Raw genomic sequence first — 288358 nt, 5'->3', positions numbered from 1 at the left:
AGAGGCCTCCCTAGGCGACGATGATCCCTCTCAACCTCTTACTATTTCTGTGCTTCTGGTTTCAAGGGAGAGACGTGGGTCCGAGGTGGCCTACGTGGATTCGGGTTCGGCAGGCAACTTCATTCGGCCAGAAGAGGTGGACAAATACCAAATTCCCGTGGTTGCCCTATCTAACCCTCTCCAGATTGCCGCGGTGGATGGCAAACCACTACAGGTGACCGTCACCTTGGTCACTGAGGAAGTGGAGTTGCAAGTTGGTGCCTTACATCGAGAGAAGATAGCCTTTTATGTTTTGCCTAAGCTCTCCCACGCCATTCTACTTGGTCTCCCATGGTTAAGGACTCATCAGCCTGTCCTCAATTGGTCTTCTGGGGAGATACTCCGCTGGGGGCACCCGTGCCAAGCTCGCTGTCTGATTCCTGTCCGCCTGGTGGCCGCTCCTCGGCCACTCCCAGACCTTCCGGGTCTTCCTCCAGCCTACAGTTCCTACGCCGATGTCTTTGATAAGAAGGAAGCGGAGGTCCTTCCTCCACACCGGCCTTTTGACTGCCCAATTGAACTTGTTCCTGGTTCAACTCCCCCAAGGGGCAGAATCTACCCCCTGTCTCCCGCTGCGACCACAGCTATGTCCGAATACATTCGAGAGAACCTCGCCAAAGATTTTATATGGAAATCCTCATCACCCGCGGGAGCCGGGTTTTTCTTCGTCAAAAAGAAGGACGGAACTCTACGGCCGTGCATTGACTACAGGGGTTTGAATGAAATCACCATTAAGAACAGGTACCCTCTTCCACTCATTCCGGAGCTGTTTGATCGTCATAGAGGAGCCCGGGTCTTCTCCAAGCTGGACCTCAGAGGAGCCTATAATCTGGTCTGCATCCGGGCAGGAGACGAGTAGAAGACGGCCTTCAACACTCGAGACGGCCATTACGAGCACCTGGTCATGCCCTTTGGCCTCTGCAATGCTCCTGCGGTGTTTCAAGAGTTCATCAGCGAGATCTTCCGGGACCTCTTGTACTCCTGTGTGGTTGTATACTTGGACAACATCCTCGTCTTCTCGCCGGATATCTCGTCCCACAGAAAGAGTGTCTGCTTGGTGTTACAGCGTCTTCGGGAGAACCGCCTGTATGAGAAGATTGAGAAATGTCTCTTCGAACTGACCTCCCTGCCGTTTCTGGGATACATTATCTCCGACGCTGGACTAAGGCTGGATCCCGAGAAGCTGTCTGCCATTCTCAAATGCCCTAGCCCCATTGGAGTAAGGGCGATTCAACGATTTCTCGGATTCGCCAATTATTACCGGCAATTCATCTCTCACTTTTCCGCCATCACAAGACCTATTTCTGCTCTCACCCGTAAAGGGGCTATTCCCAAGGATTGGCCTCCGGAGGCTGAAGAGGCCTTTCTGACCCTAAAATGGGCCTTCTCCACAGCTCCAGTTCTGCATCGCCCCGAGAGCAACCAACCTTTTGTACTCGAGGTGGACGCTTCCTTCGACAGGTGCCGGGGCAGTATTGTCCCAGAGATCCACCTCCGGTCGCCTGCGCCCTTGTGGCTTTTTCTCGAAGGCCTTTTCTCCATCCGAGTGTAAATACTCGATCGGCGACCGGGAACTCCTAGCCATCAAGTTGGCCTTGGAGGAGTGGCGTCACCTCCTGGAAGGAGCTGTCCATCCCTTTGTCATCTTCTCGGATCACAAGAATCTGGCCTATCTCCAGTCTGCCAGAGACTTAACCCTCGTCAGGCCAGATGGTCCATGTTTTTCGCCCGATTTGACTTCGAGCTCCGTTTCCGTCCCGGCAACAAAATACCAAAGCCAGGGTCTTTCAGCCACACGAAACCACGGAGGAACCCTCGCATATCATTGACCCCACTAGGATCATCACAGTGGCCCCAGTGAACTGGCTTGCTCCTCCTCCTGGCAAAACGCTTGTGCCTGAGAACCTCAAGTGAAAAGTCCTCGAATGGGGGCACTCCTCCAAACTGGCTGGCCATGCCGGAATCAAGAAGACCCTGGATCTTATCTCGCGTCACTATTGGTGGCCCACGCTTCACCAAGATGTACTTGATTTTGCGGCCTCTTGTCCATCCTGTGCAAAGAACAAAGTGCCACGAAGACCTCCATCAGGCTAGTTGCTGCCGTTGCCCGTTCCTGCGGTCCCTTGGGAAAACATTGCCATGGATTTCATCACCGACCTGCCCTGTTCTTCTGGCTGCACAGTCATCTTGGTGGTGGTTCATCGTTTTTCCAAGATGGCCCACTTTGTCCCTCTGCCCGGTCTCCCCTCGGCTCCGGAGCTGGCCAAAGTCTTCGTCCACCAAATCTTCAGACTCCATGGACTACCTCAACGCATTGGGTCGGACCTAGGGGTTCAGTTTATCTCCAAGTTCTGGCGATCGCTTTGTAAGCTCATGAACATTTCCCTTGACTTCTCCTCAGCCTACCATCTACAGTCCAATGGGCAGGTGGAGCGCACCAACCAGACGTTGACTGGGTACCTACATCATTTCTCCAACGCCCACCAGAACGATTGGGTTGACTTACTTCCCTGGGCAGAGTTCGCTTACAACAACCATGCTGGTGAGTCCTCGGCCAAGTCTCCGTTTTTCATTGTGTTCGGCAGACATCCTGGTGTTCCTCTTCCGATAACTCCTGCCTACGAGTTACCCGCGGCCAACGCTTTGTCCTCCGAGTTTTCCAAGATCTGGGCCGAGACCAACACGTCACTCAAGAAGTCCGCTGATCGGATGAAGAATTTTGCCGACAAGAAGAGATTGGATCCTCCACCCTATCGTGTTGGGGACAAGGTCTGGCTCTCACCCAAATTTATCCGATTGAAACTGCCCTCTTACAAGTTGGGGCCACGCTACATCGGTCCGTTTGAAATTCTCGGACGTATCAATGAAGTCGCCTACAAATTGAGGTTGCCTGCTTCGCTCCAGGTCCCGAACACCTTCCATGTCTCTCTCCTGAAACCTGTGGTGCTGAATCGCTTCCATTCCTTGCCTGATTCCGGTCCTCAGCCGGTGGGTGCCGATGATGTCTTTGAAGTGGAGGACATTATCGCCATGAAGAAGGTTAGAGGTAGGACATTTTTCCTTGTTGACAGGAAGGGCTTTGGTCCTGAGGAGAGCTCCTGGGAGCCTCGGGAGAATATCAATGCTCCCCGTATCTTCAAGAGATTTCTTGCTAATGTCCGGGGAGGGCGGCTTAGGGGAGGGGGTGCTGTTACGTCGTCCCTGCGTACTCACCCAGCCATCGCTCCCACGCTGCAGCCTCCTGCCGCCCGACATCCACGGAGGTCGCCTCTGACAGGTGCGCGGCCGGCGGCGTCCCTGCATGCAATGCGCATGCGCCATAGGCCGCAGCCGCGCCTCCCTCCTGCTTCTTGTGCTCTGGCTATGCCCTGACCCGGAAGCACATCCCTGACCAATGGCAGACCAGACAGGAGCATATCAGGCCGCTTCCCCCTGAGGGAGGTGCCTGATTGTTGTGTTTCCTAGCACACTGGCCTCGTCGCATCGTGTGCTCTCGGCTCCTGCAGTTCTGTTCTCGCCTGCTCTCCGCAGCAGCCTCTCAGTCCTGCTACCTGGGTTCCTTGCTCTCTTCCGCAGTCCTGTCTCCGGTGTTCCTGCCATCCTACTCCAGTCCTGCCTCCAGTGTTCCTGTTCCATCCTGCTCCAGTCCTGCAGTCCTACTCCAGTCCTGCCTCCAGTGTTCCTGTTCCATCCTGCTCCAGTCCTGCCATCCTACTCCAGTCCTGCCTCCAGTGTTCCTGTTCCATCCTACTCCAGTCCTTCCGTCCTACTCCAGTCCTGCCTCCAGTGTTCCTGTTCCATCCTGCTCCAGTCCTGCCATCCTACTCCAGTCCTGCCTCCAGTGTTTCTGTTCTGTCATCTATACTTCAGTCCCACAGTCCTACTCCGGTCCATCCTGAGCCACCCCTCTCGGTACTGGCTACCGTGGTACTCGAACGCCTGGGCGTGCTCCTAACAGTCCCTGTATAGGGGTCGGTTCCACCTGGCAGCTCGCCCGGGGCCCCTCGTTGCCACGGCCCAGAGGGTCCACTCCTGGAGTTTCCGGCTCCAGACTACCCACGCTAACACCTTCCATGTCCCGTACCCATCTTGCCGGACCCGAGGTTTTGGCCTCCCAAGACCATTCCTTCCGCAGAGTGGAATATATGGTACTAGTTGACACCAAGTGAGCCCTGCCCTTTCTGAGAAGGATATCCAATTTATCGCCCAAACCCTCACTCCGCTTGCTAACTATAACCCTAAGAACCAGACTGCGTGCTTGCAGGAATAAGAACGGCTGTCCTTCAAATATGAGATAACGGGATACTGCCTCGTCAAAAGTGATCATAGAGAAACTATGGTCTAATAGATACATCCCAAAAATGCATTTTTGTTGCGCCATAGTTTTAGAAATTTTTGGCGGTTTACCTTTCAAAAAGAATGGGTTACCCAGAAAAGGCTGGAAAGGTGACAGTCTACCATTCAAATTACACAATTTCCTCCCTCTTCTCCAAGACAGAATAGTTTGCCACTATATTGGATGAACTCTAATTTCATCAGGGAGTTCCTCGTTAATCAGATGTAACAAGGCCATTAATGAAATATGTGGGTAAATCTTCCCCTCTAGGTGAGTATTTGCGAAGTGGTATGTCCCTCGCATCCAATCTATTACATATCGTCAATTGGCCGCTATGTTACATCGGACAATATCGGGGAAGTTAATTCCTCCCTCAGATCTTGGGAGTTGTAATTTACATAACCCAATATGTGAACGACCCACCACTCCCCATATAAACTGTCGAAATGTCCTATTCAAAAGGTTAATGTCCGATTTTGATAACAGAAGTGGTAATGTTTGAAATAAATATAATAATTTAGGAAAAATTATCATTTTAATTAAGTGACATTTCCCAGTAAAAGACAAAATTAAATGTTTCCAGGAGTTGAGGAGGCTAGTAACCTTATTAATAATGGGTCTATAATTAAGGCAATATAATTTATGTGGATCCGCTGGGAGTCTAATGCCTAGATATCCAATAGACTCACTCCTCCATTGAAAGGGGAACCAGCTCTCATCTATTTTGCCCGCCCTGAATATCGCTAATGCTTCTGACTTATTATAATTAATTTTAAAGCCAGTAAGATGTCCAAATTCTTCAACTGTTGATATTATGGTTGGGATAGCTTGTGTTGGGTTGGCAATAAATAGTAAAATATAATCTGCAAAAGCCAATAATTTTGCTTCCGTGCTCCCTGTAGGAATCCCATGGAAATCCGGCATAGTTTGAAGAGTTCTCAACAAGGGATCTAATGCTAAGTTAAACAATAATGGGGACAGTGGGCATCCCTGCCTCGTACCTCTCTGAATGGCAAAGGGCTCCAATAAAGTATTGTTTATAAAAAGCCTAAATGTGGGGTCCCTATATAATAATTTAATAGCATTGCAGAACCATGACCCAAACCCTTTTGTGAGGTTCCGAGGAAGAGCTACGCCCGAGAGTGGACCCTCTGGGTCGCGGATCTGGAGCCCCTGGGTTGAGCGCGCCAGGTGATGACCGACCCCTATACAGGGATCGTTAGGGGCAAAACCGCAGAGGACAGAACCGCGACAGCCGGTACCAGGAGGGACGGCTCAAGGACAAGGAACCAGAAGACAGCTAGGTCACGGGTCAGAGATAGGAGTACTCGAGCAGGGTTATAGGAAACGGGGGCACCCAGGCAGCGGATGCTAGTAGGGAGAGTAGGAATAGCCAAGGGAACAGGAGGAATGCAGACGCGGGGAAACTCAGGAGAAGGAAAGGGTGGCGGTATGATGGAGGAGAGGGAACCAGGAGAGCAGGACAACACGGGGGCTGACAGGAGGAAACAGGGAGGAATACCAGGAACAGTGGCGTAGCGTGAGGTGGGCGGGGGGGGCGGTCCGCCCCAGGCGGCACATGTGTGGGGGCGGCGCAGCAGCAGCAATTTCTCTGTGGGAGAAGCACGGAGGCAGTGAGGCACAGTGCAGTGCAGCGGCGGGCAGGGAGCAATCACAGCAGCTCCGCTGCCTGCAAGCGGGAATAGCAGGAGCGGAGCTGCAAGGGTCCGTCCTGCTTCCTGCCCGGTGGCCGCGCTTGCTGTCCGGAGGCCGTGCTTCCTGTTTGACACTGTTTGTCGTCATTCAGCGGCCGCTACTGTGTGAGCGAGGAAGCGCGGGCGATGCTGCGGACAGGTGAGAGGAGAGAGGTGGTGTCTGTGTGTCTGTCTGTCTGTGTGTATGTGTGTGTGTCTGTATGTATGTCTGTGTGTGTGTGTATGTCTGTCTCTGTGTGTGTGTGTCTGTGTGTGTGTAGGTTAGCCTGGCCCTGGAGGAGATGGGGACACGAGAAGACTGTGATGGGGAGAGAGAAGGCCATAATGCCTGGGCCTGGGGTGATGGGAGAAGGCCATGAGGGGGTAATGGGAGAAGGCCATGATGGGGGTGATGCAGAGAAGGCAATGATGGGAGTGATGGAGCAGGCAATGATGGGAGTGATGGAGCAAGCAATGATGGGAGTGATGGGGAGAAGGCAATGATGGGAGTGATGAAGCAGGCAATGATGGGGGTGATGGAGCAGACAATGATGGGAGTCATGGGGTGATGGAGAAGGCAATGATGGGAGTGATGGGGAGAAGACAATGATGGGGTGATGGAGAAGGCAATGATGGGAGTGATGGGGAGAAGACAATGATGGGGTGATGGAGCAGGCAATGATGGGAGTGATGGGGAGAAGGCAGTGATGGGGTGAAGGAGAAGGCAATGATGGGAGTGATGGGGAGAAGGCAGTGATGGGGTGAAGGAGAAGGCAATGATGGGAGTGATGGAGCAGGCAATGATGGGGGTGATGGAGCAGACAATGATGGGAGTGATGGGGTGATGGAGCAGGCAATGATGGGAGTGATGGGGTGATGGAGAAGGCAATGATGGGAGTGATGGGGAGAAGACAATGATGGGGTGATGGAGCAGGCAATGATGGGAGTGATGGGGAGAAGACAATGATGGGGTGATGGAGCAGGCAATGATGGGACTGATGGGGAGAAGGCAGTGATAGGGTGAAGGAGAAGGCAATGATGGTGAGAAGGCAAGGGTGGGGGTGATGGAGAGGGCAATGATGGGGTGGTGGGGGAAAAATAAATGATGATGGGGTGGTGGGGGAGAATGAAATGACGGTGGTGGTGGAAAGGGCAATAAATGGGGGTGGTGGAGGAGGAGGAAATGATGGAGGTGGTGGGATGGGCAATGATGGGAGCGGTGGGGGAGAAAGCAAAGATAGTGGTGGGGGAGAAGAAAATGATGGAGGTGGTGAAGAGGGCAATGATGGGGTGGGGGAGAGGACAATAATGGGATGTGAGGGGAGGAGGACAATGAGGGGTGTGGGGGATTGGGATGGGAGGAAGGGGGACTTATAATGGCATTAGGAACAGGGGGAGGTGGAGGAAGACATTATCGTTTATTATGTCTAACACAGTCCCTTAGTATATAGTGTACTCACTAATTCTGTATAACACCATCCTTAGTTACATAGTTTCCTCTTTTATTATGTATAACACCATCCCTTATTACGTACCATCCTCTCTAGTTATATATGATGCCGTCCCTTATTATATAGCTTCCTCTGCTGTTATGTATAGTGCTGTCTCTTACATAGTGTATTCTTGTTAATTTTGTTATTTACAGCGCCCTCTTTTATTACATAGTCCCCTCTCTTTTTAGATATAAAATGATGACTGCTGATCGAGGAGCCGGTGACCAAACTACTAGTCCATCAGCTCCTCCATTAGAAAGGAAGCTTTCCCATGCTCCATCAGCCATCATTGCATTATACAGCTAACAAGACAGGACGGTATGTAATAAAAACAGGGCTCTATATAATCCAATATGTAAGGTCTGTCACATTATTAAAAATTATTATTAAAAAGCCATTAGGTCTTCATCCAGCATCATCAAGCTAATACATACATATATATAGAGAACTGCAAGAAGATGAAAGTCTAGAAATAATAACAGCAGAGTTAGTAGCAGACTAAAAATTAGATCTTTGAGTGTAGTGTGGGATCTTTGGATGCTTCCGGATTATCAACGACCAAAGGGGCGGCAAATTTTTCGACCGCCCCGGGCGCCACAAACAGTAGCTACGCCACTGACCAGGAACAACTATAGAGACAAGGGCGGCCAGGAAAGGCGTGGGTTTAGCACAAAATCCTCAGGCGTCCTCTCTACAGAGAGGACGCCTGAAATACCTTAGGGTCTGGAAGTGGGAGAACACGCGCCGCCCTCAGTGCCGCCCACCGCCAGCAGAAGAGGAAGCGCTGGCGCGCCCGCTGCCTAAGGAAGGGGCGCAGGGACGCCGCAGCCCTGGAGGCTGAACGAGAGTACGTGCTGCGGCGGAGGAGCCGGTAAGACGAGGCGGCGGCGGGCGCCACTGCAGAAGACGCGGCCCAGGGCACGGCCGCCGATGTTACAGTACCCCCCTCCTTACATCCCCCCTTTCCTAGGTTGGCCAAAAATCTTTTCAATATTAGGGGGGCATTAATATTCTCTCGAGGCTCCCAGGACCTCTCGTCGGGACCAAATCCCTTCCAATCAATAAGAAAGAGAGTCCTCCCCCTGACTCTTTTCATGGCCAAAATATCCTTTATTTCAAAGATGTCTCCCGACCCAATAGGTAAAGGAGGAACAGCGGAGACAGGTTGGAACCGATTCAGAACTACAGGTTTCAGGAGCGAGACATGGAAGGCGTTAGGGACCCGAAGCGAAGCCGGCAATCTCAGTTTATAAGCCACCTCGTTGACGCGTCTCAGTACTTCGAAGGGACCGATGAAACGAGGACTCAACTTATAGGACGGAACTTTCAAGCGGATGTGCTTGGTCGAGAGCCAGACCTTGTCGCCGGGATGATATGGAGGAAGGTCCCTCCGTCTCTTGTCCGCATGCTTCTTGATTCGGGCACTGGAATTCTCGAGCGCCTGTCTGGTTTCCTTCCAAATTTCCGAAAATTCTACGGCGAGAGCATCTGCTGCGGGAACTCCTGATGATGCAGTAAAGGGTAGCGGAACACCTGGATTCTGACCAAAGACCACAAAGAACGGCGATTTGGTGGTTGATTCGTTGGGATGGTTATTATGGGCGAACTCTGCCCAGGGTAGAAGCGAGACTCAATTATCCTGATGGGCATTGGAAAAGTGACGTAGGTAGGTTGTCAGGCTCTGATTAATCGGCTCCACTTGTCCGTTAGTCTGTGGATGATACGCGGAGAAGTCGAGAGATGTACCCATAAGCCGACAGAGGGCCCTCCAAAAGCGAGAAGTAAATTGGACCCCTCGATCAGACACAATACGCAGCGGGAGACCATGTAGCTTGAAGATCTGGTGAATGAAGATCTCGGCCAACTTCGGGGCTGACGGCAGTCCGGGCAAGGGGATAAAATGAGCCATCTTAGAGAAGCGATCCGCTACGACTAGGATGGTGGTGCAACCAGCTGAGCGGGGCAAGTCGGTTACGAAATCCATCGCAATTTGCTGCCACGGAACCTCCGGAACAGGTAACGGATGGAGAAGGCCGGAGGGCAGGGTCCTTGGGACTTTGTTTTGAGCACAGGTTGTGCAAGAAGTGACAAAATCCACCACGTCTTGGTGAAGGGTGGCCCACCAGTAATAACGGGAGAGAAGCGAGAGGGTCTTCTTGATCCCAACGTGCCCAGCAACCTTGGAGGAGTGCCCCCAGCGCAACACCTCTGGACGTTTGTCTTGAGGAACGAAGGTTTTGCCTGGTGGGGGAGTAGAAAAGTTTACAGGAGCCACGGAGATCACTTTTGTGAGTTTGATAATATATGATGGAGCCTCGTCCTCCTCAGGCGACTGTAAAGACCTGGAGAGTGCATCCGCTTTGATGTTCTTATCACCGGGCCGGAAGTGAAGCTTGAAATCGAACCGAGAAAAATACAAAGCCCACCTGGCCTGTCTGGAATTGAGTCTCTGAGCGGACTGCAGATAGGCCAGATTCTTGTGATCCGTGAAGATAGTAAAGGGATGCACAGCCCCTTCGAGCAAGTACTGCCATTCCTCTAGAGCCATCTTAATGGCCAGCAGCTCTCGGTCTCCGATGGAGTAATTGCACTCTGCAGGCGAAAAGGACTTGGAAAAGAACCCGCAGGGGACCAGTCGTCCAGAGGGGACCTGCTGGGAAAGGACTGCCCCAGCTCCGGTGGAAGAGGCGTCCACTTCTAGAACAAAAGGCCTACTGACAACCGGCCGATGTAGGACTGGTGCAGATGCAAAGGCGCGCTTCAGCGCCAAAAAGGCGTCCTCAGCCTCGGGGGACCAGCTGTTAGGCTTAGTTCCTTTACGGGTCAGGGCCGTGATGGGCTTGGTCACCGTGGAAAAATGCGGCACAAACTGTCGGTAGTAGTTCGCGAATCCGAGAAAACGCTGGATGGCTTTTATACCGACAGGACGGGGCCACTTGAGTACTGCAGAGAGTTTCTCGGGATCCATCTTCAGGCCAGAGTCTGTGATTATATAACCCAAGAAGGGTAGCGAGGTCTGCTCAAAAAGACACTTCTCAATCTTGGCGTGGAGGCGATTCTCCCGAAGGCGATGCAGGACCATGCGTACGCTTCTCCGATGAGAGGATAGGTCAGGCGAAAAGATGAGAATATCATCTAAGTACACTACTACGCACGAGTACAGAAGATCCCGAAACACCTCGTTCACAAATTCCTGGAATACAGCTGGAGCATTGCAGAGACCAAACGGCATGACTAAATACTCATAATGACCGTCATGGGTGTTGAAGGCCATCATCCACTCGTCCCCTGCGCGGATCCGGATCAAATTGTAGGCTCCCCCGTAGGTCCAGCTTCGTGAAGATCCGAGCCCCTCTCAGCCGATCGAAGAGTTTCGGAATAAGCAGGAGCGGGTATCGATTCTTAATTCTTAACCGTGATATTGTTCAGGCCCCGTAGTTGATACATGGTCGAAGTGATCCGTCCTTTTTCCGAACGAAGAAAAAACCGGCGCCTGCTGGGGACGAGGATTTCCGAATGAAACCCTTGGCCAAGTTCTCCTGTATGTATGCAGTCATGGCTACGGTCTCTGCTGGGGACAAGGGGTACGTTCTCCCTCTGGGAGGGGTGGCTCCAGGAATTAAGTCGACAGGACAGTCATAGGCCCGATGTGGAGGCAGAGAATCCGCTTCTTTCTTGCTAAAGACGTCGGTGTATGCGTAGTACGATGCGGGAAGGCCTGGAAGATTGGCCGGCATAGGCAGGGAACGGGAATGGAGGATGGACTGCAGACAACGTGCGTGACAGGAATGACCCCAGCGTAGGATCTCCCCCGAGCGTCAGTCGACAACTGGCTCGTGCAGCCTAAACCAGGGTAATCCTAGGAGGACCGCGTGGGACAATTTAGGCAGGACGTAGAAGGCTATTTTTTCACGATGAAGCGCTCCAATTTGTAGGTCAACTTCGGCCGTAACCATGGTGACGAGTTTGGGAAGAGGCTTTCCATCAATGGAGGTGATAGCACGCGGGTCTTTTAAGATGACCACCGGAATTCGGAGTTTAGCCACCTCTTCTTGCCGGATGAAATTCCCAGCCGCACCCGAGTCCACATACGCCTCCACAGATCTGCGCTCCCGACCTGCAATAATTAAAGCTGAAAGGGTAAGGGGCCGAGAGGAATTAAGATCACCTAGGGAGGCCTCTCTTACCAGACCTAGGTGGAGGCGTTTCCCGGTCTCTCAGGACAGGTGCGCACAAAGTGATTGGCTCCACCGCAGTACAGGCAGAGCCCGTTCGTCATCCTCTCCCTGCGTCGCTGCTCGGTCAACCTGATCCGATCTACCTGCATGGGGTCGGGAGCGACGCTAGTAGCGGAAGCCGAGGAGCGCGGAATGGGCGCTTGATACAGCCTGAAGGGTCTACGCTCCCTAACCGACTCCCAAGCGCACTCCAAAAACCGCAGGTCTATGCGAGTGGCCAGGGATGTGAGATCCTCCAGAGAGGTCGGGGTATCTCGTCCGGCAAGCTCGTCCTTAATTTTACCCAAGAGGCCTCTCCAGAAGGCCCCTACAAGTGCCTCATTATTCCATCCAAGTTCCGACGACAATGTCCGAAAGCGGATGGCGTACTGTCCCACAGTAAGGGAACCCTGGCGGAGGTTAAAGAGGGCCTCTGTAGTAGACGCTAAGCGTCCAGGTTCATCGAACACTCTACGGAAGGTCTCCAGAAAGGTCTGGATACTAGACACGACAGGATCATCCCTTTCCCATAAAGGATTCACCCAGGCCAGGGCTTCTCTCTCAAGATGGGATACTATGAACGCCACTTTGGCGCGATCTGTGGGATATTGTTGGGGCGAAACCTCAAAGTGCAGTCTGCACTGGTTTAGGAAACCCCGGCATAGCTTAGGATCTCCGCCATACTGGGGAGGCTTTCCCAGGCGAGGTGGCGGAGACGAGACTGCGTCCCGGGGTGGGGTAGAGGCGGCCGTAGCTGACTGCAAGGCAAGCAGTCGATCGTCAACGGACGCCATGTAACCCAGAATGTGAGACTGGACATCGCGCTGCTGCGCGAGCTCCTGCTGAAGACTAACTAGGAGGGGAGCGTGCCCTGGGTTGGAGGTCTGCAGCGCGGATAACCAGGTGTCCATAGACTTCATGAAGGACATTATCCGGGTCTGATTTTCACGCAGGAACAGCAGTTCCTTCTGCGTGGCGGCCGCGACACCAGCGGGTTCCATGGCCTGAGGATACTGTGACGTTCCGAGGAAGAGCTACGTCCGAGAGTGGACCCTCTGGGTCGCGGATCTGGAGCCCCTGGGTTGAGCGCGCCAGGTGATGACCGACCCCTATACAGGGATCGTTAGGGGCAAAACCGCAGAGGACAGAACCGCGACAGCCGGTACCAGGAGGGACGGCTCAATGACAAGGAACCAGAAGACGGCTAGGTCACGGGTCAGAGATAGGAGTACTCGAGCAGGGTTATAGGAAACGGGGGCACCCAGGCAGCGGATGCTAGTAGGGAGAGTAGGAATAGCCAAGGGAACAGGAGGAATGCAGACGTGGGGAAACTCAGGAGAAGGAAAGGGTGGCGGTATGCTGGAGGAGAGGGAACCAGGAGAGCAGGACAACACGGGGGCTGACAGGAGGAAACAGGGAGGAATACCAGGAACAACTATAGAGACAAGGGCGGCCAGGAAAGGCGTGGGTTTAGCACAAAATCCTCAGGCGTCCTCTCTACAGAGAGGACGGCTGAAATACCTTAGGGTCCGGAAGTGGGAGGACACGCGCCGCCCTCAGTGCCGCCCACCGCCAGCAGAAGAGGAAGCGCTGGCGCATGCCCGCGGCCTAAGGAAGGGGCGCAGGGACGCCGCAGCGCTGGAGGCTGAACGAGAGTGCGTGCTGCGGCGGAGGAGCTGGTAAGAGGAGGTGGCGGCGGGTGCCGCTGCAGAAGACACGGCCCAGGGCACGGCCGCCGATGTTACACCTCTGACCTCTAACAGCTTATATAAAGTTATTCTTTTTTAATAAAATTTCTACATTTCTGTTTCTTTTTCATTCAAGATGGGGTGCAGAGTGTACATTAATGAGAAAAAAATGAACTTTTTTGAATTTACCAAATGGCTACAATGAAAAAAGAGTGAAAAATTTAAAGGGGTCTGAATACTTTCCGTACCCACTGTAAAACAAATGTAAAGTGCAAGTGCTCAATATACCAGTGCTCGTATAAAAGTTTTGATCTCACCAATGTGTCATGATGAGTCATTAATGTCCAGACAGGATTGCAGGAGCAGGATAAAACAGGGACTATGTTTCTATCAAACCCAAAATATAAAACGTATCTTGAGATTCTTTTTAAGATCCTCCTTTTCTAGAGAAACACCAAGTTTGCTGGCCATATCTCCATTAAGAGCTGTAAAAGCTGATCGTGCAAATGGTACATCGTCTTTCACAACACACTCCATGAGCTGTCTTTTGCACATATCTGCTGTCATTGTTACAGTAACTTTATCACTTACAAAATACCTTGCAACCGATGTTTGAGATGCTCTTTCCTTCTCCTCTCCATGGCGGGAAGTGCTGGTCTCTGGTTTCTTGGTGTCGCTGTGATCTTTCTCAGTCACAGCTTTGAAAACTTCTGGGTGTAAGCGTTGTAAATGTCTTTTTAGATTGTAAGCTCTCGTAGGAGCATTTTTACCACTGCCTGAGTATGCACTGATTTTGAGCTCACAGCATTTGTTTTCATCTGTCATACACTGACACACAAAATATTTTTTTATCTTGAGTTAATGTGAAATGCTCAAATACAGTTGACTTCATAGGACGCTTCTTAGGCATTTTGTAATCATGAATTCACTCTCAAAAATAATTTTGTCCTATTAAAAAAAATAAGGTATATTGTAATTCCTGCAAGAACAGGGAACCATGTATAATGTTTTGATAGAAATAAAACAAACTTTGCATAATTCAATCGTACAGATGACGACAAATAAAAAGTTTGTAATATATGTTATTAGTTAGCTTTACTCTGAACTTTCATTCTCAGGTGTTTCTCAGGGTACAGCTCAGTATATGTTTCACATCATGAAGCTTCACATGAACAGGGGAGGAGGGCGGGAGGGAGCTAGTTTATGTTGAATCATACCCCAGAAAGAAACTGAAACTGCTAGCATAGCTAATATGAAGAGCATCAGATCAACAAACCTCTCCAAACATGAGCTCAGAGGAAAGGCAAACTGAAACATGAAGTATACGAGAAAACATACACTGGGCTATTGATTTATGCACAGTTTATAGAAAGTTTAGATATGCTTTAAGAAGTGCTTGCCTTAATTCTGTTTTCTTGTTCACCACTCTAGCATTTCTTGACATGAGGGCAGGGCTGCAGGCATTCCTTATCAGTACCTTTTTCCTCTGATCTGTAGAGGAGAAGCTTTATTACTGAGCATGTACATTAAGTTGAGCACAGATTCATCTCAACTAAAAGCTGAGCTCCTTAGATCAGGAATAGAACAGACATTTATAGAACATTTCATAACTGTCCCAAATTCTTCTGAAAAAGTATTCAGCACATACTGCATTTTAATACTGTACCCAGTTTTTTTTATATATTTTAACAGGTGAAGTAGCTCCATTTTATACTAACTGCACCAAAATGGACACCGACTCAAACTTCACAGTCCTGATACCAACAAAATGTACCCCAGAACACATAAAACTCTATGGATGAGCTGTCAAGACTGTTGCCGGGTGTCCCAGGACCAGGGGCTCCTTCCCTGTTCCTAACACTATGGGCGCCCTAGCTCGCCCTGTTCCACAGATTGCTTCTGATGGTGAAGATGCCGGGGCCATGTAATTACCTTAGCTACTTAATCCACCCTCAGTCTGTACCTTTCCTCCACCCAGGGAAGAGAGGAATAGTAGTGTACCATAGTATACCAACCAGACTAACAATGTAACATAAACAGAGATAAGGAAAAATACCAACAATACAAATATAATCACGCTATGCAGCAAAAGCCACCTCTGACAATGAGTGCTAGCAAGGGCCCAGATTATGTAAGTGATGGGAGTGGCTAACAGTGAACAGCTGAGCCTTAATTCAGGAAAGTTTACAGGAGCTCTCAACTGAGCAGATTAATTCTGGCACTGCTAAAAGAAACCTGCACCATAGTATGTAGATGAAGTGCTTCTAATCAGTGCAGGAATAGGCGAAATCAGATGCTGCGGTCTTCTGGCTCCTCTTTGTTGCGGTAAACCCGTGACAGTACCCCCCTTCTACGAGGGACCTCAGGAAGAAGGCACTGCACTGAAACGCGTGTAGGGGCAGGAGGTCCCACGGTCCCACTGGTAATTCTCTTGGCAAACATTACCTTACTCTACGGTAATTGCTCTTTTACCTTCTGGTGTACTTTGTACTCTTTGATGTACTTTACATCCATGTTATTTATATAACGGCACACTTTTTTGCACAAATGCACAATGCACTTTTGAGCTGACCGGTACAGTGCCTTGCGAAAGTATTCGGCCCCCTGGAACTTTTCAACCTTTTCTCACATATCATACTTCAAACATAAAGATACCAATTGTAAATTTTTGGTGAAGAATCAACAACAAGTGGGACATAATTGTGAAGTTGAACGAAATTTATTGGTAATTTTAAATTTTTGTGGAAATTCAAAAACTGAAAAGTGGGGCGTGCAATATTATTCGTCCCCTTTAACTTAATACTTTGTTGCGCCACCTTTTGCTGCGATTACAGCTGCAAATCGCTTGAGATATGTCTCTATCAGTTTTGTACATCAAGAGACTGAAATTCTTGCCCATCCTTCCTTGGCAAACAGTTCGAGCTCAGTGAGGTTAGATGGATATCGTTTGTGTTTTGCAGTTTTCAGCTCTTTCCACAGATTCTCGATTGGATTCAGGTCTGGACTTTGACTTGGCCATTCTAACACCTGGATACGTTTAATTTGTGAACTATTCCATTGTAGATTTTGCTTTATGTTTGGGATCATTGTCTTGTTGGAAGACAAATCTCCATCCCAGTCTCAGGTCTTTTGCAGACTCCAATAGGTTTTCTTCAAGAATGGTCGGGTATTTGGCTCCATCCATCTTCCCATCAATTTTAACCATCTTCCCTGTACCTGCTGAAGAAAAGCAGCCCCAAACCACGATGCTGCCACCACCATATTTGACATTTCGGATGGTGTGTTCAGGGTGATGAGATGTGTTGCCCTTACGCCAAACATATCGTTTGGCATTGTTGCCAAAAAGTTCGATTTTGGTTTCATCTGACAAGAACACCTTCTTCCACATGTTTGGTGTGTCTCCCAGGTGGCTTGTTGCAAACTTTAAACAACACTTTTTATGGATATCTTTGAGAAATGACTTTCTTCTTGCCACTCTTCCATAAATGCCAGATTTGTGCAGTGTACGACTGATTGTTGTCCTATGGACAGACTGTCCCACCTCAGCTGTACATGTCTGCAGTTCATCCAGAGTGATCTTGGGTCTCTTGGCTGCATCTCTGATCAGTCTTTTTGTTTGAGATGAAAGTTTAGAGGGATGGCCAGGTCTTGGTAGATTTGCAGTGGTATGATACTCCTTCCATTTCAATATGATCGCTTGTACTGTGCTCCTTGAGATGTTTAAAGTTTTGGAAATCATTTTGTATCCAAATCCGGCTTTAAACTTCTCCACAACAGTATCACGGATCTGCCTGTTGTGTTCCTTGGTCTTCATGATGCTTTCTGTTCTTCAAACAGAACCCTGAGACTATCATAGATCAGGTGAATTATACGGAGACTAGATTACACACAGGTGGATTATATTTATCATCATTAGTCATTTAGGACTACATTGGATCATTCAGAGATCCACAATGAACTTCTGGAGTGAGTTTCCTGCTCTGAAAGTAAAGGGGCCGAATAATATTGCATGCCCCACTTTTCAGTTTTTGAATTTCCACAAAAAATTAAAATAACCAAGACATTTTGTTCAACTTCACAATTGTGTTCCACTTGTTGTTGATTCTTCATCAAAAATTTACATTTGGTATCTTTATGTTTGAAGCATGATATGTGAGAAAAGGTTGAAAAGTTCCAGGGGGCCGAATACTTTCGCAAGGCACTGTATGTTTATAGTTTGACTACTTTGTTTTTGGTTTTCTTTCCTGCTTACAACCATGGGTCCATCATCTGTCTGGCTTACCATTGTCATTTCCCTGTGATTTTACTTATGTTTTTACAACTTGTGTTTTATTGTTTTATCAATAAAGTTTTGTAATTTTTGGTATATTCGTTCTTTTTGGTGCTTTTTTCTTGACGTGATTTTAACAATGTAATATGAACAGGGATAACGAAAAATACCAATCATACAAATATACTCATGCCATGGCCGGACTGGGACAAAAAAGCAGCCCTGCCACATAAACCCCACCACACCACAAACTATAACACTCCTCACCCCAAACAGTGAATTTTACTTTACTTTGCCGTGCCCCACCCTCTCTTAAAAGGAGATATTTGAAGAACCGCATTTGAATGGCGCCACAATGCGTATGATCGTCCACAGCTGCATTTACATGGTGCTCTACAGAGCTCCGATTTAGCATGTGGGTCCCAGCTGTCGGATCTCCACCAATTGGAAAGTTTTCCCCTATCCAGAGAAGAGGGGATTACTTGGAATGATCCATTTAAACAGCTTTTCCAATATTTTATTTTTATTTGGCCATAGTAATATTGAAAATACTAAACCAATATTGACCCTTCCAAAGTCCAATGTCACCTCTTCGACAACAGGACAGAAGAAGTGGTATTGTGCAGTGCATACAGGGCCGGTCCCAGGTGAAAGTCTCAGTTGTCCTCTTTAACACATACTACAATTCATAATGCCCAGATACAGCAGAGAAATATAGGTATAAAATGCCAAAGATTTCACTTCTTACATTACATGACTGATAACTATTGTACATTCTACAATAGGACATAAATCAGACAGTATAGTCCTTCAAACACTATTCTGGGCAACACATAGCGCTCCATACTGAATAACATGCCCCATATATTGCTCCATACAGTATAATGAGCCCAATATATTGCTCCATACAGTATTATGAGCACTGCATAGTCCTCCATACAGTGTTATGGGCACCACATAGTCCTCCATACAGTATTGTCGGCACCACATAGCGCTCCATACAAAAAATGCCCTATATATTGCCCAATGCAGTATTATGGGTACCACATAGTGCTTCATACAGTATAATGAACCCCACATATTGCGCCATACAGAATAATGAACCCCATATATTGCTCCATACAGAAAAATAAGACCCATATAATGTTCCATACAGTATTATGGGTATCACAAAGTGCTCCATACAGTGTAATGAACTTCATGTATTGCTTTACTGAATAATGAGCCCCATATAATGCACCATACAGAGTAATGATCCCCATATATTGCTCAATGCAGAATAATGAATCCCATATAATGCTACAAACAGTATAATGAGCCCCATATAATGCTCCAAACAGTATAATGTGCCCCATATAATACTCCATACAGTATAATGAGCCCCATACCTTGCTCCATACAGAATGGTCCCCATATAATGCTCCATACAGAATATGATGGACCCCATATAATGCTCCAGTATATGATGGGCCCCATATATTGCTCCAAATTCCAAATAGAATGGGCCCCATATAATGCTCCATACAGTATATGATGGGCCCTATATACTGCTCCAAACAGAATGGGTCCCATAAAATGCCCCATATATAATGGGCCCCATATGAGGCTCCATATATAATGTGCCTCATATGATGCTCCATATATAATGGACCCCATATGATGCTCCAGTATATAATGGGCCCCATATTATGCTTCAGTATAATGGGCCCCATATGATGCTCCATATAATGCTCCAGTGTATGATGGGCCCCTAATGATGTTCCAGTATATGATGGGCCCCATATATTGCTCAAAACATAAATTTAAAAAAAACTGAAATCCTCACCTCTCCTTGCTGGCAGCTTCTCTGCTGTGGACTCCTCAACGTTGGCATCTTCCGGCTCCCTGCCCTGTGACTGTTCAGGCAGAGGGCGCATAGACGTGACATCACTGCACCCTCTGCCCTCTGACTTGAAATGTCACAGTTAGAAGACGCCACAGCGGAAGAGCGGTAAGAGGTAAGTATCGCAAGTGCCTAGGCCCTGAGCAAGCCGGGGGGAGGGGTGGACTCTTTATTAGCCCATGTGGCAACATTTCAGTTGCACAGCAGAGAAAGGTTATGTTATAGATCTGAAATGTTGCCACATGGGCTAATAAAGAGTCCGATACTTTTTCACAACTTATCGGAGTGATTATATATATATATATATATATATATATATACATATATTGTGGTGTAATGACCACTGTGTCCGCTAGGGGGCGCTGTGCGGATGTCCTAGGAGAAAGGATGAATGGCAGAACCATGAAGGACCGTTATGTATCTCAAGGTGGGTGGCCTTGAGATGGAGACTGATGCATGTATTGACCAGCAGTAATACTGCTGAGGAGTCGTTTTTACGTGTAAGGGAGAAGTCTCCAGGTAACTAGAGAGATGGGCGGACCTGGTTACCTACAAACCTACCCAGGGGGTGTGTTTAAAGCATGTTGTAAAGAGTGTGAAAATGCCTGAAGGACCTGTGATGAGGTCAGAGTCATGTGACCCAGTGGGCGTGGCTATGAACGATATAATATGGCCAGGGTGAGTCACAAGGGGTGAATGCTTGGACCCGGTTGGTCCAGTGTGGAAGGTCCCGCTGAGATGGAGCTTCCTGCCTGACAGCACGTGTGAAGTGGCTGTGAGTAATGGCGACGTGTGCCTGTTAGTTCCCTGGAGGGAATGGATGCATGCAGCATGGAGGAACAGTCGTGAGAGAACCCTGACGGGTGAGATAACTTTGAGGCTGAAGAGCCTGAGTACTGGACATTGAGTAACCTGTGTGACCACAGGCTTAACAGAGGGAAGCTCTGTAATGGACGCTATGCTGGTGATATGAACTTTATGTTATTGGTCACGGTTTATGCTGCATAATAAACCGCATGGAGCTATGGTTTTATGGATAACCTGTGCCGGATCTGCTTTTTTGTGGCTGCTGAGCGAGTATCCCCTACTTAGATGACAGCGCTACCTCACATTTGGTGGAGAAAGCTATGGGCATTGTTGTAGCCTTGTTGCTAGGAGCAACGGAAGAGGACTGCAAAGTCGGTTGCTAAGGACAACGCTGAGCCAGGAGGGCTGACGGTATGGAAAGCTGTGTGATATGCTGACTGGAGTCAGTGGAAAAGACTTATAGGATACCTCTGCGGTAGAGGGGTCTGAGAACCTGCGCGGCCAGCAGGTGACGGTCGTGAAAACCGTGTTGTACTGACCGGGCTCAGTGAGAAAGAGACTGGTGATTGCTATAGGGTGCCTCTGTGGAGAAGAGGTATCCGAGGACCTGTGTGGCCGACACAGGTAACGGACTGGTGTTCGTGTGGTACTGACCTGGGTCAGTGAGTAAGACGGTGTTCCTGGAGGGTTCACTCTACTGATAGGGCTGACCCAGTGGTACCCCTTGAAGATATAATTAAAGAAGTAGTGGTGCGACATGTGATGGCAAAAAAAGAACAAGACCATGAGATACAGTTGATAAAAGAGACAGTGGAAGAACATCTCTGTCAGGAACACCGCACTGAACTTGCTCACTGAGCCAGTGCGCGTGTCCTGATTAAAGCGAACTGTGCTCAACGATACCTGTGGAGCGGACAGCAGCCGACTAGATGCGTACTTCAGAGCCGCAGGACCTGAAGCACGTGACTGCTAGGGGCGTGGCCTAAACTCCAGGGAGCTAGGAGCAGCAAGAGAACTCCTAGCAGGGTAACTGCGAGACAAAGTTACCAAGGGGCATAGACAGGGAGAATAGTCAGGACGTAGCCAATGAGTCACACACAGAGATAGCTGCAAGGTACAAGAGGGGCGAGCAGAGAGTAGTCAGGTCACAGGCAATGAGTCATACACAGAGAATAATAACGCAGTACAGAATCAACAGGCAAACTCACAACGGGAAACAGAACCAGGTCAGAACCATATAAACAAGCTATAACAACAAACAGGCATAGGCACACAGGGGTCAGCACACTAGGCCCAAGGCAAAAGTATAACTGGCAGGGATTGAAGCTTCCCATGGGTTTAAGAAGCTCTCCCAGAACCAGAAAGAGGCCACCATCATTAACCCCATGTGTGCAGGTCAAAACCTGCACTGAGCTCCAGACATTAACCCCTGACGTGCAGCTCAAAAACCTGCACTGGGATCATGACAGTACCCTCCTCTCAGCGGGGGGCCTCTGGACCCCCAGGCTTCCCCGGGTACTTGGCATGGAAAGCCCGAACGAGGTGATCTGCATGTACCGAGCGAGCAGGGACCTATGAGCGCTCCTCTGCTCCATATCCCTTCCAGTGGACCAGGTACTGCAAAGAGCGGCGCACCCGCCGAGAGTCCACAATATGTCCGACCTCATACTCCAATTGACCCTCCACCAGCACTGGAGGAACAACAGACTCAGAGTTCTCTTTGACAGATCCTGCGGGTTTCAGCAGAGATTTATGGAACACATTGGATATTTTTAAAGAGGCAGGGAGACGCAACCTATATGCCACTGGGTTGACTATCTCCACAATCTCGTATGGACCAATGAACTTTGGTCCCAACTTAGCTGATGGTACCTTTAAGTTGATGTTACGTGTGGAGAGCCAGACCTTCTCTCCCACCTGAAACATGTCTCCCGAAGTTCTCTTTTTGTCCGCAAAATATTTGTATCTCCCCTGGGCCCGAGAGATATTACGCCGGACTTCAGCCCAGAGGTTTTTTAACCGTTGAATGGACCCCTCTTCCCCTGTACAACCGGAATCCACCCATGAAAACTCCCCAAAATGCGGACTAAACCCATAGTTAATCAGGAATGGGGACATGTTGGTGGACTGACTCACCCGATTGTTAAAAGCGAATTCCGCCAACGGTAACGCATCACACCAATCCTCCTGTCTGGCGGAGGTCAGACACCTGAGAATTTGTTCCAGAGATTGATTGGTGCGTTCTGTCTGACCATTACTCTCCGGGTGATATGCCGACGAGAAGGAGAGTGAGATGCCCAATTTCATACAGAACGCCCTCCAAAATTTGGCCACAAACTGCACACCTCTGTTAGACACAACATTCAGGGGTACCCCATGCAATCGGACCACATGCTGCACAAACAACCTTGACAATGTTTCTGCTGAGGGTAATGCTGCCAAGGGAATGAAATGGGCCTGTTTAGAAAACCTGTCTACCACCACCCAGATCATGGTATTACCCCTGGAAGGTGGAAGGCCAGTAATAAAATCTATGGAAAGGTGAGTCCATGGCCTATCAGGAACCGGTAAAGGTATGAGTTCCCCAGACGGTCGGTTATGCGAGCTTTTGGAACGGGCACACATGCCACAAGCAGAAACAAAATCCTTGACATCGGACCTTAGTGAAGGCCACCAAAAACCCCTGGCTACTGCCTCTCTAGTGGCCGTGATACCTGGATGAGCACTCAGCCTAGACTCATGAAACTCCTGCAGAAGTCTAGGCCGCAACGAATCTGGAACAAACAGTTTATCCCCTGGCCTGGTTGCCGAAGCTAGGGCCTGAGCCCTTAGAATTTCTTGTTCCAACTCAGTTGAGACCCCGCCACTACCACCCCTGGGGGAAGAATGGAGGACGGGGCTCAGGGGGAGACACTGGATCAAAACTTCTGGACAAGGCATCCGCCTTAACATTTTTGGCCCCGGTCGAAAAGTAATGGAGAACTGAAATCGTGAAAAAAAAGTGACCAACGGGCTTGTCTAGGAGTAAGCCTCTTAGCAGATTCAAGTTATGCCAAATTTTTGTGATCAGTGACAAACGTGATAGGGTGAGCCGCCCCTTCCAAAAAGTGCCTCCATTCCTCAAATGCCAGCTTGACCGCAAGAAGTTCTCTATTGCCTACATCATAGTTTTTCTCAGCTGAGAAGAACTTCTTGGAGAAGAAGGCACAGGGTTTGAGATTGGTAAGGGTGGCCGGACCCTGGGACAGCACAGCCCCCACCCCCACTTCAGAAGCATCCACCTCCACAATGAATGGTTTGGACGGGTCTGGTTGTACCAACACCGGGGCAGACATGAAACATTTCTTAATCGCTGAAAAGGACTCCTTAGCAAGTACAGACCAATTTTTTACATGAGCGCCCTTCTGGGTAAGATCCGTGAGTGGTTTAACCACTTGTGAGAAACCTTTAATGAATCTTCGATAATAGTTCGCAAATCCTAAGAAGCGCTGGAGCCCCTTGAGATCTCGAGGCTGAACCCAGTCAGCGATCGCCAGCACCTTCTTAGGATCCATACGAAACCCCTCACAGGACACAATCAACCCCAAAAAAGACAGTTCCTGTACAAAAAACGAAAATTTTTCCAATTTAGCGAACAATTGGTTCTCCGAGTCTCTGGAGAACTGTCCTTAGATGTTGCAAGTGAGATTGACTGTCCGGGGAATACACCAAAATGTCATCCAAATAAATAATAACAAAACGGCCTATCAGGTCAGAAAACACAACATTGATGAAATTCTGGAAAATAGCGGGTGCATTAGTTAACCCAAACGGCATAACCAGGTTCTCAAAGAGTCCTTCTGATGTGAGGAATGCCGTTTTCCACTCGTCCCCTTCCCGAACCCTTACCAGATTGTAGGCCCCCCACAGATCTAACTTGGAGAACCATTGGGCCCCAGCTAACTGGTTACATAAGTCTGCGATGAGGGGAAGCGGGTAAGTGTTCCTAACCGTTATCTTGTTAAGTCCTCGAAAGTCGAGGCACGGCTGCAAACCACCATCTTTCTTCTTCACAAAGAAGAATCCTGCTGCCACAGGTGACACAGAAGGCCTGATATGCCCTTTGCGGAGACTCTCAGCTATGTACTCCTTCATGGCTTGGCGCTCAGGCCCAGACAAATTGAACAATCGAGCCTTAGGTAACTTGGCTCCGAGTACTAAATCAATGGCACAATCGTAGGGTCTATGTGGTGGCAGCGTGTCAGCCTCACTTTCGGAAAAAACGTCTTTGAAATCCTTCAGGTACTCCGGAATACCTTCCAGACCGACAGACGACACAGACACGGATTTAACAGTGTTAACAAGATGTCCCAGGTTACCACATTTATCATTGCATCCCCATTGAGTGATTTCCCCTGTAACCCAATCAATGGTAGGATTATGGCGTTGAATCCAAGGCATCCCCAGTACCAGTCCTGCAGGCAAGTTATCTAGCACAAGACAACTTAGTTTTTCCACATGAGTGGAACCCACTTTTAGAGAAAAAAGTTCAGACCTGCAACAGATACCACCCTGGGTAAGAGGAGACGAGTCAATTGCCACAAGTTTAACAGGATCCTGAAGCCTGACTGTCCCTATCTTATTGAGAGTCATAACTTTGGTATCAATCAGATTCACAGCAGAACCACAGTCAACAAAAGCAGTAGTCTGAACAGGACCATAACCAAGTTCCAGTTCCACCTGCATCACCATTTTTGCACGTGAGGAAAATTGTACCTGAAGGTCTGGGAAGCCTCCTCGACTACTACCCAGACCTAGTCGCTTCCCGCCATCTTGGAGGATGATGGACAGGAGGGGCAGTCCTTCTTCCAGTGTCCGGATTCCCCACAATAGCAGCACAACTGCTTCTCCCGGCGGCGTCTTCTTTCTTTTTCCTCACAGGTGACAGCGCTCACCTCCATAACCACAGGAAGAGTCCGGGTCTCATCTCCACTGAAGAGTAATGGTGTTTCCCGTTGCAAAACGCCTCTAGCCCGCAGTCTGCGATCCATGCGAACCTCTTGGGTCATGGCATCCTCCAGGGAGTCAGGCGGAGGATGGAGTGCCAAAGCATCCTTCAGACATTCACACAGGCCTCTGTGGAACAGCCCCCAAAGGGCGGCATCACTCCAGGAAATCTCGGCTGCCCAACGTCTGAATTCAGTACAGAACCATTCGGCCGAGTGCTCCCCCTGACAGACACTCATCACCTTGTCCTCAGCCAACTGCACTCTATCAGGCTCATCATAAATAAGCCCTAAGGCTTCAAAAAATGCATCCACAGACATTCTCTCAGGGACAGAAGAGGAAAGCGAAAATGCCTAGGCTTGTGGGGACCCCCTAAACAGGGACATAACTACCCCCACCCTCTGTTTCTCATCCCCAGAGGAGTGGGGTCTCAAAGAGAAAAAGATCTTACAGCCCTCCTTAAATGCCCTGAAATCATCTTTGTTACCAGAAAACGTATCTGGCAATTTAACCGGGGATTCGGTTGGGACCAAAATGACATCTCTATTCCCCACCTGCTGGAAGCCTGTGGAAAGTACCCCCTTATCTGAGTCCTCAACCCGCCGTTGAGACTGGGCCAGAGCTTGGTGTTTCAAACTAAGCTTCTGCAGTGACTGAGTCAAGCATTTCACCTGCTCAGATAAATCACACATTGGATCCATGCTGCAGAAGTGAGGAGAGAAAAAAAAATTGCAGGCCAGTTATAATGTCAGGAACACCGCACTGAACTTGCTCACTGAGCCAGTGCGCGTGTCCTGAGTAAAGCGAACTGTGCTCAACGATACCTGTGGAGCGGACAGCAGCCGACTAGATGCGTACTTCAGAGCCGCAGGACCTGAAGCACGTGACTGCTATGGGCGTGGCCTAAACTCCAGGGAGCTAGGAGCAGCAAGAGAACTCCTAGCAGGGTAACTGCAAGACAAAGATACCAAGGGGCATAGACAGGGAGAATAGTCAGGACGTAGCCAATGAGTCACACACAGAGATAGCTGCAAGGTACAAGAGGGGCGAGCAGAGAGTAGTCAGGTCACAGGCAATGAGTCATACACAGAGAATAATAACGCAGTACAGAATCAACAGGCAAACTCACAACGGGAAACAGAACCAGGTTGGAACCATATAAACAAGCTATAACAACAAACAGGCACAGGCACACAGGGGTCAGCACACTAGGCCCGAGGCAAAAGTATAACTGGCAAGGATTGAAGCTTCCCAGGGGTTTAAGAAGCTCTCCCAGAACCAGAAAGAGGCCACCATCATTAACCCCATGTGTGCAGGTCAAAACCTGCACTGAGCTCCAGACATTAACCCCTGACGTGCAGCTCAAAAACCTGCACTGGGATCATGACAATCTCGAAAGAGAAAAATTCCTGAGACAAATGGCCGAGCACAGGGTTGAGGGGCTCGAGAAAGAAGTCTTGGAGCTCAGAGGTCACTTGTCCGCCTGGCAAAGTGTGAATAAGAGCCTTAAGGAAGAGATGGAAGAACTCAGAGGAGTAGTAAAAGGTCTTCTGCGGGAGAAGAAGTTGGACGAAGACTTACCGCGGGTGAGCGCGAGTGATAATAAGACAGAACTGCCAGTAGCCATCATGGCAAAGGGTCATGAAGTGATCACATCATGTGAAGTTGGTGAGTTAAGAACTGAAGAAGACAGTCACCCGGTCGGGTCAACGGTAGTGAGGGAAGTGTCCGTGGTAAAGCTAGAGCCTTCGGTCCAGGAAGAAAGCAAGACCACGACCTTCTAGTCTGTGACTGAGGTACCCGAAGACATGCAAGAAGCCTGTGCGGAGGAAGGTGTACATGAGGCTTTCAAAGAGGCGGTCAAAGCGTGTGAGGTGCACTGGGCACATGAGACTCGGCAGTTGGTGGTAATATCAGCCAGAGAAGATACATCAAACCGAGTGGCTGACCTGAAAGAAATGCATTTACAATGTCTCCACGCCAAACAGCTGGTCAGGCGGAGTAATATGAAGGCTGCTCGACGCCTAGAGTTAGCGAAGGAGGCTATGGATCGGCTGGGTTTGCGGAAAGGTGTGGTTCCGGTACCCAAAGCTCTGATTGGAAGAATCATTGGAAGATCCAGGAAGGTAATGCAGGACCTTGTGAATATCTCTGGTGTGGTGAGGGTGAGGATCCCTCCTGATGATGAAGACCAGGTGTCCAGTGAAGTTGATAAGATTCTCATCATGGTGGTTGGCTCCGTGGAAAGCCAGAGAGACTTTCGGATGCTCGTGGAGTATCGAGTGGAGTACCTACAAGAAATTGAGCAGTTGAGGCTGGACCGTCGGCAAATTAATAAAGAAATACGGGATACCAGGTGGCGGCCGCCTCCAACCCAAGATGTAAGGACCCAAACAGTTCCTCCAAGGTGACATGACAGATGGCCGAAGAGTGTCAGTTATGGGTAGTTCGACTGGCAGGATGACGTTAAAAGACCATAGTTCCTGTAAGGCGCTGAATGGGTCAGACTTAGGTCAGACAGTAGGGCCGATTAAGACTGATGACCGTACCAACCGGGAGAGCCAGTCAGTGAGAGAAAGGTCAGGTGACGAAGCGCTCTATAAGAGTGTAGCGACTAAACAATGTCTGATGACGCAGACAAACCGTGACTGGAGGGTCAAAGACAATGACCGATATTATGATTGCTGGGAGCAGGGGAGGCCTAACGTAGAGATGAGGCCGTATGACAAATAGAGACGGTTCTCTCGACCCAGTGGGGCAAGGTGTAGTGAGTGCCCGGTCTCGAGAGCCGGGGGTTATGCTGTGTGTTCAACCCCACAGGTTTGAACATAGGGGGGAGGTATATGGTGTAATGACCACTGTGTCCGCTAGGGGGCGCTGTGTGGATGTCCTAGGAGAAAGGATGAATGGCAGAACCATGAAGGACCGTTATGTATCTCAAGGTGGATGGCCTTGAGATGGAGACTGATGCATGTATTGACCAGCAGTGATACTGCTGAGGTGTTGTTTCTACGTTTAAGGGAGAAGTCTCCAGGTAACTAGAGAGATGGGCGGACCTGGTTACCGACAAACCCACCCAGGGGGTGTGTTTAAAGCACTGTTGTAAAGAGTGTGAAAATGCCTGAAGGACCTGTGATGAGGTCAGAGTCATGTGACCCAGTGGGCGTGGCTATGAACGATATAATGTGGCCAGGGTGAGTCACAAGGGGTGAATGCTTGGAATCGGTTGGTCCAGTGTGGAAGGTCCCGCTGAGATGGAGCTTCCTGCCTGACAGCACGTGTGAAGTGGCTGTGAGTAATGGCGACGTGTGCCTGTTAGTTCCCTGGAGGGAATGGATGCATGCAGCATGGAGGCACAGCCGTGAGAGAACCCTGACGGGTGAGATAACTTTGAGGCTGAAGAGCCTGAGTACTGGACATTGAGTAACCTGTGTGACCACAGGCTTAACAGAGGGAAGCTCTGTAATGGACGCTATGCTGGTGATATGAACTTTATGTTATTGGTCACGGTTTATGCTGCATAATAAACCGCATGGAGTTATGGTTTTATGGAAAACCTGTGCCGGATCTGCTTTTTTGTGGATGCTGAGCGAGTATCCCCTACTTAGATGACAGCGCTACCTCACAATATATACACACACATAATAAGACCAGATACTGAGAACTACACTATGTACACAGGACAGGAGAAGTATACATAGCATACATAGCTCTACAATATATACTGTGGTAAGGAATATAGAGTGTTGCTGTGTATATAGTATATAGTGTAGAGATGGGCCAGTGTACATAGTGTGGATTCCACACTATCTAATATATACACAGCAACATACTACAGTATATAAACATCTGTACATTATATATATATACTAGCTGAAGAGCCCAGTGTTGCCTGGGCATAGTAACCAACTGTGGTTAGTTATAACAAATTATAATGATTATATTGCACATAAAAACCGTGCATCTATTCCTATCCTGTGAGATACTGACTGCTGAGCCGTGTATCTAATCCTATTCTGTGTGATACTGTCTGCTGAGCCGTGTATCTAATACTATTCTGTGTGATACTGTGTGCTGAGCTGAGCTGTGTATCTAATCCTATCCTGTGTGATACTGACTGCTGAGCTGTGTATCTAATCCTATCCTATGTGATACTGCCTGCTGAGCCGTGTATCTAATCCTATCCTGTGTGATACTGACTGCTGAGCTGTGTATCTAATCCTATCCTGTGTGATACTGACTGCTGAGCCATGTGTCTAATCCTCTCCTGTGTGATACTGACTGCTGAGCTGTGCATCTAATCCTATCCTGTGTGATACTGACTGCTCAGCCGTGTATCTAATCCTTTCCTGTGTGATACTGACTGCTGAGCTGTGTATCTAATCCTATCCTGTGTGATACTGACTGCTGAGCTGTGTATCTAATCCTATCCTGTGTGATACTGGGCTCCCCTTGCAGTCTGTGTCAGAGGGTGGTCTGTGTTGGCACGGTAATAAATTGTGTTATTTCCAGCTTTACAGAAGGACGATAACACCATAGAAATGATAAGAATAATAGGCTTCAGTTACCACAACTGTCTACAAAGAAAACTGTTGCTGATAGCAACCAATCACAGCTCATTTTTCATCTTTTAAACAGCTCTGGGACAGCGTGGCGAGTTTTGAGTGGCGACTTTTGTGTTTCGACTTTTATGTGGCGAGGTTGGTGTATGTGTGGTGAAATGTGTGTTGAGGGTGGTATATGTGTTGAAGCACATGGTAGTGTGTGGCGCATCTTGTGTGTGGTGAGTATCCCATGTCAGGGCACCACCTTATCAACTGCATGGTATATACTCTTTGGCGCCATCGCTCTCATTCTTTAAGTCCCCCTTGTTCACATCTGGCAGCTGTCAATTTGCCTCCCAACACTTTTCCTTCCACTTTTTCCCCATTATGTAGATAGGAGCAAAATTGTTTGGTGAATTGGAATGCGCGGGGTTAAAATTTTGCCTCACAACATAGCCTATGACGCTCTCGGGGTCCAGACGTGTGACTGTGCAAAATTTTGTGTCTCTAGCTACGACGGTACAAATGCCAATACATACATACACTTTTTCCCCATTATGTAGATAGGGGCAAAATTGTTTGGTGAATTGGAACGCGCGGGGTTAAAATTTCACCTCACAACATAGCCTATGACGCTCTCGGGGTCTAGACGTGTGACTGTGCCAAATTTTGTGGCTGTAGCTGCGATGGTGCGGATGCCAATCCCGGACATACATACATACATACACACCCACATTGAGCTTTATATATTATATATATGCACAACTCTACATTATACACTACATTAAGACAGCATTATACTATATACTATATTATGTTGCATACATCATATAGGTGACTGCTGCATATGCTTTACATTATATAGGTAATACTGTGACTGCTGTATATGCATTATATAGGTGATACTGTGACACAGATTTTGCAGCCAGTATCACCTATAAAGTGTATATACAGCAGTCACAGTATCTTCTATATAATGTACAGTAGATAGACTGCTGTAATAATAGTAATAATAATAATTTTATTTCTATAGCGCCGACATATTCCGCAGCACTTTACATTATAGAGTGGACTTGTACAGAGAATAGACATTACAGCATAACAAACAGATCAAAACAGATACCAAGAGGAATGAGGGCCTGCTCGCAAGCTTACAATCTATGAGGAAAAAGGGGAGACACAAAAGGTGGATGGTAACAATTGCTTTCATTGTTTGGACCAGTCATAGTGTAAGAATTGGGTGATCGTGTACTGCATGAACCGGTTATCGGCCTAAGTATGTAACAGTACAAACACAGAGGGATATTCATCATTGACCCCTATCTCCTCCCTCTCATGTCCTGATTCTGCACTTAAGCATTACAATGAAACACTTCAAAGTGCCCTGGATGAAACTGCACCTCCTATACATAGAACAACTAGTCACAAACGGCGACAACCCTGGCACACGCTGCAAACACACTTCCTACAGCGGTGCTCCAGGTGGGCCGAACGTCTGTGGAGAAAATCCATTCTACCCGAAGATTTCATCCATTATAGGTTTATGCTTAAAACATAAAACACTGCCCTTCACCTCTCAAAACAAACCTATTTCAACACCCTCATCACCTCACTATCCAATAACCCGAAACATCTCTTTGACACTTTTCATTCCCTGCTTAACCCTAGAGTGCAGGCCCGAACCATGGATCTGCATGCTGACGATCTGGCTAATTATTTCAAAGAAAAAATTGACCATATCCGACAGGAAATTATCTCCCAATCCCCTCAAACCATGCACTGTCCTCCGTCCCCCACTGCATCTAGCTCACTCTCTGATTTTGAACCAGTAACAGAAGAAGACATAATCAGTCTCCTTGCATCTTCTCGCCCTACCACTTGCACCAGTGACCCCATTCCATCACATCGACTCCAGTCCCTTTCCCCTGCTGTCACCACTCACCTAACAAAAATATTCACCCTCTCATTCTCTTCCGGTATCTTTCCTTCCTCATTTAAGCATGCCATCATACAGCCATTACTTAAAAAACCATCCCTTGACCAAAACTGTGCCGCTAACTATAGACTTGTCTCTAATCTTCCCTTCATCTCTAAACTCCTGGAACGCCTGGTCCACACCCGTCTTATCTGCTATCTCTCAGATAACTCTCTCCTCGACCCTCTACAATCCGGTTTCCGCTCTCTACACTCTACTGAAACTGCCCTCACTAAAGTCTCTAATGATCTTCTAACAGCTAAATTTAATGGTCACTACTCCATGCTAATTCTCACCGTTCTCTATTGGTTTTCCTCCTATCTCTCTGACCGCTCCTTCAGTGGCGTATCCAGGGGGGGGCAGCCGGGGCTGTTGCCCCGGGCGCAGGCAGCAGGGGGGCGCAGTCGGGCCGCCCGGCCGCCTAATGCAGCGGTCGGCAGTGTCTCTCCCCCTGCGGCTGCGTTCTGCCGGCCCCCGTCCTGTGTGTCGGCGGTTCTCTGTGTCGGCTTTCAAGCTGACAGCCGACGCAGAGAAGGAGGCCGCGCCGACTCCCAGGCAGCAATTGTACTGGCGTCTATACAGACGCCAGTACAATTGAAGCTCTGACCGCCGGGCCAGAGCGACGTCAGCAGAGTGATCAGGTCATGTGATCACGCTGCTGACGTCACTCCCCGGCGCCCAGAGAGAACCCTGGTGGTAAGTGTGCTCCACTGTGGAGCTGAAGAACCACCGAAGATGGGAGATGGGGGTTAATGAGTGGATATGGGGCTTAATGTGGGGATGGGGGTTAATGTGGGGATCGGGGTTAATGAGTGGAGATGGGGGTTAATGGGTGGAGATGGGGGTGTTCATGAGTGGAGATGGGGCTTAATGTGGGGATGGGGGTTAATGAGTGGATATGGGGCTTAATGTGGGGAAGGGGGTTAATGTGGGGATGGGGGTTAATGAGTGGAGATGGGGGTGTTCATGAGTGGAGATGGGGGTTAATGAGTGGATATGGGGCTTAATGTGGGGATGGGGGTTAATGAGTGGATATGGGGCTTAATGTGGGGAAGGGGGTTAATGAGTGGAGATGGGGTTTAATGAGTGGAGATGGGGGTTAATGGGTGGAGATGGGGGTTAATGTGGGGATGGGGGTTAATGAGTGGGGGGTTAATGAGTGGAGATGGGGGTTAATGTGTGGGGGTTAATGAGTGGAGATGGGGGTTAATGTGGGGATGGGGGTTAATGAGTGGGGGATTAATGAGTGGAGATGGGATTAATGTGGGGATGGGGGTTAATGTGTGGAGATGGGATTAATGTGGGGATGGGGGTTAATGAGTGGGGGATTAATGAGTGGAGATGGGATTAATGTGGGGATGGGGGTTAATGTGTGGAGATGGGATTAATGTGGGGATGGGGGTTAATGAGTGGAGATGGGATTAATGTGGTGATGGGGGTTAATGTGGGGGGTTAATGAGTGGAGATGGGGGTTAATGTGGGGATGGGGGTTAATGATTGGGGGGTTAATGAGTGGAGATGGGGTTAATGACTGTGGGGGTTAATGAGTGGAGATGGGGGTTGGATGGGGGTTAATGAGTGGGGGGATTAATGAGTGGGGATGGGGGTTAATGAGTGGGGATGGGGGTTAATGTGTGGGGGGATTTGGAGTGGGGGTACATAATGTGTGGGGAGATTTGGAGTGGGGGTACATAATGTGTGGGGGGATTTGGGAGTAGGGATGAGGGGTTATTGAGTGGGGATGGGGGGTACTTAATGTGTGTGGGGGATTAGTGATGGGGGATTTGGAGTGGGGATGGTATTTAATGTGTGTGGGGAGATTTGAGGACACAAAATGAAGAGTATGAGGAAACAGTATGGGGGATGGGTGCAGACAGTAAGGGGTGCGAACGGGTGAATGTATGTGGACACAGTATGGGGAGTTGGGGATATGTGTGAGCAGACAGTATAGAGAGTGAGGGGGTAAATATATGAGGAGGGAGGGGAATAGTGTGAGGTGACAGTATATTGCAGATATTTTTATTCAGGAGCATTATAATGACACTTCTATCTTTAAGGGCATCGTGTGGGGATTTGCTGCAGAAGACCGGAGAAGTTGGAAGTCTACAGAGATGGCTGTGGATGAGAAAACTCATCATGGGTTCTGGACAAGAAGAAAAGGAGAACGACTGCAGAGACGACGACATCTATAAGGTACCTGGATGTAAATGTTATTTGTGACACTGACTAAGTCTCATGTTTTTATTTGTTAGGAGCATTAAAGGGATTGTCCAGGTTTGCGCTGAGTCTGCAGACATTGTATGTGACTGCAGACTTCTGAATTCTCACAGTGCTCACTGAACGCTGTCAGGATTCTCTCGTGCCGGTAATTTACATACATGCGGTCACATGCTGACTAGACATGTGTGGCCTCACTCCATGAAAATGAACGGAGCGAGGCCGGACACGTCTAGTCGGAATGTGGCCAGAAGTATATAAATCACATACTTGTGCTGACATGACTGTACATCGAGAAGGGAGAATCCTAAAAGTGTGCAGTGCATTCGTTGTGAGAATTCAGAAGCTGCAATGTCAGGATTCAGCTCTGCAGGTTCCAGTGCCATCACATAGACACTTCACTCATATGCGATTTTCATACTTATGGTCCTGTGACAACGAGCTTCTCTTCCTGCTTTCAGTTTTTTACTGAACATTGAGAGCATTAGGGAGAGCAGCTCGTGGGTACATGGCTAAGTGTGCAAGTCGCATATGTACTTGGGGGGGGGGGCGCCGAACCAAATTCTTGCCCCGGGTGCCAGAAAGCCTAGATACGCCTCTGCGCTCCTTTACTGTATATTTTGCTGGCTCCTCCTCCTCTCATCTTCCCCTTACTGTTGGGGTTCCTCAAGGATCAGTCCTAGGCCCCCTCCTCTTCTCTTTGTATACTGCCCCTATTGGTCAAGCAATCAGTAGATTTGGTTTCCAGTACCGTCTCTATGCTGATGACACTCAATTATACACTTCTTCTCCTGATATTACGCCTGCCTTTTTGGAAAACACCAGTGATTGTCTTAACGCTGTCTCTAACATCATGTCCTCCCTCTGTCTGAAATGAACCTGTCAAAAACTGAACTTCTCGTGTTTCCTCCCTCTACTAACTTACCTATGCCACGCCATTTCCGTATGTGGTTCCACCATTACGCCCCAGCAACATGCCCGCTGTCTTGGGGTCATACTTGATTCAGAGCTTTCATTCATCCCCCACATCCGATCATTGACTCGCTCTTGTTATCTGCACCTCAAAAGCATTTCTAGAATTCAACCCTTTCTTACTTTCGACTCTGCAAAAACTCTTACTGTTTCTCTTATTCATTCTCGTCTGGCACAAGGTAGAGGCATCGCTATAACAATTGGTGAGGAATATGATCCTGGCTGCAGCATTCAAGACAAATTGGAGAGGAGTTTGGTAAGAGGGAGTCTGATTAGTAGAGAGTTACAATAGTCCAGACGAGAATAAATAAGAGAAACAGTAAAAGTTTTTGAGAAGTTGAAAGTAAGAAAAGGTTGAATTCTAGAAACAAGAGAGAGCCAGTGATCAGATGTGGGGGGTGAATGAAAGCTCGGAATCAAGTATAACCCCAAGACAGCGGGCATGTTGCTGGGGAGTAATGGTGGAACCACATACGGAAATGGCAATGTTGGGCATAGGTAGGTTAGTAGAGGGAGGAAACACGAGGAGTTCACTTTTTGACAGGTTCAGTTTCAGATAGAGGGAGGACATGATGTTGGAGACAGCGGTAAGATAATCACTGGTGCTTTCTAAAAAGGCAGGTGTGATATCAGGAGAAGTGTATAATTGGGTGTCATCATTATAGAGGTGGTACTGGAACCCAAATCTACTAATTGTTTGTCCAATAGGGGCATTATACAAAGAGAAGAGGAGGGGGCCTAGGACTGATTTTTGAAGAACCCCAACAGTAAGGGGAAGATGAGAGGAGGAGGAACCAGCAAAAGATACAGTGAAGGAGCGTCAGAGAGATAGGAGGAGAATCAGGAGAGAACAGTGTCCTTGAGGCCGATGAAGCGGAGCATAATGAGGAGGAGTTGATGATCCACAGTGTCGAATGCTGCGGAGAGATCCAAGAGAATTAGCATGGAGTAGTGACCATTTGATTTAGCTGTTGTTAGTAGATCATTAGAGACATTAGTGAGGGCAGTTTCAGTAGAGGGTAAAGAGCGGAAACCGGATTGGAGAGGGTCGAGAAGAGAGTTATCTGAGAAAGCGGATAAGACGGGCGTGGACCAGGCATTCCAGGAGTTTAGCGATAAAGGGAAGATTAACGACAGGTCTATACATAGCGGCACAGTTTTGGTCGAGAGATGGTTTTTAATGTAATGGATGTATGATGGCAAGTTGAGGGAGTTTCCGTCTTCATGCGTAGGAGAGTTAGTAAGCTGCTAAAGGCTGAAGGAGGAGGTTAGAGATAAAAGGTGAGTAGCAGATGGGGAGAGGGGAAAAGCAATGGGGATGTTGAAACCACCCATGATGAGGGTGGGCATGTCACAGGAAAGAAAATGTGGAAGCCAGGTGGCAAAGTGATCCAGGAACTTATGGGAGGGGCCCGGAGGATGATACACCACCGCCTCTCGCATGGAGGAGATGTAGAGTTTGAAAGCATGGACCTCAAAAGAAGGGAAGACAAGTGAAGGTACTTGAGGGATAACCTGAAAGGTACATTTGGGTGATAGGAGCAGATCAACGCCTCCACCTGCTCTGGTGCCCAATCTTGGGGTATGAGAGAAGTGTAGTCCACCATATGAGAAAGCAGCAGCAGCAGTGGTGTCTAACTGCTGGATCCAGGTTTCAGTAAGGGCTAGAAGGTTAAAAGAATCAGAAATGAAGAAGTCATGGATGAAGGGGAGTTTATTACACACTGAGCGAGAATTCCAAAGGGCACAATTAAAAGAGACAGAAGGCATGCAGGGAATATTAATAAGATTAGAGGGGTTTCTGAGTGTAGCAGTTGGGGTGTTTAACTTACTATAACATGGGGGGCTAGGCTTGGGAGAGATATCTCCTGCGACTAGGAGTAGGAGGATAGAAAGAGTGAGCAGATGGTTAAGCGATTTGTGAGAGCGTCTTGTGTGTTGGATGGTGCGACTGAATGATCTGTGCTGTTTAGCAATGTGAAAAGAGCGTGAATGCTATACATAGGAGAGGAAAGGACAGAGGGGGTGATATGGATGGAGTGTAGAGTTAATGCAAGGGCGGTGGATGTGAGTGAAAGCAGCAGCCAGGATATAAATTATATGCTGTATATACCTTATATAGGTGATACTGTGATTATACAGGTTTAGCAGCCAGTATCACCTATATAATGTATATCCAGCAGAGTCGCAACATCACCTATATACTGTATATAGACTGCTGTTTATACATTATATCGGTTATACTGTGATTATACACAGATTTAGCAGCAAGCATCACCTATATATTGCATACACAGCAGTCTATATACCTTATAAAGGTGATAGTGCAAGTTTTGTACATACATAAAACAAAGTTTCCATATTGGGACTCACCCAAGTCCTTGAGATGGGGGAAGGATGAACAGCTGAGGTGCGTCTATCGTCGGGAGTGCACAGGAGCGAGTCCCTGGCTCAGATGATGAGTAGAGCATGAACAAAAAAAGGGGGATATACAGCATTGGAGGGGAAAGGCATCGCCGGGGAGGCACGAAGATCACAGGGGGGCACAGAGATCACAGGGGGAGCACAAAGATAACAGGGGGCACATAGCTGGGGGGCACAGAGATCACCAGGTGGTGGCACAAAGATCACAAGGGGGGGTACAGAAATCACAGGAGGGCACATAGCTGGAGGGCACAGAGATCACGGAGGGGTACATAGCTGGGTGGCACATAGCTGGAGGGGACAGAGATCACAGGGGGCACAGAGGTCACATGGGGTACATAGGGGGCACAGGGATCACAGGGTGGCACATAGATCACAGGGGGGCAGAAAGCTGGGAGCCACAGAGATCACAGGGGTGCATATAACTAGGGAGGGCACAGAGATCACAGGGGGGCATATAGCTGATGGGCACAGAAATCACAGGGGGGCACAAAGCTGGGGGTACAGAAATTATAGGGACACATAGATGGGGGCCACAGGGGTCAAAGGGGACATATAGCTATGGGGTACAGAGATCACGGGGGAGGCACAAAGCTGGGGCCACAGAGATCACAGGGGGCACAGAGATCACATGGGGGCACATAGCTGGGAGGCACAGAGATCATAGGGTGCATAGAGATCACATGGGGGGAACATAGCTGGAAGGCACAGAGATCACAGGGGCCATATAGTTGGGGGGCACAGAGATCATATTGTGACACAAAGCTGGTGGGGGCACATAGCTGAGGAGCACAGATCACCAGCAGAAAGTCACAGAAATCACCAGCAGACAGGCACTGAGCCGCCAGCACAGAGATCGCTCTGGACTCTCTGGCAGTGGCGGCAGCTCCTCTTTCAGGACAGGAGGATGGGAGAGCATTGGGAGCTAACCCCGCCCACCCCGATGACATCATCATTCATGTGCAGGCAGCGTTCTGTAATAAACGCTGCATGCACTTGGGGGTTATAGGACTGGCAGCTGGCAGGATACGACTGCCGCCCAAAGATTGCGGACTCCGGGGACTTGCCTGAGGGCTGCATGTAAAGTCACTGCGGGCGGCATGTAGCCCATGGGCCGGAGATTCCCCACCACTGTTTTAAAGGGCTGGTGGCCCACTTTGTATTACAGAGCCGCCAGCCCATGGGGCATCTGCCCAGCTTGGCAGATTACCAATCCGGGCCTGAATCACACCATGCAGCAAAAGCCTACTCTGACAATGAGTGCTAGCCAGGGCCCAGATTATATAAGAGATGGGAGTGGCTAACAGTGAACAGCTGAGCCTTAATGCAGGAAAGCTTACAGGAGCTCTCAACTGAGCAGATTAACTCTTGCACTGCTAAAAGAAACTTGCACTGTTTAGTATGAAGGTGAAGTGCTTCTAATCAGTGCAGGAATAGGAGAAATCAGACGCTGCGGTCTTCTGGCTCCTCTCTGTTGCAGTAAACTGGTGACAGTACCTTCCTTTCTACGAGGGACCTCAGGAACCTCAGAACCAGGTTTATCAACGTGTGCTATGTGAAAAGACTGGATCAACCTGGCCGCATGGACGTCAGATGCAGGTACCCACATCCTTTCTTCAGGACTGTATCCCTTCCAGTGTACCAGATACTGCAGCGACCGACGAACTAAGTGAGAATCAACAATCTTGGCTATTTGAAATTCCAAATTACTATTCACAATGACTAGAGATAATGGTAGTGGTGATGGTACGGAGGACGCAACTTATTTTTTGAGTAGAGATCTATGAAACATATTATGGATCCCAAAAGTAGGTGGCAAAGCAAGGCGGAATGCTGCGGGATTGACAGCGATCACAATCTTATAAGGACCAATGAACCTGGATCCTAGTTTCCAAAAGTGAATCTTCAATTAAACGTTCCTTGAGGACAACCACACCAAATCACTAACACACAGATCCGGACTCAAGAAACATCTCCAATCAGCCACAGTCTTATATTTGAATCCCATCTTCCTCAAATTATCAAGAACCCCTTACCACACAGACATAATTCATGATGAAAAATTATTCCAGAAGAACGATTCCTATTAAGTGAGCTGAACTGAGGATGAAACCCGTATGCCCCGAAAAACAGGGACTTACCAATAGACTGATAACAACCATTATTTACCGCAAATTTAGCTAAAGGTAAGTAGGTAACCAAATCCTCCTGATTCTCAGACAAAAAACACCTAAGATAAGTCTCAAGATTCTGTTTAACCCGTTCAGTTAAACTGTGGGTGAAATGCTAAAGAGAACGACAGATGGATCCCTAAACGAATGCAAAACACCCTCTAAAATTTGGAAATAAACTGCACCCCCCGGTCAGAAACAATATCGGTAGTGATCCCATGTAATTTTACAATCTCTCTGATGAAAATTTGCACCAAGGTCTTGGTGTTATGCATAGCAAGTAGCGCAATAAAATGTGACATTTTACTGAATCTGTCCATCACCATCAAAATTACAGTATTATCTGCCTACACGGGTAGCTCATTGATAAAATCGACCGATAAATGAGTCCAAGGTCTACTGTGAATCGCCTTTATCTGAAGAGACCCAGATGGATGAGTATAAGAGATTTTAAAATGCACACAGAGACTGCAGGTGGCTGCATACTCTCGAATATCCTGATCTACCCCTAACCACCAAAAACACAGAGTAAGAAGTTCTGTGGTAGCTTTATTAGCAGTCAATACCGAATCATGATGTTCACTATGATCTCTCAGACAGAAATTCACAGGTACAATCAGTTTACCTAACGGACAGGCAGCAGGGGCAGCCCCCTGAGCCTCAACAATCTCTTTCTCAAGATCGGAAAGAAACCTTTTTTGTAGTATAGGAACCCGTTCACAATTATCTCCACCCCCAGGAATACAATGAGATAAGGCATCCACCTTAATGTTCTTGTTCCCTGGCCTATATGTAACAAAAAAGTTAAACCTGAAAAAGAACAATGCCCATCTTGCCTGTTGAGGCACCAGACGCTTCGCAGACTCTATACAAACGAGATTCTAATGATCCGTGATTACCATAACTGGATGAACCTCCCTCCAGAAAATGACGCCACTCTTCAAATACCCACTTGATTGCCAAGAGTTACCTGTTACCAATGTCAAAATTTCTGTCTGCAGATAACAATTTTTTTTTAGAAAAGTATGCACATGGACGCCATTTACCAAGAGATGCACCCTGCGACAATACAGCCCCCAGCCCCACTTCAGACTCGTCAACTTCTACAATAAATGGCTGAGTGATATCAGTCGCAGATGCAAAACACTCCTTCAAGGTATCGAATGCCTCCCTGGGTGGACTGGACCAAGTGGAAAAGTCTGTCTCTTTCCTGGTCATATTTGCCAGAGGTTTGGCTACTATCGAAATGTTTTTGATGAAGGGTAGCAGTTGGAGAAACCAAAAAACCTGTGTAACGCCTTTAAATCCTCAGCACCATCCCACTCTAATACCGCCTGGACTTTCGCCGGATCCATGCCAAAACCGGTGGACTATAAAACATCCTAGAAATGGGATCTTTCCCTTGGCCCTGGACTGCCTGCACATTGGGGTGTCTCTTTATGTCTCTGTCGAAGACAGCGATCCACTCAGATAGCCAGAGACATGGATGCATCAAGGGAAACTCACATAGGGCTAAAACATCCTTCTCCCTTACTGATAGCCCTTGACAGATCTTGCTACAGAGCGCAGGTCATTCCACTTAGTGTCAGAGGACCACCTCTGAAATTTGGAGCAATACTTTTCCACCGGCCGTTCTCCCTGCTGAAGCTGACGTAGTGTGGACTCAGCCAAGAAGACGCGGTCGGGGTTGTCATATATATGACCCAGTGCCAAAAAAAATTCCTCCACCTTCTGGAGTGACTGGGAGACAGACAGAAGAGAGAATGCCCATGCTTGGGGGTTGCCCTGAAAGAGAGAGATTATTATCCCTGCCTGCTGCTCCACGGTTCCTGAGGAACAATGACGTAACCTGAAGCTTAGTTTACAGTCCTCCCTGAACACAACAAACTTGTCATGCCCCCCCCAAAGAACCTGTCGGGCAAAGGGATCTTCGGCTCCACTAAGGGTTGCCTGGCAGTCACAGTCCCCAAAACTGATGTGTTAGGGTGCTGCAAAACGACAGTGCGTAGATCTGCCACCTCCAGGCTGAGTTGCTGCAGTTGCCCTGTAAGAGCAGTGATAGGATCCACAGTGGATCAAAAAACGGTTTCAGTCATAGCTAATTTCACAACTCTGTTGTCGGGTGTCCAGGGACCAGAGGTTTCTATCCTGTCACAAAAAAAAGAAAATCCAGCTCAACGGATTTGTGAATAAATGTCTTTCTTTATTCACTGTAAGTGTTCAGTAGAGGATAAATTGGCATCAGCGATGTAAGTTACATAGTATGCAACATCATACAGATTGAGTTTGTTCACAAGTTCGTTGAGCTGGATTTTCTTCTGTTTTGTGATTGCTCCATGCCTTGACACAGCGTTTCCTGTGTTCCGACCACCTAAGGATGTCTATTATTGTGAGCCGGACTCATTTTTGCTCCTTTCCTGTCCCTAGCGCTAGGGGTGCCCTAGCTCACCCCGTTCCCCGGATTACTTCTGATGTTGTAGACGCCGGGACCACTTACCTTGCCATAGTTACTGAATCTGCCTTCAGTCTGTACCCTTCCTCCACCCAGAGAAGTAGTAGTGTATCATAATACATCAACCAGACCAGCAAGGTAATATGAACAGGTAGTATGAACAGGTTAAACCAAAGTAGGAGAAGGGGAATTATCACACTCCTAAAACCTAGCAACAGTCACAGATAAATCCATCAAATGCTTTCTCAAAAAACAACCTTCAGCCATGCAGCTAAAGCTAACTGTCATGATCCATGCTGGATCAGGACATATAAAATGCACAGGTAACCTTTTTTTCCTAAGCTGCGCTTAAGGTTGGTTTTTGCCCCTGGTGGCCATTAGGATTATTGCACTGTGGTGTCGTTTGTTCTAAGTTTGCCCCCGGTGGTGGTGAGCATCATTGTACTCTAGTTTCTTTAGTTAAGTGCACATGATTACAATGCAGGTGTGATTGCTGGCTCTGCTATAAAAGAGTCACAGGTGTTGCAATCAGGGTTGTGATAGTGTTCATTTCAACCATCCTTGGTGGAGGAAGGATCTAGAGAGAGGTCCTGGCAGCACTGTCTTAGCCTGGTGTGAAAGGAGTCATAGGGGATTTCCTGGTAGCTCTGACAGAGCTTGGTGGCAGCGATTCAGGAGGAGAGCTGCATGCTGGTGGTGGACTCTGTTGCCAGGAGCAAGTGCAACAGAGTAAAGCTAAGTGGTCAAACCCTGTTTGTGTTTCTCCTTAGTGTGTATTAGTACAGCGGTGGGGCCAGTCCCTGCACCACCCAGTTCCCTAGCAAGGGATAGGTGTAGGGTGTACTAGGGCAACAGGTTCCTGATCGGCGCCCGCTGCGGAACCAGCATAGGGAACGTTAGGAGCATTAGAGACACTGACTCAGGGGAGTGCAGGAGGTCTCCACGTCCTCTTTCCCTATTGCAGGGCCCACCGTTGTAACTGTTTCCCTTCCCTTTGTCTTGTTGTTTTAGTTACCGGCCTGTGAGCCGTGTCACACAGGACAGTATCACGTGCCGCATCCTGTTGTTCTAGTTACCGGCCTGCTGGTCGTGTCACACAGGATGGGTCCACGTGACACTAACTCTGACAAAGAGTGCTAGCCAGGGCCCAGATTATATAGGAGATGAGAGTGGATAACAGAGAACAGCTGAGCCTTAATACAGGAAATCTTCCAGGAGCTTTCAACTGCACTGCTGAAATAAACCTGCACAGTTTAATATGAAGGTGAAGTGCTTAATCAGTCCAGGAGTAGGAAAAATCAGATGCTGTGGTCTTCTGGCTCCTCTCTGTCATGGTAAACCGTGACAGGAGCAATATTAAATAGAAAAAAAATAACATTTTTTTTGAGGGTTAGATACTACCAAAATATACCCAAGAACATGTAACAGTATATGGATGAGTAATTAAATCCAGATAACTATTTCAATTCTTTTTTAGAGGGTTACATACCACCGAAATTTACCGTAGAGCACATAATACTCTATAGATGAGTAATTGAATCCAGAAATATTTTTCAACGCTTTTTTGTAGTTTTATATACCACCGTAATGTAACAATAACTGCATTCAACTATATGGATGAATAATTGAATACAGAAAAATGTACTTAACGTAAATATTTTGAAAGTGTAGTTGATGTACTTCTGTACCCAAAGGTTTTTGGAGACAACTGTCAGGCCTCATTCAAATATGTTTAAAGTGTAGTTGATGTACTTTTACACGCAAAAGCTTGGCACAAAGTATAAAGTTGATGTACTTCTATACCCAAAGGTTTTTGGAGACTACTGTCAGGCCTCATTCAAATATGTTTAAAGTGTAGTTGATGTACTTTTACACGCAAAAGCTTGGCACAAAGTATAAAGCCAGGAAAAAAATATAAGGACAGTCATCCATAGACCCCTGAAAGGCAACAACTGGAAGGCCTTTTTCAAATATTTTTAAACTGTAGTTTCTGTAATATTACACTCATAAAGGCTTTGCCAAAGTACAAAGCTAGGAAAAAATTATAACGATGGTAATACAGTAATCCTATTCAGGCGATTTCCTTCTCCTTCCTCGGGAGGCTGAGGGTGACTGCCCACACCTACTTTCTCGAGCCTGGGCTGTAAGTGACCTGACTGCCGATAGTGCCAGAGCCCCCGATATATAGAAATGGGCGACAGCCCCATGTCACCTGCACCATTGCCTGCTCCCGTATAGGAAGTGGGGAACCGCAAGGACAGTACGATCTCTTGGGGTTGGTACTAGCCCCGTATCAAGGATAGCGGCTCAGGCCTGTTTATTCCTAAAGAAAGGTTAATCCTGGTCCCTTCCATCTGAGAGCACAATCACCGCATACCAGCGATGTTTACCCTCCATTTTGAGGAAATGGCTTTTGCAGCCTTCAAGGCAAGTGTTACATCTCTACTGTCCAATGGTTGAATGAAATATAATGATGGGCCCCAAATTCTTCAATGGATATCCTTTCTCTGCTGCCGATCGTACGTAACAACTACCCCAGGATGCCAACTGTTAGCACCTTGCACCTAGTGGGCCCGATAGAATTTCTCCAGCCCTGTTCTTTGCTTGCCTCCTTGTCTCTTCCAACCAGCCTTGGTCCCGCTCACCAGTTCCTGGCTTTCTTGTCAGCAAGAACCCCAGCAGTGAAGGCTGCTGCCTGGGCTCCAGGAAAGCGGACGGATCCTGCAACCTCTGCTGTCACGCCAGCTTCCTCTGGCTCCAATATTCCTCTGGTCACCCCCTCAGTAGACTCGAGTAGTTCTGCCATCTTTGTCACCCACTAAGCACGCTACATTGTATGGATGACTAATTGAATACAAACGGTAGATAACACAGAAATGTACCCCACATCACAAAATACTGTATGAGCGAGGAATTTAATCCAGAAACATTTTTCAACGCTTTATGCAAGTGTTTTATAACAATGAAATGCGCATCAGACCAAGTAATACTGAATGGATGAGGAATTGCATCCAGAAAAAAATGTAAACACTTTTTGGATATGTTTTATAACAATGAAATGTACCACAGAGCATGTGATACTATATAGGTGAATAATTGAATCCAGAAAAAAAAATCTATGCTTTTTGGGAATGTTATATATCACAGAAATGTAGCACTAAGCATATAATACTCTATTCATGACAATATAGTAAAATATTTGCACCAAAAAAAAAATGGTCACATGCAGCACCTATATATTTAGCAATGGACTGTGAAGCACTCATCCCTGCCTTAAGCCTTTATTCTACCACTCTCCCTGCTCCTGCAAATGTCCTAGGCTAAATGCACATTGTATCTGATGCAAACAGCAAAGCACAATACAGTGGGCAAAAAAGTATTTAGTCAGCCACCAATTGTGCAAGTTCTCCCGCTTATAAAGATGAGAGAGGCCAGTAACTGACATCATAGGTAGACCACAACTTTGAGAGTCAAAATTGAGAAAACAAATCCAGAAAATCACCTTGTCTGATTTGGCAAGAATTATTTTTCAAATTATGGTGGAAAATAAGAATTTGGTCACTTAAAAACATGCAAGATTTCTGGCACTCACAGACCTGTAACTTCTTCTTTAAGAGGCTCCTCTGTCCTCTACTCATTACCTGTAGTAATGGCACCTGTTTGAACTTGTTATCAGTATAAAAGACACTTGTCCACAACCTCAAACAGTCACACTCCAAACTCCACTATGGTGATGACCAAAGAGCTGTCGAAGGACACCAGAAACAAAATTGTAGCCCTGCACAAGGCTGGGAAGACTGAATCTGCAATAGGCATGCAGCTTGGTGTGATGAAATTAACTGTGGGACCAATAATAAAAAAATGGAAGACATACAAGACCACTAATAATCTCCATCGATCTGGGGCTCCACGCAAGATCTCACCCCATGGTATCAAAATTATCACAAGAACAGTGAGCAAACATCCCAGAATCACACGGGGGGACCTAGTGAATGACCTTCATAGAGCTGGGACCACCATAGCAAAGGCTACCATTAGTAACACACTAAGCTGCCAGGGGCTCAGATCCTACAGTTCCAGATGTGTCCCCCTGCTTAAGCCAGTACATGAAACAAAACTCATTGTGTTTGGAGGAGGCAGAATGCTGAGTAGGATCCAAAGAACACCATACCTACTGTGAATCATGGAGGTGGCAACATCATGCTTTGAGGCTGTTTCTCTGCAAAGGGACCAGGATGACTGATCCGTGTATATGAAAGAATGAATGGGGCCATGTATCGTGAGATTTTGAGTGCAAATCTCCTTCCATCAGCAAGGGCATTGAAGCTAAAACATAGATGGGTCTTTCAGCATGATAATGATGACAAGCACACTGACAGGGCAATGAAGGAGTGGCTTCGTAAGAAGCATATGAAGGTCCTGGAATGGCCTAGCCAGTCTACAGATCTTAACTCCATAGAAAACCTTTGGAGGGATTTGAAAGTCTGTGTTGCCCAGCTACAGGCCCAAAACATCACTGCTCTAGAGGAGATCTGCATGGAGGAATGTGTCAACATACCACCAACAGCATGGGCGGACATACCGCCGGATCAACCGGTGCGGCTGCACCGGGGCCCAGAGGCTCCAGGAGGCCCCTGCTGGGTGGCTAATGATGAGGGAAATCTGGCCGGTTTCTCCGGGCCTGAGGCTCCAGGGGGCCCCTGGCCAGATTGCCCTCATGTGTGGTAGGCAGGGAGAAATCCCAGCAGCTCCGCTGCCTGCAAGAGGAAATAGCAAGAGCGGAGCTGCAAGGATCCATCCTGCTTCCTGCCCACCGCCAGCGCTTCCTGTCTCTGACACAGAGCAGCGCCACTGGATGATGTCATCAGGTGCTGTGTGTGTGTGTTATGTGTGTGTATGTATGTATTTGTGTATGTGTGTGTATGTTTGTATGTGTGTGTGTATGTGTGTGTATGTATGTGTGTGTGTGTGTAGGTGGAGAAGTCAATATAATGGGGTGATGGGGAGAAGGTCATGATGGGGTAATTGGGAGAAGGCCATGATGGGGTGATGGGGAGAAGGCCATGATGGGGGTGATGGGAGAAGGCAATGATGGGGTGATGGGGAGGAGGCAATATTGGGGGTGATGGGGAGAAGGCAATGATGGGGTGATGGAGAAGGCCAAGATGGGAGTGATGGGGAGGAGGCAGTGATGGGGTGATGGAGAAGGCAATGATGGGGTGATGGGGAGAAGGTAATGATGGGGGTGATGGGGAGAAGGCAATGATATGAGTGATGGGGGAGGAGGCAATATAGGGGGTGATGGGGAGAAGGCAATGATGGGGTGATGGAGAAGGCAGTGATGGGAGTGATGGGGAGAAGGCAATGATGGGAGTGATAGGGATAAAGCAATGATGGGGTGATGGAGGAGAAGGCAATGATGGTGTCATGATCCATGCTGGATCAGGACATATAAAAAGCACAGGTAACCTTTTTTTTTCCTAAGCTGTGCTTAAGGTTGGTTTTTGCCCCCGGTGGCCATTAGGATTATTGCACTGTGGTGTCATTTGTTCTAAGTTTGCCCCCGGTGGTGGTGAGCGTCATTGCACTCTAGTCTCTTTAGTTAAGTGCACATGATTATTATGCAGGTGTGATTGCTGGCTCTGCTATAAAAGAGTCACAGGTGTTGCAATCAGTGTTGGTGATAGTGTTCATTTCAACCATCCTTGGTGGAGGAAGGAACTGGAGAGCGTTCCTTTCAGCACTGTCTTAGCCTGGTGTGAAAGGAGTCATATGGGATTTCCTGGTAGCTCTGACAGAGCTTGGTGGCAGCGATTCAAGAGGAGAGCTGCATGCTGGTGGTGGACTCTGTTGCCAGGAGCAAGTGCAACAGAGTAAAGCTAAGTGGACTTTCCCTGTTTGTATTTTTCCTCAGTGTGTATTAGTACAGCGGTGGGGCCAGTGCCTGCGCCACCCAGCTCCCTAGCAAGGGATAGGTGTAGGGTGTGCTAGGGCGACAGGTTCCTGATCGGCGCCCAATGCAAAACCAGCATAGTGAACGTTAGGAGCGTTAGGGACACTGACTCAGGGGAGTGCAGGAGGTCTCCACGTCCCCTTTCCCTATTGCAGGGCCCACCGTTGTAACTGTTTCCCTTCCCTTTGTCTTGTTGTTTTAGTTACCGGCCTGCGAGCCATGTCACTCAGGACAGTATCACGTGCCGCGTCCTGTTGTTCTGGTTACCGGCCTGCTGGTCGCATCACACAGGACTGGTCCACAAGACAGGTGGGAGTGATGTGGAGAAGGCAATGATGGGAGTGATGTGGAGAAGTCGGTGATGGGGTGATGGAGAAGGCAATGATGGGAGTGATGGTGAGAAGGCAATGATGGGAGTGATGGGGAGAAGGTAATGATGGGGGTGATGGGGAGAAGGCAATGATGGGGTGATGGGGAGAAGTCAATGATGGGGAGATGGAGAGGGCAATGATGGGCTTTAAGTGAGAAGGCATGATGGAGGTGGTGGAAAGGGCAATGATGGGGTGGTGGGGGAAAAAGAAATGATGATGTGGGTGGTGGGGGAATGCAATGATGGTGGTGGTGGAAAGAGCAATAATGGGGGTGGTAGAGGAGGAGGAAATGATGGAGATGGTGGAATGGGCAATGATGGGAGTGGTGAAGGAGAAAGCAAAGATAGTGGTGGGGAGAAGAAAATGATGGAGGTGGTGAAGAGGGCAATGATGGGGTGGGGGAGAGAACAATAATGGGATGCGGGGGGGAGGAGGACAATGAGGAGTGTGGGGGATTAGGATGGGAGGAAGGGGGACTTATAATGGCCTTAGGAACAGGGGGAGGTGGAGGAAGACATTATCACTTATTATGTCTAACACAGTCACTTAGTATATAGTGTACTCACTTACTATGTCTAACACAGTCAATTAGTATATAATGTACATACTTATTATGTATAGCACAGTCCCTTAGCATATAGTGTACATACTTATTATGTACTAGATGGTGGCCCGATTCTAACGCATAGGGTATTCTAGAATATATATGTAATTTATTTATGAGGTTTTAATAATAATGCAATAATGCACCCCCCAATCCTGGTATGCATGGTCCTCTCACCCCCCAATCCTGGTATGCATGATCCCCTCACCCCCCTTTCCTGGTAAGCATGGTACCCCTCCCCCTATCCTGGTATGCATGGTCCCACTCACCCCCAATCCTGATATGCATGGTCTCCTCACCCCCCAATCCTGGTAAGCATGGTCCCCTCACCCTCCAATCCTGGTATGCATGGTCCTCTTACCCCACTTTCCTGGTATGCATGGTCCCCCTCACCCCCCTTTCCTAGTATGCATGGTCTCCTCACGCCCCAATCGTGATCTGCATGGTTCTCTCACCCCCCTTTCCTGGTATGCATGGTCCCGTCACCCCCCTTTCCTGGTATGCATGGTCCCCTCACCCTCCCTTTCCTGGTGTAGGGAAGGTGACCTGACGGACGGACGGACTTGTCAGAATAGAGAATGGAAGGTTTGCACAGTTTAGACAGGTGCCAGTTATTACAGTGGGGAAACAGCTAGGAAAGTGTAGTGGACGTGCAGTACCTTGGGTTGACCATTAGAGGGCAGGGAGGAGTGTGAGCATAGGACTTGACATCAGCTTAGGGCTTAAGAAACCGTTGGTCATGGGGGGCGGAGTCAGAGGGAATCGGAAAAGTTATAAATTTGACAGGAGGGTTCCAGAAAGTGACAGGAGGACTACGACAGTTTGTGCACTGTGAGAAAACCAAACCAGGGGGACTGAGGAGAAAGTCAGGGGGGTGGTCCTGACATGAAAGTACAGCAGCATAGACGAGGCACAGAGGAAAAGCATGCCGTATTGAGAGAGACGACTGATCAGCAAAAGTGCTGTTGGTTTACGGGCCTAAGGAGGCCACAGTGACGGATCTGACAGGAGCGTCTAAGAGTGAAGAGGGGACGGTGCGTACATGTACGTCCCCGGTGTAAAGTACGGTGTGCGTGAAGCGGCCCTGGATATGGATGGCCGCGAAGGAGATATTGTGGTGTACTGTGAGGGCCGTCAGTCGGACGGTGAGAAAATATACTTGGACCTGTTGAACCCGAAACCTGCCTCATCTTGTGTCTTTGCGTTGCTGCGCGGTACCCAGAGGGAACACCCCCCAGCCCGGCCCACCAGCCCTACACTTGGCGTAGTCGGCAGAATCGCCGCCGCTAATACGTCATCTTCTGCGGCAGGCCTGCCCCAAGGAATGGAAAAAGACTCAGACTGCTCTGTGTGGATTATAAGCACCTGTGGAATGCAAATTACCCACCTGGGGACTACAAATCGGGAACGCTGCGGGTGTCAAGGCATCGGGCGCCTGGAGTGGCGATGGCGGTGGGAGGTCGAGCTTCGCCAGAAAACGTCCCCCTTAGAGCCACGGGCAGGCAGCTGGATGTTGAGTGGAGAAGCGGAGCCTGTGCGGAATCAGCGAGAGCGGCCACCGAAGTTACCAGCAGAGAGCCTCCCTGCGGAGCCCCTGAGCCTGGAGGCTAGCCCCGCCCGATGGCAGGGTGAAGAGCGGAGACCGCGGGAAGAGCCACGTGATGACGTGACGGAGGCCACGGCGCCGGGGAAGGTGAGAGTTCCCCCGGCCCCAACAGTGGCTCCGCAAGCGGCCCCTACCATTCAGCCGCAGCACGCGGCATCCTGTATTTCCGGGAGCCTGGCCAAGGAGGGCCCTACCATCTATGCAGAATTGAGCAGGGCCTCCGCTCCTGGTCCTGAACCGCCGCGGTGAGGAGTCTGACCATAGAAGACGCCGTTGCGTCCCCTCTGTCACTAGCGACCTCAACTTCAAAGTTGACCGCTACCCCGGTTCCGGCTGAAACGTCAGGTGCGGCCTACCCTGCGGCCGCGGTTATGCCAGCGCTGGAACCGGCTGCGGCCTGTTTGACAGACCCTGTGGCCCAATCCTCTGAGAACACGGCTGCTCCCTCCCGCCACCCGACCCCAGCGGCTGCTGGGCCGTTGACATCATCGGCCGCCTCTGCTTCGCTCCCTTCTTCAGCGGAGCCCCGCCCACCGGACTCCAGAGCCTGCATTGTACCCTCCGTTTGGGTCGCGGAGGTTATAAAGAAAAAGAAAGCCAGGGAGCAGGAAGTGTGGAACTTGCTTTATACAAAGGGGGACTTAGTATCCTATTATGAGGAGTATTGCCCCCGCGGCTACTATGCAGTAGCCGTACTCGCGGAGCCTGAAGAACACGAGCCCCCGTAGGAAGTACTGTAGGACACTCTCTGTATCCCCGGAGCTCCACGGCTGTGGGGATTCCTTGCTACCAGTCACTGGAAAGTGACTTGGACTGTCAGGAGTTTGTTGCACCGTAGTGCAGGTTATGAAGGACAGTTTGCGAAAGAAAATTGTTTATCTGTTGAGTTTCTTTTATTATATTCCTCTTATAGGATGGTTTACGTTCATTTACTAACCCGACAAATCGGGGGTATGGAGAAGAGAGGGAGTGTCCTTGTCAAAGGAAGGGAGAGGAAAAAAAAAAATCTGTTATGTTTTATTGTTTTGTGTGTGATGGTTTTAAGCAATCGTAAAAGAGAAAAAATGTAAGAAAATGGGTACTTGTGATATTATAGAGTTGTTCAGATGTATGATATGCACAAGAAAATGCAACAGGTCCGGGTAAGAGAGGGTCTGAGCGACCATAGGGAAGTGTGAGATCCAAAGGGGTCTATGTGTTGAAAAGGTCTGGGAGACCGAGACGCCGACCATGACGTGTAACCAAAAGAAAGGCAAAGAGATGGAAGATGTGAGAAAGACAGTCGTCCTAGGTCAGGTCCCTGACACCACGGACACCCCTGAAGGAAGAAAGTGGACGCCGACAATGATCTGGTAGGTGTAATGCCTCGATCATGGCGTACCGGATAGTGTAAGGTGACAGAAGGGGAGAGTAGGGGAAGGTACACGCCGGAAAGAGAATCCAGGTGTACCTAGCCCAATTTGGAAGACGTTGTCATGTGGCATGTGCGCTGGCGAGTAGCAGTAGGCTGCTCAGAGCATGGTGCTCCCGGTTTGGTTCGGCCCCCGCGGGTAGTGGGTTTGGCCCAACAGCTGGTCCGACAACAGAAGGTAGGGTAAGCATCAGAACGACAAAGGCAGGGATTACGATTGTCGAGGACGACAATAGACAAAGGAAGGGGGAGTGTAGGGAAGGTGACCTGACGGACGGACGGACTTGTCAGAATAGAGAAAGGAAGGTTTGCACAGTTTAGACAGGTGCCAGTTATTACAGTGGGGAAACAGCTAGGAAAGTGTAGTGGACGTGCAGTACCTTGGGTTGACCATTAGAGGGCACGGAGGAGTGTGAGCATAGGACTTGACATCAGCTTAGGGCTTAAGAAACCGTTGGTCATGGGGGGCGGAGTCAGAGGGAACCGGGAAAGTTATAAATTTGACAGGAGGGTTCCAGAAAGTTCCAGTCCCCAGGGGGAGCTCAAGTGACAGAAGGACTATGACAGTTTGTGCACTGTGAGGAAAACCAAACCAGGGGGACTGAGGAGACAGAAAGTCAGGGGGTGGTCCTGACACGAAAGTACCGCAGCATAGACGAGGCACAGAGGAAAAGCATGCCGTATTGAGAGAGACGACTGATCAGCAAAAGTACTGTTGGTTTACGGGCCTAAGGCGGCCACAGTGACGGATCTGACAGGAGCGTCTAAGAGTGAAGAGGGGACGGTGCGTACATGTACGTCCCCGGTGTAAAGTAAGGTGTGCGTGAAACGGCCCTGGATATGGATGGCCGCGAAGGAGATATTGTGGTGTACTGTGAGGGCCGTCAGTTGGACGGTGAGAGAATAAACTTGGACCTGTTGAACCCAAAACCTGCCTCATCTTGTGTCTTTGCATTGCTGCGCGGTACCCAGAGGGACCACCCCCCAGCCCAGCCCACCAGCCCTACACTGGTATGCATGGTCCCCTCACCCCCCTTTCCTGGTATGCATGGTCCCGTCACCCCCCCTTTCCAGGTATGCATGGTCCCGTCACCCCCCCTTTCCTGGTATGCATGGTCCCCCTCACCCCCCTTTCCTGGTATGCATGGTCCCCTCATCCCCCTTTCCTGGTATGCATGGTCCCCCTCACCTCCCTTTCCTGGTATGCAGGTTACCCTCACCTTCCTTTCCTGGTATGCATGGTCCCGTCACCCCCCTTTCCTGGTATGCATGGTCCCGTCACCCCCCCCTTCCTGGTATGCATGGTCCCCCTCACCCCCCTTTCCTGGTATGCATGGTCCCCTCATCCCCCTTTCCTGGTATGCATGGTCCCCCTCACCCCCCTATCCTGGTATACATGGTCACCCTCACCCCCTTATCCTGGTATGCATGGTCACCCTCACCCCCCTATCCTGGTATGCATGGTCACCCTCATGCCCCTATCCTGGTATGCATGGTCACCCTCATCCCCCCTTTCCTGGTATGCATCGTCACCCTCTCCCCCCTTTCCTGGTATGCATGGTCTCTGTTAAAATAAAAAATAGTTATATACTCACCTTTCGACGGCCCGCGATCTCCACTCCACGCGCCTGGCCTCGCGGTCCCAGTAATGCTTTGCGGGAAACACCGCTGATGACGTCGAGCTCTCGTGAGAGTGACGTCATCTCCATCTAAGGCGCAAGGCATTACTGGGACCGCGAGGTCGGGCGCGTGGAGTGGAGATCGCGGGCCATCGGAAGGTATAACTTTTTTCATTTTAATTCTATTTTTTACAGATGCGGTGCGCCCGATTGAGTGCTGCGCACGACTGCTCCTGCAGCTGATTGGTCGCGACCTGGCGGCCGCGACCAATCAGCGGCAGGCGCAGCTTACCGTTACAAACAGCCAAACAGATGCGTCTGTCGCAGCGCCGCGGGATTTCGGTTACAGACAGACAGACAGACATGATAAGACGATTATATATATAGATAACACAGTGCCTTAACATATAGTGTACGTACTTATTATGTACTGTATAACAAAGTCCCTTAGCATATAGTATATGTACTTATTATGTATAGCACAGTCCCTTAGCATATAGTCTACTCACTAATTCTGTGTAACACCATCCTTAGTTACATAGTTTCCTCTTTTATTAGGCTAGTTTCACACTTGCTTTTTTTTGCAGCGCGTTTTTCCCGCAAAAAAACGCATTGAAAAAACGCATACAAAAGCACACAACTGCTGCGTTTTTTTCAAGCATTTTTATGAGCATGCATGAAAAAAACGCAGCGTTTTTATGCGTTTGTATGCGTTTTTAGTGTGTTTTTACCGCGTTTGCGTTTTTTCCAAACATTAGGTGGCCCCTCACACTAACCCAAACCATGACTTTACTAACCCTAACCCTAACCCTGACCCTGACCCTAACCCTAACCCTAACCCTGACCCTGACCCTGACCCTGACCCTAACCCTGACCCTAACCCTGACCCTAACCCTAACCCTAACCCTGACCCTAACCCTTAACCAAACCATACCCTGACCCTGACCCTAACCCTGACCCTAACCCTAACCCTAACCCCTAACCAAACCATACCCTGATCCTAACCCTAACCCTGACCCTAACCCTTAACCAAACCATACCCTGATCCTAACCCTAACCCTGACCCTAACCCTAACCCTAACCCTAACCCTAAACCCCCTTAACTAACCCTAACTCTAACCCAAACCCCTAAATTCCATTGTCTAAACTAATGGTAAAAAAAAAAACGCATACATAAGCATGCCAATGCGCACATATGCTCACCATAGACTTATAATGGGTGTCTTGCTGTAAAAAAACGCATTGCGCGCGAATGCGTTTTTTTGAGGCAAGTCGGACGCCCAAAAAATGCAACAGGTTGCATTTTGTGCGCCCGAGCGCATACCGCAAAAAAACGCATGCGCGGAAAAACGCGTACAAACGCATGTGTATGCGCACATAAGCGCATCCCATGCAAAGTATAGGAAAAAAAAACGCATGCGCTATTTAGCGCTAAAATACCGCTAAAAAAACCACAAGTGTGAAACCAGCCTTATGTATAACACCGTCTCTTATTACGTACCATCCTCTCTAGTAATTAGTTATATATGGTGTCGTCCCTTATATAGCTTCCTCTGCTGTTATGTATAGTGCTGTATATTACATAGTATATTCTTGTTAATTTAGTTATTCACAGCGCCCTCTTTTATTACATAGTCCCCTCTCTTTTTAGATATAAAATGACTGCTGATCGAGGAGCCGGTGACCAGACTACCAGTCCATCAGCTTCTCCATTAGAAAGGAAGCTTTCCCATACTCCATCAGCCATCATTGCATTATACAGCTCACAAGACAGGACGGTATATAATAAAAAACAGGGCTCTATATAATCCAATATGTAAGTGATGGTACTGTACATAACAAGAGAAGACAAGAGGGCACTGTATAAGGGACAAGCAATATACATAATAAAGGAGACTATGTAATATATATACATGTATGTGTGTGTGGCTATATATATATATGTCGCCATAAAAGGATGGGGGTCCAGACACATTTCTTGCACAGGGGCCCCAAGCTGTCAATGTCCGCCCCTCACCAACAGTGTATGCCAACCTTGTGTAGACTTACAGAAAACGTTTGACCTCTGTCATTGCCAACAAAGGATATATAACAAAATATTGAGATGAACTTTTGTTAATGACCAAATTCTTATTTTCCACCATAATTTGCAAAATAAATCTTGCCAAATCAGATAAGGTGATTTTCTGGATTTGTTTTCTCATTTTGACTTTCATAGTTGTGGTCTACCTATGATGTCATTTACAGGGATCTCTCATCTTTTTATTGGGAGAACTTGCACAATTGGTGGCTGACTAAATACTTTTTCCCCCCTCTGTATAAGCCGTTAGAAGGGATGTTAGTATGATGGTTCAGCATCAGCACCAGTATCAACGCTAGAGGACTCAGATTAGTTAAACTGTGCACACACATGCCTGGATAACTGCTCTCTCCCTCCAATACGAACAGTCCCTGAGCTGTGCAATGGCGTCAGTGAGCCAACCGTGGCGACACCTATCCTTTTATAACCCTAATGATGTAATACGGCCAGCCAATCACAGTAATGCCACTACTAGGATGGCTACAGCATTAAATTGACTGGCAGGCAATCATCGCATGCTTAAGGGCTGTGTAACAGTTACCAAAAATGCGGGACGGGGATTCGAGTTTTAAATCGAGGACTGCCCAAAGCTTGCCGAGTAACGAGTACATCCGAGCACCGTGATACTAGAGTGACATTCCAGTATCACCAAGGCCCACTTCTCCATTGAGGGTTCTGACATGACCTTTTAGACCCTTGACTTTTGAGTTTTCTACCACTGCAGGCACGCTATTTATGCTTATTTACCCCTTTCATCCCTACAGTTCATAGACTCCCCTGATGAATCATCTAATCAGAGGAAGACACGCATAGGGAGAGCTATAGTTTCTTTTACCAAGGCAGTATTACACTTGAGTATTTCCCTTGTCATGGAAGGAGCAATACATGGGGCACAACAGGGTTTGAAATAGAAGCACAGTCCGTTTTATCCTGCTGCTACAATCCTGCCTGGACGCCTTGAAGCATCGCTTGGAAAGTGATTGACAGGTTGGTCACACTCGTCAAACATAGTGTTTGACAAGTGTGAGCAGCTTTTTACTATTGAGGCCGCCTATGCAGCATCAATAGTAAAAGATAAAATGCTAAAAATGATAAAAAAATAAAAAATCGGGGTATATTTACCTTCCGACGTCCCGCGCTGCCATCCCGGGCCTCAGCGTTCCCAGTAATGCCTTGCGAGACCTGTGATGACGTTGGTCTCGTGTTACTATAGCGATCTCGCGAGACTATGTCATCACAGGACCTTGCCGCAAGGCATTACTGGGAACGCTTAGGCCGAGAATGCAGCGCGGGACGTCGGAAGGTAAATATACCCCGATTTTTTATTCTTTTTTTTTTAACAGGGGTATGGTACCCAGGGCCTGGAGGACAGTCTCCTCTCCTCCACACCGTGGGTACCAACCGCACATGAGACGCTTAACTTCCCGCATGGTGGGCATAGCCACATGCGGGAAGTAAGCGGTTCTCATGCATTCCTATGGGTGCGGAATCGCTGCAATTCTTTGCGATTCCGCACAAAAGAGTGATCATGCAGCGATTTTTTTCCGTGATGCGATTCCGCCGCAGAAAAAAGCACAGCATTAGCACAGCATGTGCGGAATGCCATAGGACTGCATGGGGGGCGTTCTGTATACGACTTTTAAACGTTTTCGCAGCTTTTTTGAGCCGAAAATCGCAGCAAAAATGCTTAAAAATCGCATCGTGGGCACACAGCCTTAATCTGATTTTTTTAATAATAATGAATAAATTGTCACCTGTAGAACGCAAGCAATTTTTAAAAATTTGAAACCAGCGTAATTTTACAGAGAGCACGTTAAACTAAAGGCTGTATTCATTGACTCTCCCTGCTCCAGCTGTCCCTAGGCTACATGCAGAATGCAACGCATAGATACCGCAAACAACAAGGACTTTTAGGCTGTGTGCACACATTCAGGATTTTTTGCATTTTTTTTTGCATTTTTGGTTCGTTTTTCCGTGGCAGAAAAACACTTAAAAAACACATACATCCTATTATTAGAATGAAATCCACAATTTTTGTGCCCATGATGCGTTTTTTTCCCGCAAAAAAAAACGCATTACGAAAAAAAATGCAGCATGTTCATCAATTTTGCAGAAAATCTTTGGATTTCATTGTATTAGGATGCTCCAGAAAAAAACTTGAAAAATCCGCAAAAAAATGCGCAAAACACGTGAAAAAACGCAAATAAAAAATTGCGGATTTCTTGGGAAGGAGTCCGGTTTTTCTCAGGAAATTTGTACATACGTGTGCACATATCCTTAGTATGATTTTTCAGCAACAGTATCAGCACTAGAGGACTCTGATTCCTAAAACTGTGGACACAGGCCTGGACAACTACTCTCTCCCTCCAATAAGAACTGTCCCTGAGCTTTGGAATGGCATCAGTGTGCCGAGGTAGCGGCGCCCGTCCTTTTATAACCTCTGATGAGGTAATGCAGCTAGTCAATCACAGTATTACAAGTACCAAGATGGCTATGGCATTACAGTGACTGACAGGCAATCCTCGCATATTTATTGGCTGTGTAACAAGCGCCAAACATGCGGGGTGGGGATAAAAGCATTTAATATGAGCACTAGCCAATGCTCTATGAGTGCTGAGCACATCCGAGCACTATAGAGCAGTTACTGGAATTACTTGAACTTGGTCATGTCATTTTGGGAGTTAAACTCGCTTTATGGTTGTACTAACCCCTTCATTTCTAACCTTTTCTGGTATGGGAGCTACATCGACGACCTCCTGTTCATTTGGAGGGGTAATGTATCTCCCACACCTGATTTTGTACAGCACATCAACAGTAACCCTTATGGTTTATCATTTACATCGGTCACTCATAAATCTGTGATTTCTTTTTTAGATCTGCAATTGGTGGGCATAGACAATAAAATTACCACTTCCACATATTCCAAACCTCTGTCTGGAAATAGCATTTTGCATGCATCCAGTGGTCAACCTAAGCACACTGTGAGGTCAATAATATCAGTGGGTGAGTTTACCCGTATTAAACGCAATTGTAATGATGACCGTAATTTAAAACGTGAAAATAAATTTAAAAACAGAGCGAATAAAATTGTGGAAACAAAAAAATCGTTCTGATCTAGTGGTTAATGCTCCACATAAGGTGAGAAATTGGGCGTATAAACCTGCTCTCTCACTACATTATAGCCCTCAATTTGCTGACATTAATGTCACGGCCGCCGCTGATACTCACCTGCCGTGTCCTGTGCGCACCTCCCGGCGCGCACCCGCTCCCCGGCGCGTCCCCGCTGCTGACCTCCGGCCTCCCCGACGTCGCTCCCACGCTCCTCTGGCCGGAGCTCTGACGGCGTCATTTGACGCGGTGGCTCCGCCCCCAACATGGCGGCGCCCATCTCCTATTTCTGTCAGGCGTCTCCCCAGGTAAGACGCCTGTGTATCGTTCCCGGGCCGCTGTCCTTTTGGCCAGCGCCTTGTACGCTCTCAGGCCCTGCTACGCTTCACCTCCTAGCTCTGCTCAGTTAGGTCTTTTGCTGTTCTCTCTGGGTTTGCTCCTCTGGCTGTTCCGTTTCCCTGCCTCCTTCCCGGTGTGCTCGCGCCCCTGTGAACTCCTTGTCTGTGCCCTCTCTTACCCGCTCTCTCTCTCTCTTGCAGCCTCCAGCCACCACCTGCTTCGTACCCTCCAAGTGTCTGCGTCCTTCTGTCCCATTCCTCTGTCCTCCCGTGCCGCTGCTCCGCTGACTCTCCACCCTAAGTTCCTCTGGTGCTCACCCAGTCGTCCCTTTAGCTCCGGCTGTCACGGTTCCATCCCTTGTGGGCCTGCCCCTAACACTCCCTGTATAGGGGGTGGCTCCACCTGGTCCAGCTCGTCCGCAGGGGCTCTGGGGCCGTGACCCAGAGGGTCCACTCCGTGGTGCTCTCCTTGTTTTTTGCCATACGAAAAACATCCCGTAACAGATACACAGGCCATGGACCCCGCTGGAGTCACGGCTACTCAGAAGGAGTTACTTTTTTTACTCGAGAACCAAACGCGCATAATGTCCTTCATGAAATCGATGGACGCGCGTCTCTCCGCTCTCCAAACCTCCGATCCTGGTAATGCGGCCCAGCTGGCTGGCTTACAGCAAGTTAGCGCAGCAGCGGGACGCACAAAGTCACATCCTCAGCTACATGGCTTCAGTTGATGGCCGCTTACTTGCGCTCCAGGCAGCCGCGGCTGCTCCTCCTCCAGTTACTGGTCCTCACCCCCTTCCACGGTTGGCCAAACCCCCCCGTTATAACGGTGACGCAAAACTATGCCGAGGTTTCCTGAACCAGTGTCGCCTCCATTTCGAGTTGCAGCCTCAAGCATACCCCACGGATCGCTCTAGAGTGGCCTTCATAATCTCCCACCTCGAGGGGGACGCTTTGGCATGGGTAAACCCCCTCTGGGAGCGTGATGACCCCCTGGTTACTCATTTGTCTAATTTTTTGGACACTTTCCATCGTGTATTCGACGAGCCAGGTCGTCTCGCCTCCACCACCGAATCTCTGTTCAGTTTATCTCAGGGGTCCCTAACCGTGGGGCAGTATGCCATCCAATTCCGGACTCTGTCGTCCGATTTGGGTTGGAACAATGAGGCTTTGGCAGGAGCTTTTTGGAGGGGGCTTTCGGGTCGGATAAAGGACGAGTTGGCAGGCCGCGACACTCCCATGGTTCTTGAGGATCTAATCTCGTTGGCAACCCGAATTGATCTGCGGTTCCAGGAACGAGCTCGTGAAAGAAGACTCGCGCGCCCGCTGCCATCTCCTCGCAGACCACCCAGTCCTCGGTCTAGAGCTTTTCCCTCCGCATCTGGACCCGAGCCTATGCAAGTAGATCGCTTGAAACTCTCCGAACAACGACGTAAGGAGAGAAGTTCTCACGGCTTATGTTTCTATTGCGGTAGCGGGTCTCATTTGCTCCGTGCCTGCCTGGATCGTCCGGAAAACTTCTCCACCTAGGTCAGGTAAGAGAGGCCTCCCTAGGTGTGCATGATTCCTCTCAACCCCTTTCGCTGTCTGTTCTATTGCATGTGGGTGGCAAGCGGGTCTCCTTGGCAGCCTACGTGGACTCTGGCGCCGCTGGGAATTTTATTAGACTCGAGAATCCCCAAGTCCTTGCATCCATAGACGGTAATCCCTTGCAAGAGACCGTCAAGTTAGTTACGCATGAGGTCGAGCTTCAGATTGGCGCCTTGCACAAGGAGAAAATCTCGTTTTTTGTTTAAGCCGGTATCTCTCATCCTATTCTCCTCAGTCTTCCCTGGTTGCGACTCCATGAACCCACTTTGGATTGGCTTAACGGCAATGTTTTGTGCTGGGGGGACTCTTGTCGGTCTCGGTGTCTGCAGCCGGTGCATCCCGTAGGTGTTCCCCGTCTCCTCCGTGGTCCCTCTAGTTTGCCGCCCGCTTATCGGGTCTACGCAGATGTCTTCGACAAGAAGGAGGCTGAGGTTCTTCCACCTCACCGACCGTATGACTGCCCTATTGAGCTCATTCCTGGTGCCACCCCTCCCCGCGGCAGAATTTTTCCTCTCTCTTTAGCTGAGACGCAGGCTATGTCGGAGTACATCCAAGAGAACCTAGCCAAAGGCTTCATTCGAAAATCGTCCTCGCCTGCTGGTGCAGGCTTCTTTTTTGTGAAGAAGAAAGACGGGACTCTTCGTCCGTGTATTGATTATCGGGGCCTTAACCGCATCACGGTAAAAAACAAGTACCCGCTTCCATTAATTCCTGAACTCTTCGATCGCCTGAGAGGAGCACGAGTCTTCACCAAGCTGGATCTGCGAGGAGCCTACAACCTAGTTCGTATACGGTCCGGGGATGAATGGAAGACGGCATTCAACACACGGGACGGGCATTACAAGTACTTGGTGATGCCATTTGGACTCTGCAACGCTCCTGCAGTTTTCCAAGAACTCGTCAACGACGTCTTTTGAGATCTCCTCTATGTCTGTGTAGTGGTCTATCTGGACGGCATCTTGATTTTCTCTCCCGACTTGTCTACCCACTGCCGAGATGTCCGTCAGGTTCTACATCGTCTCAGGGAGGATTACCTGTTCGCTAAATTGGAGAAGTGCCTCTTTGAGCAGTCCTCTCTACCGTTCCTTGGCTACATCGTTTCGAGCACTGGCTTGGAGATGGATCCTGAAAAGGTCTCTGCCGTTCTCAAGTGGCCGCGTCCCCAAGGAGTGAAGGCAATCCAGCGTTTTTTGGGCTTCGCCAATTTTTACAGGCAATTCATTCCGCATTTTTCCTCCCTAGTTAAGCCTATCTCTGCTCTCACTCGCATAGGGTTTAATCCCCACTCCTGGCCGCGGGAGGCTGAAGCCGCTTTTAAAGATTTAAAGCAGGAATTCGCTAAAGACCCAGCACTCCACCGTCCAGATGCCAGTAGGCCATTTTTTCTGGAGGTTGATGCCTCGTCTGTGGGTGCAGGAGCGGTTCTTCTACAAAAAACCTCCTCTGGACGCGTGGTCACATGTGGGTTCTTCTCCAAGGTTTTCTCCGCCCCAGAACGTAATTACGCTATCGGAGACAGAGAACTACTGGCCATTAAACTCGCCCTTGAAGAGTGGCGCCATCTTCTTGAAGGAGCTGTCCATCCGTTTACCATATTCACGGATCATAAGAATTTGGCTTATGTTCAGACTGCCCAAAGGCTCAACCCGTGTCAAGCTAGATGGTCCTTGTTCTTCTGGCGCTTTGATTTCCAGCTCCATTTCCGGCCAGGGAATAAGAACGTCAAGGCTGACGCCCTGTCTCGGTCCTTTTCGCCTGTGGACAGTGAAGATGACCCAGCACACATCATCAATCCAGCTAAGATTATCACTGTGGCTCCCCTAAACGTACTTTCTCCACCACCCGGTAAGACCTTCGTTCCGAGCAGGGACAAGGCTAGGGTCTTACACTGGGGGCACTCATCTAAATTTTCTGGACACGCTGGAATAAGGAAGACTCTCTATCTCGTCTCTCGACATTATTGGTGGCCATCGCTTCGCCAAGACGTCCTGGACTTCATCGCTTCCTGTCCTTCGTGTGCCAGGAACAAGGTTCCTCGATCCCGACCTTATGGGCTCCTACACCCATTACCCATACCCACAACTCCTTGGACCCACATAGCTATGGACTTCATCACTGATCTGCCAGAGTCCTCGAGGTGTTCGGTTATCTTAGTGGTCGTGGATCGGTTTTCAAAAATGGCTCACTTTGTTCCCTTGCCTGGCCTGCCTTCTGCCCCCGAGTTGGCGAAGATTTTCTTGCTCCACGTCTTCCGTCTCCATGGCTTTCCCCAGCACATTGTCTCGGACAGAGGAGTCCAATTTACCTCTTGATTCTGGCGAGCTCTCTGCGGGTTGATGAAGATAACTCTGGATTTTTCATCGGCCTATCATCCCCAGTCTAACGGACAAGTGGAACGGGTCAATCAAGTCCTGACTTCGTACCTTCGGCAATTTTCTAACGCGCACCAGGATGACTGGGTTTCTCTTCTTCCATGGGCTGAATTCGCCTACAATAATCACCCCAGTGAAGCCTCTACCAAGTCCCCCTTTTTTGTGGTTTTTGGTCTACATCCCGGCATTCCCCTTCCCTTTTCCCCCACCTCGGGTGTACCGGCGGCGGATGCTGTGTCGATAGATTTCTCCCAGATTTGGAGGGACACCAGGGAGGCCCTTGAGACAGCCAGTCGCAAACTGAAGAATTACGCCGATAAGAGACGTTTAGATGCTCCTCCGTACTCCCCTGGGGAGAAGGTCTGGCTTTCCTCACGGCATATCAGACTAAAGGTTCCGTCCTATAAGTTGGGTCCACGTTTCATCGGTCCTTTTGAGATTCTAAGGCGCGTCAATGACGTGGCCTACAAATTAAAATTGCCTGCCTCGCTAAGAATTCCCAATGTTTTTCATGTATCCCTCCTCAAGCCTGCGGTATTTAATCACTACCACTCAACCGCTTCACAAAATTTCCAACCCAGCACTTCTGATAATACCTTTGAAGTTAAAGATATACTCGCCATTAAGACTGTTAGGGGTCGAACGTTGTTTTTGGTCGATTGGAAGGGTTTCGGTCCTGAGGAGAGGTCCTGGGAACCTCGAGAAAACATTAATGCTCCTCGGATCATGAAACGATTTCTCGACAACCTTAGGAGAGGAGGGAGTAGAGGGAGGGGTACTGTCACGGCCGCCGCTGATACTCACCTGCCGTGTCCTGTGCGCACCTCCCGGCGCGCACCCGCTCCCCGGCGCGTCCCCGCTGCTGACCTCCGGCCTCCCCGACGTCGCTCCCACGCTCCTCTGGCCGGAGCTCTGACGGCGTCATTTGACGTGGTGGCTCCGCCCCCAACATGGCGGCGCCCATCTCCTATTTCTGGCAGGCGTCTCCCCAGGTAAGACGCCTGTGTATCGTTCCCGGGTCGCTGTCCTTTTGGCCAGCGCCTTGTACGCTCTCAGGCCCTGCTACGCTTCACCTCCTAGCTCTGCTCAGTTAGGTCTTTTGCTGTTCTCTCTGGGTTTGCTCCTCTGGCTGTTCCGTTTCCCTGCCTCCTTCCCGGTGTGCTCGCGCCCCTGTGAACTCCTTGTCCGTGCCCTCTCTTACCCGCTCTCTCTCTTGCAGCCTCCAGCCACCACCTGCTTCGTACCCTCCAAGTGTCTGCGTCCTTCTGTCCCCTACCTCTGTCCTCCCGTGCCGCTGCTCCGCTGACTCTCCACCCTAAGTTCCTCTGGTCAGTCGTCCCTTTGGCTCCGGCTGTCACGGTTCCATCCCTTGTGGGCCTGCCCCTAACACTCCCTGTATAGGGGGTGGCTCCACCTGGTCCAGCTCGTCCGCAGGGGCTCTGGGGCCGTGACCCAGAGGGTCCACTCCGTGATGCTCTCCTTGTTTTTTGCCATACGAAAAACATCCCGTAACAATTAAGAGGATTTTTTTCAAGTATCTTCTCATATTAAAGGAAGATGATGTGTTGTCGAAAATTGTAAAATCTGGTTGTGCAGGGGTAGCCAAAAGGAGCAGTAGCGTAGCTGCTGGGGGGGACAGAGGGGGCAGTCGCCCCGCATCCTGCAGTTTGAGGGGGCCCACCCGAAGCTGCCTCCGGTCAATGATTTATTTCCCCTGCGTTTGTACTGCGCATGTATCTAAAGTAACATGCACGGTACAAACGTGATCACAGGGAGTCAGAGTGCAGGAATGACAGGCCTCCAATCAGAGTGCAGGGAGTGAGTCATGTGACCGCTCTTCTGCAGTCTGTGGAGGAGAGAGGGAGGGGAGGTCACTCACCCAATCCTGGCTGAGCGCGCTCTCCTTCAAGGCTCCCTGCTGCAGAGAAATGATCAGCTCCAGCAGCAGCCTGGACGCAGCGGGCTCTGCCTCTGCCTGAGCTCATTGTCTGCACTCATGGGCTTCTGCCTGGAAGGAGCCTGACAGCCAAGGAGGGAAGGAGCAGCAGCCAGGACCAGAGGACACACTGGACACAGCAGGAGGACTAAGATACATGTCAATTACTAGTGTGATTGGGTGTGTCAAATGTACTAAAGATGCACTAAATGAACTTGTACCTTGCTTCGGTTAGCTTGATAAAAGGCTTGGCATAAGAAATGCAGTCATCCATAGGATTTTTTTTTTAACACGTGCAGTTTTTGGTTTTGGAATACACAGAGCACGTAGTCAGAAATACCGTACATCCAGCAGGAAGAAAAAGTCTTGATTTCTAGTGATGAGCGAGCACTAAAATGCTCAGGTGCTCGTTGCTCGGGTCGAGCAAATTGGAATACACGGGTACTCGGACAGAACAGCAAGCCCAATGTAAGTCTATGGGAGACCCGAGCATTTTTACCGCGATGCCCCCAGGGGTCCTTTTTAGTACTAGAAACGTCTGAAAATGATGGAAAGACTGCTCAAATGACACAGGAACATCATGGGGTTGTGTGGTCAACAGATTCTCACTATGGGCCTGATTCACCATCTCTCCTGCCTTGATTGACATGGCTGACATCTCCTATATCATCCACTGTCTGTCCAGCTCTCGCACCTGCACAGGAGGGAACAGGAGCTGCGCAGCGCAACAGACTGGATGACATAGGAGACGTCAGCCACGTCAGTAAAGGCAGGAGGATGGCTATATTGGGGTCAGAGGAGGTGCTGAGCAGGGACCATAGACACTCATCCGACCGGACGCTGCTGATTAGCTTACGAGAAGGAGAATGATTATTTTCTTAAGTTTGCGAGCGGCTGGAATCTTGCAGGACGGCTTTTAAATGTGGCTAAGACAGTGGCTACAGGTCTTACAGATTAAAGAAAGCCTTTCAGCAGGCTGTCCCCATGTAAGGTCCGGCCAGCATCTGTATGCCCTCACATACAGTGTTCTAGAATGCTCTCTGTATGTGTCATGTCGGACACTGTTCGCACCAGGGTGTCCGGCAGACAGCGGTAATACCCCATCCTACCACATGGTTCTCAGCGGCGCTGGTTGGTCTTCTGATCCGGCTTGGATTGGGTTAACCAGGCTGTCATTCTGGCTGAGGGCTTAGCCACGCCCTCTGTCTTTAAATTGCCCTGTGTGACTATGGGCGTCGCCGACTATAGCTCTTGCCTTGTGCTAAGCGATACCGGTCTGGAGTGGTGGTCTAAGGAGCATACAGTTGCTGGTGTAGTATATTCCATTGTTGCCATTTTGCCTCCCTGTGTTGTATTATTTGGTTGCCCTTGCACTTTACTGTATTCCCCTGTGTGTTCGCGGTGTGGTGCGTTTCCTTTATCCCTGTCCACACTTATTTGTGGGGTCTGGTGCTTGGTCTCCTCACTGGGTGGAGGGTGGTGGGTTCAGCTTAGGGCTGGACAGGAGACAAGGACAGGGTGGAGGCCCAGGCAGGCACACCTTCAGTGTAAACCCTGGGTTGAGGGACAGACAGGGCTTCCTATAGTCTGAGGGACACCGCAGGGGCCCCGGGGTTTCAGCCTAAAGTTACCTAGGCTTCCCATGACATTATAGTCGGCCCGAAAAAAAAAAAAAAAAAGAGGAATTATTTACCATGGATCCTATAGTCTCCATAACCAAGCAGCTGGAGGCTCTGTCCATACAGGTCACTGAACTGAGGGGGGCGGTCCAGTAACAAGGCCTCTCAGTTCCTGCTGTGCAAACTGAGGCAGCAGTCAGGGCAGCTGAACCCAAGTTACCTCTCCCTGAACGATTTTCTGGTGATCGCTGTAAGTTCGTTGTATTTCGTGAATCCTGCAAATTGTATTTTCGCATGCGTCCTCTCTCCTCAGGAAATGAGGCTCAGCGTGTGGGCTTGGTAGTTTCCTTGCTGGGTGGTGACCCACAAGCATGGGCGTTTTCACTACCTTCTGATTCACCAGCATTTGAGTCCGTAGACCTTTTTTTTCTGCTCTGGGTTTAATCTATGACGATCCTGATAGACTGGCATTAGCAGAATCTAAAATACGCTCTCTACTCCAGCGTGAGCGACTGGCGGAGGATTACTGTACTGAATTTCGTCACTGGGCTGTGGACACGCAATGGAATGACCCTGCACTAAGGAGTCAATTTTTGCATGGGGTTTCTGAAAGGGTTAAACAAGCTCTGCTAATGTATGAGACTCCCGCTTCTCTGGAGGCTGCTATGGTGCTTGTAGTACGCATTGATCGCCGCTTTCGTCAGAGGCCGCAGGAGACATTGCCTGTGGGGGGAGGGGCAGTCTCTGGTGAGGTTGCCTCAGGTGAATCCGTGGAACCTATGCAGATCGCTGGTATATCACATACACATAATAACAAGCATAAATGTCCCTTGCCCAGAAAGCAAGGGGTCTGTTTTTTTTGTGGCAAAAAAGGACATTTTATTAATGCTTGCCCCCTGGTACCTAAGAAAGACATGGCGGCGGAAAACTGCTAGGCTCAGAGGATTTGGAGGAGTCTAGTCTGAGCCTTTGCATATCCTCCGTGGTGGTCTCCCAGTGTATGCTCCCTGCCAAGGTAGTTATCGGGGGCCAAGAGCTGTCAATTACTGTATTTGTAGATAGTGGTTCAGCCGCTAATCTCATTGATGAAAAGTTTGCGCGTACTGCGGGATTTAAGGTGGAGACGCTGCCTAATCCTATCCGGGTGGTTACCATCAATGCCTCCCCTCTCTCAGAAGGGGAGATTAAAGAGTTTGTGGCTGATGTAAAACTCCACATTGGGGTCCTACACTCTGAGCGGGTAACATGTAAGGTGCTCAGTAATTTACCTGCTCAGGTAGTTCTGGGGTTTCCATGGTTGTCTATGCACAATCCGGTGATTGATTGGAAAACCCAGGACATAATTCAGTGGAGCAAATACTGCCAGGAGAGTTGTCTGGCCAAGTGTATCTCCGCTGTGACTCCCAGCATCCCGGAGCCACTGCTGGACTTTGCTGATGTATTTTCTGAAAGAGGTTGTTCAGAGCTGCCACCGCACCGACCCTATGACTGTGCTATTAGGTTAAAACCGGGGGCCAAGTTACCAAAAGCCAGGATGTTTAATATCTCAGGTCCGGAGAGGCAAGCTCTCAAAGAATACATTGCAGAAAGTCTAAGCAAAGGGCACATCAGGCCTTCATCATCTCCATTGGCGGCGGGGTTCTTCTTTGTCAAGAAGAAAGATGGCGGATTACGCCCGTGTCTGGATTTCAGGGAACTCAACCAGATTACGGTTCGTGACCCCTACCCGATGCCACTGATACCCGATTTGTTCAACCAGGTGTCTGGTGCCAAATGGTTTTCCAAGCTTGACCTCAGGGGGGCGTACAATCTCATAAGAGTCCGTCAAGGGGATGAATGGAAGACGGCATTTAATACCCCTGAGGGTCATTTTGAGAATTTGGTGATGCCTTTTGGGTTGACGAGCGCGCCAGCAGTATTTCAACATTTCATAAATGATGTCTTTTCTCATCTCTTGGGGAAATTTGTTATTATATACCTTGATGACATTCTTATTTACTCACGCGACCGTGATGCACACATAGAGCATGTTAGGCAGGTGTTGCAGTTGCTCAGGGAAAACAAGCTCTATGTCAAGCTTGAGAAATGTGTATTTGTCGTCCAAAAATTACCTTTCTTGGGTTATGTAATTTCCGCCTCAGGGTTTAAAATGGACACCGCTAAGGTGCAAGCGGTGCTGCAGTGGGATCGGCCTGATAATCTCAAGGCGCTTCAGCGATTCCTGGGCTTTTCTAACTATTATAGGAAATTTATTAAGAATTTTTCTATGATTGCTAAGCCGCTCACCGACATGACTAAAAAAGGTACCAATTTTTCTGACTGGTCTGAGGCTGCTGTGCGCGTTTGAATTCCTCAAAAACAGTTTTGCTTCAGCTCCCATCCTGGTTCAGCCTGATGTCTCCCTACCATTTACCATGGAGGTGGATGCATCTGAGGTTGGAGTGGGGGCGGTACTGTCTCAGGGTCCATCCTTGGGCGAATTGCATCCGTGTGCCTACTTCTCCAAGAAACTGTCGCCGGCCAAGCGTAATTACGATATTGGTAACAGGGAATTGTTGGCCATCAAGTTGGCATTTGGCGACACTTCTTGGAGGGGGCTGTCCATCAGATTACTGTTATAACAGACCATAAGAATCTGCTTTATTTAGAGTCTGCTAAACGCCTGTCCCCCAGACAGGCTCGCTGGGCGTTATTCTTCACCCGGTTCAATTTTTTTGTTACATACCGACCAGGTTCTAAGAATACTAAGGCGGACGCCTTGTCCAGATGTTTTCCGGGTGGAGAGCCACGTGAGGATCCGGTGCCTATCCTCCAAAAAGGGAGTTGTGGTCTCGGCTCTCACGACAGAGGTTGAGGCAGAGATTGCTGATGCTCAGGAGGAGGGACCGCCGGATCTGCCTCCTAATAAATCATTTGTGCCACTACACCTACGCTTAAAAGTGTTAGGGGAACATCACGATACTGTCCTGGCGGGTCACCCAGGAGTTAAGGGCACTCTGCAACTTGTATCACGTCGTTTTTGGTGGCCCAAAATCCGGCAGGATGTGGCCTCATATGTGTCAGCCTGTACCACGTACGCACGGGCCAAGACACCACGCTCCTGTCCTGCTGGCACATTGCATCCTCTCTGTGTGCCCAGTAAGCCATGGACTGAGATTTCCATGGATTTCATTACGGATTTGCCCTCCTCGGCTCGGAACACGGTCATTCTGGTAATAGTTGATCGGTTCTCTAAAATGTCGCATTTCGTTGCTTTGCCATCTTTGCCCAATGCGAAGACCCTTGCTCAGGTATTTATTCGCGAGGTGGTCAGACTTCATGGTGTCCCGTCTGACATTGTATCTGATAGAGGTACACAATTTGTGGCAAAATTTTGGAAAGCTTTTTGTTCACGCCTAGGGATTAAATTGTCTCATTCATCGGCTTTCCATCCTCAGTTGAATGGGCAGACTGAGCGTATGAACCAAAACTTGGAACAATACTTACACTGTTTTGTGTCTGACAATCAGGAAGAGAGGTCAGCGTTTCTTCCTCTGGCTGAATTCGCGATAAACAATCATTATCAGGAATCGTCTGGGGAATCTCCTTTATTTTGTGTTTATGGTCAACATCCCCAATTCTGTACCTTGCGCCAAGGGAGCTCTGCGGGCGTCCATGAGGAGGACCAGTTGGGAGCACAATTGTCATCCGTTTGGAGGAGAGTAAAGCAGCGCTTGCTGAATGTAGGTTCTAGGTATAAACGTGTGGCTGACGGTAGACGTGTGCCTGATCCGGACCTGTGTGTGGGTGATTGGGTGTGGTTGTCTACAAGGAACATCAAACTCAAAATACCATCGCTTAAGTTGGGGCCCAGGTTCATTGGTCCATTTAGGATCTCCGCAATTATCAACCCTGTGGCATTTCGTTTAGAGTTACCTGCCGTATACAAGATACATAATGTGTTTCACAAGTCGTTACTTAAGAAAGTCGTGGGTGCTCCCGTCTTGGTGGATGGCACGTTGGAGTTTGAGGTGTCCAAGGTGGTTGACTCTCGGGTAGTGCGTCGCACTCTACAGTACCTGGTCCACTGGCGTGGCTATGGTCCTGAGGAGAGGACTTGGGTGCCGGCCTCGGACATACATGCGGACCGACTGATTACAGGGTTTCATCGCCGCCATCCGGACAAGCCGGGTCCTTGACATTGTGAGGTTCCTGGGGTCCCTCGTAGAAGGCGGGGTACTGTCATGTCGGACACTGTTCGCACCAGGGTGTCCGGCAGACAGCGGTAATACCCCATCCTACCACATGGTTCTCAGCGACGTTGGTTTGTCCAGCCCTCATTTTGCAAACAGAAGTGACAGACACACCTGGCTCCATAGTAAGGGGTTTTATAGATGTGGTGAAAACCGTTGTAGGATGTGTACATTTGTGTCAGTGGTACAAAGTTTTTCTAATTCTGATGCGTCTAAACAGTTCACTATTAAACAATATCTTGACTGTAATAGTGAGAATGTTGTTTATATTATTTCCTGTTCCGTGTGTAATAAAACGTACGTAGGTTGCTCTATCAGGAATCTTAAGAAGCGTGTCTCTGAACACTTGACAGATCTATCTAGTAATTCTGAGTCGTTTCGTACAATGTCCCAGGCTTCCAGACATTTTGTCCAAGTACATGGGAGAAATACCTCTTCGTTCCAAGTATATGCCAATGAAAAAGTCATTTTGAAACAAAGAGGAGGCGACTAGAGTTGAGCGACTTTGGTCGGATCGGGTTTCGTGAAACAAAATTTGTTTCAGAAGAAACTGGTCCGTCTAGGGCAAAAAAAGTTGGCGTTTCGTCCGAAACCCGACCCCGATGCAAGTCAGTGGGGAATAAAAGTCGGCATTGAGCGGACGACATCCAACGGCATTTATTTCAGCTGAATGTGTCCTTAGACGCACACTGAATTGAGATGATGTACCTGCTGTGGTGGGGAGCGGCAGTGGTGGAGCTGCGGGTCACAGGAGGCAGCTGCCGCGGCTAACCCCTGTGCCGCTGCTAAAGAGAAATGAATATTCACGATCTCCACGCCCATGGGAGTGGAGAGCAGTGAATATTCATTTCTCCTTAATATCGGGCACAGTACGTGCAGCTGCCAGCTTCATGCAGCAGCCGGTTGATCACGTGTGCCTTCTACTAATGAGACTGTATATTCATTACTCTCCATGCCAGTACTATAGTAGTGGACAGCAGTGAATATTAATTCCCTTAAGTTGTGGGCACAAGTGATCGACCAGCTCTGGCGCTGCCATCAAATGCCCTGACTGTTGTATGGGGCCCGATGAGCAGAGGGGGCCCAGCGGCAGAAACAGAACCTGCATCGAGTCGCAGGGACAGTAATCTCTCTTGCCCTGCGGGCCTGATGGGGTTGTAGATTTCGTCTTGGCTTCGCTCGCCGGTTCCAGGGATCGCCGGTGACAGGACAGTACCATCTGCAAGGCTGACGGCTACTAGGCTAGCAGTACAACAAGTGGGGTCCGTATAATGTGTTCTGTGTGGTAAGTCCATTTGTCACGGCAAACTGCTTTAGGCTGTGTTCACACAGGCGCATTTCACTTACGGCCTCAATGCCAAGACTAACCACAGGACCCCTGACCTGGACTCAATCTCAGACACATGACACGTCACACCAGGCATTGCGGTCCAGCTACAGACCGTAAATACGCTTGTGTGAACACGGCCTTATGTCTAAATTGCAAGATGCTTCAGAAAATCCTTTGTGCTGCCAAGCCTTTCATATTTGGGAAGCTGCCACCACACATGGAGGAAACATTTATCCTGGCATTTAATACAGTCAATGCCCCACACTCGGCGAGAAGCCCGTGTGTGTGCCCGTGTCTCCGGCGGATCTCTGCGAGAAGCCCGTGTGTGTGCCCGTGTCTCCGGCGGATCTCTGCGAGAAGCCCGTGTGTGTGCCCGTGTCTCCGGCGGATCTCTGCGAGAAGCCCGTGTGTGTGCCCGTGTCTCCGGCGGATCTCTGCGAGAAGCCCGTGTGTGTGCCCGTGTCTCCGGCGGATCTCTGCGAGAAGCCCGTGTGTGCCCGTGTCTCCGGCGGATCTCTGCGAGAAGCCCGTGTGTGTGCCCGTGTCTCCGGCGGATCTCTGCGAGAAGCCCGTGTGTGCCCGTGTCTCCGGCGGATCTCTGCGAGAAGCCCGTGTGTGTGCCCGTGTCTCCGGCGGATCTCTGCGAGAAGCCCGTGTGTGTGCCCGTGTCTCCGGCGGATCTCGGCGAGAAGCCCGTGTGTGTGCCCGTGTCTCCGGCGGATCTCTGCGAGAAGCCCGTGTGTGTGCCCGTGTCTCCGGCGGATCTCTGCGAGAAGCCCGTGTGTGTGCCCGTGTCTCCGGCGGATCTCTGCGAGAAGCCCGTGTGTGTGCCCGTGTCTCCGGCGGATCTCTGCGAGAAGCCCGTGTGTGCCCGTGTCTCCGGCGGATCTCTGCGAGAAGCCCGTGTGTGCCCGTGTCTCTGGCGGATCTCTGCGAGAAGCCCGTGTGTGTGCCCGTGTCTCCGGCGGATCTCTGCGAGAAGCCCGTGTGTGCCCGTGTCTCCGGCGGATCTCTGCGAGAAGCCCGTGTGTGTGCCCGTGTCTCCGGCGGATCTCTGCGAGAAGCCCGTGTGTGTGCCCGTGTCTCCGGCGGATCTCTGCGAGAAGCCCGTGTGTGCCCGTGTCTCCGGCGGATCTCTGCGAGAAGCCCGTGTGTGTGCCCGTGTCTCCGGCGGATCTCTGCGAGAAGCCCGTGTGTGCCCGTGTCTCCGGCGGATCTCTGCGAGAAGCCCGTGTGTGTGCCCGTGTCTCCGGCGGATCTCTGCGAGAAGCCCGTGTGTGTGCCCGTGTCTCTGGCGGATCTCGGCGAGAAGCCCGTGTGTGTGCCCGTGTCTCCGGCGGATCTCTGCGAGAAGCCCGTGTGTGCCCGTGTCTCCGGCGGATCTCTGCGAGAAGCCCGTGTGTGTGCCCGTGTCTCCGGCGGATCTCTGCGAGAAGCCCGTGTGTGTGCCCGTGACGCCGGCGGATCTCTGCGAGAAGCCCGTGTGTGTGCCCGTGTCTCCGGCGGATCTCTGCGAGAAGCCCGTGTGTGTGCCCGTGTCTCCGGCGGATCTCTGCGAGAAGCCCGTGTGTGTGCCCGTGACGCCGGCGGATCTCTGCGAGAAGCCCGTGTGTGCCCGTGTCTCCGGCGGATCTCTGCGAGAAGCCCGTGTGTGTGCCCGTGTCTCCGGCGGATCTCTGCGAGAAGCCCGTGTGTGTGCCCGTGTCTCCGGCGGATCTCTGCGAGAAGCCCGTGTGTGTGCCCGTGTCTCCGGCGGATCTCTGCGAGAAGCCCGTGTGTGTGCCCGTGTCTCCGGCGGATCTCTGCGAGAAGCCCGTGTGTGTGCCCGTGTCTCCGGCGGATCTCTGCGAGAAGCCCGTGTGTGCCCGTGTCTCCGGCGGATCTCTGCGAGAAGCCCGTGTGTGTGCCCGTGTCTCCGGCGGATCTCTGCGAGAAGCCCGTGTGTGTGCCCGTGTCTCCGGCGGATCTCTGCCTCCTCCTCACCCTGGGCACGCGGCGCGGCTGTACAGCAATCCCCTGCAGTGCCCGTTTCCGCCGCTAGGGCGCCGCCGCCTGACAAGCAGTTTCTTCTGTGGAAGACACAGACGGCCACATCCAGGATCCCCCGACTCCATGGTCCGGGAAGTGTGAGGTGATCGCGTCCACACGGGGCTGCATTACAAGCGGCTTCCCTCGGAGCTGAGGCAGCTGCTGCTCACCGACTGCCGTCCTTGCCAAGATCCGGTGGGTACATCCGCTTGTCTGTTTACGTGGGGATCACAGGGAGCTGCAGAAGGAGATGGAGCCGGGCTAGCGCGGCGTCCGTGACGCTGACATCAATGGCCGGTGCAGCTGCTTCTTCACAGAGGCCTCGCTGCCCCCGCCGCCTCTTGGCTCTTTCTTCCCGGCCTGCCTAGTCTCCAGGCCAGCGTGCTGTGGAGGCGAGCGCCAAGTCTCCCGGCGGCTGCAGCTTCTCCTCACTCCAGTCTTTCTGGAAACTTGTCTGTTGTGGCTGCATCGTCTACCAGCCGGCTCCCAGTATGGAGGAAGAAGTCACTGCAGCCGGGGGCTGCGGGGTTACCGGCCGAGGGCTGCGGGGTTACCGGCCGAGGGCTGCGGGGTTACCGGCCGAGGGCTGCGGGGTTACCGGCCGAGGGCTGCGGGGTTACCGTGCCGAGGGCTGCGGGGTTACCGTCCCGGGGGCTGCGGGGTTACCGGCCGAGGGCTGCGGGGTTACCGTCCCGGGGGCTGCGGGGTTACCGTCCCGAGGGCTGCGGGGTTACCGTCCAGAGAGCTGCGGGGTTACCGTCCCGGGGGCTGCGGGGTTACCGTCCCGGGGGCTGCGGGGTTACCGTCCCGGGGGCTGCGGGCAGAGGCGTATCTAGGCTTTCTGGCACCCGGGGCAAGAATTTGGTTCGGCGCCCCCCCCCCCCAAGTACATATGCGACTTGCACAGTTAGCCATGTACCCACGAGCTGCTCCTCCTAATGCTCTCAATGTTCAGTAAAAAACTGAAAGCAGGAAGAGAAGCTCATTGTCACAGGACCATAACTATGAAAATCGCATATGAGTGAAGTGTCTATGTGATGGCTACTGGAACCTGCAGAGCTGAGTCCTGACACTGCAGCTTCTGAATTCTCACAACTAATGCACTGCACACATTTAGGATTCTCCCTTGCCGATGTACAGTCATGTCAGCACAAGTATGTGATTTGTATAATTCTGGCCACATTCCGACTAGACGTGCCCGGCCTCGCTCCGTTCACTTTCATTGAGTGAGGCCACACATGTCTAGTCAGCATGTGACCGCATGTATGTAAATTACCGGCACGAGAGAATCCTGACAGAGCTCAGTGAGCACTGTGAGAATTCAGAAGTCTGCAGTCACATAGAATGTCTGCAGACTCAGCACAGACCTGGACAACCCCTGTAATGCTCCTGACATAAAAAAACATGAGAATTAGTCAATATCACAAATAATATTTACATCCAGGTACCTTATAGATGACGTCATCTCTGGAGTCGTTCTCCTTTTCTTCTTCTTGTCCAGGCCCCATGATGAGTTTGCTCATCCACATCTCGTCTCTGCAGACTTCCATCTTCTCCGGTCTTCTGCAGCAAATCTCCACACGATCCCCTTAAAGATAGAAGTGTCATTATAATGCCCCTAAATACAAATATCTGCAATATACTGTCTCCTCACACTATTCCCCTCCCTCCTCATACTGTCTCCTCATATATTTACCCCCTCACTCGCTATACTGTCTGCTCACACATATCCCCGACTCCCCATACTCTGTCCACATGCATTCACCCGTTCGCACCCCTTACTGTCTGCACCCATCCCCCATACTGTTTCCTCATACATGCCCTCATACATACTCTTCATTTTGTGTCCTCAAATCTCCCCACATACATTAAATACCATCCCCACTCCAAATCCCCCCCATCCCCAATCCCCCACACACATTAAGTACCCCCCATCCCCACTCAATAACCCCTCGTCCCTACTCCCAAATCCCCCCACACATTATGTACCCCCACTCCAAATCCCCCCACACATTATGTACCCCCACTCCAAATCCCCCCACACATTATGTACCCCCACTCCAAATCCCCCCCCACACATGTACCCCCACTCCAAATCCCCCCCACACATTATGTACCCCCACTCCAAATCCCCCCCACACATTAACCCCCATCCCCACTCATTAACCCCTCCACACATTAATCCCCCATCTCCACTCATTAATCCCCCATCTCCACTCATTAACCCCAATCCCCACATTAACCCCCCACATTAACCCCCATCTCCGCTCATTAACCCCCATCTCCACTCATTAACCCCCATCTCCACTCATTAACCCCCATCCCCACATTAATCCCATCTCCACTCATTAACCCCCACTCATTAACCCCCCTCTCCACTCATTAACCCCCCTCTCCACTCATTAACCCCCCTCTCCACTCATTAACCCCCACCCCCACATTAACCCCCCTCTCCACTCATTAACCCCCATCTCCGCTCATTAACCCCCCCACTCATTAACCCCCATCCCCACATTAATCCCATCTCCACTCATTAACCCCCACACATTAACCCCCATCTCCACTCATTAACCCCCCCCACTCATTAACCCCCATCCCCACATTAATCCCATCTCCACTCATTAACCCCCGCACATTAACCCCCATCTCCACTCATTAACCCCCATCTCCACTCATTAACCCCCATCTCCACTCATTAACCCCCACCCCCACATTAACCCCCTCTCCACTCATTAACCCCCATCTTCGGTGGTTCTTCAGCTCCACAGAGGAGGACATTTACCACCAGCGTTCGCTCTGGGCGCCGGGAGTGACGTCAGCAGCGTGATCACATGACCTGATCACGCTGCTGACGTCGCTCTGACCCGGCGGTCAGAGCTTCAATTGTACTGGCGTCTATAGACGCCAAGTACAATTGCTGCCTGGGAGTCGGCGCGGCCTCCTTCTCTGCGTCGGCTGTCAGCTTGACAGCCGACACAGAGAACCGCCGACTCCCAGGACTGGTAGCGGCAGAACACAGCCGCCGGGGGGGGGGGAGGGAGGTAGATACTGGCATACTGCGGACCGCTGCATTAGGCGGCCGGGCGGCTCGACTGCGCCCCCCTGCTGCCTGCGCCCGGGGCAACTGCCCCGGCTGCCCCCCCTGGATACGCCACTGGCTGCGGGGTTACCGTGCCGGGGGCTGCGGGGTTACCGGCTGCGGGGTTATTGACGGAGGGCTGCGGGGATACTGGCCGGGGGCTGCGGGGTTTCCGGCTGCGGGCTTATTGGCGGAGGGTTGCGGGGTTACCGTCCCGAGGGCTGCGGGGTTACCGGCTGCGGGGTTACTGGTCAAGGGCTGTGAGGTTACTGGCGGAGGGCTGCGGGGTTACTGGCTGGGGGCTGCGGCTTTACTGGCCGAGGGCTTCGGGGTTACCGGCTGCGGGGTTATTGGCGGAGGGCTGCGGGGATACTGGCCGGGGGCTGCGGGGATACTGGCCGGGGGCTGCGGGGTTACCGTCCCGAGGGCTGCCGGGTTACCGGAAGAGGGTTTACTGGCTGAGGGCTGTGGGGATACTGGCCGAGGGCTTCGAGGTTACTGGCGGAGGGCTGCCGGGATACTGGCCGAGGGCTGCGGGGTTACTGGCTTCGGGGATACTGGCCGAGGGCTTCGGGGTTACCGGCTGCGGGTTTACTGGCGGAGGGCTGCGGGGATACTGGCCGGGGGCTGCGGCTTTACTGGCCGAGGGCTGCGGGGTTACTGGCTGCGGGGATACTGGCCAGGGGCTGCGGGGTTACTGGCCGTGGGCTGTGAGGATACTGGCCGAGGGCTTCGGGGTTACTGGCTGCGGGGATACTGGCCAGGGGCTGCGGGGTTACTGGCCGAGGGCTGTGAGGATGCTGGCCGAGGGCTTCGGGGTTACTGGCTGCGGGGATACTGGCCGAGGGCTTCGGGGTTACTTGCTGCGGCTTTACTGGCCGGGGGCTGCGGGGTTACTGGCTGTGGGGATACTGGCCGAGGGCTTTGGGGTTACCGGCTGTGGGGATACTGGCCGAGGGCTTCGGGGTTACTGGCTGCGGGGATACTGGCCAGGGGCTGCGGGGTTACTGGCCGAGGGCTGTGAGGATACTGGCCGAGGGTTTCGGGGTTACTGGCTGCGGGGATACTGGCCAGGGGCTGCGGGGTTACTGGCCGAGGGCTGTGAGGATACTGGCCGAGGGCTTCGGGGTTACTGGCTGCCGGGATACTGGCCGAGGGCTTCGGGGTTACTTGCTGCGGCTTTACTGGCCGGGGGCTGCGGGGTTACTGGCTGTGGGGATACTGGCCGGGGGCTGCGGGGTTACCGGCTGTGGGGATACTGGCCGAGGGCTTTGGGGTTACCGGCTGTGGGGATACTGGCCGAGGGCTTCGGGGTTACTGGCTGCGGCTTTACTGGCCGCGGGCTGCGGGGTTACTGGCTGCGGGGATACTGGCCGAGGGCTTTGGGGTTACCGGCTGCGGGGTTACTGGCCGAGGTCTAAGAGGCGACGGGCCGAGGACTAGGGTTAGTGAAAGGAAGAGGAAGATTTCCTGCAGGAAAGTTCCTTCTATGTCCGAAATGTGTCCAGTTGTGTGCTGCCCACATGGTGCCAGGGAGGGGCTTTATAAAATGTCCTATATTGTGCTATAAAGGGACTTTACTGGATGACTTGTTTTGGAGTTCACGTGATACCAGCCCTATGCCCATATTGTTTATACGTGTATGATGAAATATTAGGAACACCGACTTATTTGCCAGGAGGAGTTCCGCAATAATGCGCTGTCTCTGAAGAGTAGGGTCTCCTGCTTATAAAGTGTGCTGGCCCGGACTATCTAATGTCAGTTTTCCTGTGCTATTAATGCGCTGTCTGTACACTGTCAAAGGGATTGAAAATAACATTGTTTCACTGTAGTTTTTATATTAAATACAGTTATAACAAATCTTGTTGATTTTAAGTGTTTATGTCCTATTTTATTTTAAAATAGTAACTAACATTTTTTTTTTTTGCCCAGCATGGAAAGTTATGAAAGTTTATAAGTAACTTTATTAGTGGGTTTGTCTTCATTCCTGTAAAGAATGTGTTTTTTTTTTTTTTTTTCTCGGTCTATTTGATCTTCTTCTGCACTGACATCAGAACGCACTCTTTTGGAGTACAGATGGCGGTGCAAGGGTCAGCAATGGTCTCCTTTGAATATTGTGCTTAGGGCTCGTTCACACCACGTTATTTTCGGTCTGAATGTTATCTGTAGACAGAGCACACAGGTGACGAGAAAAAAAAAATGGTCCCACTCTCCTGGATGAAACTCTTAACTGTTTCTTTTTGTTTTGTGGAACTTGTCAGCATAAGTAATATAACTATGGTAGGTAACCCCTATATTAAGTCAGGATCCCCCATTCATAAGGATCACAGCTTACCTCCTCCGCCTCACTACAAAATGACCTCTGCACAGACCTCAGAGCATGCTCTCCTGTACAATGAGTCACATCACGACTATTGCTTTCTGTTGTCAAGGCTGTCGTAAAGCAAACCTTTAAATGCTAAAAGCTGCTTAGGCAATATGACCGCCTCCATAATCATGTGCAGAAAGCGGAATAACACATCAGAAAATAAAAGCATACTGAAAAAAAGCATGCTTGGTCATAAACATTAAAGGGAATCTGTTACCTATTTTTTTCCCTATTGGCTGCGGCCACCGCCATCAGGGGCTTATCTACAGCATTCTGTAATGCTATAAGCTCCCGATGTAACCTGAAAGATAAGAAAAATGAGTTATATTACACTCACCGGGGGGGCGGTCTGGTGCGGTCCGGGTTCGGCGCCTCCTATCTTCTAGTTATGACGTCCTCCTCTTTGCTTCCCGTCGCGGCTCCTGCGCAGGCGTATTGATCTGCCCTGTTGAGGGCAAACCAGAGTAATGCAGTGCGCAGGCGCTAGACTTCTCTGACCTTTCCCGGTGCCTGCACGCTGCAGTACTCTTCCCCTGATGGCAGTGGCCTCATCTCATAGGGCAAAAAATAGGTGACAGATTCCCTTTAACATGTACCATACATTCTTTTTTAGTCTTAAAGCAGTTAATGTAAGGGCGATTCACACACTCTGGAGTAGGAAATCTCCTTTAGACTATGCTCACACGTGTTTTTGCAGCGTTTTTTAATGCAAATTTTTAGCTGCATTTCACAGTACCAGCTGTCTATGAGATTTCTGAAATCTCATGCACACATCTTGTTTTTTTTTCTCCTGGCTGTTTTGTCAAAGAGCTTGTTTTGTACAAAATGCAGCCTGTCACTTCTTTCAGCATTTTTTTTCAGTATTTTTCACAATTTTGAAATAAAAAAAATACAAGTATCAGGTCTTAACAAAACCTGAAGAAGTTAAATCAGATTTTTTTTCATGCACTAAACTTTATCGGCATGTACAAGAGACAAATGTACCCTGACAAAAATGCAGCAAAAATCAAGCAAAACCTGCTTTTTGTAAACGGCTTAAACTTACCATAGAAAAAAGCAGCAAAAACGCAACGTGTGAACATAGTTTAACAATGTAAGTCTATCAAGACTCGTTCTGTCACTCCATAGGTTTACATTGTAAAAACACTTTGTCACACAGTACGTAATGTGATCCAGAGAGTCTTCATTACCCTCATGTGACTCAGAAGAGGACCAGAGCTGTTCTGGATACCAGAGAAGGCAGGAGGTGATTATATTTGGCACTACACTACATATACTTTTTCACAGGCTTAGGGCTCTTTCACACGTCAGTGGTGAAAATTTTCACATATACCCGAGACACTTACATAGACCCATTCAAGTGAATGGGTCTACTCACATGTCAGTGTGTTTTCAGGGACAGTGTGTTTTCAGGGACAGTGTATCTGTGGGCAAAATACCTTGACATGTCTGTTTTTTTAACTGCCACGGGCTGCAAAGCACCCTTCATACAGGGACACTGATGTCATCTGTGTGTCAGCAGTATGACACATACCGGCACCTGGGAATCAGTGGTACTGTTTGAGCTGTTCCTCGGCGCCGGGTGCTGAAGACAGCTCACATCATTGTGCCCTGCTCTACCTGAGTTGTAGTCAAGTGTAAAATGAAGAATAAAATAAAAAAATCACATTATACTCACCTTAACACCTGAATGAAGCATTTGTCCCTTGTAAACTAACAAAAAAAAAATATCCCTCATCTGTCAAAAGTAGAAAGTTTCCCTCCGTTCATAGTCTTCAACTGATGAGACTACTGCGCCCATCAGCCTTCGCCGTACTGTCGCTATAAATGAAAAATAAATAATGGAGTGGGATCCCCTGTATTTCTCTAGTCACCTTCCACGACAGCCACCTTGGAGGTTGTCTCCCCGCCCTAATAGGGGACAGGAACACAAAGAGGTTAAATAACCCTCCCCTTCCTGCTACCTCAGTGTTTTTCCTGTCCCCTATCGGGGCATGAAGAGGTCACAAGGGGCTGCTGTGGCCAGCGAGCGGAGCCCCTATGTACTCACCGAGCTAAGCAGCCGAGGTCGGGGGATTTGCCTCTCCTCCTCCATGGGCTGCTCCCGTCTCCACCGCGGTGTGACTCGGGACTTCAGCCACCCCTCCCGCGCCCTCCGGGGTAAAGCGGGGCGGTATGGTGCCTGCCGGGGTCCTGTATAGCTCCCCGGCTTCCTCCTTCCTCCCAGCACTGCATTGGAGCCGCGCGCGCGTCAGAGGGGGCGGGCAATCAACCGGAAGTAGCGGTGACGCGCACTTCCGGTTTGCAGCCTCCGGCGTCCTGTGAGGGGGAAACGCGCGCCGGCACCCGGGGGACCCGGGAAATGTATCCAATGGCGGCGGGGGTCGAGCGGTATCCTCCCCAGGGCCGAGGGAGGAGCACCCAGCAAACGAACGCAGCATCATCCTTAAAAGGTTGCAGCAGCTCCAGGTAAGCGCAGTGTGTCTGTGGTGTGTGCAGACATGGATGGTGAGAAGCCCTCAACTGCAGCATCTGCGGAGCCCAGCGTTCCCCCTCCTACAGTGAATAGCAGGGCCGGTCCCTTGCCTGTCAAATAATTGGTGGCACAGGTCTGAGTAAGCCTTTTCTTCTTCTTGCAGGAAGACAAGGCCTCTGCCCCTAAAACCCCCCGCAAATGTGGTATATGTGGTGCCAGGTTTCCTTCTGACTATAAAAAGAAGTTATGCCAACCTTGTACACAGAATATTCTGCATACCGAGCAACCCTCCCTGTTTGACAGCATAAAAACTCTCATTAGGCAGGAGGTTCAAACCTCCATAGCAGCCCAAACCCCGGTGGCCCAGGGCCCTGCCTCAAAAAAAAGGAAAAGGGCTCCTATGGAAGCCGACTCAGACTCGGGACAAGTCCGTTCCTCAGGATCGGAGGATATTTGGGAAAATGAGGGCTCCACGTCCGCCTCCAGTCATGATGCAAAAAAATACTATTTCTCCTCGGAGGATATGGAGGAGTTAGTCTCCATGGTAAGAAATACCATGGGGTTGGAGGAGGAGGAGGGTCAGGCTCTCGGTACAGGATGAGATGTTTGGAGGGTTGAAACCCAGAGGTAGAAAGGGTTTCCCAGTTCATGAGGTTATACAGGACCTAATAACTCAGGAGTGGTCCTCCCCCGAGAAGGCACTTACGGTACCTTCTGAGCTAAAAAATCGGTTTCCCCTAGATGGTGATAGTTCTATTTGGGAGATCCCTAAGATAGACATCCAAGTGTCTAAGGTCACTAAGAAAACGTCCTTGCCCTTTGAGGATGCTTCCCAATTGAAAGATCTGATGGATCGCAAAATAGAAAGCCACCTTAAAAAGTCTTGGGAAGCTTCTACGAACCTGCTCAAAGCAAATATTGCTTCCACCTGCGTAGCCAGATCTTTGTTTTTCTGGCTACGTACGTTGGAAGACCACCTATCGGGGGGTACCCCAAGAGAGGAAATCTTAGACTCCCTGTCAATCCTCCAGAAGGCAACAGGTTATTTAGCTGATGCTTCAGGAGAAACAGTACGGGTGGCAGCAAGGTCCCTAGTCCTTTCAAACTCGGCCAGGAGAGCCTTGTGGCTGAAGTCGTGGGGGGCGGCGACATCACCTCCAAGACGAAACTCTGCGCTATCCCCTTCCAGGGGCACCACGTGTTCGGGCCTGTCCTGGATGATATCCTTGAGAAGGCTTCCGACAAGAATAAGTTACTTTTAGAAAATTAGGAAGGGGAAAGGGAAATTTGTGCTCACCAAAATAGTCCTGTAAGCCGGTCGTGCCTAGGGATCAAATGGCTGACCACCATGTGTTGCAAACATGAAGAGAGAAGGAAGATCCGGCACTGGAGACTTGATAAAATCCACGATAAGTTTTATTCACATAATTTCATGATAAAACCATAAAGGGGAAAACAGACCCCCCCCACGCCTGACGCGTTTCGAACCTTACACCAGATTCTTCCTCAGAGACATGAAACAAAACAGTTCACAAAATGATTATAAACATTCCTAATCAGCAGAGGGACTCCACACATGTGTATAATCAAAGAGGCAGACAACTAAGCCCTCAAATCACTGTGGTGGGGGAGATACATTGATGACGTGATCCTATTGTGGTTTGATCGTTGTGATGTATCTCCCTCTCCTGGCATGCTTAAGTTTTTTGAGTATATTGGGACTAATTCTTTGAATATTAAATTCACCCACGAAATACATGGCATTTGTGCCACATATCTGGATGTTAAAATTATGGGAGATGTCAAAACGGGGAATATATATACTTCCCTATATAGAAAAGATACCAGTGGTAATGCCATATTGCATGCGGATAGTTGTCACCCGCCACATGTGATACGAAATTTACCGTTGGGTGAATTAATCCGTGCCAAAAGATCATGCTCTAATGACGCTCTTTATGAATCCGAGCGTCGTAAAATTTGCACCAGGCTATCAAAAAGGGGTTATAAGAACTGGATGTTAAATAGGGCTATTAAGAAAGTGGATAACAAAACTAGGAGTAGTTTATTGCAGAATGACATGGTACACACTAATCAAAATAAAAATATTCCCACTTTTTCTACCGCTTTCAGTTCAGATTACAAGGGTGTTATTAAAATCATAAATAAACATCTTCCCTTACTGCATCAAGATCCAGTCTTATCACAGATATTGGCTGGTGGACATAGGTGTGTTCCAAAGAGAGCTAAAAATTTGAGTCATTTTTTGTCCCCCTCATTGTATTTGTCTGATTGCACGAAACCTACGTGGTTAAATTACTTGGGCAATTATAAGTGTGGTGAAAAATTGTGTGGTTTGTGCCGCTATATGGATATTACAGATAAATTTGTTAATTTTAGTACACAACAAACCTACAAAATTAAAACCTACATGAATTGTAACACCACACACTTAGTGTATATGGCAGAGTGCACATTGTGCAGTTTATATTACATTGGCTGTACTACACGCAGCCTGAAGAGGAGACTAAGTGAGCACATCACCGCTTCTAATCCAGAGTCTATGTCCAGTCGTAGGAATGTGTCTGGCTTGTCCAAACATTTCCTTGAAATACACAAGGGTAATTTATGCAGTCTTAAAGTTAAGGGAATAGAACGGGTATTGAAACCCCCCAGAGGGGGTGACTGGGAACATTTACTACACTGTCGGGAAGCCTTCTGGATACTTGCGCTTGATGCACGATATCCGCAAGGTCTAAATTATAGAAATGATCTTATGTATTTCTATTGAGTGCTGAGATTTTTGGTGTTTTTTATTTTTTTTATTTATTTATTTATTTTTTTTTGTTGTTTGTCATTTGATAGTTGCTATGTATTTATGCATTTATACGTGTGTATTGCACATGTTTTTATTTATTCTATGTCTTGTCCATTGTTGTATAAGTCTTTTCCTTTTTTTTTTTTTTTTTCTTTCTTCTTGCAAGGGAGTGACTCCACCAGTGATTTGAGGGCTTAGTTGTCTGCCTCTTTGATTATACACATGTGTGGAGTCCCTCTGCTGATTAGGAATGTTTATAATCATTTTGTGAACTGTTTTGTTTCATGTCTCTGAGGAAGAACCTGGTGTAAGGTTCGAAACGCGTCAGGCGTGGGGGGGTCTGTTTTCCCCTTTATGGTTTTATCATGAAATTATGTGAATAAAACTTATCGTGGATTTTATCAAGTCTCCAGTGCCGGATCTTCCTTCTCTCTTCAAGAATAAGTTACTGCCAGAACAGAAATCCACCAAAAGGCGTTTTTTTCGTCCCTCAAGAGAACAGACCTCTCAGAGGGCATTCAGAGGGAAGGGCAAGACGGGTCGTTGGAGCTACCCGAAAGGGGGTAAAGGAAGAAACATCCTTGTGCCCCAGCAGCAGCAGCAGCAGCAGCCGGAGAAGCAGTGACTCCCGGGTCGGGGGTCGACTCACACAGTTTCTTGCCCAATGGCAGGCCACGACCTCGAACTGGTGGGTCCTGCACACTATACAATTTGGGCTGAAACTAGAGTTCGAGCACCCCCCCACACACACACATGCCCTAAGAATTACCCCGGCACAGTCCCCAAGCCTGCAAAAAGTCCTGTTGCTTCAGATAGAAGAACTTCTATGGGAAGGAGTGGTCTCGTATGTACCTCCACAAGAGGCAGGTAGAGGACATTACTCTCGCATGTTCCAGATAAAGAAACCCTCAGGAAAGCACAGGCTCATAATAAATCTAAAGCCCCTGAACCACTTCATCAAGTTCCGAAGGTTCAAGATGGAGTCAGTGAAATCAGTGATCCCTCTTATTGGACGAGGCTGGCAGATGGCTACAATTGATCTAAGGGACGCGTATTATCATGTTCCCATTCATCCAGACCACCGGAAGTTCCTGAGGTTCGCGATCTCCCACGACCGAGGAATCAGCCACCTCCAGTTCAATGCCCTGCCGTTTGGGGTATCCCCAGCACCAAGGGTGCTCATGAAGATCATGAAGGAAGCAGTCATCTCCATTCGGCTTCAGGGGATATGCATTGTGCCGTATCTAGATGATCTGCTGATCGTCGCCCATCGGTAACCCGACTGAACCAGGACGTATGAAGAACCCTACAGATTCTCGAAACCCTAGGGTGGATACCGAATCTCCAGAAGTCGGCCCTCTATCCTTCCCCAAGGAAAAATTTCCTGGGGATCCTCTTGGATTCAGAAAAGAGGACGTCCTTTCTTTCCGAAGATCGTCAAAAAGACCTTCGGCAGAGAATAATCCGGTTCAGAGACCAAAGGGCACCGACACTGAGGGACGCCATGTCCATCCTTTGTTCCCTGACAGCGTGCATTCAGGCGGTATCTTGGGCACAAGCTCACACGCGAGTCCTCCAGTTGTACGTCCTGATAAACGCGAGGAAGTACCCAAACAACCTATCAAAAAGGGTTCCACTTCCAGGACATGTAAAATCAACCCTCTGGTGGTGGCTGAGCTACCGAAACCTGAGGCGAGGAGTAAGCTGAGATCAGCTTCCTCTAAGAACATTATGTACCGATGCCAGTCTGAGAGGCTGGGGAGCCGTGGTCGAGGATTCTTCTTCCAGGGGCAGTGGCCCCAGAACATAAGATCCGGATCTTCGAACCTAAGGGAGTTGACGGCGGTGGAAGAGTCACTGAAGACGCATCAACCCTTGTCAAGAACCATCATGTTCGGATATACTCGGACAACATGACCACGGTGGCATATCTCAGACACCAAGGGGGCACAAGGCAGCAAGGATCATCCTCTGGGCAGAGAAGTACCTGTTATCCATTTCTGCTGTACACTTGAAGGGTTCGGAAAACATCCAGGCAGACTTCCTGAGCAGGAAGGACGTCCATCCAGGAGAATGGTGTCTAAACCAAGAGGTCTTCCAGGCTCTAGCCTCGAGATGGGGAGACCCAGAGGTCGACCTTTTCGCGAATGCGCAAAATACAAAAGCAGCGACCTATTTCTCCATCAGTCCCACGTACGGAGCCCAGGGGACGGATGCATTTGCCCATTCATGGGTCTTCAGACTGGCCTACGCCTTTCCACCAATCCCGATGCTGGCAAAAATGTTACAAAAGATCAGAGCGGACGGGGTCACGACAATCCTGGTGGCTCCCATGTGGCCAGGACGAAGCTGGTACAGCGCTCTGTTGGACATGGCCCAGGAAGGTCCCTTGCTTCTACCCCAGAAGACCGACCGACCTTTTTCAGGGTCCATTACTACACCCGAACCCAACCAAGTTATGTCTAGCAGCTTGGCTATTGAGGCCAACATTCTGAGGGCCAAAGGGTTGTCGGATGAGGTAATCCGGACCCTTCAAAAAAGTAGAAAGCCATTAACAAATGCAATTTACGGCAAAGTATGGAAAAAATTTTCCTCCTGGTGCCTTCCGGGGGCCCCTGACCCCACCCACCCAAATATTGCCCAAATACTAGACTTCCTGCAGAAAGGGTTAGATCTAGGGCTTACTCCAAGTACGTTGCCCTTAGTTCTTTTTTTGACCAAGACCTAGCCAAACACCGCTGGGTCAAGCGGTTCATGACAGCGGCAGGCAGAATTCGCCCTTTGCTCCCTAACCGGGTTCCTCCCTGGGATCTTAATTTAGTACTCAATAGCCTAACACAGGCCCTGTTTGAGCCCCTGTCAGAAATCCCATTAAAAACTCTCACACTTAAAACTGTGTTTCTGGTGGCAATCACATCGGCTAGACGGGTGGGGGAGCTACAGGCCCTTTCGGTACAGGAACTTTACCTCCTACTCAATTCAGACAGTATAGTACTGCGTCTAGACCCCTCCTTTATGCCCAAAGTGGTGTCAGACTTTCATAGAAGTCAAGATATCGTGTTGCCCTCATTTTGCTCCAATCCTTCTAATCCGAAGGAAGGAAAATTTCATAGCTTAGATGTCCGCAGGGTAGTTCTCCGCTACCTCGAGGCAACCAAGGATTGGAGCATCGATCAGAACCTGTTCCTTCAGTATTCGGGAAGAAATAAGGGGAAGAAAGCAGCAAAGAACACGATAGCAGGTTGGATCAAGCAGTCCATCTCCCTGGCATATTCTTCAAGACATCTCTCTCCTCCCGGTTCGTTAAAAGCCCACTCCACTCGATCAGTCACTACGTCCCGGGCAGCAAGAGGAAATATGTCTTCGGAGCAGATATGCAGAGCGGCCACCTGGACCTCTGTGCACACCTTTACCAGACACTATAGACTGGATTTCAATAGGGATCTGACTTTCGGCAGACGCGTCTTGCAAACCGTAGTCCCTCCCTAAAAAATTAACGTTGGCATGACTCCAAGGTGGCTGTCGTGGAAGGTGACTAGAGAAAATAGAATTAGACTTACCAGTAATTCGGTTTCTAGGAACCTTCCACGACAGCACTAATTTTCCCTCCCTATATAATATCTGATGATTCCTGCTCTACTGGCGGTAACTATTCATGCTAGTACATTCAGAAAAAACACTGAGGTAGCAGGAAGGGGAGAGTTATTTAACCTCTTTGTGTTCCTGTCCCCTATTAGGGCGGGGAGACAACCTCCAAGGTGGCTGTCGTGGAAGGTTCCTAGAAACCGAATTACCGGTAAGTCTAATTCTATTTTTTGATAATCTGCCAGGCAAAGCTGACAGCTGTGGGCTGCAACCCTCAGCTGTCAGCTTTAGCAGGCCTGGTTATCAAGAATAGACGGGTCCCACAGTGTTTTTTCTTTAATGATGTAAAGAAATAAAAATAATGGTGTGGGGGCAACCCATTTTTGACAACCAGCCAAGCTAAAGCCTATAGCTGGGGACTGGTATTCTCAGGCTGGCAAAGGGCCATGTACAGTTGTGCTCAAAAGTTTACATACCCCAGCAGAATTTTTGCTTTCTTGGCCTTTTTTTCAGAGAATATGAATGATAACACCAAAACGTTTTCTCCACTCATGGTTAGTGGTTGGGTGAAGCCAAACTACAGTGTTTTCTCTTTTTAAATCATAATGACAACCCAAAACATCCAAATGACCCCGATCAAAAGTTTACATACCCTGGTGATTTTGGCCTGATAACATGCACAGAAGTTGACACAAATGGATTTGACTGGCTGCTAAAGGTAACATCCTCACCTGTGACCTGTTTGCTTTTTGAATTAGTAAAATGTTAATTTTTTCCTTCCACATTGTTTTAGTTCTCGTGAAGCACTTGAAGGGTTAATAAGGATTAATAAGCTTCTTGAATTTGGTTTTGCGCACCTTGAGGGGTGCAGTTTTTAGAATGGTGTCACTTTTGGGTATTTTCTGTTATATTGACCCCCAAACACTTCAAATGTGAGGTGGTCCCTAAAAAAATGTTTTTTGTTTTCAAATTTTGTTGGAAAAATGAGAAATTGCTGGTCAACTTTTAACCCTTATAACTAAGGGATGGGCGACCCCGAACCCGGATTTCCATGGGACCACCCGTGTTACAGTTCGGGTCCAGTTCGGGCTGTAAAAAAAAAGTAGAAAATTAATAAAAAACATTATAATTATACTTACCTGTCCAGCAATGTGTCCTCCCGTCCCGCATCTGCTTCCGGGGCCGCTCATTAACTTTCACCGGTATTCACTTCACTCTGCAGTCTATTTTGTGTGTCATATCTCTCTGATTTAAGGGTACAAAAATTAACAGTTTGAAAATTGCAAAATTTTCAAAATTTTTGCCAAATTTCCATTTTTTTCTCCATAAATGCAAATTTTACCACTAACGTGAAGTACAATATGTCACGAAAAAGCAGTCTCAGAATCAGTGGGATCCGTTGAAGCGTTCCAGAGTTATAACCTCATAATGTGACAGTGGTCAGAATTGTAAAAAGTGGCCTGGTCATTATGTACCAAATTGGCTCTATCACTAAGAGGTTAAATAAAAAATAACCAATACATGTTTGGTTTCTGCAAACTCCTAATGATCTGGAGAATCTTATTGCTTCCTCAGTTTTAGTATTTAGTGAACATTTCCTTTTTCCAGTACACTATAAGGTAAAATCAATGATGTCATTCAAAAGTATAACTTGTCCTGCAAAACACAAGCCCTCACATGGCCATGCTGACGAGAAATAAAAAGTTATAGCTCTGGGAAGAAAGGGAGCAGAAAACGAAAAAAACTGAAAATCCGAAGGTAAAAAAAGATATTCCAAAACACATAGGAAACCCCTCCAAAAATTGCCAGCAGCTAAAACTGTTGGAAAAACATTCAGGAAATAACAAAAAAAAACCAACACAAAATACTCTTCAGAAATTAATATACAATTTTTTTGGCCAGACCAAAAAGTCATGAAGATTACGGTACATTTTTTTATCCAGCTTACAAAGTGGATAGCAGAGGGAAAGACTTAGGTTGTTTTTTTTCTACATTTTTATGATCCTCGAACGGATCCAAAAGTAGAAATAACTACTTCACATGTGAACAAAGCGCAACAGGCCAAATGTTTTGCTTTTTCCTTTTCTGCTTTATTTTCTAAATTCTCCTTTCAGTTTACTTAAGAATCGATTTCACTGTCCACAAACAATAATCTTGAAAATTCTGCGAAATGAAAACGAGTTGCTGATCCTTTTATTTATATGGTTAAGATTTATATACAACTAGCTGAAGAGCCCTGCGCTGCCCGGGCATAGCAACTAACTGTGGTTAGTTATAGCAAATTATAATTATCCTCCATCCCATAGACCCGTGCCCATATACCCATCATACATATCCACCATCCCATAGGCCCGTGCCCATATACCCATCATACATATCCTCCATCCCATAGTCGAGTGCCCATATACCCATCACACATCCTCCATCCCATAGTCCCATGTCCATATACCCATCATACATATTCGCCATCCCATAGTCCCGTGCCCATATACATATCCGCCATCCGATAGTCCCGTGCCCATATACCCATCATACACATCCTCCATCCCATAGTCCTGTGCCGATATACCCATCATACACATCCTCCATCCCATAGTCCTGTGCCCATATACCCATCACACATCCTCCATCCCATAGTCCCGTGCCCATATACCCATCATACACATCCTCCATCCCATAGTCCTGTGCCCATATACCCATCACACATCCTCCATCCAATAGTCCCGTGCCCATATACATATCCGCCATCCGATAGTCCCGTGCACATATACCCGTCATACATATCCTCCATCCAATAGTCCAGTGCCCATATACCCATCACACATCCTCCATCCCATAGTCAACCATTATAACTAACTGTGGTTAGTTATAGAAAATTATAATTATCCTCCATCATATAGTCCCGTGCCCATATACCCATCATACATATCCTCCATACCATAGTCGAGTGCCCATATACCCATCACACATCCTCCATCTCATAGTCCCATGCCCATATACCCATCACACATCCTCCATCCCATAGTCCCGTGCCCATATACCCGTCACACATCCTCCATCCCATAGTCCCGTGCCCATATACATATCCCCATCCCATAGTCCCGTGCCCATATAACCGTCATACATATCCTCCATCCCATAGTCCCGTGCCCATATACATATCCTCCATCCCACAGTCCCGTGCCCATATACCAGGGCTGTGGAGTCGGAGTCGTGGAGTCGGTGCTCATTTTGGTGGAGTCGGAGTTGGAGTCGGTATAAAATGGACCGACTCCGACTCCTAAAATATATAATAAATTGGGTACAGTAATTCAATGCAGGATGTGCTGAATATTTTTTCATAGGAGTTTGGGAAAGTTATGAAATGTCCTATAAATGGCTGTTATATTCCTGATCTAAGGCTACATTCACACACAGCGTTTTTCCTGTGTTTTTTGAGGATACGTTTTTCAGCTGCAAAAGCTGATCATCTTTTTAAAAAACTGCATCACCTGAAAGGTTTTCGAGCTCATAGATAATGTTTTCAATAGCAAAAGCAGATTAGAAATCTGCTCTATCTATCCATTTATCCATATCTGTCTATCCATATCGTATCTGTACCAAAAAGAATGAAAACCGGGTAGTACACCAATATATATTCTGTTCTATCTAAATATCTTGATTATTGGATCATAAAAATGATTAAATGTCTGAGGTTCACATTGTACTACAATAAATTTTTCACTTAAAAATAAGCAATATATGTGGGAGTCGGAGTCGTGGAGTCGGAGTCGGTGTAAGGGAAATTGAAGAGTCGGAGTCGCAGGTTTGGCTTACCGACTCCACAGCCCTGCCATATACCCATCACACATCCTCCATCCCATAGTCCCATGCCCATATACCCATCATACATATTCTCCGTCCCATGCCCATATACCCATCATACATATTCTCCATCCCATAGTCCCATGCCCATATACCCATCATACATATTCGCCATCCCATAGTCGAGTGCTCATATACCCATCACACATCCTTCATCTCATAGTCCCATGCCCATATACCCATCATACATATCCTCCATCCCATAGTCCCGTGCCCATATACCCATCATACATATCCGCCATCTCATAGTCCCGTGCCCATATACCCATCATACATATCATCCATCCCATAGTCCAGTGCCCATATACCCATCACACATCCTCCATCCCATAGTCCCGTGCCCATATACATATCCGCCATCCCATAGTCCCGTGCCCATATACCCATCATACATATCCTCCATCCCATAGTCCCGTGCCCATATACCCATCATACACATCCTCCATTCCATAGTCAACCATTATGACATCATAATGAGCGGCGGCGGGGCTTGCAACCTATGATAACATCAGCGTCGCCATGGCAACCATTGTGACATCATAATGATGGGCGGGGCTTGACGCCTACACACTGCTTCCCCAGTATGCAAATAGGGGCATTGTGACATCATAATGAGGGGCGGAGCTTGACACGCACACACTTTTCCCCCCATATGTAGATGGGGGCAAAATTGTTTGGTGAATTGGAACGTGCGGGGTTAAAATTTCGCCTCACAACATAGCTTAGGACGCTCTCGGGGTCCAGACGTGTGACTGTGCCAAATTTTGTGGCTGTAGCTGCGACGGTGCGGATGCCTATCCCGGACATACACACATACACACACACACACACACACACACACACACATACATACATACACACTTTGAGCTTTATATATTAGATAAACCGGAAATGCTGCTGAGGGGGCTTGTGGCCTGCCGACAGCGCATAAACCTTGCAATGAACGGCTATCCATCTGTGAATGGTTTCCCGCTGATGACACTCACAGAAATTGACCAACCTCTGAATGCATAGTTAAATATTTTTTTTATTCATGCCATGAACATGTTATGGATGTGTACATGCTTACCGTACTTGCAGTTCCACAGTTGTTTGCACGCAGAAGACCATGAATGGTTGGAATACTTTCATATTGAAAGATACAAAGTGTTCACATGATTCTAGAACACTAGGGAATGGGGGAGATGGTACAAAGACTCCTGATGTCTCAAAGGGGACAAAGGAATCAATAATTTACAGAATGAAATGTGCTAAAAACAAGACTAGGCTTAAATGACTGTGTTGTTGGTAATTATACCAGAAACTACAAAACAGAAATGAGAAAGGTAGAAACAAATGCTATACTTAAAAGCAAAATATATACATAAGCTGACGAATGGGTGTGTTAGGCGTCGGGTACATGCCACTGCACAGCAGGAATCCAGAGCCTTGCACCCAGCGGTCTCCCATTCTTCTTCAGCCGCAGTGGAGCCTGCTCAGCAGATTCATCGGTCCCGGCGCTCTGCCCAGGCCAACTCCGTGGGTTTACTTGCTGCTGCCACCTCTGGCACAGCTATGACAATGCATGCTGCTCAGCAGCGAGATTCTCCAGGGACTAAGTCCTCATGTCGGGCCACTGAGCATGCCCGTGGAGTGATCTCCCATTGGAGATCGAGGGTCACGTGCTCAGGTCCTGCTCGTGTTCGGATTGGCCCATCCGAGAAGCCAGGAAGGTCCCGGACGCTTGCATGGCCGCTCGCCCATGCGCTAGGATAGACTGTATTTACAGACTATTTGGAGTGAGTGATGTATGCACATATGAATGTCTCTGGTGAATGACTCATTAAGAAACCCCTACCCTTGGTACGCATGTGTTGTGCAGCCTAGCGTGCTAGCGCCCAGGCTTAGGCGTAGGTAGGTCTGAGGTTGAGTCAGGCATCAGGCCTCACCAGGGACTCGGCACGCCTCTGCACGTGCTCCATAGCCAGCGTCTATAGCTGCGCTCGCGGCAGTGATGCCGCGCGTTCAGTGGGCCTAGAAGGACTCTAACCCCGTGTCCTTGGGGTAGAGTTCTGTGGCCGTACACTGTGCGCTCTTTTAGCCGAGCTCTGTGAGCACAAACAGGCTTCGGCGTTTATGTTCAGCGGTAGTGCGGCTCTGTGAAGCAACAGAGTCCGCCCCTGTACACACCGGGTGACGTTAACCCGCGTGTGTTCTTATAGTATACTGCCATATAGCATCCGCCATTACTGAGCAGCAGGTGACCACCCCTGCACGGTGGACCCTGGGCTGCGAACGCACCTTATTACCATCTTTATTATTTGGTGCGTTCTGCCAGCACTATCAGGGTGTCTTACTGCTAGGAAACACAGAGGTCAGATATAGAGTTGGTTCAAATTGATTTGCAGGCCCTGGTCCATCGGCCACGTCATTAAACTGCAGTCTTTGGATGTGAGTGGAGGTGGAGAGGGGATGCAGGCAGTACTAGGGCTTATGGTCCAGTGGTCACAGGTTACTGAAGTTGCCAAAGAAACCGGGTCTTTCAAATTGATTTCCAACAGCTCCAATCAGCTGTAATTTCTACCGGAGAAACCAGCAGTAATTCTTAATTTTCTCTCCACTATCACTAAAAGGAAAACTAAAGGCGTATTTGCCATCTCCGATATTTATGGAAGAATCTTCAGGATGTGCCATCAATGTCTGATAGATGCAGGCACCACCTTTCTTAAAAACTGGACATTTGTCTGTGAAAGAATGCACATGGTATGTTTCTCCATTCACTTCTATGGTATTCCCAAAAATGAGATGGAAATCTATTTTATACATTGCCCATTGAAATCATTAGACTGTTTCTATTATTTAGTTTTATTGGTTTCCCTAGATATATTATAGTCGCCATTTGACTTGGCTAAAAGATGGAGGTCACAACCGAGAGAACTGCCTCTTTTAATCTGAAAAGCAGTTATAGGGTCTCTGGAAAATTGCTTTAAAATGTTTTTCCAAAACTGGACAACTACTTACTATTTGCCAGTATATGGGTTGCGTTTTTTAAGCGTCGCTGCCGCTGCGGAAACCCTTAAACGCATCCCCATGCAATCTTATGGGATTCTGCAATTGCTGTGCCCATGCTGCGGATTTTCCCGCTGTTGAATCGCATAGCGGTAAAATCTGCAGCATGTCCATTAATACTGCGGAATTGCGGTGATTCCGCCACCATAGGATTGCATTGAAAGGCTCACTTTACGCATGTGGCTATGCCCACCATGCGTAAAGTGAGTGCTTCATGCCCTGGGTACCATATTCCTGTAAAAAATAGGATTAAAATAAAAAATAGGGGTATGCTCACCCTCTGTCGGCCCCGGAGTCCTCAGCGGTGCTTGTGGCAACTTCCGTTCCCAGGGATGCATTGCGCGAATGACCTCTGATGACGAAGCGGTCTCGCGTGATGCATCCCTGGGAGCGGAAGTTGCCGCCGGCAACGTTGAGGACTCCGGGGGCCGACAGAGGGTAATTATATCCCTATTTTTTATTTTTTAATTATTTTTAACATTCTATCTTTTACTATTGATGCTATATAGGCAGCATCAATAGTAAAAAGTTGATCACACTTGTCAAGCATGACCAACCTGTCAATCACTTTTCCAAGCGATGCTTCAAATGGCTTGGAAAAGCGCAAGCATTCTGCAAGCTAAAAACACTTGTGTTTTGCGGGAAAATGCATGCGAATTCCTCATGCATTTTACCCGCAGTGGGGAGTTGCGGAAATGCGGACAATTCCGCAGCATTTCTGCAATGTGGGCACAGAGCCTAAAAGAAAAATCTACCATTACCTCTCGGACCAATGCTGCCTCTCTGCCAGTCTCCTGCCAATTGGCTGCAGCTTTCTTTATGCTTTCTATTCTAAGAAACACTGTTCTTCCGCTTGCTTATATGGAATAATTGTGCCTAGGTCAGGAGACCGGCGGGAGGAACTGGGCTGAGAACAGAGCTGTGGTGATGGTCCGGGAGGCAAGTAAAGATTTTTTTAGTTTGCTCAGCACTTTAGGGCATTTATTAAGTGGCAATCCAGTATTGGACAACCCCTTTAATGAGCTTTTGTCTTTTTTTTGCCGATTGGATGGAGGCTTAGCTCTTGAGATGTTCACCAATCACTCAAAAACTAACCTGATTTGTGCTGCTCAATAGTAAGAATCGCTGAGCTTTTCTATGAGCGCTAAAAAGTCACCAAAAAGAATGAAGTATGCCCATAATTATCAGACCGACATGCTATGCATATGTTCTGTTTTTTTTTAATTTATTTCAACCGCTTCATTCTTCGAAGACTGTTAAGCGGCTAAAAGAGGTGATCTGTCCCACCTTCTGATGGCTTTTGCCGCTATGTTGTACGTGGAAATGAAAAAAAAAAAAAAAACGCTGACGGCAAAGCACCACAAAAGACATCCAAGGACTACAGACTAGACGCTTCAAGGAAAACACCACGGGGCGTTTTCCTCAAGGGTCTTTTGCTTGAAAAACAATGTGGTTGCATTGGCGTCTAAAAGACGTATTCACAAATAGTGAATTGTCTGTCCATTTCTGAGCCCAAATATATATGCAGAATTGAGGTCTGCTAATCCAAAAAGGAGAGTTGGCCATGCAAGTGTGCTGCCGGTCTCTTATAAGTTCATGGAAGCGTAACTAAGTTATGTTCCGGACCGGATCCCTACTCAGCGGAGTAGTGTATAGTACTATATAAACATGAGCATGTATCCTCCTCTCTGAATTGTGAGCAGCAACTGACAGCCGTGGAGATGAAACCAGCACCTTTTATGACATATATTTCAATGTGCATTACATGTTTCAAATAGTATTAACTCCTTTATGTTTTTGTTCCAGCCCTTAGCATTGGTTGAGGCTGACTGTAACCAGAAAAGGTTGTGTATCCCTGGCCCTGCTTTAAACAATATGGCAGCTTTACCATGATATGGCTTAGTGTCAGTATTAGTAAAAATTTGTAAAATAGCTATACAGAATTATAAGGCTTTAGATCACTACAGTAATAAAGTAGACTGGAGAGTGGGCACAGCGAGAGTAGATATAAATCAATGAGGTGCTACACCGCCTTATTAATGGGTAACATTGTGGAAGAGAGAAAATGACTGTAAGGAAAAAAGATGTGCACACCCATGTTTAACCCCTTCCCGACTTTTGACGCCATGTAGGCGTCATGAAAGTCTGTGCCGGGGTCACTGAAAGGTCACCCGACCCGCGTGCGCGCACACACAAGACCCTTTGTGCTTCACCCCAGGTGGGGTGGCTTAGTCCCCCTGTGGCTGCGATCACTCTGATTGTCTGTTTCACTTTTAACAGCCAATCAGTGAAATTTGGTGAAATTTTACAATCCAGCCATGGCTGATGCTGCAATAGCATCTTCCATGCCTGGAAACCGAGATCCACCCCCCCACGACTTACTGGGCCTATCAGCCCCCGATACCAACTGACGGCTGCAGTCTGCCACCGCCGTTAACATCTGCTCCCCCCCACCTTCCGATCCCTTCATCCCCCCGTACCTCCTATGTCCCTCTGGCCGTCCATCTTGGAAAATGGCTGGCGCATGCGCAGTGCGCCCGCCGGAATCTGCCAGCTGCAGATTCATTCATTTTGATCACAGTGATCAAAATAAAAAATAAATAACACCCCCCTTTATCACCACCATAGGTAGGCATAAATAATAAAATAAAGAAAATATTTTTATTTTTCCATTAGGGTTGGAATTAGGGTTGGGATTAGGGTTAGGGTTGTAATTAGGGTTAAGATTAGGGTTAGAGATGGGTTGGGATTAGGGTTAGGCTTGTGGTTAGGGGTGTGTTGGGGTTAGGATTGTGCTTAGGATTATGATTAGGGTTGGGATTAGGGTTAGGGGTGTGTTGGGGTTAAGGTTGGAGTTAGAATTGAGTGGTCTCCACTGTTCAGGCACATGGGGGTCTCGAAACGCGACATGGCGCCACCATTTATTACAGCCAATTTTGCGTTCAAAAAGTCAAGCAGTGCTTCCTCCATTCCGAGCCCGACGTATGCCCAAACAGTGGTTTACCCCCACGTATGGGGTATCAGTGTACGCAGGAAAAATTGCACAACAACTTTGGGGGTCTAATTTCTCGTGTTACCCATGTGAAAATGAATAATTGGGGGCTAAAAAAATTTTTTGTGGAAAAAAAATGATTTTTTTATTTTCACGGCTCCGTTATAAACTTCTGTGGTGCACTTGGGGGTTCAATGTGCTCGCCACACATCTAGATAAGTTCCTTGGGCGGTCTAGTTTCCAAAATAAGGTAACTTGTGGGGGGTTTCCACTGTTTAGGCACATCAGGGGCCAGGGCTGGACTGGCACTAAAATTCAGCCCTGGCATTTGAAGTTACACAGGCCCACTAGTCACATGGTGACTATATAATATCTTTGTACACTTGTAGGTTACAAGAAGTGAGAGGAGATTAACACGAATATATAACATGTAGTCACAGCTGTGCCCAGTATTTCAGCTCAGTCCTATTTATTGCTTTTAGTTGCAGTACTCCTCCCAAAGCTCTGTCCCCTTTTGTACGCATGGTGACAGAATTCCTGGCAGAACTGCTATCCATTGGGCAACCAGACCCCCTGGTCATAGCTGCCCCTATCATACCTCCCAACTTTTGAAGAAGAGAAAGAGGGACAAAGACTGTGGCGCACGCTGCGCGCCGCTGCAAATTTTAGGCCATGCCCCGGCCACATCCATTTTGCAACTAGTCACACCCATGTCCACCCCCAACCGCACCCTTTTAGCACTGCTGATCACACTGACTGGTACTGAGGGCACAGTGGCTGGCATTATGAGCACATTTGCTGGTACTGTGGGCACACTGACTGGTACTAAGGAAGAGAGAAAACAGAGAGAAAGAAAGAAGTAAAGAAAAGAAAGAACAGGGAGAAAGAAAGAGAGGAAAGAAAAAGAAAGAAAGAACAGAGAGAGAGAGAGAGAGAGAAAATGAGGGAAAGACAGAACAGAGAATGAGAGAAAGATTCTATAAAGATACTATAGCAGCCCGGCTCCCATTGTAGTGCCCACCTGAGCCTCCCGATGCAGGACATATCATGATCTGCTCACATGGCCGGCATCCTCGATTCCAAGGCGATCCTGCTGTCTGCACTGTCGGAGGAGGGCATGGTGATGGATCTGAAGCATTTCTAGTTCCGTCACAATTTCCTCATGAAATTATCTAATTTCCGGTCAGCTTCCAGCACATCACTTCCGGTGGAACGTCATGTGTGAGTTTTAAAATGCTCCTCGGGGCTCCGCCATGTACAGTACTCCTGTGTCCGTAGGAAAAGCCGCTTTGTATGCTTCGTACACACTTGGCTCCGCTCCGTACATCCCGTACACATATGGCTCCACTCCGTACACACACGGCTCCTCTCGGTACACCTTGTACACGCGCGGCTCCGCTCCGTACACCTCGTACGCACGGCTCCACTCCGTACTTCTCGTACGCACGGCTCCTCTCCATACACCTCGTACGCGCGGCTCCGCTCCGTACACCTCGTACACGCGGCTCTGCGCCGTACACCTCGTACACGCGGCTCTGCGCCGTACACCTCGTACACGCGGCTCTGTTCCGTACACCTCGTACACGCGGCTCTGTTCCGTACACCTCGTACACACGCGGCTCTGCTCCGTACACCTCGTACACACGCGGCTCTGCTCCGTACACCTCGTACACACGCGGCTCTGCTCCGTACACCTCGTACACACGCGGCTCTGCTCCGTACACCTCGTACACGCGGCTCTGCTCCGTACACCTCGTACACACGCGGCTCTGCTCCGTACACCTCGTACACACGCGGCTCTGCTCCGTACACCTCGTACACACGCGGCTCTGCTCCGTACACCTCGTACACACGCGGCTCTGCTCCGTACACCTCGTACACACGCGGCTCTGCTCCGTACACCTCGTACACACGCGGCTCTGCTCCGTACACCTCGTACACACGCGGCTCTGCTCCGTACACCTCGTACACACGCGGCTCTGCTCCGTACACCTCGTACACACGCGGCTCTGCTCCGTACACCTCGTACACACGCGGCTCTGCTCCGTACACCTCGTACACACGCGGCTCTGCTCCGTACACCTCGTACACACGCGGCTCTGCTCCGTACACCTCGTACACACGCGGCTCTGCTCCGTACACCTCGTACACACGCGGCTCTGCTCCGTACACCTCGTACACACGCGGCTCTGCTCCGTACACCTCGTACACACGCGGCTCTGCTCCGTACACCTCGTACACACGCGGCTCTGCTCCGTACACCTCGTACACACGCGGCTCTGCTCCGTACACCTCGTACACACGCGGCTCTGCTCCGTACACCTCGTACACACGCGGCTCTGCTCCGTACACCTCGTACACACGCGGCTCTGCTCCGTACACCTCGTACACACGCGGCTCTGCTCCGTACACCTCGTACACACGCGGCTCTGCTCCGTACACCTCGTACACACGCGGCTCTGCTCCGTACACCTCGTACACACGCGGCTCTGCTCCGTACACCTCGTACACACGCGGCTCTGCTCCGTACACCTCGTACACACGCGGCTCTGCTCCGTACACCTCGTACACACGCGGCTCTGCTCCGTACACCTCGTACACACGCGGCTCTGCTCCGTACACCTCGTACACACGCGGCTCTGCTCCGTACACCTCGTACACACGCGGCTCTGCTCCGTACACCTCGTACACACGCGGCTCTGCTCCGTACACCTCGTACACACGCGGCTCTGCTCCGTACACCTCGTACACACGCGGCTCTGCTCCGTACACCTCGTACACACGCGGCTCTGCTCCGTACACCTCGTACACACGCGGCTCTGCTCCGTACACCTCGTACACACGCGGCTCTGCTCCGTACACCTCGTACACACGCGGCTCTGCTCCGTACACCTCGTACACACGCGGCTCTGCTCCGTACACCTCGTACACACGCGGCTCTGCTCCGTACACCTCGTACACACGCGGCTCTGCTCCGTACACCTCGTACACACGCGGCTCTGCTCCGTACACCTCGTACACACGCGGCTCTGCTCCGTACACCTCGTACACACGCGGCTCTGCTCCGTACACCTCGTACACACGCGGCTCTGCTCCGTACACCTCGTACACACGCGGCTCTGCTCCGTACACCTCGTACACACGCGGCTCTGCTCCGTACACCTCGTACACCTGCGGCTCTGCTCCGTACACCTGCGGCTCTGCTCCGTACACCTGCGGCTCTGCTCCGTACACCTGCGGCTCTGCTCCGTACACCTGCGGCTCTGCTCCGTACACACGCGGCTCTGCTCCGTACACACGCGGCTCCGCTCCGTACACCTCGTACACACGCGGCTCTGCTACATCTACCCTGTAAACCCCTCCTGAACCCACACATACTTCCCTCATCCAGCACCATGACAACCAACACAGCAGAGTCCTGCAGACACCAAGAGGCAGGGCTGTGCGCACAGGACCTGTGATGAGGTCACAGGAGGGGCGGAGTCAGGGGTTTGGACAAAGACTCCTGATCATGTGACCCCTGACTCCTCTCCTCCTGTGACCTCATCACCGGTCCTGTGTACAGAGAAGAGAGCAGGCAAGCGACGCTGTGAGTGGCTGCGGGGGGGGGGGGTCTCATGCTAGGGTGAGGATGGGGTGCGTTGGGGGGGGGCGGCTTATCTCCCTGCAGTGAGGGATAGAAAAATCCCGGGAGGGTTGGAAACTATAACTGCCGTGCTCGCAGAGAGGGCTGGCGGCAGGAACAACAGCCAGGCCAGTGGCCGCATCAGCTGGCAAGCGGCCTGATGAGCGGGTGCTGCCGCCCGTGGCCCACATGACAGCGGCCCAGCGGGAAAATGCCCAGTTGGGCATATTACCAATCCGGGCCTGTCAGGGGCTTTGCAAACGTAACATGACGCCCGCAGACCATTCCATCAAGTCGGCATTTCAAAACGTCACTACTTCCCTTCCGAGCCCTGACGTGTGCCCAAACAGTGGTCCCCCCCCACATATGGGGTACCAGCGTACTCAAGACAAACTGGACAAAAACTTTTGAAGTCAAATTTCTCCTGTTACCCTTGTGAAAATAAAAAATTGCGGGCTAAAAAATGATTTTTTGAGGAAAAAAAATGATTTTTTATTTTCACGGCTCTGCATTATAAACTTCTGTGAAGCACCTGGGCGTTCAAAGTGCTCATTATGCATCTAATAAGTTCCTTAGGGGTCTAGTTTCCAAAATGGGGACATTTGTGGGGGAGCTCCAAAGTTTAGGCACACAGGGGCTCTCCAAACACGACATGGTGTCCTCTAACGATTGGAGATAATTTTCCATTCAAAAAGTCAAACGCACAGGGGCTCTGCAAACGTAACATGACGCCCGCAGACCATTCCATCAAGTCGGCATTTCAAAACGTCACTGCTTCCCTTCTGAGCCCTGCCGTGCGCCCAAACAGTGGTGTCCCCCCCCCACATATGGGGTACCAGTGTACTCAGGACAAACTGGACAACAACTTTTGGGGTCCAATTTATCCTGTTACCCTTGGCAAAATAAAAAATTGCGGGTTAAAAAATCATTTTTGAGGAAAAAAAAATCATTTTTTGTTTTCATGGCTCTGTGTTTATAAACTTCTGTGAAGCACTTGAGGGTTCAAAGTGCTCACTACACATCTAGATAAGCTCCTTGGGGGGGCTAGTTTCCAAAATGGTGTCACTTGTGGGGGAGCTCCAATGTTTAGGCACACAGGGGCTCTCCATACGCGACATGGTGTCCGCTAACGATTGGAGCTAATTTTCCATTCAAAAAGTCAAAAGGCGCTCCTTCCCTTCCGGGCCCTGCCATGCACCCAAACAGTGGTTTCTGACCACATATGCGGTATCGGTGTACTCAGGAGAAATTGCCCAACAAATTTTAGGATCCATTTTATCATGTTACCCATGTGAAAATGAAAAAATTGATGCTAAAAGAAAATTTTTGTTGGAAAAACTAAAATGCCCATTTTTTTCCTTCCACGTTGCTTTAGTTCCTGTGAAGCACCTGAAGGGTTAATAATCTTCTTAAATGTAGTTTTGAGTAGCTTGAGGGGTGCAGTTTTTAGAATGTTGTCACTTTTGGGTATTTTCTGCCATATAGACCCCTCAGTATGACTTCAAATGTGAGGTGGTCCCTAAAAAAATGGTTTTGTAAATTTTGTTGTAAAAATGAGAAATTGGTGGTCAACTTTTAACTCTTATAACTTCCTAACAAAAATGCGTTGTTTCCAAAATTGTGCTGATGTAAAGTAGACATGTGGGAAATGTTATTTGTTAACTATTTTTTTGTCACCTAACCCTCTGGTTTTACGGAATAAAAATTCAAAATGTGAAAATTGCAAAATTTTCAAAATTGTTGCCAAATTTCTGTTTTTTCCACAAATAAAGGCAAAAATTATCTACCTAAATTTACCACTACCATGAAGCCCAATATGTCACGAAAAAACAATCTCAGAATTGCTAGGATGCGTTGAAGCGTTCCTGAGTTATTACCTCATAAAGGGACACTGGTCAGAATTGCAATAAATGGCCAGGTCATTAAGGTCAAAATAGGCGTGGTCATGAAGGGGTTAAACAATATGGCAGCTTTACCATGATACGGCTTAGTGTCAGTAAAATTATGTAAACTAGCTATACAGAATTATAAGGCTTTAGATCACTACAGTAATAGACTGGAGAGTGGGCACAGCAAGAGTAGATATAAATCAATGAGGTGCTACATCGCTTTACAAATGGATAACATTGTGGAAGAGAGAAAAGGACTGCAAGGAAAAAAGATGTGCACTCCCATGTTTAATAAAATTCAGATGTTCTTCAAAAAATGGACAACACAGACAGAGGCATGCATTAAAATAATTACGGTAAATGAACAACTGACGAAGCTGACAGCAGGCAGCGAAACGCGCGGGGTCTTGTCTACTCAGGTCTTTACTCTCACCCCGGTACGAAGGTTTGCATGCTTGGTTACACATATGTAGATTATTCCATGCCTGTATAGTATGCATTTTTTGTTTCAGTGTTGTTAATGTCTTCTGTTTTCTCTTTATATTTTTGTTCCATTATGATCTGCAAATACTATATTATTATCCCTTTTGTCTATCTTTCAACATGCATGTCCAATGTTAATTAGATAGTTTATAAGCGCACTGGAGCGATTATTGACATGTGTAAACACCTTAGGGAGGGTACTGTATTGGGATTACCATTTCCCATTACCTTCAGTTCTCACTCTTTTCTCAATTGTTTTTAATACACGTCTCTGTCTGTGTTGTCCATCATTTGTGCCATTTTATTAATAAAATCTGAATTTTATTAAACAAGGATGCACACATCTTTTTCCTTGCAGTCTTTTTTTTTTTTCTCTTCTACAGATTTAGATCACTACCCTGTAGTAGAATGTTTGCAAATTTTGGGATAATTTTTTTTTAAATGTGAAGAAATGTTATTTGAGATGCTTAATTTATTACATTATTTAAATAAACATTAAATTATGCAAAAAATATGTTTAGTTAAGCATAAGCAATCTATAAGCTGCCACTTTTAGTAAATGTCCTGCACCTGTGGCCAATTATATAATATTATGATGGAGGACTTATGCATATTCTAGTCTTTTGGTTAGAGCATCTGTAGACTATTGGACCGATTCATCATTACTGGGTGTTTTTTTTTTTTTTTTTTGTCACATTTCATTCTGTTGTCTTTTGGTATTTGTTAATTTTTTTTTATACCAAACTTTTCAAAATTGCACACTCAGGTTAATTAATTTTGCACAAAAAGCAGAAATTCTCATTATTTAGTTTTTTTTACCTTTGGTGAACCTTCTTAGAGCAAAAAGTGGCATATTCTGCTAAAATGTGCTAAATTTGCACCCCAAAAATTCAGTCGAATATAAAAGCCTTTTGGGGAGGACAAGTACATGAGCACAAAAATTAGCTTTTTAAAAAGTCATAATTAATGAATCCGTTCAAAAAAATGGAAACTCCAAACTCCACCCACTATTGTAAACATGAAAAAAATTAGGCAAAAACATATAAAATAGACTTAAAAAAATGCGTAAATTAAAAAGCAAATATTGTGCAAGTCATAAGCAGAGTAATAACATCAAAAGCCAGACAAAAGAATGGTGTGAATGCAATAATGAATCAGACCCTGTATTCCTGTCCTGTTACTTATTTTTTTTTTTTTGCCTTTCAGAAAAATTCTTTCACAGGCTGCACTGGATATAAAATATCAAACCAAGTATTACCGTACTTACCCTCCCTGGTCCAACACCACTTCCCTGGTCTTTATTGTTTGACTGCAGCAGTGTCAACGTGACGTCAGCCAATCAGTGAGTTGCGCGGCTTGTGATGTCTACATGGGCAGAGCCATTGAGCTTACTGATTGGATGCAGCACCATCGATGTGATCTCAGCACTGCAGCCAAACAGCAGAATCTGGGACCGCGTCAGTGAATCGGTGCTGGACCTAGGGAATGTGTTAGACGTCAGGTTCCTGTCGCTGCACAGCAGGAATCCTGAGCCTTGCATTCGGCAGTCTCCCATTCCTCTCCGGCCGCAGAGGAGGCTGCTCTGCAGTCTCGTCGATCCAGGCGCTCTGCTCAGACCAACTCTGTGGGTTTGGTTGCTGCTGCCACATCTGGTCCAGCTATAACAACGCATGCTGGTCAGCAGCGACCTACTCCAGGGACTAAGTCCTCCTTTTGGTCAACTGAGCATTCCCGTGGAACGATCTCTCATTGGATATCAGAGGTCACATGCTCAGGTCCTTCTCCAGCTCGGATTGGACCATTAGGAGGGTCAGGAAGGTCCCGGAAGGACGCTGCTATAAAAGAGCCGCATGGCCGCACGGCCATGCTCTAGTATAAACTCAAATTATTATGGAGTGTATGATGATGGATGCATGCATCTGGTGACTGACTCATTATGAACCCCTACCCTTGGTTGTGTTGTTAGGGTTTAGCGGTTAGTCAGCTCCTGTCAGTGGCTACTGTATACGCCACAGTGCAGTCCAACCTTCTGCACACTAGCGTCCGATGGTGTCGCCTACTGCAAGGCACTATCGTACCGCGGCAAGTGACAGCCAACCCTGTGCAACGCCTTGCGCAACCTGCGCTTATCTGGCCCAATCCTGGGTGATTAGTGGCGTCCGCCTGAGCGGCACTATGCACACTTGCACATGTCATACTTAGCTGGCACCGCAGCTGCGGTACCGAGCACTAGCGTGTCTAGAGAGACACTAACCCAGTGTCTCTGGGGCAGAGTCCTGTGACTACACGCTAGTGCTCAAACTGCCTAGCTCTGTGAGTACAAACAGGCGACGGCATTTATTATTTGGCGGTTGTGCGGCTCTGTGAGGTAACAGAGTCCGCCTCTGAACACACTGGGTGAGGTTAACCCCGTGTGTCCCTTTATTATACCGTCATATCATGTCCGCCATTACCGAGCAGCAGTTAACACCTCTGCATAGTGGACCCTGGGCTGCGAACTCACCTAAATACCATGTTTATTAATTGGTGCGTTCCTCCAGCCCCTAACAGAATGTTAGTAATACTGAGATTATTTTTTTATAACTGCCTCAGCCTATGAGGGAAAGTTTTTTTTTTTTTCTTTCTCAAAATTCTTTTTATTAGGGGATTTTTACAGTATAAGGATAATGGATCAGGAAAGCAATGAAGGGAAAGGAAGGCAACCAAACAAAGGAAAAGAGAAAATGGGTTAGGGAGGAAGAGAAGAGAAGGGAAATGAAGATCATCCTAACATAGTTGCACCACTACAATTATCATGCCAAGTGCAAAAATAAAATAAAGTATAGATTAACCCCTTAACGACCGCCGATACGCCTTTCAACTGTGGCAGTTTGGGTACATATGCCTCAGCGCCGCTTTAACGGCGCTGAGAAATAAGTGTTTATCACCCACAAGCGTCGGAATTTCTCCGGGTCTTGGCTACCGGGGGTAGCTGAGACTCCAGAGAACATAATTTGGGTCGGTTTTTACCGACCCCACAGTTGCGATCGCTGTTATTAACGGAATGACGGTGACCGCAAAAAAAAAAGTTTGAGTTCCCATTTAATTTATCTCTGATGGATTCGCACATCTGAGAGAGAAAAGGGGTCCCCCAATGATCCTCCCGAAACCCCCCATGGTGTCCCACGGCCGGAAGTATCTTCTTCCTGGAAGTTAATGGCAGTTGCATGCGCAGTGCACCCACCAAGATCAGCCGGCCAGTCCCCAGCAACAATAGAACATTTTTATTATTAGTTCATTTTGATCACTCTGATAGACCCTAACTGAGTGATCAAAATAAAAAAATAGTAAATCAAACCCACCTTTATCACCCCCTTAGGTAAAAATAAATAAAATAAAAATATTGGTTTAGGCTAAAGTTAGGGTTGGGCTAAAGTTAGGGTTATGGTTGGGATTAGGTTTAGGGGTGTGTGTTAGGGTTAGGTTTGTGGTTGGGATTAGGGTTAGGGGTGTGTTGGGGTTAGGGTTGGAGTTAGAATTGGGGGGATTCCATTGTTTAGGTACATCAGGGGGTCTCTAAGCGCAACATGGCACCACGATTGATTCCAGCCAATTTTGCCCTCAAAAAGTCAAACGGTGCTCCCTCCCTTCTGAGCCCTGCCGTGCGTCCAAATAGTGGCTTTCCCCCACATACGGGGTCTTGGCGTACTCAGGAGAAATTGCACAACAAATTTTGTGGTCCATTTTCTCCTGATACCCTTGTGAAAATAAAAAAAAATTGGTCCCAAAGTAAACTTTTTGTGAAGAAAGTAAAATGTTCATTTTTTCATTCCACATTGCTTTAGTTCTCGGGAAGCACCTGAAGGGTTAATAAACTTCTTGAATATGGTTTTGCACACCTCGAAGGGTGCAGTTTTTAGAATGGTGTCACTTTTGGATATTTTCTGTTATATTGACCCCCAAACTCACTTGAAATGTGAGGTGTCCCAAAAAAAATGGTTTTGTAAATTTTGTTGGAAAAATGAGAAATCACTGGTCAACTTTTAACCCTTATAATGTCCTAACAAAAAAATTGTTTCCAAAGTTGTGCCAATGTAAAGTTGACATGTGGGAAATGTTATTTTTTAACTATTTTGTGTGACACAACTATCTGATTTAAGTAAGCAAAAATTAAAAGTTTGAAGATTGCAAAATTTTCAAAATGTTTGCCAAATTTTCCTTTTTTTCCATAAGTGCAAGTCATATCAAAGAAATTTTAGCACTATCATGAAATACACTATGTCACGAAAAAACAATCTCAGAATCACTGGGATGCATTGAAGCGTTCCAGAGTTATAACCTCATAAAGTGACAGTGGTCAGAATTGTAAAAATTGGCCTGGTCATTAAGTACCAAATTGGGTCTGTCACTAAGGGGTGAAAAGTATTCTGGCAAAGTAATAAGAAATCAAATAAAGAGGCTTTTCTTGCTTGGAGAAAAAATTATGTTCCAAGACCACCATTTGGAATTATATGTAGGTAGAGAGTTATTCCTTAAAGCTAAGCACATTTCAAAGGAGTTATGAGAGAACATAATATCAATTATGTCAGAAATAGAGGGAATATCCATCGATTTCCACTTTGATGCAATACAAGATTTTATGACAGAGAAAATATGTAAAGAAACTTGTCTAATTTTTTGAGGGAGGTCTGAAGGAATGTTTTTAAAACAACCAATGTGAGCATACGTTTTCGCTGGCTGTTTTCTGCTGAATGATGCCCACCATGCCATCATCATCATGGCTGGTCCATTTAGCATAAAAGTATAGTTAAATTTTATATCGTAGATGGGGAGGTTTAATTTAACTTGCCTCTGTTTTATTGAAAAAGTTATAAACTTCAACATATTCAGTTTTATGTGCATTGCTACTTGGAGAAAACTCCTAGGGACTCCTTGTGCTGACTTCCAGGACCAATGCATATGACTTTCCCTGTACTAAAACCTAGAAATTCATATGGCAGATCAGGCGTTTTGCTTGCCAACTTTATATCGATTTATGCTCCGTGTCCAGCTGGGATTTCCAGTAACTGTACCACTTCCTAATCATGTAAATGGTCTTTTTCTTCCAGTGAAGCAAATAAAATATGAGTGAAATAGACTCCCATGCTCCTATATTCAATATTTTAACCCCTTATTGACATCTGATGGAATTTGCATAAATTATAAATGACACCTTGCTGCAAAGCCTGTGATCGGTGCTAGTACCGATCTCTTCTGTTTAACCCCTTCCTGACATGAGACGTACTATCCCGTCCACGGTACCCGGGCCCGTATGACCGGGGACGGGATAGTACGTCTACCGCGATCAGCGGCGCCCACGTGGTGAGCGCCGCTGATCGCGGCCGGGTGTCAGCTGATTATCACAGCTGACACCCGGCACAATGTGTCAGGGGCGGTCACGGACCGCCCCCGACACATTAACCCCTTGCACACCGCGATCAAACGCGATCGCGGTGTACCGGGAGTTAAAGGGAAGCATCGGCAGGGAGGGGGCTCCCTCCGTGCTTCCCTGAGCCCCCCACGGCAGCGCAATGTGCAGCGCTGCTGCGGGGGGCTCCTTTCCTCCAGGCCCCCGAATCCAAGATGGCGACGGGGGCCTTCGGGGGCCTGGGGAAGCTGGCTTCCTCAGTGCCTGCAAAGCGCAGGCATGAGGAAGCCTTGTGCACTGCCTGTGACAGATTGCTGATCTGTCACAGTGATCTGTGATGTGACAGATCAGCGATCTGTCACAGGACAGTGATGTCCCACCTGGGACTATGTAATAAAGTAAAAAAAAAATTAAAAAAAAGTGTAAAAATAAATTTAAAAAAATCGCCAAATAAATTAGTAAAAAAAAAAAAAAATATTCCCCAATAAATTCATTTTTTGAAAATAATAAAAAAAAAAAGCAATAAAAGTACACATATTAGGTATCGCCGCGTCCGTAATGACCTGCCCTATAAAACTGTCCCATTAGTTAACCCCTTTAGCGAACCCCTTAAAAAATAAAAATAAAAAACGAAGCAAAAAATAATGATTTATTATCATACCGCCAAACAAAAAGTGCAATAATGCGCGATCAAAAAGACGCATATAAATATCCATGGTACCGCTGAAAACGTCATCTTGTCCCGCAAAAAACGAGCCACCACACAGCATCATCAGCGAAAAAATAAAAAAGTTATAACTCGCAGAATAAAGCGATGCAAAATAATTATTTTTTATATAAAATAGTTTTCATTGCATAAAACCGACAAAAACATAAAAAAACGACCTAAATGAGGTATCGCTGTAACCGTACTGACCCGAAGAATAAAATCGCTTTATCAATTTTACCGCACGCGGAACGGTGTAAACGCACCCCCCCCAAAAGAAATTCATGAAACGCTGGTTTTTGTTCATTCTGCGTCCCAAAAATCGGAATAAAAAGCGATCAAAAAATTTCACGTGCCCGAAAATGGTACCAATAAAAACGTCAACTCGTCCCGCAAAAAATAAGACCTCACATGACTCTGTGGGTCAAAATAAGGAAAAATTATAGCTCTCAATATGTGGTGATGCAAAAACTATTTTTACAATAAAAAGCGTCTTTTAGCGTGCGACAGCCGCCAAACATAAAAACCGCCATAAATAGTAAATCAAACCCCCCGTTATCACCCCCTTAGTTAGGGAAAAATAATAAAATAAAAAAAATGTATTTATTTCCATTTTTCCATTAGGGTTAGGGCTAGGGTTAGGGCTAGGGGTGTGTTGGGGTAGGGTTGGGGTAGGGTTAGGGCTAGGGTTAGGGGTAGGGTTAGGGTTAGGGTTAGGGCTAGGGTTAGGGCTAGGGTTAGGGGCGTGTTGGGGTTCGGGTTGGAGTTAGAATTGGGGGTTTCCACTGTTTGGGCACATCAGGGGCTCTCCAAATGCAACATGGCGTCTGATCTCAATTCCAGCCAATTCTGAGTTGAAAAAGTCAAATGGTGCTCCTTCCCTTCCAAGCTCTGCTATGCGCCCAAACAGTGTTTTACCCCCACATGTAGGGTAGCAGCCTACTCAGGACAAATTGCAAAACAATTTTTGGGGTCCAATTTCTCCTGTTACCCTTAGGAAAATAAAAAATTGGGGGCAAAAATATCATTTTTGTGGAAAAAAATGATTTTTTTATTTTCACGTCCGAGTGTTGTAAACTTCTGTGAAGCACTTGGGGGTTCAAAGTGCTCACCACACATCTAGATAAGTTCTGTGGGGGGTCTAGTGTCCAAAATGGGGTCACTTGTGGGGAGTTTCAATAGTTTAGGTACATCAGGGGCTCTCCAAACGCACATGACACCCGCAGACCATTCCATCAAAGTCTGCATTCCAAAACGTCACTGCTTCCCTTCCGAGCCCCGACGTGTGTCCATACAGTAGTTTTCTCCCACATATGGGGTGTCAGCGTACTCAGGACAAATTGGACAACAACTTTTGGGGTCCAATTTCTCCTGGTACCCTTGGGAAAATAAAAAAATGGTGACTAAAAGATCATGTTTGTGGAAAAAATACGAATTTTTTATTTTCACGCCCGGGCGTTGTAAACTTCTGTGAATCACTGGGGGGGTCAAAGTGCTCACCACACATCTAGATAAGTTCCTTGGGGGGTCTAGTTTACAAAATGGTGTCATTTGTGGGGGGTTTCCACTGTTTAGGTACATTAGGGGCTCTCCAAAGGCAACATGACACCCGCAGACCATTCCATCAAAGTCTGCATTCCAAAACGTCACTACTTCCCTTCCGAGCCCCGACGTGTGCCCATACAGTAGTTTTCTCCCACATATGGGGTGTCAGCGTACTCAGGACAAATTGGACAACAACTTTTGGGGTCCAATTTCTCCTGGTACCCTTGGGAAAATAAAAAAATGGTGACTAAAAGATCATGTTTGTGGAAAAAATACGAATTTTTTATTTTCACGCCCGGGCGTTGTAAACTTCTGTGAAGCACTGGGGGGGTCAAAGTGCTCACCACACATCTAGATAAGTTCCTTGGGGGGTCTAGTTTACAAAATGGTGTCATTTGTGGGGGGTTTCCACTGTTTAGGTACATTAGGGGCTCTCCAAAGGCAACATGACACCCGCAGACCATTCCATCAAAGTCTGCATTCCAAAACGTCACTACTTCCCTTCCGAGCCCCGACGTGTGCCCATACAGTAATTTTCTCCCACATATGGGGTAGCAGCGTACTCAGGACAAATTGGACAACTTTTGGGGTCCAATTTCTCCTGGTACCCTTGGGAAAATAAAAAAATGGTGACTAAAAGATCATGTTTGTGGAAAAAATACGAATTTTTTATTTTCACGCCCGGGCGTTGTAAACTTCTGTGAAGCACTGGGGGGGTCAAAGTGCTCACCACACATCTAGATAAGTTCCTTGGGGGGTCTAGTTTACAAAATGGTGTCATTTGTGGGGGGTTTCCACTGTTTAGGTACATTAGGGGCTCTCCAAAGGCAACATGACACCCGCAGACCATTCCATCAAAGTCTGCATTCCAAAACGTCACTACTTCCCTTCCGAGCCCCGACGTGTGCCCATACAGTAGTTTTCTCCCACATATGGGGTATCAGCATACTCAGGACAAATTGGACAACAACTTTTGGGGTCCAATTTCTCCTGGTACCCTTGGGAAAATAAAAAAATGGTGACTAAAAGATCATGTTTGTGGAAAAAATACGAATTTTTTATTTTCACGCCCGGGCGTTGTAAACTTCTGTGAAGCACTGGGGGGGTCAAAGTGCTCACCACACATCTAGATAAGTTCCTTGGGGGGTCTAGTTTACAAAATGGTGTCATTTGTGGGGGGTTTCCACTGTTTAGGTACATTAGGGGCTCTCCAAAGGCAACATGACACCCGCAGACCATTCCATCAAAGTCTGCATTCCAAAACGTCACTACTTCCCTTCCGAGCCCCGACGTGTGCCCATACAGTAGTTTTCTCCCACATATGGGGTATCAGCATACTCAGGACAAATTGGACAACAACTTTTGGGGTCCAATTTCTCCTGGTACCCTTGGGAAAATAAAAAAATGGTGACTAAAAGATCATGTTTGTGGAAAAAATACGAATTTTTTATTTTCACGCCCGGGCGTTGTAAACTTCTGTGAAGCACTGGGGGGGTCAAAGTGCTCACCACACATCTAGATAAGTTCCTTAGGGGGTCTAGTTTCCAAAATGGTGTCATTTGTGGGGGGGTTCCACTGTTTTGGTACATCAGGAGTTTTCCAAACGCGACATGGTGTCCGATCTCAATTCCAGCCAAAAACGTCAAATGGCGCTGCTTCCCTTCCGAGCTCTGCCATGCGCCCAAATAGTGGTTTACCCCCACATGTGGGGTATCAGCGTACTCAGGACAAATTGCACAATAACTTTTAGGGTCCTGTTACCCTTGGAAAAATAAGAATTGAGGGTGAAAAGATCATTTTTGTGGAAAAAATATGATTTTTTAATTGTACCGCTGTACGTTATAAACTTCTGTAAAGCCCTTGTGGGTTCAAAGTTCTCACCACATATCTAGATAAGTTCCTTGGGGGGTCTAGTTTCCAAAATGGGGTCACTTGTAGGGGGTTTCCACTGTTTAGGTACATCAGGGACTCTCCAAACGTGACATGGCGTCCAATCTGAATTCCAGCCAATTTTGCATTGAAAAAGTCAAACGGCGCTCCTTCCATTCTGAGCTCTGCCATGCGCCGAAACAGTCATTCCCCCCCACATATCAGGTATCTGCGTACTCAGGACAAATTGCACAATAACTTTTGCAGTTCAATTTCTCCTGTTACCCTTGGTAAAATAAAAAAAATTGAACCTGAAGTATTTTTTTTATGAAAAAAAGTTAGATGTTCATTTTTTTTTAAATATTCAAAAAAATTCCTGTGACGCACCTAAAGGGTTAATAAACTTCTTGAATGTGGTTTTGAGCACCTTAAGGGGTGCAGTTTTTAGAATGGTGTCACTTTTGGGTATTTTCTATCATATAGACCCCTCAAAGTGGCTTCAAATGTGATGTGGTCCTAAAAATAAAATGGTGTTGTAAAAATGAGAAATCGCTGGTCAACTTTTAACCCTTATAACTTCCTAACAAAAAAAAATTTTGGTTCCAAAATTGTGCTGATGTAAAGTAAACATGTGGGAAATGTTAGTTATCAAGTTTTTTGTGTGCCGTATCTCTGTGATTTAAGGGCATAAAAATTCAAAGTTGGAAAATTGCGAAATTTTCAAAATTTTCGCCAAATTTCCGTTTTTCTCACAAATAAACGCAAGTTATTTGAATGAAATTTTACCACTATCATGAAGTACAATATGTCACGAGAAAACAATGTCAGAATCACCAGGATCCATGGAAGCGTTCGAGAGTTATGACCTCATAAAGGTACAGTGGTCAGAATTGTAAAAATTGGCCCGGTCATGAACGTGCAAACCACCCTTGGGGGTGAAGGGGTTAATTAATTATATGCCGCGATCAATAGCTACTTCTGCACGTAGATGGTTTTGAGTGAGAGGAGGCTCCCGCTTTCACTCCAAAGTCACAGCTGTGATGCTGTTGCAGTGTTTTGATGGTTGTCATGGTAACCAGAGGTCAAACAATGACCTTCAAGTGTGCCAGGTACAGTGGCCTGTTAGGCCCTGTCACAAGAAGGCTCTAATGGGCTTTCTGTCAGTTTGAGGTTAAGGCTGGGGTCAGACTTGCGAGAAACTCGCACGAATCTCGCATCTCAATACCCAGCACTGCCGCCGGCACTCGGGACTGGAGTGTGCGGCTGCATGTATTTCTATACAGCTGAGCGCTTCGGTCCCGAGTGCTGGCGGCAGTGCCAGGTATAGAGATGCGAGACTCGTGCGAGTTTCTCACAAATGTAACATAGTAACATAGTTATTAAGGTTGACGGGAGACTTTAAGTCCATCTAGTTCAACCCATATCCTATCCTAACTTGCCCTAACATGTTGACCCCGCCTTAAAGGAGTATTCACATCTCACAGATCCTATCCCAATTTGTAGTTGGTGTAATAATAGCCAATGCCTCCAATTAGAAATGTAATATAGTTCTTCTGATTAGCTATGTCACTTATCCCATGTGCAGGACATTTTAGTAGCTTAGGCTGAAGCATTAGTAGCATTTAGGCTGAGCTAGATGGACATAAGGTCTTCCTTCAGCCTTCAAAACTATGTTACTATGTTAGGAATCCATGGACACGACCACTCATATAGTGTCAGTTAGTTGTTAGCGGTCTAAACCATGGATATCTAAACTACTGCAATACCAGGAAGTAGCAAAAACAAAGGAGCCTAATTTAAAACATTAGACACCAAAAAGAGACAAAAAAATGTAAAAAAAAAAGTTCTCAAAAACTTGATGAAAAAAAGCACAAGCAACTTAGTTTGCCTAACAGGAGCAGAAATGCTGCAGAAAATCTGTAACAACGAAAACTCGCCAAATACTCATCGGGGAATGGCTATTCAGACGTCAGTTTTTCTTGTGCAAGAATCTGTTTCTTGTTGATAGTACCTATCATAATGTATGGAGTAGCTCACATGTCTGATTTTTTCCTCAGCCTGAGTGGTCCACAAAATCTGAGTTTCTGATCAAAATCATAATGCGAGTTTATGGGTCTGTGAAAAAATCGGACAGCACTTGGATGCCACCTCTGTGCTGTATGTAAAGCACTGTGGAACTAATAGAACTAATTCAGTAATTAACATAAATAAGTAAGAGAAGTTTGAGAAATGTCCATCAGATTTTTTTCTGATCTGAGAAGAACTACTGTAACTCTGACCAAACTGATAGAAAAACTAACACCTAACACACTGACCAAACTTTGCAGCAATCATACAAGTAAGGGCACGTTCACATGTTCAGTATTTCATCAGTATTTGTAAGCCAAAACCAGGAGTGGGTGACAAATGCAGAAATGGTTACACTCCTGGTTTTGGCTTACAAATACTGATGTAAAATATTGACCAAATACTGGATGTGTGAATGTGGCCTGAAAGTTCAAGTACTATAGTGGGACTAAAAATATCAAACAAGTAAACCATATAAATTGTGAAAATGTAGAAAAATATAGGAATAATGTAGTAACAAAATATGGGAAAATGTTTCGCTGCTAAAAGTAAACTAAAATGTACACATATTTGGTCTTGCTGCATCTGGACTGACCCAAGCTATAAGACATTAACCCATACGGCTCTGTCATTGAAAAAATAAAAAAGCTATAGCTATCAGAATATTATCAATAGCGGATCCAAAATCAATGATGTGCTACATAAGCAATAAATATTCCGTCTGTTACACAAAAAAACAAACAAATCAGGAGTGAACAGGATAGCACAACTTCAAGAGAATGAATAAAATGACATTTTATTTATATATTAAAATCAATAAATCAAAAAATATGAAAAATGAACAAAAAAAATGATCTCAGATGTGAGAGACACAAAAAGGCTACAGTCCCCTTTAAACACATCCATTGTGAAATTGGAGTATAAACCCAAAGTTAATTACAAGGAACAGTCTATTTAGAATGAATTAGGGATATTAGGTCTAAGGGTTAAGGTTTCTCAATGTGGATTGTGACATACCAGCTCTGGCTTGTCAAGGTAAGGAGGCTTATTTGCCGTGCAATGCTTCTCTGGGAAATTCAATATGCAAATTGCTTCTTGAGAGAGAGAGGACTTGAACTCTATAGCGCCACCTGTTGGTAGTAGCTATCCTACAAGTCACAATCAACCCTTTAATCAACCCTTTAATGAGTCTTGTACTATGACTTAGGATAAAAGCCAAATCAGAATCTCAATTTTCAGACACAGTGTTTCGGGCTATTGGCCCTCGTCAGGGCAGAGTATGAGAACTGACTTTCTTAAAAGCCAAATCAGAATCTCAATTTGCAGACATGGTGTTTCAGGCTATTGGCCCTCGTCAGTGCAAAGTATGAGAACTGACTTTGCACTGATTAGGGCCAATTGACCGAAACACTGTGTCTGCAAATTGAGATTCTGATTTGGCTTTTATCCTAAGTCATAGTACAAGACTCATTAAAGGGTTGATTAAAGGGTTGATTGTGACTTGTAGGATAGCTACTACCAACAGGTGGCGCTATAGACTTCAAGTCCTGTTTCTCTCTGAAGAGGCAATTTGCATATTAGGGATATTATAAATCCAAAGCAATTAGATGAACTAGAAAATCAGGTGCACCTACATAATATATAAAAATATAGCCTGGTTAAATCCATAGCTCAATGCAGTATACATGCTAGTGCTACTAATATTATGCGCTGTAAGACAAGCTCCTCAAAAATAATTTAGACTAAGAACCGCATACATGGCCTATTAATATCCTCAAATCATAATGCACTGTACATGCTGGTGTTGTTAATATTTGTGCTCTGAAACAACAAGCGCTGCAGAAATAATTAGACTTAAAAAATCACGCGGTTATACTCACAATATGTGTGGAGACTGTGTCGTGTCCCTCCACCCTGACGCGCGTTTCATCCACACTTTTTCAGGGGGCGTGTCCAGGATGAGGGAAACTGGACTTTTTAAATTATCTTGATACCAACGGGCTGCCCAGGGAGGCATCACATGTATCTTTGAAATCGCCATAGAGACCCTGATTTGGTTTTTTTGTGTAACGGACGGAATAACTATCAGAATATGGCTATACAAAATCTAATTATTTTTTGTAAGAACAATTTTTAGTGTGCAAAAATAACGAAACATAAATTCTATGTAAATATGGAACAAAACTGTCGTATAACTTATACCACATGGGTAATGGTGTAAAATATATGAATAAAAGTAATATATAAGCAATATATGGTATGTAGTCCAAATTGGATCCAATACAAACTTCAACTCCTCCTGGAAAAAAAAACCAAGCCAGTACGCCACTTTTTCGGCGGAAAAATAAAAAAGTTATAGCTCTAGAGTATGGTGATGTAAAATCAAATACATTTTTGTAAAATGCTAGCAATCCAGTAAAATTCACTTTCTCTAAGCAAATTGGCCTCACTTTTGAGCTCTGACTGCAGACTTGTGAATTCTCACATCACATGCATTTCGTGCTGTGAGGATTCTTCAGTGCCAGCGGCGGGCCCTTGATGACAAGACTGCGCTTTGCATTCATCCGTTCACGTGCTGACTATTCTTGTGACGCCTCGCTCAATGCAAGTACTTTGAGTGAGACTGTTGTATACCTAGCCCGTTTGGACGGATGTATCCCAGCACAGGAAAATCCTCACAGCACGCTGCGCACGTGATGTGAGGATTCACAAATCTGCAGTCATCTAGAGTGACTGCAGACTTATAGCCTAAAGCCAGAAAACCCATTTAACGGGGTTCCCCAGGAATTACCCCAAGATGTATTTACTGGGTACATCCATCGTTGAAACCTGCTCCAGAAGCGGCTGTAACTAAGTGATGTATGGGTGAAACACAGCAGCCACGTACATTGCTTTATCACCCGTTAAAGTGATGTCCTGCTGTACTCGTCATTGGTAATTAAGCAAGGTGCAATGCAGTTGTGTTCTGCACATACAGTAGATCGCTTAGTTCTAATCGCTTCCGGCTTATTAGTGGGTTGGGTTGGACCCCTACTGATCCCATATTGAGATAGGTCAACAATTAAGTATTGTACAGCCTGTTTAACAATTTATGGTCGTGTCTCCAGAAACACCAGCTGGGCACTATGTATTGGGCAAAAATACTGATGTGTGAAACAGGCCTTATAGGTCAGACTCACACACCTGTGTTTCACTGTCCAAATACGTACTTCAATGCATCTGACTTGAACTCGACAGTTTCACATACAAGGGTGATCCACTCACTACTTTACCTGGAAAAATTGCTGTAACTTCTAAAAGAGACTGTTGACCATACTGAAACTTGGACTGTACATACATGAGAAGTGAATGAACCTCTGCAACAGTGACGAGAAACATCTTTGCGCTGAGTGGTCTTGCTGATTTGTCGCTCTGCCGCTTGTCTCCACTATGAGATAGGCTTGTTGCACGCATTTCTGCTCGTCAGTATTTGTTGTGTGGTGCTTGCATTTCACTCCTGCTGAATTTCGTCATCATTTGTTAACAATGTTCAGATACAGTTTGGAGGAGGGTGTTGAGTTTTTAAAAAAGTTTGGAGGTTGAAATCCTCCTTCCAAACAGTGTATTCTGTCATTAGTGAATAACTGGAACGTACAGGGACATTACTGGCTAGGCAAAAAGATTGAATCCTACAGTTCCCTGTGTGAAAAAGTTATTGACCACCACTCATCCCCCAACCCTAAAACATAAATTAACTATGGTTTATCACATCTTTGGGAAGCCAAGTTCAAATTCCCTAGCCACACCGCAGCCACCTGTTCTCAATCAAGAAAACACTTAAATAGGACCTGTCTGACAAAGTGAAGTAGAAATAAAGGTCCTCAAAATGTCCATAGAAATTCTGGTAATTGAGATGTATCCGTCTGGAAAAGGTTATAACGCCCCTTTCTAAAGCTTTGGGACACCAACGAACCACAGAGAGAGCCTATACTCCTAATATAATGACTAGGGCTGTTCACATGGCCTTGATTTTTTTGCGGACCAAGCATTCCGCGCAAAATCGCAGAGACTTGTCCAATATTTATCTGAGTATTGGATAAAAATCGACAATGGAAGCTATGGGTCTGTGAAGCAATTGGACAGCACTCACTTGCCAACAGAGTGTGGTCCGATTTTCACTGCCTGTTAGACAGGAGAAGGTGGAGAAATTTTCATTTTTTTCACATACAAGAGACACTGATGAAACTCAGATCAAACTCTGAAGAAGCTCTCACTGAAATCACTGATGAAACTAGGTCAGCTTTTTTTGTATGTGAAAAAAAGTGACATATGAATGAGTCCTTAACCTACTAACTAATTGATCCATCCTTGGCAGTGTCAAGTTCAATCAGACATTTGCAATAACTTGTAATAAGTCTTTTACATTACTGCAAAGTAATTTCCTCCCACTCTTTGAATAATTGTTTTAATTCAAGTTAAAAGTTTTAAAACAAAGAAGTAATGTAAAAAAGTAAGAAGTCCTTTTTTTCTTTTAAGTCCTATAGTATTGGAAAAGAAATATCCACATGTATATTTGGTGTTGCTGTGGCCATAACGACCCAATCTATAAAGTGAACTTGATATTTATCCCACTCAGTAGTTGACCATAAAAAATAAGAAAATCAGTGCCTGACTTCCAGTATTTTGATGATTCAAGCAAAATTTGCTTTTCAAATGACACTCCTTTCTTACTCTTGTTGTGCGCCCAAATAGTAGTAAGCAGCGACCACATAAGATACTTCCATACTTGGAAGAAATTGTTTACAAATTTCTGGGGTGTATTTCTCCTATTATCTTAAAAATGAAAAAGTTGGGACTAAAATTACATTATTAGAATTTGGATTTTAACCAGAAATATCATACCTATAATTGATCAGCACATTGAGATACAAGTAAGTAACTAGGCAACTCTATAAATTAATCAAACCTACAAAAAACAGATGAGTTCAAAATGCCCAAAAAGATATATCAAATTTTACTCTGATATTAATCACACAAAAATTGGTGCAAAAATGTAAATATTTTATTCATAGACAAATTCCATATAAAATGAACAAATACAAAAAAATGAGTACATATATGGTGGTAGACTCTACGGCAGGAGCACCCAATACACAATCAATAGCAGCTACTACCATATGGTAAAAACAATCATCAGATAGAATTTAGTACAGGAATTGGGATTCACAAATATAAGAATTATCCCTAGATCATAGTCAGACACGGCACGGGTAAAGTACCCAGTCACATCACGTATAATAATCAATAATGCCAAATGACTATAATCAATAGATCAGGGAGAATATCCCAAGAAAAGTATATACATCTACTTGGCTAAATAGCCACCCACATGTCCCAGTCTATTCTACCTATACCAAAAGTAGCACCACTGGTATAAATGCAAAGAGCGTTCCTTACCCATGTGGCGGGTCGAGTGGTCCTGCCCATGCCTACGATTATTAGAATTTATTAGAAAAAAATGAATTGGTAATTTATTTATTCCACATTGTGTTGCATCATTTGCAGCAACTGAAATGTTAACAAAGTTATTAAACACTACTTTGAATTATATAAAGGGTGAACTTTTTATCACAATGTAATTTCTGGGGGCGGCGAGTGGGATATATTCATATATAAACCCTTTTGAACTGAATCAATACCTTAAAATAGTTTTTTTTTAATGTCCTTTTATACTTGAAAGGTTACTTTTAACAGCTTAGAAATTTAGATCTCCCAGAAAAAAATAAAAAAGGCGTAATCCTAAAATAAACTTATGGGAACGTCAATTTCCTATTTTTGTTGTATGCACGGTGGCTCAGTGGTTAGCACTGCATCCTTGCAGCACTGGGGTCCTGGGTTCAAATCCCACCAAGATCAACATCTGCGAGGAATTTGTACATTCTCTCCGTGTTTGCGTGGATTTCCTTTGGGTACTCTGGTTTCCTCCCACACTCCAAAGGACATACTGATAGGGAATTTTGATTGTGAGCCCCAATGGGGACAGCGATGATGATGTCTGTAAAGGGCCTATATTTAATCCACAATTAAATTAGCGCTATATAAGCAAAGCATAATAAATAAATCATTTTTGGCAGACACAAAGTTCAAAAATGTTTTATTAGAATTTCAGTCATTAGTTTAATAAATTCTAAATTTAATATTAACATAAAGTACAATGCGTCATGAAAAAGCAGTCTCAGAACCACTAGAATACGTAAAAGCAGTCCAAAGGTATTGCTGCGTAAAGTGACACAGGTCAGATTTGAATTTTCCAGAATTTAACTATATGCTTGGTCTCTCTAGCTCTGATGATTTTCTAAAGACATATAAAATGTAGACAAAGGTTTAAGTATGTATTAAGTAGCTGTGCTGTATTTAATTTTCTGTTTGAGTGAAACTTTTAGCTTCTATTATAAATTTTTATGCAATTTTTTTAAATAAAAAATTTCACTTTTTGTAGAGGTCCAAGTGGCATTTTAATGTACGGTAGGTTTAATTTGAAGAAGAACTTCTCACAACCAGAAGCGCGAAATGTCAAGAAAACCTGATAGCAAAACTGTTTTGTCCTTGGTCTTGTCTGATTTCAATACTAAGGCCGGAGCCACAGTAGCGAGAAAAACTGACGAGTGCTATGCGATAAAAATCGCATTGCACTCCTCCCAATGTTAATCTATGAGGCAGCTCCCATCATCCGATTATTTTTTTTTCTCCTCTTTTAAACGGGCTGAGAAAATTGCAGCATGCTGCGATTGTCACCAATTCTCAGCCACGACTCGCCAATGCAAATCTTTGGGTGCGAGAAAAAAATCGGATTACACACGGACCACAAGTGTGACTTGCGAGAAATACGCACCGTGTCCTTTAGCAAAAGCCAGCAATTCATTTTGCGATACAGTAAAATCACACTGACATGTTTATTAAAGAATAGAAAGAATAGATATAGACACATACAGTACAGACCAAAAGTTTGGACACACCTCATTCAAAGAGTTTTCTTTATTTTCATGACTATGAAAATTGTAGATTCACTCTGAAGGCATCAAAACTATGAATTAACACATGTGGAATTATATAATTTAACAAAAAAGTGTGAAACAACTGAAAATATGTCTTATATTCTAGGTTCTTCAAAGTAGCCACATTTTGCTTTGACTACTGCTTTGCACAGTCTTGGCATTCTCTTGATAAGCTTCAAGAGGTAGTCACCGGAAATGGTTTTCACTTCACAGGTGTGCCCTGTCAGGTTTAATAAGTGGGATTTCTTGCCTTATAAATGGGGTTGGGACCATCAGTTGTGTTGTCAGAATTCTGGTGGATACACAGCTGATAGTCCTACTGAATAGACTGTTAGCTGCTTTTTTCTTGCCATAATACAAATTCTAAGTAAAGAAAAACGAGTGGCCATCATTACTTTGAAAGTGTCCCCAAGTGTAGTGGCAAAAACTATCAAGCGCTACAAAGAAACTGGCTCACATGAGGATCGACCAGGTCAATGCCACACAGAGTTCTAGCAGCAGACACATCTCTACAACAACTGTTAAGAGGAGACTTTGTGCAGCAGGCCTTCATGGTAAAATAGCTGCTAGGAAACCACTGCTAAGGACTGGCAACAAGCAGAAGAGACTTGTTTGGGCTAAAGAACACAAGGAATGGACATTAGACCAGTGGAAATCTGTGCTTTGGTCTGATGAGTCCAAATTTGAGATCTTCGGTTCCAACCACTGTGTCTTTGTGCGACGCAGAAAAGATGAACGGATGGACTCTACATGCCTGGTTCCCACCGTGAAGCATGGAGGAGGAGGTGTGATGGTGTGGGGGTGCTTTGCTGGTGACACTGTTGGAGATTTATTGAAAATTGAAGGCATACTGAACCAGCATGGCTACCACAGCATCTTGCAGGGGCATGCTATTCCATCCGGTTTGCGTTTAGTCGGACCATCATTTATTTTTCAACAGGACAATGACCCCAAACACATCTCCAGGCTGGGTAAGGGCTATCTGACCAAGAAAAAGAATGATGAGGTGCTACGCCAGATGACATGGCCTCCACAGTCAACAGACCTCAACCCAATCGAGATGGTTTGGGGTGACCTGGACCGCAGAGTGAAGGCAAAATGGCCAACAGGTGCTAAGCATCTCTGGGAACTCTTTCAAGACTGTTGGAAGACCATTTCCGGTGACTACCTCTTGAAGCTCATCAAGGGAATGCCAAAAGTGTGCAAAGCAGTAATCAAAGCAAAAGGTGGCAACTTTGAAGAATCTAGAATATAAGACATATTTTCAGTTGTTTCAGACTTTTTTGTTAATTATATAATTCCACATGTGTTAATTCATAGTTTTGATGCCTTCAGAGTGAATCTACAATTTTCATAGTCATGAAAATAAAGAAAACTCTTTGAATGAGAAGGCGTGTCCAATCTTTTAGTCTGTACTGTACGGTAGAAAATATATATATATATATATATCTAATATCATAGAGTTCTACATAGCATCATGGCCGCTAAATCAATTGCCTGCTTCTGTAAAATCATTACAAAACCCTACATGAAATGACACATGGCTTACATACAGTAAAACATTTCATTCCATTTAGTTTTTTATATGTCTGACTAATAATTTGATTAGGGTATGTGTGTAAAATTTTGGACATGTAGGTGTTAAATCAATGGGTAAATTCGTTGAAAAAAATTGCATGGGCTCCCGCTGTAATTTTCCCTTCCCAATGACAGCACCGCACATGAGAGAAGGTATCCGCCCCCAGGAAACAGGAAACCTGTAGCAGAGACATAAGAAGGGGGTGGCACCTGTCTCCCCATTTTGGTTTCCTGTTTCCTGCAGGCGGATGCCTGGGGCAGAGCTGTACCTCTGGAGGGATCACCCTCTGATGTTGCCCGGTCAGGAGGCCGAGGTTCGAGGGGAGGGAATGGCAGTGGAGCGCGGTCGCGCGCGCCTGACAGCCCAGCTTGGTGGGCACTGTGAGTGGTGTCCGCCCCGTGTGATTCCCCGGTGGCCGCTCCAGTGGGAGGCAGGGCCGGGGGAGGCATGGCCACCATGACACTGGCGCCGATTGAGTGGCGACGGCTTCCGGGGTCGCAGCGGAAGTGCCGTCGCACACCGGGGGAGCGGTGTACTGGGCACTTCCGGGCGGGAGCAGTCCCAGAAGCGCGCACCGCTCCTCCATATGAAGGGAGACGCGGCAGACGCCACTGGTCCCAGAGAGGCTGCACATAGGCTCCACTGTATAGAGCCAGGCCAGCAGCAGAACGGAATGGATCCTGAAGTCGGGGAGCGAGTACAGGAGGAAGAGCCACCGGCTACCGGGGTACCCAGAGGGCCGGGTGAGTGCCTTTGTAAGGCAGCACAATATATTAACAATGGCCCTATGTTTGTTTTCTGTAGGGAAAGGCCACGTCCAAACAAAAGAACAAAGAATGTGCATTATGTAAAAAGGCCCTAGATAAAACGTATGAGAAGCGAGTCTGTCGCTCGTGCATTAAAAAGACAGTGGCCGAAGAGTCACCATCCCTGCTCCAAAGCATTAAAACTATGATCCGGGATCAAGTAAAATCGACGGTGAAAGATGAAATAAAAGAGCAGACCACATATAGCACCGATACAACACCTGCCTCACCCCCGCCCCCACTGCCTCCCACAGAGATAACTACTGATATAGAGTCTGAGGAAGAGCAAGGGGAGATCGAGGCCTCGGATTCGGATCTGGACTCCTCGGACGAGGAAAAGGGTCGTCCATATTTCCTATCTGAGGACATTGGGAAATTGCTAAAGCTTGTAAGGTCCACAATGGGGCTTGAGACACCAAAAGAGCCGAAATCAATTCAAGATGCTATGTTTAGCAATCTTGAGGGGGAAAAAACGAAGGGTTTTTCCCTTCCATGATAACCTGTTAAATGTAATCAAGAGAGAGTGGAAAAAACCCACCAAAAAAATGTCCATACCGCAGGTGCTTAAACGTAAATACCCGTTTGATGAGGAGGTATGCGATAAATGGGAAAAAGCTCCCAGACTAGATGCTGCCATTGCTATTACATCCAGAGGAATAGCATTGCCATTTGAAGACATGGACGCTCTAAAAGATTCCCTTGACAAGAAAGCAGAGGCTTTTCTAAAAGCTGCTTGGCAAGCATCAGCTTGGTCATTTAAACCAGGGGTGGCTGCCACTTGTACAGCACGTGCTATGGTCAAGTGGTTAGACGAATTAAGTGACCAAATTAAGAATAAATGCCCAAGGGAGACACTGCTGGAGGCAATACCTTTCCTACAGAAGGCTAGCGTGATTCCTGGCTGACGCTGCAGTAGATTCTGTCTGAGGTGCCGCCCGTGCATGCGCCCTTTCAAATTCAGGCCGCTGAGCACTTTGGTTAAAAAACTGGTCGACAGATTTCCAGTCAAAGGTTAAACTCTGCGCCGTCCCTTGTGAGGGTCATTACTTATTTGGAAAAGCACTGGACGAAATTTTGATAAGAAAAAACGGTTTCCAACCCCCTTCCCTAGGCGTCGGTGGACTGAGGCTCACTCGTCCTTTCGTAAAACAGGGAATAGAGGGAGCCGAGGGCGGCCAGACGATAGAACCACGCGGGGTAGGCCCTGGAGGGGAAGAAAGGAGAGAGGTTTCCTCTTTAGCAGAACCACCCCGAGACCCGATACCAATCAATGACGCCAGGGCGGTTGGGGGAAGGCTTTGGTTCTTTGTCCATCAGTGGGTAGCATTGCCCACCTCAAAGTGGGTAACCGACATGTTGGGCGAGGGCCTACGATTAAGTTTTCTAACCCTTCCTCCTCAAAGACTAGGAGTGACCTGGGTAGCCAAAAAGAATCAGGCTACATTAGAAAAGGAGATCCAGCTCCTCATTCAAAAAGAGGTACTTATAAAAGTACCGTGTCATCAAAAAGGGAAAGGGTTTTACAGTACTCTGTTCCTCACGCCAAAAGCAGATGGGTCACTAAGAACAATATTCAATCTCAAAGCCCTGAACCAATATATCAGAACAGAGAAATTCAAAATTGAGATCTTGGGGTCAGCAGTGAAACTACTCGACCCAGGTTGCTACATGGCAGTAATAGATCTTACCAATGCCTATTACCATGTCCCAATATGGGGGGAACACCAACAATATCTGAGACTGGTAGTAGAGAGTGCTCAAATTCCCACTCATCTACAGCACAAGTGCCTACCCTTCGGGGTATCAGTAGCTCCGCGTATATTTACAAAAATCATCGGGGAAGTAGCGTCCTTTATAAGAAGGGAAAATATCCTGTTAGTACCCTATCTAGACGATTTCCTGGTTATAGGAAACGACAAGGAAAATTGCGAAGTTACAAGGGTCCTGGAAATATTAACCAGGTTAGGCTGGATGATCAATCTAAAAAATCCAAATTAACTCCAGTGCAGTCACAAGAATTCCTTGGAATTCAGTTGGACTCATTAAAACAGCAGTGCATTCTTCCAGGAAGAAAAATTGGGGCTATCCAGCAAAAAAATACAACGGATACAGTCCGGTCGAGCCATACTAGTAAGAAAGGCAATGTCGCTCCTGGGCACGTTAACAGCAACAATCCCAGCGGTCCGGTGGGCACAAGCCCATACGAGAGAACTACAGTGGCAAATCATATTCGAGCAGGAGAAGGGTCCTTTCAATTTAAATCGGGAGATTATCCTCTCCCCTCAAGTGCAGGAGTCCCTAAAATGGTGGCTGAGCACCGAAAACTTAAACAGAGCAGTCCCCTGGACTACTCAGAACTCGGTGGTATTGACCACGAACGCAAGTCCGAGTGGTTGGGGGGCACACATAGAGAAGCGAATCCTACAGGGCCAGTGGGAACCCGAAATGAGGGATGCATCCTCAAATCTAAAAGAACTGGTGGCTGTAAGGCGAGCCCTTCCCCTAGTAAAGCAAGAAGTACAAGGGAGACATCACCATATTATCCGACAACAACACGGTCATAGCATACATAAACAAACAAGGGGGTACAAGGTCGGCAACCCTTATGGCAGAGGCCAGGGAATTATTCGCTTGGGCAGAAAAAAAAATTTCCAATCCTTATCGGGTACACATTTAAAGGGGGCAGACAATTATCTGGCCGATTATTTAAGCCGTCATGTACTACACCAAGGAGAATGGTCCCTAAGTCGAAAAATATTTGGGGAAATCTGCGCTGCCTGGGGCACACCAGAAGTAAACTTGTTTGCCACCAGGGAAAATCGGAAAGTGGACAGGTTCTACTCCCTAAATCCAAGAGAGCAGCCAGAGGAGGTGGATTCGCTACTACACCGGTGGAAATTTCGCCTGGCCTATGCGTTCCCCCCGTTTCCATTGATTCCAGTAGTCTTAAAAAAGATCCGGCAGGAGAAAGCTCGGATAATCCTGAATGCGCCCTTCTGGCCGAAAAGGGCATGGTTCACATGGCCCAGACACATGTCTATCTCGGACCCATGGATCCTCCCAGATACCCCGAATCTGCTATACCAGGGCCCAGTGGAACACCCCAGGGTTCACGGGCTGCACCTCACTGCGTGGAACTTGAGAGGGGACTCCTTCTAGCAAAGGGGTTCTCAGTCCCGTTAGTAACCACCCTGCTCGCTAGCAGGAAGGAGGTAACTTCACGAAAATACCCAAAAATTTGGTCTATTCCCCGGAAGTCTTCACATGCAGGACACACTTCCGGGGCATAGACCGCGCTGGAAAATACCGGCGCTTGCGCAGTAGCGATTTTATGCTTCGCCCACAGTTGGGCAAAGCATACTGCGCAGGCGCTGGGGGCCTTTACATTGCGCAAGTTCGGAAACCAACGGCGTCTGTGGTATTCACAGACGAATATTACGTGAAGCAAGCCGAGGAGGTTGGGGGGAGAAGACCACTAAACCACGCCCATCGGACTGGACTGCGGCGATTTGCATGCATCCCCAACAAGCTAAAAAGGTATTTATGCCTCAAAGGTGCGGGGTCGGGGGGAGTTAAAAGCCCTACTAGAATCCTTATGGGACGCACAATTTAGTGATATCTTTACATGATGTCACTAAATATGGGTGACAGATTCCCTTTAAGCAGGGATAATAAATGAGAGGTGCCAATAAGACACACATCCATTATTAATCCTATAGTAGTGAAGGGTTAAAAAAGACACACACATTAATTAAAAATTATTTTAATGAAATAATCACACACAGTTTGACAAAATTTATTATTCTGCTAATCCAGAAGAAACCCTTGTTGTCCTGTAAAAAAACAAAAAATAAAAAACCAACAGTATACATACCTTTCCACCGTTCACTCAGGTCCCCTGCTGCAATCCATCACAAGGGGTTAACTAGTTTACAACGGGGACCGGTGCTAATGCTACTGGCCCGCTGTAAACCACTGCTGAATGAATGACTTCATCTCTGCGCAGCCTCCCCGGCTGACCGGAGATTAACTAATAAGCGTGGGAAAGTTTCTGAACTTTTTCCAACGCTCCTGAGTTCACCTCAGGTCAGCTAGGGACTCCGTGCAGCGTCAGTGACGTCAGCGATAGTCATATTTATATACAGTGGGGCAAAAAAGTATTTAGTCAGTCAGCAATAGTGCAAGTTCCACCACTTAAAAAGATGAGAGGCGTCTGTAATTTACATCATAGGTAGACCTCAACTATGGGAGACAAACTGAGAAAAAAAAATCCAGAAAATCACATTGTCTGTTTTTTTTTCATTTTATTTGCATATTATGGTGGAAAATAAGTATTTGGTCAGAAACAAAATTTAATCTCAATACTTTGTGATATATCCTTTGTTGGCAATGACAGAGGTCAAACGTTTTCTGTAAGTCTTCACAAGGTTGCCACACACTGTTGTTGGTATGTTGGCCCATTCCTCCATGCAGATCTCCTCTAGAGCAGTGATGTTTTTGGCTTTTCGCTTGGCAACACGGACTTTCAACTCCCTCCAAAGGTTTTCTATAGGGTTGAGATCTGGAGACTGGCTAGGCCACTCCAGGACCTTGAAATGCTTCTTACGAAGCCACTCCTTCGTTGCCCTGGCGGTGTGCTTTGGATCATTGTCATGTTGAAAGACCCAGCCACGTTTCATCTTCAATGCCCTTGCTGATGGAAGGAGGTTTGCACTCAAAATCTCACGATACATGGCCCCATTCATTCTTTCATGTACCCGGATCAGTCGTCCTGGCCCCTTTGCAGAGAAACAGCCCCAAAGCATGATGTTTCCACCACCATGCTTTACAGTAGTTATGGTGTTTGATGGATGCAACTCAGTATTCTTTTTCCTCCAAACACGACAAGTTGTGTTTCTACCAAACAGTTCCAGTTTGGTTTCATCAGACCATAGGACATTCTCCCAAAACTCCTCTGGATCATCCAAATGCTCTCTAGCAAACTTCAGACGGGCCCGGACATGTACAGGCTTAAGCAGTGGGACACGTCTGGCACTGCAGGATCTGAGTCCATGGTGGCGTAGTGTGTTACTTATGGTAGGCCTTGTTACATTGGTCCCAGCTCTCTGCAGTTCATTCACTAGGTCCCCCCGCGTGGTTCTGGGATTTTTGCTCACCGTTCTTGTGATCATTCTGACCCCACGGGGTGGGATTTTGCGTGGAGCACCAGATCGAGGGAGATTATCAGTGGTCTTGTATGTCTTCCATTTTCTAATTATTGCTCCCACAGTTGATTTCTTCACTCCAAGCTGGTTGGCTATTGCAGATTCAGTCTTCCCAACCTGGTGCAGGGCTACAATTTTGTTTCTGGTGTCCTTTGACAGCTCTTTGGTCTTCACCATAGTGGAGTTTGGAGTCAGACTGTTTGAGGGTGTGCACAGGTGTCTTTTTATACTGATAACAAGTTTAAACAGGTGCCATTACTACAGGTAATGAGTGGAGGAAAGAGGAGACTCTTAAAGAAGAAGTTACAGGTCTGTGAGAGCCAGAAATCTTGATTGCTTGTTTCTGACCAAATACTTATTTTCCACCATAATATGCAAATAAAATGAAAAAAAAAACAGACAATGTGATTTTCTGGATTTTTTTTTCTCAGTTTGTCTCCCATAGTTGAGGTCTACCTATGATGTAAATTACAGACACCTCTCATCTTTTTAAGTGGTGGAACTTGCACTATTGCTGACTGACTAAATACTTTTTTGCCCCACTGTATGTGTCTCAATGGCGTGTGTGTGTGTGTGTGTGTGTGTGTGTGTGTGTGTGTGTGTATATATATATATATATATATATATATATACACAGTCATATGTAAAAGTTTGGGCACCCCTATTAATGTTAACCTTTTTTCTTTATAACAATTTTGGTTTTTGCAACAGCTATTTCAGTTTCATATATCTAATAACTGATGGACTCAGTTATATTTCTGGATTCAAATGAGGTTTATTGTACTAACAGAAAATGTGCAATCTGCATTTAAACAAAATTTGACCGGTGCAAAAGTATGGGCACCCTTATCATTTTCTTGATTTGAACACTCCTAACTACTTTTTACTGACTTCCTGAAGCACTAAATTGGTTTTGTATCCTCATTAAGCTTTGAACTTCATAGCCAGGTGTATCAAATCATGAGAAAAGGTATTTAAAGTGGCCACTTGCAAGTAGTTCTCCTATTAGATTCTCCTATGAAGAGTGGCATCATGGGCTCCTCAAAACAACTCTCAAAATCATCTTGCTGCAGATGGTGTCACTGTGCATCGGTCAACAATACAGCGCATGCATAACGCCTTTTTGTATGACCAAACAACTCAATCTTTGTTTCATCAGTCCACAGGACCTTCTTCCAAAATGTAACTGGCTTGTCTAAATGTGCTTTTGCATACCTCAGGCGACTCTGTTTGTGGCGTGCTTGCAGAAACGGCTTCTTTCGCATCACTCTCCCATACAACTTCTCCTTGTGCAAAGTGCGCTGTATTGTTGACCGATGCACAGTGACACCATCTGCAGCAAGATGATGCTGCAGGTCTTTGGAGGTGGTCTGTGGATTGTCCTTGACTGTTCTCACCATTCTTCTTCTCTGCCTTTCTGATATTTTTCTTGGCCTGCCACTTCTGGGCTTAACAAGAACTGTACCTGTGTTCTTCCATTTCCTTATTATGTTCCTCACAGTGGAAACTGACAGGTTAAATCTCTGAGACAACTTTTTGTATCCTTCCCCTGAAAAGCTATGTTGAATAATCTTTGTTTTCAGATCTTTTGAGAGTTGTTTTGAGGAGCCCATGATGCCACTCTTCATAGGAGAATCTAATAGGAGAACTACTTGCAAGTGGCCACTTTAAATACCTTTTCTCATGATTTGATACACCTGGCTATGAAGTTCAAAGCTTAATGAGGATACAAAACTAATTTAGTGCTTCAGGAAGTCAATAAAAAGTAGTTAGGAGTGTTCAAATCAAGAAAATGATAAGGGTGCCCATACTTTTGCACCGGTCAAATTTTGTTTAAATGCAGATTGCACATTTTCTGTTAGTACAATAAACCTCATTTGAATCCAGAAATATAACTGAGTCCATCAGTTATTAGATATATGAAACTGAAATAGCTGTTGCAAAAACCAAAATTGTTATAAAGAAAAAAGGTTAACATTAATAGGGGTGCCCAAACTTTTACATATGACTATATATATATATATATATATATATAGTATATATATATATAATGTATATGTATGTATTCTATGTGTATATATCTATTTTTTCATTTGTGTTTTAACCTGTCATTGGGATCCATTATATGTCCATTTTGCAAGCCGGCGAGAAAATCTCGTCATATAGATGCCATACGGATGTCACACTGATGCTTAGATGCGAGAAAATCGCATCCTCGCATTCCAGTCGGATGAAATACGGATCATTGTTCATGAAACATTTGTACGATTCTGGTCCGTTAAAAACGGACCTATTTTTTTTTTTATAGCTTGTGTGTGACTTCAGCCTAACTGAGAAACTTTGTGCATCATATGGGGTTTGATTCCTGCAATAACTTTCTTTTTTTTTTTTTTTTTTACAGAGACTGCCGTAACCCTGTGTATGGACAACCTCTGACCAAACATGCGTGTTGTGAACTTTCCCTCATCACAGTATTTAAGTCTAATTTAATTTTTGGTATGTACTTATTCTCATTGGTTCTTACTAAATAACCCAAATTTCTTGGTACAAATTCTGATAAATTAATTTCAGAATGTTATTACTTTATATTTAAACACTTTGTTGATTACTTATCAAGTCTAAGGGCTCACATATACACACGTGGTCAAAATTGTTGGTACCCCTCTTTTAATGACAGAAAACACCACAATGGTCACAGAAATAACTTGAATCTGGCAAAAGTAATAATAAATCAATGAAAATGAACAAATGAAAGTCAGACATTGCTTTTCAACCATGCTTCCACAGAATTAAAAAAAACAAAACAAAACAAAAAACTCATGAAATAGGCCTGGACAGAAATGATGGTACCCTTAACTTAATATTTTGTTGCACAACCTTTTGAGGCAATCGCTGCAATCAAACAATTCCTGTAACTGTCAATGAGACTTCTGCACCTCTCGACAGGTATTGTGGCCCACTCCTCAACAGCAAACTGCTCCACTTGTCTAGTGTTTGAAGGTTGCCTTTGTCAGACGTCAAGTTTCAGCTCTTTCCAAAGATGCTCAATTAAGATTGCTGTAAAATAGAAATAGCGCAATAGTGCATTATCCGGTGTGCAGATAACAACACTCACCAAATGGAGTTTTGTAACAGGCAATGGAGAATTCACTGCTGCAGAATCACAGATCCACAAGGGACCAACATGGAAGATTCTGGATAGGAAAAATGTGGTCAGACAATCCGCACTGCGAATCACTAAAAACTCGGATTAATCACTAAAAACTCGGATTAATACAGTGGTCTTTATACTACGCGTTTCAGAGTCTCACAGAACTCCTTCCTCAGGAAAAAAACACCAAAGTTTTTTCCTGAGGAAGGAGTTCTGTGAGACTCTGAAACGCGTAGAATAAAGACCATTATATTAATAATCCGAGTTTTTAGTGATTCGCAGCGCGGATTGTCTGACCACATTTTTCCTATCCAGAATCAAAGAGGCTCAATAACAGGCCTGGGCAAACTGCGGGCCCTCAGGCCACATCCGGTGTTATGAATGAGTCACCGGAGGAGGAGAAAACAAAAATACAAGCTAAGTCCAGAAAACCGGAGAGGTTGGTAGCTATCGGATTGCAGACCCCTGATCCTATACACCACAACTATCAGTAGCCGTGGGGGGTTCCTACGGTGCCCTAGACCCCTCGTCACAGCCGGAGAACTACTTAAGCCTAAAGAAGGAAAGGGGAAATCTAAACTGCCCCAGAGCAGACCCCAAAGCAATAGACAGCCCCCAACATGTATTGTCGGTGAAAAACAGATGAAAACACAAACACAGACAGAATGACAGGCTGAGCAAACGATGGGGCCCAACTAACTAGATAGGACAGGACAGAAAAGATGCTGGCTGCAATCCGCAAAAAACCCTACCAAAAATGTTCGAACCGTCTGATAGGGAAAAAGGCCCTGAAGTCGCTAGACTTCAAAATCACTATATCAGCACTCAGGTATATTCTGAAAACAGAGCAAAGAGATCAACTGATCAGAGACAAAAATGGAATTCAGCCAGTCCCAACCAGGACTGGCTGAATACAAACACTAAAGGGCATGTCACACTAAGAGATATCGCTAGCAATATCGCTATAACTAGTGACGTTATAGCGATATTGCTAGCGATATCTCTGTGTCTGATACTTACCAGCGACCGGCTCCCCCGCTGCTTATCGCTGATCGCGCGAGAACGTTCAGGACTGTTTCTCGTCGTCAGCTTCCTGTGGCGCTTCCTGCTGTGAGGACGAGCGACGCGTGGAGCCGGGCGGGAGGACGCAGGATCGCCTGGTGTGACAGGTAAGTAGCGATCCCCGTCCCCAGCGATGTCGCTAGTGAGATCTGCCTATGTGGCAGCTCACTAGCGACCACTTAGCGATGTACCAGCGATCCTGACCGCGTCATATCGCTGGTCGGGATCGCTGGTACATCGCTAAGTGTGACAGTACCTTAAGGAAACCAGACAAAATCTCATGGAATAATAGCAGGGCAAAAACTTAGCTTTTAGTAGACAGGAACTAAGCTGGATGCAAGAGCTCAGAGCAGAAAGGATCACCAGCAGCCCTGCAGGGCGTCGGCTGCCTTATTTCCACTCAGAAATTCCAGATGTCCAATCACACTCCGCCTGTTCAGATGACCGGTTCTTCCCATCCCAATCAATTTCACTACCTGTCTTCACCAGCAGAGGAAGTTCATCAGACATCAAAGGTGAAGGGGAGAATGAACTCACAACAGTACCTCCCCCTTGAGGAGGGGTCACCGAACCCTCATCCACGCCACCAGGGCGATCAGGATGGGCCCGATGAAAAGCACAAACCAATCTTTCGGCATGAATATCGGATGCAGGGACCCAAGAATTATCCTCCTGGCCTTAACCCTTCCATTTAACCAAATGCTGGAGTCACCGTCTAGCCAGACGAGAATCCAGTATCTTCTCAACCTCATATTCCACAGTACCTTCAACCAATACAGGGTCAGGAGGTGCCACCACAGGAACTACTGGCTCAACAAACCTCTTTAACAGAGACTTATGAAACACGTTATGGATCTTGAATGTAACAGGAAGAGCCAATCGAAAAGAGACCGGATTAAGAATCTTCAAAATCTTGTAAGGTCCAATAAATCTAGGTTTAAACTTTGGAGACGCCACCTTCATAGAGATATTCTTTGATGACAACCAAACCATATCACCCACCTTAAACAGGGGACCAATGGTCCTATGCCGGTTGGAAAACCGCTGGGCCTTTTCCTGGGAGAGAGACAACTTATCCACCACTTGGTCCCAAATCTGGTGAATTCTCTCCACCACAGTGTCAACACCTGGGCAGGCAGAAGACTCCACCTGCCCTGAAGAGAATCGAGGATGAAACCCAAAGTTATAGAAAAAGGGTGACATCAAAGTGGCAGAACTAGCTCTATTATTTAAAGCAAATTCGGCCAAGGGCAAAAATGAAACCCAATCATCCTGATCAGCAGAAATAAAACATCTCAAATACGACTCCAAAGTCTGGTTTGTTCTCTCCATCTGCCCATTGGTCTGAGGGTGAAACGCAGAGGAGAAGGACAACTGAATTCCCAGCTTGGAACAGAAAGTCCTCCAAAATCTAGAAACAAACTGAACTCCTCTGTCAGATACAATGTTCTCAGGAATCCCGTGCAAGCGAACCACCTGTTGCAAAAACAAGGGCACCAACTCTGAGGAAGATGGCAACTTAGGGAGTGGTACAAGATGAACCATCTTAGAGAATCTATCACAAATCACCCAAATAAGTCATTCTCTGAGAGACAGGCATATCAGAGATAAAATCCATTGAAATATGGGTCCATGGCCTCCTGGGCACCGGCAAAGGCATCAACAACCCATTAGAGCGAGAACAAGGTTTAGACCGGGAGCAAGTCCGACAGGACTGCACAAAATTCCTGACATCACGAGACAAGGCGGGCCACCAAAAAGACCGACTCACAAAATCTCTAGTACCAAAAATACCTGGATGACCAGCCAATGCGGAGCAATAAACCTCAGACATCACTCTCTTCCTCCACTGGTCAGGAACATACAATTTTCCAATGGGACAACGCTCAGGTTTGTCCTTCTGAAACTCTTCCAGAACACATCTCAAATCAGGCGAGATGGCAGAATGAACTACCCCCTCACCTAAGATGGTAGCAGGCTTGGTCACAATAGGAGAATCAGCAAAGAAACTCCTAGAGAGGGCGTCTACCTTGACATTCTTAGTGCCCGGAAGAAAAGAGACCACAAAATCAAAACGTGTGAAAAACAAGGCCCACCTAGCCTATCTAGGATTCAAGCGTTTGGCCGACTCCAGGTAAATCAAATTCTTGTGGTCAGTAAGGACCACGACTTGATGTTTAGCTCCCTCCAACCAATGTCTCCACTCCTCAAATGCCCATTTCATGGCTAACAGTTCCCGATTCCCCACATCATAGTTACGTTCGGATGGGGAGAACTTTCGGGAAAAGAAAGCACAGGGATTCATTTTAGATGTTATAGGATCTTTTTGGGATAAAACAGCTCCTGCACCAATCTCAGAAGCGTCCACCTCTACCTGAAACGGGAGCGAGACCTTAAGGTGCCGCAAAACCGGAGCAGAAGTGAACCTTCGCTTCAGCTCCTGAAAAGAAGAAACAGCCTCCGGAGATCAATTGAGCACATCAGCCCCCTTCTTAGTGAAATCAGTCAATGGTTTGGCAATACCAGAAAAATTAGCTATAAATTTACGATAAAAATTAGCAAAATCCAAAAACTTCTGGAGGGCCTTCAAAGAAGTGGGCTGAACCCAATCATAAATGGCCTGTACCTTGGCCGGGTCCATTTCAATAGTTGACGGAGACCAAATAAATCCCAAAAATGAAATCCTCTGTACACCAAAAAGGCATTTCGATCCTTTGACATACAGGGAATTCTCCCTCAAAATCCGGAACACAGTCCGAACATGTTCCACATGAGAGGCCCAATCCCTGGAAAAGATCAAAATATCATCCAGATTGTGGATAAATTTTTGATCATCTAAGTCTCGGAAAATATCATTCATGACACTGGAAGACAGAAGGGGCATTAGTGAGCCCAAAAGGCATCACCAGGTACTCAAAATGTCCCTCCGGAGTATTAAACGCCGTCTTCCATTCATCCCCCTGCTTAAAGCGAATAAGATTATACGCCCCCTGAGGTCAAGCTTGGTAAACCAGCAAGCACCTTTAACTCTGGAGAATAGATCAGAAATCAGGGGTAACGGATACTGATATTTAACAGTAATTCTGTTGAGGGAATGATAGTCAATACAAGGCTTTAATGAACCATCTTTCTTGGCCACAAAAAAAAAAAACCCAGCACCTAAGGGTGAAGAGGATGGTCTAATATGACCCTTCTCCAACGACTCCTTAATATAGGATTGCATAGCCTCGTGCTCGGGTACAGATAAATTGAAAAGTCGACCCTTGGGAAATTTACACCCAGGGCTCAGCTCAATTGCACAGTCATAACTCCTATGAGGAGGCAAAGACGCAGACTCATTCTCACTAAATACATCATAAAAATCAGCCAAATAGTCAGGAACATCATGCGACTGGGGAGAGGTGGAGAAAATAGGAGCGTCACTAAGGACACACAGACAACCCCAACTCACCACAGACACAGATTTCCAATCCAAAACTGGATTATGGGTTTGCAACCAGGGAAACCCCAGAACGATGGTATCATGCAAATTATGCAACACCAAAAAGCTGCAATTTTCTTGATGGTCTGGGGCGACCCGCATTACCACCTGGGTCCAAAACTGAGGTTTATTCTTTGCCAAAGGAGTAGCATCAATACCCCTCAAAGGGATAGGCGTCCGCAGAGGTGTCATAGGAAACCCACAACGTTTAGCAAAATCCAAGTCCATCAGGTTCAGAGCTGCTCCCGAATCCACAAAAGCCTTAGCGGAAAATGTGGACAGGGAGCAGATCAGAGTAATTGCCAGAAGAAACTTAGGTTGAACACCACCCACAGCAAATGTGTGTGCAAAACGTTTCTCTCGTTTAGGGCAGACAGAAATAATATGAGAGGCATCTCCACAGAAAAAACACAGCTTATTACGCCTTATGAACTCCTGACGTTGCGCCCTAGACAACACTCTACCACATTGCATAGCTTCAGACATTTGTTCAACAGATGGCAACACCTCTCGTGCAGTTTTGCGTTCACGCAAACGCCTATCAACCTGAATAGCTAATGACATAGAATCGTCAAGACTAGAGGAAACAGGAAATCCCACCATAGTATCTTTTACGGTTTCTGACAAACCCTTCCGAAAGAGAGCTGCCAAGGCACCATCATTCCAGGTAGTAAGGACCGCCCACTTTTGGAATTTTTGACAGTACAACTCTGCAGAATCCTGACCCTGGCTCAATGCCAGCAGGGTTCTCTCAGCCTGATCAATAGCATTAGGTTCATCATACAACAACCCCAAGGCCTGAAAAAATGCGTTCACATCAGTCAGAATAGGATCATCAGGTTTCAAAGAAAACGCCCAATCCTGGGGATCGCCGCGCAGCAAAGAGATGACAATTTTAACCTGCTGCACGGAGCTCCCCGATGAGTTAGGCTTCAAGGCAAAAAATAAATTTACAATTATTCTTAAAATTCAGAAATTTAGACCGATCCCCAAAAAACACATCAGGAGTAGGGATCTTTGGTTCAGCAGCATGTGAATGAGCAAGATAGGCGGAAATTCCCCGCACTTCAGCAGTAAGCTGCTCCACACGATCAGACAATTGCTTAATCTCCATTGAGAAAAAATTCCCCCTACGGCCTCAGAGAAATAGAGGAAAAAATATACACCAAAAAAAAAAAAATTCTGACACTTTTTTTTTTTTTTTTTACAATTCTTTCCTGCTATTGAGCACCCTAGAATCTGCGGTATGGCTGGTGATTCTGTTATGAATGAGTCACCGGAGGAGGAGAAAACAAAAATACAAGCTAAGTCCAGAAAACCGGAGAGGTTGGTAGCTATCGGATTGCAGACCCTTGACCCTATACACCAGTGGTCCCCAACCTTTTTTGCACCAGGGACCGGTTTCAAGCAAGACCATTCTTCCATGGCCCGGCAGGGCGGGGATGGAGGTGTGGCAGGGGCGGGGCTTTGGTCATAAGGGGGCGGGGCTATGGACACGGTTGTAGTTTAGCAGTGCATACTTATAATTAAATAACATTTATAATGTGACTCAACTCACCATAGGTTTTGAATGAGTGCTCCATCACCCCCTTCTCCCCATCATTGCCTTCACCCCATCACTCCCTTCTCCCCATCATTGCCTTCACCCCATCACTCCCTTCTCCCCATCTTTGCCTTCACCCCATCACTCCCTTCTCCCCATCATTGCCTTCACCCCATCACTCCCTTCTCCCCATCATTGCCTTCACCCCATCACTGCCGTCTCTCCATCATTGCCTTCACCCCATCACTCCCTTCTCCCCATCTTTGCCTTCACCCCATCACTCCCTTCTCCCCATCATTGCCTTCACCCCATCACTCCCTTCTCCCCATCATTGCCTTCACCCCATCACTGCCGTCTCTCCATCATTGCCTTCACCCCATCACTGCCTTCTCCCCATCACTGCTGTCTCTCCATCATTGCCTTCACCCCATCACTCCCCTCATGGCCTTCTCCTCATGTCCCCATCTCCTCCAGGGCCAGGCTACACAAACACAGACCAACACACACACACACACACACACCCATCTCCTCCAGAGCCAGGCTACACAAACACAGACCAACACACACACACAGACATACATGTACACACACAGACAGACATACATACACACACACACACCACCTCTCTCTCACCTGTCGCAGCATCGCCCGCGCTTCCTCGCTCTGACACAGCAGCGGCCGCGCTCTCCTCTCTGTCAGTCAGAGACAGGAAGCGCGGGCGGTGGGCAGGAAGCTGGACGCAGTGGACAGGTCCTTGCAGCTCCGCTCCTGCTATTCCCTCTCATGGAATAATAGCAGGGCAAAAACTTAGCTTTTAGTAGACAGGAACTAAGCTGGATGCAAGAGCTCAGAGCAGAAAGGATCACCAGCAGCCCTGCAGGGCGTCGGCTGCCTTATATCCACTCAGAAATTCCAGATGTCCAATCACACTCCGCCTGTTCAGATGACCGGTTCTTCCCATCCCAATCAATTTCACTACCTGTCTTCACCAGCAGAGGAAGTTCATCAGACATCAAAGGTGAAGGGGAGAATGAACTCACAACAATCCGGCCCCCTGAGTGTTCCTGTGTGGCCAGCTGACACTCACAGCCAGAGGGCTGGAGTCCTCACCTTTGTATGTGAGAGTTAACCCTTACCTCCCTCTTTGCTCCCAGCTTGTACTGTTCTATGTCTTGTGCAGGAGAGGTAAAGGTTAAGCCCCCCACCATGCTCCCCCTGTGATCTGTGGCCTATCACTCCACTCCATAGACTGCAGTAAGGATTCCCACCCCCTCCTGTCAGCTCCTGCCCATATGTGATGTGGATCTCTGCATGTGGAATAGAGGTGGGAGAAAAACTTTTTTCCAATGTTCCCAGTTTATTGCTTGATCAACTCTTTATTACGTGTTACGATAAGCTTTATTAATGTTATGGAATTCAGCTATTTAGATTACAGCTTGAAAATGTCTGTGTGAGAAATGTCACAACACCCATCGGTCTCTTCTGTATTTCGGATCAGACTCACCTGTTGAAGTCTGAGTGTGCAAAAATAAAAAAAATTGGATGCCATATGAATCATCCGTATAGCACCCGATTTTTGCGAATACATTTCCATTACTAACATAGGACACTGAATTTCTTCTTTTAAATTTTATTCACTTTTGATATATAAAAATGGATGCCATACGGATGACAATACAGATAGAAAATTGTCTTTTTCTGGATGAAAATAATGATCTTTTTTTATATGCTCATGTAAACGTCATCACATAAGCAACTGCTTTTTACAAAGTGATAAAATTAATAAGCAGAATTAAAGGGTGATCTGAAAACAAAGGTGACTCAAACTAAATTTATTTCATAATCTAAACACTTTTCTAATATATTTCAGTTAAAACATTTCTACCATTCCCTCTCTACTCTAACTTCCTGTCTGCTTGTGGTTTTTTTTTTTTTTTTAACTTCCAGTGACATTTTGTTTGAGAATCCCAGTGCATTTTGGGATACTCACACGGGACATCATTAGGGGGTAGAGGCTGTGGTCGCTGCCAGAGCTGCTTTCCCCACTATGAAAAGCGTCACCTGTTTCAGAGACTGGAATGGTCCCTTCCTGGTCGTCTCTTCTCCCCGGCCAGCAAGGGAGCGCACTGTAACTGTGCGTTCAAAGGAATATAGCTTAAGAAGCTCAGCATACACTGGTGAATCTCAAACAAAATGTCAAGGGACGTTTCAAAAAAAAAAAAAAAAAGGACAGGATGTCAGAATGTGGAGCGTACGTTAGGGAATCTTTCATTGAAGTAGAAAACAAACTTAGATTATTACACTGAATAGATATAGATTCAATACAGAATTCACCTTCGGTTTCGGACTGCCATTTGAGTTCAGCCGATTGGTTCGGCCCTCCACAGCAGTGCCAGTTTCTCATGTGGCCCCTTGGGAAAATTAATTGCTCATCCATGCTCGATAGGATTTAGGTCAGGGCTCATAGAAGGCCACTCCAGAATAGTCCATTGTTTTCCTCTTAGCTATTCTTGGGTGTTTTTAGCTGTGTGTTTTCGGTCATTATCCTCTTGCAAGTCCCATGACCTAGACTGAGACCTAGCTTTCTGACGCTGGACAGCACATTTCTCTCTAGATTCCCTTGATAGTCTTGAGATTTCTTTGTACCCTGCACAGATTCCAGCCACCCTGTGCCAGATGCAGCAGAGCAGCCCTAGAACATAACAGAGCCTCCTCCATGTTTCACAGTAGAAAGTGTTCTTTTCTTGATATGCTTCATTTGTCCGTCTGGGAACATAGAGCTGATGTGCTGTGCCAAAAAGTTCAATTTTTGTCTCATCTGTCCATAGGACAGTTTCCCAGAAGCTTTGTGGCTTGTCAACATGTAGTTTGGCAAATTCCAGTCTGACTTTTATATGATTTTTTTCAATAATGGTGTCCTCCTTGGTCGTCTCCCATGAAGTCCACTTTGGCTTATACAGCGACGGATGGTGCGATCTGACACTGATGTTCCTTGAGCTTGAAGTTCACCTTTAATCTGTTTAGAAGTTTTTCTGAGCTCTTTTGTTACCATTCATATTATCCGTCTCTTTGATTTTTCATCAATTTTCCTGCGGCCACATCCAGGGAGGTTGGCTACAGTCCCATGGAGCTTAAATTTCTGAATAATATGTTCAACTGTAGTCACAGGAACATCAAGCTGCTTGGAGATGGTCTTATAACTTTTACCTTTAACATGTTTGTCTATAATTTAATTTCTAATCTCCTGAGACAACACTTTCCTTCGCTTCCTCTGGTCCATTTTGAGTTTGATACACACCATGTCACCAAACAGCACAGTGAGTATCTGTAGCCCTTTATACAGGCCCACTCACTGATTCCAAGATTGCAGACACCTGTGATGCTAATTAGTTGACACACCTTGATTTATCATGTCCCTTTTGTCACATTAATTTCAGGGGTACCATCATTTCTGTCCAGGCCTATTTCATGAGTTTTATTTTTTTTTTTTTTTAAATTCTGTGGAAGCATGGTTGAAAGGCAATGTCTGACTTTCATTTGTTCATTTTCATAGATTTTTGATTTATTATTACTTTTGTTAGAGTCTAGTTATTTCTGTCACCTAAAAACAAATTTGACCTTGTGTGTATGTGTTCCAATTAAGATGCATGTGGAATTAGAGTTAAAATTAACATAGCTAGAAGGCTGTACAATAAAAAACTACTGAATTCTTCCCCCCTTGTAGTGGACCCTACTTTTATTTGTTGATGTCCCTGAAGTGGTAATTTGCCATACTTCCACCTGGCAGATACAGCCAATTGCTGATCTTAGTAATGATGGTAGCATGTACGGCACAAGACCGCTGAGAAGTGTGATGAATATATGGCATGTCACAGCTAGTAAAATGCTTGCTTTATACTATCAAATGCCTGACAAATCCCTTTAAAAAGTTTTTTCACAACCCTGACAACAACAGAAACGTCTGTGATTTATATTTTTAGAGCAATCCTCTATTTTATAGGAGATTACCTGGTACCCCTCAGTGTAGTGTACCATGTCAGGGATCTGAAATTCCACATATGCTGAGAATTAGTCTCCTGAATTCTAATGTTAGGTGCCGGGTAGTATGCATTAGAAGGGATATATCATTTTGACTGATAGGAAAAACTGACTTGCATAATTTCAACCTATTCAAGGAAATAGTTTTGAATGTTAAAATGTAGCTGAATTAGTCTTCTGTTTACAACAGGTGTACACTTCCAGTTAAAGAAGCACTCCTACTCCCATCAAAATTGTGTCCTCTTACTATACTACAATCATATTATATAGCACTCTGTACTTACAATTGCTCATTTTGCCTTTCTACCCAGCTAACTCTTCTCTTTGCCATTAGGGTCAATGACATCACGTGATTAAAAAATGACTAGTTGATTCCTTCTAAGCTCTATGTAAGAACAAGAAGTCAATTTTCCCTGTATGAGTCGTGAGTCACTGCAAAAGTCCCTGGCAGGGGGAGGAGGGAGCAGCTGGGTCAGGAGTTGAAGAAGGGAATGATAAATGCAGGGACAAGAGACTTCATGTTTCTACAGAGAGCAGAGAAAAGAGAAGAATTAACTGGTAGAAAGGCAAAATTATCAATTGTAAGTACACAGTGTTATATAATATGACGATTGCAATATACTAAGAGGATAAAAACTTTGATGGGAGTGCTTCTTTAAAAGATAATAAATTGTGAATTTGGATTAACACTGACATTTTTAAGAGATGCTTAAAGTGCACCTGTCACTTGAATGAAAATTCAATATGAATATTCACTCCTATAAAGTACATGATAGCTGTGTTATTTTTCCACTTTTTGATACTCCCAGTGCCTCGTCCAAATGAGAGCATGACACATCTCTGCAATCAGGGTCTCTGTCTTCACATTATGTTGCTCCCAGATAATGTAGCAAAATCAAGATTTTGTTAAAATTGTTTTTTTAATTTTTTTCCATCATTTGCATGTTATTAACATGTCTATCGATCACCTAATGTCACTCTTTCCACAACTTTTCCTTCTTGGTGTTGCAATTGTAATTTTGGGGAGTGAACAAGTAGATGACTGAACCAAACATAGATAACAGATACTCCAGCAGGAGGTCTTGTGTCTGTGTAAAGGCCCCGTCACACACAGCGAGATCGCTGATTTTGTGACGCATCAGCGATCTCGCCAGCGATATCGCTGTGTGTGGCACGCATCATCGACCGGCTCCCCGACGGATATCGCTGATCGTGCAGTAGTGTCCTGGGCCATTTTTTGATTGTTAGTCTCCCGCTAGCCAGCACGCATCGCTGCGTGTGGCAGCGGGAGACCAACGATCAGCGAGATCCCAGCTCGGCGTCACTGTCTCTGCCTTCGGACAAACTGAGCATGAAGAGGAAGTTCAGGATGAGCTGCAGCTGTTCCCTGGCTTCCTCTTCATGTTTAGTTCATACGAAGGTGGAGACAGTGACGCATGGGCTGATTGGGTGCCTGAGTCACGTGTCACAACCAGGGCTGTGGAGTCGGAGCCCATTTTGGTGGAGTCTGTGTCATGGAAATTGAGGAGTCGGAGTCAGAGGTTTGGCTTACCAACTCCACAGCCCTGGTCACAACACTGCATCACAGCCCCGGGGAGAGTGAGTGCTGACATCACGGGAACGGTGCTAGCACAAGAGGCGAGTATAGGCTTTATTATTTTATCAGGGCCGAATATTTAGTTTAAGAAGGGGTTCTCCTAGTAGTGAACAACCCCTTTAAGTTATTTTTGCATACTCAAACCAATGGTTCCAGTGTCATTAGTGTTTCTCATAGCAGTTGCAGTGTATTATAACATGTGATATGATATATAGCAGTCTCCTAAGTGATGTATACAGCAGACTATACACTCACTGGCCACTTTATTAGGTACACCATGCTAGTAAGGGGTTGGACCCCCTTTTGCCTTCAGAACTGCCTCAATTCTTCGTGGCAGAGATTCAACAAGGTGCTGGAAGCATTCCTCAGAGATTTTGGACCATATTGACATGATGGCATCACACAGTTGGCGCAGATTTGTCGGCTGCACATCCCTGATGCGAATCTCCCGTTCCACCACATCCCAAAGATGCTCTATTGGATTGAGATCTGGTGACTGAGGAGGCCATTTGAGTACAGTAAACTCATTGTCATGTTCAAGAAACCAATCTGAGATGATTCGAGCTTTATGACATGGCGCATTATCCTGCTGAAAGTAGCCATCAGATGTTGGGTACATTGTGGTCATAAAGGGATGGACATGGTCAGCAACAATACTCAGGTAGGCTGTGGCGTTGCAACGATGCTCAATTGGTACCAAGGGGCCCAAAGAGTGCCCAGAAAAAATTCCCCACACCATGACACCACCACCACCAGCCTGAACCGTTGATACAAGGCAGGATGGATCCATGCTTTCATGTTGTTTACGCCAAATTCTGACCCTACCATCTGAATGTCGCAGCAGAAATCGAGACTCATCAGACCAGGCAACGTTTTTCCAATCTTCTACTGTCCAATTTCGATGAGCTTGTGCAAATTGTAGCCTCAGTTTCCTGTTATTAGCTGAGAGGAGTGGTACCCAGTGTGGTCTTCTGCTGCTGTAGCCCATCTGCCTCAAAGTTCGACGCACTGTGCGTTCAGAGATGCTCTTCTGCCTACCTTGGTTGTAACGGGTGGCAATTTGAGTCACTGTTGCCTTTCTATCAGCTTGAACCAGTCTGCCCATTCTCCTCTGACCTCTGGCATCAACATGGCATTTCCGGCCACAGAACTGCCGCTCACTGGATTTTTTTTCTTTTTCGGACCATTCTCTGTAAACCCTAGAGATGGTTGTGCGTGAAAATCCCAGTAGATCAGCAGTTTCTGAAATTCTCAGACCAGCCCTTCTGGCACCAACAATCATGCCACGTTCAAAGGCACTCAAATCACCTTTCTTCCCCATACTGATGCTCGGTTTGAACTGCAGGAGATTGTCTTGACCATGTCTACATGCCTAAATGCACTGAGTTGCCGCCATGTGATTGGCTGATTAGAAATTAAGTCTTAACACACAGTTGGACAGGTGTACCTAATAAAGTGGCCAGTGAGTGTATGTCCTCTATATGATGTATACAGCAGACTCATAGAATTTTAGTTGGAAGGGACCTCAATGGTCATCATGTCCAACCCCCAGCTCAATGCAGGATTCACTAAAACATCTCAGACAGATGTCCGACTCCCCACTGTTTGTTCTATAAATGTTACGTGAGTGATGAATTTCCCACTGTGAGGAGACGTGCATAGAAATATGCATCTGGGTTTGGAACAACTTACTGCTACAAACAATTCTTTTCAAAGCTTAACATTACAAAGAGTCTCCTGCGCTCCAGGACTGACCAATGCAATCCTGGAAAAGCAGTTACGAGTAGCAACATCATCAATACTACTGAAAATCCCAGCCCCACCAAACTTGGTTTATGTGTCTGTAATGGTCGCCCAACATTAGGTGATAACTTGCTGATCGTTGGGCGTCCCACCGCTTGGACTCGCACTGTTCAGGAGATTGGGGAACTGTAATCCACTTTATAAATTTGCACGACAGGGCGGACACCCTACTGGTACTCCATTCAATGTCTATGGGGCTGGCTGAGAAAGCTGAGCACATCGCCGAGAAGGCTGAGAAAGCTGAGCACATCGCCCAGCAGCCCCATTGCATGGACCGGAAAGTCGAACATGTGCCCTGATGTGTCATTTTAACAGGGAAAAAAGTTCCCTGTTCTTCCAATCAGTGAAGGTCCCAGCAGTCGGAATGTCACTCTCAACTACTTACTGCCTATCCTGTGGATAGGTGAGAACTAATTTTCACCAGACAAATCCTTTATAAAATGTTAATCTGCAAATTATATGTACCCCGTAAAGGTGCCTTTGAAACATTCATCTCGTCTTAATAAAATCAAGCACCTTGTCAATTGGTTATGATTCTTTTAATGTGTTGTTGTAAAGACTTAAAAGAATGCATTATACAAAATTGGCTAGCTTTTAAGGGGTTAAATTGTAGTCTACCATGTTGACTGCTGCACCAGGAGGATTTGTATTTTCCATGTCTTATGAGCTCAGGATTGATTAGACCATCAAATCAATTCATTTCAATCTGGAACGCTATTCAGCAAACACAAATTGCATCAAGAGATCAAAAGTAAGAGTGATCCACACACAGGATCTGTATATACTATATATATATATATATATATATATATATATATATATATATATATATATATATATATATTGTAGAGTATTGTGTTCTACCAAAGGGGTTGAGGAAGAGGGCAAAAAAAACCCAGGCTATGTTATGGTGTTCATTGTATTGTACTTGTAATAAACAATAGATATTACACAAAACCTGAAGAACAGGTCCTGGATGTAAATGAGGTCACATCAGGCAGCTTGTGTAGTGTTCTTTGTGTTTCTTCGCAGAGAGGGTAAAGCGGTGACCATGTCCCTGTTAATTTATGTGTCCAGCTGGTGCAGCTCCTTTCTTTTAAGTTGTATCAAATATCAATGGTTTTGTGACCTTCTCTTCTAGTGTCACAGTCGAAAAAGCATCTTTAGTCTCCCATATGTTGAATCTTTTCTCTTTCATTTTGGGAAGCTGGCCAGGGACAAGCTTCAAAGCTTTCTTTTCGTCTAAGCTCTAGTACTCCTCTACGTGGCGCTACTATTATGGAGACACAAAGTGTAGCTAGTAGTATTAAAGGGAACCTGTCAGGCCCAGAAATGCTCTTTACCTTGTGGCATGGAGACATCCTGGTTTCATTCAGAATCACGGATAGAACATGTACCCGTCTTTGGTGCTCTTCACAAGTCTGGGTTTTTTAGCCATTCTGTGTGCTTTCTGTGAACAACATTCTAATGGATAGGAGGCGCTTTGTGGGTTTTTTTTCATCAGGGAAAAATCACTGATAAAACGTTGATGGAAAAATCTGACGCACTGACTCGGATCCAAAACACTTGGGAATAATGATCCGTGGTTTTACAATGCAAGAAGAATCACGGACGACAATCATATTGCCGGGTAGTTCCTTGTATGCAGAGTAGAAACATATCAGCTTCTGGCTATAGTGTACGAGGCGGCAGATGTTTTCACACAAACTCAACAACCTCATCGCGGGAGCGAGGCTGGTCCGTCCATCGACCCCTGAAATAAGGATGTGTGAATCTGACTTTAATGTTCTTAATCGCTTATAGCTATCATTATGGAAAAATAAAAAAACCCTACTTTTATCACAGGATGCCTGATTTCAGTTGAATGGATTTCTCTTCTCTGTGCTTTAGAAGCGGCTCTGTAATTGTGTCACACTCTTGTTGGCTGCTATAGACTTCTTTCTTCACTCCATTGCCTTTTTTGGTAACTTGCGTTGTTTTATTTATGCAGAAAAATGCCAGGGGCCTGAACTAATCCAAACAGTATTAGGATATTATTTAATTTCTGAGCTGTACCAATTTATTCAGTGATTTGGTACTCGGTCTGGTTCTGTCATTATGGCTACAAGCACATGAAAGAAAATCAGAGTATTAGCCCTTGTTCACACCTCTAATGAACATAGACAGGAAAGGGCCACTGTGCTGGCACAATATAAGGGCCAATAGCTCATCATCATGCACAATTCTACCTGCTTTGTCCCCTTACCCCTTGTGCACTGTGCAATTGCACAAACCATATGTCCACCTCTGCTTCACACATTACATTTTTACAGTAACTGCAAAACGAATGAGATTTTAAAAAACTTTTTTTTTCTGGCATTTACTGACCTGAGTTTTTTTTTTTTTTATATGTAGCATGTTAGGCCGGGATCACACATGGGAGAATCTCGGATGAGTCTCGCACGTCAATGCCCGGCACTTGGGATCGGAGTGTGCGACTGCATAGAAATACATGGAGCAGCACGCTCCGCTCCCGAGTGCCGGCGGCAGTGCCGGGTATTAGGCTATGTGCCCACGTAGCGTTTTAAAACGCACACTAAAAACCGGACTCCTTCCCAGAAATCGCGCGTTTTTTTCCGCGCGATTTCACAGCGATTCTGTTTGCGATTTTGCCGCGATTTTCTCAAGCACTTTCCAAGTGATTTGAAGCATCGCTTGGAAAGTGATTGACAGGTTGGTCACACACGTCAAACATAGTGTTTGACAAGTGTGAGCAGCTTTTTACTATTGAGGCTGCCTATGCGGCATCAATAGTAAAAGATAAAATGTTAAAAATGATAAAAAAAAATAAAAAATCGGGGTATATTTACCTTCCGACGTCCCGCGCTGCCATCCCGGGCCACAGCGTTCCCAGTAATGCCTTGCGAGACCTGTGATAACGTTGGTCTCGCGTTACTATAGCGATCTCACGAGACTATGTCATCACAGGACCTTGCCGCAAGGCATTACTGGGAACGTCGGAAGGTAAATATACCCCGATTTTTTTATTTTTTATTCTTTATTTTACAGGGGTATGGTACCCAGGGCCTGGAGGACAGTCTCCTCTCCTCCACACCGTGGGTACCAACCGCACATGAGACGCTTAACTTCCCGCATGGTGGGCATAGCCACATGCGGGAAGTAAGCGATTCTCATGCATTCCTATGGGTGCGGAATCGCGGCAATTCTTTGCGATTCCGCACAAAAGAATGAGCATGCTGCGATTTTTTCCACGATTCGTTTCCGCCGCGGAAAAAAGCGCAGCATTAGCACAGCATGTGCGGAATTCCATATCAATGCATGGGGGGCGTTCTGTACACGATTTTTAAACGTTTTCGCTGCGTTTTCGCTCTGAAAATCGCTGCAAAAACGCTTAAAAATCGCATCGTGGGCACATAGCCTTAAGGTGCGAGACTCGTCCGAGTTTCTCGCATGTGTGATCCCGGCCTTAGTCATTATTTCTGGTGGAGTTTTTCTCCCGCTGACATGAAAATTGACTTGGGTTAAGTTCCTACGATCAGTATTTGGTTCATTTTTGAAGCTGCAGATTTTCAGCACCAATTAGCTAACCTAGGCCATTTGTGCTTTTTTTATATTTATCAATAACATTTTTTCGATGTGTTTTTACCAAATTAATACCGCATCAAAAACGTACTGCCTATCCTCTGGAATTTTCTATCCATAGCCTGCATTTTTCATGCAGTAAAGAATTCAAGAAAAAAGCTATGTGCGTACATACATGCTCCTATATTCTTGTACTAAGGCCGTAGTCACACGTTGTGGCCACATTTTGATTTTTTATCATTTTACTTTGCCGCATAAAAGAAAGTGTGTGCATTGTGTGAATGCAGCCCAAGGTTAGCTTATCTGACTCAGAAGAAGAATAAACGCTGCTAGTTTCCTGGATTACTATAAAAATGGACGAGGCTTTACGCAAGACTAAAATCACATACAGCAGAGAAAATGACCTGCGGAGCTGACCTGCTAATCCTCACCAATCTGAATGGCATGCTCCAGCTACGTGCGAGATTTATTTCTTCTTCTTTCATTTTGTTGGTAAAAACTATTGTGAAAACAAGATGACATCTTAAATGTCGGCTGGCCATAATGGCTTCTTTTTCAATGCTGCCTTTTTATTCAGGGAAACAATGATGCCGCTCTTTCTGGGGATTTGCCTTAGGTCATTCTGCCAGATTATACAAAAGCCCCGGAAAAGGATAAAAGGAGACATTTTAGCCTGGCTTTACAGTGTGGATGTGACTCCCAGCCGAACAGCGCACATCCTCATTAATACTGCCTGGCAAACAGTCAGCTGCTGATGGACTTTCCCCTCACTTATTATTGTGCAACCATTGCATTACAGGCATACCGTTCTGCTGGAAATGATTGTTCAAAGCAAAGTATGGCATCTATCATTGTCATAACTAGGGATTGCGACATTGACACAGCATGAAAAGGCTGGCTGCTCTGCCTTGCTGTAGTAGCTCAGATTGGTATTGTCAGAAGATAGGCTGGGACAGGTGATGGCATTTCCCAGAGTCTGCAGAGCACATACATCAGGACAAAGCAAGTTCACCAAAAGTCTCAACAATGGAGAATGGGAGTAATTAGTAACAAAGCATAAGCTTAAAGTCACAGCTGCGGATAGCCATGTGAGCAATAGAACTTTAGGGCCTAGTCTGGTAAATTTGATACAACATGTTTTCTGCGAGTGAGATGCACTGAGAAGAAGCCAATCCAGCAGAGGTATATGATGTACTAGGCAGCATTCTACAGGATTTTGGGTCCTGGCATTCATGTGGATACTACTTTTATACAAACATCCTACATAAACATTTTTTCAGACTAAAAAACTGCACCTCTTCATGACAGCAGTATTCCATAATAGCAGTGGTCTCATTTAAAGTATATAGTAATTCAGCCTGTCACACTCCACAAAATGTTCATAAATGATTTTAGGAACGTGACTAAGAATCCAAGGTGATGACTTTACCTTTCAATTCCCCAGATCCCAGTCTGATTAAGCATCTTGGTGCCTGATACCACAGGATTCCAACTAAGGTATGTTGTGTATCCTATAGTTCCTATATCCTCTAACAATATCATATTTTACAATTTGCAATATAATAATCTATATATATAAACATGAGTGTATGTATGCATGTGTGTATCAAGCCATGCCCACTCCACATAGCCACACTTACTCCACACGAAAAGCCTCGTATAATAAATATCTAATCTAAATTGTATATATATATAAAATAAATATCTAATATATATATTTCATAGGCACATCTTCTTGACCACAAGAGGTTACACTGCCTGTGTTGCCCGTATCAACCAATCACTAAGCATCTTTAATTTCACCACAGCTGTTTAAAAGATGAAAGCTGAGCTGTGATTGATTGCTATGAGCAACAGTTTTTCTGCTCCACAACACCTCAGCAGACACTGACCGAGTGGGAGAAATCTAGCATCCCCAGAGCATAAGCTCCCAGCCATTGTCTGCCCCCCAGAAAGGAGCAGAGAGCACATGACAGAAATGAATCCCCCCTCCTCTATTACTGCCAGACTTTATTCTTACTGGTGCGTAGAAAATCGCATCAGCAGCTGCACACAGAGCCTCACACAGAGCCACACTGCCAGGTTACATAATAGCACATCTCCAGGAACTCCTTGCTCAGCACCACCCGGCTCAGGACTATGGGATGGAGGATGTGTGATGGGTATATGGGCATTGGACTATGGGATGGAGGATATGTATGATATGGGAATGGGACTATGGGATGGAGGATATGTAAGATGGGTATATGGGCACAGGACTATGGGATGGAGGATAATCATTATAATTTGTTATAACCAAAGTTATTACTCCCGGGCAATGCCAGGCTCTTCAGCTAGTTAACAATAAAATCTAAAAGTCGTATCCTAATAGCACATGGTAGTAAAGAGAACATATAGTGGATACAAGTAAAAACCTAAGATCAATTACGTAGGGAACATCATAATTATGTTGTACTACGAAGTTTTTATCCTGGTGATAGCACCATTTATAAATACAATGGATAAAAAAGTCTACACACTCCTGTTAAAATGCCAGGTTTTTGCTATACAACTCAGTTTAAAAAAAATAAATAAATGTTTTTAGGTTGAAAAAGAAAATTGAAGAGCTAAAATAATGTTGTTGCATAAATATGCATACCCATAAACTAATAAATATCCTTTGAATTTCCGATGACACAGACTTTTTGGGTAGGAATCTATCAGCATAGCAAATCTAAAATTGGCAATCTTTGCCCACTCTTCCTTTGCAATAGAGCTTGAAATCTGTTAGATTTGAGAACATCTCATGTGTACAACCCTCTTCAGGTCAACCCACAGATTTTTAATTGAATTCAGGACTGTATTCTGGCTGGGCCATTCCAAAATTCTGATCATCTTGTTTCAAAGTCATTCTTTTGTTGATTTGCAGGTTTGCTTAGGGTTGTTTTCATGCTATAAGTTGAAATTCCTCATGGTCTTCAGCTTTTTAGTAAAGACCTTTTGATTTTGATGCAAAATTGTTTTGTATTTGGAATTGTTTGAAAATCCTTCCATCTTGACTAAAGGCGCAGTTTCAGCTGCTGAGAAACAGCGCAAAATCATGATGCTGCCTCCACCATGCTGCACTGTGGGTATAGTGTTTTTGTTATTACAACGGTATTTCTTCTGGTATGTTTTCAAATGAAGGAGAGTCTCTATTTCGATTCATCTTTTAATTATCTAATTTTAATATTTCCAAGTAAAACAAGCAGTCATTATTATTTATGTGGATTGTGGAAAATTTCACTGTTGCTGCATTGTCGAAATTCCAAAATTGATCAAACCTATGTCAACTTCTGTACAGTCACAGCGTGTAACCCTTAGTTCAATTGTATTTTCTTACTGAGAGTTATTGTACTTGTTATTTGTTATGTTAGTGTCCACTTTTCTTTCCATCCTATCTTCTGCCCGGGCTCTCTGTCCTCTAAGTGACAAGACAGTCCTTTGGTTTTGTAGGCTTTCTTGTGACTTCATGAAAGAATGCTGCTGTGTATTGTGGGCAAACCACCTTAAAAAAAGAGAAGCAGCCTTATTTTTCAGCAGTTAACAGACACTTCATAGGCATCAGAGAAATATCTTGTGTTACACGCTGCTTTAGACCATTAATCTATTTTATGAAGGTATGTCTGCTATTTTCTACTGACATGTGCCGTTGTGTTTATTGCGCCAGTTGCTTCTTTGTTGCCCGGCAACCTGAACACAAGATGACTGAGAAAGCATGCTGAAAGCCTGCCTGCATCTGTCTGCTCTTGTATTCTCATTGTAGCACTGCGGTTAGTTGGTCTTCTTTGTGAGGCTTTTTGTTTTAAAGCTGCAGCAACCAGAAAGTGAATTATGGGTGTATTTGGTAGACTTTAACACTTGCACACATATACAAACATTACATAAACTAAGTACACCATGCTTGAAGTCTGTTGGGGCATTTAATGTAAACATAAATGTGACATGATTTTTGGAGCTGTGAAAGTACTGTATATTTTATCTGTTAATTAGATAATGTTTATCACATTGATTTATCATTATTTGTAGTAAATAAAGATTAGTGTTTGTGGTAAGGATGCCTATTAAATGGAATCTGTCAGCAGGTTTTGCTATGAAATCTGCGAGCAGTACAATGTTTGGGCAGAGACTTTAATTTCGACAGTTGTGTTACATAATTTCCTTTGTATTTTAGGCAAAAAAGTCATTTTTTTACATTGTGAAAATTACAAGAATGAAATTGGTCCCTTGGAGATTTGTGTGCTCAGATAAATGTGACTGAAACAGAAAGCAAAATCAATGAATTGGAATGCAAGCTGGTGTGCATGTTCACAACTGGACACTAGACAGAAAAAAAAAAAAGTTTTTTCTGTCTAGTGGCCAGTGTGAACGTGCACTTACATGCTACATGTACACCATATTACATTCCAATTCATTGCTTTTGCTTTCTATTTCTGTCTCTGAACCCTGTGCAGATAGGGGCATGGCCTCCCTTTTCTTTACGCTGGACATTAGATTTAAAAAGCTCTCCACAGCTTGGTGTATATTAGTCGAATCCTCCATTTTTCTCAGCCCTTATTCACACAAACGTCATTAGACATATGGTAAGATTTCAGTACTGTAGGTTAGGACAGTCCCGAATAGAGTCACCATGATGGGATGGCTTTTATGTTTTTTTTAAATCAAAAATATGTTAACCAAGTACACTATATTATTTTCATGCACTGTTGATATTTATTTATTTACAGCAGGGTATTTGCTCATTTTGGTTTTCTCTTGGGTTTTGTCTATTTAGCGGGCAGTGTGAACATTCACTTACATGCTGCATGCACACCAGCTTACATTCCAGTTCATTGGTTTTGCTTTATGTTTCGGACTTCAGTTAGCCTGTTGCGGTTATGGCTTGTTCACGGTCATCGTTAGGAAAGGCCAGGTGATGCAAACATCCCAGCTTTATAAAAACCCAGCCTCATCTAACCTTTTGCTAAAAAACAGTAGCCATGTGTTCTTCCAAGCTGCTGCCTAGCACTCTGAAAATGAAAATGGCAGAGGCCCACAAAGTATGAGAAGGCTATAAGAAGATAGCAAAGCGTTTTCAAGTTTTACTTTCCTCAGTTTGAAATGTAATTAAGAAATGGCAGTTAATAGGAACACTTGAGATCAAGATAAAGTCTGGAAGACCAAGCAAAATTTCAGTGAGAGCTGCTTGTAAGATTCCTAGAGAGGTGAATCAGAGCTCCCTCTTAAAGGGGATCTGTCACCTTTTTTGGCTTTGCAGCTGCTGGCATAGACATCAGGGGCTTATCTACAGTATTCTGTAATGCTGTAGATAAGCCTCAGATGTAACCTGAAAGAGAAGAAAAACACGTTAAATTATACTCACCGAGGTGGGCGGTCCGGTCCGATGGGTGTTTCCATCCCGTCCGGCGCCTCTCTTCTTCATGCGATGACGTCCTCTTCTCCCATCCTGTAATGGCTCCGGCGCAGGCGCACTGCTCTGCCCTGTTGAGGGCAGAGCAGAGTCCTGCAGTGCGCAGGCGTCGGGAGAGGTCTGGCGCCTTCGCACTGCAGAATTCTGCTCTGCCCTCAACATGGCAGAGCAATGCGCCTGCGCCACAGCTATTTCAGGATGGGAGAAGAGGACGTCATCGCATGAAGAAGGGAGGCACCGGACCATACCGCAACACCCACCGGACCGCCCACCTCGGTGAGTATAATATAACGTGTTTTTCTTCTCTTTCAGGTTACATCGGGGTCTTATCTACAGCATTACAGAATGCTGTAGATAAGCCCTCGATGTCTATGCCGGCAGCTAATAGGGGATAGAAAGGATGACAGATCCCCTTTAACTGCAAAGACCTTCAGAAAGATTTAGCAGACTCTGGAGTTGTGGTACATTGTTCTGCTGTCCAGAGACACCTGCACAAATATGGCCTTCATGGAAGAGTCATCAGAATAAAACCTCTCCTGTGTCCTCACCGTAAAATTCAGCTTCAGAAGTATGCAAAAGAACAATGATCAAATGTATGTGTGGAGAAAAAAGGGCACAGTATTTTCAGGAAAATAACATCTCCCCAACCATTCAGCATGGGGGTGGATCAATCATGCTTTGTGGGTAGTGTTGTAGCCAATGGCACGGGGAACATTTTACAAGTAGAAGGAAGAATGGATTCAATGAAATTGCAACAAATTCTTCATGCAAATATGACTCCATCTGTAAAAAATAAAGCTGACATTGAAAAGGACAACAAAAGAATAATGATTCTAAACACATGACAAAATCCAAAATAGACTACCTCAAAAGGCGCAAGCTGAAGGTTTTACAATGGCCCTCACAGTCCCCTGGTCTGAACATAACTGAAAATCTGTGGCTAGACCTTAAAATAGCAGTGAATGGAAGATGACTGAGGATTCTCACAGAACTGGAAGAATTTTCCAAGGATGAATGGATGAAAATCCCTCAAACAAGACTTGATAGACTCTTGTCTGGCTACAAAAAGCATTTACAAGCTGTGATACTTTCAGAAAGGGGGTACTAAACATTGAGGGTGCCCAAACTTTTGCATTGGCCTATTTTCCTTTTTTGTGATTTTTAAAATGTAAATGAAAATAAAAATATCTATAATACATATAATATATTATACAATATACCTTTTGCAATTGGCATGTAAAAGTTTGTGCACCCCTGGTCAAAATTACTATTATTGTGAACAGTTAACCAAGTTGAAAATTAAATGATCCCTAAAAGGCCTAAAGTTACAGATGACACATTTCCTTAGTGTTTTAGGCAACAACAAAAAAAAGGATGCAAGGATGTGAAATTTTTTATAGCCATATTTTTTCACAGCAGAACATAAAACACACATAAAAATTAGTTTAGTATGATAACCATGTCCATGTTTTTTTGATGTGTTGCTGCCATCAGATTCTAAATGAGTTAAATTTTCCAAATTAGGCTTGGGTCACACTTGCGAGAATCTCGCACGTTAATACCCGGCACTGCCGCCGGCTCAGCAGCATAGAAATACATGCAGCCACACACTCCGGTCCTGATTGCCTGCGGCAGTGCCGGGTATTGAGAAGCGAGAGTCGTGTGAGTTTCTCGCAAGTGTGACCCCGGCCTTAGATGGAAATATGTCTGACTTTCACCTTCTGCTATCTATCCTATGTTCTGGTGTGAATAGATTATGGCTATACTGTATAGTAAGAGATCACCAAATCATTGCATTCTTAATTTCTTTAAAGTTTACATAACGTCCCATTCTTTTCGGAAATAGGATGTGTGTGTATAAATAAATAAATATAATATTTAAATGTTACTGTTGTGACTTGACTTTTGGTAACTTGTAGATTTAAATGATCAGTTTCTATTTATACTTCTAATGGAACTTAGTAAATATTTGTCTTCCCCTGAAGAAGTGTTTTTCACTTTGAAATGCGTTGGGATTAAATGTGAAAAAAAGATTGATCTCTCAATTTAACTGGATTGTCTAATATGTCAAGCAGCGCATGAAAGTCCAAAAAACTAAGTTCCATTAGAAGTGTTTACTGGCGGTCACTTGTCTGACCATTTGGACGTGCAGCAGCTGACGATTTCTATATGCCTGATCTTTCCTTCAGTGGGTGAGTGGATTTTATTTATCTTTAGAACATTGTTATCAGATAAGACCCTATTGCGCTTCTCTGTTTCCTATAGTGTATTTTATTGCAGTTTCTATTTATAGCAGTCAGAATTATTTGTGTGTTCTAAAATGAAATTCCGGGTTTTACTTGCCAAAGGCTTTGACAATCTGTGCCAGCACTTATCAGACGCAGCATGGTTCTGTAGAACACACTGCTGGAAGCAGACAGGCAATTATTTATGTCTAACTGATCCCATCTGTTGTCTGAGTCTAAAGGTACTGTCACACTTAGCGATGCACCAGCGATATGATGCGGTCAGGATCGCTGTTGCATCGCTAAGTGGTCGCTAGTGAGCTGCCACACAGGCAGATCTCACCAGCGACATCGCTGGGGACGGGGATCGCTACTTACCTGTCAGACGAGGCGATCCTGACATCCTCCCGCCCGCGTCCACGCGTCGCTCGTCGGCGCCAGCAGGAAGCTGACGACGAGAAACAGTCCAGGACCGAGAAAACTGGGAGGGAATGTGTGATATAAGGAAGGACTAGGGAGCACTAAGAAGAATGAATGAATGAAGATTAGAATAAGTGTGTATGATATAAGGAAGGACTAGGGAGCACTAAGGAGAATGAATGAAGATTAGAATAAGTGTGTATGATATAAGGAAGGACTAGGGAGCACTAAGAAGAATGAATGAAGGTTAGAATAAGTGTGTATGATATAAGGAAGGACTTGGGAGCACTAAGGAGAATGAATGAAGGTTAGAATAAGTGTGTATGATATAAGGAAGGACTTGGGAGCACTAAGGAGAATGAATGAAGGTTAGAATAAGTGTGTATGATATAAGGAAGGACTAGGGAGCACTAAGAAGAATGAATGAAGGTTAGAATAAGTGTGTATGATATAAGGAAGGACTTGGGAGCACTAAGGAGAATGAATGAAGATTAGAATAAGTGTGTATGATAAGAATACAGCAAACATAATTAACGGAAATAATGTTGTATAGTAATTGTCTTTCTTCTATGTTTGAGGCCTAGTAATAAAATTATCGTGATGGATTGATCCATATCTATAGTTGGTTAGGTTGGGGCTTTACCTCTTGTGCATAAATACTAGAACCTAACTATGGATGGATAAAGTCCAATGTTTTGTCACCAGTGAAGAGTATAAATTGCTTAAATTTTTTTTTATGGTATTTTCTTGTCTTATGTAAGTTTATCTGTAGCCACCCGGCTTCACATTGTAGGCTGATGCCTCTTAATAATTGGATCCAAATTTTCTTCCCCAAGAGTTTGATGTGCAGAGTCGCATAATCCTCATTCACACGGAGTAATAGGTGGTGGGGGTGAAGCCAATTACACTTTGTGGCAGCCCACATTCAAACACACGGAGTTGTTTCATGGATCTCACTTTGTGCATTTTTAATCCACAGATTTCCAGATTCCTTCACTATTATGTGGGAGCATAATTTAGTTCAGTTTCAAGTACGACAGAAAGGCATGAATGCAGCTCTGTTAATTAAAATCTTCTGGAAAGTCCATAAATGGTATGTTATTCTATTTTAACCATAGATATTTTGTATCTACAGACACCAGTTTTCGGACAGCCTGTAAGCACACTCAACTGTGCAAGGATTGCTTATGACTTGGAGGTACCCATGTCATGCCAGCAACAAAGAGGCTAATATAACCTCTTGACAGGAAACCATGTCCCAAGCTCACTATTTGTCTTCCATGGTTGAGCGTCTATAAGTTATAAACATTTTTCAAAAAAAGTTATCAAAAATGACAAGTCTGTTCCGTAGAAGCAACAGCAATGGGAGCGCAAGAGGAAGCTCTTCTACTCAGGAACTTAACAACAGCCGCCCTGTGCACAGATTGGAATTTAATCAGGCTATGGAGGATTTTAAGACCATGTTTCCTAACATGGAATATGACATCATTGAGTGTGTATTGAGGGCTAACAATGGAGCAGTGGACGCCACTATTGACCAACTGTTACAGATGAACTTGGATGATGGTGGATTGGATGACAGTTCCGACTCTGATGACAGCATTCCTCCAGAGGTTATCTTCGATTTTCACTTTTCTTTTAGAACTTTAATTGTAGGTTCCACCTTTTGTGTGTTTTTAGTATGCTTTTAAATTAAAGGGCAGATTCCCATAAATGTTGAATGTTAAAGGAGTTATCCGTGGTTTAGGTTCTGATTGCTTCGTCTTAGTGTACTACAACAGATATACTAGCTAGAGATGCTTATGAAGGGGTTGTCCACTGCTTTGATATTGATGAGTTATTCTAAGTAATAATCCATGTTCATTTGAGTAGGATCCAAGCTGCAGTCCTTGGCGCAGGGCCAATAAACAGTATCGAGCTGTGCTGTGCTGCTTTATATGATTACATACTCAGGTGTTGGTCCCACCAATCTCATATTGATCTCTTTTTCAATATTGCCTATAGGCTGCTGTACTGGTTTAGACCAATGGTTATACAAATGGTTTTCTTAGTTTTGTCATCTTTTGACCAGTACTCAAAAGTGTAATGGCAAGTTCTAAAAGTAGGGCGTAGGTCCCGTGATGACCCTGTTTAGTTTGTTTTTCTTGTGGACTATGCCGTATTAGAGAGCAATTTCCGGTTGCTGGCCATGTTTTTTCTTACAATGCGCATTGACAGTGCGCTCTCTTGTTGGATCCTCAGATCTCATCAGAGCCAGCAAGGAAGCGCACTGTCAATGTGCATTGAAAAGAATATTGTACAGTAACAATGTAACTTGTACTCCACATATGTAGGAAGTTACAACCGACACATGCTCAGCAGTACAGCAGGGACTAGCCCAGCCACTGAAATGAATGTCTCCGATGACTGCCCCCCTGATGGTGTCCAATTTGCGTATCACAGCATGCACTGGGAATTCTCAAATAAAATATCAAAACAGAAGTAGGTAAATATAAAAAATTAAGCAGTTTGATTAGAAATGGAACTTTAGGGACTTTTTAATAAATTATGTTAGAAAAGAGATTAGATTATTGCAATAAATAGACATTTAGGATTAAAATTAATTTTGGACCACCCCTTTAATTTGCTGAAAGTACAATAATTTTTGAATTAATCAAATTTACCAATCAGACTAGGTTCTCCATGTATAGACATATCTGTAGTAAAATCATAAGCAATAAATCCTGCAGTTTTATCATATTTTACCATATTCTTTGGTTCCGGTCTTATGTACACTAAAGTGTTGCACTGGGCATTGTTTTTGCTTTTCATCTGTTTTTGTTTTCCAGATTCTGGAAAGGACTCTAGAACCAGACAGTTCTGATGAGGAACCTCCCCCTGTGTATTCTCCCCCCACCTATGATGTGCATTTGTCGGATAGACCTCATCCACAAACCCCACCTACTCCTCCACCTCGGTAGGTTGGTGCATATGCTCTTAGAACATAAGTAACTTGATGTATTCATCCTTATTGACAATTGGCGTTAGAGCTATGTTACTACAAACAGCAGTCAATCCTTAGCATGATATTTAATATACTGCTGCGTCTTGAGGTGGCCTGGCTTTGCTGGGCCCCAATACCTGACTTTTACAAGAATTCATATGCTGCAGATTTTGTCTCATTCTTGTGTTCTTGTGAAACTACAACTTTCCAACTTCCTTTCAAAACCTGCAGTGCTTAAATGGTGCTTAGTGCTTAGATATTTATGGCTTATCATGTGGTTATGGAATTAATGTCTGTTGTGATACTATGCCTATACGGCCTAAGCATACAGTAGCTTTGTGGCTTTTTTAATAATTTAAGGGTATGTGCACACGTTGCGGATTTGCTGCGGATCCGCAAGTGATTTACAGTACAATGTTATTCTATGGGGAAAAAAACGCTGTGCACATGCTGCGGAAAAATCACAGAAACGCAGCATTTTTTCCCCCGCAGCATGTCAATTCTTTGTGCGGATTCCGCAGTGTTTTTACACCCATTCCATTATAGGAATCCGCAGGTGTAAAAATGCATGCCAAATCCGCAAGATTTTGACCTGCGAATTCTGCCAAAAGATGCAGATTCCGCTTGGAAAATTCCGCACAGCAATCTGCAATGTGTGGACATATCCTAAAGGGAATTTACCATTAGGTTTTTGCAATGTAATCTGTAATCTGATGTAGTTACAAATACCAAGATTCCAGTGATGTATCACTTACTGGTCTGCATGCTGAAATTTTGATAAAATCACTGTTTTCACTGCTGCAGATCTAGCAGTTATCCAAAAGCATCTCTCCAGCATTTTTTAGACCCTGAAGTGGTGCTTCTAACCTAAGATCCTTGTCTGTGGTTTTAAACTTGTCCACAACCTTTTTCCAACGCCGTTCTATACCCACAGCACCATCTTTAACCGCAAGTTTTGACTGTCTGGAAGTAACGGTTACAAGTGCTCAGTGCAAATCTATAAGAGCTAGAATGAGGCTGCATAGTCTTGCAATAAGAAGTGATCTCCAGCTTGCTCGAGCAAACACTGGAGCTATCTGGCAGGCCACAAACTGCCAGAGACTAACGGGAGCGTCAGCGATAGAAGGTGAAGATGGCGGCAGGTGAGTATAATATTTGTGTCAGGGACCTTAGATTAGAAGGGCCACTTCGGCACTGCAATAAAAAAACCCGCTGGGTGGTGTTTTAATGCTGAACCCCCGCACTCACCACTGATTGGCAGCTTTCTGGGTACACTGTACATTGGCATAACATAGCTAATTGGTGGGGGTGGGATTACACACAGCAGAAAGGTCTACACAGCATGAGACAACTAGTCCTTTAGTGATAAAACTAGAGGACTTCTCATAAAACACTGATTTTATTGAAGCAACAACACAGTCCAGTAAGTGAGACATTGCTGGAATCAGTGTCTCTGTCCAACATCATGCTACTGTCAGAATAAATAGCAAAACCTAGCTGACAAATTCACTTTAAATGTATTTTTTTTTTAATAGCTAAAATGCATTTTTGGCATAGGGTTCCATTAAATGTTTGTGCCTTTAGCCTCTGTATTACAGTGGGTAGCAGACTATATAATGAGCTTTGTATAAAATGAAGGATTGTAGAATTATTTCTCTTCACCTGAGCCATCTTATATTATAGTCTAATTTGTGACAAAATCAAAGTTCAACTAAAAAACAATTAGTGTAAAATGATTAAAAAAGACCCACAAAATATAAAAATAAAAAACTACAGGTCATACACCAAAAATATGCCCTCGTAGATTTCATTCTGCCTTTTGCCAAAAAAAAGTTATGGCTCTTCGAATATGATGTTACAACCCACTGTTTTATTTTGTTAGTTTGTTTTTTTCTCAGTTCTGCTCCACAAAGCATTTTTCGTTTGTCCTACTGGTACAGTTATTGTAAATTAAAGAAGCATTCACACCAAAGGTTTTATCATCCTAATATATTGCAGTCATCATGTTACATAACTCTGCATTTACAAGTGCTCATTTTCCTATTGTACCCAGCTTACTTTTCTCTGCCCTATGTAGAAATGGGACGTCTCTATTTCCTGCATTTATCATTCCCCTCTTCATCTCCTGATTTGGCTGCTCCTCCTCCTCCCCCTGCCAGGGACTTTTGCAGTGACTTATGACTCATACAGGGAGAATTGACCTCCTGTTTCTACATAGAGCTTAGAAGGATTCAGCTATTCAGATTTTTATCATGTGGAGTATAGAAGATTTAACTGGCTAGAAGGGCAGAATGAGCCATTGTAAGAACAGAGCGCTATATAACAATGATTGCAGTATATTGTGCCATTCATCCTACATGAGACAGACCTCATGTCTGTTTTGATGGGAAAACTTAAGTTATGGCTTTTGGAAGCAAGGCGGAAAAACGGCTGGATCAATAAGGGGTTAAGAAGGCCAGCCCAAAGTTTGATATTTATGATGCAAAGAATATACATGAAAGAGCAGGCAGGAATCATCAATGAGAGTTTGATCAGAACCTTACCCAGCTAGAGCAAAGTGCTGGAACATCTGCGAGTCATTGATTGTCCAGGCCAGGAGCAGCCGGTCATCACGTGTGGTGCAGGCACTCAGGAGATGGCTGTCCTGTGAGTCACCCTTATACCACTGACTGTCTCATTAGAGCCTGCATTATTTGGGCTAGAAACACTTTGAAAAGTATCATTATTTTTTTTTTTTTTGCAGTTTGTAAGGCTAGTTTCACATTAGCGTTTTTTTGCGCAGTGCATCGTGCGCATAAAAAACGCAAAGAAAAACACAAAACAAACGCGTGTTTTTTTAACGTCATGCGCACGCTGATGCGTCAAAAAAACGCAGCGTTGCTTGCGTTTTACATGCGTTTTTGCATGCGTTTGCGTTTTTTTTATGCACATGCGTTTTTAGGTGTGACATTTTTTCCATTGTCTAGAGAACATTCTAGACTTGTTTCACTCAAAAACGCATGCGCAAAAAAACGCAACCGTGCGCAAGACCATGCGCACGCATGCGTTCCCATAGGCGTCAATGTGTTGTTTTTGCGCATTCCGTGCACAAGAGTGCGCATGCGTTTTTTTGCCGAGACAGGGCGCACCAAAAAATGCAACATGTTGCGTCTGGCGCGCCTGGCGCAAAAGACAAAAAAACGCATGCGCACGAAAACGCAAGTGTGCGCAAGACCATGCGCACGTCATGTTAAACATAGGTGCGCAGTGCGCATGCGCACGGGTGCGCACGATGCGCTGCGCATAAAAGCGCAAATGTGAAACCAGCCTAACATTGTTCAAATTTAGTGCAACTTTTGGTGTTTTCAGCCAACTGAGGCAAAATGTACGGAGCTGGGACAGATTGTGTAATGTACCTTAAGGCTCAAGTCTTCCTTTATTTGTGGTGATGCAAACTGATGTAGCATAAATAAGTTTATTTTGTTTGACATGGGCTAGACAATAACATCCTTAGCAGCATACGTTTTTCAACATAAAAAGTGTATTCCCAGAAAAGCCCTTTAAAGTGAACTTAATTGTCCATTTAAGGCAAATAATCTCAATCCTGGTTTCTTAGAGACATACCCCAAGCGACTTGCAGCTGTAATCGCAGCTAAAGGTGGCGCAGCAAAGTATTAAGTTAAAGGGGCTGAATAATATTGCACGGCCCACTTTTCAGTTTTTGACATTCCACAAAAATTTAAAATAACCAATAAAGTTCGTTCAACTTCACAATTGTGTCCCACTTGTTGTTGATTCTTCACTAAAAATTTACATTTGGTATCTTTGTGTTTGAAGCATGATATGTGGGAAAAGGTTGAAAAGTTCCAGGGGGCCGAATACTTTAGCAAGGCACTGTATGTACCAATCTGAGAGCCAGAGAAATGTGCACATAACATGGAGCACAATAAGTATAGCAGCAGACTGTCATGGCAGTGATTTCACCATCAGCTGTGTGCACAGATGCTGCCACTTGCTGGAAAACCCCAAAACTGCTTCTGTTTATTTGGTAATTAAATCTCTGCATTCCAATAAGCTGAAATCATGGAGCAGCCGAACAGTGAGGAACTTGTGCTCTGGCAGATTCTCTTTACCTCCGCAGCAAAACTGCACATGAACCTAACAAGACAAAAGATCCCCATACACATTAGACGGTTGAGGGACAGACAATGCTTTGGTCGATTGTTCAGCCGACTTCTATCTCGGCTGACTCCCCCATTCACAGGAGTTCTTGCTCGGCTGCATGTTCCTGTGTTCGATATGACACATGGGAGAATAAGCCAAGGAAACAATATGCCACATCTTCCAGAACGAACAGTCAGCTGGCACAATTTGCACCATCATACTATAGTGTCGGACGCAATTTTGGTTCGGGTTTGGTCAACATTATTCTGTGTTGTAGGGCCTTAGGAATAACATTTCATTCAGGATTAACTATATTGATAACATTTTAACCCCTTCACAGCCAATAACAAAGCAAAAGTCGTAGCAAAAACGATCATTTCCTATGAACATTGGCTTCAGGCCAGCATTCATAGGAGATCTGCAATGACAAGCACAGGGTCTTCTACTGACCCCCTCCCTGGCTGTCATGCCAACCCATCGGCGCTGCGTGATCATGTGACAGATGGACCGAAGTTATTTTTGGTTTTGCATTTTTGTTTTTTTGCTCTCCTTCCCATAACTTTTTTTTTTTATCAATATGGCTGAGTAAGGGCTTGTTTTTTGTGGGAAGAGTTGTACATTTGAACAACACCATTGATTTTAACATATCGTGTCCTGGAACACTGAAAAAAAAAATCCAAGTGCGGTAAAATTGCAAAAAAATTGCAACCCACAATTGTTTTGCTTTTTTACTAGGTTCAGGCTAGTTTCACACTTGCTTTTTTTTGCAGCGCGTTTTTCCCGCAAAAAAACGCATTGAAAAAACGCATACAAAAGCATACAACTGCTGCGATTTTTTCAAGCATTTTTATGAGCATGCATGAAAAAAACGCAGCGTTTTTAAGCGTTTGTATGCGTTTTTAGTGCGTTTTTACCGCGTTTGCGGTTTTTTCCAACATTTTTAGGTGGCCCCTCACACTACCCAAACCATGACTTTACTAACCCTAACCCTAACCCTTAACCAAACCATACTTAACCCTAATCCTGACCCTAACCCTGACCCTAATCCTTAACAAAACCATACTTAACCCTGACCCTGACCCTAACCCTAACCCTAACCCTAACCCTGACCCTAACCCTTAACCAAACCATACTTAACCCTAATCCTGACCCTAACCCTGACCCTAATCCTTAACAAAACCATACTTAACCCTGACCCTAACCCTAACCCTGACCCTAACCCTAACCCTGACCCTAACCCTTAACCAAACCATACTTAACCCTAATCCTGACCCTAACCCTGACCCTAATCCTTAACAAAACCATACTTTAACCCTAACCCTGACCCTAACCCTAACCCTGACCCTAACCCTAACCATAACCCTGACCCTAACCCTTAACAAAACCATACTTAACCCTAATCCTGACCCTAACCCTGACCCTAACCCTTAACCAAACCATACTTAACCCTAACCCTGACCCAAAACACAACCCTAACCCTGACCCTGACCCTAACCCTAACCCTAAACCCCCTTAACTAACCCTAACTCTAACTCAAACCCCTAAATTCCATGGTTAAAAAAAAAAAACGCATATGCAAAAAAACGCTTACATGAGCATGCCAGTGCGCACATATGCGCATCCATAGGCTATAATGGCCATTTTTAGCGCAAAACGTGCGCATATGTGCGCATGCGATTTTTGCAGGGCCAAAAAATGCAACATGATGCGTCTGGAAAATCCAATCGCACACCCCAAAAAAACGCAGCGCATGAAAATCGCATACATGCGCTTACAAGCGCGCAGGTATGCGCACCCATGTTAAATATAGGGGAAAAAACGCATGCGCAGGTTAGCGTTTTTTTCCAGCGCTAAAAAACGCAAATGTGAAACCAGCCTCAGTTTTATATTTTAAAAATTTTTTTTTTTCACTTTTGGCATGCTTCAGTAGTCTCCATGGGAGACTAGAAGCTGCCATAACCCAATCGTCTCTTCTACATTCAGGCAGTGATCAGATTACCTGTATGTAGCATAATTGCTGACTTGCTATGAGCGCCGACCACCAAGTGGCGCTCATAGCAGTCCAGAAGTGACAACAATAGAGGTCCAGGATCCATGACAACCATAGAGGTCTCTGGTTGTCATGCCAACCCATCGATGACCCTCGATCACATGATGGGGGTCACCGATGGGCGGATTTCTGGCACAGTTGCCGGAAATGCAAGTTAAATGCCGCTGTCAGCATTTGAAAGCGGCATTTAATGGGTTAACAGCTTCGGGAAGATCCCGATAACTCCCACAGCTGTTAGCGGCACATGTCAGATGATCAGATCAGCTGTCATGTACCATCAAAGATGCATGCCCACATCTAAGGGAGAGACACAATCTATGATATACCTATACATCATCGGTTGTGAAGGGGGTTAAAGGTGATGTCACTTTTAGGCTATGTGCCCACGTTGCGTGTTAAAACGCACACTGAAAACCGGACTCCTTCCCAGAAATTGCGCGTTTTTTTCCGCGCGATTTCACCGCGATTTTCCTGCGATTTTCTCAAGCACTTTCCAAACGATTTGAAGCATCGCTTGGAAAGTGATTGACAGGTTGGTCACACTCGTCAAACATAGTGTTTGACAAGTGTGACCAGCTTTTTACTATTGAGGCCGCCTATGCGGCATCAATAGTAAAAGATAAAATGTTAAAAATTATAAAAAAATAAAAAAATCGGGGTATATTTACCTTCCGACGTCCCGCGCTGCCATCCCGGACCTCAGCGTTCCCAGCGATGCCTTGCGAGACCTGTGATGACGTTGGTCTCGTGTTACTATAGCGATCTCGCGAGACCGCTAGAGTCACGTGAGATTACGTCATCACAGGACCTTGCCGCAAGTCATTACTGGGAACGCTTAGGCCGGGAATGCAGCGCGGGATGTCGGAAGGTAAATATACCCCGATTTTTTATTTTTTATTCTTTTTTTTTTTTACAGGGGTATGGTACCCAGGGCCTGGAGGACAGTCTCCTCTCCTCCACACCGTGGGTACCAACCACACGAGACGCTTAACTTCGCGCATGGTGGGCATAGCCACATGCGGGAAGTAATCGATTCTCATGCATTACTATGGATGCGGAATCGCGGCAGTTCTTTGCGATTCCTCACAAAAGAATGATCATACTGCAATTTTTTTCCGCGATGCGTTTCCGCTACGGAAAAAAGCGCAGCATTAGCACAGCATGTGCGGAATGCCATAGGAATGCATGGGGTGCGTTCTGTACACAATTTTTAAACGTTTTCGCAGCGTTTTCACGCCGAAAATCGCGGCAAAAACTCTTAAAAATCGCATCGTGGGTACACAGCCTTACAGAAAGTAGCAGTTCTTTTTTTGGAGTGTCTCAAACTAGAATCATAGAATCATAGAATCGTAGAGTTGGAAGGGACCTCCTGGGCCATCTGGTCCAACCCTCTGCTCAAAGCAGGATTCGCTAAATCATCCGAGTCAGATGCCTGTCCAGCCTCTGTTTGAAGACTTCCATTGAAGGAGAACTCACCACTTCTCATGGCAGCCTGTTCCACTCATTGATCACTCTAACTGTCAAAAAGTTTTTTCTAATATCTAATCTGTGTCTCCTCCCATTCAGTTTCATCCCATTGCTTCTAGTCTTTCCTTGTGCAAATGAGAATAAAGCTGATCCTTCAAAAATGTGACAGCCCTTTAGATATTTGTAGACAGCTATTAAGTCTCCTCTCAGTCTTCCCTTTTGCAAACTAAACAATCCCAAATCCTGCAACCTTTCCTCATAAGACAGGGTTTGCAGACCGGTCACCATTCTGGTCGCTCTTTTCTGAACTTGCTCCAGTTTGTTGATGTCTTTTTTAAAATGTGCCCAAAACTGGACACAATATTCCAGATGAGGTCTGACCAAAGAGGAGTAGAGGGAAATAATGACTTCACGTGATCTAGACTGTATGCTTCTGTTAATACATCCTAGAACTGCATTTGCCTTTTTTGCTGCTGCATCACACTGTTGACTCATATTCAGTCTGTGATCTATTAGTATACCCAAGTCTTTTTCACATGTGCTGTCACTAAGCCCTATTCCTCCCATTCTGTATATGCTTTTTTCATTTTTATTGCCCAGATGTAGTACTTTGCATTTCTCCCTGTTAAAAACCATTCTGTTAGTTGCTGCCCACTTCTCCAGTTTATTTAAATCTTTTTGAATCCTCTCTCTCTCTTCTCTAGTATTAGCTATCCCTCCCAGCTTTGTGTCATCAGCAAATTTAATCAGTTTACCCTCAATTCCTTCATCTAAATCGTTGATAAAGATGTTGAACAATACAGGGCCCAGGACAGAGCCCTGTGGTACCCCACTTGAGACATTCTTCCAACTGGATGTGCAGCCATTTACGACCACTCTCTGGGTCCGATCACCAAGCCAGTTATGAATCCACTTAACAGTTGCCTTGTCCATTCCATACTTAGTCATTTTTTCAATAAGGATTGTATGAAAGACTTTGTCAAATGCTTTGCTGAAGTCAAGATATACTATATCTACAGCATTTCCTTGATCCACCCAATCAGTGATACCGTCATAGAAGGAAATTAAGTTAGTCTGACATGACGTATTAGTTACAAACCCATGCTGACTCTGTTTAATCACTTCATTCTTATCCAGGTATTGACATACATGTTGTTTAATAATCTGTTCAAAGATCTTTCCTGGTATAGAAGTCAGACTCACCGGCCTATAGTTGCCTGGGTCCACCTTCTTCCCCTTTTTGAAGATAGGAACAACATTTGCTCTTCTCCAGTCTTCTGGCACTTCTCCTGTTCTCCAAGAATTTTCAACTAGTGCAGCTGGCTTGAGCAGTGAGCACTAGAGGCACAAAAAGCATCATGGATCGAGGTCTGACAGGTTGTTCCTTGCTCAGCTAATTCTCTTTCATTGAATCATCTCTATTTTCTAACAGATCTGTGAACAACCCATCTCACATCTATGCACAGGTAGGCATAGGATATTTTTTACATGCAGGATTCTATGCACCTATCATAGGGGATAGTTATATTTTAGCTACATTTTGTCACGACTCTGTTGTTGGGTGTTCTGGGACCAGGGGCTCCTTCTCTATCTCTAATGCTAGGGGCGCCCTAGCTCGCCCTGTTCCCTGGATTACTTCTGATGGTGAAGATGCTGGGGCCAAGTGCCTTGCCTTGGCTCCTGAATCCGCTCTCAGTCTGTACCCTTCCCCCACCCAGAGAAGAAGGGAGTAGTAGTACCCAGAGTACATCAACCAGACTAACAAGGTAAGGCCTGTTTCACACTTCAGTTTTTTGCCATCAGTCACAATCCATCGTTTTTATGAAAAAAATGGATCCAGCATTTTTTCTTGCTGGATCTGTTTTTTTCTCATAGACTTGTATCAGTGACGGATTGTGACGGATGGCCCTTACGTTTCATCCGTCTTTTGACGGATCCGTCAGAAAATCTTTGTCTGTCGGCAAGAGACAGCGGACAGAGTAGCGTTTTTTGTGTACGTTGAAAAGTCGGACAGCGACGGATCCTGCGCTATCCGTCGTTGGATACAATGGAAGCCTATGGGCGAAGGATCCGTCGCTGGATTCCGATTTTTCAAACTGAGCATGCCCGGAACAATTCCTCTTCATTTAATTTAACCCCCACAGCCATTCTGGCACATAATATCTCTCTCTCTCTCTCTATTTCCAGATTTCTGTCCCTTTAAAATTCCACCAACTGCTGCTTCGACGGATCCGTAAAAAAAACAGTATCAGTTTTTTACAATCTGCACAGCATCTGTTTTTTTCAACACTTTGACTGATTGTGACTGATTCTAAAAGATTGAAGTGTGAAACAGGCCTAATATGAACAGGGGTAACAAAAATTACCAAACCTACAAATATACTCACACATTTAACAGAGGATTGCATATAAACCAAAGTAGAATAAACCCATCAACCGCCTTCTCCTATAATAACCAACAACAGCCTTCAGCCATGCAGCATAAGCTTTCTCTGACAATGATGCTAACCAGGGCCCAGTTTATATAGGAGATGAGAATGGCTAACAGTGCACAGCTGAGAGCCTTCACTCCAGGAGCTCTCAACAGAGCAGATTAACCCCCTGCACCACCGAATTAAATTTACACCACGAATAGGAGAAATCCGACGCTGCAGTCTTCTGGCTCCTCTCTGTCGCGGTAAACCCGTGGCACATTTATTTACTTAGCTTTCGGCATAAAGAGATTCTCTAGCGCCTTTAACTTTTATTAGAATTTTGTATAGCATTTTATGCACATAAGCAGCAAGTGTGATGTTTTATGCAGCTTAGTATTCTCTGTTTGGGAAAAAGACAGCACTATTCCAACTTTTGACTCTTAAAGAAGCACTCCCATCAAAGATTTTATTCTCTTAATATATTGAAATCATAGTGTATAGCACAGTGTACTTATAGTTGCTTGCTTTGCCTTTCAACCGAGATTATTTTTCTGTTTTCTCTACTCTGTGTAGAAACATGAAGTCTCTTGTCCCTGCATTTATCATTCCCTTATTCAACTCTTGACCAAATATTATATTGAGTATGTGTGATATTATATATATATATATATCGCATATACATACAAACACACTCAAGAAAAAACTCTATACATGCCCGGCGCTCGCACTAAGCCAAACACTGCCTGGAGAAAGTGATCCTCATTCCCTCCAGCAGCATTCTGTGTTTAGTCACTGCTCTGAGTAAACAGAACGGTGACTGTAACCCGGCACTGATTAACAGTGGTTCTTCATTGGGGCCGTCTGTCAGTTAAGCCCAGGGGCACAGTTAGCAAACTAACTTTTTTTTCTTTGGCTTTAGTGGGTAAAAAAAAAAATCATAACTTTGTAAAAAAAAATGGTTTGTGTAACTATCTTATGAAGCCTTTATTTTTGTTAGTGTTTCATCAATGGACCTGTGCAAGAGCTTTTATTTATGCTTTGAGCTCATATTGTTATTGATACCCTTTTTGGGTACATACAGTGTTCTGATCTCTGTTTATTGCATTTTTAGGGGATGTGCTGCAACCAAAAAGAAGCATTTGACATTTTGATTTTTTTACGTTATACGAGTGGCTGCTAAGTCTTCGGCTTTGTGATCTTTTTTTTTTTTTTTTTTTGTTTGTTTGTTTCTATGGTAACGAATGTTACATCACATGAAAGCCTCATGTGTCTAATATATGTTTTCAAAATTTTGTGTTTGTAGCTTATGGCAACAGTATTTTAAGCACACGGGAAAACAAAATGGTGGAGTCTAATGCAATATTCACAGCAAATGAGCGCAGAGGAGTGATAAAATTCTTGTTTCTGCAAGGAAGAAGCTATCTGAAAAGTGGGTCCCCAAATGTTTGACAACAGATCAGAAAAGCATGTGAGTGAAAACTTCCCGTTCCATTTGTCAGAATTTCCAGACTGATAAGAACTTCCTGGATCGACTGGTCACTATGGACGAGACCTGGATTTATCAGTATGACCCTGAAACCAAGGAGCAGTCAAAAGAGTGGATGAATTATGAAGAGTGGATGAATTATGAATGAGTCACCGTAGGAGGCAAAAACAGAAATACTAGCTAAGTCCAGAAAACCAGAGATATTGGCAGCTATCGGATTGCAGACCCCTGAACCTATCAACAACAACTAGCAGTAGCCATGGGGGGTTCCTACGGTGCCCTAGTCCCCTCGATCAGAGCCAGAGAACTAAATAGCCTAAAGACAGAAAGGGAAATCTAAACTGCCCCAGAGCAGACCCCAAAGCAATAGGCAGCCCCCAACATATAATGACGGTGAAGCAAGATGAAAAAACACTCACACAGATAGAAAGATAGGCTGAGCAAATTATGGGGCCCAAGATAACTAAATAGGACAGGATAGAAAAGCTGCTGTCTGCAATCCGCCAAAACCCTATCAAAACAAGAGCCAACAGACTGATAGGGAAAAAGGCCCTGAAGACGCTAGGCTTCAAAAAGACTATATCAGTACTCAGGTATTTCCTGAAGACAGAGCAAAAAGGAATTCAGCTCACCCCAGCAGGGAATGGCAGAAATCCAGAAAAGCAAGGCAAAACAAAACCAAAACAAATGCAAAAAGCAGAGCAGAAAACTTAGCTTTTGAGGAGCAGGAATCAGACTGGTCTCCTAGAATCCCTCTGAGAAATCACCAGCAAGGCAGAAGGGCGTTGGCTGCCTTATATCCAGTCAGCAATTCCAGTCACCCAGTCATCATCATCCTGCTCAGGTGCTTGGTAATCAGCCTCACTACCTTCCTTCACCAGAAGAGGGAGTTCATCTGACCTCAATGGTGAAGGGGAAAATGAACTCACAACAGGAGGCACAGTGGTTCTCCTCGTCCAAAGAAGTTCTGGGTGCAAAAATCAACCACTAAGGTGATGGCGTTTGTGTTCTGGGATAAGGAGGGTGTGCTTCTAGAAGACTACCTTCAAAAGGGTTCCACCATCAATGCAAGGTATTTCATTGAACTTTTGGACCAATTGAAGGCAGCTCTGAAGACCAATAGGCGCAGCAAGCTGTCCAAAGGAATCTTGTTCCTGCAAGACAACGCCTCCGCTCATACTGCACAAGCAACCAAGACAAAACTGGCGGAGCTGGGCTCCCAGCTGATTGACCACCCACCTTATTCCCCAGGTCTAGCTCCCTCCAACTATCATCTGTTTCCAAACCTGAAGAAACACCTCAAGGGTACCAAATTTCACCCCATTTCTGATGCCATGGCTGCTACGGAAGCCTTTTTGCTAGGCTTACAGTACTTGGAATACTGATGTAAGAACTGTGTTGACATCAGTGGAGAGTTTGTGGAATAAATGTAAAGTTTCATCTTCCTATCTCGTTTGTTTCAGGGTAAAGCCAAAGACTCATCAGCAGTCCCTCGTATACTTATATTTTTATATTTTAAATAATTCTGATAGATCAGAGTTTTGCTGATGTTAAAGTATCAAATTTGTTGTATTTACTTTTGGAATAGGAAAAGGGGAGGGGGGATATTTATATTTTATATATAATATATACTATATTAACATTTTATTTTTATTTTATTGTTCAGTTCTAAATATGGGATTTGAACCTAAGAGCGTTTGAATACTTGTTCCATATTGCAGTATACAGTGAATTTGACAAGCTTTGCTTTATAGGAGACTCAAGATGACAGCAGTGGGGGCCTTCAGTAGGCACCTATCTACCATGGCCTCCTATCATAATCCTGGTCCTATATATATATACACACAGTATCAGTTGAAAGTTTAAGTTTGGGCATACCTGTTCATGCAATGTTTTTTCTTTTTCTTTTTAAATTATTGGAATGTGCGCATTTTAAATTCAGACTGAAGGTAGTAAAACCACAAAGGAAACAAAGGAATAAAGAGCAAACAAACATGTTAAACTATCTGCAATATGTATTAAACTTTAGATGCAGGGTCCTCTCTCCTCCTGTACCTGTCATGACTTGTATAGTTTAATATTACTGTACTTGTTTTTTATTATGTATACCCCTCCTTACATGTAAAGCGCCATGGAATAAATGATAATAATTTTCAAAGTACCCCCCCATCCCCTGTACTATGATGCAAGCTTTACACCCACTTGTCATTCGCTCAAGCAGCTTTATCAGTAGTCACCTGGAATGACTTTCCAACAGTCTTGAAGGCGTTCCCAGAGGTGCTGAACACTTGTTGGCTGCTTGTTCTTCACTCTGAAGTCCAACTCATCCCAAACCATCTCCACTGAGTTGAGATTGGTTGATTGGAGAAGCAATGTCATCTATTGCAACACTCCATTCCTCTTATTAGTCTTAGAGCCAGGAGATGTGTTTTGGGTCATTATCCTGTTGCAGCACGAATGATTGTCCCACTAGATACAAACCAGATGGGATATCATATCTTGCACAATGAGGGTAGCCCTTCTAGGTAAGCATACCTTGAATTTGGAATAAATCACCAACAGGGTCACCAGCAAACCACACCTTTCTCCTCACCCCCACACCTTAATACTTCATGATGGGAACCAGACATGTTAAATTCATCTGCTTACCCTTTCTGCATCTGACAAAGGCATGGCAATTGCTACTAAAGATCTACAATTTTGACTCAACAGACCACAGTTCAGATTACGACTGGTATAATGTTCAGTCCTCTCGATGTTTGGCCAAAACACGTCTCTTCTTGTTCGTTGTCCTCAGTAGCGGCCTGGTTACAGCATTTTATCCATAAAGACCTGATTCTTTCTGTCTCCTTTGTGACAAGATGTGTCTGCTCCATGATGTCTGTGTATCATTTATGAGGGCTGTTATCTAAGGTGCTGTCAATTTGTGGTTTCTGATGCTGGTAACTCTGATAAACTTAGCTGCATTTTGAGGTAATTCTTGGTATTTCTTTCCTGGTGCAGTTTTCATGAGAGCCAATTTCATTATAGCAATTGATGGTTTTAATGGCTGCACTTTACAAAACCTTTTAGGTTCTGGCAATTATCCATAGTACCTGACCTACATGTTTTAAAGTTATTATAAACTGTCAAATATTTTTACTTAGTTTAGTTATTCTTGCTATATTCTGGCTTAGAACAGATTTGGAATAGGGCTCAGCTCTGTATGCATCTGCCTCCAAATCACAGAAAGAATTTAACGGGAATCCATTCCTGATGATACCTGATGAAGCTGCTTGATAGAATCACAGAATGTTAGAATGCCAAGGTTATGTGTAGCTGTCATCAGAGTAAAAGGGGGGTACATTGAGGAGTTCAAGTTAATACCTATTCTGGTTTGTTGCACACATGTTTTTTTATGCTTTATTTCATCTGTAGACATGCTGCTTTAGTCTGAATCAACAATGTGCATGTTCCGGTAGTAGCAAGGAAAACCATTGCATGAACAGATGTGTCTAAACTTTTCACTGGGCCTGTGTGTATCCACCTGTTTGGCAATCGTCACACACGTCAATCTTCTTTCAGGCACAGGACATCCACCTCCGGTTCACCTCCGGGCACAGGAGTGTCCACATCCGAGACCAGTCACCGTGGACGACTTGCATCTCTGTGTACACTGCGGGTTGCCATGCCTCACTCTGGCCCTGACACACCTGAGACTCAGTAAGCACTCTCTCAGACCTACACAGACCCTTTCCTGTAGGGCTTTTATCACAGAAACCTGTGGCTTTCAGCTACATGGAAAACCTGGGTCTGGAATGGAACAGACTGCATAAACTACAATCATACTGCAATCTGCTTCATGCACAACATCCCTACCTCTGTCTTGGACACTACCATGTCCAAGACTAGCATTACTTTTATTATCCGTTTGCATTGCAGTCACAGCTACGCCCATGACTGCCATGCACACCTATGGCCTTCATACACCTCTGTGCCTATCCTGGGGAGACTACACAACGACCCCTACCTGTGACATCGGTCACTGCTTCCCCATTACAATCTCAGCTACGCCTGTGACCGCAATGCATTCCCATAGCCTCAATACGCCTCCATGCGTATTCTGGGGAGAACACACAGCGCCCCCCTAGCTGTAACAGGGGTCACTGCCTCACATACGTTAATCTATTTCTAAAGTGCTGTTGACATGAAATTCACATCAGATGTCTGTAGCAACCACACAGTCAAAGAAATAAAATCATAGATGTCCATTAAATAAGCCATGTGTAATAATGAGAAATTATACAGGGAAAAAGTATTGAACACATGAAGAAAGAGAGGTGCCAAAGCCATGACACCAGCTGAATCTCTCCGTAATTAGAAAGCAATCCTGACACTTAGTGAAAAATATTAACAGCTGGTTCAACTGATGGACTAGAAAAAGGTGTGATTGCCAAGGTGCCACACAAGAAACATCTCATGATGGGTAAAACCAGTGAGCCTTCTCAAGACCGCAGCTTTATTGCTGCAAACCATACTGATGGCATTGGTTGCAGAAGAGTTTGTAAACTACTGAAGGTTCTATTGAGCACTGTTGTGGCCGGCCATATTCCATTTATGGAATTATCATAAGAGTTGCCAAGAGCCACTACTATCTGTGGAGAGCTCCAAAAAGACCTGGAATTAGCAGGTACCATTATTTCAAAGAAAACAATAAGTAATGCACTCAACCTCCATGACTTGTATGCACGCTCAACCTCACAAGAATCCATTGCTGAACAAAAAACATGTTTAAGCGCGTTTAAAGTTTGCTTAATAATATTTAGTCAAACCTGTGAAATACTGGGAGAATTGAAGGAAGAATGAATGGACAAATATACTAAGACATTCTTGAAAAATATCTGCTGTCATCTACCAGGATGATAAGGAAGAAATGAGGGTGGGCATTTCAGCAAGACAATGATCCCAAACATATAGCCAAACAAACGCTCAATTGGATTTTGAGAAGGAAAATAAAACTGCTAGAATGGCCCAGCCAATCACCTGACCTGAATCCAAAAGAAAATATATGGATGGAGCTAAATCTAAGCATTCATAGAAGGATCCCATACTACCTTCAGGATTTGAAGAGTGTGTGGAAGAATGGGCCAAAATCACACCTGAGCAATGCATGCAACTAGTTTCTCCATGCAGGAGGCATCTTGAAGTTGTCATCATCAACATTACATTTCAGTAAGCGTGGTCAATACTTTTTCCCTGTGTCATTTCTCATTAACCTTATTATAACTTCATTTATGGACATCTGTGGTTTGATTTGTTTGTCTGGGTGGACTGGACGGGTTGTTATCGTCATTTGGTGAGAATTTCATGTCAATAGCATATAATATATATTGTGGCGTGGCTAAGGGTTGTATAATCGATGGGAGATATGTGTCTCAGAGATGGCTTGTCTCCGTAATATAAGGCATAACAGATATTGCAGTATTATTATTATTGTTTTGCAAGGGCCTGTGGTGAGGTCACAGTCACGTGACCAGTCAGCTGCTGGGTTCGTGGGTGTGGCTACACCCTTATATTGTGGCCTGCTCCTGAACCAGGCAGCTGTAGGTGGGGAGGACTAAGCCTCCCGTGTGTACTGGAGCTCCAGGTCTGAGCCTGAGTTCACGGACATTTCTGTTTGCTTTTGCCTAAGCTAAAGGCTATTTTTTTCGTGACTTGCTGCCTGAGCGAGTAGGATCCCTACAATATATACGCACGCTTGGAAAATTGGTGATATGTTCAATATTTATTTCAACGAGTGTTCACTGGGTATGGAAAGTTTTTTAAAATTTTTCACTCAGTTTCATTGTAGCCATTTGGTAAATTCATAAATTCAGAAAGGTTCATTTTCTTCTCTCATTAATGTACACTCTGCACCCCATCTTGACTAAAAAAACAGAAATGCAGAAATGTTTTTCAAATTTATTAAAAAAAAAACCTGAAATATCACTTGGTCATAAGTATTCAGACCCTTTGCTCAGACACTCATATTTAAGTATTCAGACCCTTTGCTCAGACACTCATATTTAAGTCACATGCTGTCCATTTCCTTGTGATCCTCCTTGAGATGGTTCTACTCCTTCATTGGAGTCCAGCAGTGTTTAAGTAAACTTTTAAGACTTGATTTGTTGAGGCATACACCTGTCAATATAAGAGCTCACAGTGCACGTCAGACCAAATTAGAATCATCAGGTCAAAGGAACTGGCCAAGCAGCTCAGAGATAGAATTGTGGCAAGGCACAGATCTGGCCAAGGTTGCAAAAGAATTTCTACAGTACTCAAGGTTCCTAAGAGCACAGTGGCCTCCATATTCCTTATATAGAAGTTTGGGACCACCTGAAGTCTTCCCACACCTGGCCGTCCTGCTAAACTGAGCAATTGTGGGAGAAGAGCCTTGGTGAGAGAGGTAAAGAAGAACCCCAAGATCACTGTGGGTGAGCTTCACAGATGCAGTAGGGAGATGGGAGAAAGTTACACAAAGTCAACTATCACTGCAGCCCTCCACTAGTCGGGCCTTTATGGCAGAGTGGCCTGATGGAAGCCACTCCTCAGTGGAAGACCTATGAAAGCCTGCATAGAGATTGCTACAAAACACATGAAGGACTCCCAGACTATGAGAAATAAGATTCTCTGGTCTGATGAGACGAAGATAGAACTTTTTGGTGATAATTCTAAGCAGTATGTGTGGCGAAAACCAGGCACTGCTCATCACCTGCCAAAAACACAATCCCAAGTGATACATGGTTGTGGCAGCATCATGCTATGGGGGGGGGGTTTCAGCTGCAGGGACAGATTGCAATTGAAGGAAACATGAATGGGGTCTAGTACAGAGATATCCTGGACCTCAGACTTGGCCGAAGGTTCACCTTCCAACAAGACAATGACCCTAAGCACACCGCTAAAATAACAAAGGAGTGGCTTCAGAACAACTCTGTGACCTTTCTTGACAGGCCCAGCCAGAGCCCTGACCTAACCCAGGTCTCTGGAGAGACCTGAAAATGATTGTCCACCAACGTTCACCATCCAACCTGACGAACTGGAGAGGATCCCTAAATCCAGGGTTGAAAAACTTGTTGCATCATTCCCAAGAAGACTCATGGCTGTACTAGCTCAAAAGGGTGCTTCTACTCAATATTGAGCAAAGGGTCTGAATACGTATGACCATGTTTTTCTTTATTTTTTTTTTTAATAAATTTGCAAAACATTCTACATTTCTGTTTTTTTTTACTGTCAAGATGGGGTGCAGAGTGTACATTAATGAGGAAAAAAAAATAACATTTTTGAATCTACCAAATGGCTGCAATTTGAAAAAAGGAATGAAAAATTTGAATGGTTCTGACTACTTTCCGTACCGTGTGTATGTATGTGTGTGTGTGTATATATATATATATATATATATATATATATATATATATATATATATATATATACACACACACACATAATGAACCTCTTGTTTTGTTTTTTTTCCCGCATATCCTGAAATATAGTGGAGAAGTATGTTACACAGGGGAGACTCAGAAGTAGTCATCCCTACCATAAATCTCTACATCGGGAATAGCTTTTGAAGTCAGTGTTTGCTTGATATGTACCGTAATTTGTTATCTAACACTTTTAGTAAAGGTACTGTCACACTTAGCGATGCACCAGCGTTCCCGACCAGCGATATGACGCGGTCAGGATCGCTGGTGCATCGCTAAGTGGTCGCTAGTGAGCTGCCAAACAGGCAGATCTCACCAGCGACATAGCAGTGGTCAGGGGGCGCTACTTACCTGTCAGACGAGGCGATCCTGACGTCTTCCCGCCCGCATCCACGCGTCGCTTGTCGGCGCCACAGGAAGCCCAGCAGGAAGCTGACGACGACAAACGGTCCAGGACGTTCTCACGCGATCAGCGATAACCAGCGGGGGAGCCGGTCGGAGGTAAGCATCAGACATAGCGATATTGCTAGCGATATCGCTTAGTGTGACAGACCCTTAACCCTTACAATCTTTGTTTTTCTTTTTCTATAGCGTGGCTTTCAGCAGTGCGAGACTCCTGTACATTTCTCTCATGCTTACTTAGTGGTTCATGGTTTTAATGCGCTAAAGATTGTGTTTTATAGAGCTGTAGTGTTGACCACCTAAATACCTGTACCCTTAGGCTGTGTGCCCACGTAGCGTTTTTTAAGCGTTTCCGCTGCGATTTTAAATGTGCGATTCTGCCGCAGAAACGCTTAAAAAAAAGCATTCCATGCATTCCTAATAGAAAACGCACATGTTGTGCCAATGGTGCGTTTTTTACCGCTGCGGAATCGCTTGGCAGTAAAAAACGCAGCATGTTCATTAATTGTACCATCAATTGTATGACCAAAAAACGCTTAGGAAAACTCATGCAAAAACGCTTGACAAACGCTTAAAAAACCGCATCAAAAACCGCATGCATTTTCCCAGGAGCAGGGTGTGCGATTCTGCTCAGGTATATTCTGCATGTGAATCGCTACGTGGGCACATAGCCTAAATATACTCCAGTTGGTCACCTCCAGAGCATATCAAGCGGTTGTTAAGAAATATGAATTAACAAACATTACAGAATTCACTAAAGGGGAACTTTATGGGTTACTGATCGTGCTATGTGCATACATCTACTGTTGTGAAATTAGGCTTCGTGTTACAGTTTGGTAATATCTCCATTTAAATAACCGTTAAATGGGGATATTAAAGGGAATCTGTCACCCCTTTTTTTCGAATATGGGCTGCCGGCACTGACATCGGGCTTATCTACAGTATTCTGTTATGCTGTAGATAAGCCCCCGATGTTCCCTTTAAAGTCTCTCTTGTGTTACACTCTCCATTGAGATGCTGCACATAACTGTGCAGTAGGATAGAGTTGCTGTGCACTGGGGTGATAAAATATTAAAGAATTGATACTGTGTTCTGCAAAGTAATCCAAAAGGATGAGCAATATTTTTCAGAGAAATAGACATGTTAGAAGATGAGATCTGTGAGCTGTATGATCTCAGGTATGCTGCAGTGCTCCGAAGTGCTGTTGTTCAGGTATTTGTTTGAAGTGGAATACAGTGCTCTTTTATTCACCCTATATTGTGGCATTTCAACTCCATCTGGACTCTCTTCCAAGCTTGTAAAGCTCTACGGTTGGATATGGAATATTTCAACATTAAATGAATGAAAGCTAGAGATCTTTATGTAGAAGAAGCCATGGTATTCGTCCTGTGGCCTCTATCAGCACTGAGTAAAGTTTTCCATAATAGGAAGTCTCTAAGCCAGTGATAATCACAGAGTGGCTATGTATCTTACTGATTCGAGAATATAATTGGTTGCGATCTGTGAATTTTAATTTTTGTTAGAATCTAATTTCTCATTATTTTAAATTAGGACTGATGTCTTGCCAGCCAATGGCTCTCAGGTACCAAAACTGTGCAGGAACTGGAACCCCCCTCTATTAGGAAGCTTGCCCGATGATTTTCTTCGCATATTACCGCAGCAGATGGACAGTATACAGGTGAGACAAGTAAACAATGGTATTGAAAAAAAGATTTTCCAGGATTAAAACTCATGGCCACTTTCTTCCAATAAGTGTCATGGCTGTCCACAGCTCAACCATTTTTAAATGTGTTAAAAGGAGTTTTCTCATGATTCTTCATGAGCACACACCACTCCTATGCCTCCCACGTTCCTGTTTGCCAGGGCAGTGCACTCCTGAAGATTGACAGTTCAGACCAGTTTAATCGTGCCACTGGTCTCGGCTGAAAACCCTCCAAGATTGCTAGTAGAAACTGCTTTGCTTTGGCAGAATGGGAGAGGTGCAGGGGGACTGAAGCTGGTTAGATACAAGACTCTAAAGGAGGGATATAAAACTAAAATGGGGCCACTTAGAAAAATCATGTTAGGGTGCTGGTCACATTCTTAACTTAGCTGAGATGACATGGCACGCAGAGGTTACATGGCGAAAGTTTCTCTTTGTAGCTCCTAGTAAGTAAATGGTGTTGCATTGCAATGCCTAGTATAGAGCAACCCCAAAACCCCCTATATAATGTAATGGCCCCATAGGTCCTCTCTACACAGTGTGATGGCCAACAGCCTCTCGTATACAGTATGATGGCTACATAGCCCCATATACAGTATCATGGCCCCACAGCTTCCCTTCATATAGTTTGATGGCCCACAGCTCTCCTACATGCAGAATGATGTCCCCCACAGCCCCCAATGTACAGTATGATGGCCACATAGCCCCACTGTACACTGTGAAAGAGACATAGCAAATCAGAAAAACTATACTACATTTCTAATTAGAGCTTGTTTGCTAATATTATTGTTAATACACATTGGGATAAGATCTTGGAGCTGGGAATACACCTTTAATATCCCATATCTATGTATAACATTGGATCAATTTAATTGATCAGGGTAGTTGGAGATAATTGCATCGAAAAGACACATACCTTCCAGTAAATGTGGTGCATTTAAATTCTCATTTCTACTTTTCACTGCTGTGAACAGCTGTACTTTTCAGCTACTTATTTAAGTCTGGGCTAGGTATTAGGGTACGTGCACACGCTGCGGAATCTGCTGCGGATTTTGCAAAATCTGCAGATAAATCCGCAGGTCAAAAGACCTGCGGTTTATCTGCGGATTATCCTGCGGTTTGGCCCTGCGGTTTCACCATCTCCACAATGGTGGAGATAGGAATCCGCAGAAAGAATTGATGTGTCAATTCTTTCTGCGGTTTAAAAACCGCAGATAATCCGCGCGGAAAATTCCGCGGCGTCTGCACAGCGGTTTCCATTTCCCATAGGGAATAATGGTACTGTACACCGCAGCAGAAACTGCTGCGGATCCGTAGCAGAATCCGCAGCGTGTGCACACACCCTTAACGTTTTAGGCCTTTTTTCTTATTTTGGGTTTGGGAAGGCAAATGCAAAAGTTTTGTTAAATGTTTGAGCACTCTTACTGGGCACATTTTAACATCTGCAGTTTCCACTAAACTGGAGAGTAAACTTAATTAAAAGTGTAGGTAAGTGGTTCCTTCTACCCTGTGGTTGACAGTATGTAGAACTCTTTATGCACCGGGTAAACAGGGCTCACTGGCATTCTCTCCATTGTTTTAGCAATTTTTCACATGGTAATGCTGAATCAATTAGTGAAAACTATTCAGTCTCAAACTCTGGTTCTCCTTTTCTAGCCGATATTTTCCTTTGTTATGGTAGAATGTGATTTGTATTTGGGTAGGTGCACACACGACTGTTTTCTTTCCATCTGAAAAAAACTGTCTGATTTTTCTGATCTGACTCTGACCAAAGTGGCATCAGTTTTTCTCATCAGAGGTTGAGGGAAAAAAAAAAGTTTCTCTTTCCTCTTCATTCCATAAGTCTATGAAAATAGGACTGTCACCCTCACTCTCTTGATGTTTTTCATGACCCCATAGACTTGCATTGCCCGTTTTACTCCAGCGCTCATATCAAATTTGGACTTGTGCATTGTCCAATAGAATCCGTGAAAACCGCGGAGAGCACTCGTCTGGTATAATTGGTGCACAAGCCTTTTTAGTAGATTTATGGAGAGAAGTTGACTTACAGAGGTAAAATATTTGGGACAGTTAGTACTTTTAGGCTATGTTCACACGTGGCATTTTGTTTCAGAAGTTTCTTAATGCAAAAGCATCTTACAATACCAGCAAAACCTTAGATTTCAGAAATTTCATGCACACGCTTGTTTTTTTTTTGACTGAATTTAAAAACTGCAGCGTTTTTAAAATCGGTAGCATGTTAATTCTTTCAGTATTTTTTCAGCCATAGAAAGTAATGAGAAAGTAGAAGAAAACTGCAAAAACGCAACACTGTTTTTTGCGTTGTTGTCGCTGCACTTTTGAAGCGTTTTTGGTGAGGAAAACTAACGTTATTAAACATGTACTGTACACAAAGCACATATGTAATCTGCACCGAAAAATGCTGCAAAAAGCATAGAAAAAGCTGAAAAACTGGCGTTTTGAATGCATTTTTTCACATGCCACTACTTGTGAAGAACCTGCATCTTGTCACCCGATTGATGTCTCTATCACATCTGAGGGATCATGTGGTACGCTCTACTAGCTTGCATCAACATGATGTTCAGCATCCCCTGGGGACACGTAAGGTCAGCTTAGCACAGTTTTACACAGACATCCTCTGTGCACACCGGCCCAGTGAGGAGCAGGAAGTGAGTGGATGTGGCCCACGCATTCGCTGATGTGGCACCACTCTAGCTCACAAACCTGGCAGGCTGAGGTTCACTAGCACCAATTAAGCAGCGCCTGGTCAGGCCGTTAGGACTGCCACCTGTTCCTCATTAGATATAAGCCTGGTCTGTTAGTGGGATTACATCGGGCTAGAAACCAGCGTCGGTAGCATGGAAAGTTTAATCGAGAATATGGACGTGTGGATGGAGATGAAAGAGCAGCCCTAGGTTAAATTACATATTTACTCACCTTAAGGGCATACTACACAAAACACTATATACACAATGGTTATGCATATACAACAGTCAGATATGCAAATACAAATAGTGGTTGTACAAATGTATGCAGAACATAAGTCAGTTACTAGTCAGAAGAAAGGCCTTGCTTGCGGGGGAGGGGCTGCCACATGGGAGGCTGGTGGTCCCCTCTGTTCCTTGATTTCTTCCCACACGATATGTCGTCTCGACCTCCCCAGAGAAAAATAATAGACCATGCTTTACATAAGGATTTAACTCCTGTTGGTCACTCCACGCCTGCCCCTTGGGCTGAACTTAAATTCTCTCCCCTTGCATCTGGCAGCTAAAACCTCCAAAATCTAAGATGGGTCATAATTCCTTAATGAATGGTCGTAGGGAGTCTGTTTTGACGTTATCGAAACCGGCCTGGCCCCTGCTACGTGTTGAGACAAAACACAGCTTTGCTACCTGGCTCCTTCTAGCCATTCTACGTACTTCCCCACCCTGGTATGCTAGAACAGATCGAGACCCTGGAAGGCGTTGGGCCAGTTCCAAAGATCTCGAAAATATAACCATTGTTAAGCTGGGACATGCAATAAGTCCATATTCTCCTTATAAAATCCTAGCTATCTGAACAAAGCAGTTACACCGTATGGGCTCCGCAGGGGGTCTTGCTGTAGGAGTTTGGGTACAAGCTAGCTGGTGGGGTTGTGAATTTCTTCTTTGAAGCTGAGAATGCTGGGCTACCTGCTAAGCCTGGTGTACTGTTACAGCTACATGTGTTTTCAGGAGGATTGTAAGCCGCCATTAAATCCCCCTATCTTTCATATTGTTTATTATCAATTTTTTTTGTGGTAGGACCACCTGTATTAAAGGGGTAGTCCCATCTCCAAGATCCTATCCCACTATGTAGTAGGTGTAGTAGTAATAATAATAATATTATCAGATACCTCCACTTAGAAATGTAGCATAGTTTTTCTGATTCTCTGTGTCTCTTTTCTCATGTGCAAGCATTTCATGACCTTAGGTATCTACAGGAATACCCCTTTAAGGGCATACAATTTCAAAGTTCTAAAATTGCAAACTTTTCCACATTTTTGGCAAATGTTTGGTATGTCCATAATGAAATGCAAATCATATCTACCTAAATTGACTGCTAACATAAAGTACAATGTGACTTGAAAAAACATTCTCATAATCACTGAGATATGTTGAAGCGTTCCAGAGTTATCACGAAAACTGGTCAGATTTGGAAGGTATCAGAAAGGTAAAAACTGGTGCTGCTGTGATGGGGTTAAATAACTCATCATTACTTCAGAGAGAAGAAAGTCCAATGGAGTCTATCAGAGCGTCAGTGAAGGTTTTTAAAAAATAAGTTCTGGTTAATTTTTTATTTTATGGCATTTATTGGTGAGATTTGAAAACTTTTGGACAAGCCCCTTTAATCGAAGCACTTGATAATGCAAAATAGAAATTGTCAAATAAAACATATTTCACATAGACTTGATTAAAATGTATTTTCTGTATTTGCGTGGGTTTCCTTCAGGTACTCTGATTTCCTCTTACACTACAAAGATATATTTATAGGGAACTTAGATTGTGAACTCCAATGGGACAACGATGATGATGTCTGTAAAGGGCTATGAAAATTAAGGGTGCTATATAGGCAAGCATATTAAATTAAAATTGTTTAAGGAAGAAAGCTGCAAGAGTCAGACCCAAACTTTCTGATTGTACAAACCTTCCATAGCACAATACAGTTGAAAGGAGTTTTCCAAGTCTTCAAAAAGTTTGCAGTCACAGACCAAGCAGTCACATGACCGCAAGTATGAGATATGCATACTCCCTGCCACATTTCTACTAGATCTGTGTGGCCTTGCTCAGCCGAGTGTATGGTATTTATCGCATATGTGCTGTCACATGATCACTTGGTCTCACTTCCGGCACGAGAGAATCCTCACACCATGCACTGTGCACGATGTAAACATTCACAAGTGTGCAATCACATAGCGTTACTGCATGCAGACTTGTGAAAAGCCTGAACAACCCCTTCAAGAGTGCAAGATATTGCACCTTGGCTATGTAAAGTATTAGATACAGTCAGATCCAGAAATCATAGTTGCATATTAGCTGAAAAAAGACCTAGGTCCATCAAGTTCAACCTTTCTCCACTAATTTAACTATAACCCATAATGTTATGTGTATCAAGAAAGTCCTCCAGCCCTTTTTTAAAAGCTGTTCTAGTGTCTGCTATTACTACCTCTTGTGGAAAGGCATTCCAGTATGAATCCTCTAATTGTAAAAAAACCTTCCCTATTTAGCTGCCGGAAATGCCTTTTTTCCACCTTGTAATTAGTGCCTCCTAGTCCTTAGTATGATCCTTCGAAGGAATAAGTCATGTGCTAGTGTTTTGTACTGGCCTCACATATATTTATACATGTAAATGAGATCTCTGCTGAGGCATCTTTTTTTTTTTTAAGCCAAACAAGTCCAACTTTTCCAACCTCGCATCATATGAGGGGCCTTCCATCCCTTGTAATAATCTATTGCCCGCCTTTGAACTGACTCTAACTTCTGAATATCCTTTCTAAAATGTGGAGCCCAAAACTGGATCCCATATTTTAGATGTGGCCTCACCAGTGATTTATAAAAGGGGTAACAATATGTTGGGATCGCGGGATTTTATCTATCTTTTTACACACCCTAAAATCTTGTTTGCTTTTGCGGCTGCTGCTTGACATTGAGCACTGCTGCTCAGCTTACTTGTAACCACAATACCCAAGTTCTTCTCCTGCTCTGTAGTCCCGAGTATACTCCCATTTAATGTACTGTATATGCAGTAATAGGATTACTCCATCTTAGGTGCTATACCCTACATTTATCTACATTAAACCTCATTTGCCAAGTGTTTGCCCATTCAGACATCTTATCCAGATCATTTTGCAATATTGTAATGTCAAGGTCAGATTTTAACATCCTACACAGTTCAGTGTTGTCAGCAAAGACTCACACTTTACTCTCAATCCCATCCACAAGGTCATTAAAAAAAGAGGTTAAATAGAATCGGTCCTAGCACAGATCCCTGCGGTCCCCTCTGCTGACTATATCCCGTGTAGAGAATGTACCATTTATGACCACTCTTTGTTTCATGTCATTTAGCCAATTCCTTACCCATCTACATATAGTTTCCCCCAGTCCTCACCTCTGTAGCTTCAGTATAAGGCTGTTATGTGGTACAGTATCAAATGCCTTTGCAAAGTCTAAATAAATCCCATAAGCTGCACTTGCCTCCTCATAGGAACCCAACATGTTATAGTTAGACACGACTTTTTCTTCATGAATCCATGCTGGCTGTTAGTTATTATATTATTATCAACAATATATGCAAGTGCTTGTCACAAAATTAGAATATCAACAAAAAGTTAATTTATTTCAGTTCTTCAATACAAAAGTGAAACTCATATTATATAGAGTCATTACAAAAGGAGTGATCTATTTCAAGTGTTTATTTCTGTTAATGTTGATGATTATGGCTTACAGCCAATGAAAACTCAAGTCATTATCTCAGTAAATTAGAATAATTAACAAAAACACCTGCAAAGGCTTCCTAAGCGTTTAAAAAGTTTCCTTAGTCTGTTTCAGTAGGCTCCACAATCATGGGGAAGACTGCTGCCTTGACAGATGTCCACAAGGCAGTCACTGACACTCCACAAGGACGGTAAGCCACAAAAGGTCATTGGAAATGGAAAGTTGAGTGGAAGGAAAAAGTGTGGTAGAAAAAAGGACACTAGCAACCGGGATAACCGCAGCGTTTAAAGGTTTGTTAAGAAAAGGCCATTCAAAAATTTGGGGGAGCTTCACAATGAGTGGACTGTTGCTGGAGTCATTGCATCAAGAGCCACCACACACATATATCCAGGACATGGGCAACAATTGTCGCATTTTTTGTGTCAAGCCAGACGTGACCAATAGGCAACACCAGAAGCATCTTACCTGGGCCAAGGAGAAAAAGAACTGGACTGTTGCTAAGTGATCCAAGGTGTTGTTCAGTTGAAAGTAAATTTTGCATTTCATTTGGACGTCCAGGTCCCAGAGTCTGGAGGAAGAGTGGAAAGACACACAATCCAAGCTGCTTGAGGTCTAGTGTGAAGTTTCCACAATCAGTTATTGATTGGGGAACCATTGTGGTGTAGATCCACTGTGTTTTATCAAGACCAAAGTCAGTGCAGTCGCCTACCAGGAAATTTTAGAGCATTTCATGCTTCCTTTTGCTGATAAGCTTTTTGGAGATGGAAATTTCATTCTCCAGCAGAACTTGGCACCTATCCACACTGCCAAAAGTACCAATACCTGGTTTAAAAACAACAGTAACAGGCCTCGTTCGTTCACAAGTACCGTTTTTGTCGCATTTCCGCGGTGGTATTTTCCGCTCGTTTTTGCCGCGAAAATGCGAAAAATAAGCATCCCATGCATTCCTATGGGATTCCGCAATGCTGTGCTAATGCTGCGGTTTTTACCGCGGCGGAATCGCTTCGCGGTAAAAAACGCAGCATGCTCATTAATTTCGCGGAATCGCGGCGATCCCGCACCCATAGGAATGCATTGTTCTGCTTACTTTCCGCATGTGACTGTGCCCACCTTGCGAAAAGTAAGCAGAATATTTGTGGATGGTACCCACGGTCCGGAGGAGAGGAGACTGTCCTCCGGGCTTTGGGTGCCATATCCCTGTAAAAAATAGAATTTAAAATAAAAAATATTGTTATTCTCACCTTCCGACGTCCCGCGCAGCCTTCCCGCCTCTCTACACGCTCCCGGTCCCAGTAAGCCTTTGCGAGCGATTACGTCCATTCTCGCAGGATCGCGAAGTTTCGCGGTCATTCGCGCGACGTCATCGCGAATGACCGTGCGACGTCATCGCGAATGACCGCGAGACGTCGCGATCCTGCGAGAACGGACGTCATCGCGGTAATTGTCGCAAAGGATTACTGGGACCGGGAGCATGGAGAGATGCGGGAAGGCTGCGCGGGACGTCGGAAGGTGAGAATAATATATTTTTTTTAATTATTAGTTTTTACATTCTATCTTTTACTGTTGATGCTGCATAGGCAGCCTCAATAGTAAAAAGTTGGTCACACTCGTCAAACACTATGTTTGATGAGTGTGACCAACCTGTCAATCAGTTCTCCAAGCGATGCTCCAGATCGCTTGGAAAACGCTAGCAATTCTGAAAGCTAATTACGTTTGCAAAATGCTAGATTTTCCGTGGGAAAATCGCTGGAATTTAAAAGGCGATTTTCCCGCGGAATGGAATTCCGGAATTCTCACGGTAATTTCCGCGAGAGTTCCGCTACGTGTGAACCCAGCCTCACTGTGCTTGATTGGAGAGAAAGTTCGCCTGACCTTAACCGTATGGGGTATATTCAAGAGGAAGATGAGAGACACCAGACCCAACAATGCAGATGAGCTGAACGCTACTATCAGAGCAACCTGGGCTTCCATAACACCTCAGCAGTGCCACAGGCTGATCGCCTCCATGCCACACCGCATTGATGCAGTAATTGATGCAAAAGGAGCCCTGACCAAGTAATGAGTGCATTTACTGAATATACATTTCAGTAGGCCAACGTTTTGGATTTTAAAATAATTTTTCAAGCTGGTGTTATAAAGTATTCTAAGTTACTGACATAATGGTTTTTGGGTTTTCATTGACTGTAAGCCATAATCATTGACATAAACAGAAATAGACACTTGAAATACATCACTCTGTTTGTAATGACTATATAATATGAGTTTCACTTGTTGTATTGAAGAACTGAAATAAATTAAGTTTTTGTTGATATTCTAATTTTGAGAGAAACACCTGTATTTCTTCAGGTCATCTCTTATAATGCCTTCAAAATTTTGCACACTACTGATGTCCGGCTTACCGAACGGTAGTTGCCTGGATCTACCTTCTTCTTAAATATCGGTACCACGTGAGTCATCCTCCAGTCCCGTGGCACCACACCTGTTACAAGAGAGTCTAATTATATGAGATATAGTGGTCTGTCAATTATTGAGCTCAATTCTCTCAGTGTCCTTGAGTGAATGCCATATGGGCCAGGGTATTTGTAAATGTTTAAATTGCTCAGACGTAGGTGTACTACTTTTTGTGTTAAACTAGTCATATCAGGTTGTGAACTTAGATTTTTACCTTGATGTATGATCTCTGGAATGGACAGTTCATTGGTGAACACGGATGGAAAGCGCCTGTATAATTTCTCAGCCTTTTCTTTGTCCTCTATAATTATATTGTTATTGTCATCTTTTAACCCCTTAACCCCTTGGCCATTTTCCATTTTTGCGGTTTCGTTTTTTTGCTCTCGTTCTTCCCAGAGCCATAACTTCTTTATTTTTCAGTCAAAATGGCCATGAGAGGGCTTGTTTTTTGCGGGACAAGTTGTACTTTTGAATGACACGATTGGATTGAACTTGTTGTATACTGGAAAACGGGAAAAAAATTCCAAGTGCTGTGAAATTGCAATTCTACACTTGTTTTTTTTTTTTACCATGTTCACTAAATGCTAAAACTGACCTGCCATAATGATTCTCCAGGTCATTACGAGTTCATAAACACCAAACATGTCTAGCTTCTTTTTTATTTAAGTGGTAAAAAAAAATCCAAACTTTGGTAAAAAAAAAAAAAAAAAAAGCGCTGCTTTCCTAAATCCGTAGCATCTCCATTTTTTGTGATTTGAGGCTGGGTGATTTTTTGCGCACCAAGCTGATGTTTTTATTGACACCATTTTGGTTTATAAGATCTTTTGTTTGCCCGTTATTGAATTTTATTGCAATGTAGCGGCTTCCCAAAGAAACCCGGAATTCTGGCGTTTCGAATTTCTTCTTGTTTACCAATCAAGTTAATTCTTTTTTTTATATTGATAAATCGGGCGATTTTGAATGCGGTGATGTTTAATGTGTGTTTGATTTTTTTAAATGCTTTATTTTGAATGGGACTAAACTTTTTTTTTTTACCTTTTGCATGCTTCAATAGTCTCCATGGGAGACTACAAGCTGCAGTTGTCCGATCGGCTCTGCTACACACAGATGATGATCAGATCGCCTGTATGTAGTAGAAATGCTCATTTGCTATGAACGCCGTCCAGCGGGCGGCGCTTCTAGCAATCTGGCTATGACAACCATAGAGTTCTGCTGGAGACCTCTGGTTGTCATGCCAACCCATCGGTGACCCGCGATCAGGTTACTGGGTCACCGATGGGCGGGATTTCCAACGCGTATACTGGAAGCGCAAGTTAAACGCCGCTGTCTATTTTTAAAAATGATTAATATTTGCATCTTGTGGTGATCCCTCTGTATTTGTTCTCATAAGGTTTTCTGTTTGTTAGACTTAGATACTGAAACATCTACTTCCTTGAGAGTGTTCTTCACTTGGGTGAATGTTATAAAGGGGTTTTTCTTCACCATGGAAAGGATTCTTCCATCATCCACCAGTGTTGTCTTCTGTGGACGTCGAGGTCTTTTTCAGTTCCCAAGCTCCTAACATTTTTGCTATCTTTCTGATGTATTTATTCTTTTTTTTTCACCCTAATGATGGTTTATTTCTCTTCCATTGAGAGCTCCTTTGACAGCATGTTGTGGGCTCACATCAGCCACTTTCAAATCAAAATGCCACATCTGGAATCAGCTCCAGACCTTTTACCTGTTTAATTGATGATGGATTAATGAGAAAATAACTCATGCAGCCCATTAAAGAGATTTTGAGATAATTGTCCAATCACTTATGGTTCCCTTAATAAGAGGCAGCTATATAGTAAAGAACTGTAATTCCTAAACCTTTACTACTATTAGAATGGTAGTATCCTCAACTTAAAGCCGAGAGTCTGCAGTTTAAGCCAATACTAATTAACTGTATCCTGAATATGTTTTGGTAAACAGCTAATATAGTATGAAAATATTAGTCTTTTTTATTTCCTCTATAGAAAAGCATAGTCTTCTGAGCGTGGCATACATTGTTTTTTATATATACTGTACTCATTTGAGTGTTTTTTTGGAATACGTCGCTGAACAAAGCCCTTTTTTTTTTTTTTGAAAAGTCATGCCATGGAGTTTCCCATTATCCGTTGAGCCATATAGGTTATGCAATACATTATCTGTTTATATATTGTCTATTTGTAGATCAATTACTTACTTTTCATAGTAACAAAGGCCTGATCCAGCTAAAAGGATTCTGCCCTTCATCCTCTTCACATACAGCTTATGTGATTACCCCTGGCATTACTAGAAATTGCCAGAGACTGTCCAAATAGAGGCTGTACCAATCTGTACTTGGATCAGATTATGGTTTCTGAGTCTGTGTACTGCATTTAAAGCACTATGGAAGTACAGAAAGTGAAATAATTGTGTCTTAAATACTATAAACAATAAACTGCATTGTTTATATAAAGGAAAAAATAAAAAACTAAACAAGTAAAGATTTCATGATTCATATAGAGGACTGTAGTCAAGATTTTTCAAGTGGCTTTGGTTTTGTATCTAACCCTCATAGAAATACTGGACAATAAATAATATTTTATGGTATCTAACTAAAACTTTAACCCCTTTCTGACATCTGAGGTACTATCCCGTCCATGAGACCCGGGCCCCTATGCCCATGGACGGGATAGTACGTCATAGCGATCGCGGCCGGGTGTCAGCTGATTATCACAGCTGACACCCGGCACTATGTGTCAGGGGTGGTCACGGACCGCCCTGGCATGTTATCCCCTGGCACACTGCGATCAAACACGATTGCAGTGTACCGGAGGTTTAGGGAAGCATCGGCAGGGAGGGGGCTCCCTCCGTGCATTCCTGAGCCCCCCGGAGCAGCGCGATGTGCTGCCCTGCTCTGGGGGTCCTCCTTCCCTGCAGGTCCCCGGATCCAATATGGCGGCGGGGGCCTGCAGGAAGCCGGCTTCCTCAGTGCCTGCAAAGTGCAGGCATGAGGAAGCCTTCTGCAGTGCCTGTGTCAGATCGCTGATCTGTCACAGCGATCTGTGATGTCAGATCAGTTAAAAAAAATTAAAAAGTGTAAAAATAATTTATAAAAAAATCGCTAAATAAATTTTTTTAAAAATATTCCCTAATTCATTTTTTGGAAATGGCAAACAAATAAAAATACACATATTTAGTATCGCCAAGTCCGTAACGACCTGCCCTATAAAACTGTCCCATTAGTTAACCCCTTTAGCGAACCCCTTAAAAAATAAAAAAACAAAGCATTATCATACCGCCGAACAAAAAGTGCAATAACGCGCGATCAAAAAGACAGATATAAATATCCATGGTACCGCTGAAAACGTCATCTTGTCCCGCAAAAAACGAGCCGCCACACATCATCATCGGCGAAAAAATAAGTTATAGCTCGCAGAATACAGCGATGCAAAAATAATTATTTTTTGTATAAAATTGTTTCATTGCATAAAAGCGCCAAAAAACGACATAAATGAGGTATCGCTGTAATCGTACTGACCCGCAGAATAAAACCGCCTTATCAATTTTACCGCACGCGGAACGGTGTAAACGCACCCCCAAAAGAAATTCTTGAAATGCTGGTTTTTGTTCATTCTGCATCCCCAAAAATCGGAACAAAAAGCGATCAAAAAATGTCATGTGCCCGAAAATGGTACCAATAAAAACGTCAACTCGTCCCGCAAAAAATAAGACCTCACATGACTCGATGGGTCAAAATATGGAAAAAATTATATCTCTCAAAATGTGGTGATGGCAAAAACTATTTTTACAATAAAAAGTGTCTTGACAGCGTATGACAGCTGCCAAACATAAAACCCCGCTATAAATCGTAAATCAAACCCTCCTTTACCACCCCCTTAGTTAGGGGAAAAAATAATAAAATTAAAAAAATGTATTTATTTCCATTTTCCCATTAGGGTTAGGGCTAGGGTTAGGGCTGAGATTAGGGTTAGGGGTGTGTTGGGGTTAGGGTTGGAGTTAGAATTGGGGGGTTTCCACTGTTTGGGCACATCAGGTGCTCTCTAAACGCAACATAGCGTCTGATCTCAATTCCAGCCAATTCTGCGTTGAAAAAGTCAAATGGTGCTCATTCCCTTCCACGCTCTGCCATGCGCCCAAACAGTGTTTTACCCCCAGATATGGGGTATCAGCCTACTCAGGACAAATTGCAAAACAACTTTTGGGGTCCAGTTTCTCCTGTTACCCTTAGGAAAAAATTTGGGGGCAAAAATATTTTTGTGGGGAAAAAAGATTTTTTTTATTTTCACGCCCGGGCGTTATAAACTTCTGTGAAGCACTTGGGGGTTCAAAGTGCTCACCACACATCTAGATAAGGCCGCAGACCCGGAAGTACCGCCCCTGGATTGGTTTATATGCTGGCGGTCCGCCCCACAGCTGGTGGCGCGCGATTTTTGTGCGGAGGCGTCCAGGAACGGGGGGGGGGGGGGGGCACAGGACTGGGGTAAGTGCTGCCCGGGAGACCACAGGGAAAACGAGCTGCTACCTCCTTCCCCCTATCCCCAGCAGCGGACAGATACAGCATGTCCGAAGAAGCCGCATGCATCTCTTCCACGGGTGCAGAGCAAGCGATTATGCAAAGCCGGCGACTCCAAACGCGTCCAGGAGCCCTCCCCTGCGACCGAACCCACAATGCTGGGGTGGGCAGACTGCAGAGGACAAGGCTCAGGATTCCCGCTGTGCAGCGCCCGGACCCGACGCCTAACAGAACCTCAGTGTCCGTCCTCCCCTGCGACTGCGACCAATGTGCCAAGCCCCCCAGAGTGGACCCTATCACTGTCACAGTTAATGCAATTGAGTCCCTTCAGGCCTCAGATGGGGGCAGGGACAGTGGCTCGCCGGCCTTAGAGGGGACCTCCACCTTACAAGAGCCTCTCGCCTGCAGGGGCCGCTCTCACTCCAGGCAGACCCGAGGGAAACGAATCCACATGGTGTCACCTAGTCCATCGGTGCCTTGGCATCCGTAAGTTCTGCTTCTCGCTCCCCGTCACCAGTGGTTGATAGCGAGCAGACCTCAGAATTCGACTCAGACGAGCCCCTTGACCTGGATACTCCAGCATCACGTGAAACAGTGGACAGCCTCATAGAAGCTGTCGATCAGACCTTGGGGATTGAGGATGATCCCGCAGCGGCTACGGGGCATGAAGTAGCATGTAAGCAAGTGAAGCGCCCGCACAGAATTTTTTCCTCTTACACGGTGTTTGAGGACATAGTGCAGTGGCACAGAGAACGTCCAGACAGGTGTTTCTTGGGTCAAAAGGCACTCGAAACAAGGTATCCGTTTTCTCCGGACCTCCGTAAAAAATGGATGGAATCCCCGATGGTGGATCCTCCGGTTTCGCGCCTAGCCACTAGGACCCTGCTATCTGCCCCTAGTGTTACCTCAATTAAGGATCCCACGGATCGACTTATAGAGAGCTTACCTCGCTCAGTATATGAGGTCAGCGCTCGCTCCCTCATTCGCAGCAACTTGGGTAGCCAAGGCTATGATATCATGGTCAGAAACATTAAACAAGGTCGCGCAGGAGCAGGATCTACCTGCAGAGATTTCAGAGGTCGCAGGTCAGGTGGCCGGAGACTATGTAATCAATGCGTCTTTGGATGCGGACAATTGCTCGGCACTTGCTGCCGCTAATGCAATTTCTAGCAGAAGAGCCCTATGGTTAAGGACATGGCGAGCCGATTCTACTTCTAAGAAGTCCTTGACTTCCCTGCCTTATCAGTGCGGCCACCTATTTGGGGAGAAGTTGGATCAACTTATCTCCGACTCCACAGGAGGAAAGAGCGGGTTTCTCCCTCAACAAAAGGTCAAAACGCTTTTTTGTCACCCATTTTCAGGCACGTTTTCGGGCCTTTCGCAACCCCGGGTGGACTACAGCGGCCAATTCCGCCACCTCAGGCCGCCCCAACCAGGATAGGGAGCGGCATGTCTCATATAGAGCCAACCATTGGGGACAATGCATACTCAGCAGCCAAGATCGAGGGGATCCAGATCCCAAAGATCGTTGGCCAAATGACTCAAGGCCTTTACCAGACGACACCGGCAAGGTGGGCGGCCGCCTACTCTGGTTTCACCACGTCTGGGTCAATGTCGCTTACGACGCATGGGGAAAGGAATTGGTGGCCTCAGGTTGCAAAATAGAATTTGTCAGATATCCTCCAAGACTGTTTGTTTTTTTTTTCCGGCTTCCCAGGGTGGATACCCAGGCAAGGGCTCTATTGGGAGCCATCAAATCGCTCCAGCACAACGGAGTCATTGTTCCAGTGCCGGAACACGAAAGAGCTCAGGGGTTCTAAACCAACCTTTTTGCGGTTCCCAAAAAGGATGGGTCTGTGAAGCCTGTTTTGGACATGAAGCTTCTGAACAAATTCATCAGGATCAGACATTTCCGGATGGAGTCTCTCCGTTCAGTCATATCGGCCATGGAGCAGTGAGAATACTTGGCCTCAATAGACATCCAGGACGCATATCTGCATATTCCCATTTTTCTTCCTCATCAGAGGTTTCTACGCTTCACCATCGGCGATCAACATTTTCAGTTCGTAGCGCTACCCTTCGGGCTAGCCACGGCTCCCAGAGTGTTCACAAAGGTTATGGCAGTTGTCATGGCCACACTGCATTCTTGAGGCATAGTCGTCTTGCCTTATCTGGACGACCTCTTGGTCAAGGGCCTGTCAATACGGGCATGCGAGTAAAAGGTCAACATCACGTTAGTTACTCTTGCCCGCTTAGGAAGGTTGGCAATGCAAAGAAGTCATCCCTTGTGCCAGCTCAGAGGATCTCCTTTCTAGGAATGATCTTTGACACTTGCCGAGGGTTGGTAATTCTCCCTCAGGAAAGGGCGCTAGCTCTCCGGCAGGGTGGCCGGACACTTCGCCAACCAGTCCCTTATACCATCCGATCCGGGATGAGGATTCTAGGGAAAATGGTGGCAGCAATGGAAGCGATACCTGTCGCCCAGTTCCACCTTCACCCCCTGCAGCACGCCCTCTTGTCAGCCTGGGACAAGAATCCTTTCACGCTTGATCGGCGGTGCCGACTGTCCTCTCAGGTCAGGCAGTCGCTCGGATGGTGGATAACCAGTTCCTCTCTGGCCCAGGGGCAAATAGCGCTCCGTTCTTCCCGAGTCTCTCCACATGGCTGCTCAATGGTATAAAATTCTGTGACACTGCACCCCTAAATGAATTCATTGAGAGGTGTAGTTCGTAAAATGGGGTCACTTATGGGGGTTTCTGCTGTTTTGGCACCTCATGGGCTCTCTCTCCCAGTAGTTCATGGCACCTGCAAACCATAACCATATAATCTGGCATTCCTTCCCTTCTAAGCTCTGCCATGCACCCAAACAGTGGTTTACCCCCACATATGGGGGGGTATCAATGTACTCAGGACAAATTGCACAATAACTCTTGGGGTCCAATTTCTTCCGTTACCCTTGAGAAAAAAAAAATTGGGGGTGAAAAAAAATATGCTTTTTTATTTTTACGGCTCTGTTATAAACTTCTGTGAAGCACTTGGGGGTTCAAAATGCTCACCACACATCTTGATAAGTTCCTTAGGGGGTCTAGTTTCTAAAGCGGTGTCACTTATGGGGGGTTTCCACTGTTTAGGCACATCAAGGGCTCTCCAAACGTGACATGGCGTCCAATCTTAGTTCGAGACAATTTTGCGTTGAAAAAGTAAAACTGCGCTCCTTCCCTTTCGAGCTCTACCATGCGCCGAAACAGTGGTTTACCTGCATATATCAGCGTACTCAGGAGATATTGCACAACAACTTTTGGGGTCCAATTTCTCCTGTTACCCTTGGTAAAAGCAAAATAGGATAGGAAGTAAATCTTGGAGGAGGAATTTTTTTTTTCTTCTCCAGTAAGATGGCGCCATTGGCGCATGCACAATAACCGCTATCGGATTACAGCTTCACCAATAGCAGCTACTGCACAGGCGTGGCGGGTGCCATTTTCAAATTGAGTCTATTTTTTTTTTTTTTTACCTGTAGCTTAATAGCTTGAATAAAACGTATCATTGTCACATAAAACATGCTATTTTGATGCAGAGCAGGTGCCACGGCCAGCACCTGCCTGCAGAAGGTTTTTTTTGTTTTTTTTTTAATTTTTTTTACGTATGTACAGATACTCATTATGAAAACTAAGTGGCAGGTCCCTGAGGGATCAGAGACCCGTTAGCAGTCTGCATTATGAATATATTATCAGAGCACCACATATCCCAACCCCGCCTTAGGGCACGAGAATCTCATTAACACAAAACTGAAAATAAAGATTAAAGAACAACCACAAGGCGGATTTCATCAATCAAGGTATCTTTTCATTCAGTATAACGGCGCCGACCTGACACCGTCTGTAGGTTACTGTGCACAATCCTGCTGACAGGTTCACTTTAATGTCTTTCTTTTTTCAACATATTTTTTATGACTTTGTTGACTATTTGAAACAAAACTGTTGATGGTTCTGTAATGCATCAATGTCCTAGAAATTTCAAGAGTGCTGCATCCCTCTGTAAGACTTGTAAGAATTTTTACATTTTAGATTCAGTTAAATTTCTTTTCTTTTGACCATTTTGTCTGAGAAAAACAAGCTGCCTAATTATTGCATCCTTAGGTTACACCCTCCTACTTTACACAAATACACATCACCTGATATGCTTCATCCAATAAGTATTTGGATTTATACTGATTGGAATTGTAAAATCTGAATAAAATGATTATATGGAAAATGTCATCTGTGATGGTGTGATATGCTATGTGGATATCATTTTGTGTATATTTCTATGATTTTCATAGTGTTTTTCTTGTTGCCTTGTATGTCTGCAGCCTGACTGTATCTATGTCTCTTGATGACCCCCTGTAGTGTCTTAATCCCCCAGGCACCTTTGTCAGGTCTGGGAGGCCTGAAAATCACCCCAACCCGTCTGACTACTCCTGGACATAGGGAGGGTGCTGGAAAGGACAGGAGGGGGGGAAGTCAGTTCCTGTGTGAAGAGCATCGTGTGAACACAGCATGTCACAGAGAAAGGGAAGCGTATGGACTTTTAATCCTCCTGTTACTGAACTGCATACATGTTCTAGACTATTGTATCCTCAGTGTGGTGTATTGTTTATGGACCTTCTAATTTTGCCTAAAATAAAGGTCTTGGGATTGTTCACACTTCCCTCGCTCTGTTGATTGTGAGATACCGGAGAAGGACCCCGTGACATCATCATTTGCCTAATATTTGTGCACACAGAAAACCCCCTGACATCATCATTTGCCTAATATTTGTGCACACAATATATTATGCCAAATGCGCTTATGCCCTGCAATCGACTATGGCAGAGAGGGTCTAATTTACTAATCCACTGTATAGTTTAGATAGCACAAGTGCACATGTGCCGTTATGATGTAGGCTCTACCCACAAGGACAGAGTACACAGGTGCAAGCCGACAATTTCTCTGTGCAGGCACAAGATTTTGACTGCCTATGTGGATGACACAGAAGATGTGAATTACAGTGGGAGGACTAGCACACAGCACGGGAGAATGTCAAAAGTTTTTTTTGGGGTGTATGCAGGGGGAGTCGGGGGTTATATAACCATTGATGGACCACAGCACATTCTCTGATTAAGGTCATGGTGTTAGTTGACACGGGACAAAACTGGTGACAGGTTCCCTTTAGACTAGACAGTCTAAAAATGCACCAAATTTATTTAAATGGTACATGCTGTTTTGTTAATTTGTTGCATCTTTAGAATATCCTAAACCAAACCCAAAATACGTAATGATTGTGTGCAGCATGCCTGACATGTTTTTTTGGGGGTAAATTCGTTTAGCTGATCTCCCCCAATGTGGGACATTTATGCAGTATTCCGTTATTGCATCACACTGGGTCACAACTAAGCTGCAGGTGACTCCTGCTTTGGTGAGTTGCAAATAACTTTGGATTTCTACTCCATCACCCTGTTGTAGCTGTTGAATTTGACTTTACATAATTTCTGTGGAATTCTAGAAGTCTCCTTGTTCCACAGTTTTACCACAGTCCGGAATTGTGCTCCTGGCTTCAAGGTTTAAGGTCCCGTTACACATAACGATGTCCCAGCGATCCGACATGGATGGGATCGCTGGGACATCGTTAGGCTGATCGCTGGTGAGCTGTCACATAGACAGCCCCTCCATCGATCAGGACCAGCGAGCAAGCTGGTTTCCAATGTAAACAGCGGGTATCTAAGAGCCGCACGGCTCTTGGATACCCGCTGTTTACATTGGAAACCAGTGTCCAGCATGGCTGGTCTCTCGCTGCCAAACGCAGCGATGCCTGCTGGCCAGTGGGAGACCAACGATGAAAAAAACGGCCCAGGACGATGGAGCGCGATCAGCGATACCCGGCAGGGGGGCCGGTCGCTGATCCCCGTCACACACAGCGATCTCGCTGGTGAGATCGCTGTGGCTTCGCAAAATCAGCGGTCTCGCTGTGTGTGACAGGGCCTTTAGCCTTTTTCTAACACTCTGCTGGCTAGTCTCATTATTTGGTTTCATTGTAAAGTTTCAGATAATAAAGGGACGTTTTTTATATCCAGCAGGGCTGCCAACATGGACCTTCTTCAAAACAGCAAGAAGACTCCAAAAAAGAGCATGGCTCCATGGACCAGGAGCGGAAGCTTAAGCAGTATTTGCAAGATGAGAGGATTGCACTTTTCTTACAGAATGAAGAGTTCATGAGAGAACTTCAGAGAAACAGGGAATTTCTTCTCGCACTTGAAAGAGGTAAAAAAAAATCCTTTAAATTATAACATCAAAGGACAGTCAGCTCTGCAGGGAAGAAATCAGGAAAAAAATCCCTGTGGAACCAAGTGTAATTAGAGTAGTTGTAATTACAAGGTCATCTGTAAAGAAATATGCATAAAACATGCTTGTCTCTATACTTCAGATAGAGCTGAGCATTTCTCAGGGAAGCAGACTGAAGCTATTGTCATTAATTCTGTATGTGCTAAAGACCCTCACACATTGAAGGGAAATATGCCATTAACTATATATCATACAAATTATATTCCTATAGTCACATTCAGAGGCACCAGACAAGGATCTCCCTCCTGCACTATTTTTTAACATAGTAATAGATCCCCGCTTCAACATTTAAAAACTACTTCCACTTTACTTCTGTGTCTATACTTGAGCATTTCCAAAGGCAAATTAAAAATTTAAGTCATGGCTTTTGCGGTTGACATCTTACTAGTTGCACGAAATCGCAAGAGAATAGTTCTAGTACTTTTGGGAGCAATCTTAAGATCTGTCATTATTCTTAATATGCTAGAGGCTCTTCTACTCGAGGGTCCATGTAAACCCCTTTGGGAATTCTTGATTCTTATCAGTTGGTAAACCAAAGTTACAAAATAGGTATGATCAGACATCTGCAATCTACAATCAAATTATTTTTTACATTTCCCATCTAGAACGGTGTCTTCTTACTTGAAAATAATCCCGTTATCATATATAGGGCGGACAGATTTGCTAACAGTTATTGAAATACCCAAACTCTTATGCCTACAAACATTCCCAATCTCGCTACTTCAGAGGGGTGAATGAAAACTCGACCTCCTCTTCTGTTCTTTCATTTGGAGTTGATAAGAGATCCAAAATTGAATTCCAGATTCTCCAACAACCTCATTTACATGGTAGGTAGGTAGGTTAACCCACTTTTCAGCAAGGTCATGTAAAACCGGGCAGCATCTCCGGAATCTGAAACAATTTTCACTTCATATTTTTTTTTTTTTTAATATTGAAACCAAATTTTCAGCAAGGAAAGACACGCTCTATAACTTGTCATTGGATCTGAAATGGTATAAGATACTTATACCAAATGGTTAGTTTGGCCACTAAAAAGGTTTTCACACTACAAGAATTTTGGACCAAATCTCCCAACCTAAATATCCCATTTTTGCATATTAAGAAGGACACACCTACATGCATTCATGCTGCCACATTTATCACCAGAAGTATGGAACCCTCATTACAAGCCGGCACCATACAAGGCCACATCTTTCACTTACACTTTTTACTGCATTAAAATAAGACTTCAGATTATCTGGCCTCAAATCCCAGGCCGACGATATATCAATATATCCTCTCTAGACAGACATGTCAACTCATTGAAATTGTTACATCCTTAACTGTACTTTCCTTTTCTGTCTCTGCATATGTCTCTAGGCAGTGCCACACTTTCATTGCGGATGACACAAGCTCAGTTCGGATAAATGACTGTTGGGATTTGTGGTGCTGTTCGGGCAGGGAGCTTGTAGGTTAATACCTTACTATTGCTGATTTTATTAGCTCTTTGCTGTGAGCCTTAGGCCGGGCCACAATGTAAGCAGCCTGCAGCTTACCAGAGTTGCCAGTTAGCTCCGGTCTCTTGTACTTTCTGTTTCTTTGTTCCTGACCTTGGCTAGTTATTCTCACTACCTGACTGTCTCTTGATTCTGTTCCTGATCTAGAGCTTTTTTTTTTTTTTTTTTACTGACCTGGCATCACCACTATTCTCTACATTCTCGCTCCACTAGAGAGCAGCAACTCCATATGTAACCCATAAGTTCTGGTCCCTGTATACGGGTTAAAGGGTGAAGGCCAAGGTTCCCCTGGATCCTGCTATTTGGAGTGGTTTGTGCAAAAACTGTCTGTGGAAGCCCTATTAAGGGATGTCTTCCTTCCACAAACAGTGTAACTTTACAGGAATATGGATCCAGGATTATGCTAATTGTAAAGAAGCAAAAAACTGTTTTGTTTTATATCTGAAAAAGTTTAATACTTACTCTGCCAAGGCACATAAAATACCATTTTTCTTTATGTGGTACCTTCCCCTTTTTCCTTAAATGGGTTGTCCATTTCCCAGACACCACCTTTCCAGCGGTGTCCGCACTAGCTCTTTCGGGGATTGTGGACATTATGTTGCTTTATTCACGTGACAGGCTCCTTTTAAAGTCACTTCAAACCTGTATAGGGTTGTAAGAAAGTAGGATTTGTAAGGTTTCCTGAAAAAAATGTATATTTGCTGCTAAACGTTTAACCCTTCCATCAACCTAATAATGTTAGATTGTAAGAAGCATAGTGGAAGTTCCTTTGCAAGATTGGACGAGATTTCAGCATAATTTAACTGCGTTTCAATTGTTTTCCCCTTTTTTTTAGTATATTATTTGGTAAAATGAATGTCATTCAATATTAGAACTTTGCTAAAAAATATAACTTATGAGGATGAAAAAGACTAAGGCTGTGTGCCCATGTTGCGTTTTTTAAGCGTTTCCGCAGCGCTTTTAGACGCGCGTTTCTGCCATGGAAACGCTTAAGAAAATTATAATTGAATCCGCACGTTGTGCTACTGGTGCGTTTTTTTTCGCTGTGGAAGCGCTTAGCAGAAAAAAAGCAGCATGTTCATTAATTTTGCGGAAATGCATGCGTTTCTGCATACATTTGTATTGCAAAATCGCATAGGAAAATGGATGCTAAAATGCTTAACAAAAGCGTCAAAAACGCTTACAAAAGCGCTTCATAAAACGCATGCGATTTCCCGGGAAAAGAGAGTGTGTTTCCGCTCAGAAATATTCTGCTTCAAAAAAACAACGTGGGCACATAGCCTAAAGCTCAAAAATGTAAAATCACTCCAACCTTCAAAGATTAAAAGGGTTCTCCACTTTCAGTTTACTACTTTCAAATTTTTCCTTGACACGATAAACATCATAAAATTAGATGGTACTGATCCTCTCTGGTTCCAGCACTGTGTCTTCGCCACTGTTCTTGTGATTAAGTACAGGCTGCGGCAGTGACATCATGTCTACCGAGCTGCTGCCAATCATTGAGTTTGCTGGCTTTTATCGCCTATATCGACAGTTGCTGAGATCATTGATTAACTGCAGCGCTTTAAAAGTGACATCTCTGCTGCAGCCTGTACACAATCACAGAAGTGTAATACCAATTGAGTTTCCCACTGATCCTGAGCATGAAGGAGACATAGTACTGGTTTACTTTACTCGATACCGCTGTGCTCCTGACAACTTTGCTGCATGGGAAGCTACAGCCAAACCTACTTGAATGGCGCCACATTGAGGTTTGCAGCACACATGATGGCCACCAGTGCCGGTTTACAGGGTAAATCCAAAGAAAGAGATACAGGGATGGGTCTATTTAATTTTAGGGTTTAGTTGTAGTCGTAGCGGTTGGACTTAAGTTGAGCTAAAAACTTTAGAAATTTCAAAAATTAGGCGGTTGTCACTGGTACTTGACAGTGTTAGTTGTCATGGATTGCTTTGGATAATAATTGCAATGATTGCACGATACAAGATGACAATTGGTCAAATCTATAATATAATATAAGTAATGCATGCAGTCTTGTAGAACAGCATTATTAGATAACCGCAATTTGCTAGTTTCACTTTGCACATTTAATGCAGCAGTGTATGTGTGGCTTTTCTCAGACTTGTGGTTACCATTCACGTAGAATTTTAGCCTACTAAATATTTGAGTGGAAAAAGCAATGCAGGTTAGACTATCTTAATGCATTCAGATGTACTCTGGATATCCTCTGCAAAGCACTAATTGACACGACATATTATATATAGATTGTGCTACCACACAACTCCGCTGTTGTAGATCTAGAAAGTCAATTCACTTTTATAGCTGAGTTTACTAATTTTACTGATGAGCCTCTTGTAACAAATAGCATAAAGTAAAATGTATGCTTAACCCTACTATTCTGTTCGTTACCACTATACACTTGTTATGTTCCAGTCATTTTTGACCGAACCTAATAAAGTCTTGATTTTTAGCTAATTTAAGTGTTTTAGTTGAATAATTTTTGCAGTATTTTATTGTATGTGAACCTGGTTGTTTATAAACAAATGAAAAATGGAAAGAAAAACTTACTTTTTAATTTTTTGTGTCAAAACATTTAACATGGCTTTATTGGAATATTTATGCATATTGCATATTTAATGATGATCCTTCAGAACTCTGTTGTCTGTATATGTGCTCTCTCCAGCTGGACTGAAAATGAAATTGGATAGACTACTATGGCAATTGTGTACTGATAAGATAAAATAAAACACCCCCCCACCCTTTAGGATAAGAGCTCAGAGTAAAGCAAACACACTTTTCAGACAGAATTTGTTAGTACTCTTTCAGGTCAGCATTTCACAGAAATTTGATCAGGGAACACAAGTAAAAAAAGAGAATATGTTCATTTACAATATGAAATGTTGAGAACTGAATTGAACTATTTTACATGAACAGCAGGGTAATAATATTTGGAACATTACTATACTGGAAGGTAATCCATCAGCAGTATTGTAATGAGAAAATGTATGAATGTGTAAATCTGCATGGACCAAAAGGACCTAAATAAATTGATAAATAGTAGTAGATGTAATATATAGTCCAAAATGAGATGATAGCTCCTTTTATTTTACTCATAAAATGGCTGGAGATCACTATAAAAGGCTATCGGTCATTTTTGACCGAACAGTACAAGTGTATAAAAAATTGTGGAGCAAAAAGTAAACAAAAAAAAAAAGTACCCATAGTAAGAACCCCTCAAATGAGGAAAAGTCAATCAACCACAAGTTTCAGAACCGCATCTTGAATATTTTAAAAAATATTAAAGTTCAAAATCGGTCGTTTTTGACCGAACATAACAGCAGGGTTAATATAGATTGTCTACTTTAGAAACCATTATGACAATTTCTAACCTTCCATGTACTTCCCATAGCTAGCGCTCCTGTGTTCTGTATGAGAGAACCGTTGCCAGACAACAAGAGAACAAAAGGAGTGGCAGTCCAAAATTAGGCTTACTCAATGGATATTCAAAGGATCTTGGAATAATAATAAGTTCCACAATCGGATGCGTTAAAGCACCACTCCAACTTTTTTTTTTTAATTGCAGCACTGGAGTGGTGCTCTAAATCTAAGTGCCCTGCCTCGTGTCTTATACTCACCCCCGACATTTTCATCTGTTATCACCGCCTCTCCCGTCTGTCTCCTGCAGATTGTGACCTGCTGGCTGATCCAGTGTTCATGGAGTGAGCCGGCCGTCACAACTCAATAGAGGCCTATGAGAGCCTTGTTCTTGATCTCATAGAATTGCAATGAAAGCTTGTGACGTAGCTTCTGACCAGTCCGAAGCTGCTCTCACAAGATGGCGCCGTGGGACCAGAGCATCACAGAAAAAAAGGTGAAGATGCCGAAAAGTGAGTATAAGATAATGTGCAGGGAATTTACTGTAGACTTAAAGCACCACTCCAGCGCCGAAAAAAACAGCTGGAGTGGTGCTTTAAAAGAAATGTTCCTGTGCTGTGATAATCTTATATATGTTCCCCTGCAATGTACTGTTATTTGCTGTGTCTGATAGTGCTGCTTCAGTTCATGGACAGCACATATCACAGCTCCTGGCCAGGGATGGGAAGCATAAGTCATTTATGATAAGTGAGTATATAGACAAAAGAGCAGGGCTCCCAGTTGCCATCTAAAGGAACACATTTCCCTGCCTGGGGTAGCACAGGAGTGAGTGTTTTTGCCATGACGTAGGAACTCTTGCGGCTGCTAAGTTTATATGTCAGTGACTTGATTTATGATGAACTAATAGGATGGGTAATGTGGCAGAAACACTCACTCCTGTAATAAAACAAACAGGGAAATGTGTTACTTAAGAAAGCAGCGGCTGCGAGTCCCTGCTGTTTCATTTGTATACTCACTTACAAGTATCTTATTCTTCCTCCCTTTGACAGGTATTGTGGCCTGCGCTGACCATGAACTGGAGCAGCTCTGCGCAACAGACACAGCCATTACACAGTACACAGCAGCGGCACATTTATAGGATTGCCTCAGCACAGGAACATTTTATTTAACACATCCAGTTGTGGAACTCAGGCTATGTTCACACAGTAATATTTTGCTCACTATTTCACATAAGTATTTATAAACCAAAACCTGGAGTGGGGTCAAAAAAGCAGAAGAGGTGACGTGTTTCTATTATACTTTTTCTGTGATTATTCCTCTCCAGGTTTTGGCTTAAAAGTACTAATGTAATCTGACCAAATACTGAATGTGTGAACATGGTCTTATTATTATTACTGCAAGAACTGATAATTAAGATTTACTTTGCTCATGGAACAAACCCTGTAAGTATAGCCGCAAGTAGGCTGCGGAAAACTGCATCCCACAACAATGTAAGCACACAAATATGTAAGTTGTGCTCGGGTTCATACTGTCTAAAGATCCGCAAATAACTTTTCAAGAAAGTTTAACAGCCCCATTTTATCAGTTATAAAGAGTTTCTCTTGTTATGGAAGACTCGTGCTGTTCGGCATTGCACAGACAGCTGATTGACTGGAATTCACACTTCATACTGTTTCAAGGGATTCAACCGACAATTTTTTTGTCTCTATCTATGAACAACATAATGTATGGGCAGAGACTGCTATTCCAGTGCTGGGTCACTTACTGGGCTACTTACTTTAGCTATGATAAGATCACAGTTTTATCTGCTGCATATATGCCAATTCTCTCACTGAATTCTGTGTAACTCCACCCACACCATTGCTTGAAAGATTTTTGTCTGTACTGTGCATAGGCAGACATCTGCAAATCAGTGTTGGGGGTGGTGATAGACAGAGCTCACGAATATGAAGGATTACATTGTGGCAAGTTTACAAGTCTTTTCAGTGGTAATCTCCTGCTGATTCAACCACGGTAAGCAACCCAGTAAGGGACATAATGTTGAAATCAGGCGCTCTGCCTCTATATTGTGCTGCTCTCAAATGAGGTAAAGAAAACCTGGTGATGGTCTACCTCGTGGTAATGCAGCAGGAAAATTGAACACGGTGTACCTGTATTATGTTGTGTGCTGTAAGGGCAACCTTTAGCTCTGACATTTTCAGAACCCTTTAAAGGAGAAGCCTTAGACTGTACTCCTCTTCAGTTTCCCTATTCGTTTCTATGAGAGTGTTTTGGTTGAAGGATGGCATTGGGTCCCAAGCAAGCTTTGTTGAAGCAATACATTTTAGTAAAAAATGAACACCCTCCATCCTTTCATACACACACAAATGGAAAGGATTTTTTTGTGGCAAACTTGCATAAAACAATATTTTGGCCTTAAAAATGACAAAAAATAATAGATGTATTGATTTAAATGTAGTGTAGTACATAAAAGTATGCTGAAAGATGATCTGTCCACTGTGTGCTCATAATGTTGACTTATCTGTGTTTTTTGTGTATGTCTTTTTTACTTTTCAGATCGTTTGAAATATGAGTCAAAGAAATCCAAGTCTAGCAGTATGCCGGTGAATAATGATTTCAGTTTTTGCCCTTCAATATCAAGTAAGGACGTATGACACTAGGGAAAAATCAATAGCTGCTCTGCTTGCTTTCTTACCTTGTAGATTATACATATTGTAACACAATCAAAACGTATTAGTCACCTCTCCCAAATTGTAGCTGAAAGTAGAGACTTGTATCTACTTGCAAGTAGATGAGTCTTTCTTAGTATTGTATTTTTGGCAATTACCTGTCACTTATAACCATTTCCTGATGTTGTCATATATAATGAAATATTTTAAAGCTGGTCCCGTTACCTTTTTAATTCTGAATAGTAAATATTCTATTATATAGGGCAGGTGCACGACACCTGCAGATATCTGTAAGCTTGATATCAGTGGCGCCGCTCTCCTCCCGATGCGTGGGTAAACAGCACTAATATAACCTTCAATATTTGACACCAAAATACCGGGGCAAATTTGGTGTATTTATGGTCTAAAGTAAGTCAACCAAGAGGTGGTATATGGAAAATGTTCTAATATGTCTAACAAAATGTACCAAATCTGTCAAGTTTGCAACATAAATTTGCCATGTTTTCTGCCTGTCTGGTCTAGATATAAACTCCCTAAATTTAGGCTGGTAATGAAAAGTTTCCCCTATGTGTCTGTTTTCTGGAATTCCCTTTTGTGTCTACAGACTGAAGCTTCATCTTAGGTTCAGATCCTCCATTACAAATTGTTTTAAACTGCACCTCGATGGAACTCAATGGACTCCCTTATTCTTTTGGTTTATAGCAGAAACCAAAGGCATATGTGAAAATAGTCTAAATGGGGGCTAAAGCTGTTGAGAGTCTAGTGCCCTAGTTGTCCCAATTCCCTTATATCCAGTGTTGGCTAAATGTTCATGAAAGGCCGTCAATTAAACTATAATAATAGCAATGCATTGGTGTTCTTTTATTTTACAGATGTTGAATCCCATTCTGTTTCTGAGACCTGTGATTCTAACAGTGCTATATCTGAAGATGCCTTATTTAGAGATAAATTAAAACACATGGGCAAATGTGAGTATATTATAAAGCCACATATGATTTGTGTAAATTTAGTTCCTATACAGATTACTATCTGAAAGCCTTGATGTCCCAACAGTATATGTTATAGCTGAGCAAATTGATTTGATGTAATATGAATTTGTGTCTTATTTTAGGAAGTCCACAGGTTCTGGCAAATTCTAACAATTTACAATTCAAAAAGCCCCAAATATGACCATTGCCGTTTTACACATTGCATAAGATGACACCAGACACAGAAGACTCACACGATCTCAGGCACTGCGGCATCATTTGGTTTCCAATAATGCCTTGCAGCTATCACTTCACATGATGCTGTGCAGCCAATCAGGAGGGTCTGTAAAGTGCCACTGTAAAAGCTGAGGCAGGGAAATTGGCTACCATTTTAGGGCTTATGAATTAGAGAGCGGACCCCAGAGTCCACAGCACAGCATTAGAGGAGAAAAAGCCCTAAATCATTGGACAAATACTCCAGAAAGACTGTATTGTAGAACTGCAACACTGAAGATGAAGAGTGAGGTGCAAATACCACAGAGCGCCAGTTAAAAGGGGAGAGAGAAAAACGCCAACAGCAGTAGCAGTGCCAGACTCCGAGTGATTGATCAGTGATATGATGTAGATGGCACCTGTCTGAAAATCCTCAAGCAAGCCACTCAGTTCCATATTTTTACAGTAAAAAAAAGTCAGAAATCCGTTTCATTTAGATAAATTTGTGGTGTCTGACAGAAAAGACTGTACTGATTTTTTGCAATAGTTTTGGAGAAGGAGGGATAAGGTAATTGTTTTTTAAAAAGACAAGAAAAATTCTCAAATCCTAACATTTAACTGACCGTCTCCCTCAGGAAGTGTGCGTCAAAAACAATTATATATATATATTCACAGCTGCGTTACTAGTGAAACTTTACGTCTGCACATTGCACACCAAGACGGTACCTTGTTGCAGCTTTTCTTTCGGGACGTGTACCTATTTAGCATTTATTTTGTGGGAAAGGAAGGTGGAGGGGTGATTTGTTTTAGTAAAAATTAAAAAATAAAAGCAACACAAAAACTAAGCATTTAACTTTTTGAATAATTATTTTGCTAGTTTAATTTGACAACAATACTGTGTGCTGCTGTTGCATGTTTCTTTTTGAGTGTGTACCTACTGAGGTCTCTTTCAGATGTCAGTGTGGCTGTTACGTGTGGTGACAGTTCTCACACGTACCGGAGACGCATGCACACATAGACCCATTCAAGTGAATGGGTCTGTGCACAGGTCAGTGTGTTTCCACGGACCGTGTGTCCATGGGCAAAACATGCTGACATGTCAGTTTTTTTTACCAGCAGCATAGGTCACAAAACGTCCCGCACATGTACACACTGATAACACACAGGGATATCATCAGTGGAACACATACCGGCGCCTGAGAATAAGTGGTACAGTTAGCGCTGTTCCCTGGTACCGGGTGCTGACGATGGCTCACATCATTCTCCTCTGCTTTGCCGGCAATCAGCATGATCAGGGGAGAATGATCAGAGTTATATGCAAGTGATAATGGCAAGAGCAGGCAGTGGCTGATGGGACTATTACTCCCATCAGCCTACACCTGCTGCCACTATTAACAGTGAGAACAGGCGGCTGTTGTTGAGAATATTCATCTCCCGCTGCCTGCGCAATAAATAAATAGGCAATTTAAATAAAATTACGTTGGTTCTCCTGTATTTTTGATAACGAGCCAGGCAAAACTAACAGCTGGTGGCTGCAACCCTCAGCTGTCAGCTTCTGCAATGCTGGTTATCAAGAATAGAGGGGTCCCCATTCTGTTTTTTTAATTATTTCAGTAAATAATTTAAAAAACCGGCGTGACCCCCCCCCCCCCCCCACACCATTTTTTACAACCAGCCTTGCTAAAACAGCTGGTGGCTAGTATTCTCAGGTTGGTAAGGGACCATGGACACAGGCCTCCCTCAGCCTAAAAATAGCAGCCCGCAGCCACCCAGAAAAAGGCACATCTATTAGATGTGCCAATTCTGGTGCTTTAGCTTGCTCTTCCCACTTCCCTTGTAAAACCTAAAATACCACCAAGAGTGGGATGGAAAACTGTGGGAGAAGTAAAACAATATTAAATAAAGAAAATAAAAAATGAGTGAATATACAAATCAAGAATACATAACTAAAATAATCCAAAAAATGAATATATAAATTATATATAAAAAAAGTGCAGACCATGTGTATATTAAAGAATATACATATACACATATACAAATCACACAGTGATTGCAGCAATAATCTATTCACCCATACTAATTATTCATAATATAAATAGATCTGCAAATATATATATATATATATATATATATATATATATATATATATATATATATATATATATATATATATATATATAATAGAGGCAGGAAGAGTGAAGTAAAAATGCCTTTATTGATACAAAATGTGGCAATTAGTGCAAAAGCACTACAAAAGGGTGTCCACACACTAAAACATGTACATTATATACATATACAAATAATAAAAAAAAATATAATGATAACAATGATAAATAAATTATAGGGATATATTTACGGATATATATGGTGGCCCTATCTTAAACTGTCTGCTAAATAGCCATACATGGAAGGAAGGACATAAAACACAACAGAGTTATGACACTGCACCGTGGGTGAATAGTCACCACAGGATGAATGAAAAAAAATGGCAGCAGGTCATATATATAAAAAACATGGATGAAAGTCCTCCCCACTGAAATAAGTAGGTCAAGCAAAAAATGGGTAAAATAGTATACCTGGATAAAATAAGGCAGGCCACCGGTGTGCGGAGCACTCCCCGACGCGCGTTTCGGATCAGCGTCCTTTGTAAAATACAAAGGAAATATGCCATCTTTAACTTTAGGCCTTTTAGAGATCATTTCATCTTCAACTTGCTTAACTGTTCACAATAACAGCAATTTTGACCAAGGTGTGTATACTTTTACATGCCACAGTATCTCAAAAAAACTTCTTCTAAGTGATTTATTGGAAGAGATGAACAAATCAGGCTTTGTAAGTGGATGAGATGAATGACATGATTCAAACACCTACAGTAGCTGTGTTGCTGACCTGTTAGCTAAAGTGGTAGAGGCAGTAATATTGGCGCACTATGTGAAGGCAAATGTAGAGGTCTGAATCAGGCGTTGAGGCAAGGTGCTCAGGGCATTTCAGACACTGAGGCAATTGTCACCCGGGTCAGGAGTAATGATAATTATTGTGTGGTGGATAATCAGCTACGTAAAAAGTGGGTTAAACAGCTTTTTTATTACTAAACAATAAACCTATTGCTACTCTCTAAGCCAGGTGTGGGGAATGTCCGGCCCGTGGGCCGTATACGACCCGTGATATCATCTGGTGTGGTCCGCAGCAACTTTTCCCATTTTTTGGCCACGGACCCTTTAATTCTTATGTGCGTTATTGTGCAGGAGTCTGGTCACAAGGGCATGACGTCATCAGAGGTCCTTTTATACACTGCTGCCCCTCTGACAGGCAAGAGCCAGGAGAAAGCTGACGCGATATGTGTTTCACTCTCGTGTATGTCGTGATGCCTCCGTTAGCAGGCAGGTCACAGGTCTATACACAGTACTCTCTCATTTCCTGTATTGCATTCCCCCTACATCACCAGTGTGACTGCAGCCTCAGCTGCATGGTGCATCATGTACTTGCAACATTTTTATTACATCCTACTATGTTTTCCTTTTTCACCATTGTTATGGCTAATCTTATTTTTCAGTGTTTATCGTTTGGAAATTCTTTGTCCCCTGCTGTAGTTATAAAATAACATTGTCCTCTAGTCTCCCTCCCCGGGTCCACCACTGCTCCTGGTTTCTGTTATTGTCACAAGGACAGTGAGGCAGTCAATCATGACCTCTGCCCATGTATGCAGTTCGCTCGCTACAGCATTGTGGACATCTGCACCGTAGCCAAAAATAGGCCACAGGAGCAGCACTGGAGGCTCAATGCTGGACATAGGGAGGGTGAACAAAGCATGGGGTCTTCCTTTATAACCGCAGCTGGGGACGAAGATTTTCTGAAAGGAAACAATATCTTTAAACGCATCTTCTCCATCATATGCAGATAGGAGAGTCCTAAAAGAGAATATATGTGTGTATGCTTTTCTCAAAGATTTATTTTAAAAGGGAATTAAATCTGGGTTAAGACTTTTGGAAATTGTTGGGCAAGAAGGTATATTTCCTTTTATTAGTTTTGTGTGAGTATTTTATTTAATGATCACTATGTTGTTCCCTGTGGAAGTCAATCCAGCCATCACATTCGGTGGGAGTTATTTAAAGCGAATCTGTCAGCAGATTTGGCCGATATAAGATGCGGCCATCACCTTTCAGGGCTTATGTACAAGATTCTATAATGCTTAAGATAAGCCCCCAACCTGACCTGGAAGAATTGAAAAATAAGTTTTATTATATTCACCTGCTGGGCGGTCCGGTCCGATGGGTGTCCCTGGTCTTGGTCCGGCGCCTCCCATCTTCTAATGATCGCCACCCTCCTGCTTGCTTCTTGTGGCTTCTTGTGGATAACGCGACCCTGCATCATCCACACAGACTCCACTGTATCGCGCTCCTGCGCAGGCGTACTTTGCTCTGCCCTTTCTTGGCACCTGCGCATTGCAGTGCTTTGCTTTGCCCTCAACAGGTCAGAGAAGTACGCCTGCGCAGGAGCGCGATGCCGGGTAGGCTGTGTGGATGATGCAGGGTCGTGTCATCCACAAGAAGCAAGCAGGAGGAGGGTGGCGATTGTAAGAATATGGGAGACGCCCCACCAAGACCAGCGACACTCATCGGACTGGACCTCCCCGCAGGTAAGTAGAATTAGGCCGGGGTCACACATGCGAGGAATACGGCCGAGTCTCGCATGTTAATACCCGGCACTGCCGCCGCCACTTGGGAACAGAGCGTGCAGCTCCGTGTATTGCTATGCAGCCGCATGCTCCGTTACTGAGTGCCGGTGGCAATTGCGGGTATTAACATGTGAGACTTGGCCGCATTCCTCGCATGTGTGATCCCAGCCTAAAAGTTATTTTTCAGTTCTTCCAGGTCAGGTTGGGGGCTTATATACAGCATTATACATATAATGCTGTATATCAGCCCTGAAAGGTGATGGACGCATATTATATTGGCCAAAACTGCTGACAGGTTTCCTTTAAATGTTTGCATAAATATAGTTGGCTAATGTTTAAGTTACTGTAATAATTTTATACGGCCCCTGAACGCTATTATAAAATTCCAAATGGCCCTGGCAGAAAAAAGGTTCCCCACCCCTCCTCTAAACAGTGAAAATTTTTGACTGCTTGTTAAAAAGTCATGGCTTGTTTCGTATTCACGGCATGTATATAAACACTGGCAAGGCAGGCATCTTCTACCAAAAATTAGTAACATTTTAAGCATTTTTATAATTTAAAAAAGTCTGTTAGTGCAGGGCAGTATTAAACAGGTTGTGTGATACCACAGGTTACCCTCCGTTTACTCATAATCATATCTATGCCACAACAATTGCTATATCAAGCAGTCGCGGAATTATGTATGTCATAAGATTGGCAGACCGGTTAATGGTATGCAAATGATGGAAAAATGGCAAAAGAAGTTTAATCACCTCTCGATTTATTCTGTATCAAGTATAAACACCACAGAGAAATACATGCACATAAAAGCCTTGGCGTCTATCAATGAGGTTATTAATGGTTGCCTGAGAAATGTTCTGCTATGCTGAATATTGTTGGGGACACAAATCTTCAAGATGCACTGTTGACTTCTCCATTTGCAAATGCGACCAATGACGTTTTCAGATGTTCTTGATGGCAGATTCTAAAGATGGTGCAAATAATTTTTTAGCAGTCCGAGCTATCAAGATGGAAATTTATTTTGAATTAAATGTTGAAGTGGGAAAAAGAAGGTACCATTTTTTTTTTCAGCTGCTACATTCCACTTCAAAAATGCAAAAAAAAAGTGTGAAAGAAACAAGCCGTCACACAGCGCTATGGATGGAAAAATAAAAAGATACGGATTTCAGTTTTCGTTTTTTTTCTTTTTCCTAAGATGGTTCAGAACTATTATACTTGATAAGTTTGGTATTGCCATACGTGCAATAACTGAATCATACTACAAGGTCATGCGATTACATTTAGACGATATAGGCAGCCCACAGTAGCACGAGCATCATGCAGTCTGCCATTGTTGTGTTGAAAAATGGCTTTTCTGACACTTTGGAGAAATGGCCATACTTACTGGTCCCACGACCAAATCAACGCTGAGCTGTTAGTGTACCTGAAATGAAGACTAAATGAGTCAGGCTCCTATACATTCTGCCAACCCACTTTATGACCGGTGTGGTGTTCCCACCTCCATATTACACCGTCTGTGTGTGGGATATCCCCTTTGCGACCAGATAATGTAAAATTACATCATATGGTTATGCCGAGAGTATGGAAGTGGGTTGAGTATTTGCTATGTCCAGCAGATTCTAGCTGTGTTGCACAGCCAGCATCTAACTGCAGCAGTAGCGTCCAGAGCTTACCCGATCTGTTATGATGAGTCACCAAAGGAGGAAAAAACAAAATACTAGCTAAGTCCAGAAAAACCAAAGAGGTTGGCAGCTATCGGATTGCAGACCCCTGAACCTATCCACAACAACTAGCAGTAGCCGTGGGGGGTTCCTACGGTGCCCTAGACCCCTCAATTACAGCCGGAGAACTACATAGCCTAAAGACAGAAAGGGGAAAAACTAAACTGCCCCAGAGCCGACCCCAAAGCAATAGGCAGCCCCCAACATATAATGACGGTGAAGCAAGATGAAAACACTAACACAGATAGAAAGATAGGTTGAGCAAATGATGGGGCCCAAGCTAACTAAATAGGACAGGATAGGAAAGCTGCTGTCTGCCATCCGCAAAAACCCTATCCAAAATGAGCCAACCTACTGATAAACAGGCCCTGAAGTCGCTAGGCTTCAAAAGACTATATCAGCACTCAGGTATATTCTGAAGACAGAGCAAAAGATCAACAGATCAGAGACAAAAATGGAATTCAGCTCACCCCCGGCCGGGGATGGCAGAACTCCCAAAAAACAAGGCAAAACAAAAACAAAACTGAAGAGTACAAAGCAGAGCAGAAAAACTTAGCTTTGAGACGCAGGAATCAGACTGGTCTCCAAGAATCCAGCAGGATCACCAGCAAGGCAGAAGGGCGTCGGCTGCCTTATATCCAGTCCTCAATTCCAGCCACCCAGTCATCATCTAGCTGCCTAGGTGTTTGGTAATCAGCCTCACCACCTTCCTTCACCAGAGGAGGGAGTTCATCAGACCTCAATGGTGAAGGGAAAAATGAACTCACAACACCGATCACTGCAGTTTAACCATTTAAATGCTGTTGCCTATTACTGACATGAGTGAATTATAAGAAGAAAAGCTACAGACTTAGGCAAGGATCACCTGAATAGACAAATACAAGTTTATTGGATACATAACAGACATAACCAATTAAAAACATTTAAAAGTCAGAAACATGACAATGAACATACCCAGTTTAGCCCAGAATAGAGCTAAAAGACTCCCCCCACAAATCAATATTGCACACAAGCTGTGACCAATATCCTGTAAAACAGTTTAGCCTTAAATATGACAGAGGTACATCCAAAAAAGGGAATAGCATAGGATAATTATTGGACATAGACAATTAAGGCAGGTACCAAAGAGATAGAATGACACCTATACACCTATCCCCCACATATCGGTATAATGTGACAATTGGTGAGTAAGCCCAATATCTCAAATCACCATAAAAAGATGTAAATACTCAATAAGGAGCTATAGCCATAGAGTGTTACCAATAGCACAAATGCAGAGAGCCACTTAAATGAAAAAAGATTACCCATCCAACCGGAATAAACGCTGAATGCACTGGGGATATCTATTGCTGGGGGAGCTTGTGGAGATGCCCAATTACTGACATGTAAATGATGTAATTGCTGGTGTGTAAGACCATCTGATCCTATCTGCTCATAGGAACCGGACAGTGGGAAATAATTGGGAGTATAATGGCAGCCTAGGGCAACCCCCCCCCCCCCCCCCCCCGGTCATTGCAATGATCATCCTCATCTGGTGCTTAGTCACAAAGAATGGGCCCTATAAAGACCACAAGTTACATTATGTACTGCAATACAATGATCGCAGTTTTGAGTCCCCTAAGGAGAATAAAAAAATAAAGTAAAAAAAAAAAGGTTTATAAAAAATTAGGAAATTATAACAATTATAACAACATTTAAATCACTCCCTTTTCCAATTTAAGAAATTAAAGAAATCATAAAAAAAAAATCTGCATCGTAAAGGTCCATGTAGCTAATTATTTTAACCGTATATTAAAATACCGAAAAGAAAAAAAAAAATCGCATTAATGTATGCCAAAATAGTAACAATAAAGTTCAGTGCGTAGAAATCAAGCCCTCACACATCTCCTTTGATGGAAAAATTAAAAAAAAAAAAAAAAAAAAAGAATGCAGGTCTCAGAAAATGATGACACAAACTATTTTTTTTTTTATAGCAAGTTCTGTATTTTTTTGAAACCATTAAAATGGGAAAAAACCCTTAAAAGTTTGGTATTCCCATACTCGCACTGACCTGAAGACTCATACTACAAGATCATTTTTACTGCTTAATGAATGATGTAAAAACAAAAACTGTAGCAGAATTCCCTGTTTTTTCCGTATTTTACTTGGATTTTTTTTCTTGTTTTTCAGTACATTACATGATAAAGTGAACGGTGTCGTTTAAAACAACACCTCATTCTGCGAAAAACAAGCTCTGATATGGCTATGTTATGGCTCTTGAAAGAAGGGGCGTGCAAACGAACACACAAAAACTGAAAATGTCAAGGTCTAGAAAGGTTTAAACAGCTTGAAAAGTGTTCAGTACAATCCTAGAAGACCTCAGAGTATTTTATGTCTGTTTTCAGGGCATTTGGAAGCATTGCAGTATTCTGATTCGCTCCGAATTGATTTTGGGGGAAAATTGCGTTGAGCTGGCGAATTTGAATTTCAAAAGATTCGTCATCTCTAATATATATTGTTTATTTGTTAGTGTATTTAAGGAAAGTGAAGCTTTTTATACGATTTGGGCAGTTTTCTGGTCACCATTGTGCTTTAGTGAATACAGATACTGGGAGCAGCCTACACTTTGTTTTTAACTTCCTTCTTCAACAGATGTCCATCATTGTTCATACATGAAATCATGAAATACCTTTCTAGTTTTACATCAAGTGTTGACATGTTGTATATGTTCATTATCGGTGCAATGAAGGCTGGTTAGTTTGATGTCGGGAATTTCTTCAATGAGATAAAATGATGTGATGAATTTGGCCCATAATGGACAGTGTTTTCTAAATGCACAAAACAGTGACGCACATAGAAATCACAGGGCCCCATGGTAAAGTTCCTAATTGCCTTTCCCTTCTCCCTATGATGGTGCAACAGTGACCCCAATACAGTATAATACCTTTCACAGCATGATACCCCTAAAATGTCCCAAAACAGTATAATTGGATAAAAATAGGCTGGGGAAGCAATGAAGCAGAAATATGGTCTTATCTGGTATAAAGGAGAGAAAACAGAAAAAACGATTTATTCTCACCCTGTGGGGTTCTGACAGTCACAACTCCCGTTTTAGTTTGTGAGAGCAGCAGGCTCCATCGAGGCAGATAAAATGTGGGCAAATGAAAAGATGGATCGGAACTCACGCTCCCAATCTCCCACCATACGATGAAAGGACAGTGAAGGGTATTGGGAAGTGGTTTTTATTTGTCAACACGTTTTGAAGCATACAACACTTCATCAAGACAAACCACTATATTATATTATTATAATTATATTAATGTAATTATTATAGTAATATAGAGTTTTGTCCTGATGAAGAAGTGTTGTATGCTTTGAAACGCATTGACAAATAAAAAAACCGCTTCCAAATACCCTTCACTGTCCTTTCATTGACTGGTGGGAGATTGGCAGCATGATTTCAAATCTATCTTTCCAATTGTTCACATCTCACGCACAGTATGAAGGCTCCCACAGTCCTCCTATACACAGCATGATGACACAACTGCCCCCATAGGCAATATGAGGGTGTCCCAGTGTAATCAGGTTGCGGGATCCAGTGACAAACAGGAGGTAGAGCAAGGGTTAAAGAATAGATAGAAGTACCAAGAAATGCAAAATAATGGCAGTCCAGTTATTAAACTTATTGTGTCCTTTATACTCCACCTCAGATTATCCCACAAGCGCTGTAGCAACGGCCGGAAAGATGTCTACAGAACAGAGGGTGTTCTTTGAGTGATGATCCGTCTTCTGGTGGCAGCGGTTGGTCACCAATACCTTCCGCTGAGCCCCTAGTCGATGAACTTGAGTGGCCAACGCAATCCTGGCCGCAGCACTTTCGAAGTAGAACATGGACTGGCGTCCAGCAAATGGCAGGGAAGGCCGCAAGCAAGTGTCCAGTACTCGGCCTTCTCTCATGCGTGTGTGTGCAGTACTCACAGTCTCTGGGTGCGCGACACCTCTCTCTCTTTGCCCTGATGGTCGCGACCGGAGCCGACAACCACAGCCTGTCACAGCGCCAGTGCTCAGGAGGTGGATCACGCTGCTCACCCTGCTGCGCGCTGCCTGTTCATGCCAAACTCCCTGCTACTGGGCGCTTTTTTTCTTTTATATCGCCCCTCCTACCTGGGGCATGGAGTTGGTCCGGTCCCTCATTCCTTCCCCCAGGCAACATGGGAGGCAGCCTCAACAGTTCTGGACGCAGTCTTCCTCCTTTCACCAACACAGAATGATGTCTCCTACTGGCCATTTGAGGGCCCTCACACATAGTATGATGGTCAGCATGACCTCTACAGGTAGTGTTAATGCCCCAGCCCCTATGTACAGTATAATCTCCCCCCCACAGCCCCCAACACAGTATGAGGTGCTTCACATCCAATTTGATGTCTCCAATTGCCCTAACAGGCAGTATGTGGGCCTGCACACAATATGATGTCCCCCACAGCAGCCCTCAACACAGTATAAGGGTCCCAAAGATGCCCACATAATGAGTGCCCCACAGTCCTGATGAGGGCTCCCTCCCCCCCCCCACACATTATGAGGGCCTCCACACAATATGAAGTCTCCCACAGGCAGTATGAGGGTACCCAACAGCCCCCCACTGTCCCCAATGCAGTAGGACCTCTAAGATATCATGTCCCCCTCAAGTACTGACAAAAAAGAAAAAGAATGTTCACCTTCTGCCGTTCTCCTGACAGTGCACTCTCCTGACTGGGACTCATCCACACAGGAGGCGCAATGTGATGACGTAATCATGTCTGCTGTGCTGACTGCAGCAGAGAGTTGATGGTTCCCTGTTATATCATTCTATTCAACAGATGAGTCCTATAGATGCAGATACTGTTGACATTGCAAAGGCAGATGGGGAGCGTTGGGGGTAGGGGGCATTAAGATTTGACACTGGAATCCTCCAGCTCATGGGTCACGTAGGAGCCATGTGGTCTTCATCTATGGAGTCTACGCCCCACACACAACGCCTTCCTGCCAAAGCGTATAAAGTTTGTTTAATTCTCTTGGGCAGTAGTTAGTCATACTTCTATTTCATTACAGTAAATATCAATTTACAAAGCCAAGCAGGAATCAGAATCTTTAACGGCAAAAAAACTGTATGTTCTCCTCCCTAATTATAAGGATTGTAGCTTTTAGTGCCTTTGGCGCACTAATAACAATCATTTTGTAACATACAAGCTTCTATTACTTAAATGGTATTGTAGGTACATTGTTTATATAGCATAATAGTAGGAACTAAGTAACTTTGGTGTATCACTTTTCTGAATGACTATGAAAGTAAGCTGCCAGTGGTGTTTTATTGGTCTTTTACGTGAGACAATTTCTGAAAAAATTAATTATCCATTTCCCATGGAAAATAAATGTCAGTTACTGCAAACTGTTCATCCCTAACAAAAGTTCCCCGATTCATGGCAGGAGAGTTTTATATTCATCAGAACTTCAATCATAAATGTTTTCTATAATCTGGCACTCTACATAAATATAACACTAGTCAAATTTAGATTAGTATATAGTACATTCTAGACTAGAAGTAATGAAAAGCAACAGTGTCAGCATTCACGTTCCCTGGGCTCATGTGGGCCACAGCTCTCACCTCCTCTTGATTACATGTAGGTCCGAGTGGGGATAGCGACACCAACACTGATTGGGCGCAGGGCTTGTGTGACATAACAACCTCACATGAACCCTGAAACAGCATCAGCACAGGAGGTGAATATAGGTGTTTTTATTTTAACAGGGCAAACATTCAGATTGAAAAGGGGTTGTCCTAGTAGTGGACAACTCCTTTAATGTAAATGACACACCCAACTATCTGCATGATGTTAAAGAGACTGTGTCATGGGTTTACCGCAACACAGAGGAGCCAGAAGACCACAGCGTCTGATTGCTCCTACTCCTGAACTGAGAAGAAGCACTTCTTCATTTTAATGTTGTTTATTTCTTTTGGTAGAACAGCGGTTATTCGGCAATGTTTGAAACTCTGAGCTCCACTCTCATTCCCTTTATAATCTAGGGCCTGATTCAAATCCATGCAGAACTAGCATTTGTGATAATTCCCTTCTCCTACTTTGTTTTTTCCCCCATCCTACACTCCCCGGTGCATTCCTCTGTTATATGTGAGTGAATATTTGTATGCCTGCTATTTTCATTTACCCTTGTTTGTATTGCCTTGTTCATCGGGTTGGGGTACTGCGGTGCACAATAGAGTCCCTTTTCCCTGGGTGGGGGAAGAGAACAGACGGAGGGCTAACTCAGGAGATAATGCAAAGGTAGCGGTCCCAGCATCTTCATCCTTCAGAAGTGTCCCGGGGAATAGGGCGAGCTAAGGCGTTCCCTATTGGTAGGGAGAGAGAAGGAGCCCCTGGTTCCGGGTTACCCATCAGCGGAGTCATGACATGGATGAGCTGACCCGTGGAAGTTAGGGTTCAACCGAACTTTAGCCCAAAGTTCCAAGGTTTTAGTCTAAAGTTTGGTTCGGGTACCAGAACTCTACTTGAACTTTAACCAGAGAGAAATAAGTATTTGATCCCCTACCAACCATTAAGAGTTCTGGCTCCTACAGACCAGTTAGACACTCCTAATCAACTCGTTACCTGCATTAAAGACAGCTGTCTTACATAGTCACTCCATAGTCAAAAGACTCCTGTTCACAGACTCAATTAATCATTTAGACTCTAACCTCTACAACATGGGCAAGACCAAAGAGCTTTATAAGGATGTCGGGGACAAGATCAAGACCTGCACAAAGCTGAAATGAGCTACAAAACCATAGGTGAGACGCTGAGTGAGAAGGAGACAACTGTTGGTGCAATAGAAAGAAAATGGAAGAAATACAAAATGACTGTCAATCGACATCGATCTGGGGCACAGTGTAAAATCTCACCTCGTGGGCTATCCTTGATCATGAGGAAGGTGAGAGATCAGCCTAAAACTACACAGGGGGAACTTGTTAATGATCTCAAGGCAGCTGGGACCGCAGTCACCAAGAAAACCATTGGTAAAGCATTACGCCGTAAAGGTTTAAAAACCTGCAGTGCCCGCAAGGTTCCCTGCTCAAGAAGGCACATGTGCAGGCCCATCTGAAGTTTGCCAATGAACACCTAGATGATTCTGTGAGTGATTGGGAGAAGGTGCTGTGGTGGTCAGATGAGACAAAAATTGAGGTCTTTGGCATTAACTCAACTCGCTGTGTTTGGAGGAAGAGAAGTGCTGCGCTATGACCCAAAAAACACCGTCCCCACTGTCAAGCATGGAGGTGGAAACATTATGTTTTGGTGGTGTTTTTCTGCCAAGGGCACAGGACTACTTCAGCGCATCAATGGGAGAATGGGTGGAGCCTTGTACCATAAAATCCTGTGTGACAACCTCCTTCCCTCCGCCAGGACATTAAAAATGGGTTGTGGCTGGGCATTAGAGCAAGATAATGACCCAAAATCTACAACCAAGGCAACAAAGGAGTGTCTCAGAAGGAAGAACATTAAGGTCATGGAGTGACCTAGCGAGTCTCCAGACCTTGTTCCTATAGAAAACTTATGGAGGGAGTTGCAGCTTCGAGTTGCCAAGCGACAACATCAAAATCTTAATGATTTAGAGATGATCTGCAAAGAGGAGTGGACCAAAATTCCTCTTGACATGTGCGCAAACCTCATCATCAACTACAAAAACTGTCTGACTGCTGTGCTTGCGAGCAAGGGTTTTACCACAAAGTATTAAGTCTTGTTTGCCAGAGGGATCAAATACTTATTTCTCTCTGCAAAATGCAAATAAATTTATATAATTTATGCAATGTGATTTTTCTGGATTTTATTTTTGAAATTCTATTTTCAATGTTAAAAATTACCACCCTTAAAATTATAGACTGTTCATGTCTTTATCAGTGGGCAAACTTACAAAATCAGCAAGGGATCAAATACTTTTTTCCCCCACTGTCAGTGCTAGGACAATGCCAGGACTCTCCCTCTCTTGCTCTCCTCCTGGACTTCGCCTGGAACCCCGAACTTTAAAATGGACTCTGGGAGAAGTGAGGTTTTGGAGTTCAGCATTTTACAGTTAGGGTTTGCTCATCTCTAAACATGATTCATCCGTCCATACTATTTTCTTCTAGAAGCCACTTTTGATCATCATGTGACATTTGCAGGTGCTTTGGTGGTAGACAGAGGTCCACATGGACAGCATGAACCTCAAGCTGTGATGCACTGTGTTTTCTGAAACTTTTCTATTATAGACATAGTTAACTGTTCCAGTAGGTAATGCTACTATTGCTTTTTTTGCGGGATCTGATCAGTCAGACAACCCTTTACCATCATGTAGCCCTAGGAGCCTATGACCCTTTCGCCAGTTCACTGGTTGTCCTTGCTTGGACCATTATTTTATATGTACTAATCACTGCATCATGAGAATACCCCACAAGACCTGCTGTTTTGGAGATGTTCTGGCCTAGTTGTATAGCCATCACAATTTAGCCCGTGTGGAAGCTGCTCAGAACCCTGTGTATTCACAGTGAGCCAAATCAAGTAGGATAACTGCAATTACCGGTAGTTATGTTAGCAGTTCCAAACAGTAAATCTGAAGAGAAACCAGCAGATGGCGGTAGTGTTTCACTTTCCTTTTCTGGAAATTACTTCCACTAAATTTAATTAGATATAGCCAGAACATTTCAGTCTCAGCCTGATTGAATTCATAGATTTATAAACCCTAATTCATGCAGTTTTATGTGTTTTACTGTCTCTTCATTATTGCTTGTGTCTTCATTTTTATATTAAATTGCTAAAATAGGTGGAGAGACCAGTCTTTCTGCACTCTGAACACCACGTTTGGACATACATGCTGCATTTCAGGCAATGTTAATTTTCACTGAGCGTATACTCAAAATTGCTCTTAAGAAGTCATAAAGATCACAAATTGCACTTTTTGGAAAAATAATATGCGTCCCCTTCCATAATAAAAACATCCGACTGATCTAGTGCAATTAAAAAGCTGCAACTTCTTAGATTTGGATATTCATTTGTTCATATGACAATAATGTCATATGACATGTGAATCCTCATAAGTACATACTGTCAGGATTCTGCAGTTTCCGGGGGGCTGGGATCAGGAAGTCATGTGACCACAAGTATGTAATTTTCATATTTCTTGCCACATTCAGACTAGACGTATCTGGTCTCACTCATTTCGCTTGCGAATCGCATACTTGCGGCCACACGGCCGCCCAATCCTGACGCCTGCATTGGAGAATCCTGACACCGTGCACACTGTTCACTGTGAGGATTCACAAGTCTGCAGTCACATAGCGTGACTGGAGACTTGAACTCCTATCCGGGCAACCACCTTTAATAGCTTTTGTGTCCCTCATAAGAAAAAAACGCTTCACACTTACCTCCTGGATTGTCATTATTTCTGCAATGACTGCGTTGTGTTCACATGATGTTATTTCACATGACTGCTACAGCCAATCAAGAGTGATTGTCTATTCTCTCTGAATTGTAAGGCTATGTGCACACTAGGGTGACCGCAAAAAATCGATGTCGGAATTTTGTCCGTCTGGACCCCACAAAACGATTCCCCTTTCCAGATATTGAGAGAGCCAAAATTTGAGCTCGATCAAACGACGTTAACCCGTGCCACTCGTCTCTCAAAGTTTGAAAAAATCCAAATTGAGGTATTTTAAGATTTAGGCATTTTGCATAGTCTGTTAGACTATAAAGAATGTGACAACAACATTGCAGAAATAGCCCTGACCAAATTTTCGAACCATTTGTGGTATTTGAATGCAGAGTTGGTGGGATTATCGTTTTTTGATCCCACCATTACAGACAATGAAAAGTTGTTAATGGCTAATAAATTGCTCAGTAGCACAGATGAACCATCAGAGCACGCTAGGGTTGTAAATCCAAAAGTTAGGAAAGAAAAATTAAAAGAGATAGGAAGTAACCGACTTTAACGACCTTCTGACAAAAGATGAAGAACAAAAGCAATATGTCCTGCAAGTTGTAAGCAAATGCCGAGCATTATATTCTGACGTTTCAAAAACTACTTTAACAGAAGCTCTAGAATAGATTAGATAACTATGTAAAATTATCAACTCATGTAGGGTAGCGTGCTCTGATGGTTCATCTGTGCTACTGAGCAATTTATTAGCCATTAACAACTTTTCATTGTCTGTAATGGTGGGATCAAAAAACGATAATCCCACCAACTCTGCATTCAAATACCACAAATGGTTCGAAAATTTGGTCAGGGCTATTTCTGCAATGTTGTTGTCACATTCTTTATAGTCTAACAGACTATGCAAAATACCTAAATCTTAAAAAACCTCAATTTGGATTTTTTCAAACTTTGAGCGACGAGCGGCACGGGTTAACGTCGTTTGATCGAGCTCAAATTTTGGCTCTCTCAATATCTGGAAAAGGGAATCGTTTTGTGGGGTCCAGACGAACAAGATTCTGACATTTTTTCCCCCCCATATGAGATCCGGTCACCCTAGTGCACACGTAGATTTAGGTCCTGCGGATTTGGAAAAATCCACAGGTAAAATCTCAGATCAAAAGACCTGCGGATTAGCCTGCGGTTTAGCCCTGCGGTTTCACACCTCTACAGTGGAGAAGGTGTGAAACCGCAGCGGAATCCGCGCAAAGAATTGACATGCTGCGGATTTGAACCTTCAGTAAATCCACGCGGAAAAATCCACAGCATGTGCACAGCGGTTTTCAGTTTACCACTGAAAACAATGGTACTGTACAACGCACCTAAATCTGCTGTGGACCCGCAGAGCCTGGAACGCTGCGGATCCGCAGCAGAATCCGCACCGTGTGCACATAGCCTAAAGGCTGCAGTCGATCAGTGGCTGCATTGGACATGGCACCGACATAGCACGAATAGTCTTACCTGTCCTATTTTAACTTGAAGTTGTCCACTATTTAGATAGTATTGACCTGTCTGCAGGATAGGTCATAAATATTTGTTTTGACACTCAGCACCTCCACCGATCAGTTATGGAGTGGAACTGGATGTAAAGAATATACAAAGCAGAAACAGCATGGTTTTATATAGTGTAGCGGTCATTCTCAGCTGCTGCAGCTCATCTGCTGTTGAAGTAAATAGGAGCTGAGCCGCAGTACCCGAGAACGGCAACTACATACTTGTTGAGCCTTCCACTGATTGTATATACAGTAGATGACATATCCTAAGACTACAGTATGTCATTAATATCTAGATAGTGGACAACTGCTTTAAAATCGCATTTAATATTTGGTCTTCAGCATGTGATTGTCTCTCAGAAACCATAGATCAGCATGGGTATGAACTACAGGGACTGATTGGCTGTCTACTAGCGATTTACAGTGCAATAGTTCTATCCTGTTTTTCTTACTATGTTAGTATAGGCTGTGCCTTTAAATGACAATTGAAGGCAGCATATTATTCTTTGTACACTGTGTCCCTGTCCTGAAGATAGAATTGATTTACAGTTCCCAGCTACTATATTTTACTTTTATATATAAGGACCAGTTTGTCTTTATTTGCCTATTTCTTTTCCTTTTTAATCTTCATTTTTGATTGTTTTTGGTTGAAGTTTTGGTAACTTCTAGGTTTGTGATAGTTATTGTTTCAAGGTACTGTGTTATAGAAAGAAATAAAGGGAACACAAACAGCCTGTTGCAAATGGAATAGTGTTCCCTTTATTTTTTTGCGCAATATACACTCACTGGCCACTTTATTAGGTACACCTGTCCAACTGTGTGTTAAGACTTAATTTCTAATCAGCCAATCACATGGCGGCAACTCAGTGCATTTAGGCATGTAGACATGGTCAAGACAATCTCCTGCAGTTCAAACCGAGCATCAGTATGGGGAAGAAAGGTGATTTGAGTGCCTTTGAACGTGGCATGATTGTTGGTGCCAGAAGGGCTGGTCTGAGAATTTCAGAAACTGCTGATCTACTGGGATTTTCACGCACAACCATCTCTAGGGTTTACAGAGAATGGTCCGAAAAAGAAAAAAAATCCAGTGAGCGGCAGTTCTGTGGCCGGAAATGCCATGTTGATGCCAGAGGTCAGAGGAGAATGGGCAGACTGGTTCGAGCTGATAGAAAGGCAACAGTGACTCAAATTGCCACCCGTTACAACCAAGGTAGGCAGAAGAGCATCTCTGAACGCACAGTGCGTCGAACTTTGAGGCAGATGGGCTACAGCAGCAGAAGACCACACTGGGTACCACTCCTCTCAGCTAATAACAGGAAACTGAGGCTACAATTTGCACAAGCTCATCGAAATTGGACAGTAGAAGATTGGAAAAACGTTGCCTGGTCTGATGAGTCTCGATTTCTGCTGCGACATTCGGATGGTAGGGTCAGAATTTGGCGTAAACAACATGAAAGCATGGATCCATCCTGCCTTGTATCAACGGTTCAGGCTGGTGGTGGTGGTGTCATGGTGTGGGGAATTTTTTCTGGGCACTCTTTGTGCCCCTTGGTACCAATTGAGCATCGTTGCAACGCCACAGCCTACCTGAGTATTGTTGCTGACCATGTCCATCCCTTTATGACCACAATGTACCCAACATCTGATGGCTACTTTCAGCAGGATAATGCGCCATGTCATAAAGCTCGAATCATCTCAGATTGGTTTCTTGAACATGACAATGAGTTTACTGTACTCAAATGGCCTCCTCAGTCACCAGATCTCAATCCAATAGAGCATCTTTGGGATGTGGTGGAACGGGAGATTCGCATCAGGGATGTGCAGCCGACAAATCTGCGCCAACTGTGTGATGCCATCATGTCAATATGGTCCAAAATCTCTGAGGAATGCTTCCAGCACCTTGTTGAATCTCTGCCACGAAGAATTGAGGCAGTTCTGAAGGCAAAAGGGGGTCCAACCCCTTACTAGCATGGTGTACCTAATAAAGTGGCCAGTGAGTGTATATACTAGCTATGAACCCGTTCTACACCCGGGTGGCGAGCATTGGTATATGGTCTCCCATTCTGGTATGTGCTGCCCCCTCCTATCGTGGTGTGCATGACACCCCTCATCCCTGGGATGTATGGTACCCTGGCCCCCCCAATCCTGGTAAGCATGGTACCCCCTTATCCCTATCCTGGTATGTATGGTCCCCTCATCCCCCTATCCTGGTATGCATAGCCCTCTCACCCCCCAGTCCTGGTATTTATGGTCCCCTCACCCCCCCTATCCTGTTATGCATGGCCCCCTCACCCCCCAATCCTGGTATTCCTGGCCCCCTCACCCCCCTATCCTGGTATGCATGGTCCCTTCACTGCCCTTTCGTGGTATGCATGATCCCCTCACTCCCCTTTCGTGGTATGCATGGTCCTCTCACTCCCCTTTCCTAATATGCATGGTCCCCTCACCACCCTATCCTGATATGCATGGTCACCCTCACACCCCTATCCTGGTATGCATGGTCCCCTCACCACCCCTATCCTGATATGCATGGTCCCCTCACCCCCCTTTCGTGGTATGCATGGTCCCCTCACCCCCCTTTCCTGATATGCATGGTCCTCTCACCCCCCTTTCCTGGTATGCATGGTCCCCTAACCCCCCTATCCTGGTATGCATGGTCCCTTCACCCTCCCTATCCTGGTATGCTTGGTCCTCTAACCCCCCTATCCTGTTATGCCTGGTCCCCTCACCCCCCTTTCGTGGTATGCATGGTCCTCTCACCCCCCTTTCCTGGTATGCATGGTCCCCTAACCCCCCTATCCTGGTATGCATGGTCCCTTCACCCTCCCTATCCTGGTATGCTTGGTCCTCTAACCCCCCTATCCTGATATGCCTGGTCCCCTCACCCCCCTTTCGTGGTATGCATGCTCCACTCACTCAACTTTCGTGGTATGCATGGTCCCCTCACTCCCCTTTCGTGGTATGCATGGTCCTCTCACCCCCCAATCCTGATATGCATGGTCACCCTCACCCCCCTATCCTGGTATGCATGGTCCCTTCACCCCCCTATCCTGATATGCATGGTCCCCTCACCCCCCTATCCTGATATGCTTGGTCCCCTCACCCCCCAATACTGGTATGCATGGTCCCCTCACCCCCCCATCCTGGTATGCATGGTCCCCTCATCCCCCCATCCTGGTATGCATGGTCCCCTCATCCCCCAATCCTGATATGCATGGTTCCCTCACCCCCCCCATCCTGGTATGCATGGTCCCCTCATCCCCCCATCCTGGTATGCATGGTCCCCTCATCCCCCCATCCTGGTATGCATGGTCCCCTCATCCCCCCCATCCTGGTATGCATGGTCCCCTCATCCCCCCATCCTGGTATGCATGGTTCCCTCATCCCCCCATCCTGGTATGCATGGTCCCCTCATCCCCCCATCCTGGTATGCATGGTCCCCTCATCCCCCCATCCTGGTATGCATGGTCCCCTCATCCCCCCCATCCTGGTATGCATGGTCCCCTCATCCCCCCCATCCTGATATGCATGGTCCCCTCACCCCTATTAAACTACACACATACAAAAAGAAAACATTTATACTCACCCTTTTTTCCTGTGCATGCTCATAGCGCTGTCCGGCGCCATATTGCTGAAGACACACTGCAAATGTGTTTTCAGTAAAATGGCGCCAGACCGTTCTATGCGCATGCGCGATTCCGGCCACACTCCTGCCCCGGTCTCCGGCCAAAAGGAAGTGCCATGGCAACACTCCTCCCGGTCAGGTAAGTATGGCGCCCGAGATGGCGGTATGCAGTGTGTACGGTACCGCCATCTCCGGCGCCACTCCTCACAGCTGGATGCCTCATTCTGTCTGGAGCCACACTGCCAGAATGGCAATTACATTGTTTCTGTTGATTTGTTACTGAATTGTCATTTGATAGATGTCCCCTTAGACTTGAAATAATTAAACTGGCACTAGGCAGGCATAAATTTCTAGTAGCTGATATTGTACGATTCACAGAGGGTTCGTTCCCAGGCCTGCCGTGTGCTTTACATGGCATATGCTTCCAATATTTCTTATTGATGTGAACCGTTTTGTGTAAGCACGAGAGGAAGCTTGTACTTGTGTGTGTTAAAACAATTCCCCAATGAAGTACTAACCAATCTGTTGTAGTGCATTGCTATGTAAGGTGTATGGCTGCAGACCAAAGCTCAGAAGAGAAAGTTTTCAGTGTTGTCATCAGTGTGGAATTATTTGTTTATAGCAGTCTCCAGATAAAGTGTTACCTAGGAGCCAGAAGAGATGAATATCTGAAGCTGTTTGAAATGAAACTAGCAAATCGCTCTGTATTATTTACTATAGGCCACGCAAAGAATTGTCTCAGTGTGCCACAACATTTCATCACCGAGAGACAAATGATATGCTACACTGGGAAGTCTCTCTAAAATGCAAAGGAAATAGAGCTGGCAAACACTCCGCAGATTGCAGGCGTGTGTCATCTCTTGTGTTGGGTTTCCTCTTCAATAATAAATCAGAAATATTTAAAGAAAAAGAATGAAGGTGAACTGTCTTCTTGTATGGGGAATTGTCAGGTCAAACTTTTCATTACCAACCCTGAGGTTATAAAAGCTGGAAAAGTATTTATTGTCTGATCTGCGCTACTATAGCATCCAGAGGACTATACTTGTGCTCAACAATTTTGGATAACCGGTTTTCTATATTAAAGTTAATAGAAACGTAAGCTCAAAAAATTCAATTTGTGAGTTTAGGAGGAGCCTTACTCATGCCAATAATTAGGATAAATAAATTCAACCTTTATTGAAAATTATCTAAAAACAGGACAACCACACAGAAAAACCACCAACTAACCGTGTCACTTATTGTGGCCCTAAACTGGGGCCCTGATAATTTCTACCTACCAGCGGAGGTTGGCACCCTAAACACAATCGAGATTGGCGCCCCCGCTCCACGATGGCTCACCCTGATGCTCCTAAATAACCCTGGACTGGTGCAGCATACAGTCACTCTTTTGACCAGGAAAGGAGTATAAAGGTGTCGCCAGTATAGGTAGGTTAATAGGCAACAATAGAAAAGGTGCAAAACAAGTGCTGTAAACACAAGACATAAAGTGGCATGTGCAGACAAATGGGTACCTGACTATACTGTTCCCTGTGACTGAAAACCTTCCTATCAGCGGAGGTTGGCACCCTACTGGTCAGCGGAATGGCGCCCCCGCTACACGACGGCTATCCCTTCAGTCCCTGATGTGACTAATCTTGAATCAAATAAGGGTAGCAGAATAGTAGATTAACAGAAGGTACATTTTAACCCAATGGTCCATTTGTGACCCATATGGAAAAAAGTTTATAAATCATATTGGTAACAGTACTGTTCACAGGGAACAGTATAGTCAGGTACTCATTTGTCTGCACATGAAATTGAGTTAATCTTCCATAAAGGATTATACAAATGTTTTGATCTGAAGTAATTAAACAAGCCTCTTCAGGTCTAAGATCTGTTCAGTAACTTATGCAGTTTGTATTGTAATATGTGGCTACAGTTTCTCCTCAAAGAAGTTCCTGTTATTAAACGGGGGCAAAAAGGAGGGTGATTTGAACTTTGTATTTTTTAAAACATTTCTTCACTTTTTACTCTATTTATTAGTCCCCTTAGGGGACCTGAAGCTTTGATCTTCTGATCGATTCTGCTTGCACTGCTATTTATAGTGAAAATCATGTTCTCCTATCTAAACGCCCAGCAGACACCCCATCTGTCATATCAACCTCTCATAAAAAAATTAAAATCCATAAGGCCTCTCAAGGGAGGGGGCATTAACCCCCTCCCCTCTCACAAATGATCTCCTGAAGGAGAAAGAGCTGGCAATCTAAACCTCTTTTGGTAATAGGACCACATGTTTAACATATGTGTGGGAAGAGAGTCAATTACGTAAAGCTAGGAGGTGAGAAAACTAAGATAGGAAGAGCTTACCATTGAAAGTTCCCTTTGAAGTCAAGACTCCCTGATGTGGACAGGTGATTAAAACAGGATATCTCTTGTGGTCTCCAGGATGAGCTTCCTTTCATCAAAACATCTATTGTAGCAGCCTGGCTCCAGGGTTCAGATAGAAATATTGGCATTTGTATTGACCCGATATATATATGAGGTATAGATTTTTGGCATCATAGTGAAGGGTTGAATGGGATGCATTAACTCACATCAATGTAATGCCGGCAGAACCCCTCCAATTGAATAACAGCCTGATAAAGTGAGCTACAGCTGTCATATTTGGGGTCTATGTAACTTGTAAAATCATGATAAAAAATATAACGGTAAGGTCTAAGTTTGTAGACCTTTAGAGGCGAAGATATCTCATAAGTTAAAAATTTCATAAAATCCTGAAGGGCTAAAACATCCCACTACCCGGCCCACATGAGGTCAGCAAAGTGAGGTTGTGAGGGTATAACTTAGAAGCTAATAAAAAGCAGAACCTGGGTCTGGATCAATAGTACTTAGGAAAACATAGTTCACTGTGAAGGTTCTGTCCATTTCCCAATCGGATTGCTTACATCCGCTAAGCTCTGAGCCATCTCTGTGACCACTGTTTAGTAATTTATTTTGTTATTCCTTTTTATTTTACGTAATTGTATATGCTGTATTTTTTTTGTCCTCTTAGTAAAATATTTTGTATATTTTATTATAAACATTATCTTTTTGAATTAAATATAACATTTATGTTCCTTTTGTTCTATAAACGCACTCCTGAAAGTCATACGCTACCGGAATCCGGTGCCCAATTGGCCTGTAAAAACGATTGCTGATGCCAGCTAATAATCTTTCTTGGGTTATTGTGGACTTGGCAGTCACCGTACCGAGGTATATACATATTCCATGCACTGGAATCCGAGGGGTATATACCATACGCTCACTGTTAATTCTCCAATACACAGCCTATTAGTGGAAACAGCCTGTGGCCTTCTCCGTTTGTCATCTGTCACTTGCGTAATTTTTCTTGCTGATAGGGAGATTCAGAGTGCTGTTCATGATCAAAAGGTAAGAGCGTGGTGGGTTCAGTGTTACCCCCCTGGCTGATTATCTACCTGTAAGCTGAGTATCAGTGGTTGTCTTCTGGACATCCGGTCTGGGAGTGATATGTGAATTACGTTGGATTTTCATTGCCATTATTGCACCTGTTCCTTGAAGTTTTCTGAGTGTGGAGTTCACAGTGTCTGGAGTTTAACTTTCTATCTGACTATATTCATAAGACCTATTACTGCTCGGTCACCCATATTGACTTAAGGAATTCAGCAGGAAGTAGATTGTAAAAATGTTGCATTTGAGTTTATATTATTGGACAACAATAATAGGTTGTCCAATGACAGCAATGGGTTTCATCATAAATTCTTAAAGATAATGCCACTAAATAACACCATAAACCTTTTACTGCCTAGTTTGTTGTTGTTCTATCCCTCTCTGCTTCAGTTCCTGTGTCCTGACACCAGATCTGTTGTCACTCTGATCACTTCCTCACTAGCATTTTGCTACCATGCATTATCCATACAGGTTAGACCTGACGCACCCGAAAACACGGTAGACCGCCTTCTCGGGTGCATCACAAAGTAACGCATCATCGCTAACGCATGCCGAAATTGGCATGCGTTAGGATGTGTTACTATAATGGCGGCTAATGGGTGCGTTAACGTAGCCGTTATATAGCGTTAGCGCCGCTATATAACGGATGCGTTAAACGCAGGGCAATATCGCAATGTGAACCCAGCCTAATTCTGCCTAAACACCTCCCACTCATTTTGTCTAGCGGACACTGCAGGGAATAGAAGTAATGCACATAGCGCCGTTACACCAGCCCTGACAATAAAGATTATCCTGTACTCCCGCTCACTGGCATGGATGATGGAATGGATATGTATATACATCCTATTGTATACATACAGATGCAAGGAAGAGCTGACAGAGTTCACAGAAACTGAGTGAGCTCTGCTGAATGTAGTCCTGCCCACCCATGTTGCATGACACGCCCACATTTGTGGCAATCCCTGCCTATCCATTTTAAGCAGCAAAGAACCGAGGTAGAATCTTTCATTATGTTACGGTAAAACCAAAAGAAATGAACTGGAGTATAAGTTCATGCAAAATGTAGGAGCATGTTCACACTGGCGTTTAAACAGATAAAACCTAAAATAGAAACAAAATGAACATATACTCTGCAGTAAGTAAAAAGCTATAGTGCATATAAATAACACTCGCATTGTACTTGCATGACAAAAGGTAAACCATACTGATTCAACTCGTCCGACTTTTGTGCGTGAAAATGGGGTTGACTTTTTTATACGCTAGTGTGAGCGAACCCTTAAACTGAAGAACCCTTTGAATTTATGTTTAGTCTTTTTTGGTAGGAATCTATCAGCGTAGTTCATCTAGAATTGGCAATCTTTGTCCACTTTTCCTTGCAGTAACTTTTCAAATCTGTAGGATTGCAATGGCATCTGCAGTGTACAGCTCTCTTCAGGTCAACCCAGATATTTTCAATTGGATTCATCCTCAGAGCATAATGCTACCTCCACCATGCTTCACTTTGGGTATGGTGATATTTTGGTGATGCACATTGTTAGTTCTTGGAATTATGGCCTAAAAGCTCAACCATGCTCTCATCAAACCTTGATACATTTTCTCACAAGCTTTTAGCAGACTTGATGTAGGTTTTGTCAAAATATAGGTGGGCTGGGATATTTTTCTTTTGTAAGAAAATGCTTTCATCTTGCCTTCCTATCCAACAAGCTAGAAATATGAAGAATACAAGAAACGTGCAGTACACAACCAGTACTTGCAACTCCTTTAATGTTGTTGTATACCTCTTGGTAGCCTCCCAGACCAATTTTCTTTTCACCAATTTTTGAATGATGTTTAGTTAAAGGTAAAGTCACTCCTGTGCTAAATGTAAACCACTTCTTGATGACTGTCTTCATAGTGTTTCTTGGTATATCTTTTGCTGTGGAAAACATTCCTGTACTTTCTCTTGACTGATAGCTTTCAATCAATGAAAACCCCAAGCTGTGTTGTAAGCTGTTTACAGACCATGGCCTTTGTTGTAAAATGCAACTAAGAAAATGTCCGTAAAATCCTGGTAGTTAAACTTCAAATGAAGTTAATCAGAATCACAGTAAATGATGGCTGCTTTGTTCTTACTACTATTTGACATGAGCTTAAATGTTATTGGCTAATTCAAAACACAACCACATCCCCAATTATGAAAGAGCATTCACACTTACGTAACCATATCACTTTAGTTTTGTTATTTTTATTTCTCCCCCTTAAAATGATTTGTTTGTGCAAATTTTGGGTGGCAATAAAGGTGGGAAAAGTTCTGAAATTATACTACTTTGTTAAAAAAAAAAAAAATTTTGGCATGTTAACAGGGTGTGTAGACAGACTCGTTATACCCTGTGACAAAGTCACTGGTAAAGTACTGGAGGGGGAGATACGTGTTACTGCGCTAAGTGGCGTCAGTGATGTGAAACCCAGAATATTTTTCCTCCAGCACACTAAGTGCTGTGAGGGGTTAAGCTAATTTTCATAATGAACTGGCTTTTACATGGACATCCAAAAAGCGAGTGGGCGAATATCCACCTTATCTCCACTCCAAGGTGTGGTCTGGGGCTTAAATAGCTGGGCTCCAGCGGCAGTCTTTGGTCAGCAGGACTGGAGTGAGGACCTCCAGTGGTTTATGTGCTGAGGAGGAAAGACTGAACCTGTGTTGCTCCAGAGCAGGCTGCTACCTGCAAACATATGGACTGTGTTTGTTTTCTTTGTTATTTTCCTGTTTTTGCCTGAAGGGCTGTGTCTTTCCCCTTCTTGTTGGTTTATGCCGCCTTAAAATAAACCAACCAAAGATTTATAGAGACAGTGTTACTGTTTTCTACCTCTGTGTACCGCTGGGTGAGTTGAACTACCACAACCCACTGTAACTTCTTAGTGTATGCGCCTCGCAATGGCCACAAATGTAGTGAGGCGTAGTTTAAATTGATAATTCGAGTTAAAAGTAAAATTTTATTATACACATATGAGTCAAAGGTTCCCATGGATCCAGTTTTTGAAATTTCTAGTGATCATATGTTACCTTTACAGGAAGTAAAATAATATATTTGTATGCGATCACAAAATTCCTCCTTTTTTATTACTTGAAGAGAATCTATCACCAGGTTTTTGGTACTCCATCTGAGAGCAGTATGACGTAGGGGCAAAGACCCTGATTCCAGTGATCTATCCGCTACTGAGCTGCTTGCTGCAGTTTTGATGAAATCACTGGTTTATCTGCTGCAGATCTACCAGTTTTATGAATGCTGATCCCCACCCACAACCCTGACTGATTTCTGTGCACTGTGTAGAGGCAGAAAGCTGCCAATCAATGGTGGTGGCTGAATTATAGAGAGCTCCTGAATATAGAGCACTACATGGCATCAGGCTTACTAGTTCTCTAGTGATAATCTCCTAATAAGACTGCGATTTTATCAAAACTACAGCAAGCAACCCAGTAAGTGATACATTGCTGGAATCAGGTTATCTGTTTTTACATTAGGCTGCTATCAGATTAAATGGTGAAAACCTGGTGAAAGAATTAAGTTTAAAATGGCTTGATAATGAATGTATGTAATTATTTTTTAGCAACCAGAAAGAAGTTGTTGGAGATTGCCAGAGCATTTTCTGAGAAAACAAAGATGAGAAAATCCCGGAGAAAACATTTGCTCAAACACCAAATGTATCCTTTAATCGCCATACAACATAACACACAATATCCAGTGTTTCAAATGCATGCACTTTGGATTGTTTACTTACATGCTTATATTTGTCACCGGATTTAAGATGCTCTTGCACATCCAGTTGACATTGTCACATTATCCTTTTTTTTTTCTCCAAGTGCAGTAAAATTGTGAAGAAAAATGCAATTCTGACATTTTTTGGGGGTTCTGTTTTTAAGGTGTTCATTACATGACAGGATTCCTAAAAGACTCCAAATGCTTTCCTTTCTTCAGGGAATACTAGGGAACCAGCAAGTCTTAAGGTTCATGTTTCAGTTCTAAGTTCACTTGTTGCTATCAAGTTGACATGTCAGCCCTGGGTAATAAGATTTGTTAAAAAAACACATTTAATCTGTCCTGCTAGAATATTTAGAGCAGGGTTCCCCAACGCTAGTCCTCAAGGCCCACAAACAGATCATGTTTTCAGGATTTCCTTAGTGTTGCTCAGGTGATAATTGCATCACCTGTGCAATACCAAGGAAATCCTGAAAACATGATCTGTTGGTGGGCCTTGAGGACTGGAGTTGAGGAACCCTGATCTAGAGTTCTTCAATGGGATCTATCCCTATTTGAGTCTATGGGCCAATCTCTTTTAAACATCTAATTCTAAAACAAATTTTCTAGTTATTACTACTGCTAGGTGAGTTGTTGACCCTTCATTCTTACCCTGCAAACCTCCTTCTTGGATGATTGGATAACCGTTAAGTTAGACCCTGCTATCTTGCTAAAGATAGTGTTCCAGTTCCAGCAATCCAAAGAAATAAGTCTTCATTCTTTCTGTAATAACTCCACATGTCGGAAGGAAAGAGAATATCATTCCTTAAATTCAAGAAGGTGTATCATCCAGTACCCAGAAAGATCTAAGCCTTGCCGTAAATCTACAAATCTATTTATTACATTTTCCTGGCCTATTAGATGTTCAAAGCTAAGATAGGCCATGGACATAGTGAGCCTCATCCCTATCAATCTACTGGTGTCTCTATTCTACCGTACCTGGTGTAAAAGTCTATTCTACTAGAACAATATCTACATCTTTAACAAAGTGTAGGGAAGCTTCTTTTGAACCTGTTTGTAATCCAGCTACTTGGTTGCCTCTTTAGTACTTTCTTCTGTTACTATCTCTTGGAAGTGGTAGATCTGTAGATCTCTCCTTTGGTCGTAATGCCTTGCAGACCCTAATGGTTTATTTTTGATACTGTCTCTGGTGGTACTGTCATGATGAGAAGGAAATGTGTTATTACGGTTACCGGTAATTTTGTTTCCTCAAACCATGGCATATTTCCAGCTTTTTACACTGGGTGTTGTCACATGGTGTTGTAAGAAAACACAAAACATTGTATAGCACTAATCTAGGAGGATCTTCTGGGTCTTGGAAATTCACTATTATTAGGTAGAAGGCACTTCCTTTTATGTCTAGGTTCTCTATCCCTGCGGATGAAGCTATTCCTTTCTCTGTTGGTGCTGTAATGGTTCGAGAAAAGTAAAAAGGGCCTGTAGACATTTAGTAATAAATTAACGTGCAGGTGCTCAAACATGCTTTGTGACCAATATATAAACTTATACATGCCCTATGAATCGACACATTTTTTTTAAATTTGTAGTATAAATGGGGGTGTCCCCTTCAGGGTCGAGAACCCGAGTCCCACCCATATTTCCTAAACAAGGTTTTAATTACAAGCTATGCCTGGTTTCCTTTCACTTCTTCAGTTCAGATAAAATCGTGCCTTGGCACACGGAGAGGTATGATATTAGTGATAGGGACCATCAAAAATGAGATTACCTTGTTACGGTTGAATGACTTTAAAATTTTTGATTAAAGTAAAAGAATTACGAAGAGGACAAAAGACGATACTCCTGTTTCAGTTAGTTGAGGAAAGAAAAACTGTAGAGGGAGAAGCTCTCATATAGGGTAAAACCCCAAAATAGTAGATTGATAAATTAATCAGAGGTAAAAAAAGACTTTTTTTAGCGCAGCCAACCTTTTAAGTGCTTCAGATAGTTGTCTTACAGACTGACACAGGACATCGATGAGAAGAGAGAAATGACTGGAAACGGGGTCCGGGCATATGTTCTAATGGGGCCATAGACTGTAATGGTGACAGCAGAGCGATTGTGAGCTATGACATGCACCAGTCGGGCGTATGCACTGACAGGACACTGAGCGCAGTGTGACAGCAACCTAAGGGTATGTGCGAACGATCAGTAATTGCTGTGAGTTTGACGCTGTGTACTTATGCAGTGTCAAACCCGCATCAGCCAAATGTAACAGCATAGTGCATGGGTTACCTGCAGAGACTGACATGTGGATACATCTTTCCAGACCACAACATGTCAATTTCTAGACACTAGTTTGCACAAGAGAAATTTCACCAATACAATGTATTGGACACTGTGATATTGCACGGTTCTGTGAACACATGCGGATTCACCTGTGTTCAATAGACTGCAGCTCTTTGGACGCAGCGATATAAGGTGCTGGTTTGATGGAGAATGTAAGTGACGATAAATGATAAATGGTCTGCAGAAGCAATGATTGCACAGCAAGGTGTGAAGTATTAAGGGGCAACCTGAAGTGTTGCAATAAATTAAAGCACTGCATAGGAGGGCATTTTGTCTAACCATCTGATATTGAAGACTGACTGCACTTTGACTTCAACCATGGCTCTCACTAAACTGCACAAAGACATTCCTCCTTCACCCATAACTTTCATCCTTAACATAAACTGCAGTCTTGGAACAGCAGCATCCACAGCCAATCTTTTGGATGATGTTGAAGGACATTCGTGTGGTGAGTTTTAATTCAAAGAATATCAGCATATGCTAAAACTAGTAATGTGAAAAGAAACAAAATTCCAAAATGTTTTGCAATTCCTTTAAATTCTTTCAATTAAATTTGTTTTTATACATGCTTAATTGTGACATTCTAGTTTTCAAAATATCTGATTATTTCTTCTATAAATGATTTAGTAGCACTAATTACTGCTTCTTGGATGCTTTGGTAGCTAACAAGCATGCTGACCTTAAACCTTCCATCATCTTGCAAATTTCACTTTAATTAATCAAAAAATAAAACAAGTAGCAAATTCTTCTCATTTGTCAGATTTACGTATTATTCTCTTTTGGTCAGATGAAGATGTCCAGGCAAGGCTAAAACAACTGAATAATGAAGGACTGGAAACCCATAAAGAAGGACAATCAAAGTTGGTTTTACCATTTTTTTTTTTTACCATCTGAGATGAAATTATTGCATCAAGTTCTATTTCTCTGCTCAGATATTGTTTGCTGCTTGCTATGAACAATGTAGCTAGTTATTAGACTATTATGTATGCCAATCATAAATGTAATCTAATCCTGAATATATGCTAATCTTGAAACCCCAACAATTTTGCAGAGGAGGTGGTGTCAGTACAAGGATAGAAGCAAAATACAACCTCTGAAAACCAATGGGGGAGTATCAGCTTCATTAAGGAAGGAGTGGGGTGTAGTGCATGACAGGTCAGACAGGTGCTGGAAGTGTGGGATTTAATTGTTAATGGTGCAGACAAGGCTATCTGTCACAAAGGCTGGATTCGTCAAACGATAAGTTGTCTTCCTAGTGCTTGATTTCAACACCTCGGCTTGGGTTTACATATTCCTGGGAGAGGCTGGTGAGGACTTGGGGTCATGGTGCATATTGGCATTAATGACAAAGTTAGAGGAAGGTGGAAAGTCCATAAAAGGGTTGTCCACCACTCGGACAACCCCTTCCGAATCGCTATGTTCTCTCCCAGTAACATAACATTTATACTTGCTTCTGGTGTCAGTTTCGTTTCATTGGTGTCGGCATTGGTTCTCCCGGGCATTGAGTGATATTATGTCACATGAGCCTGTGGCCAGTCAGCTCTGGCTTCACTTTCCTACTGACATTATGTATATGGGCTGGTTGTGGGTCTTCAAACCCAAACTCAGCAACCTGATATATGTCTATGACACTGTCAAATTTGGGCAAGGAGACCTGCGATCAGTCCATGCATCTCATGCAGAAGTGAGTAGATATTCGTTTACATTGCACAATTATCGTGAATGAGCTATCTTAGAAATGCTCTTATCATGTTAAAGCAAGCAAGCAGGCTGCCGATCACCTGTCAGACATACAAAAGACTTGTTCCTTGGGTGAAATGATCTTGTTGCATAAAAGATTCTTGGCAGTACATTGTCCTCTGTAAGTAGGAACTGCACTGCTGAGAACAATGGCCACCTATGCGCGTGGAACAGTCTTTTACAGGTCATACAGTGAGCTCTAGAAGTCAGGTGTAAACGCATATTTATTCATAGTTATGATAATAGAAAAATGGTAAATGATGGATGAATACTGTCTAGAAATCATGGTTAAGCCAGAGTCACCCAATTGTAAGTTCTCTCATCCTAGAGATAACAGATTATACAAATGAAACTCTGATCTTAGCATAGTGTGAAAAAAATTTGGTAATCAACAGTGCCCTATTGAATAACATTGGTCCAAATGCTATCAGATAAAAAATCGGATTTATACACTAGGCGTGATCCTGGCTTTACTGTGAAGATAAATTGGGCTGCATGGTAGCTTAGTGTTTAGCACTGTGGCTTTGCACTGCTGGGGTCCTGGGTTCAAATCTCACCAAAGAGTTTGTATGTTCTCACCGTGTTTGCGTGGGTTTCCTCACACATTGCAAAGACATACTGATAGGGAATTTAGATTGTGAGCCCCAGTAGGGACAGTGGTAATGATGTCCGTAAAGCGCTGTAGAATTAATAGTGCTACATAAGTGAGTAACATAAATAATCTGCAAGGAGTTTGTATGTTCTCCCCTTGTTTGTGTGGGTTTCCTTTGGTTTCATCCCACACTACAAAGACATTTATGGGGATTTTAGATTGAGAATCCTAGTGGAGACAGTGATGTTAATGTCTGTAAAGCACTTTATTTCCATTGGGAATCAATGGTCAGCATGAATCAAATCCCAGCTGCATGATTACAGGGCCATTTCAGAGAAAATATACTTTACAGAAACGAGTCTAGTTCTGCTCCACCCCCTGCCAACACTTTAAAGTGAAGGCATCATGAATTAGCTGACTGGTTGCCCTTAAGTTAGCGAACTACAGAGGTTCTGGCTCGGGCAACAGGAAAGCTAGAATTCCAGGGGTCAGTACTGGGCCCTCTTCTTTCTAACATATAAATAAATAAACTGGTGCAGTGGGCAGCAACTAACAGATTTTTAACAGGGAAAATGCAAAGTACTACATCTGGGCAATAAAATGAAAAAAGCATATACAGAATGGGAGGAATAGGGCTAAGCAACAGCACATGTGAAAAAGACTTGATTATACTAATAGATCACAGACTGAATATGAGTCAACAGTGTGATGCAGCAGCAAAAAAGGCAAATGCAATGTTAGGATGCATTAACAGAAGCATACATTCTAGATCACGTGAAGTCATTATTGCCCTCTACTCCTCTTTGGTCAGACCTCATCTGGAATACTGTGTCCAGTTTTGGGCGCCACATTTTAAAAAAGACATCAACAAACTGAAGCAAGTTCAGAAAAGAGCGACCAGAATGGTGACCAGTCTGCAAACCCTGTCTTATGAGGAAAGGTTGCAGGATTTGGGAATGTTTAGCTTGCAGAAGAGAAGACTGAGAGGAGACTTAATAGCTGTCTACAAATATCTCAAGGGTTGTTACATTGTAGAAGGAACATCTTTATTCTCATTTGCAGAAGGAAAGACGAATTTTATAGGCTGAACTGGATGGACTAATGTCTATTTTCGGCCTTACTAACTATGTTACTATGTTAAGTAATGGGATGAAACTGAATGGCAGGAGACCCAGATTAGATATTAGAAAAAACTTTTTGACAGAGTGATCAATGAGTGGAACAGGCTGCCACAAGAGGTGGTGAGTTCTCCTTCAATAGAAGTCTTTAAACAGGCTGGACAGACATCTGTCTGGGATGATTTAGCGAATCCTGCTTTGAGCAGGGGGTTGGACTAGATGGCCCAGGAGGTCCCTTCCAACTCTACAATTCTATGATTCTATATTTATTATTGACCTTGTAGAAAGCATGTAGAGTATAATTTGAATATTTGCAGAGGATACCACATTCTGCAAGGCAGTCAACATAAAGGAGGTTAACTTAATTTTACAGAAGGATTTATGCAAGCTGGAGACTTAGGCTGAGGAATGCCAATTTAAATTTTATGAAGATAAATGTAAGGTCATGCTCTTGGACAGAGGAAATGAAATGTATAATTATGTACTAAATTGTAGAACACTGGTTAAATTTGTCACTGAAAAAGACTTGGGAGCATGGCTGGACAGCAAAATCAATTTTAGTGACCAGGCAGCTACTGTCAAGGTAATTAAAATCCTGCAGTGCATTGCAAAAATGCATAGATACTCATGACAAGAACATTGTTTTGCCTAAGTACAAGTCACTAGTGCTGCCACACTTAGAATACTGTGTACAGTTTTGGTCTCCATTGTATGAGAAGGACATAGCTAAACATGAGGTGGTGCAGAAAAGAGCGACCAAGGTTATTAATGGATCGGATGAATTGCAGTAAGTAGCAAGACAGTTTATCAAACTATGGACTTATTCAGTTTGAAAAAAACGAAGGCTTAGGGGCGATATTTTTACAATGTACGAATATTTGAACCGACGGTACAAAAATCTTTCTCATAATTTTTACACCTGAACCTGCACGGTGACAAAGGATCATCCTCTACATCTAGAGAGAAAAAGATTTCATCACAGTGATTCTTCACAGTGTGAGAAGAGGGATTATGAAAATCTCTGCCACATGATGTAGTAATGGCTAATGCACTAAAAAAGTACAAGGAAGGCCTGGATGCCTTTCTTGAAAATATAATATTACAGGTTAAGGGTATTAGATTCTCTGTTCGAGCGTTGATCCAAGGAACTAGTCTGATTGCCGTATGAGGAGTAAGGAAGGAATTTTCCCCGTAATATGGGGCAACTAGCATTTGCCTCATGAGGTTTTTGCCTTCAACTTCATCAGCATGCTATGGGTTGAACTCGATGGACTTATGTCTTCTGTCAGCCTTAAAAACGATGAAATTATTTAAATGGACTCGAGCTTGCCTGATAATTTTGTTAGTAGCAAATACTTGAATTTATCATAAAATACAATTCTGGAGCTCTGAACTTTGAATTTCCACTGTTATTACTAATGGAAAATATATGAATATATTGACAATTGAGTGTGCCATTTTCATTGAATGATGAAGTGACTTTACACACTGCTATAAAGTGTGTAAGGAAAGTGTCAGAAAGTATATATACACCCTGTTGTCAAGAAGAATGGCAACAAACAGTTATCAATTAATTTATACGGTAACACCATAGGAGCAGCACATTTTGTCTCTCCAGAAATGTATGCAAGATAGTGAAACCGAACCACATTATTGTTCATGGCCAGTGATAATTCTGGTGGTGCTTAGACATTTACTAATCATACTTTTAATGCAGGTCTTTTTTTAAATGTTTTGAATCTTTAAAAGTGGAAAAAATCCTCTTTTGAAAGATGTTTCACAATGATTTCTAGTTAGTCTTGAGAAAAGTAGCATAGTTAGTCTTATGGACCCTGGTGCAAGATTTGTACCCCCCCTCCTGAATAAATTTTATATATATTCAACATAAAAGAAAAAGGACCATAGCACTCACCGATCCGAGTAGAAAGTCCGCTTTTATTGGCACACAATTAAAACTTCATGGCCGGGAGTCTGAAGGAGAGAGTGAGCACACACCGACGAAGGCCGTTTCGTGCCTAATAGCGCTTCCACGGGTCAGTTAGTGGAAGTAGGTGACGAAGGAAAATGTATATCCCGTCACCAGTTAGCTCCTCCCTCCACAGCTGCTGCCATAATGACATGAAATACATTAAAAACAATTAAACGCAAGCATGGAATCGTACAGTTATTCTCATACATGTGGAAGGAAAATATGTTAACGAATTAAAGAGGATACATTCGGAAAAAATCCATTTGGCAAAAATGCACTTTACTCATAGAATCCTATACACCCGGGATCACGGTGTCAAGCCGATAACGCAGCATGATTTTGACAGCATAACCTGTCGGCGGTGCCGACCGGCTTCTTTCTTTGTCTTGTTATATATTCAAGTCCTCCATCCTGGTATATATGTTTTCATCCTGGTATATATACTGCTCAAAAAAATAAAGGGAACACTATTCCATTTGCAACAGGCTGTTTGTGTTCCCCTTATTTTTTTTGAGCAGTATATATCGCTCACTCTACTATATGTTCCGTATTCTGGGGCCCTTCCTGGTTTATATTCCGAACTTGATATATGTCCCTCATTCTGCTCCTGTTCTTTATTGTATAAAAGAATATAAAGCGTTATATTCACCAGGGGCATACATAGAAGTCATGGGGCGCCATAGAAGAAGTATAATGCACCCACATAGTCTTCCATAAAATATACTGCACAGCTCATAGTCATCCATAAAGTATAATGCATCCCCATATTCATCCATAATTGTGCGCCGGCTGGGATAACCCCCCCATGAAGCGTGTTTTTTTTTTTATTCTTTACAATCATTATGGTGCTTTTAAATTTATACTTCAAATATGAGAGACCTGGAGCAGTTTGCAAAAGAAGAGTGGCCCAAAATTCCAGTTGAGAGGTGTAAGAAGCTTGTTGATGGTTATAGGAAGCGATTGATTGCAATTATTTATTCCAAAGGGTGTGCAACCAAATATTAAGTTGGGGGAGCCTACAATTTTGTCCTGACAATTTTTGGAGTTTTGTGTGAGATTATATCCAATTTGCCTTTTTCCTATTTTTGGGGGGTTCCAATACTCTCAAAAGAAATATAAAGGTTTATAAGAAAACGTGTAATTGTAATGATTTTCTGTGGGAAATACTTCATATTCTGGAACAATTTCAAGGGTGCCAACACTTTAAGACATAACTGTATGTACACACACATATATTGATTTATTGACTAACTTTACTGTTTTGTATCGCAAAAACAATTTAACACCATTCTTCTTTTTACTGGCGGACACAGACAGAAAAGGACCCCTATGCAAGAACAATATATGGGCCCTTTGCAGCCAAAGAGCTCCTAAAAATACAAAATTGCACTTGCTTTGACAGTATAAATGAGCCTCCCTATGCGGCCACACAGGTTGCACGAAGGATAGGTCCGCCCCTGCATCTTTTGTATGTTCACACGCCGTCTTTGAAAAGCAAGTATCTGACAACGCTCTCAGAAAACGCTCAAAAAAGAACATATGCATTTTTATTAAATAAACGAAAACAAACAGAAAAATGGTGCTACAAAATATCTCACAAATATATCAACATTATTAAATACAAATTATTATAATGGATTTTGTTAAAAAAAAACCAGAGTGGCTCAATGTAAGGCTAACAGCAAACCTCCCAAAGCTATAAACAGTAAATAGTTTGTATGCCAATATATCTATTGCAGTATATTTTCTCATATTCTTTTGTTTATTGTCTAAACAGTATATAGACAGTATATAGTTAGTATATGGGCATACTAACTATAGACCATCATGGCCGACAGTGTTGGCAACCATGAAACTGGTCTTGGAAATTAAGTATGGTATTTCTCCCAGATAATTATTTTAATTACACATGTTTAGTTATACACTTGTTTATTTCCTTTGTGTATTGGAACAACATAAAAAATAGAGAAAAAAAACCAAAATGGACATAATTTCACACAAAACCCCCAAAATGGGCTGAACAAAATTTTTGTCACCCTCAACTTAATATTTGGTTGCACACCCTTTGGAATAAATAACTGCAATCAATCACTTCCTGTAACCATCAACAAGCTTCTGTCGGGTTGACAGATTACTGGGAGGGGCTGGTGAGGATCCAGCAGTAATGGTGCACATTGGCACAAATGACAAAGTTAGAGGTAGGTGGAAGGTCCTTAAAGATGATTTCAGGGAATTAGGCTGTAAGCTTAAAGCAAGGACCTCCAAGGTGGTATTTTCGGAAATACTTCCTGTACCACGTGCCACGCCAGAGAGGCAATGGGAGATTAGGGAGGTTAATAAGTGGCTCAGGAATTGTTGTAGGAAGGAGGGGTTTGGGTTCCTGCAGAATTAGGCCTACTTCTCAGCTGGCTACAGGTTCTACGCTAGGGACGGGCTGCACCACAATGGGGAGGGTGCAGCTGTGCTGGGGGAGAAAATGGCTAGAAGGTTGGAGGAGTGTTTAAACTAGGGACAGGGGGGGTATTCCTTTTATAGGAGGGGAAGACAGTGCAGATAGAGACCTGGGCACAAATAATGAAATTGGGGGTGGCATGGGGGGTGGGGTTAGAACAGTTCATTTAAGAAAGAATAGAGGTACAGAGAGACACATAAAGTGCATGTATACTAATGCCAGAAGCCTCGCCAACAAAATGGAGGAATTGGAGTTAATGTTGTTGGAACATAATTATGACATGGTGGGGATATCTGAGACATGGCTGGATGAGAGCCATGACTGGGCGGTTAATTTACAGGGCTATAGTCTGTTCAGAAATGACCGTACAAATAAGCGAGGGGGAGGCGTGTGTTTATATGTAAAATCATCCTTAAAACCCATCCTTCGTGATAATATATATGAATCTAATGAAAATGTAGAGTCCCTGTGGGTGGAGGTAAGGGGAGGGGGGAAAAATAATAACTTACTGATAGGGGTTTGTTATAAGTCTCCAAAAATAATGGAAGCAACAGAGAATATCCTCATAAAGCAAATAGATGAAGCTGCGACTCAAGGAGAAGTCATTATTATGGGGGACTTCAACTACCCTGAAATACATTGGAGAACCGAAACCTGCAGTTCCAGCAAAGGTAATAGGTTTTTGACAACTATGAGAGACAATTACCTTTCACAACTTGTTCAGGACCCAACAAGAGGCTAGACCTAATATTAACCAACAGGCCAGACCGCATATCAAATGTAAGGGTTGAGGGTCACTTGGGTAATAGTGATCACAAATTAATAAGTTTTCATGTATCCTTTAATAAGATGTGTAGTAGAGGGGTTACAAGGACACTAAACTTCAGGAAGGCAAATTTCCAACGGATGAGAGATGATCTTGGTGCAATTAACTGGGACGATATCCTGAGACATAAAAATACACAAAGAAAATGGGAGACATTTATTAGCATCCTGAATAGGACCTGTGCACAATATATACCGTATGGGAATAAGCATGCTAGAAATAGGAGGAGACCACTATGGCTAAATAGAGCTGTAAGGGGTGCAATAAGAGATAAAAATAAAGCATTTAGAGAATTAAAGCAAGTAGGTAGTGATGAGGCATTAAATAAATACAGAAAATTTAAATTCTGTAAAAAGCAAATCAAGACAGCAAAGATTGAGACAGAGAGACTCATTGTCAGAGAAAGTAAAAATAATCCCAAAATATTCTTTAACTACATAAATAGTAAGAAGCTAAAAAATGATAGTGTTGGCCCCCTTAAAAATAGTCTGGGTGAAATGGTGGATGAGGAAAAAGCCAATATGCTAAGTGACTTTTTTTCAACAGTATTTACACAAGAAAATCCCATGACGGATAACATGATCAGGGATAAAAATTCTCCATTAAATGTCACCTGCTTAACCCAGCAGGAAGTACGGCGGCGTCTAAAAATCACTAAAATTGACAAATCCCCGGGCCCGGATGGGATACACCCCCGAGTACTGCAGGAATTAAGCACAGTCATAATTAGACCATTATTTTTAATCTTTAAAGATTCCATAATAACAGGGTCTGTACCACAGGACTGGCGCATAGCAAATGTGGTGCCAATATTCAAAAAGGGGACAAAAACTGAACTTGGAAATTATAGGCCAGTAAGTTTAACCTCAACTGTGGGTAAAATCCTGGAGGGTTTTCTAAGAGATACTATACTGGAGTATCTGGAGAAGAATAACCTCATGACCCAATATCAACATGGGTTTACAAGGGACCGTTCCTGTCAGACTAATCTGATAAGCTTTTATGAAGAGGTAAGTTCAGGACTTGACCAAGGAAATGCAGTGGACGTGGGGTACATGGACTTTTCAAAAGCTTTTGATACGGTGCCGCACAAAAAGTTGATACATAAAATGAGAACAATGGGAATAGGGGAAAATGTGTGTAGGTGGGTTAAGAGCTGGCTCAGGGATAGGAAACAAAGGGTGGTTATTAATGGAGCACACTCGGACTGGGTCACGGTTAGCAGTGGGGTACCACAGGCGTCAGTTTTGGACCCGCTTCTTTTTAACATATTAATGACCTTGTAGGGGGCATAGAGAGTAGAATTTCAATATTTGCGGATGACACTAAGCTCTGCAGGGTAATCAATACAGAGGAGGACAATTTTATATTACAGGAGGATTTATGTAAACTAGAAGCTTGGGCTGATAAATGCCAAATGAGCTTTAATGGGGATAATTGTAAGGTCATGCACTTGGGTAGAACGAACAAGATGCATAATTTTGTGCTTAATTGTAAAACACTGGGCAAAACTGTCACTGAAAAAGACCTGGGTGTATGGGTGGACGACAAACTCACATTTAGTGGCCAGTGTCAGGCAGCTGCTGCAAAGGCAAATAAAATAATGGGATGCATTAAAAAAAGGCATAGATGCTCATCAGGAGAACATAATTTTACCTCTATGTAAGTCACTAGTGCGACCACACTTAGAATACTGTGTACAGTTCTGGTCTCCGATGTATAAGACAGACATAGCTGAACTGGAGCGGGTGCAGAGAAGAGCGACCAAGGTTATTAGGGAACTAGGGGGTCTGCAATACCAAGACAGGTTATTACACTTGGGGTTATTTAGTTTGGAAAATCGAAGGCTTTAGGGGTGATCTTATTAAAATGTATAAATATATGCGGGGACAATACAGAGACCTTTCTAATGATCTTTTTACTCTTAGACCTGTGACGGGGACAAGGGGGCATCCACTACATCTGGAGGAAAGAAGGTTTAAGCATACTCACAGACACGGATTCTTTACTGTAAAAGCAGTGAGACTATGGAACTCTCTGCCATATGATGTTGTAATGAGTGATTCCCTACTAAAATTTAAGAAGGGACTGGATGCCTTTCTTGAAAAGTATAATATTACAGGGTATATACACTAGTTTTTCCTTAATATTGCGTTGATCCAGGGAGCTAGTCTGATTGCCGTATGTGGAGTCGGGAAGGAATTTTTTTCCCCAATGTGAAGCTTACTGTTTGCCACATGGGTTTTTTTTGCCTTCCTCTGGATCAACATGTTAGGGCAAGTTAGGATAGGATATGGGTTGAACTAGATGGACTTAAAGTCTTCAACCTTAATAACTATGTTACTATGTTACCTCTCAACTGGAATTTTGGACCGCTCTTCTTTTGCAAACTGCTCCAGGTCTCTCCCACCTGTTACTTGCCACAGGTGAGTTTGAATGAGCATCACATGCTTGCAACAAAGTTGTTTACCCACAATTTTGGAAAGGTGCCAACAATTTTGTCTGAACCATTAGTGAGGTTTTCTCTGTTTATTTCCTTTGTGTGTGTGTTTGGAAGAACACAAATGTGCATAACAAAACAGTGTATAACAAAACATGTGAATTGCAGTCATTTTCTGGAGGAAATACTTCATTTCCTGGAACAATTTCAAGAGTGCCAACACTTTCAGCCATGACTATGACATACCACTTTATTTCGGATGCGGAAAAGCTTTTCTGCCAGAACAAGGACAAAGTTACAAAGGTCTAGAATATACCTCTAGAAATGTAAAAATCTTGCAGCTTTTTTCACAAGTGTCATGGGAAGCCTAGGTAACTTTAGGCTGAAACCCCGGGGCCCCTGCGATGTCCCTCAGACTAGGGGAAACCCTGTCTGTCCCTCAACCCAGGGTTTACACTGAAGGTGTGCCTGCCTGGGCCTCCACCCTATCCTTGTCTCCTGTCCAGCCCTAAGCTGAACCCACCACCCTCCACGCAGTGAGGAGACCAAACACCAGACCCCACAAATAATTATGGACAGGGATAAAGGAAACGCACCACACCACGTACACACAAGAGAATACAATAATGTGCAAGGGCAACCAAAAATACAACACAGGGGGGCAAAATGGCAACAACGGAATATACTACACCAGAAACTGTATGCTCCTTAGACCACCACTCCAGACCGGTATCGCTAGCACAAGGCAAGAGCTATAGTCTGCGACGCCCATAGTCAAGCAGGACAATTTAAAGACAGACGGCGTGGCTAAGCCCTCAGCCAGAATGACAACCTGGTTAACCCAAACCAAGCCGGATCAGAAGACCAACCAGCGCCGCTGAGAACCAAGTGGTATGATGGGGTATTACGGCTGTCTGCCGGACACCCTGGTGCGAACAGTGTCCGACATGACAGTAAGACTCTTCACTGTGTTATTCCTGGGCAATCCTGGTTGTGTGAATATATTGACTATATTAGGTGTTAATATTATCCTTCTAAACGGAGTGCGTGTCTGAGCACTCTGTACAATCAGTGCTATAATGTCCAGTAGTCAACTTATATTTACCTTTTCAAGGAATAGCACAATTAGTTCTGAAAAAGATGATCCATTATTGTTATTTTATGAGAAATAAAATTATTTTATTTGTTACTTATGTATCACTATTAATTCTACAAAAATATTCAGAATTGAGAGTCCTCAGTGGTTGATACCTTTTAATGGCTAACTGAAAAGCTCGTAACACATTGCAAGCTTTCGAGACTACTCAGGTCTCTTCTTCAGGCTAGACTAATACAAAATCTGAAGAGTCACATATTTATGCACAATATAACACAGAAATAATGCAATAGATGAGACAAGTGACGTGAAGCAGAACTATCAATATGGGAGAGGGAGAAACATAAATATTGGATCAGTACATAGATAAGGAGTCCGGATGTTTTATAGTCCTCTGATTGGGGTCTCCTAATGTGTTGTAATGCCCCCACCAGGTCTTGAAAGCAAATTCCTTAATTGATGTAAAAAGACATAAATCCATGCATGTTAGTCTAGCCTGAAGAAGAGACCTGAGTAGTCTCGAAAACTTGCAATGTGTTACCATCTTTTCAGTTAGCCATTAAAAGGTATCAACCACTGAGGACTCTCAATTCTGAATATTTTTCTATCTACTGGCTAACACGGTCCAAAGATATACATCTTTCCTGTATTAATTCTACCGTGCTTTACGGATATCATTATCAGTGTCCCCATTGGGGCTCACAATCTAAATTCCCTATCAGTATGTCTTTGGATTGTGTGAGGAAACCCACGCAAACACGGGGAGAACATGCAAACTCCTTGCAGATGTTGTCCTTATTGAGATGTGAATTCAGGACGCCAGCGCTGCAAAGCAACAGTGCTAACCACTGAGCCACCGTGCTGCCATATTTATTAAAGTAGATGTATCAGGAGAGCTGACTGGGCCACGTTAGGATAGATAGAATATATTCTATGTTTTATTATTTAAATGATGATAGATTTATAAATCTGTATTCATATTATTCTTTTGTTATTCTAGATCATAAAACTAGTCAAAAATCTTGCATGGACCCGGTTGGCTGATAAGAAGATGATGGAAAATGTTGTGTTTGGCTATCTTTTGCAGTGCAGTCCATTCCTTGTAGATGATTATATATGTATATGGCACAATTTTTTAATCACATTTTACTATTTGATGACAGTAGTCAAATCTCAGAGATGCTTTAGTAACCATACGGCTTTAAAATTAGTTGTGTGTTTTAAAATGGTACTTATTACATAGACGTGTATTTTTTTTTCTTCTAAATATCCATTACTGGAGATTCTGTTTAACAGCACAGCACATATTTAAAATCCATGTATGCTTACTAGCAGTCATTTTAATATTTTATGTGCAATAAAACTACCCCGAAGAAGCCATTGTAAGCAATCTACATCATTCCTGTTGGTTTGGTGAACAGTAATGATATTTATTACCCACCGAAACCGCGTTGGCTAACAAACATTCAGCAAGTATTTCTATGGCGCTCACAAGACTAAAATACTCTTCAAATATTATGTTCCCATGTCTGGTGTATTATAAATGGAATTATAATATAGTCAGCAACATACGTGTTTATATGTAATGATTCTGTTATTCATTATTTGATAATTTTAGAAATTATGCTTTTTTAACTTTTGGTAGAATAATCCTTCAAAAAACTAATGGACCAGTTTAGGCTAAAATAAGCAGCTACTGTAATTTTACATTTTGTCTAAAATAATATTTGATATACTCATTAAAATAAAAGCCAGCAAGAGTCACAAGACTTTAACAGCAAATCCAAATTTGTAGGTGAGAAGTGAAGTATTTTTGCATATTCATGATCTACTTTAAAATCTTTTTTGATTGCAAGTATTACTTGTTAGCAATCCTTTTCTAGCCCGAATCTGAAATATTGCTGGTAGTTCAGTGTTTTTCATGAATGTCTTTTCAGTGGTATCAGTCTAAAAAGACTTTGTTCTAACTATTCATCACAGTTGGTCAACTTTGGATATGAGCACACAATAGTTGATGTCATGTCAGAAATATGTAGAAGTAAATACCAGTATGGAGTGTAAATGCTCATTAAAAATCCATATACTATTTGTAATGACAGTGCAATTTAAATATTTTTCAAGTATGACACAATTTATTGGTTAGCTATGATGTTGGTGCTTTGTTCATATGTGGTGAGATGAGATAAAATTTGTTTTAAAGGTTAAGGTAGTCATGTGAGTTGAAACATACGGTATCAATCATTACAGACAACCTAGGTGTTTCCACAATCTTATCATTTACCTTGTATACAGTGAGAGCCCTGCTGTCTCTGGAACTGTGATAGAGTTGTATGAAGTAGTGTAACACATGCTTTGTCGCAGAACGCAGGAGTTTTTATGGGGTAGCGGCCATGTCTGGGAGGCGGGAACAAACGACCTCAAGGGCACTTCTGTCCTAGTGATCAATGAAGTCACTTTGATCTAACATTTATCAGATATTTTGTAGATTAGGGATAAATGTTGTTCATGGGTGATGCCTGATTTCAGAAATTATACGTATATATAAGAAAGCCTAAAATTTCACAAAAACTGCGTATTTGGGTAATTTTTCCTTCTGTTGCTTTCTCTGACTTGTGGATGAGCCAATTTGTTCTCCGAGCCAGATGACTCCTACGTGCTGCCCCATCTTCTCCAGCATACAGAGGCTCACTAATATTCTGAGTGAGAGCTACTGAACATTCATCCATGTGCTCACCGTCTAGTGTTTAGTTTTTACTATTTAACACTAGACACATTTTTGGTGATCAAAGGGTGAGGTGTGGGGGGTCCGAACATCTTCAGATTGTCTACAGTCAAGGAAAAGTAGATGAAGAAATGCCACTTCTGTTACATTGTTGTTTTTTTATTTTTATTCACATGTAAATACTGATTTAGGCAAAGCAATATATACTAATAAGTACGATTTACGATACTGATTGTTCTCTAAGAGACGTTAGACTTCTTCAGAAGTGATGAGATTGCCATGTGAATTGTAAGGTCATTTCTACATTATGATACAGTATTATACAACACTTTGAAAGGACTATTTCTACCTTTAATATGAGTTTGACTAATTATGAATTTCACCCTGACACATGCATTAGTATCCTGCCAATGAATAAACCTCTTATTTGATTGTAGTTTTTTTATTATAAACCTGTATATATGATATATTCAATCTTTTCTCTGCTTTAACAATGTTTATCCAACTGTAAAGCCACCCGCACAAATATTTATTTGACCATGTTACTTGTGACTCTTTTGTATGAAACAGTTTATATTTTTAGTTTAGCGAGTCTTTAGAAAATGTTAAATTTACAAAAAAAATTAAGTTTCTGTGAGAATGTAGATATTTTGATTAAATATACATTACTATATTTTATCTTTAACAAGTATAAGTGAATTATTTAATGCTGTCATATTATATCATTTTCTGGCAATCCTCAGTTTCCTTCCTATTCATATTCTTATCCCAGTCTTAAATTACAGAATATAGAGCAATGCCTCTTTACTCACAGTTCGGCTCTTCAAAAAATGAGTGTGAACAACTTCTTTAAAATGAAATCCCATAAGATGCTATAGTGCTATCCATACAAGTTATTAATTAATGAGGTGCCATAGTACTTGGTGTATGGACTTCATGCTTTGGTTGTAATATCGTGACACCCTTATCTTGAAATATGACTCAAACTGTTGCAATTTACATATTGTGATGGCCTACTCCGCTACCCAGATGTTGTGTTTTAATGTATAAAACATACTTTAATAAAATCGGATATTTATATTGCTGTTCATTTTCTGTCAGGTGATTTAAACTATTCTTTAAATTGGGTACCTACAATTTTTATGTTTTCTTTATAGGCAAAAGTAACCATATTATAGATCATAAGAGACAATATGCTGGTTCAATACCAGATTCTAAAATTAACCCCTTTGCACCCAAGCCTATTTTCCACTTACATGACAAGACCAAGTTTTACAATTCTGACCAGTGTCCCTTTATCTGGTAATAACTCTGGACCTCTTCAGCGGATTCCACTGATTCAGAGAGTGTTTTTTCGTGCCATATTGTACTTCATGGTAGTGGTCAAATTTCTTCAATATGACTTGCGTTTATTCATGAAAAAATAGAAAATTTGGCAAAATTTTGTAACATTTTGCAATTTTCAAACTTCTAATTCCTATGCCGTTAAATCAAAAAGTTATGTCACACAAAATAGTTAATACATAACATTTCCCACATGTCTACTTTACGTCAGCACAATTTTTGAACCATATTTTTTTGTTAGAAAGTTATAAGGGTTAAAATTTGACCAGCAATTTCTCACTTTTACAACAAAATTTACAGGGTGGGCCATTTTAATGGATGCACTTAAATAAAATGGGAATGGTTGGTGACATCAACTTCCTGTTTGTGGCACATTAGTATATGGGAGGGGGAAACTTTTCAAGATGAGTGGTGACCATGGTGGCCATTTTGAAGTCGGCCATTTTGGATTCAACTTTTTTCCAATGGGAAGAGGGTCATGTGACACGTCAAACTTATTGAGAATTTCACAAGAAAAACAATGGTGTGCTTGGTTTTAACATAACTTTGTTCTTTCATGAGTTATTTACAAGTTTATGACCACTTATAAAATGTGTTCAAAGTGCTGCCCATTGTGTTGGATTGTCAATGCAACCTTCTTCTCCCACTCTTGACACACTGATAGCAACACCACAGAAGAAATGCTAGCACAAGCTTCCAGTATCCGTTGTTTCAGATGCTGCACATCTCGTATCTTCACAGCATAGACAATTGCCCCCAAAGATAAAAGTCTAAGGCTACTTTCACACTTGCGTTTTTTTGCGCTGCGTGCGCAGTGCAAACACGCATAAAAAATGCATTATGTGGTTTTTATTTGTTTTCTTGTTTTTTTGCGCATGGTTTTTACAAAAAGGCATGATTTTTTCGCGCTTACGTGCGCATGACCATGCGCACGTAAGCGCACCCATAGACTATAATGTGTTTTTGGGTGAATTTCGTGCGTAATGCGTGCGCATGCATTTTTTGAGACAGGTTGGGCGCACAAAAAATGCAACAAGGATGCATTTTGTGCGCCCGGGCGCACACTACAAAAAAGTCATGCGCATACAAACGCGTACAAATGCATCACTATGCGCACCCATGTTAAGTATAGGAAAAAAAGCATGCACATTTATGCTCAAAAACGCAGCACAAAAAAACGCAAGTGTGAAACCAGCCTAAGGGGGTCAGATCGGGAGACCTTAGTGGCAATTCAACTGACCCACGACGACCAATCCACTTTCCAGGAAACTGTTCATGTAGGAATGCTCGGACCTGACACCCATAATTGATCGTATGATGTGGTATATAGGGTACAAAGATAGTGGGGCCATTCTTCATCAATGGAAACCTCAATGCCACTGGATATCTGAAATTGCTACATGATGATGTGTTGCCTTCTTTATGCACTGAAGATGACATGTTCCCTGAGTTTTTCCAGCAAGATGGTGCACCACCACATTATGGGTGTCAGGTCCGAGCATTCCTACAAGGAATCTGACCACCTTAGACAAGAATTTCTTGTGCGGTTTTGCTATCAGTGTGTCAAGAGTGGGAGAAGAGGGTTGCATTGACAATCCAGCACAATGGGCAGCACTTTGAACACATTTTATAAGTGGTCTTAAACTTGTAAATAACTCATGAATGAATAAAGTTACTTTAAAACCAAGCACACCATTGTTTATCTTGTGAAATTCTCAATAAGGTTGATGTACCACATGACGCTCTTCCCATTGGAAAAAAAAAGTTGGATTCAAAATGGGTGACTTCAAAATGGCCGCCATGGTCACCACCCATCTTGAAAAGCTCCCCCCTCCCATATACTAATGTGCCACAAGCAGGAAGTTGATATCACCAACCATTCTCATTTTATTTAGATATATCCATATAAATGTTTCACCCTGTACAAACCATTTATTAGAGGCCACATCACATTGCAAGTGACTTCAAAGGGTCTATATGATAGGTGTCACTTTTGAGTATATTCTTTCTAAAAACTACACCCCTCAAGGTGCTCAAAACCACATTCAAGAAGTTTATTAACCCTTTACAGAAATTTATAATGTTGAGTCATGAAAATAAAAAAATGAAATTTTCCCACAAAAATGTTTTTAGCTCCAATTTTTTATTTTCAGAAGGATAACAGGAGAAAATGGACCTCAAAACTTGTTCTGAAATTTCTCCTGAGTACGCTGATACCCCATATGTGGGGGAAAACTACTATTTGGGCTCACGCCAGGGCTCAGAAAGGAAGGAGCAATGTTTTAGAGTCAGACTTTGATGAAATTGCAGGTGACATGTTGCATTTAGAGAGCTCCTGATGTGTCTAAACAGCGGAAAGCCCACAAGTGACCCCATTTTGGAAACTAGACCCCTCAAGGAATTTATCTAGATGTGTTGTGAGCATCTTGAACCCATAGGTGCTTCACAGAATTTTACAACGTTGACCTGTGAAAATTAGGAAAAAATATTTTTCCCACAAAAATGTTTTTAGCCCCAATTTTTTTTATTTTCAGGATAGCAGGAGAAAATGAACCCCAAAATATTTTGTGCAACTTCTCCTGCTTATACCGATACCCCATTTGTGGTTGAAAATTACTTCTAAGGCAAAGCTCAGAAACAAAGGAGTGTGTCATATTGAAGTTCAGATTTTGCTGGACTGGGTTGAGGTGCCAGAACAGCAGAACCCCCCATGAGTGACCCCAATTTACAAACTACACCTCATTTATAACACCTGTAGGGGTGCAGTGATTATATTGACACCAACATTTTGTATTTTCCCCAGATTTTACATTTACACACTGGGAAATGGGTAAATTGGCACCAAAATTCCACAATTTCTGCAGAATGTAGAAATACCCCATATGTGCCTATACAGTACTGATTAGCCATATGGCGAGACTCGGGCGGGACGGGGCGCTATTTGCCTCCTTGAGCCCATATTTTCCTAGAATAGTTCGCGGACTCCATATGCAGAGCCCTTAAGTGCTAGAAGAGCAAAATCTCCCCTCAAGTGATCCCATTTTGAAATTGTACCTCTTTGGAAATGTATTGTGGTGTAGTGACCACTGTGTCCGCTAGGGTCTTCTGACCAGGAAGAGAGCAAGACCACGACCTTCAAATATGTGATCTAGGTACCCAAAGACATGCAAGAAGCCTGTGCGGAGGAAGGTGTACATGAGGCTTTCAAAGAGGCGGTCAAGGCGTGTAAGGTGTACAGGGCACCTGAGACTCGGCAGTTGGTAATAATATCAGCCAGTTATATTTTTTTTTGTTTTTTTTCCATACAAATGAATATTTTTATGTAATATATACACTGCTCAAAAAAATAAAGGGAACACTTAAACAACAGAATATAACTCCAAGTAAATCAAACTTCTGTGAAATCAAACTGTCCACTTAGGAAGCAACACTGTTTGACAATCAATTTCACATGCTGTTGTGCAAATGGAATAGACAACAGATGGAAATTGTTGGCAATTATCACGACACACTCAATAAAGGAGTGGTTCTGCAGGTGGGGATCACAGACCACATCTCAGTACCTATGCTTTCTGGCTGATGTTTTGGTCACTTTTGAATGTTGGTTGTGCTTTCACACTCGTGGTAGCATGAGACGGACTCCACAGCCCACACAAATGGCTCAGGTAGTGCAGCTCATCCAGGATGGCACATCAATGCGAGCTATGGCAAGAAGGTTTGCAGTGTCAGTCTAGTGTCCAGAGGCTGGAGGCGCTACCAGGAGACAGGCCAGTACACCAAGAGACGTGGAGGGGGGTCATAGGAGGGCAACAACCCAGCAACAGGTCCGCTACCTTTGCCTTTGTGCAAGGAGGAACTGGAGGAGCACTGCCAGAGCCCTGCAAAATGACCTCCAGCAGGCCAGAAATGTGTATGTGTCTGCACAAACGGTTCGAAACCGACTCCATGAGGATGGTCTGAGGGCCCGACGTCCACAGATGGGGGTTGTGCTCACAGCCCAACACCGTGCAGGACGCTTGGCATTTGCCACAGAACACCAGGATTGGCAAATTCGACCACTGGCGCCCTGTGCTCTTCACAGTTGAAAGCAGGTTCACACTGAGCACATGTAGTCGAGGCTGTCATACAAGTGGTGGATACCGCGTTTTGATCTACACACCCCAAACCGACCTTCACAAGCTTTAGGGGATACCACTACATTGATTACACCGCTTATCTTGTGCTCCCTCAGCTACAGTCCTGGATGGGTCTATGGTTCAAGAGCACTTAGTTTTTCATATCAAACGCCTGTTTTTTATGGCCAAGCATCTCACAATGTGCATCATCCTAATTTGAATCCAAGGAGTTAGATACCGCACCAAAATGAAAATATATTGAGTCTGGCTAGTTTACCAGCCCATACACAAACAGTATCAAGTGAGTGCACAGTTCACACCTGCACCAACCTTGATAGCAGGAATCAATATATACGAAATTTTGGACCTGCATTTAGTCACCATACTGTGATATCAGTCGGCAGACCGACGAAGGCCTGTTGTGAGCCGAAACGTTTCTGAGACTGCACATAATAAAATTTTCTTTCAAAAAGGATCATTCAAGTTGAGTGTCAAGTTACTATTTGCTATTCATTTGGGTCTGGGTAACCTACTAGTGCACCCTGCGGTAGTGCCACGCTATACTTATCATAATGGGTTACCATAGCTGCAATGATGTCATAATAGGTTGCCATAGCGACAATGATGTCATAATGGTTGCCATGGCTGAGGGTTGAATATTGCCATATACAGGGGGAGATGACATACAGGTATATACTATATGCAGGGGGAGATGACATACAGGTATATACTATATAACGGGGAGTACATAGAGGTATATACTATATGCAGGGGAGATGACATACATGTATATACTATATACAGGAGGAGATGACATACAAGTATATACTATATACAGGAGGAGATGACTCAAATATACGCTATATACAGGAGAAGATGACATACAGCAACAATTTATGTGCAATATCACAATTTGTTATAACAAATACACCACAGTTAGTTACTATGCCCGGGCAACACTGGTATCTTCAGCTAGTCTTCTATATGGAGAATTTAGTTGCATGCATTGCTCAGGTGTGATTTTTGCCCATTCTTTCACACAAACATCCTATGAACCCTGAATTTTAGTTACTTCCAGAAATTTTCTATTGGATTCAAGTCAGTTTGATTGGCTGGGCCATTCTAGCAGTTTTCTTTCTCTGAAACCATTTGAGAACTTCCTTGGCTGTGAGTTTGGGATCATTGTGTGGCTGAAATGTCCACCCTTGTTTCATCTACACCATGCTGGCAGATGACACCAGATTTGTATCAAGAATGCCTCAGTACATTTATCCTTCCTTCAATTACTTGACGTTTTCCAGTGCCAAATGCTGAAAAACAGCCAACGCGACAATTTTCCCACCTCCAAACTTCACTGTTAGTATAATGTTTTTGAGATATATGCAGTGCCTTTTGGCCTCCAAACATGGTGTGTAATGTGGCATCCAAAGACTTCAATTTTGGTCTTATCTGGCCAGACTAAATTCTCCAAATATTTCACAGGCTTGTCTAAACATTGTTTAGCAAACTTTAAACAAATGTGCTTGAACATGCTTTTTGTTCAGCAAAGGAGTCTTGCATAGTGGGCATGCATACAGGCCATGGAGGTTGAGTGCATTACTTATTATTTTATTGGGGACAATTATACCTGCTGATTCCAGATCTTTCTGTAGCTCTCCACAGGTAGCCCTTGGCTCTTGGACAACTCTTCTAAAAAAAAATTTCACTCCTACTCCACTCCTCCCCTGCCAGGGGCTTGTGCAGTGACTCAGGACTCATACATGGAAAATTGATCTCCTATGTCTACATAGAACTTAGAAGTATTCAGCTTGTCAGTTTTTAATCAAGTGAGTTCATAGAACTAATGGAAAAGACAAAAATTAGCTGGGTAGAAAAGAAAAATTAGCAATTGTAAGTACACAGTGCTATATAATATGATGATTGCAATATATTAAGAAGATACCAATTTTTATGGGAGTGCTTCTCTAATTTATGCACATCTATGGTTTGATTTCTTTGCCTGTTTTGATTGCATGGGTTGTTACTGACATCTGGTGAGAATTTCATGTCAATAGCACCTTTAGAAATATGATGACATGTTTATTGCTTATTTCACCCGCTGTGTGTGTATATATATCCAGTGAAAAGCAAAGCCGATCCTCGTCTGTCAGACACAGCCACGTATATTGCAACAAATATAGATGATAGCACTGTTAATGCTTCTGTAAGACCTGACAACCATAGAATTGCTATGTCTTAGCCTGGCACAGCAGAGCTGCTGGGTTGTAGGAGACTCAGACCAGCTCAACAAGTGACATGTGGCACGGCAGAGGGCTGTTTTACTGTAACTGGGGCTTCTATGGATGCCTCAGTTACAGTGTGAAAAAATGAATGAGAGAAAAAAGGGTCTTTTGGTAACAATATTTTTAAAATGTCTTAATCTGAATTAGGCTTCATTAGAGAAAATAACTGTGCATAAAGTACAAAGATTGGATTGTAGAGGACTAGGGTGACGTAATTTTCTCTTATTAACCCTTCGGAAAGTCTGGGACATGTGGAAGAATGACTGGCTTAAGAAAAGGTGAACCCTTTCTCATGCCAATAGTAAATTAACCTGAGACCATTCATGTGTGGTGTTGCTTTTTATTCAAGGGAGTGGGCTCACTTACAATTTTGCCTAAAAACACTGAATAATGCCATAAAGAATGGCTTCTTGTCACAAATGGAGTTATAATTATACAGACCAAAGGCTGAAGGCTTTGGATCTCTGCCTGAATACCTCCAGCTATGAACAGGTAATTGAAGAAAATCATTTAAAGAAGAGCGGACAAGGATTATATAAACATTAATTAACAAGCGGTTGTTGGAAGGGCAAACTTTAACTGTGTACACTATAATTACCAAAAAGGTAAACAATGCAAGGTGGAGTAACCAGCCTCAAAGGCAGCTGGCATGGCTCGATACTACGAGGCCCTGCATGAAAATTGAAGTACAAAATTTTCCATACCTTAAGTATAAAATTTGAGTTTTAAACAATTCATATATATAGCCATAACTACAGAGTGCTGCTTTATTTGCTTGATTTTAATGAGTTGGCGACTCTAGGTAAGCACCTGTTCAGACCCAATTTGTGTTTGGATGTGACGGTCAGTTTTTTTATATTGTATTTAGAGTTGAGCGAAACGGGTCGAAAAAATTCAAAAGTCGCCGACTTTTGGCAAAGTCGGGTTTCATGAAACGAAACCCGACCCTAGGATGAGGTCGGCCACGAGGTCGGCGACTTACGCGCCAAAGTCGCGTTTCAAAAGTTTGTTTTGCGCTCTTTTTCAGCCAATCAGGATCCACGGACACTGTGGGCAACGTGATGACCTAGGCACGGGTCACCACCATCTTTCAGAAGGGCATGCAAGTGATTGGCTTGCTTTGGTGGGCGTCACAGGGGGTATAAAAGGGCGTGCACGCCGACCGCCATCTTACTTCTGCCAATCTTAGCATAGGGAGAGGTTGCTGCTGATTCTGTAGGGAGAGCGTTAGGCAGGGAAGAAGACAAAAAAACTGCTTCTGCTGCTAGCGATTTGGCCTGCACAACACACAAGTCACTGTGTGTGCAGTGCAAGGGGAGGCTATATTGTGGTGTATCAGTGGTGTTGGTTGTTGGGCTGCCTTTTAAGGCTTCCTGACACGCTGGCATTGCTGTTTACCCACTGCTCCGCAAACTGCTTTTTTAAAAGCAATCCAATCTCCCTTATCCTCTAGTCACTTTTGTCACAGCTGTGCCATCGAGCCTGTCACATAGCGCTCAGATATCAGTGGGCCTCACACAATCCACAAGTGTCCAGTGTCCAAAAGTGTGCGCAGAGATTCAAAATCTCCATTATCCTCTCGTCACTTTGGTCACAGGCAGCTGTGCCATCGAGCGTGTCACATAGCGCTCAGATATCAGTGGGCCTCACACAATCCACAAGTGTCCAGTGTCCAAAAGTGTGCGCAGAGATTCAAAATCTCCATTATCCTCTCGTCACTTTGGTCACAGGCAGCTGTGCCATCGAGCGTGTCACATAGCGCTCAGATATCAGTGGGCCTCACACAATCCACAAGTGTCCAGTGTCCAAAAGTGTGCGCAGAGATTCAAAATCTCCATTATCCTCTCGTCACTTTGGTCACAGGCAGCTGTGCCATCGAGCCTGTCACATAGCGCTCAGATATCAGTGGGCCTCACACAATCCACAAGTGTCCAGTGTCCAAAAGTGTGCGCAGAGATTCAAAATCTCCATTATCCTCTCGTCACTTTGGTCACAGGCAGCTGTGCCATCGAGCGTGTCACATAGCGCTCAGATATCAGTGGGCCTCACACAATCCACAAGTGTCCAGTGTCCAAAAGTGCGCAGAGATTCAAAATCTCCATTATCCTCTCGTCACTTTGGTCACAGGCAGCTGTGCCATCGAGCCTGTCACATAGCGCTCAGATATCAGTGGGCCTCACACAATCCACAAGTGTCCAGTGTCCAAAAGTGTGCGCAGAGATTCAAAATCTCCATTATCCTCTCGTCACTTTGGTCACAGGCAGCTGTGCCATCGAGCGTGTCACATAGCGCTCAGATATCAGTGGGCCTCACACAATCCACAAGTGTCCAGTGTCCAAAAGTGTGCGCAGAGATTCAAAATCTCCATTATCCTCTCGTCACTTTGGTCACAGGCAGCTGTGCCATCGAGCGTGTCACATAGCGCTCAGATAACAGTGGGCCTCACACAATCCACAAGTGTCCAGTGTCCAAAAGTGTGCGCAGAGATTCAAAATCTCCATTATCCTCTCGTCACTTTGGTCACAGGCAGCTGTGCCATCGAGCGTGTCACATAGCACTCAGATATCAGTGGGCCTCACACAATCCACAAGTGTCCAGTGTCCAAAAGTGTGCGCAGAGATTCAAAATCTCCATTATGCTCTCGTCACTTTGGTCACAGGCAGCTGTGCCATCGAGCCTGTCACATAGCGCTCAGATATCAGTGGGCCTCACACAATCCACAAGTGTCCAGTGTCCAAAAGTGTGCGCAGAGATTCAAAATCTCCATTATCCTCTCGTCACTTTGGTCACAGGCAGCTGTGCCATCGAGCGTGTCACATAGCGCTCAGATATCAGTGGGCCTCACACAATCCACAAGTGTCCAGTGTCCAAAAGTGTGCGCAGAGATTCAAAATCTCCATTATCCTCTCGTCACTTTGGTCACAGGCAGCTGTGCCATCGAGCGTGTCACATAGCGCTCAGATATCAGTGGGCCTCACACAATCCACAAGTGTCCAGTGTCCAAAAGTGTGCGCAGAGATTCAAAATCTCCATTATCCTCTCGTCACTTTGGTCACAGGCAGCTGTGCCATCGAGCCTGTCACATAGCGCTCAGATATCAGTGGGCCTCACACAATCCACAAGTGTCCAGTGTCCAAAAGTGTGCGCAGAGATTCAAAATCTCCATTATCCTCTCGTCACTTTGGTCACAGGCAGCTGTGCCATCGAGCCTGTCACATAGCGCTCAGATATCAGTGGGCCTCACACAATCCAAAAGTGTCCACTGTCCACAAGTGTGTGCAGAAATTCTAAATCTCCCCTGTCCTATAGACACCTTGTACCTTGTTTTACATTACTATATAGTTTGTTGGATTTTGTCTACATTTCTACCAAAAATGAGGAAGGCTGGTGGAAGAGGCCGTGGAATTGGGCGGGGGTTGGCAGCTGGTAATGATGGTGTTGGTGGTGGATCTGATGGTAGTGGCAAGAGCAAAATATGACCGAATGCAGGAGGTGCTGACCCTGCGTCATCGTCTGGCTACATAAGGCCTCGAACGCTTAGTTTTCTAGGAGTTGGCAAACCGCTTTTAAAGGCAGAGCATCAGGAAAAAGTTTTGTCTTACATTGCTGACTCAGCCTCCAGCTCTATCGCCTCCTCTTCTTCAGTTGTAAAAAGTAAAAGCACTGAGTCGTCATTGGAGGCTCATGTTCATGAACCACACCTTTCCTTGTGTCCTTCACCCCAACCAAGATTGAAGGATGACGCAGGCCATACTACTGATTACTCCATGGAGCTGTTTTCACATACCATGCCTGGATTATCAAGTGAAATGGTGAATTACCCATGCCAAGATGAATCTGACATGGAGTGCACTGATGCACAGCCACTGATGGATGATTCTGCTGGTACATTCACTCAGAGCACTACATTGTCCTCGCAGTGTACAGAGCCAGATTTTGACCCTGATGAGACTCAGGTGCCCCTTCCCGCACACTATACCACCATACACGGTGACACAGAGAAAGGTGCACATGACATAGAAGAGGAGGTGATGGATGACCCAGTTGTTGACCCAGATTGGCATCCATTGGGGGAAGAGGGTGCTGCTTCCAATAGCTCAGATGAGGAGTATCCACAGCAGACATCGACATCGCAACAGCTGTTATCTGGCAGGCCCGGAGCACTCCAAAGACAGGTTCCAAACATCAAAAGAGTTGCTGGACAGCTTGTCCAGAGGGTCAAAAGATCACAGCGTGCTAGGCCGCAAAATGTCTGCCAAAGTAGGAAGAGTGCAGTGTGGCACTTTTTTGAACAAAATCCTCATGATCAGGCTAAGGTTATCTGTAAGAAGTGCGCAAAGACCTTTAGCCGAGGGAAAAATCTGAAAAATTTGAATACCAGTTGCATGCTTAGACATTTAACCAGCATGCACTTGCAAGCGTGGACACAACACCAAACCTCAAGTGCCACATGTGCAACTGATCACAACGAAGGTAGTCAGCAACGCTACATTGTTTCCCCCACTGTAAGCCCACCGGTTAGCACAGCAGCAAATGTTGAGGTGTCGTTGCAAGACCACAGCAGTCAGGGAATCCCACTGTTATATCAACGAAAGACTGATTCTAGGCCATCAGAAAGAACACCAACTCCATCACCATCATCAACCCTCTCTCAGTCCGCCCTGTCCACCGCTACTTCCACCATATGCAGCTCTCAAGTCCAGCTCACCCTCCCAGACACTATGAGTAGGTCAAGAAAGTACTCAGTCTCTCATCCGCGTACACTGGGTTTGAACGCCCACATTGCCAAACTAATCTCGTTTGAGATGATGCCCTTTCGGTTGGTGGAAAGCACAGCTTTCCGCGAACTCATGGCCTATGCAGTACCACGCTATGACCTACCCAGTCGCCACTTCTTCTCTCGCAAAGCCATCCCAGCCCTCCACCATCATGTGAAAGACCGCATTGTCCATGCACTCAAGCAGTCAGTGAGCGGAAAGGTGCACCTCACAACTGATGCATGGTCCAGTCGGCATGGCCAGGGCCGTTACGTGTCCATCACTGCGCACTGGGTTAATGTGGTGGATGCAGGGTCCACAGGGGACAGCGGTGGTGGGACAGTGCTGCCTAGCCCACGGTATAGGAAACAGTTGGCTGTAGGCGTTCCACCCTCCTCCTCCTCCTCCTCCTCCAGAAGCGAAAGCTCGTCCACAGAGCGCAGTCGTACGAGCACTCCATCTGCAGCTGCCACTGTTGCACACGATGTGTCCCCCTATCGAGCAGCTAGTGGAAAGCGTCAGCAGGCTGTGTTGCAGATGATGTGTTTGGGCGACAGACACACCGCCGAGGTGCTGGCCGAGTACTTGAAGCGACAAACTGAGTCATGGCTGGGCAGTGTACATCTTGAGGCAGGCAAGGTAGTTAGTGATAACGGCCGTAATTTTGTGGCAGCCATAGCCCTTTTAAAACTCAGCCACATACCTTGCTTGGCTCACACCTTGAACCTGGTGGTGCAGTGCTTCCTCAAAAATTATCCGGAGTTAACAGCCCTGCTCCAGAAGGTGCGAAGACTGTGCGCGCACATCCGCCGGTCGCCTGTACACTCCGTTCGTATACAGAAGCTGCAGCGATTGCTCCACCTTCCCAACCACCGCCTCATTATCGACATTGCAACAAGGTGGAACTCCACCCTGCACATGGTGGAGCGGCTGTGCGAGCAGAGGCAGGCCATAATGCATTTGTGGGAGGATACACGGCCAGGCACTTTGAGAGCAGACATGGAGTTGACAGGCGTGCAGTGGTCGAAGCTGAAAGACCTTTGTAAAGTCCTTCAGTGTTTTGAGGAATGCACACGGCTGGTAAGCGCAGACGACGCCATCCTAAGCATGAGCATCCCACTTATGCGTCTGCTCATGCAAACTTTGACGCACCTTAAGGAACAGGCGTCTGCAGCCAATGTTGATGAGGAGGAAGAGGAGGAGGGAATCCTTGATGACACTCAGCCATTGTCTGCTCAGGGACCTCTCCTGGACGAGGTGGAGGAAGAAGAGGAGGAGGATGATGAGGATGATTACTTAGGGGAGGAGGATGCATCTCGTGGGGCAAATGAAAATGTTGGCGTGGCAAGGTCTGGTACAGGGTTTGTGCGTGACTGGAGGGATGTGGATTTGCCAGAAAGTGCTCCTCCACCCAGCACTCGCAGTGCATCATTGACACCGGGAACATTGGCCCACATGTCAGATTATGCCTTGCGGATCCTAAAAAGGGACCCCCGCATTGCCAAAATGATGAACGATGACGACTACTGGTTGGCCAGCATCCTGGATCCACGCTATAAAGGCAAATTACAAAACATCATGCCACAGGAGAACCTTGACCTAATATTGGCTAATAAACAAGCAACTCTGGTAAATCGGTTGCTTGAGGCATTCCCAGCACACAGCAGCGGTGATGGTTCTCACACGAGCCGTACGGGCCGGGGGCAGCTTGGCAGAGGTGTTCGTGGTGCACACAGCAGAAGTGGCGTTGGAGACAGGGGTTTCATGACAATGTTGTGGACTGATTTTTCAAATACCGCTCACACAACTGGTAATACTGCATCGATGGAAAGTGACAGGAGACAGCAGTTGTCAACTATGGTTACAAACTACTTTTCCTCCCATATCGATGTTCTCCCACACAGGTCATTCCCCTTTGACTATTGGGCCGCTAAACTGGACACCTGGCCTGAATTGGCCCAATATGCCTTACAGGAGCTCGCTTGCCCAGCTGCAAGTGTGCTATCGGAAAGAGTCTTCAGTGCAGCTGGATCAATCCTGACAGAAAAAAGGACCCGTCTGTCAACCCAAAATGTGGATGATCTAACCTTCATTAAAATGAACCACGCATGGGTTTCCAAGGATTTTGTCCCACCTTCCCCTGATGACACATAGGGTGACAGAAAAATGGCTTGCTTTGGTCCACCTCTTCCTGGTACTTCACCTATTTCGCCTTTTGCATCAGCTGAATGTCCAACATCAACATATGCCACTTTCTAAAACTCCCTAACTGTGCTGCCTCCCCCCCATGGCCGGGGTCACCACCTACCGCACGACACCGTGCGAGTGCCGTTGCCCTGGACAGGTGGGTAGGCCGACTCTTGGGCGCGGGCACTGGCACAGGGTCCCTCATAGTGCAATCAAGTGTCTCTGACGGTGGTGGTGCACACCCGCCGTCAGACACACCGCTGTACTATGAGGGGCCCAGTGCCAGTACCGACGCCCACGAGTGGGCCCCCCTTGCTTGGGCAGGGCCCCAGCATTTGCAATCTTTACCTCTCCCTGCTCCTCCGCTGTGTAATCTGGGCCGTCAAATCCATACTGTGCCTGACACCGTCTGAGCCTGCCTCCTGAGACATATATTTTGAATGTGTACGCTATCCATACATGTTATCCGGGGATACGGTACCCTTTCTAACCTTTGTGCAATCACGTGCAATCCATACTGGGCCTAACACCGTCTGAGCCTGCCTCCTGAGACATATATTTTGAATGTGTACGCTATCCATACATGTTATCCAGGGATACGGTACCCTTTCTAACCTTTGTGCAATCACGTGCAATCCATACTGGGCCTGACACCGTCTGAGCCTGCCTCCTGAGACATATATTTTGAATGTGTACGCTATCCATACATGTTATCCAGGGATACGGTACCCTTTCTAACCTTTGTGCAATCACGTGCAATCCATACTGGGCCTAACACCGTCTGAGCCTGCCTCCTGAGACATATATTTTGAATGTGTACGCTATCCATACATGTTATCCAGGGATACGGTACCCTTTCTAACCTTTATGCAATCACGTGCAATCCATACTGGGCCTGACACCGTCTGAGCCTGCCTCCTGAGACATATATTTTGAATGTGTACGCTATCCATACATGTTATCCAGGGATACGGTACCCTTTCTAACCTTTGTGCAATCACGTGCAATCCATACTGTGCCTGACACCGTCTGAGCCTGCCTCCTGAGACATATATTTTGAATGTGTACGCTATCCATACATGTTATCCAGGGATACGGTACCCTTTCTAACCTTTGTGCAATCACGTGCAATCCATACTGTGCCTGACACCGTCTGAGCCTGCCTCCTGAGACATATATTTTGAATGTGTACGCTATCCATACATGTTATCCAGGGATACGGTACCCTTTCTAACCTTTGTGCAATCACGTGCAATCCATACTGGGCATGACACCGTCTGAGCCTGCCTCCTGAGACATATATTTTGAATGTGTACGCTATCCATACATGTTATCCAGGGATACGGTACCCTTTCTAACCTTTGTGCAATCACGTGCAATCCATACTGTGCCTGACACCGTCTGAGCCTGCCTCCTGAGACATATATTTTGAATGTGTACGCTATCCATACATGTTATCCGGGGATACGGTACCCTTTCTAACCTTTGTGCAATCACGTGCAATCCATACTGGGCCTAACACCGTCTGAGCCTGCCTCCTGAGACATATATTTTGAATGTGTACGCTATCCATACATGTTATCCGGGGATACGGTACCCTTTCTAACCTTTGTGCAATCACGTGCAATCCATACTGTGCCTGACACCGTCTGAGCCTGCCTCCTGAGACATATATTTTGAATGTGTACGCTATCCATACATGTTATCCAGGGATACGGTACCATTTCTAACCTTTGTGCAATCACGTGCAATCCATACTGGGCCTGACACCGTCTGAGCCTGCCTCCTGAGACATATATTTTGAATGTGTACGCTATCCATACATGTTATCCAGGGATACGGTACCCTTTCTAACCTTTGTGCAATCACGTGCAATCCATACTGGGCCTAACACCGTCTGAGCCTGCCTCCTGAGACATATATTTTGAATGTGTACGCTATCCATACATGTTATCCAGGGATACGGTACCCTTTCTAACCTTTGTGCAATCACGTGCAATCCATACTGGGCCTGACACCATCTGAGCCTGCCTCCTGAGACATATATTTTGAATGTGTACGCTATCCATACATGTTATCCAGGGATACGGTACCCTTTCTAACCTTTGTGCAATCACGTGCAATCCATACTGGGCCTAACACCGTCTGAGCCTGCCTCCTGAGACATATATTTTGAATGTGTACGCTATCCATACATGTTATCCAGGGATACGGTACCCTTTCTAACCTTTGTGCAATCACGTGCAATCCATACTGGGCGTGAGAACGGCTGGCGAGCTGTTAAGCAAGCTACAGCACCTGTCCAGACAAGTACAGGGATTCCCTAGCGAGGAGACTTATTTGATTGTTTTCAATGTTGGGACAGCAATTTTTTGGGAGCACTATACTCTGGAGAATGATAGATGGGGCCCACCATACACTGGAACATTCCAAAGGTGGACATCAGACACTGGAGCAGCATTTACAGGGCCCATTATACACTAGAGCATTAGAAATGGGGCCCATTATGTTTGGAGCATTATTTGGGCCCATAAGACAGTGGAGCTTCATCCATGGGGACCAACATATACTGTAGCATTATGTGGAGCTCATCATATACTGTTTCAAACATTATATGGGACCAATGATTCTGTATGGAGAAATAGATGGGCCTCGTCATGAGATGTAAAAAGTGAGGTATTTTTCATTGTACTATACCGCTATTTATCTGCCGTATCGGAGCATGATGAGTTGTGGTATGTGTTAAAGGGGCGCTCTTTCGCCCAGGGCACATGATAACCTGCAGCCAGCCCTCCCCCCCACAACTTTAGCCAAATAACCCCCATTTTTCAGTGCGTAACTTGTATTATGAAGTTAATTAAGGTTGACAAGCTTAAGTAAGAAGAATTGATGCTTTTGGCATTCAAATGGGCACTGTAGGTGTGTTTCCTGTCCTCCTCTCACTGCAGACTTTTATTCCCCATTGACTTACATTGGGTTTCGTGTTTCGGGACGACCCCGACTTTTCCCTATAATCGGACGATCTTGCTCGACCCGACTTTTGGAAAAGTCGGGTTTCACGAAACGAAACGCGACCCTAAAAAACCAAAAGTCGCTCAACTCTAATTGTATTAGCTTTCTGACTGACTACTCCGCCCCTTAGCCTCAGGCATTTTTATTTAAACAGGATACTACTCCTCCATAGAGATATAGACGTTAGTCTAAAGGCCCCGTTACATTTAGCGACGCACCAGTGATCCCGACCACGATATGACCTGGTCAGGATCGCTGGTACATCACTAAATGGTCGCTATTGAGCTGCCAAACAGGCAGATCTCACCAGCGACGCAGCGATGCTCGGCGGTCATTACTAACCTGTCAGACGCAGCAATGATGACCGTCTTCTGCCCGCATCCATGGCTCGCTTATCGGCGCCAGCAGGAAGCCGACGATGAGAAAGCGGCCCAGGACGTTCTTGCGTGATCAGCGATAGCCAGCGGTGGGGGGCGGTCGGAGGTGAGCGATATCGCTGCTGTGACACAAAATCTGTGACGCTTTAGTGATATCGCTAGCGATATCGCTATGTGTAAAAGGCCCTTAAGAAAGAATTCACATTAGGCTCCCAGAGAAATGTAGACTGTCTAAGAGAGGACTGGCATTAAGTCCTGGCAACGAGACTCGCCTTATCGTGGCTGCCAGGTACACATGAATTGGCCAATTTATGCGCTAAGCATTCTCAATTTTTCATATTTCCAGTGCAGTAATGTAATTCAATTTTCTTGTTTGCATGCTATAGCGCTACAGAGTGCTGCTTTATTTGTTTGTTTATTTAGTATAATGGCGCCGACCTGACACTGTATGTAGGTTACTATGCACAATCCTGCTGACAGGTTCCCTTTAAATGCTGCTGTCTGAGATTGACAGTGCCACATAATTGGTAAAAACACTATTCCAGCATTTTTTTTTATTTTACCATTTGAATTGTGTCACTAATCTAAGTTCCCTGCACCTAGTATTATACTTACCAGTGCAAGTGTTAAGACACATTCACACATTCAGTATTTGGTCAATATTTTACAGTGCATAAGTATTTGTAAGCCGAAATCAGGCGTGGAACATTAAGAGGAAAAGTATCATAGAAACATGTGCACCACTTACGCTTTTTTCACCTGCTCCTTGTTTTGGCTTCCAAATACTGATGAAATACTGAATGTGTGGACGTGGCCTTAATCTGTTGTTGGCTCTGGTCTGGTCGGTCTTCCGCATGTTATAACCTAATGGATTGCTGCAGTTTTTGCTGAGAAATCCAGAAGTCACTAATTAATGTAAGTCTATGAGAGCCACAATGAGGGTCTCAAAGACTTACATTAAGAGCTTGTGACCATTAGGTCTGACTCATGATCAGTTAGAAGATGCAGTATACCCAACACGTGATATACATTTATGTCCCATGTTTGGAAGAGGTTAATTATTATCCTCTAATTCAGCTATCTCCTTCAAGCCTTCTGTTGGAGCTATGCATCAGAAAATTTCCCAAGCAGACATACAGTGGCTATATAATTTGTATTTATAGACATACATTTTCATAGACTTCCATGTTGAAAAGATAAAAGTTAACTTTTCTCTTTACGAAAGGTATATTTTATGTATACTTTCCCAATAGAGCACTTTTTTAATCTGCACAGGATGAGTGATGATGTGACCAAACAGTTAGTGGACTTGACTGAAATGAAAGGACTTTAATTTTTTAAAAATAATATCTGTTTCTGGAGTTTCAGCTCAGCAGATCTCACTGGAATTACAATTAACTGTAATTCGGAACACAGCCAATTTGTATTCACAATAGTGATTATACACTCACTGGCCACTTTATTAGGTACACCTGTCCAACTGTGTGTTAAGACTTAATTTCTAATCAGCCAATCACATGGCGGCAACTCAGTGCATTTAGGCATGTAGACATGGTCAAGACAATCTCCTGCAGTTCAAACCGAGCATCAGTATGGGGAAGAAAGGTGATTTGAGTGCCTTTGAACGTGGCATGATTGTTGGTGCCAGAAGGGCTGGTCTGAGAATTTCAGAAACTGCTGATCTACTGGGATTTTCACGCACAACCATCTCTAGGGTTTACAGAGAATGGTCCGAAAAAGAAAAAAAATCCAGTGAGCGGCAGTTCTGTGGCCGGAAATGCCATGTTGATGCCAGAGGTCAGAGGAGAATGGGCAGACTGGTTCGAGCTGATAGAAAGGCAACAGTGACTCAAATTGCCACCCGTTACAACCAAGGTAGGCAGAAGAGCATCTCTGAACGCACAGTGCGTCGAACTTTGAGGCAGATGGGCTACAGCAGCAGAAGACCACACTGGGTACCACTCCTCTCAGCTAAGAACAGGAAACTGAGGCTACAATTTGCACAAACTCATCGAAATTGGACAGTAGAAGATTGGAAAAACGTTGCCTGGGCTGATGAGTCTCGATTTCTGCTGCGACATTCGGATGGTAGGGTCAGAATTTGGCGTAAACAACATGAAAGCATGGATCCATCCTGCCTTGTATCAACGGTTCAGGCTGGTGGTGGTGGTGTCATGGTGTGGGGAATTTTTTCTGGGCACTCTTTGGGCCCCTTGGTACCAATTGAGCATCGTTGCAACGCCACAGCCTACCTGAGTATTGTTGCTGACCATGTCCATCCCTTTATGACCACAATGTACCCAACATCTGATGGCTACTTTCAGCAGGATAATGCGCCATGTCATAAAGCTCGAATCATCTCAGATTGGTTTCTTGAACATGACAATGAGTTTACTGTACTCAAATGGCCTCCTCAGTCACCAGATCTCAATCCAATAGAGCATCTTTGGGATGTGGTGGAACGGGAGATTCGCATCAGGGATGTGCAGCCGACAAATCTGCGCCAACTGTGTGATGCCATCATGTCAATATGGTCCAAAATCTCTGAGGAATGCTTCCAGCACCTTGTTGAATTTCTGCCACGAAGAATTGAGGCAGTTCTGAAGGCAAAAGGGGGTCCAACCCCTTACTAGCATGGTGTACCTAATAAAGTGGCCAGTGAGTGTAAGCCGCACAGCACTTTTTCTGGCTGAAGAAATCTCTAGTTTAGAGACATAATGAGCCAAAATTGTACTTGTTTTAGTGTTATATAGAGTTCAGTTTATCAAAAAACATAAATTGAGCAGTATTTTTCATTTTGTTTTAACCTTGCTCTTTCTTGATTTATTTGGTGAGGCCCTCGAAGAAAAGGTTGAAAAGACCTTTTTTAAAATATAGTGAACTTTTATTACACCAATTTTAGTTTTTTATTAAAATTTTCTAGTTAACACTTGCAAAATACATTAATTGAGAGCGGCATTAAATTAATCTGTTATTTATCACATTCGCTCAATTTTCTCTTTGCCTAATGCCCTTCCGTAATCTTCTATATTGATGCGCTTACCAGAGATGGGCTTTCCTCTTTGTATTTTAAATTCTCTAATGTTCTTTGTTATCTAAAAAATCAATATCTCAGTGTCAGACCAGAAATAGCCTCAAAGCTTTTGCTTTTTTATAGTCTTGACAGTTGAATGAAAATACAAAAGGTGAACTTTTAACAAACTTAAAAGTTTTTGTTCTGTTAAAAGAAAGCACATTCATGTGAAATTCACATTGGACAAGCTCTACTATTATGTACGAATATATCTGTCCACAGTAGGAAAAATACTTTATCTCAGTCCTGGGGTCCAAGATATTGGATATTATTAAAGTATATTCACATGGATCAATTTTGTTGTTGACATTTCTGTGACAGTTCTAGTCATCTGCATGTAATGTTAAGATTTCCATGTGACTGCAGCAAAGGTGACTCCAAGCACATATATACCATGCAGTGTCAGACTGGAGTGCCAAGGGCCCACCAGTAAGATTGACTTTAGGGGGGCCGACTTTTCACCTCCATACACATATTACACTACCCCTGTTCACATATTTAACCATATCTGCTTATAATAAACTGGGTAGTTTGGTTAAAGAATGATGAGATGCTGTTTTTTCTGTACAGAGTGAATCAAATGAATTATGCCAAGTACTGCCCATACAGTGGGGTTAGGGGCCCAAATCTGCACAGGGGCCCACCGGAGGATTGCCCTGTTACCCTATGGGCCAGTCTGATACCATGTGTATATTTTCTATTATGATATATCATATGGGTGAGTTAGCGTGATCCATGAATGAAAACTGTCCCATTTAAGGTATGTTGAACAGTTAATTCACTTCTGGTAAAGGGACTTATTACCTTTGACACATTCAGAGCTGGAATGAATGGATTGACTGTCTTTTTTCATCAATTAAGGAATTTGATCCTCAGATAATTTGGGGGCAACACACCTCTGGACCAGACCTCAATCAGGGGACAATAAAACCTTCACACTCCTTATCTATGAACTGCTCCAATATTTGCTGCAACAACTGTTTTTTCCCCTTCCCATATTGATAGTTCTGCTTCATGTCACTTGTCTTCCAAATTTAAGAAATATTGTGATCAGAAGCTAAATGCCCTCAAATACACCAAGAGGAACCTATCCTTGGAATGTCAAAAGTTGCAAAACCTGCACTCTTGTAATGACCACAGACCTGATACAGATCAGCAATGCACAGCAGGACTATAAGATTCCTGGGACATTCACATGTTCCACTTCCAGTGTGGCATCAGGATTCGAATTCAGCAGCTTTTGTGCACCAGGTGGCAGCTCTTCAGCTCTCTGGACAGTTCCTTCATAAACCAGATACAAGTATCTGTATGGTTCCTGATTGACTCCATCCTGAGTTCTTAATTATTTCAACCTCGAGTTCCTGATTGTCTCAACCCTGTGATCTTCTAATTGAACACCCTACTTAAACCTGGCACTGCACTTCCTTCCTCTCAAGATTGAGCTCCCAGCCTTTATTGTAGCTTTTTCCCACCTGCTGCTTATCCTCAAGATCCTACTGCTGCTCCGTATACTGACCTCTGGCTATATCCTGACTAGAATCATAGAATGGTAGAGTTGGAAGGGACCTCCTGGGTCATCTGGTCCAACCCCCTGCTCAAAGCAGGATTCACTAAATCATCTCAGACAGATGTCTGTCCAGCCTCTGAAGAGGAGACACAGATTAGATATTAGAAAAAACTTTTTGACAGTTAGAGTGATCAATGAGTGGAACAGGCTGCCACGAGAAGTGCTGAGTTCTCCTTCAATGGAAGTCTTCAAACAGAGGCTGGACAGGCATCTGACTGGGATGATTTAGCGAATCCTGCTTTGAGCAGGGGGTTGGACCAGATGGCCCAGGAGGTCCCTTCCAACTCTACGATTCTATGATTCTATGACTTCCATTGAAGGAGAAATCACCACCTCTCGTGGCAGCCTGTTGCACTCATTGGTCACCCTCACTATCAAAAAGTTTTTTTTCTAATATCTAATCTGTGTCCCCTCCCATTCAGTTTCATCCCATTGTTTCTAGTCTTTCCTTCTGCAAATGAGAATAAAGATGACCCTTCTACAATGTGACAGCCCTTGAGATATTTGTAGACTGCTATTAAGTCTCCTCTCAGTCTTCTTTTTTGCAAGCCAAACATTCCCAAATCCTATAACCGTTCCTCATAGGACATGATTTGCAGACCGGTCACCATTCTGGTCGCTCTTGTCTGAACTTGCTCCAGTTTGTTGATGTCTTTTTTAAAATGTAGTGCCCAAAACTGGACACAGTATTCCAGATGAGGTCTGATCAAAGAGGAGTAGAGGCGGATAATGACTTCACGCGATCTAGACTGTATGCTTCTGTTAATACATCCCAGAATTGTATTTGCCTTTTTTTGCTGCTGCATCACACTGTTGACACTGTTAACTCATGTTTAGTTTATGAACTATTAGTATACTCACATGTGCTGTTGCTTAGCCCTATTCCTCCCATTCTGTATCTGCTTTTGTCATTTTTATTGCCCAGATGTAGTACTTTGCATTTTTCACTGTTAAAAACCATTCTGTTAGATGCTGCCCACTGCTCCAGTTTATTTATATCTTCTTGAATCCTCTCTTCCCTAGTATTAGCTATCCCTCCTAACTTTGTGCTATCAGCAAATTCAATGAGTGTACCTTCAATTCCTTCCTCTAAATAATAGATAAAGATGTTGAACAATGTAGGGCCCAGAATAGAGTCCTGTGGTACCCTACTTGAGACATTCTTCCAACTGAATGTGCAGTCATTTACGACCACTCTTTGGGTTCGATCACTAAGCCAGTTATGAATCCACCTTATAGTTGCCTTGTCCATTTCATACTTATTCATTTTTTCAATAAGGATGGGGTGAGATACTTTGTCAAATGCTTTGCTGAAGTCAAGATATACTATATCTACAGCATTTCCCTGATCCACCCAGTCAGTGATTCTGTCATAGAAGGAAATTAAGCTAGTCTGACATGACTTAGTTACAAACCCATGTTGACTCTGGTTAATCACTTCATTCTTATCCAGATACATACATCTTGTTTAATAATTAGTTCAAAGATCTTTCCTGGTATAGAGTTCCCTGGGTCCACCTTTTTGCCCTTTTTTGAAGATAGGAACAACATTTGCTCTTCTCAAGTCTTCTGGGACTTCAACTGATCTCCAAGAATTTTCAAAGATTATGGAGACTTGAATTAATTTATGTTGGCTAAGTATTTCATCACTGTCTTTCTGTTTATAGATAGCCTGTATTATTCTATTCCTTTAATAGGACAGTGAAGATCAGGTGATATTACATTTCCTTTCTGAGATAAAACAGATGCAAAATAGGAATTTAAAAGTTCAGCCTTCTCAACATCCTTTACATACGTTACCTGCTTATCCTCCCAAATATACTCTCGAACAATACCTACGCTGTTTTATTTCTTATCTACAGGATGACTTGGTGGACTATTTACCAAGAGCAGAATTTGCCTATAGTAACTCCAAGCACAGTTCTACATCCCAAAGCCCATTTTTTGCTAATTATGGCTTGCATCTAGTATTTATTCCTAATCTTCCATTGAATACTTTGGTTCCTGCTGTTACTGACAGACTTAAGGGGGCTTTACACATAGTGATATCGCTAGCAATATCGCTAAAGCGTCACCGATTTTGTGACGCAGCAGCGATATTGCTAGCGATATCGCTATGTGTGATACTTACCTCCGACCGGCTCCCCCACTGTCTGTCGCTGATCGCGCAGCTCCATTTCTCGTCGGGCACTTCCTGCTGGGTTTCCTGCTGGCGCCGACAAGCGACGCGTGGACGCGGGCGGGAGGATGTCAGGATCGCCGCGTCTGAAAGGTAAGTAATGACCGCTGCTGCGTCGCTACGTCACTGTGAGATCTGCCTGTGTGGCAGCTCACTAGTGACCATTTAGCGATGCACCAGCGATCCTGACGAGGTTGTATCGTGGTCGGATCGCTGGTGCATCGCTAAATGTAAAGGGGCCTTTACAAAGTTGCAGAGAGCTCAGGAAGAACTAATTGAAATGTTACAAAAAGCATAAGAAGATTACAAAGAAACAGCGGCTAAACATTGCAAAGCCCCTCCTACCCTTCAGGTTGGTAACAAAGTTTGGCTTTCTACCAAAAATCTGAAAACAAATGTACTGTCTTCTAAACTGGCTCAAAAATTCATAGGACCTTTTCAAATTTCTGTACAAATTTACCCAGTTGCTTTCCTTTTAAAACATCCTAAGAACCTGAAAATACATTCTGTATTCCATGTATCCTTGCTCAACCCATTTCCAGGAAGAACTCAGCCACCTCCTCCACTAGATAAAGTCCATGGTGACGAAGAGTACACTGTGGACAAAATTCTTGACTCTAGAAGATTTAGAAAAGGATTTCAATATTTGGTGAAATGGAAGGGTGTTACGGACCAGAAGAGAATTCTTTGGAGCTTAAGGGCGATGTCCATGCACCAAGACTTACATGATCTTTTCATCAGAGACATCCACAGAAGCCAGCACCTGACATGTCCAGAGGCCATCCTGGAAGGAGGGGAGTACAGTCAGAATTTGAACCCTGCAGCTCTTGTGCACCAGGCAGCAGCTCTTCGCTCTGAACTATTCAAGTCCCTGGACAATTCCTTGTTAAACCAGATACTAGCACCTGAGTGTTTCCTGATTGAATCAATAATGAGTTCTTGATTATCTCAATGCTGAGTTCCTGATTGGCTCATCCCTGTGATCTAGTGATTGAACACCCTACTTAAACCTGGCACTGCAGTTCCTTCTTTGTGAGATTATTGAGCTCCCAGCCTTTAGTCTAGCTTCTTCCCACCTTCTGCTTATCATCAAGATCTTATAGGTACTCAGTGTATCGACCAGCTTATATCCTAACTACATTACCTGCTTATCCTCCCTTCTACTGTATACTGCTGCTCCATTTATCGACCTCTGGCTATATCCTGGATTCGATTACTGCTTATCCTCAAGATCCTACTGCTGCCCCGTGTACCAACCTCTGGCTATATCCTTACTACTTTACCTGCTTATCCTCCCAACTACAGTGCTGCTCCGTTTACCGACCTCTGACTATATCCTGATAATGCTACCTGCTGCTGCTGCCCCTAGTGGTTGCAATATCACTACAACTCAGGTCAGTCCATAACAGGTGTAATTAATTTTTTGCACTATTTTTTGCACTATTTGTCCTACTGGGAGCCTCTTTGTTGGAGTACAGAAACTGAGGGCAAGGATGAGATGCCATCACCACACGATTACAGACAAAAAAAGCCCCACATCAACCTGTGGCTAAACATTTCTGTGATCCAGGACACAAACAATATGAAAGTTGTTCTGCTAAAAGGCAATTTGACATCACAAAAATACCCGCAGGTCTGGAAATAAAAATTTAGTCCGTCTTTGATACCCTCCACATTGAATTAATTCTGTCACAAGGATTTATGACATACTACAAAATCTGAAGAATCTGCTCCAGAGACAGAGAGGGCATCAGGTCTCTGATCTTGCATGGATATTGGAACAGTAAAACTTTCACACGACTAATCTAAGCTAATACAGGATTCACTCCGAGCGCAGTTTGTTTTATTTAAATAGCCATTTATTATATTATGTCTGTGTTCTTTTTGTGTATATACACACTTGGTCAAAATTGTTGATACCCCTCGTTTAATGACAGAAAAACCCACAATGGTGACAGAAATAACTTGAATCTGACAAAAGTAATAATAAATCAAAAATCTATGAAAATGAACAAATTAAAGTAAGACATTGCTTTTCAAATAAACTCATGAAATAGGCCTGGACAGAAATGATGGTACCCTTAACTTAATATATTGTTGCAAAACCTTTTGAGGCAATCACTGCAATCAAACGATTCCTGTAACTTTCAATGAGACTTCTTCACCTCTCGACAGGTATTTTGGCCCATTCCTCAAGAGCAAACTGCTCCAGTTGTCTCGTGTTTGAAGGTTGCCTTTTCCAGACGACATATTTCAGCTCTTTCCAAAGATGCTCAATAGGATTTAGGTCAGGGCTCATAGAAGGCCACTTCAGAATAGTCCAATATTTTCCTTTGAGCCATTCTTGGGTGTTTTTAGCTGTGTGTTTTGGGTCATTATCCTGTTGCAAGACCCATGACTTGCGACTGAAACCAAGCTTTCTGACTGGGCAGCACATTTCTCTCTAGAAACCCTTGATAGTCTTGAGATTTCATTGTACCCTGCACAGATTCTAGACACCCTGTGCCAGATCAAACATATTGATCATGTAGCCACTAAGCTGACAATACGACCAAGAAGTGTCTACTCAAAAAACAAATAAAATAATTTTTTATTGAAATAATCCATAATTAAAAAATAAATGTTGGTGCCTCAAACCAGGCAAAAAGAGCAAAAGAGTACAGACAAATTGAGGAACACACAAAAATAAGTTCAGGAAAACAAGGTCTAATCATAAAGCAATATATCTCAATGAAATGAACAATTCACATCTATATGGTATCCATACACTTACTGCGTTTTTAAATATTAAACACCATCATGCAATCCAATACTAGAGAGTACTCCTAAAATAAATGCATGTATATAGAGAAAGTGCCGTGTTCGTGCAGACCCATACAGAAAAAACTATTTGCGCAAAAACAGACCAAATCTGGCTGTCATTTTAGCCTTATTTTTTCAGTGGAGTCCTGCTTGCTCCTAATGGTATTGCACGTGTCCAGACAGAAAAAATGGTGGGGGGAACAAGAGGCGCAATAGTGCCCTATCACTAGTGACACTTGAAGTATGAGCGGTATAATACAGTTCCACTCACCTATTCCAGTTGTGTAACCCACAACTGGCTTGAGAGCATATCACAGAATCAGCTGCTGCAGGACCTCCACCAACCACTCGCACGTGGAAAAACCTTCAGAAAGTTGTGGGAAAATATCCAGACTATCACTGCAGAAAAAATGTTTTATAAACCCAGGAGGAAATAAAGGAGTACACTGCTACAACATCTTGCATCCCAGGTGATTTGTGAATCTCGGCAGCGCGGACTGCAACACACCCTGCTTCCCACAACTTTCAGACAGAAAAAATGACCCATGTATTTTGCACAGATTCAAACACATATTGCACATATCCAGACAAAAAAGTGACCCATGCATACAGTTGTGGCCAAAAAATATTGACACCCCTGCAATTCTGCGAGATAATACTCAGTTTCTTCCTGAAAATGATTGCAAACACAAATTCTTTGGTATTATTATCTTCATTTGATTTGTCTTAAATGAAAAAAACACAAAAGAGAATGAAGCAAACAGCAAAACATTGATCATTTCACACAAAACTCCAAAAATGGGCCAGACAAAAGTATTGGCACCCTCAGCCTAATACTTGGTTGCACAACCTTTAGCCAAAATAACTGCAACCAACCGCTTCCGGTAACCATCAATGAGTTTCTTACAATGCTCTGCTGGAATTTTAGACCATTCTTCTTTGGCAAACTGCTCCAGGTCCCTGATATTTGAAGGGTGCCTTCTCCAAACTGCCATTTTTAGATCTCTCCACAGGTGTTCTATGGGATTCAGGTCTGGACTCATTGCTGGCCACCTTAGAAGTCTCCAGTGCTTTCTCTCAAACCATTTTCTAGTGCTTTTTGAAGTGTGTTTTGGGTCATTGTCCTGCTGGAAGACCCATGACCACTGAGGGAGACCCAACTTTCTCACACTGGGTCCTACATTATGCTGCAAAATTTGTTGGTAGTCATCAGACTTCATAATGCCATGCACACGGTCAAGCAGTCCAGTGCCAGAGGCAGCAAAGCAACCCCAAAACATCAGGGAACCTCCGCCATGTTTGACTGTAGGGACCGTGTTCTTTTCTTTGAATGCCTCTTTTTTTCTCCTGTAAACTCTATGTTGATGCCTTTGCCCAAAAAGCTCTACTTTTGTCTCATCTGTCCAGAGAACATTCTTCCAAAACGTTTTAGGCTTTTGCAGGTAAGTTTTGACAAACTCCAGCCTGGCTTTTTTTTTGTCTCGGGGTAAGAAGTGGGGTCTTCCTGGGTCTCCTACCATACAGTCCCTTTTCATTCAGACACCGACGGATAGTACGGGTTGACACTGTTGTACCCTCGGACTGCAGGGCAGCTTGAACTTGTTTGGATGTTAGTCGAGGTTCTTTATCCAACATCCGCACAATCTTGCGTTGAAATCTCTTGTCAATTTTCCTTTTCAGTCCACATCTAGGGAGGTAACTTCTTGATGACACTGCGCACGGTAGACACAGGAACATTCAGGTCTTTGGAGATGGACTTGTAGCCTTGAGATTGCTCATGCTTCCTCACAATTTGGTTTCTCAAGTCCTCAGACAGTTCTTTGGTCTTCTTTCTTTTCTCCATGCTCAATGTGGTACACACAAGGACACAGGACAGAGGTTGAGTCAACTTTAATCCATGTCACCTGGCTGCAAGTGTGATTTAGTTATTGCCAACACCTGTTAGGTGCCACAGGTAAGTTACAGGTGCTGTTAATTACACAAATTAGAGAAGCATCACATGATTTTTTGAACAGTGCCAATACTTTTGTCCACCCTCTTTTTTATGTTTGGTGTGGAATTATATCCAATTTGGCTTTAGGACAATTATTTTTGTGTTTTTTCATTTAAGACAAATTAAATGAAGATAATAATACCAAAGAATTAGTGTTTGCAATCATTTTCAGGAAGAAACTGAATATTATCTGACAGAATTGCAGGGGTGTCAATACTTTTGGCCACAATTGTATTAAACAAATTCAAGTACATAGACTCAAAAATAATACATATTACCTGAATGGTGTTACCCGCAAATATAATGTCAAGTGACACGCTGAACTCTCAGACCCCGACGAGCGTTTCACACCACAAGTGCTTCTTCCTGGGGGCGTGTCTATGGAAGGGCAACGTAGGAGTTATATCCTGACTCTAACCAATCAAAATCCATTGGGCGGGACTAAGGTTTGTATACCTGGTCAGGACTGCGCATGCGGCTCTGAATCACCCCGGCAACCGGAAAAACCGTACATAGCATAAACCAAACAGAATTCTGTGGAAGTGACCAAGATGTCGGAATCAAATAGAAACTGCGCATGCGCCCCTAAATTTCCACGGCGACCAGACTGAAATATAAGAAGCGCAAGCACAGGGCATTAAATCAAAGAAACCACCTAGATTTAAGATGCACATGTGGTTCAATCCAGCCCAGGCTTGTTGCCAATATTAATGAAAATATAAATATATAATGAGAAAAACCTCAAAAAATAATAAATAACCTGCACAAACCAATAAATCAGGCACCAAGGATAACACTCATATTGTTTTATAAATTATATGGACCCACATGGGGAGGAACATGTGAATCCAATAAAAGGAGTGGAATCCAGCACGCATTAAACCACCAAAAAAGGTAGCCACCCCAAATCAAAAAAGGAAAGTTGGTCCAATGGAATAAATATGTATTGTGGTACAGTAAAGGATGTTTTACTGGATGGGAGTTACATTTCTCCCAGCAGATTAATGTTTGGCCAGGTTTTTCCCTAAAGACAGGACATGCAATGATGTCATGGTCACGTGATCAGCCCATGTGATGTCTACCTCACTTGTGGGATGGGTTATGGGCTATGAAATGGAGGTTGGTGTTTGGCACATGGTGAGTGTGTGTCTGGAAGTTACAGGAACTTGGCTGGACTTAGCCTGAACTTGTATACAGGTTCCCCGTGCTGCAGGACTATAGCAGCAAGACTCTCAACAACCCTGGGAATGGCACCTGGCGGATGCCGCGGACCTGGCAGCCGCTTAGTTAAGCCCATCCCGTGCAAGGGGAGAGTCTGGGAACAGTGGTTCTCCAAGCTGGAGTATATTTATGTTTTTCCTTACTTTCTGTTAATCTACTGTTTGCAACGTGACATTAAACCACTGAAATTTGACTTTAAGCCTGTGTGTTGCCTCGTTACTGCAGCCCTGCCATTACCTACCAGAGCGAATCCCTACAATATATACAGACACGCACTCAGTCATTCTATTAACAAAAGAGAACTTTTTTACTGCA

The 288358-nt window shown here is 44.5% G+C and overlaps 1 protein-coding gene across 3 annotated transcripts; it reads left to right on the top strand.

The window, feature by feature from the left end:
• The first annotated feature begins 74306 nt into the window (after positions 1–74306).
• On the top strand, positions 74307–258219 carry CUEDC1 (CUE domain containing 1). Of its 3 annotated transcripts, none has more exons than XM_073542529.1 (13): positions 74307–74559; positions 133189–133283; positions 152489–152541; positions 160253–160730; positions 161946–162073; positions 183053–183179; positions 202723–202906; positions 210413–210496; positions 211398–211493; positions 239706–239799; positions 242569–242627; positions 242967–243039; positions 255413–258219. In XM_073542529.1, exons 4-13 carry the CDS (start codon positions 160449–160451, stop codon positions 255417–255419), a joined length of 1134 nt encoding a protein of 377 aa, XP_073398630.1. In that variant the 5' UTR covers positions 74307–74559; positions 133189–133283; positions 152489–152541; positions 160253–160448; the 3' UTR covers positions 255420–258219. The 3 variants fall into 3 exon arrangements, with proteins under 3 accessions (XP_073398630.1, XP_073398628.1, XP_073398629.1); XM_073542527.1 differs by having other exon boundaries at positions 74309–74559; positions 202720–202906; XM_073542528.1 differs by lacking the exon at positions 152489–152541 and having other exon boundaries at positions 74309–74559; positions 202720–202906.
• The last annotated feature ends 30139 nt before the right edge of the window (positions 258220–288358 follow it).

Source organism: Dendrobates tinctorius, unplaced genomic scaffold (genome assembly GCF_039654945.1).
Source record: "Dendrobates tinctorius isolate UK_male_01 unplaced genomic scaffold, ASM3965494v1 ptg000127l, whole genome shotgun sequence".
Lineage (NCBI taxonomy): Eukaryota > Metazoa > Chordata > Amphibia > Anura > Dendrobatidae > Dendrobates > Dendrobates tinctorius.
This window is presented reverse-complemented; position numbering and strand designations above follow the sequence as displayed.

Coding starts and splice junctions, on each gene's coding strand:
- CUEDC1 (XM_073542528.1), top strand. CDS start 160,449: ATGACAAGTCTGTTCCGTAGAAGCAACAGCAATGGGAGCGCAAGAGGA. Junction 162,074..183,052: donor CCACCTACTCCTCCACCTCG/GTAGGTTGGTGC, acceptor ATTTTAAATTAG/GACTGATGTCTTGCCAGCCA. Junction 210,497..211,397: donor TTTTTGCCCTTCAATATCAA/GTAAGGACGTAT, acceptor TTTATTTTACAG/ATGTTGAATCCCATTCTGTT.